Source organism: Rhinolophus ferrumequinum, chromosome 6, assembly GCF_004115265.2.
Source record: "Rhinolophus ferrumequinum isolate MPI-CBG mRhiFer1 chromosome 6, mRhiFer1_v1.p, whole genome shotgun sequence".
In the NCBI taxonomy this organism is placed as follows: Eukaryota; Metazoa; Chordata; class Mammalia; order Chiroptera; family Rhinolophidae; genus Rhinolophus; species Rhinolophus ferrumequinum.
The window spans coordinates 94713708-95002065 of record NC_046289.1 but is presented as its reverse complement, the minus strand read 5'-3'; the positions used below and the strand labels follow the sequence as shown (position 1 = coordinate 95002065).

Sequence of the window (288358 nt, the reverse complement as noted above, 5' to 3'; positions counted from 1 at the left end):
CAGGGGACGCCACTGGAGGGACCCAACCTAAGCTCAGAGCCAAACCCCACACCCCAGCTTTTATGCCACCTAATTGGCTTAGATTTATCAAAGTAATTTTTAAGGGGGAATTTTATATGAAGGTAATTACACTCAGCTGAACTAATTTTATTAAACAATGCTGCCTTAATGACAAACAAATCTGTTATTAATTTGTAACCAAGCAGCTATTTCATTCAATTTGCAGCATCAGTAATGAGCCTTGTGGCCAGAATAGCCCAGAAGCACCCCTTTCTGAGGAAGGCAGCATGGCCAGGAGGCTGGAACCTGAGTTCTCTGGCCCCACTCTCTGCCATGATCAAGTGTGTGACTCCAACTGCCCCTTCTCTCTCTGGGCTGTGTCTCTCTGTAAAACAAGGGCTTGGAGAAGCATCCAGAGGGAATGCCCACTCAGCAGCTTCAGGGACAGAGAGTATAGCTGGATGTTCAGTATTTACTGTGTGCCTCAGTTTCCTCATCTGTGAAGTGGGGGAATAATAGTGCCTATCTCATAAGGTAATTGTGACAATTCATTGAGTGAGTACATGCGAAGCACTTAAGCCAGTGCCCAGGCACATAGGAAGCATTATATAAATACTCCTTAATAATATTCCCAGAACCAGGAATGCGAGCCAGGGATGGTGACAGCTCTTGCTTCCTCTAATCATATGACCCCTTGATTCTTGGTTTCCTGGGATTCATGACCTCCCACCCCTTTCTAGGAGGGTGAGACCTCACTGCAGTCAGTGGAAGAGGCCAGGAAATGAGAGTCTAGTCACCCTGCCCTCGGGTGACTCTCGGGACTACCTTGGCTTCTTTAGCTCCCCAATGTGGGTTGACACACTGTCCTGCCTCGTCGCCAGGCCGCCCTGGACAGATAGGATCCTCGGATGGCTCTCAAACATGTTGAGTGGATCAGGAGAACTAGAGAGCTAACAGGAAAACGCTGATCCCTGGGTCCTGCCCCAGAAGACTTGCTACAGTGGATATCTCCCCAGCCTTGGGCACTGGGGCACCCTCTGGAGAATGCTGGCACCTCAGATGTCCCTTGCACAAAACCTTTCCTGAGGTTTGTTTCCCAGTGCTGCACAGACATGCAGAGCCAGCTCTATACAGCCCCCTTTACCCTTACAGCAAAGGGACGCGAATTCCAGCAAAGAGCACAGGCTGAGTCGGAAAGAGCTACCGAGACTCCCACAAGAAACCCCTGCACTGGGAACTGAGGAATGAATCCGAGGCATTTCACCTCAACTAGGCCCACCGTCACCCTCAGGGAGGAGGATAACAGGGAGCTCCAGCCAGCCCCCCAATGGGTCCACTGGGAAGGATGGTGATCTTACTCCCATCATCCACTGCTGTCCTTGGCCTGTTCCGCTAAAATGCCTCCTCTCCCTCTTCTCTCTCCAGCTAAATTCTACCCGTCCTTTGTGCCTAACTCATGCCCACCTCTGCCCCCTAGGAGCCCATTCCTGTACTCCTGTGCATTTCCCTGCTCCCTTCTAGTTGGGTGGAGGCCATGTGGGCTTTGCTGGCCAATGAAATGTGACTGAAGTATCCAGTATCTCCCCCTAGGCTGCCACAGTAGGGGGCTGGGGGGCTTCCTCCTTTGGTTACAAGTAACCAAATCCCTGGCTAACAGTGAATTATTATCTCATGTAACAGGAAGTCTCAACATAGATAACCCCTCGTCATCTCATGGTTCCAAGATGGCTGCATGACAATGTATTCATCGCCTATGGCTATGTAACAAACGACCCCAAAACACAGTAGCTTAAAACAACAATAAACAATTATGATCTCACACGTTTTCTATAGATTACAAATTCTGAAGCAGCTTGCGCGGGGTGGCAGGGCATGGGGGGACTCTGGCTTGAAGTCTCTCATGAGGTGGCAGCCATGCAAAGACTTGGCTGGGCCTGGAGAATGAGCTTCCAGGATGGCTCACTCACGTGGCTGGCAAGTTGGTGCTGGTTAGCGGGAGGAGGCCTCCGTTTCTCCCCACGGGGGTCCCTCCACAGGCTGTTTGAGAATCCTCATAATATGGCAGCTGGCTTCCCCCAGGATGGGTGATCCATGAGAACAAAGCTGAAGCATCAATGTCTTTCTTTGACCTATCTTCAAAAGGCACACACATATACTTCTGTCACATTCTCCTCATTCGAATCAAGTCACTAACTCTGGCCCACAGTCATGGGGAGGGGAATTAGGCTCCACCTTTGGAAGGGAGAACGGTCAAAGATTTGGCGGACATAGTTTAAAAGCCAACACAAATTGTGTCCATACTGGAAGAGAGGAATGGAAGCAAAAGTCTTCCTCCCCACACCACTTTGTCATCAGAGGAGACTTTTTCCCAGAAGGCCCTGGAAGTCTTTCCGTCATGTATGATTGGCCAGAATTGAGGCACACGCTTCTAGGCCCATCACCAGCAAAGGGAAACAGAATTCCATAACTGGTTTAGGCCAATCATGAATCTTCCTCTGGGCTGGGCACATTTCTGCCTCACAAAATTGGGTTTCTAGTAGCAAGGAAGTAGAAGACAAGGCTGTCGGGTAGGTAGGCAAGAATGTCTGCCGTGTTGTTCTATTAATCGGGTAAACGGGAAAAGGGGTGGTGGATAATCCACAAATAGGATAATCACTTTATTAACGGCCTTTTATCCCATCAACCTAAAAGGCATCCGTTCCAGGATGGGCCCTGAGAGAGGTGTTGGCTTACTTTGGTCTGAGTTTTACCCCTGGGGATGCCATAGTTTTAGACTCAAGAGGAGATGGCGTCTGCTCTCCCACAGCTGCTACACGACCCTCACCTGCAGTGTTGCCTGTACAACCCTGAGCAAGTTCAGTTGCCCTCTCTGAGCCTCGGTTTCCAGCTCTGTGTAAAGGAAATGGGAATACCTACTTCGCAGGGTTCCAAGGACTGACTGAACGTGCTTTGTAACATATCAAGTGGTAGGCCCATGTGCATTCTCCTCATTGCCGTTTGCCCTGAGATTTGAGGGAGAGGCCAAATATCACCACAGGCTTTTCGTCCTCTCTCTCTTCCCGTCTCTAATTTCCAACACATGGTGCTCAGCCAAAAACAGGAGAACTGGGCACAGAGGGCAAATCCCCAGCATAGAAACAATGGTGCCGTTGTGAACGCCTCTGGCAGTGGCACCCCACCCAGCTGAGGAAGCCTTATTCCCAACCCCACTTAACAACGCGCAGCCTGATTTAATATGAACAGCTGATCTCATTGCTTCCATTGCAAGTTTAATTTGCTGGGGAAGCGAGTTGGTGAAGTTCTAATAAAGCAGAGCTGCAAATAATACCAAAGAGAGTTTGCATTATGATAACTTTCCAATTAAAATGGATTAATGGAGGAGAAACAGCAGCAGTAGTGTCTAGACAACATATTACTAAATCCTTGGAGAGGGAGATGGAAAGGAGTTGGGGGACAAGGGGAAGCAAGATAAACAGGGGAACTGCATGAGTTGGAGGCACCCCTGCGCGGTGTGACGGGAATTACCAGGCAGAGGCTCCTTATTACCAGTGCCATCTGCTACAATTCCTAGACTGGCCATCATTTGGGAGAATCAGGTCTTTTAGATCCCAAAGGCCTTTGGTTCCTGGACATCCTTTACAAAAATGCAATTAGCACCTTTAGTTTCCTGGCTGCCTGTTCCTGGAATTAGCCTGTGGCTACCTGACAGCGCTGTGCGGGACAGAGCAAAGGCTCTGGCTGAGAGTCAGAGACCAGCGTAGACCAGAAGTGGGCACCTGGGCGTCGCTGCAGGGCCCGAAGCAATTTTTCCACATCTGTCCTAGTGACCCTGATCCCTGACCACTGCGGAGTGATCCAGGAGGGTCCACTCAGAACCTCTCTTCCAAGAACCTGAATTCTAGATCTGAGAGATCCAGGGCCAGGGTGGAGCTGGAGCTGGGACTCATTCATGCAGGTACGTCCAGAAGAGAAAAGCTACAAACCACCGTGGTGCTCTTGAGCGGCCCGGGGCCCCACCCTGCAGGGCCAAGCCAGTCAAGTCTCTTGTCATTCTATGAGATGCCCCAGGATCCATGCTTCTCCCCTGGGCTTAAGCTAACAAGTCACTTTCTGTTGCCTGCAAACAAAAGAAAGTTAATATATCACTTCTTATCTGTAGGACCTAGCAATATCACTTAACCTCTCTTAGCCTCTGTTTTCTCTTCTGTAAGATGGGGATACACACAGACCTACCTTGCAATGCCACCTGCGTTGGTAAAATGATGTGTTGGGGTTAGATCGCCATTTAGATTTTTCTCACGTCTGAAGTTGGGAGATTTTATAAATGGGTCCTAGAGGGATTGGAGAAGAGCTAGGCTGGACCACAGCGGCTGGGAGACCAGGAAGCCCAAGGACCCCAATTTTACCAACATCACTTACAGATTATAATAATGAACATCTCAACACCAAAACCGAGGCTCCTTCCAGAAATCCCCACTGCTCCCCTATGCCTGGGAAGGCTCTGATTTCTTGCAAAGACCCTGAGCCCCTGAGCCCTCGAGCCAGGCCCTCACCGGGGAAGTACTGGCCACATGCTGCCCCCTTCAGGCCTCTGTTTCTCATCAAACAGGCAGAGAAAAAGCTCATGCGATCAAATACAGTCACATGTGCAGTGCTTAGCACACACATCATCCCCCATTTTATCTCATTTTCCCATGTCCCTCGCTGTCTAGATGAATATGAAACTACCGCTGGAATTAAATAATCCTGGGGATAGGGAAAACAGGAGGCAAGAAACTACTAGAGTAAAAAAGATCATCACTTCATATCCATTCATATTCAGTAAACACTCCATACACACACACACACACACACAGAGTCAGAACTGAGTCCAGGGCAGCCTCGAGGGGAGGAGAGGGGAGGTGTATTCATTGCACACCTGCCGTGACTCATGCACTGTATCCTCCATTATCTCATTATTGTCATGACCCTTCAGGACAGGTAACACCAATCCGCCTTTTACAGATGATGACACTGAGGTTCAGAGTGGTGAACTTGCCCAAGCAACGTCAAGCAGCTCATAAGTATGAGGTCTGCGTGAGTCCAAAGACTTCCCTCTTCACCAAGGGTCTTCAACCTTTTCTTTTTCTAAGTAGAAACTGTGTTCCCAAATGAAATCTCATGCCCAGTGTGTAAGAGAAATCATTAAAAGCAGGGCTCTCTGGTGGAACTGGTTGGTGGTTGTATGGAAGCATGTCCAGTCCTGGAAGCTCGCTCACAGCCCTCCCCTCTCCTGGAGCAGTCCTTTGGGCAGAGATGCTGGGACCCTGTGGAGCTTAGGGTGAGAAATGCTGCTTCCTCCCTGGCAGGTTTTGTTGGAGACCCTACAGCAAACCAACAATGTTTTCCAATTCACTGAAAAAGCAGGAGCTCCAGCTTTAGGGATCTAGGTTGAAATTCTGGTTTTGCCACTTAACGAGCTGTGAAAATTTCTCAGCTAATCCGAGTTTCTCGATACTCTAATCCAGCACCATCCAATAGAAATATAATGCAAGCCACATAAGTAATTTGCAATTTTATAGTATCTACATTAAAGAAAAGGCAAAAAGGTGAAATCAATATTAGTAATATTTTTATTTAACCCAATATAGTCAAAAACATTATTATGTCAACATGTAATCCATATATCAAATTATTAATCAGCTATTTCACACTTTTTTGTACTGCGTCTTCAAAATTCGATGTGTTTTTTAGCGTATCTTTCAGCACATCTCAATTCAGACACTAAGTTTACATTGGAAACACTTGATCTGTATTTAGATTTCATAAAATTTATAGTTGAAGAAGTAAATGCATATGGACAAGTTGTTCCAAACATGCTTAAAAGTTTTCCAATAACTGGACTATCAGTTTTTAAATAAAAATTAAATTTTGATTGCTTTGGGTGGCATGACAGAGAAACCCTCTCAAAATATTTTCCTGTAATGGTCTGAGGCTGGGAAGCCTCCAAAAAGCTGTCATGGGCACACAATGGAAGAGGCATTAAAGTTTAGCCAACCCTCAAGGCTTCTGAGCTCCCGGGCACAGCCGGGCAGGGCTAGACAGGGCCAGCTGAGCCTGTGCTTCTGATGCCAGGGAAGTGGACACCCCCTCGGAGGCCTTTGGTCCCTTCTCGAGGAGAGTCCAGGGCTTGCCTTTCCATGGCTCAGTTTCCCCAGCAAGTACTGCTCTCAGAGTAAACCCTCATGTCTACAATACCTGAAGACTATTGGAGAAAAGGCTCCATTTTTGGAGAACAGTCTCCTCCCATGCTTGTTTATTTCTACATTTTTTTTTTCAGTTTTATTTTAAATTGTGGTAAAATATATATAACATGAAATTGACCATTTTAACCATTTTCAAGCATACTGTTCTGTGGCATTACGTACATTCGCTTCGCTGTGCTACCATCACCACCATTCATATCCAGAACTTTTCCATGTTCCCCAACTGAACCTCTGTACCCGTTAAACACTAGCTCCCCACTCCCTTCCCCGCCAGCCCTCGTAACCACCATTCTACTTCCTGTTTATATGACTTTGACTGTCTCAGGTACCTCATAGAGATGGAATCATGCAATAGCTGTATGACTCCTTTCATGACTGGCTGATTTCCTTTAGTATAACGTCTTCGATGTTCATCCATGTTGTAGCGTGTGTCAGAATTTCCTTCCTTTTAAAGGCTGAATAACATTCCATTGTATGTATACACCACATCTTGTTTATCCATTCATCTTTCAATGGACACTCGGGTTGCTTCCACCTTTCGGCTATTGTGAATAGAGCTCCTATAAACATGGGTGTACAAACACCTGTTCAAGACCTTGCTTTCACTTCTTTTGGGTATATGCACAGAGTGAAATTGCATGTGATAAATCTATGTTTAATTTTTTTGAGGACTTGCCATACTGTTTTCCACAATGGCCACACCATTTTACATTCCCACTCACAATGCACAAGGGTTCCAATTTCCCCACACTCTTGCCAACAGTTGTTATATTCTGAGGTTTATTTTTTCACAATAGCCATCCTAATGAGTGTGTAATGGTATGTCATTTTGGTTTTGATTTGCATTTCCCTAAGGATTAGTAATGTTGAATATCTTTTCATGTGTTTCAGAGTCATTTGTATATCTTCTTTGAAGAAATATCTATTCAAGTCCTTCACCCATTTTTTTAATTGATTTGTTTTGTTGTTGCTGACTTGTAGTTTTTATATATTCTGGATCTCAATCTTTATCAAATATATGATTTGCAAATATTTTCTCCCATTCCATGGATTGCTTTTCACTCTATTGATAGTGTCCTTTGATGCACAAATTTTTTAAATTTTGATTAAATCCATTTGATCTGTTTTCTTGTATTGCCTGTGCTTTTGGTGTCATATCCAAGAAATCTTTGCCAAATCCAATGTCTTGAAGTCTTTCTCTTATATTGTCTTCTAAAAGTTTCGTAGTTTTAGATTTTACAATTAAGTCTTCGATCTGTTTTGAGTTAATTTTTACATATGAGGTAAGACAAAGGTTCAACTTCATTTTTTTTTTTTTGCATGTGGGTATTCAGTTTTCCTGATATCATGTGTTGAAAAGACTGTGCTTTCCCCATTGAATGGTCTTGGCACCCTTATTAAAAATCATTTCCTCATCTATGCAAGAGTTTATTTCTTTGTTCCTTATTTTACTTCATTTGTCTATATGCCTGTCTTTATTCTTGTACCATGCTGTTTTGATTGCCATTATTTGCAGTAAGTTTTGAAATCAGGAAGTGTGAGACCTCTAACTTTGTTCTCTTTTTAAGATTATTTTGGTTATCCAGGCTCTCTTGAGATTTCATATGAATTTTAAGATGGATTTTTCTATTTCTCAAAAAAAAACCAACATCATTGGGATTTTGATAGGGGTTATACTGCATCTAAAGATCATTTGGGGTAGTATTGACATATTGACATCTTAATTTTAAGTGTTCCTGTCCATAAACATAGAATGTTTTTCCATTAACTTATATCTTCTCCAATTTCTTTCAGCAAGGTCTTTTCAGTATACAAATCTTTCACCTTTTGGTTTATTCCTAAGCATCTTATTATTTTTGATGCTATGGTAAATAAAAGATTTTTCTTAATTTCCTTTTCAAATTTTTCTTTGTTAGTGGCTAAAAATGCAAGTGGTTTTTGTGTGTTGATTTTGTATCCTGCAACTTGACCGAATTCATTTTTCCTTGTTTGTTTCTTAAAATAGGTATATAGTTTTGCATGTCTGGAATATTTTATTAAAAAACAAATACACTGAGCCCCAAACATGCTCCTGCTAAAGTAATTCCCTTCCAACTACAATAGGTGGATGGGGTAGCCTTTGGGATTTTATGGGGCCCTGTGGCCCCTATAGATTCCTCATCTCTTTTCTGTGTCCTAGGAGATGCCAGGTTCCTAGAAAAGAAGAAGTTCTGTCTGAGGATGAGCAACACCACCAGTGAGCTGTCTGAAGAGAAAGAAGGTCCTCCTGAACAGACTCAGATGTCTGGGTGGGAGGACAGACTCCATCACTCATGCTTGTGAGGCCTTGGACAAATCCCTTCCTGGGCTTATTTTCCTTGCCTTTAAAATAAGCAGGTACGACTCAGTGATCTCTAGGGAGCTTCCAGGAAGTCAGAGGTTGGTTAGGTGAAGAGAATGTGGATGGAGTCACCAGTGAGGTCCTTAGTCACCGTTCTCTCCCACGTCACGGCTCTGCAGCGTCCTCTCTCACTGAAGGAAAACTCCCCAGGATTTTCTGCAACTTGTCACTTCTGTCTCTGACCCTTGTGACTTTAAAACAACAATAAATTACTTGGACCATAATTATTATAATAATAACCCCTTACTCTGCCGTTTATTCAGTACTTTCACATTCACTGTTCATTTTACAAATGAGGAAAATGAATCCCAGAGAGGTGGTATTACTTGCCCCTAGCGAGGCTAGTAAATAGTATACCTGGTCTGGGGGCCGGCCCGGTGGCTCAGGCGGTTAGAGCTCCATGCTCCTAACTCCGAAGGCTGCCGGTTCGATTTCAACATGGGCCAGTGGGCTCTCAACCACAAGGTTGCCGGTTCAATTCCTCGAGTCCCCCAAGGGATGGTGGGCAGCGCCCTCTGCAACTAAGGTTGAACACGGCACCTTGAGCTGAGCTGCCGCTGAGCTCCCGGATGGCTCAGTTGGTTGGAGCACGTCCTCTCAACCACAAGGTTGCTGGTTTCAACTCCTGCAAGGGATGGTGGGCTGTGCCCCCTGCAACTAGCAACGGCAACTGGACCTGGAGCTGAGCTGCGCCCGACACAACTAAGACTGAAAGGACAACAACTGGACTTGGAAAAAAGGCCTGGAAGTACACACTGTTCCCCAATAAAGTCCTGTTCCCCTTCCCCAATAAAATCTTTTTTTTAAAAAAATAGTATACCTGGTCTGGATTAAAATGAGTCCCAGTTCAGTTTCCCAAAATGCTGTGTGGCCACTCTTGAATAATAAGGGAATTAGAGGAAAGGAGAAATAGAAAAAATGAGAGAGAAAGAAAAAACTTAAGATATTTGAATCATATATTAATTTAATAGAGTTAATTTTCCACAAAGTCTAACAGAAATGGAAAATCAAGAGGTAGACTCAGGATGTTAATAAAACAATGTACAAATATTTACAGTAATCCCGATCTGGTTTTAAAAAGAAAGACCCAACCCTCCATTCTCACTCCAGCCCTGAGTCCCCTCTGTCTCTCTGTGCCAAAGCATTTAGCTGGCAAGTGATTCCATGTTCACTCCTTCCTTGGCATCTCTTCATCTTGATGATTACTTTCCCCAGGCCACATCCAAATTCCATCATTTCCCTCCCATGTGGGATGCTAGAATCACAAGACAACAAATAAGGAATGTGGATAGTAAATTTAAGTCTGCAAGACATGAAAAAGGTGGAGACGGGGAGATCAAGTGAGAGAGACAAGAAAGGTAGGGAAATAGGAAGAGACAAAGACTGACAGAATTTTTGATGTGAGCACCAAGACCATTCAGTGGAAGAAAGAACAGTCTCTTCAACAGGGCGACTGGGTAACAACATGCAAAAGAGTGAGGTTGGACCCTTACCTCACATCATATTCAAAAATTAACCCAAATGGATCAACAACTTAAATATAAGAGCAAAAACTTTATAGAACTATTAGAAGAAAACATAGAGGTAAATCTTCACAAGCTTGGATTTAGCAATGGATTCTTAGATTTGACACTAACAGCATAAGCAACAAAAGAAAAAAAATGATAAATTTGTACTTCCCAAAAATGAAAAATTTTGTGCATCAAAGTACATTATTAAAGTGTGAAGTCTAAGACAACCTTCAGAATGGGATAATATTTGCCAATCATATGTGTGATAAGTACTCAGAATACATAAAGAACTCTTATAATACAACCACAAAAAGACAAACAAACCAATTAATAAAAGAGAAAAGGATTTGAATAGATATTTCTCCAAAAACAAATGGCCAGCAAGCACATGAAAAAATGTTCAACATCGCTGGTCACTGATGAAATACAAATCAAAACCACACAATGAGATATGACTTCATACTCACTAGGATGGCTATAGTCAATAATATGGAGAAACAGGAACCCTGATAACATCCCTGGGAGAGGGTGATGGAAAATGATGCAGCTACTGTGGAAAATAGTATGGCAGTTCCTCGAAAAGTTAAGCATAGAATTAATATATATGACCCGGCAATTTTAACTCCTCGGTATTTATTTATTTACTATGACCACATAGTAATTTGTACTCAAATGTTCATTGCAGCACTATTCATAATAGCCAAAAGGAGGAATAGCCAAAAGGCAGAAGAATTTATAAACAAATTGTGGTCTGTCCATACAATGGAATATCATTCACTCATAAAAAGGAATAAATACATGCTACAACTTAGGTGAATCTCAAAAACCATTACACTAAGTTAAAGAAGGCAGACACAGAAGGTCACATATTACATGATTCCTTTTGTATGAAAAATACAGAATAGGCGAATCCATCGGGACAGGAAGCAGAATGATTGCCAGGGACACAAGGAAGAGGGAATGGAGAGTGATTACTTAATGGATCTGAGATGTTCTGCTTGGGGGGGAATGAAAAAAATCTGAAACTAGACAGGGTGGTGCTCGCACAACATTGGGAATGCACTAAATGCCACTGCACTGTACTCTTTAAAATGATTAATTGTATGTTCTGCGAATTTCATCTCAATTCTTTTTTTAAAAAAAGTGGCAGAGATAGTTAGGCCAAGACAGAGACAGGGACCGGGAGAGGGGTTGAAAGAGACGAGATGGAGCCATCGGAAAAAGCTGCGGGCCATTACAAGAAATTTATTAGTACTATTCGGTCAGCGGTTGGTTGCTAGCTAAATTTAATATGGGTCTATATACAAAGAGGATGCCTCGTTCTACCTAATGAATATTTAATCATGCATGGGTCAGGCAATTTCACAGAAGTAATTAAAAGCAGTCTTTTGTTTATTGCTCAAAAATGATAGCGACCCGCTGACCGAAGCTGCAGACACAGTGACATATTGAAAACGTTACCTACTGACATATGTTATTAAAGAGGAATTAAGGGTCGCTTCTTCCCCTCCGCTTAGAAGCTAATCGTTCCTAAGCACTCCTGCCCGCTCACATGCAGACCACAGCATGTGAGAAGGGGAGGTCACCTCCCAGATGGGACTGGAGAGCTAGACCAGCACCCCTAGATCTACAACCTTCCCCCACCCCAGACCATAAATTGAAACAGATGAGATGGTTATTGAGAAGACCACAGAGAGGAAACATGCGGCCATGTATATTCTCTGAGGAAAGCTCCCCCCACTGCCCTGCCACATCCAGCCAGCTGCAAAATCCTGTCGGCTCTACTCTTGTGACTCTTGTCACAGTGCTGTTTTCTCCGTCGTCACTATTACTGTCCTGGTTCAGCTCCGCAGGGCAGCCACAGCCTTGTTCCTCCCCTGTTCAGTCTACTGATGAGTCTTCCTGGATCTGCAGGCACTCCTTTGCTCAAGCACTTCCCGTGGCTCCCCAGTGTCTGTCTTCTCCTCGCCCTGGCCTTACAGGGTCTCATCATCAGGCCCCAGGTGACCATTCTGCATCAGGGGTCTTAGCTGCCAATCACAGGAAGAGACCATGGCCAGCTTAAGCCACAAAGAACCTATTAGGACATTAGGGAGCTCATAGAATCGATGGAAAGACTGGGGAAGTTGGCCTGCAAAGGGCAGAGATAAAGTCATGTGCGCTGGGGGTGGTCCAACTGGGAGGCCCCTACTGGCACCTCCACCACGGGCCACTCGCCACCATCCAACAGCCCTACACCCTCCATGAATGACCTCTAAATGTTCCCACCACTGCACATCAGCCTTCAGGCTCCCAGTCCCAGGTGGGAGTATCCAGCTGACAGAGCCTGGTCTCCCTCTGTGGCTTTATCACCACCTTCGGGGAGAAGGGAGTCTGGCCCTCTTTGCTTCTGCAGGCAGAGTCAGGGCCCTCGGTTTCCAGACAGGCTACCTGCTCACAGCTAAATCAGCATTCCTTCCACACTCTGTGCCTGTGTGATGTTCTCCCATCAGTCCAACTCTGCTCTTGTCTCCTCTCGCCCAGAATGCCTCACACTGATCTCCTTATAACCAGTTGGCTCATGCTTCAAATGACCCACTCAAACACCGCCTCCTCTAGGAAGCCTTTCTCTGATTGCCTCCACTATCCCCAATCTGGATATGATGCCGTCTGGGCCTCTCTGGTGGCATTGAGGACTCCCCACAGTGCAATAGAGCTTGTCACACTCCTGGGTGGTCCCCTTCTATGGGACCAGGAGTTCCTAGAAGGCAGGACTCATGTCTTATCATCAAAGCCAAGAACAGAGCCAGCCTGGTGTGTGCAAAAAAGCCTAGATGGACAGAAACTGGGGCTGTAGCAGGAAGCTCCACCCTGTGCCATGTGCCTGTGTCAGCCCCCTGGCCACATCAGAGGCCAACCCAAAAGAGCAATGAAACTGGCTGGGGTCTTCCCGACATATCCTTACCCCGATTTCTAATTTCGTTGGCCCATGAACATCTCTAAAGAGCCTCCTTAAATTCAGATCCCTGGGCCCTGCCTCCAGAGATGCTGACGCATAACTCTGGAGTGGGAGCTAAAATCTACATTTTAGCCATGATTTGGATGCAGATGGCCCACAGATCACATTTGAGAAACCCCATGGGGTTGCCTTTAGTCTTTCCACCTTTCAGGACCCTAATACCACCGCTTGCTGCACAGGGCTGGCTGCACAATCACACAGAAGTTGCACTTAAAAGAGCCAGTGCTTGGTTGAATGCTCTGCTGTCATCATCATGAAATTCTTAAAATTTTTCAAACAGGGTCCTGCCTACGTTGCACTGGGGCCCAAAATTATGTAGCCAGTCCTGGGTGGACAGCAACTGATACACTCACTTACACCTCAAATAGGGGTTTCAGTATATTGCTACTCCCATCATGAGGAGAAAACAGGGAAAGGACAATGCTTAACTAAGTTCAGGACCACATACCTGCATCTTTTACAAGACGGAAAAATAAACTTCGTTCTTATCTGAGCCATTGATATTTTGGTTATGTCGCTCCAGTGTGCAAAGGATTTTGGGATGAATCAACTTCTGGTCACTCTGAAATCATAGTACATGGGTGTCTACCCAAGGCTAAGCCTTGGCTTGCCAAAGGGCTCTTTAAGATAGAGTAACATACACTCACTAGAATCAAATTTGTGACACCATCAGCACCTCCCTTGGCTCACTTAACAGTCTGTTGTAAAACAATGAGCTATATCACCCAAGATTTGTGTTAAAACCATGACAACAAGAACACAACAGCCTATGTCGGAGGAACATTATACTTGATAATAAATTCTTTCTATACATATATTTTTACTGAGATATAATTCACATGTAATAAATGCACAAATTTTGTGCATTTTGATGAATTTTGACATATATCTGAATTTTCACATGTATCCACTCATATAACCACCACCCCAATCAAGACATAGAATATTCTAATACTCCAGAATGTTCTTTCCTGCCCTTTCCTACTCAACTCTCACCACCACATTGCCCTTAGCAATCATGGTTCTGATTTCTATCACTATAGGTTAATTGTATCTCTTCTTATATTGCATAAGATGAAAGTATTCCGTATATTCTTTTGTGTCTGCCTTTTTTCATTCAGCAAAATCTCTAATGTGTCAACAATATTCCTTTTTGTTTCTGGACTAGTAATCCATTACATGGATGTATCACAATTTATTAATCCATCCTCTGGTTGATGGCGATATGGGTTGTTCCTAGTTTGGGCCATTACGAATAAAGCTGCTATGAATATTTCTGTATAAGTATTTTTGTAAACAAATATTTTCTTTTCTCTTGCTGAGTCATAAGGTTTGTATATGTTTAACTTTATTTTTCAAATGCCAATTTGTTTTCCAAAATGGTTGCACCATAGTATTCTTGCACCAGCAAAGTATGAGAATTTCAATTCTTCCACATATTCTTATCATGCTTTGAATCGTTTTAATTTGCATTTCTTTGACTAGCACTAATGTTACATGCTTTCTCATGTGCTTATTGGCCATTTGTATATCTCCCTTTGTGAAGCATCTGCTCAGTTCCTTTACCTACTGCTTTTTAATAAGGTTGTTTGTCATTTTATTCTTGGATTAGAAGTGTTCTTCATATTCTCTGGATGTGGGTTCTTTGTCTGACACACGTAAGCAGATATTTTTTCCCTGTCAGTAGCTCACCTTTTCATTTTCTTAATAATGTCTTTTGAAGAGCAGAAGTTTTTAATTTCAATGGAGTTCAAAGTACCCATATTTTTTTGTAAGGTTAGGACTTTTTTGGTCTTACGTATCCCAAAGTTGTTGAGATTTTTTTCCCCCACATTTTCTTTCAGAAGCTTTATAGTTTTAGTGCTTACATTTAGGTCTATGATTCATCTTAAAATAATCTTTGTGATGCGAGGTTTATTTTTTCCCCTACATATCTCCAATGGTTCCAGCATTGTTTGTTGAAAACACGATCACTGACCTATTGAATTACTTGGTGCCTCTAAAGGTGAATTAGCTATATAAGAATGGGTCTATTTTAGGACTCTATATTCTGTTTGATTGATCTATTTGTTAATCCTTACACTAATGTTACCCTGTTTTGATTCCTATAACTTGACTGATTGATGACTTTTGAGTCCAGCTCTCTCTGACCTCTTTTACTCATCTCTTCTCACTGGCACACCATTCTCATGGCACATTCAATTTAAGAGGCATTTATCAAGGAAAGCAAAGATGAGAACAACTACTAGCTGTACCCCAACATCCAATTCCTACTGTATCTGAAGTAATAGAACCCTCGGTTTGCGTGGCCATCTGGATTAGAGGCTCAATTCCACAGCCTCCCTTACAACTGGCTAGCTGTGGTCATACTATATAAGTAATATGTGCAAGTTCTAAAGTGTGCCCTTAACAGGAGAAGATGTAACTCTCTCCTTCCTTCTATTGACTGTGATGCCGAGATGATGGCTGGTGCCTCCAGATGGATTATAAAGTAACCTTGGGGATCAAGGCCATGAATGACACAAGAGAAGGAGCGTGGGTCCTAGACACCATGGAAAACCAGCTCTGGACCACATGCCTGCATCTTTTACATGAGAGAAAAATAAACTTTGTTCTTGTATGAGCCACTGATATTTTGGTTCTGTCACTCACTGGCAAGCCTAATTATAACTGAGACAGGAAAGGATGGGAAAGAAACTAATGCTTATTAAGAACGTATGTACTCAGCTATGTCACATTCATGATTTCATTTAAAGTCATAGTACAACCCCATGAAGCAGATATGATTATCCCCAAATAGATGAGAAAAATAAGGCTCAGAGAGGTCGAGTGACTTATTCACAGTCACACAGCTAACAAGAAATAGTCAGAATTCAAAACTGTAACTGACTAGATTCAAACCCAAGCTCATTCCATGAGCCCCACTTCTATATTCAAGACTCTAGATTAAGTCTTTTTCCATCTGCACCCGCCAGGTTGCTCTTCTCCACCCAGCTTTGCACTTCAACTACATTGTCTATTGTTCTGTTTCCTGTTTCCTGAACGACCCAGAGTATCAGCTCCCTGAAGCCAGGACTCTAACATAGGAGGCTTTAGTCAGAGCTGTAGTCACGAAGCACTTAGTAAAGACTTGCTGAATGGTTGATTTACTTAAAAACGGGTGTTAAAGACCCATAAAGATGAGAAGACTGGGGGCAGGGGCTGGCCTGGAACATAAATGCCTCGGGCACCCTCACAGAACTTTCATCTCACCAGCCCCTACACTTTCTTTTTTTAAATACATATCTTGTTACATTGAGAAACAAAAAGAAACACATGATTACCTTTTATGGCCAACATAAATGAGTACAGATTCCAAACTTCATTTCAGTCAAAGATCTTTATGGTGATATGGCCTACTGATCAATTAAATCTAACCAGATGCCTTGGAGCCGGAGTGGGTCAGGCAAGGGTGAAAAGCCAGGAGTCTGAAGACGCAGTACTGTGGAAGGAGGCAGAGGGAGGCATACCCTGTCTGTGTCTCCCAGTTCCGGGGATAAACAAAAAGGCTGGAATGATGCTCAGACTCAAAAGAGAGGCGGTAAATGAAACAAACTCGTCAGCCAGAGGCCAAGATCACGGTGATAACCGGGGCACCATCTGGCATTCCAGAGAGCTTCTAGGTCACATGGGGCTTGATGGCCAGAGTCGTTCAGGAAAAAGCAAGATCTATGACTAGCATTGACCATCCAAATGTCAGGCTGGGACCAACGGCCACCAGATCTCTCCATTCGGTGTGGTGGCTGGGCTATAACTCCTCTGTGACAGTTTCCTCATGTGTGAAATTGAACATGAAAGATCAGATACAATGTTATCCACAAGAGCGTGTATTTGGTATTAACTATGTGCCCCACCATATAACTAGCCCTGGGAAACTTGCTTCACATTTCCCTGCCTTAGTTTCTTTCCCTGTAAAATGGGGACAATAACACCAGGTCGCAGAAGTATTTCAAGGATCAAAGGAAATTACAGACATCAAAGCAGCTTCCTTCCCTGAGCTTTCCAGTGTTGTGAGTTCCCCCCATAAACTCCCTTTTTCTGAAGGAAGTTTCAGGGGCCAGCGTCTTTATAACCAAAGAAGCTGAATACTATAGAACCATAACACAATGGACAAATCCGGTAGTTTATGTTCCGCCATAGAAAGTGGATCTTCAATTTAGTCCTGTAACAATTACCACCTCTCAAGCTTCAGGGCTGGGAGGTCAGGCCAACCATTTCAGGAGCTACTGTGTTTCCACGAAAACAAGACCGAGCCAGCCAATCAGCTCTAATGCATCTTTTGGGGCAAAAATTAATATAAGACCTGGTATATTATATTATATTATATTATATTATATTATATATTATAAAGACCAGGTCTTATATTAATTTTTGCTCCAAAAAATGCACTAGAGCTGATTGTCCGGCTAGGTCTCATTTTCGGGGAAACACGGTAGTAGAGGGCCGTGAGCACTCTTTAAGGAATTTGCTACGTCACAGTCCTAGGCCCCGGGGAGGCCATCAGGCGTGGGCCCAGCTGCCCTTAACCTGCCATCTGAGCCCCGTGCTTCTTAGTTGAGGGTGATACCCAACTGCACTGGGCATCCCTGAGTGACACCCGGTTTTGCACCCTGGGAAGTGATGTTTTCTATGTTCTTTCTATTGCCTTCCAGATGATATTCAACATATCACTGGCCCATGGGGCCAAAACACCCCAGCAATGTGTACACACCCTATGATCAACATTCATTCGTGACCCACCTCACGTGACCCTCACAAACGCCCTACCTTCAGCCCTGCAGACATGCAGGGATAATTAAACGGATGAGTCACAGTTTGTAATTAGGGCCCAGGGAAGGTCCCCGGCCTGCCCAAAGCCAAACAGCTGAAAGTCGATGAAATTGTCGCTCTTTCACGTACACCCACACGTACACATGTAATTTTGCTTCACTGCCCCATCTTGTATTCTGAGACGTATCTACAGTCAGCCCAAGACCTTCTCCTGGATAGTAACACAAAGCTTGAAGCGTATGATTTAAGAAGCAGTCAGAAGATTTGGTTCCAAAATGGGTTTCTTGTTTGTTTGTTTGTTTGTTTGTTTGTTTGTTTGTTTGTTTTGAGAGGAGAGGGCTGAGACCCTGACATTAGACAAGTCCTCAGTCAAGCTACAAGGACAAGAGATCATAGGCTGCTGTGAGAATTAATTGAAACAACCTGACAATGGCATACAGCAAGTGCCAAATAGATGTCATTCCCCTCCACTACTCGCATTCCATACTGAAATAATCTGCCTCCAGTCTGTTCCAAACCCATTAATCCCTAGGACCCAGTTCAGGGCTTTCTTTCCGTGACAATCCCAGTCTACCTGGGTCCCTTACTCTCCAAAATTTCTATTGCATTACTGGTCTGTAACACCTGGTTTAGTTGTTCTTTATTTTTCCAGGTGTATTTTTAATTAATAAGTAAATTACAAGGGTCCATGAGGATGAGGATGATATCTTTTCCTTAGATATCCCTGCACTCAACAGCACAGAGCTGGGCACATAGTAGGTGCTTAATAAATACATGATTCAATATCCCCCCCTTCTTGCCCTTATTGCGTTTTTTGAGTTTCCTAAAGCATATCACCATTGATATGATAGTGAATCAAATCAAACCTAGAGGAGTTTATTAGCAATCACAACCCTGAAGATTTTTTTTTTTTTTTTTGCACACACCTTCTTCTAGCTTGTGGCAGAGAATGCCAGCTGTTAATCAAAATCTCTTTCCCTTCCTCCAGAGAAATAGCATTGTAGCTCAGAATACAGATACCTAGCTATGGACCACATTTCCCAGACTCCTTTGCACTTAAGTGTGGCCGTGTGTCAAGGTCTCACCAATGAAGACACCAAGCCCAGTGCTCCTTCTGCACCACCCCAAAGGGGCACCCGTTTTTCAATTCCTTTAACCCCTTTACATACACAATCGCAGGGAGAACTCCTATATAAAACCCAGTGAGCCATCCCACAAAATAGGAAGTGATATGACATTAAGCAGGTCACTTTGCCTCTCTGGGCCTCAATTTCTCCTTCTGTAAGGCTCCCTTCCACTTCTAACATTGAATGAGTCCAAAATGGACTTCCATTCTCTCCGTCTCCCTCCTGGACTTTCCCCTTCTCACCTGCCCCCACTAGCTCAGGCAGGCTGGATTAACATCTTGTCTGGGAAACAGCTGTGCCTGGGTTCCCTTCTAATACATCAAGTCCCAATTTTTTCTGACTTTCAAAGGCCTGCATGCCTCCCCTCATAATGTTTGAATTGTTGAGATGAGGTCATACTGAAATAGGGTGGACCCTTAATTCAATATGACTGATCTTCTTAGCAGAAGAAGGGAGGAGACAGACACACAAGAGGAGAAGACAGCCACGTGAGGACAGAAGGAGAGATTGCCACAAGCCAAGGGATGCCAAGGATCGCAAGCAAAACCAGAACCTAAGAGAAAGGCATGGAACAGATTCTTGCCTAGATCTTCAGAGGAAGTAGAGCCCTACTGACACCTTGATTTCGGACTTCCGAGCTCCAGAACTGGGAGAGAATAAATTTCTGTTTTAAGCCATCCCAGTTTGTGGTGCTTTGTTACAGTTAGCCCTAGGAAACTAACACACTCCTATAGGAAACCGTGTCCTAGATGATATTTGCTGAGACCTTGTCCCTCGAGCTCCTGGAGAAATGGTGCCAGCAGAGATGACAAAACAGGCAGAACCAAAGAGAGATGACAGACAGAACTAGGGCAGTGGGTCGAGGAAGTGGCAAGGGGCTGGACACATTGTTTAGGCCCCCAGCTCGGAGGGCCAGGTGCAGAGGGTTAGCTAGCAGGTTTGATTGCAGCAGGAGACCCTGGCCCTAAAAATAGCCCATTGTATTTGGCCAGCCATTGAGTCCTCCCTCGGGACCAGGCTCCAAGGGGGCTCTGGGCCAAGCCCCAAGATCAAGCCATTCCTATGGCAACTAGAGCTGCCTTTGTCCCCAGAGTTTCAGCCATCTAAGTGCTGGGAACACAGTGACACAGACACCTGGAGTCCAGGTAGAAGCCCACACCTACGTTCATTCAGCGCTCTGGAGCCCAGGGAGCGTTCGACTGAAATGACAGGACTATCAAGTCAGCACTAGCCAAAGACGCCATATGGCTGACCTTTCTACTCACAGCTCTTCTGACAGTCGGGCCGCACATAATTGAGGTCTGTGAACAAAGAAAGATGCCAGCTACATGAGACAGAAAGGGACTTTAACGTGTGACACCAAAGTGCGCAGGGCAGGAAAGGGGTTATCACTCCTTCCCAGCAGGGCCTGCCCTCAGGCTGATGGTCCTCGTGATGAAAATGAAAGAGATCAACTCAATTATCTCAAAGGCCTTTTCTCCTCAATTTCCTTTAACTTCAGGTACCACATACCCGGCCAGGGGCTGTGCACTCTCACGGTTCCTTCTAGTTTCCCAGCCCTTTATCCGTGCTCTGCAGACTTCCCAAGCCCTGAACCCCTCATTAAAACCTGCCATGCCCCTGCCCCATCCTGGGTCCTGCTCTGATGCAGAATTCTGTAACAGCCAGAAATCCAGTAAAGTAATCAAGTCATGAAGTGGGTACAGGTAAGAAGGGTAAGGTTTTACAATTAAAAGGGAGGCAGCCTGCTTGAGAACAGGGGCTGTGGCTGCTTTTTTATCATTGAATCCCCAAAAACAACCACAGATCTGACATGTAGCAGGTACTCAAAGAATATTTGTTGAAAGAATGAATGACTGAATGAATGAATGAATGAACGAATGAACAAATGGCAATTTCAATCACTGCAGCCAAATGTGCAAGGCTGGGGTGAACAGCAGCAAAAGAACCCCTTAAACTTTTAGGGACTCAACTCGAACTTTCAAACACTGGCTCTGCTCTGTCCCCCAGAGCTTGAGATGAGTATCAAGCCTGTTGATGCTCCAGCCTTGCTCCCCATATCCCAGGGGCCCATTGCTTCAGAGACCAAGGGATGCTGACCCAGTGCCCGAAATCAGCCCATAGTAAGTGCAGAGACTTGCATGGCTGCACTCATTGCATGTTTTCTCAACTGTCTGGGGCTAAATATAAAACAATGAAAATGAAACGGGGGTGGGAAAGGAGACTCACTGAAAGGAGAAATCAGAGAGGAACCAGTCATCAGCTTCTGTTTAGCAATAAGCAGGATAATCACAAAGGAAATTAAAAGTGAGTTTCCTTGAAGGAGAAGAAGGATGGGGGTGGAAACACTATAATTGGTTCCCTCTGCTCTGAAGTCACAGCACCTGCCCTCCATCTGCACCCAGAGGAGAAGTGGCCAGAGGTCGGGGGATTGATCCACCAAAACTCTTACAGACAGTCTTGAAATGTGCACGCGTGTGCGTGCGCGCACACACACAAACACACTCCATCCACATGTGATTTAAAATGCACAAAGCTTCAATACTTAGAGGCCAACGCTAGGACCCATCCTTCCATCCTTTGTCTTGTACTAAACCCTCAGCTGCCAGGAAGGAGCATTTGGAGGCCAGGCGTGGTGACCATCTGCTACGCAAGGATGCGCTGTGAAGTGAGGAGCAAATACCTGTTACTCACAATAAGACGTCAAAGTTTGTGAATGGTTTCTTAAATTATATAAACTGGAGAGGATTCAAGGTTATCCCTGCAGTGTCATCACCCTTAATCCTATGTACTCCCTTCTCCTTCCTTGTAGACAGGCAGGCGGGGGTGGGGTTGACAGCCAGCGCACCGGGAATGTGCTTCACTCACAGGGGTGTGCTGCCATCCTCCAGGGTTTTAGTCATGTGTTTGCAGCAGAAAAATATGTATAGTCTCTGGTCTGGAATGCAGACCAGGAGGCAGACAGAGCTTGAAGATGCCTCTCAGAGATGGGATGTGGCCCATCAGCAACCGGCAACATTTACTAAGTCTGTACCTGGGGCCTCATGCTGGCAAAATCAGACGGTCCAAATGGAAGAGAGAAAGGCAGAGTCAGAGGAAGACAGAGACAGAGGGACGGAGGGAGAGGGAGTAGGAGAGGGCATCTGGGTTCCCATCGGCTTCAGGCCTTTGTGAAGCCATCCTGCCTCTGTTCTGTGACCCACCCCTCTGCTCTTCCAATCAACTCACCTTTTTTCCTTGAGCCAGTTTGAGTTGGATCCTGTTACTTGCAAACAAAAGTAGGGGCCTTGGCCACGGCCCATTCCTCGGCCTACCAGCTACAGGGGGAAGGGCTTAGTGGATCTCCTAAAGGGCCATGAGGAGGTGCAGAGAACACGGGGAGTCTGCTGGGCTGCACAGTGGCTTTCAGCCGTGTTCCTTGGAGCTGTAAGTGTTCTGGAAAGGACCCCAGGGGCCAACTGATTTTCTGTTCCAGCTAAAGTTTGGTTTGAACAAAAGCTCTTTACTTCTTTTGAAACCCACTGTGCATCGCACAAGGCACTGGCAGGAAGTGGAGACTGGATGATTTCTAGCTGTTCAACCCTCTCACTCATTCTACTTTAACAAACAGAGTAATTCCAGCTGCATATTATTTTCATCTGAGTCAGCCAGGGGGTGGCTGGGGCTAAGGTGCCATAGGGGGGCCACCATGCTGCACATCCCCAGGTGATGCCCTCCAGGGCCGTAGTCTTCAGAGGGTACCCTGGGTGGCACAGGGCTGGGCACAGCCCTGGACCTGACTCTTCCGTGTCTGTCCACTGGGATGCCCTGGGGATCCTGAGTGGGTGAGCTCTAGGACGGGAGTCCTACGCCAGTGAAACTCAGACCCTCTTCCCCTGGGGAATGGAGATGGGGAGAAATGGGTGCTGACCCTGACAGCCCCCCACCATAGGCAGCGGGAGGAAATGAGGAGACTTTGCAAGTGGAAGCCCAGGTGCAGCGGAAGACCTCACCATTGACCTCGGACACAGAGACCAAGGAAGAGCAAATGCTCTTCACGGAGATGAAAACCCTTGCCATGGGGGTAGACCCTGGCTGGATGCTGCAGTGGCTCTGCCATTCCCACAGAGTGGATGCCATGCAGGGTGTCATGCGGGGTCTCTGGTCCCGCTCCCCACATAAGAATGCAGGATATAGCACGAGGCCAAAAAGGAACACCCACGGAGCCATAGGTAGGGGAGTCATACCACTGTATTCTTGCTGGCGGCTGGGTTGGAGACACAGGAAGCAGAAGCACACGATCCGCAACCTGCCGTCCACGTCTCTCTGCCAACCATCCTCACTTGCTAGCTGCAATCCACTCTTGCTAGCTCAGCCACCATCCTCTTGCTAGCCTCCATTTGCTGCTAGCGTAGCCACAGCAGTTATATGAGTGGCCAATGGCTCACTGGTTACAGCTGACGGCCAACTAGCCACAGCTGATGGCCATCCAATCACAGTTGATGGCCATTTACTACCTGAGTGAGCACCTTTCCACGTGAGGCCGAGAGTCTGGAAACTGCACTCCTGGCTCTGTCCCCACAGTGGACATGATGAGCAGTATAGAAACTGAGGGCTTCCTGTCCAAGAAGGAACTTTCAGAGACCTGCCAATCAAGTACCCATTTCACAGGAGACCAGAGGTTCCAGGAGGGAAGGATCTACCTAAGGCCACATAGTGAGTAACTCCTTATCCGACCCCTCCCTTAGGATAATGTCCCCTAAAGAGCCAGCTGGGCCCTTCCCTAGGTCACTGAGCCAAGTGTCTGAGGACTCAAGTCCCTTATTCCAAAGGCTTTCAGGACACTTTCAGCCCCCTTTCTCCCCGCATTCCCCCAGCTTCAGGAATCCATGGTCTGATGGCAGAACCTGGTTTAAGACTTGGCAACCAGTCTGTCCCCGTAGGGCATCATGGGAACAAGAAAGAGAGCTAGAATCGGTGTCCAAAACTGTTTTTGACTTGCTTCCTGTGTGTGGCTTCAAAGACGTCCCTTAACCTCTGGTTGTCAGTCACCTCATCTGTACAGTGGAATAATACAGACTGTCCTGCTGGTTTCTCAGGCCATGAGGATTGAATAGGATGGAGTCTGGGACTATTTCAATGAGGCAGGATAGAGGATTATTCCCACCACCCAAGTAGAATCCTCAGCCTCTCCTGCCCAGGGAGACATTCCTGATACCACACTGACCTCTTATGGAATTCACCTAAAACAACTACCTTTCCACAATGCCTGGTACAGATCTTATGCACCAACATTCCGGACACCCTCATCTTGTTTTTATGGGAAAGGGAGGATCAGGAGCCATCTTAGCTGAGGCTTCCAAACATGGGATCCCACACTGCCATGGGTCCACAAAATGTGGCCTGGAACCTCCAGGCTATTATCAAGATTTCAAAAAGTCTGTATAAAAGATATTTCCCTAGGTAAATTCAAGGCCAAGTTTGTTTGCTTTGGACTAGAATGTTCTTTCAGTGTGCAGTGGTAACACCCATTATCTCGTGTTAGCCAGAAGCTCTGCTTGGTAACACAGATGTTTCTGATTCATATAAATGTGCACCCTAATTAACTGTTATCTGATAAGTGAGGTTTGTTCAATAGAAAGGCCTTTTTTCAAAAGTAAAAATCCACAACAATTCCAGTTTTAGGTATTTCTCCTAAGAAATAATTATAAATACACACAATGATTTATGGATAAGGCTATCTTCTGATACATTGTGTACAAAAGTTGCTTTTAAAGTCCAATAATTGGTTAAAGTTATGGTGCATTCAAATGATGGAATTATGTGTGTTCACTAAAAAGCATTTTGTAAAAGAATATTCAATAACACTGAGAAATATTATTGACATATTGCTGAGCAGAGGAAAACAGCTTACAAAATAGTACATATGTGGGGACAGAGTCCCAGAGAATAGTTTCCAGGCTCTCGGCCTCACGTGGAAAGGTGCTGGCTCGGTTATTAGATGGCCATCAGCTGTAATCAGATGACCCCATAAACTGTGGCTGGGTGGCCATCAGCTGCTACTGGTTAGCCATTAGCCACTAATATAACTGCAGTGGCTACGTTAGCAAGGGGGTTTTTGTTGGTTGACAGAGGAGCGGCCAACGGATCATGGTTAACAAACGTGGATTGCAGATGGTGCGGATCGTGTGGATCCTACTTCCTGTGTCTCACACGGCTGCCAGCGAGATGGGGGTGCAGGAAGACCCCTTGTTGGGGTACTGGCGGATGTTTGCTTTTGTGTCTCGACCAGCCACCATCGAGAATATAGTGGTGTGACTCCCCTATCTATGGCTCCATTTTTGTTCCTTTTTGGCCTCATCATATCCTGCATTCTTGTGCGGGGAGTGGGAGCTGAGTCCCTGCATTACAACACATAATATGATTCCAATTGGTACATTAAAAAGACAGATTATACAAACCAATGTTAAAAACAGTTACTCCAGGGGGTGGCCAGTTAGCTCAGTTGGTTAGAGTATGGTGCTAGTAACACCAGGGTTGCCGGTTTGATCCCTGCATGGGCCATTGTGAGCTGTGCCCTCCTTAAAAACAAAACAAAACAAAAAACAGTTACTCCAGAGAGTGAGATCGAAAGTGACTCTTACTAAATTAGATCCAAGATGGTGGAGTAGATAAACACTATGCCTGTATTCTTCTATGAACACATTAAAATTACAACTAAATTATAGAAAAATCAACCTGGAGAATGATCTGAAATCTAGCTGAACAGAAGTCCTATAACTGAAAATATAAAAAAGAAACCACATTGAGACTGGTAGGAGGGGTAGAGACACAGAATGGAACCCACAGCTGCGTGTGGTGGTTAAGAATCAGGAGGAATATCTTGGCCATGTTGCTTCCCCATTGAGATGTGAGGTACCCCAGCCCCCCACACCAGGCTTCCCAGTCCAGCGTGCTGGTGCCAAGAAGAGGAGCGCCCACAACATCTGGCTGTGAAAAATAGTGGGGATTTCTACAATTTGGGTGGGCCAGAAGGCTACAGGAAACCCAGGCATCCTCTTAAAAGGCTTGCACACAGACTCTCTCACTCCAAGGCACTCACATTGGGCTCCAGCAGAGGGATGGTAACTCAGGGGAGGGGCTGCCTCAGAGACATATGGGGTGCAGACTCAGGTGTGTGGATTCAGAGGGAGTACTGGTTGACGTTGGCATTTTCCCAGTGAGGGGGTCCATCTTCCATACAGCCAGCAGGTGGGCACCATCTTTCCTGTGTTTAGCCCACCATCTCCAGCAAAATCTGAATCTGATTGGCCTGGTAACCTCTGCTGCACTGCCCTGCTGACTCACTGGGACCCCGCCCCACCCAATTCACACACCACTGGAGGCACTTTCTCGGCAAGCAGCCATCCCTGCCTGTATTGCACTCTTTCTTGAAAAACTATCAGAGTCCCACAGGTCCCAGGCAGGTGGTGACTGGCCTCAGTGTGCTCTGAGACTTTTGCTGAGTAGCTCCAGGCTCAGCACTGGCACCAAACCAGAATTTCCACTAACCTGGTGACCACAATTCTTCTCGCTCTAGGGACTCCCTGAGACCCTGTCTCACCCAGCTTGCATACCGCAAAAGGCATTATCAATGGCTGAAACTTAAGGGAGCTGGCAGGTGGCAGCAGGTCTTAGGGTGTCCTGGCTTTTTGCGGCACTACGCCAGGCCCAGTACTGGAGGAAGCCATCCTCAGTTCACAGCGTGGCCTCTCCCATATGATTCCAGGTACAGCACAGGCAGCAAACAACTGCAGATCGCTTTGTAGCTCCTACCAGGTAGTCCCCAGCCAGTCTTAGGCAGTGGCTGATCTGGGCCTGCACTGGATCCCCTCCCAAGAGGCCCCAGAACTAACATATTTGGAGGTTGACTTCAGACCACAGAAGAGCACTGCCCAATTAGCCCCACAAGCGCACATACAAAGGATGGTCTCAACAGGAACCAGAGTCAGCTGGGGTAAATCCCACTCAGTGGGGTAAGCCTCCTGCACAGCCGCCCATAAGCTGTGAGTGTGACCAAACCCCACAGCCAGTAAGCCTAAGGGTCAATCCCATGCACTGATGTGCCAAGAGCAATCAAGGTGCAACTATAACAGGAGAGCACACACAACGCACACAAAGGACACTCCTGAAACACCCGGCTCAGGTGACCAAGGAGAATCTACCACTGGGCCCCATAGGACACCTACTACATAAGGCCACCTGGCCAAAACTGGGAGACATAGCAGATCTACCTAATAAATAGAAACAAACAGAGAGGCAGCCAAATTGAGGAAACAAAGAAATGTGTCCCAAATGAAAGAACAGGAGAAAACTTTAGGAGAAAAAAACAAACAAAATTGAGGCAAGCAACCTACCAGAGACATGATTCAAAGCAATGGTGACAAGAGTTCTCAAGGAACTTAGTGAGAATTTCAACAAAAAGATAGCAAGCATAATAAAGGACATAGAAACCATAAAAAAGAACCAGACAGAAGTGAAGAATACAATAACTGAAATGAGTAGTGTACTAGAAGGAATCACCAGCAGAACAGATGAAGCAGAGGATCAAATCAGCAATTCGGAAGACAAGGTAGTTAGTAGAAAACACCCAATCGGAACAGCAAAAAGAAAAAATAATCCAAAAAAATGAGGATAGTTTAAGAGACCTCTGGGACAACATCAAGCATAACATTCACATCATATGGGTACCAGAAGGAGGAGAGAGAAAGCAATGGAATGAGAACCTATTTAAAGAAATAATGACTGAAAACTTTCCTAACCTGGTGAAGGAAATAGACATACAAGTCTGAGAAGTGCAGAGAGTCCCAAACAGGATGAACCCAAACAGGCCGACACGTAGACACAATTAAAATAGCAAAGGGTAAAGACAAAGTTAGAATCTTAAAAGCAGAAAGAGAAAAGTAGTTACCTACAAGGGAGCTCCCATAACACTATCAGTTGATTTCTCAATAGAAACTTTGCAGGCCAGAAGGGATCATCAGGAAATATTCAACATGATGAAAAGTGAAGACCTACAACCAAGGGTATTCTACCTAGCAAGGTTATCATTTAGAGTCGAAGGACAGATAAAGAGCTTTCCAGACAAGAAAAAGCTAAAGGTGTTCATCACCACCAAACCACTATAACAAGGAATGTTAGAGGGACTTCTTTAATACAGAAAAAGGAAATCAAAATTATGAATAATAAAATGGCAATAACTATATATCTATCAACAATTACTTTCAATGTAAATGAATTAAATGCTCCATTCAAAAGACATATGAGGGATAAATGGGTAAGAAAACAAAATGTTTACATATGCTGCCTACAAGAGACTCATTTCAGATTGAAAGACACACAGGGACAGAAAGTAAAGGGATGGAAAAAGATATTTCATGAAAGTGAAAACTGAAAAAAAAAAAAAATGCTGGGGTAGCAATATTTATACCAGACAAAATAGACTTTAAAACAAAGGCTATAAGAAGAGACAATGAAGGACCCCATAATCCCACTTCTGGGTATTTATCTGAAGAAACCCAAAATGCTACTTCAAGGGGACGTGTGCATCCATATGTTCATTGCAGCACTGTTTACAATGGCCAAGATGTGGAGGCAGCCTGGGTGTCTGTCGCTGCATGAATGGATAAAGAGGAGGTGGTACATATATACAATGGAATATTGCTCAGCCATGGAAGGAAATGGGTTCTTGCCCTCTCTGGCAAGAATGGACCTGGAAGGTATAGTGCTGAGTGAAGTATATCAGACAGAGTAAGATAGATGCAATGTGATTTCACTTATATGTGGAATATAAGAATAAGATTAGCAAACAAAACAGAAACACACTCATAGACACAGAAAACATTTTAATGGTTGCCAGATGGGAGGGGTTGGGAGTGTGGGTGAAAAAATGTGAAGGGATTAAGAAGTACAAATTTGTTGTTACAAAGTAGTCATGGGGATGTACGGTATACCATAAGGAATATAGTCAATAATATTGTAATAACTGTGTATGGTGTCAGATGAGTACTAGATTTGTTGGGGTGATAGATGGGAGGGAGTTGGGGGGACAGGGTGGAAAAGGTGATGGGATTAAAATGTACAAACTGGTAGTCACAAAATAGTCATAGGGATTTAAAGTAAAGCATAGGGAACTTCGTCAATAATATGGTAATAACTATGCATAGTGTCAGGTGGGTACTAGACTAGTCAGGGGAATCACTTAGTAAATTATATAAATATCTAATCACTATGCTATACACCTGAAATTAATATAAAATAATATTGAATGTGAACTCTAATTGATAAATTTAAAAGGGGGGTAAGAGGGAAGGGGAAATAAGAGGTCCAAATTTCCAGGTATAAAACAAGTAAGTCATGGGGATGTAATGTACAGCGTGGGGAATATAGTCAATAATATTGTGATAGCGTGGGATGGTGTCAGATGGTTGCTGGACTTATCATGGAGGTCACTTCTTTAAGAATATAAATGTTGAATAACTATGGTGGACCCCCAAAACTAATATAATGTTGTATGTTAGCTATATTTTTAATAAAAATCTTTTTTAAAGATATGCAAATTTAAAAAAAGAAAGTGACTCATTGTATTCTGTATTTTTGAAGTTTTCTACAAACAATATGTATGATTTTTGTAATTGGGGGAACGCAGTAAATGCCATTTTGGGAGTCTCTGCAAGAATAAAGTCTCTAAAAGAGCAGCATTCAAGGAGACCCCAAGAGCAGGCATGAGCAAGCCCTCCTCCCCCACTTGTAACATGACAGTTGGTTGGCAAATACCTCCATTTGTCAACACTTCAAGCTGACACACTGAGTATATCTGTGGTATCTCTTACATGCTTTGTAAACCCCTTTGACTTTATCTCCTAAAGCTGAACGTTCACATACCCGAAACTCAACAGTGAACACATGCTCCTCAGTAGACTGCAAAAATGGTCATGGGAGCACCATTCACAACAGCAAGATGCTGGAAACACTTGTCATTGTTCACCGACAGGAGGATGAATCAATAGCCTGTGGGGTGTCCCCAGAGTGTGCAGCAGTCAGATCAAGTTAACAGGCATTTCAGTTTGACAAGATGAAAAAAGTCCTGAGCTGGATGCCAATGATGGTGGCACAACAATATGGATGGAGTTGAAGCCACTGAAGTGTACACTTAAAGGTTGTTTAAGTGGTACATTTTACCACCGTGAAAAACAAATTTAACTACAGTGAACTCAAGATGGATGTAACTTAGTCATGATACTAGTAAGAAAATTTTTCCTAAGATGACATACAGCATGGTGTCCTTTTCATAAAGTTAAAACAACCAAAATTAAAAATACGCTTTCTGAGAAAATATAAATGCAATACAAGTATATGATAAGGAAAACAAGGAAATAATGAACATAGAATTCAAAATCATGGTTACTTAGATTGGGGAAGAGTCCTCCTATAGTTCGATGTGTGCTATGATGAAGGTCCTGTCTTTTGTTGGGCAGTGGAGTCACAGGGGCTTATTACATTAAAAGAAAGAAAATGGGAGGGAGGGAAGAGGAAAGACAGGGAGGGATGGGCAAAGGGGAACAGGGAAGAGAGAAGCAGGTGATACATGTGCCAAATATGAGAGTATGTCCTGAAGTAAGAATTTTGATATATCCAATTCCGGTCACCTGGGGTCCTTTAAAAAATGCTGAACTGAACAATATATCATTTATCAGTACACAGGCAAGACAAGCAAAAACCTTTATAAAAAATAAATGGATGATTACCACATTTAGGACTAGTAGCTGCTCTGGAGTGAAAAGGGGCATGTGTTTGGGGCTTCCCTGATCCTGGCACACAGTTCTTTATACTCAGTTGTGGATACATGATTGTTCATTTTATTATTATTCCTGAAGCATACACATACTTTATATGTATGATTTAGTTCACAATTAAATAGTAAAAGAGAAGAATAGGAGCACAAATTAAATAGAATGCAAAGAAACAATAGAGAGAATTTAGTGTCCTCTAATAAATAATCAAAGCTCTGGCAAGATTGATCCAAAAAGAAATAGGGAAGGCACATATAGTCAGAATGAAAAAGATGATATAACTATAGATACAGCAGAGATTTGAAACTCTTAAGAGAATACTATGACCAAGTCTATGCCAATAAATTTTAAAACAGACAGAATAAGTAATGCACTAGAAAAAAAAAACGTGTAAAATGGGACTCTCTCCATTTCAGCTTCAGCTGAAGCTCCACAGACCAAGACGCAATTGCCAAATACTTCCCCATTCCTAACCAATATGCTGAACCACCTCACCTCCACAAGGTAAACTAAGGTTTTGTGAAACCAGTTCTGCCCGCACTAGCATTTACCAGGTCTAGCTGCTACGAAAGTACAAATTGGAGAGAGCTGGAAGAAAGGAGGATTCTTTTGGAGATGGGCATGTGAGCAGGTGCTTCCCCTTTACCAAGATGAGAGGAGCCTGAGTAGAACCACTCAGAGGGTTTGAGGGGTCCCCAGGATTGAGGGTCATAAAAACTTACATGTCCCTGAAAAACCTAAAGACAACTCTCAATGAGCTGCCTCGCGATGGAGTGGAGAGTAAGGAGAAAGGGCTATCTTAGGGGAGCAGCACTCTACTGACAGTGGGCAAGGAAGCAAGTGTTTACCAAAGGCAAGAGGTAAGAAGATAAGGGGAAAGATGTCTGCCCTCTGGGGGACAGAACCAAACAGAGAGGGTCTGTTGGGGAAGAATAGATGGCCAGCTGGAGTTAAGACGTCACCATGCCATTGTCCCAACGGAGTGAAGGGCTCGGAGAAATCCATGAAATGCCAAGTAGAAAAAGACCTTTAGGCTTCTGCAAGCCTAGAAAGCACCAACCCACATAAATGCACCTGTCTTTTAAAACTGGGCCCTTTCCCTTACAACCCCCACCCGAGACAGCCAGACAGTCCTGCCCCAGACAGTTCTGCAAATATGGCGCTCTCTCTCTCTCTCTCTCTCTCTCTCTCTCTCTCTCTCTCTCTATCTCTCTCACTAGCTCTCTCTCTCTCTCTATCTCTCTCACTTGCTCTTTCTCTCTCTCTCACTATCTCTATCTCTTTCTCTATCTCTATCTCTCTATCTGTCTTGGCAGTGTGATGTTTGTCTTAGAAATGCAAGGAAGGTTTAACTTCAGAAAAAAATGACTAATGTAATTCACCATACTAACAGGTAAAATGAAGAAAAAGTACATGAAAAAAATGTTGATAAAACTCAAACCTGTTTATATTTTAATTCAAAGCTTCATGTTAAAAACAAACAAAAACTCTTAGAACATTCGGGATAGTAGGAACTTCCTCAACTTAATAGAGGGTATCTTTGAAAAATATGCAGCAAATGTACTCAGTGGTGAAACATCAGATATGTTTTCTTTAAAATGATAAATCACGTTATCTAGAATTAAATCTAACAAAAATACTATAAGGAGAAAAATATAAAACTATATTGGAGGACATAAAATCTTTAAATAATAGAGTATTACAGCACATCCATAGATGGGAGTTCTCTGTCTTAAAAATGGCATTTTCCCAAAATTATGTCTATAAATTCAATACCATTCTCGCCAAAGGATTTTGGCGAGAAAAAATCCCAAAGGATTTTTTTCATAGAAGTTGATAAGATGATCTTAAAATTAATATGGAATGAAGGAGGTTCAAGAATAGCCAAGGCAATTTTGAAAAAAAGAAAAAAGAACCAAAATTGGGGGACTTATCTTGCCAGATATAAAGGATTATTATAAAACTATTACAATTAAAACAGTGTGGTGTTGCTACAGGAATAAATAAGCAAACCATAGAATAGAAACTAGGGCCCAGAAATAGACCCATGAGCATAGCTAATATGTAACAGAGGTGGAATTGTAAATCAGTGTAATGAATTATTCTATAAATAATGACTATAATGAATTAAGAAATGAGTTATTTTATAAATGGCACTGGAAAAAGTGGCTAACCATTTAAAAAAGTAGCCTTGTCTTTGCGTTGTACACATGCATACACATACACAATCCAAGGACATTAAAGATCTAAATGTGAAAAAAATAGAAATATAGAAAAACATTTTCATAACATTAGTGTAGGAAAAATTTTAATCAAGACACATTAACTACAAACTATAAAGGACATTTTTGAAATGTTGGAATACATTGAAATTTAAAATCTCTGTCTCTGACAAAAACTTTTATGAATAAAATGGAAAAGACAAGTCACAGATTGAGAAAAGGTATTTTAACCAACAAAAGATTAATATCCAGGATATATAAAGAACTCCAACAAAAACCCCTCCTTGATGTCTGCAGGGTCTAGTCACTCCTTTCCATGTGCCCTGAGGATTCCCTGCCATCATTTTTGCCTGAATGACGCCATAGACACCCTGCTCTACACTGGCCCCTGGAAGCCATCTAGCAGCCAAAGGCATCTTTCTAAGACATATACCTCACATTGTCACTTGTCTGCTTAAAACCCTTCAATGGCCTACAAGATAAAGCCCAAGTGCTTTAGCAGAACCCACAAAAGTCCCGCCAACCCTTCCAATGCAGCCTCACAGGGTTGTTCATGGTTCATCAGCCATGCCAGCTGTTCAGCTGCCATGCCTTCCTCAGGTGACTCACTCCTTTGCCCAGAGTGAACTTTCCTTTATTCAGCCCCCTCCCACCTGCACTGATCCACCTGGCAAAGTGGATCAATCTGCAAGTGTCTATACTCACAGCTCAGCTCATGAATTTCTGCGAAGACTTTGCCACGTGCCCACCCACACCCACAGCCCCCTCTGCCCACTCCATTGCTTTCTCCTGCTATCCCTCTGGCCACACCTCCAGGCACAAGACCAGAGTCTCTTCTCTGTGGGAACCAAGACAAATCATTTCCCACTCAGAGCCAAGGACCACCCCTAGGTAACAGCACTGATCCTTTGTTCTTGCTTTTCATGGAGGCTAGAATGTGCAGGAAAGCTCTGGATGGCGGTGAGAGGCCGGTTCTCTCTCCTTTCCAGCCTTGTCAAACTGCATCCGTTCCTGTGGCTGTTTTCCTCCTTCCTTCCTCCACATCCCCGCATTGAGTTCACACTCTGGCACCAGCACGGAAGACTCACCAACGGAGTCGGAAGATGCAGGCTCCATATCGGGAGGGATGGTGTTCCTCCTGGGAGAGCTTTAGTAGGAGAGAGCCCCACCCAGCCCTTCCCCAGGAGGAGCCCAGGGAGCAGATGCTCAAAGCCAAACTCTCGTGTCTTCCACTTTCCCACATGCATAGCCCAGAGAACCAGCCAAGGAGAAGGAGAAGGAGACTGGACGGCAGAGGAACGAGGACAACCAGGAAAGCAAGGCTGGACGCAGCCAGGGAGGAAGGAGCGCCTCAGCCGCTACTGAATGTTCTCAGAGGACGGGTCTGTCTGAAAGATTCATTATCCAACCTTGTGGATAATGGATCAAAAGTAGTGCTGTCATCCCTGATCCTGCCAAAGTGGTGCCAGGGATGTAACTTCGTAAAAGGTTTTTTAACTCCTTATGACGACACCTCCTTTCTGTAGAAGGCTGAGCCTATTAAGTGGAAATCTTTTTGCCTGCTGAGCACGCTGGCGGGTTTGGGTGTGTGCACTTGCAGGTTGGAGCAGCTCAGTGCTGAACTGCTCTGCTAAATAGAAGGAAAAGAACATGGACATCCATGGGAGGGAGGAGGCGAGCATCAGAAAAGGAAAAAAAAAAGGGAGAAACTAGTAAGTGGGCATTTAGGGGTGAGGAGGCGAGTCAGAACATTAAAATAAAAAACACCGCTGCACAATCCTAAATCACGTGCCAGCTCATGCTCAGTGCGGCCTCTCCCAGGTGGGTGGAAGAGTCGGCCATGTTCAAGGATATCTGTGTACCTGGGTCTCTTAGGTGTGGAGATGGAGTGATGGGTCACGTGGGGTGAAAGAGGGAGAGGGTTCCTGGATCTGCACCTTGAGACTGTGGGGTCCCTTGGGGAAGCACAGAATCTGAGAGGCGGAGGGGGGTTCAGAACGGGGATTCAAGATATTCTGATCTGGATCACTCCTGTTACCAGCACAGTATCTAACAAACTTTTTAAAAAGGACTGTTTGCCTTTCCAAAGTGCATCCGAGCCCTCTAGCTTATCATTTACTCAAAAATACATGGATAAGTATGTACACCTACCACGTCTCGCGTGATGTTCTGCAACCCCTTCTTGCACTGGCCACACATCACGATCACTCAGAGCTGTAGAGGCCGTGGAGATAACCGAGGTGAAAGTGCATTTACAGATGGACCACACAGTTAATGGATGCAGAGCTAAGGCTTATTTTCTTCTTCCCCCAGGTTTGGGCTTTTTCCCCAAAGTACCACAGCTGCTTATGAGTTTGGCTGGAGCCAATTTGGGTTTGAAGGCAATTCATTAAAACGTGTCCTGGGAGTCAGAACAGGAGACAAGGAGGCCTTGTTTTCTAAGTGACTGTCCCAGGGCTATGAGCTCCAAGCAAACACATTCCTGAATCGTTGCCACCACATTTAAAACAAGAGTAGAAAAGTTATAAATGGGCTTTTTCTCTATAGAGAAGAGAACCACAGATGTTAAGTTTGCAGGAGATGGGCTAGTGAGGTGTTTCCCTGCCCAGACGCCCTGCAGCCTAAGTGTCTGAATGCTCTACCATGTACTTTTATTGTTCCCTAGACGAAGAAGCAATGTGTCTTTTTTTTCCTGCAACATCTGAGTGTATCTCATTCCTAACCCTTTTTTTTTTTAACCCGTTCCTCCACCTCCCTCACCTTTGACAACCATCAGCTTGTTCTCTGTATCTGTGTTTCTGTCATGTTTTACTTATTCATCTGTTTTGTTCTTTAGATTCCACATATAAGTGAAATCATATGGTATCTGTCTTTCTGTGTCTGACTTATTTCACTTAGCATAATACTCTCTAGGTCCATCCATGTTGTCACAAATGGCAACATTCCATTGTTTTTCATTGCTGAGTAATATTCCATTGTGTGTGTATATATATATACCACTTCTTCTTTATCCATTCATCTATTGATGGATATTCAGATTGCCTCCCTATATTAACTATTGTAAATAGTGCTGCAATGAACATAGAGGTGCATATGTCTTTTTGAGTTAGTGTTTTTGTTTTCTTCAGATAAATACCCGGAAATGGAATTGCTGCATAGTTGGCAGTTCTGTTTTTAATTTTTGAGGAAACTCCATACTGTTTTTTCTAGTGGATGCACTAATTTACAATTCCACCAACAGTGCACGAGGGTTCACTTTCATGCACATCCTCACCAGCACTTGCTATTTGTTGCTTTTTTTTTTAAGGGAAACAGGACTTTATTGGGGAACAGCGTGTACTTCCAGGACTTTTTTCCAAATCAAGTTGTTGTCCTTCCAATCTTAGTTGTGGAGGGTGCCGTTCGGCTTCAACTTGTCCTTTCAGTCTTAGTTGTGGAGGGCGCAGCTCAGCTCCAGGTCCAGTTGCCGTTTTCTAGTTGCAGGGGGCACAGCTCACCATCCCTTGCAGGAGTCGAACCGGCAACCTTGTGGTTAAGAGGACGCGCTTCAACCAACTGAGCCATCTGGGAACTCAGGGGCAGCTCAGCTCAAGGTGCCGTGTTCAATCTTAGCTGCAGGGGGCAGAGCCCACCATCCCTTGCAGGACTCAAGGAATTGAACTGGCAACCTTGTGACTGAGAGCCCACTGGCCCATGTGGGAATCGAACTGGCAGCCTTCGGAGTTAGGAGCATGGAGCTCTAACCACCTGAGCCACCGGGCCAGCCCTATTTATTGCTTTTTTGATGATAGCCATTCTGACAGGTGTGAAGTGATATCTCATTGTTGTTTTAATTTGCATTTCCCTGATGATTAGTGACGTTAAGCATCTTTTCATGTGTCTCTTGGTCATCTGTATGTCCTCTTCAGAGAAATGTCTATTCAAGTCCTCTGCCAATTTTTTAATTGGATTGTTTGTTTCATTGGTGTTAAGTTGATTTCCTTACATATTTTGGATAGTAACCCCTTATCAGATGTATCATTTGTAAATATCTTCTCCCATTCAGCAGGTTGCCTTTCTATTTTGTCGATGCTTTCCTTTGCTGTGCAAAAACTTTTTAGTTTGATGTAGTCCCATTTGTTTATCTCTCTCTTTTGTTGCACTTGCCCAGGAAGCCATATCCAAAATTATACCAATGTCAAGGAATTTACTGCCTATATTTTCTTCTAGGAGTTTAATGGTTTCAACTCTTACATTTAAGTCTTTAATCTATTTTGAGTTTATTTTTGTATATGGCGTAAGAAAGTGGTCTAATAACAATTTTTTTTGCATGTTATCTGTCCAGTGTTTTTCAACACGATTTACTGAAAAGACTGCCTTTACCCCATCATATATTCTTGCTTCCTTTGTCATAGATTAACTGACCACATTAGTTAGGATTTCTTTCTGGGCTCTTTATTCTGTTCCATTGATCTATATCAATGCCAGTACCATACTGTTTTGATTATTGTAGCTTTGTAGTATAGTTTGAAATAAGAGAGTATGATACCTCCCACTTTGTTCTTTGTCAAGGTTTCTTTGGCTATTTGGGATCTTTTGTGGTTCCATATAAATTTTAGGCTTAGTCGTTCTAGTTCTGAGAAGAATGCCATTGATATTTTAATAGGAATTGCATTGAATCTGTATATTGGTTTAGGTACTAAGGATATTTTAACAATATTAATCCTTCCAATCCATGAGCATGATATAGCCTTCCATTTATTTGCATCCTCTTCAATTTCTTTCTTTAATGTCTTATAGTTTTCAGACTACAGGTCTTTCATCTCTTTGGTTAAATTTATTCCTAGATATTTTGTCCTTTTGGATGAAGTTGTAAATGGGATCGTTTTCTTAATGTCTCCTTATGATCATGCATTACTGTATATAGAAACACAACAGATATGTGTATATTGATTTTGTATCCTACAACTTTACTGAATTAATTTATTAGTGCTAATAGTTTTTTTGGTGGAGTCTTTAGGATTTTCTGTGTATAGTATCATGTCATCAACATTTCACCATTGAGTATATTAGCTATGAGTTTGTCATATACAGACTGTATTATGTTGAAGTATGTTCCTTATGTACTCACTTTGTTGAGTTTTTATCATAAACGATGTTGAATTTTATCCAATGTTTTTTCTGAATCTATTGAGATGATCCTATGATTATCCTTCATTTTGTTATGTGATGTATCACATTAATTGATTGATTGGTTGATTGATTGACTGAACCATTCTTGTGTCCCTAGGATAAATCCCACTTGGTCATGGCATATAATCCTTTTAATGTGCTGTTGAATCCAGTTTGCCAATATTTTGTTAAAAGTGAAGTGTGTCTTTATTAGCTTCTTCAACAAACACTGTAAATATTTTTAAATTGTTTTTACTTCTTTTATCAGAGAAAAACAATAATAGGCATTAAATATTTTGCAAAATTCTGATTTATTTAACTTATCAAGAATGCATTTCTTCAAGGAATGGCCAAATGATGATAAGCATTGAAGTTGGGTTCTGGATACATGGGGATTTATTATACTATTTTCTCTATTTTTACATATGTTTTTAAATCTTCATAATAAAAAGATAAAACTGTATGTATAATTTTTAAGTTTGGTTCTTAAATAAGTGTCAGAAGTAAGGACTTCCATCATAATCATTTTGCTGCTGGTTAAAAAAGCAATGTCAAATTACCATCAATAAACTCCAATCTGTATACCCGTGCTTCTATCAAAGTTCTTGTTTGAAAGATGAAATTAAAAGTGTCTCATTTCAAGTGGAAATTGAGATTCAATGTAGTTAGGTGCACTGCATAATGCCATCATAGACTGAGGCAGCAACTACATTAATTATTCTGCATGACAATCACTTCACACTTGTGTATACACACACACACACACACACACAAGCACACACACAAAACACCAGCAGTGTGTTGATGGATCCTGTGTTGCTCACCCACACTTCTAAGCTCTCTGCCTCCCCAGCAGAAACGAGTACCCCCATAGCACTTGCATCCACCCCACTAGTCTTCACTGGTCACATTCTTCTATTATCGAATTCCTTCCTACTCATTTGTCTCCCCAGCTGCCCTCTGCGCCCCTTGAAGGCAAGGATGGTGTTGGCCCCTCTTTGTTCTGGGCTGAGACCCTGCCCCACACAGAGTGGGCACTCAATAAATAAATGTTAGATGATTTAAAAGTCAAACTGTGTACCATTCTGAGCTTGGAGTATAGACAGTGGGGAGAAAACAGGAGAGAAGAGAAGTGACTTGGGAGATGGAGCAAGATCTGTGCTCCTTATCCCAGCTGCACTACTTATTGTCTATGGGGCCTCAGTCTCTCCATCAACAAAATGGGAATAATAAACTTTACTTTGCGGAGTTCTGGTGAAGAAGAGAAATGATGGATGTGCAGTACCTGGCATAGTAGGTGCTAAATAGAAGGCTGCTGTGACTAAAACGATGACACTGGGATAAAGACGACATCTGATGCTGACTTGGCACAAAGGTGTGTTCCAAGCAGGGACAACGAAGGGTTACCAGACTGACACTAGCTGAAAAGTTCATAATCTTTTAATAACAGTCAGGGAGGAGAGAGAATTCACAGGTATTTAATCCTTTTATATGCCATGACTTTAATTAATCCTCATGTCAACCTGTGAAGTGGATGGTTTTGTGCCCAAGTAAGTCTACAGGAGGGAAGGAGGAAACAGCGACACAGACAGGTGCAGTAGCTCACCCTTGTTCTCAGGGGCGGTAACTGGTGGAATTTCTGGCATCTGAGGCAGGAAGTGTCTGGGCTCCAGATACTCTCCCTATTCTCTTTAAATCTAATCAAGTCCTGGAAGGAGCTCAAAGCTCACTCTCTTTGGGGCCCAGTCCCTGTGCCTTTGTTTAACAACAAACATGGTTTCATTCCAGACTGGCCTAGTTCAAGTTGACCTGGGCAGGGCTGTTGCTTGGGAGGTAGTCAGAGCCTCTCTATTCCCTCCCTTCCCTTGTTCAGCCAGAGGACATGACCCTCTCTTCTCCAGGCCTGTAACCCTGCTTGCCTTGGGGTCAGCTCTGAGTACTTGACCCTCAGAAACCCCTTCCTCACCTTGGAACAGGGACTGAAGAACTTTGAGGGGCTCAGAAGACAGAGAGGGGTTTGTTGAGAAGCACCATGAGGCAAAAAAAAAAAAAAAACACACAAAGACAAACCTGGGTGGACATCCCTGCTGCCTATTCACTGGCAGTGGGAAACTTGGTTGAGTGACTTCACCTCACTGTGCATCAATGTCCTGAAAAATGGGGATAATGGTACCTGCCTCAAAGTTTGCAGTGAGAGTCTTTAGCATGATGATGTGTAGAAAGTACCCTGCCCACAGCAGGTGCTCAATAAATGTCAATTTCCTGTCCCGTCATCCCATAGCATCCCACGCTTCCATCCCGGTGGACTTGGCTATTTCTGTGTACCCCTGATATGAGCCTCGTATTTTTTTCATACATTGATTCACTTTTAAAACTCAGTCTCACTTCTGCAAATAGAAAACTAGCAGCATTTGGCAAACATTTATTCCTTTGTTTGGTCAATATTTATGGAGTGGTCATCACGTACCAGGTACTGTCAGGGTTCTAGGGATACAGCAGTGAAGCGATGACCCCTCGTCCTCATAGAGCATCATTCCTGACAGGGAGACAGACAGTGAACAAATAGCAGAATATGACATCAAGTTGCATTACACACAGTCAAGAAAAAGAAACTAAGGCACAGGGCTAGACTAGAGAGATGGGAGGGCCCCTGTTTCATCATGTGGAGCCAGCAAAAATGGACATACCCCAACGCTAATGAAGCTTAAACTTCAGGGCTCTTTGCGTGACCACGTCCCTTCTTGTTCCCATTCTAAATATTTCCCTATCAAATTTTGTGTCCACAATCACAAGTTCTTTTCCCTAAAGAGTGCTCTCAAAAACCAGATAAGCTTCAGGCCCCACGGAGTCTGGTTCTGCTACTGCTGCTCAGGAAAGGCCTCTCCAAGAAGATGACATCTGAGCATAGACCTGAATAAGTAGAAAACAACCATTATAATGAACAAAACAAAATGCTTGGCCCCACGGAAGCCAGTGATTCTGAAAAATGCCCTGAACTATCTGCTTCGCTGAGTGAAAGGCTGCATTTGAAATTCCATCTCAGGCCAGGTCTCCAAAACAAGTGGAGCCTGAAAGTTTCTATCTCTCCCAAGCCCTCCTCCTCCCACCGTTTTGGCCTACGCCAGGCCTGAGAAGTGGGGCAGAGAGGGTGGGAGAACCGGGGAGGACAGGAGGCATTGGCAGCCCTTGGGTCTCAGGGAATGGAGGGAGTGGAGACCTGTAGGAGCAGGAACCCAGACAGACAATACCAGATGAGAATATAGAGCAACTGGAACCCTCGTCTACTTCTGGTGGGAACGCAGAGCGCTCCAGCCACTTTGGAAAACAGTTTGGCAGTTTGTTTCAAAGTTAAACACACACTTAACACATGACTCAGCAATCCACTCCTGGGTATTTACCCTAGAGAAGTGAAAACTTATGTTCACACAAAATCCTGTACACTGTGTTCATAAGAGCTTTATTCATAATAGCTGAAAACTGGGGAAAAGCCAAAAGCAGCCCAAATGTCCAACCACAGGTGAATAGATAAACAAATTGTGGTCTATCCGTGCAATGAAATACTCCTCAGTATTACCAAAGCACTAACAACCGATACACCCCACAGCATGTGTAAATGTCACAGACATTGTACTAACTTCTAGAAGAAAGCAGACACAAAAAAATTTATCTGTGGGTTTCTATTATATGACATTCTAGCTATAGATACAGAAAGCAGATGATTGTAAAGGGACACAAGAGAACTTCCTGGGGAGACTGAAATGAATCTTGATGACGGTATATCTCATTGAATGTAGACAGAGGTTGGGTGCATTTTATTATATATAAGTTAATTAGTTATAGCTTAATAAAGTTGATATGAAAATCAGCACAACACATTGTCCACTGCAAAGGCCCTCCTTGAGCTCTGTTATCCACTCCCTTCACTTTATATATACATCAGGAAACTGAGGCCCAGAGAGGGGAGTGACTTTCCCAAGGTCACACAGTGAGTCAGGAGTATTAACAATGAGCAACTGGATGGCTAATTGCAGTTCACTGAGCACTTTCCCAACCTCCCCTCACTTAGTGCTCACTGTAGCTTTGTGAGGCAGCAGCACTCTCATTATGCCCGGGTTACAGATTAGCACACTGAGGCCCGGAGGATGGAAGACTCGCTTGAGGTCACGCCGCCAGCTTCACCCAGCCTGGGCAGCGGCTGGTGAAGTGGGAATGCAAACCCAAATCCTCTGCTCTCAAAGCCCAGTTCTTCCCTCCTCCCCACAGTACTCCTCCTTGCAGAGGAGGATGAGCTGAGAATCTTCACTGAAGCTGGATGGCCCAGAGCCCAGGACTGGAGCAAGGGAGCACCCAAAGGAAGGAGAGCGCACAGCACTCGCGAGCTCTCTCCACTGGGGGGCTGCGGGCTGGGCGCAGCGGCCGGCAGGAGGCGCTTTTCCTCCCAGGCAGGGCGCACCCATTTGAGCGAGGGAGCGGGTGGGCAGACAGTCCTGGCTTTGCTCAGAAAGATCCGGTTTCCCCTGAATGATTTTTCCAGCACAGCCTGCCAGAGACATTAAGATCGCAGAGAGCAACACGATCCTGACGGAGAAGGAGCCCCGCCCGTGACCACGGCCTTGGCTCTGTCTAAAGCGGGGGCTGCCCCAAACTCACCCCATCTCCAGCAAAGGAGCACGGATGGGTTTGCAGACCACCGGCCCCAAGCCCCGAGCCTCTCAACTCAGATGCCACATCCCTTGACTTTACGGTGTTTGAAGCTCTAGTCTGGTCCCCGTGCTGAGTTCTGTAAATAGCCAGTTGGCCTGCCGCCAAGAATGTGTTGGCCCTTCCTTTCCAATGGCAGGGATAACGTGATCCATTATTTACTTGTTTGGAGGTGGCTTGCTCAAAGGCAAAGAGACTGATCCACCAAACTCGTCGGGTGGCCTGTATTTCCATGGTGGCTCCAATGCCAGTCTGAGGTCCTGGTGTAGCATCCAGAGCTACCGCCTGGGTGCCAGGAGCCTAAGCTCCCAGTCCAATTTTGCCCTGGGTACTTTGTGACCCTAGACGAGTCCTGGGCCTCCGTCTGTTGCCTTTGACCTGAGGAAGGATAGCCGTTCTCCAGGGTCCTTCAGCTCCCACCGGAGAATCATGCTCCCCCTAGTGCCCAGAGAAGATCAAGTTCAGGTCTGCCCTGCAGACAACCTCCTGAGTTAACATTTCACTCCTTTGGAGAACACAGTATCTTCAGTAGAATGCTTTTTGGCTGGTAATCACATGGAGGGAAATGTATGTGTATGTCTCTAAAATCCAACACAACATTTTTTTTTTAATAATGCTTGTGGGAATGTAAAGTAGTACAGCCACTATGAAAAGCAGTGTGGAGTTTCCTCAAAAAATGAAAAATAGAATTACCATATGACCCAGCTATCCCTCTTCTGGGTATCTATCCCCCCAAAATTGGAAACATTTATCCATCAAGCTATATGTAACCCTATATTCACTGTAACATTATTCCCAGTGGCTAAGACATGGAAACAACCGAAGTATCCTTCAACGGATGATTGGTAACGAAGATGTAGTACATACCTACAATGGAATATTACTCAGCGGTAAGAAAAAATGATACGCTGCCATTTGCAACAACATGGATGGATCCTGCGAATATCATGCTGCCTGAAATAAGTCAGAGGGAGGAAGTCGAAACCATATGATTTCACTGATATGTGGGATATAAAACTAAAAGCAACAAATGAACAAGACAACCAAACAAGCAAAAATTCATAGACACAAACAACAGTTTAGTGGTTACCAGAGGTTAAGGGGGCAGGAAGATGGTTGAAGAGGGGAAAGGGGTCAAATACCATATAGGATAGAAGATGTGACTTTGGGAGGTGAACACAATGCAATATACAGCTAATGCATTACAGAATTATACACTTGAAAGCTATATAATTTTATTAACCAATATCATCCTAATCAATTTTAATTTAAAAATACAACATTTTCAATGAAACAGGGTGTGGGAACAGAATGAAAATACGTTCCAAATACAATTAGCAGGAGGTCTAAATCAAGGTGTTTTGAAAAAACATGAAAGTAGATAGTGGATGGTGCCTCTTGGCTGTCACTGGCACCAAGAGAGGCCGGATCCCAGTGTACAGAGCAGGTAGTTAATGTCCATATTAATTATGGGGTGACCAGGAAGCAACGATTTGAGCATCTTATAACCTAACATGACCATTTGTTACCTATATAAGCATTTTGCTGTATTTTAGTTAGATCTAGGAAACTGGTGAAGGGATTGGGGTTGACACAATGATATAATTTTTCTCCTTTAAAAATAACGGAATGAAAATAAATAAAAGGAAAGGAGAGAAGTTCCCAGGAGCATTTTCACAGAACAGCTCATTTTCAGGGATACCTTACAGACACGAAGCGGGAGATACACTGAGCATTCTTCCAAATTTAATGGTAGTAGTTTTCCTGGGAAATTCAGTGTATATTAAAACTTTGCAAATATTTGTGGTGTTTATTATGTAAGGCAAAGCTCAGATAATCATCTATATCAATGTCCTGAGAGACATTGTGAAGTCATGTGGAATGCAAGACAATTCATTGGGAAATGTTTAGCATCCAATGGCTGCTCACATACCTCCCTAAGCCAGCAGCACCCCCTCAACACTGTGACCCCCTAAAATGCCCCCACATGTTTTAATTACCCCCTAGGGCTTTCCCGCCTTCTTGGAGAAACACAGTCACCACATACACTGAGGGCGGGGGTAGGACAGGGCATGAGGGTAGGGCCCTTAATAGCTATCAAAGGTTTCAAGGACCCCACCATTCTTTCCATGGACTTTTTAAAAATTGAGATATAATTCACATCCCATAAACTTCACCCTTTTAAAGCACAATCAGTGGTTTTTAGTATATTCACCAAGTTGTGCAGCCATCGCCTCTATCTAATTCCAGAACATTTTCATCACTTCCAAAGGAAATCTTGTACCCATCCGTAATCACTCCCTGTCCTCCTCTCCCTCAAGCCTTGACAACCACTAATCTACTTTCCATCTCTACGGATATGCCTATTCTGGACATTTCACATAAATGGAATCACACAACATGTGGCCATTTGTGTCTGGCTTGCTCACTTAAAATAATGTTTTCAAGGTTCACCTATAAGTATGTTGTAGTGTGTATCAGTGCTTCATTATATTTAATAGCTAAATATTTCATTATACATGCGTATGCCACAATTTATTGATTGATTCATCAGTTTATGGGCAGTTGAATAATGGCGATCTTGGGCTATATGAATAATGCTGCTATGAACAATTGTGTGTAAGTTTTTGTGTGGATGCATGTTTTCAATTTTCTTGTGTATAGACTTAGTTGTTGCTGAGTCATATGGTAACTCAATGCTTGACTTTTTTAGGAACTACAAAACTGCTTTTCCAAAGTGACTACACTATTTCAAAATCCCACCAGCAATGTATGAGGGTCCCAATTTCTCCACATCCTAACACTTGTTACTGTCTGCCTTTTTGAGAGTAGCCATCCTAGCGGATGTGAAGTGGTATCTCATTGTGGTTTTGATTTTCATTTCCCTAATGACTATCGATGTAAAACATCTTTTCATGTGCTTATTGACATTTGTATATCTTCTTTAGAGAAATGTTTATTCAAGTCAATTGCCTATTTTTAATTGGTCATTTGTCTTTTTGTTGTTAAGTTGTAAGAGTTCTTTATATATTCTGGATACAAGTCCCTTATCAGATATATGATTTTCAATTTTTCCTCCCATTCTGTCAGTTGTCTTTGCATTTTCTTTTTTCTTTATAAATTTTATTGGGGAATATTGAGGGAGAGTGTGTTTCTCCAGGGCCCATCAGCTCCAAGTCGTTGTCCTTCAATCTAGTTGTGGAGGGCACAGCTCAGCTCCAAGTCCAGTCACTGTTTTCAATCTTAGTTGCAGGGAGCACAGTCTACCATCCTATGCGGAAATTGAACCAGCAACTCTTTGCATTTTAGAATTGAACGCTCTAACTCCTTGCATTTTCTTGATGGCATCTTTTGAAGCACAAAAAATTTTAATTTTGATGAAATCCAATTTATTTTTCTTTGGTTACTGTGTACCATGGATTTTTGAACTAGTCGTCCCAGCAGCTCCACCTCACAGAGCAAGGACAGGGAATGGAGACTGCTGTGATTTTGAATGAAGGCAACATCTTTCCGGCTTCAAAGCCTTTTGCTGAGATTCCATAAAGAGTTGAATTTCTCTGGATAAAAACTCTATGCCTGCCCAAGTTCAAATGCCCTCAGAATGGATAGCACCAGTCCTACCAGTCACTCATACCTTAGGGAAAAACGAATCTATTGGACGCTTCCCTAAAAGCAGACCATGCCAAGGATGTAGAGAGAGTGTAGGAACCCTGACGCCTGGGCGGGTACCATGTGGTAGAGGGACATGGGGGATGGGGCAAGCTGGAGAGTGAGGACGAGCCAGGTCACCTCTTTGCTGTGGGAAGTCACTAGAAGCGCTCTCCTTCACGGACCATAGCTGGGAGCCTGTCCATTCCCTATCTCAGGCTACCCGTTTGGGGTTTGCAGCAAAATGCCCTGCTAAAACATGAATAGGTTTGTAGGATGGGGACACTTTCCTAGATGGCTAATGCTAGACTGAGAGGGACCTCGACGCTTATCTCCTGCAGCCCTTCCAGCTGTACTTGGAGAAGTCAAGGCCCAGAGAAGACAAGGGACTTAACAGCGAGTCCACAGCAGGGCAGGGACGACACTGCGCTCCTAGTTGCCAGTGCCCTCCGGCGAGCATGTTGCCTTAAATGGGATTCTACCAGCAGGGCCCTTGGGTCATGGGCAGTTTGCGTAGGCAGAAAGGTCAGTGTCCCAGAGGGGGAGCTCATTGAAGGGCCCTAGCAGGGGGCAAAGCAGCTCGAGAGCCCCACACCTTGGGAGGTCAGGGCCTCACCTTTTTGGGACTACCCCGCAAATCACTTTTGTCTTAGTAACAATAACAGCAGCCGTTCATCGAGCACTCACTTGGTGCCAGGCCCCATGCTAACAAATGTACGTGTATCATCGGCTTCTTCCTCCTGACAGCCCCATGAGGTGGATGTCAATTTCTTTCGATGAGGTCACTGAGGCTCCAAGAGCTCAAGTGACTTACCCTGGATCACACAATGGGAAAGAGCCAAGCAGGCTTTCAAATCCAAGTCCACCAACTTCAAGGCCAGTCCGCATGCCCACACTGACTGATTTCCGAAGAGGCCGCTAGTTCTCAGCTCTCAGGTGGAAGAACCCTGGGGGGACGGTGGGCTCCTGGCCTGTGGCCCATCTCACGGGGCTGAGCTTTGCTCTGGAGCAGTCAGAGCCCCGGGTCTGTTTCCCAGGCAAGCACGGCTCTCCTCCGGTGTCATAGCGACCCCTGCTGATCAGTCCCACTCTCTTCTGCACGATCATCTAACGCCAAAGGGCTGCTTGTTAACGGAGACTCCGAGGGTTTCCCAAACGAGAACCCCACTTTCTAATACCCTATCTTCCTGAAAGTCTCCTGGGGTTTGGGACAAAGCAGAGAGAAAAGTGAGAATGTTTATTTCTGGGTTATGAAGTCTGTGCCTAGGAGCCTCCAAACCCCACATCTACTTACCCTCCTGTCACAGAGCAGGCAAAGAGGAACTCTGGGCTTTGTGTCAGACACTGGAGGTCAGCCCCCCAACTCCAATTCTTCATAGTCCTACAGACGTGTAAACTGAGCCTCAGTTCCCTCACCTGCCAAATGGAGACAGAAGTGCCTGCCTCTCTGCTGGGGTATGTCTGGAGTCCAGTATAAGACAAGTACCCAGTGAGCTCCTTTCCTTTCTGTGCCTCAGTTTCCTCATCTGCTGATGTTTACTGGGTACCTGGCCTTTACCTGTATTACCTTACTCAATTATCACAGTAATTCATGAGATAAAATAAGGCAATCGAGGCTCAGAAGAGTGAAGCAAGTTGCCCAAATTCACACAGTTGACAAGATGTGGAGCCAGGATTCCAACCCGAGCAACCTGGCTCCAGGTGCCAGGCTCATAACCACCTTGTCATAGTGCCTTCCAGAAGCAAGATGCCTTATGTACTATGAAATGTGCAGAGTCTGTGCAGGGCTGAGGAGATATGGAAGAGGGGAAAATTAGGAAAACTAGTAATTAGAAAACTGAGGCCATAATGGGAAGTCTCCTAGAGCTGCATCCTTGTCAGCAGACTTCCCGGAGGAGGTGGGGGCTAAGCCACATCGCACCATGTCACAGGGTCCAGCAGTCCGAGTGACTGGTGGCGAGGGGCCTGGCCGCCCTCCATTGCCCTGTCTGGGGTTTGGGGGTGTTTCCTGCCTCACAGGAACTGAGAGAAAACACATGATGGAACTGGAACTGTCACGGTGTTGAACACCATTTCTTGGGTGTCTATATAGACCACACACAGTACTAAGTGCTTTGTGTGAATTATACCCTGAAAGAAGGATTTGGACTCAGAAGATTGGAGTTCAGAGTGCTGCCCCTCCCTTGTATAGCTGTGAACCCGTAAGTCTCAACCTTGTAGCTTCATTTTCTTTATCTTTAAAATCTGGTGAAGAATGGTTATCATCACATTGATGGAGTGTTTGCTATAGCAAACACTGCACTAAATGCTTTAAAATTTTTATTTTAATCCACACATATGAAGTAGCTTTGAGTGTTAGTATTTCACAGTTGAGGAAACTGGGGGTCAGATAGGTTAAGTAATTTTTTGAAGAGCTGAGATTAAATAATAAATCTACAGCTCATTCCCTTAACCCTCAAATTATGCTATCTCCCTGACTACCTAACATAGTTGTTTTAAAGCGCAATTACGGTATTTCTTAAAATGCTTTATAACTATAAAGTGCCATAGTAATTATTGTTATATTTGAGGAGGGAATCTTTTAATATATGGCAGGTAGAGGTGAGTATTGTATTTTGTTTCATTGCAACATAATAGTTTTCTCAGGGCAGGTTCCAGTTTTTCCAAGTCTGCTAGGCTGGGCTTTATGTTTCAATGGAAGCCATTGAAAATTGAAAACAGAAGCAACTTGCAGCACTAGCATGTACCTGGCATCGATGCTGTGCGAGGGCTAGTAACTTATTTTTGAAAGCCGTCTTCCATGTTTACTCCACCGGAATGCAAGACTCATGGAGGCAGTGACTTTGTCTTGTCAACACAACGTCCCCAGGGACTAGAAGATGGCATGGAGTACCAGGAGCTCAGTCATCATTTGAGTGAATGAATGAATGAATGCCACAAATAAAATAAAAAAGGAAAGGCACATATTATATTTATCTGGGGGGTTTAACGAATAGGTTAATTGACAAGCTTTTCATACAGTGGCCTGTCTTAGAGTATTGGATATCTAGCGTGGCTTGTTATGCAATAAATTATACATAAAATTATTTTAAGTAGTAATAAAACATAATGGCCCAAAAATAAGCACAGACAGTGAAAATTTTTTACTTTGTTTATATAATCATGGTAGTTAAAAAAAAAAAAGTAAGTGTGAAACTAATAATAGTAAAAAAGAGTAAGTGAAGCAACATGGCAGTGTGAGAAGACCTCCGGGTCTTTCCCCTTGAAGTTACAAGTTTGACAGCTATAATTCAACAAAAAAATTACCTGCTCAATGCACAAACACATCTGAGAGATCTCCACCTTGAGACATCTGAAGGTGGGCGTACGTGAGTGAGTAGGGAAGACGGGATGGGAGGGAAGGATAGAGACGGAAACAGCAGACGCTTCCACAGCCCCAGTCCATGCGATAGCAGTGAAGGGTCAGGATGCCACCCCCACTTGGCAGAGCAGCGGGACAGAAGCAGCAATCCCACCTAAGTGGCCAGTACACATGGAGGCTGAGCCCCGGGGTAGGGGCCTAGAAGCACTGCAAAGGGTGGTAGCTGTGGACAAGCCCCATCACCACTCTGGGAATCTCCGCCCCTCCCCCGCCCCATCCTGTGGCCTGCCTGGCATTTCAATCTTCACTCAGCAGATCATGAAAAGGGAGAAGCAACTTTCCAGCCTAAGTGGTCTAAACTCACTCATTGTGGTTGAACCCACTGGAAAGAACAGAGCCACAGACACTTGAACCTCCTCCCCTGCCAACCGGTCACTGTAGGGCCTGGTGAAACGACTGAGACAGAGCAGCATAGCTGGCCCCTCCTGGCTCCAAGAAAGTGATACTAGTATCACACAGGCCAGGAGACCTATAGCCTGCCACATCCCACCGCGGAGGTGGTGCCCTGAGACAGAGGTGACCAGGCCATAAAGAGGACACCCAACTCCTCAGGGAATATGGAGCATTTTCCATGCCTGGCTGAGGTGACATCGTCCCTCAGAGATCCCTGAAGTCCCAACAATGCAAAGAGAAAACAAAAACTTGAGCTATAGCACCACCTATTGGAAAACAAAATAAAGACCTCTAATTATCATGCAGCTAAACAGTTAAAAAAAAGACAGTACTTAGAAAAACAAAAAACAAAAAATCTTCACTCCCTCAATGCCCAGGCAGAGAAATAATCCATCAAGCACTATGAATAACCAAGGTAACAAGGTAATTCAGAAAGACAACGAAAAATCTCCAGAAAATAAACTTACATACACGGAAGACTGTGGTTTAAATGACAGAATTCAAGGCTGCAGTTCTGAAAAACTCAACGAGATACAAGAAAACTCAGAAAAGCAGTTCAATGAGCTTAGAAATAAAATCAATGAAGAAACGGAGTATTTTATCAAAGATTGAAACTACAAAAAGAACCAAACAGAAATTCTGGAGCTGAAGAACTAATAAATGAGATGAAGAATGAATTAGAGAGCTTAGGAAATAGAGCAGACCAGATGGAAGTAAGAATTAGTGACATTGAAGATCAAAATCTAGGAATAACTCAGGTGGAAGAAGAGCGAATTGAGAGAGCGGGAAAGAGAAGAGGTAGGGGGAGAAAGAAATCTATGAGAACTACCTGACAGCATTAGAAAGAACAATTTAAGAATAATGGGTACACCGGAAAGAGAAGCGAGGGAGAGGGAACAGAGAGCCTATTTAAGCAAATAATCAATGAGAACTTCCCAAACCTATGAAAAGAGCTAGACTATCGAATCCAAGAAGCTAGCAGGACACCTAATTATCTCAATGCAAAATGAGATTGGCACACTATATTTAAGCTCTCAAAAGTAAATGACAAAGAAAGAATTCTCAAGGCAGCCACAGAAAAGAAGATGGTAACCTATAAAGAAAATCCCATTAGATTATCATCAGATTTTTCATCAGAAACCATACAAACTAGGAGGGGAATCAAATATTCAAAATATTGAAAGAGAACAATCACCAGCCAAAAATAATATATCCAGCAAAGTTATCCTTTAGATATGATGGAAAAATAAAGGTTTTCCCAAACAAACAAAAGCTGAGGGAATTTATGACCACAAGACCTGCATTACAAGGAATGCTGAAAGGAGCTCTTCTACCTGAAAAAAAAAGGCAAAAAGATACAAAACTGTGAGTAAGATGACAGACAGACAGAAGCCAGAAATTACACCTCTCATTCAGAAGAGAGTGACAACAAAAAGGGGACAGGGAAAAGGACTGAATGAAGATAAGATGCAGTCAGAAGAAAAAGAACAGTTGTGCATATGCAACTTTTTTTCCCGTAGACATAATGGTTACCACAAGACGAAAATCTAGAACTGAGACATAGAATTAAAAAAAAAAAAAGAGGAGGAAATGGAGGGAAAAAATCACAGAATACCACCAAACTAAAATAGCAGACAGAAACACAAAGGTAAAGAAACAATGGAGACACAGAGCAACCAGAAAAACAAATAAAACGGCTATAGGGAATCCTTATATATAAATGGACTGAATTCACTAATTAAAAGGCACAGAGTTAGAGGGATGGATCAAAAAAGCAAAACCCAACCATATGCTGCCTTCAGGAGACGCATCTCTGTTGAAGGACAAACAGAGACTCAAAGTGAAGCGGTAGAAGATGATATTCCAAGCAAATGGCATCCAGAGAAAAACAGGTGTATCTGTACTTACATCAGAGAAAACAGATTTGAAGATGAAAAAGATAATGAGACAAAGATGGTCATTTTATAATGACAAAGGGAGAAATACATCAAGAAGACACACACACACTCACACATATATGTATATATATATGCTTATATATAAGCATATATGTACACTTATCTATCTGTATATATGCAACCAACCTGGGGGCATCAACACTTCTTGACTTAGATTTAACTTGGGTAAGTTATTCATCCTCATTGATTATGAATTTCTATATTTCTGCTGTAGGGAAATCTCTCTTAATTGTTTAGGGCAGAATATATTATTGCCCTTTACAGTTGAAGGAGCTGAGGCACTGAAATTGTAAGGAATTTTCTTAAAGTTAATAAATGGTATAAGAGTGATTCAAATTAAGATTTTTTTTTGATCCAAATCTGGTGTTTTATTTTCTCTATTGTACCAAATTATTGTGTGAACTCAGGAAGCTGGACTAGAACAATGACTGCACATTAAAATCACCTGGACCTTTTTTTCTTTTTAAGATTTTATTGGGGAAGGGGAACAGTGTGTATTTCTAAGACTTTATTATTGGAGAACAGTGTGTTTTTCCCAGGACCCATCCCATCAGCTCCAAGTCAAGTTGTTGTCCTTCAGTCTTAGTTGTGGAGGGCGCAGCTCAGCTCCAAGTCCAGTGGCTGTTTTCAATCTAGTTGCAGGGGGCGCAGCCCACCATCCCTTGTGGGAGTCGAACCGGCAACCTTGTTGTTAAGAACACTTGTTCTAACCAACTGAGCCATCCAGCCACCCTGGACTTTTTTAAATCACATAAATGTTTTGGCCCCCCTTCAGATTAATTAAGCCAAAATATCTGGGGTAGAAGGTTGACTCACCAGTATTGCTTGTAAAGCTCCCTGACAGATCATAACATGTAGCTAAGATTGAGAACCACTAAGTAATTGTTTACCTTCCCTTCCTGTTAAAAATGCTATGAATTCTAACTCCTCTATTTTGTTATTCCTCATCCCCAAGATATATACTCCCCACACAAGTTTTGCATAATATAGTGCAATAATACTTTAATCACTGCTATAACATACTAAGACATTAAATCTGTCAGACAAAGGCATAAATATTTTTGAGATTCTTGCAAAAGATGTTGTGAAAATATACTATAATTATAGCTAAATTTATTGAATTATTAATAGAACCACTTTCAACTAGTCTGTGCCATTAAATGAAAAGAAAGTAAGGCAGAATACCTGGCAACCATGGGATGATCAAACTTATAAGTTCTAGAGTAAAACTTGTCCATGAATCCTTGCCATTTGTCTGCCCAGTGTGAAAACACCCCTCCTATTTCATTTGATCCCAAATAAAGTAGAAGAAAAAAATGAAGTGGGCAAACAGAAATTCCTTTTTCTATATCCCTGGTAGCTTGGATTTGGGTAAGTGAACTGGGCTCAATGCGTTAACTAATCAATGTCCTAGTCCAGGCTTTGAACTTCGAGAGTCAAAATTTTAGAGTTGCTTGGATAATTGTCCAGTGACTGAGCCCAGCAGCCTGATGGCAGCCATCCAGTGGCAGAAGTGCCAGTGGCATCAATAGCATAGTGAAAGCACCAGCAGTATGTTCTAAAGTCAACTGTTCCGTGGCATAGCCCTAGCAGTGCCTTTTCTCCCATCTCTAAAGCCTTCCTGACAATTCTGTGGGCCTCATGACTTACCAAAAAAAATAAAATAAAATAAAAATGATTTTCTGCTCAAGTCCACCAGGGTCAGTTTCTATTGGTTGTATAAGTAAGAACCCTGAATGGTACACATTTTAACTTAAAGAATGCAAAAAAAATCTTCTACCAACATCGTACAAATTGGACATGTGATTGTTAATAATTTTCCCATTTGATAGTCATTTGAACATGGAGCCAGACAAGAATTCTAGAATCATCATCATTACCAATCTATTAAAATTATGTTCCTTCTCATGGAAGTTTATGAATGTATTGTTTTTACATCAACCACATGAATCACTAAAATTGTTGGAGTGAGAAATAGTTCATATCCTGGAGATATGCATGACATCCTCTGTTAAGAAGAGGCATACAATCTCAGAAATTTGGTTTTCAATATCAAAAGAGTATTTTTAAGCTGAAGCAAGATTATTACTTTGGCAAATTAACAAAGAATTTACAATATTGGTGCTCTGAAAAAGCTTTTGTGTGCGTGTGGTTTTTTTGTTTGTTTGTTTGTTTGTTTGTCTTTAAGAACACAGAGGCTAAGTCATTCAGACTACTTAATTGGCTGAATATTCCAAAACTTGTAATTATGCAATAAAACAACATTGTGTGTTTCCAGTAACAATTGTTGGGCCCTGTGCTAATGAGTTACTCAGATGTGCTGTTATCATGCAATAACATAGTTTATAGGTATGTAACGTGCTGTATACTGTGTGTTGCTGCAGACGGTGTGCTCTTTATGAAGACATTCAAAGGACAAGGCTAAATCCTTGTCCTGTCTTTGTAGTAGCTCCAGCTTTAAATCTCCTAATTTTTAGATTTTGTCTTGTCTTGGTTCTATTTTTGTTTCCCCCTGTTGTTAGAGCTATAGGAAGGGAATGGCATATAAGCAAAACATTGGCCTCTAATTGGTGAACGAGTCACAATGGTACTAAACAAATAGATATCTCTGCTAGCTCTCTCTGTTACTTTTTGCCTCCATCATAGTATTCTGCCTTTCATCTACCTTACTTCCTGACTTGCTCTTTAGAGATACAGCTTCTCAAGGGGATCCTTCTAATGGCTAGGTTAATGGTAAAAGCAAGGTGGAAGAACTTTCCATGTTACAGAATTCAGAGGAAAAAAATTAATCTTCCAAATCTCAACAAGCAAAAGTTGGTAAGCCAGTAAATTTACAACTGCTTATAGATTAAAAAACAAATAAATAAAATAACTTTTAATGCCACACAGATCTGCTTCAAAGAGAGAAAATAAATGAATATTAAAATGAGGTGGGGTGGGCAGCGGGTTAGCTCAGTTGGTTAGAGTGGTGCTCTTAACAACAAGGTTGCCGGTTCGATCCCCACATGGGCCACTGTGAGCTGCGCCCTCCACAACTAGATTGAAACAACTACTTGACTTGGAGCTGATGGGTCCTGGAAAAACACACTTAAAAAATAAATAAAAAAAAAATTAAAAAAAATCAGTGGGAAAGAAGGAAGATAGAAGAAAAAGAAGGAAAGAAGGGAGGGAAGGTGGGTGAGATGGAGGGAAGGGGGAGGTAAGGAGGAAGGGAAAATGGAAGGAAGAAAAGGAAAAAATGAAAGGATTGTATCTATATGTAGAGTTTGACAATGTTGTAAATAGATACCCTAATCTAATCCAAAACCCAGTTTTGGGTTGGAAAGGAAAAATTCCTTAGAAAAGCATAACCAGTGTGGGGACAGAGCCCCAAAAAGCAGTTTCCAGGCTCTCAGCCTCACATAGAAAGGTGCTGGCTCAGGTAGTAAATGGCCGTCGACTGTGATCAAATGGCCATCAGCTGTGGCTAGTTGGCCGTCAGCTGTAACCAGTGAGCCATTGGGCACTAATATAACTGCCGTGGCTAGGCTAGCAGAAAATGGGGGCTAGCAAGAAGATGGTGGCTGAGTCTGCAAGCGGCACAGTGAGGGTTGAGAATTGTGTTGCTCCTGGTTCCTGTGTCTCCAATCCAGCCGCCAGTGAGAGTATAGTGGTGTGACTCCCCTACCTATGGCTCCGTGGGTGTTCCTTTTTGGCCTCACCATGTCCTGCGTTCTTATGTGGGGAGCGGGACCAGAGACCCCGCCTGACACCCCGCACGACAACCAGGTAGATTCGTATGCGATTTCCTCCTCCATAACCTTTTAAAATTTTGCTTTATGTACACATGCTATGTGTATCAAGAACAAACAGTGGAACAGTTTTTGCTGTTCAGTACTTTTGGACCATCAATATATAATTGTCTGTAGTAGCTCCTACAGTTTTGAGCACAGTCACCAATACTTATGGGTGTGAAAATGGTTGTAAAACCCTAGGTAAATGTTACACTACAATGAATTGAACAACAGCTTAGTTGGGCAAAATTTATGTGTGTTTCCATTTCAAGTAAGAAAGATTCATTTTCCAATAGGCTTAGGAAGACACCTACTGGATTATACTTCTACAAATAAGAGTCAGATAACATAATCCTGCTGATCTAAAGACTGGTTTCAAGAGTAACAGTCCAGTTTCATAAACTGGGGTCAATGGTTGCGATCCTCTCTTGGGAAGTAGGGCAACAGTTCCTGTGCTCTCTTTACTGTAGGAAGGGTAGTTACCCTGTAGGCCAGCTTCCCAAATTAACTGGATTAATGCTGGAAAGGGAAAGTTGTAGAGCCTTTCAGCAGCTTCTAATATTGGACTTCATTTCCAAATGTAAAAATGGATCTTTCTGCTGCTTATTATATCTTTTTAAATTACAAGAAACATAAGTCATGAATTCAACATGCTTACAACAGTAATAACTTTAGTTATACAAGAAATTTAACCTGGAGCTTTACAATAATTTTGATATGGATACATTTTTCACAGTCAAAGATTCTAAAGAGTAGAGCAAGTTACCCAATGTATATGACACTTTTAAGGTGTCTTTAGGATGTCTTTGGAAATGCCCTCCCCCGCCCCATCCACAGGAATATAGGAGTAGATTCCTGGTAATCCTGGTTTTTCCATGTGACCCCTGAACACATACATCTCTGTACATACCAGGTCGATTCATTATCCCAACTGGCTAATTGGATTCCTATTCCTGAGAATTTAAAATCAGATTTGAAGAAAGATTATATGGGTCCGTCTCTTCCTGGTGGATCCATGTCCTACAAACTAGGGACTATGTCACAATCATATTCTGCTTTGAGAACTGGGTGGCAGACAGAAGTTAGTCTTCAGGGAGAGAGGGGAAAAAAAATCAGATGTACCAAAAGGAGCAGAGATGAACCAGATTATTCCCCAGATTCCATTTTATGTTTCTAGGCCTTTCCTGAGGTCTGCATACCAAGCTTTAAATTTCATGAGACATCCTGTATGCTTATACAAAATTACCTTTCTTTTTGCCAAAGTATGCTTCAGGAGGCTGCTGTTCAAGTAACCATCGTAAAAAGGCTTCAATGAGCAATGAGCATGCTTGAAACAGTTGAAAGTCTCAGCAAAGATATAGAAAATATATAGAAGAACCAAATGAAAATTTTAGAACTGAAAAAATATAATGACTGAAAGGAAAAGCACAATGGATGGGCTCAACAACAGAATGAAAGGGACAGCAGAAAGAATTAGTGGACTGGAAGGTATGATAATAGAAATCACTCAATCTGAGCAACAGAGAGCAAGTAGAGTAAAAAAAAAATAATAATAATTGAGAAGAACCTCAGAGACCTGTGGGACTACAGGTTCAGGAAGCCTAACAAACCTCCAAATAGAATAAATCAAGACACATCACAGTCAAACTTCCAAAAACTAAAGACAAAAATCTTGACTGTCACCAGAGAACAACAGCACCTTACCTACAAGAGGGAAAAAAAACATTTAAATGACAGTTGATTTCTTATCAGAAACCATAGAGGCCAGAAGGAAGTTGCATAGCATTTTTAAGTGCTGAAAGAAAGAACTGTCAACCCAGAATCCTATATCCAGAGAAAATATCCTTTGAAAATGAAGGGAAAATCAAGGAAATCTCAGATGAAGAAAAACTAAGAGAATTTCACCAGCAGACCTATCCTTAAAAAATGGCCAAAAAAGTTGGAAGTTCTTTAAACAGAAAGGAAAGAATTTTTTAAAAAAGAAAACTTAAAACATCAGGAAGGAAGGAAGAACATGGTAAGCAAAAATATAAGTAAATACAATAGATTTTCCTTTTCTTCTTGAGTTTTCTAAATTATGTTTGCTAATTGCAGCAAAAATTTATAACACTATCTGATGTGCTTCTAAATGTATGTAGAGAAAATGTTAAAGGCAGTTATAATATAAACAGAAAGTAACAAAAGAACATAAATATGTGAAGGAAAAACTGATAGAACTGAAAGAAGAATTAGATAAATCGAAATCCACAATTAGTTATGGAGACTTCAATATCTCTCTTTCAATAACTGATGGAACAAACTAGACAGAAAATCATCAAGGATATAGAAAAACTCAATAACGGCACAATGAACAGGATCTAATCAACACCTACAGAATATTTCACCTAACAACACAGAACGCACATTCTTATCAAGTGCCCATGGAACATACACTAAAATAGACCACATCCTGGGCCATAAAACAAATCTCAACAAACTTTAAAGAACAAACCTCCAAATAGAGTAGTGTACAGAGTATGTTCCCCAACCACAATGGAATCAAATGAGAAATAACAGGAAAATCCACAAAAAGTTGGAAACTAAATAACAAACTTCTGAATAATCCATGGGTCAAAGAGTAATACTCAAGGAAAGGAAAACATGTTAAAATAAATGAAAAATGAAAATACAACATATGAAAGTGTTCAGGAACAGCTAAAGCAGTGCTGAGAGCAAAATTCATAACACTGAATGAATACATTAGTATAGACGGAAAACTGCAAATCAATAATCTAAATCCCAATCTCAAGAAGCTGGAAAGTAAATCCAAAGTAACAGAAGGAGGAAATATTAAAGATAAGAGCAAAAATCAATGAAATTGAGAACAGAAAATCAATAGAGAAATTTAAAAAAAAAAAAGCTTGTTCATTGGAAAGATCAATGAACAAGCTGTAGCAAGACTGATGCGAGAGAGAGAGAGAGAGAGAGAGAGAGAGAGAGCGAGAGAGAGAGAGAGAGAACAAATTACCAATATTAGAAATGAAACATGAGCTATCACTGCAGACCTTGCAGTTATCAAAGTGATAATAATGGAATGTTACAAACAACTCTATATACATACATTTGACAACTTATATGAAAGACCAATTTCTCAAAAAGCCCAATCTACCCCAACTCCCTATACGAAATAGATTATTTGAATAGCCCTGTAATTATTAAAGAAATAATATAGTACAAATAAGTACAAAAAAAAACTACAGACTGCTATATCCCTCATTTATATAAATGCAAAAATTTTAAACAAAATATTAGGAAATAAAATTAAGCAATACATAAAAAAAAAATCATACACTATGACCAATGGGAGTTTATTTCAGATGCAAGGCTGTTTCAATATGTGAAAAATCAATGTAATCCACTATATTAATGGGCTAAAGAAGAAAATTCACACAATCACATGTGTCAATGCAGAAAACTACTTGATAAAATTCAGCACCTATTCATGGTATAAAACTCTGAAAAAAAATAGGAATATACTTCCCCAAGTTCATTTTTTAAAAATATCCATAAAACCTCACAGCTTGCATTATACTTAATGGTGAAAGAATGAATGCTCTCCCCATAAGATCAGGTACAAAACAAAAATGTTCACCCTCACTGCTTTTATTCAGCATAGTGCTGGAAGTTCTAGCCAGTGTATTAAGACAAGAAAAGGAAATAAAAGGCATACAGGTTGGAAAGGAAGAAATAAAACTGTTCCTATTTGTAAGAAACGATTGCCTGCATAGAACATCCCAAGAAATCTACCAAAAACAGAAAAAAATGAGTGAGTTTAGCAAGGTTGCAGGATTACAAGATGAACACACAAAATCCATCATATTTCTATATACCAGCAATGAACACTTAGACACAAATTAAAAATACAATAAAACTTATAGTAACTCAAAAAAATTGAAATATTTAGGTGTAAATGTAACAAAACATGTATAGGACATGTATGCTAACCACTATAAAATACTGATTTAAGAAATCAAAGAAGATCTAAATGCATGGAAATATACCGTATTCATGGATTGGGAGATTCAACATGGGAAAGATGTCAATTTTCTCCAATTTAATGCAATTCCTATAAAAATCTCAGTAAGATTTCTCTATAGATATAGATAAGACGACTCTATAAAATGTATATGGAAAGGCAAAGAAACTAGAATAGCTGGATAATTTTCAAAAAGAAAAGTGGGAGGAATCAGTCTACCAAATTTCAAGGCTGGTGTAGCTACAGTAATAAGACTGTGTGATCTTGATGGAGTGATAGAAACATTGCTCAGTGAAACACAATGGACAGTCCAGAAACAGATCCACACAAATATGCCCAACTGGTTTGTGTGCGTGTATATATATATATATATATGTATATATATATATATATATATATATATATATATATATATACACACACACACACATATATATATACGCACACACACATATATATATAAAATATGTATAAAATAAATTTAAAAATATATAATACATCTTGTACATTTAAATAAATATACAGAAAAATTGTGGTAAAATATACAAAATTTGCCATTTTAATCATTTTTAAGTGTACAGTTCAGGAGCATTGATTAAGTCCACAATGCTGTGCAACAATCCCTATTATATTTCCAAAACTTGCTCATCACCCCAAACAGCAACTCTATATCCATTAAATAATAATTCCCTATTCCCTGCTCCCCTCAGCCTCTGTCTACTTTCTGTCTCTATGTGTTTGCCTTTTCTAGATATTTCATATAAGAGGAACCATACAATAATTGTCCTTTTATGGCTGACTTCTTTCACTCAGGGTAATGTTTTCAAGGTCCATCTGTGTTGTAGCATGTATCAAAACTTCATTCCTTTTTATAGCTGAATAATATTTCATAATACCACATTTGTCCTCTCATTCTCTGTTGAAGGTCACTTGGGGGTTCTATCTTTTGGCTACTGTGAATAATGCTGCAATAAACGTTGGTATACAAGTAACTGAGTCCTGGTTTTCCATTCTTTTGAATATATACCTAGAAGTGGAATTGCTGGACCATATGGTAATTGTAGGTTTAACTTTTCAAGGAACTACCAAACTGTTTTTCACAGCAGCTGCACGATTTTACACTCCCACCAGCAATGTACTAGTGTTCCATTTTTTCCACATTCTCACCAAAACTTGTTGTCATTTTTGTTTAGTTTTTAAAATTACAGCAATCCTAGTAGATGTGAAGTGGTATCTCATTGTAGTTTTGATTGCATTTCCTTAATGACTAATGATGTAGAATTAATGGATGGAGTTAATGAATGAGTGAATGCACAAAGGGACTTACTATTTTAAGAAAATTTTATAAGACAATAAATCTCTCTTCTAGTTTATATTATTATTATATTAATGTACAAAGGCATTAATATGTTTTGATAATGATGAATCATAATCAGCATTTGTATATATTTGTCTTAATTATACATGTAATCTTTTTTTCTTTTTTTGTAAGTAGCATATTTGTATAGTTAAGGAAACTTGAAAATGGTATAGATATTAGATGTTCTCAAGGAAATATTTTTTATTTTATTATTTAATTTTTTTTTTTATTAAGGATCATATGGAAGGGTAATTATGTCAAACAAATTCCCTTTGTTGAGATGCATGTGAAGTACTTAGTAGTAAAAAACCTGGGATTCTCTTTAAAACAGCCTCTCTCCCCAAATAAAAGTGTTGGGTTTGGGAGCAGATGAATCAAGAACAGCAAAATGATGATGGCATTAGTCAGTGTTGCTCAAGCAAGAGATGGCAACACGCCTGGGCTTGAAGAGGAGACAGGAGGGGCAGTTTGCAGGCCCTAAATGTGGAGAGCTCTGTGAGAGGGCAGGGTGACAGGAGCTGCAAGTCAGGGTATAGGGGAAAGACCCTGACCTCAACCTCCTTCTGCCTTTGGTCCTCCGCTGCTGGGCAGATACATCAGAAGCTGGAGGGTAGGAAGCCCTGGTCCATGAAATCCCCTCACAGAGTGAAGAGGGAGAAACAAACATCCAGAGCAGAGTGGACCTAGCCGGCCTGGTACATTGTGATTCTGTATATATGGGAGACTTTTATAATTAATAGTTTGATGAAGAAAGAGAAATGTGATTTTCTGATTTAGGGTGAGAAAGATTAATACATAGTTTCTAGATCAAGTATATTAACTACATTATTCAAGTCTCCTGTATTTTTACTTATTTCTGCATATTTGATATGTTGAATTCCAAGGAAATGTGTAGAATTATCAAATTCTTTTTATTCCTCACTGTTTTTGTTTTATATTATTTGAACCTATAAGTTTCCATGAATAATACATCTTCTTGATCCATTGTTCTCCTTACTGATATGAAATATTACTTGCTCTTTTAAGTCTTTTTGTGTGAATTCTATTTGTCTGGCATTAGCTATATCAGCTTTTTTGTTAGTATTTATTTTGCAGTTTTTCTGTTTATTTGTAATATTCCTCTTTGTTTTGTTTCAAGTGTGTGTCTTAAACAGGAAATAGCAAGATTTTTTTCTTTCTTTTTTAAAATCCAATCTGAGCATCTCTTGTCTTTTAATAGGTGAATCTCATCCTTTCACAGTAGTTGTGATGACTGATTTACCAAACACCCTTTTTGTAATATGCAATTGTTTATCCATATGTCATGGTGGCTATAGATTGTCTCCTTTAACAGAGTATTGTTAATTAATGTGCAGTGGTTTTGTCTGTCTTTGTTACTTTCCGCATGCCAGGCCATGCCCTCTTGGGAAATTAGCTGTGCCACAAAATGAATTAGAAATCTGTCATTGTACAGTGAGGGGTTCATTTGAATAGGCAGAGGCGTAGGCAGCCTGGGCCTTCAGCGTTCTCTGTACAAATAGGGCTCCTGTCAGGGCTCATTAGCCCTAAAGGCAACCCCTGAGGAAACTATGAATCACTTTCATTTTAAATTGTCATACACAGAAATCATAGTACAAGACAACATATTTTCAATTCTTAACAATGTGAATTGTGATAACAATGTGCTAAATAAAGCACCCCTTAGCAAGCACCATTGGGACTATATATTCAAACATCACATCATAAAATCTCAACAAGCAATATGAAAATTTGTCTAAACCGTACACACAAATGTTGAAAATGTCCCCCTCCAGAGTAAAAGTGAAAGTAGGTTGCCCTTTGAACCTCAGAAGGCCTCAGTATTCTTCCACGGATTCATAGTAAGGAGAAGAGGTCTAGGGGAAGATATTATCCTCCTCACTCCCTCCACATAGGGAAAGCCTTAGGATTTTTTTATTAGTTATACTCGAGGCCAGCAGCCATACAAGGTTAGATACATTTCCAGTCATTCCTCTCTTATAAAGCCTGACCTTTCCTCAGAGTTCAAGGGGAACAGCCATAAACCTCCATATTAGACTATTTGTATCGTATCAAGTAAATTGTTTTTCCGTTTACACTTTTATTCTCAAAACTAAACTTTATCCCCAGTATTAATTAAGTTAACACTTTAGGGCACTTAGCACATAGCAGGTGCTCAGTAACTATTTGTTGGATGAGTGAATGAATGATTTAAGCAAAGAATGTTATCTTGATTCTCTCTCACTTCAGTCAGTGAAAGGTGGATACAATTTATTTGTTTTCCTACCCAAAGTCAAGCTGCTCAAATAATTAGCCTTGAGAATTGAATTTCACAATAAAAAATAAATCAATTTGCTGATTATTTTGGCTGGGTGTGACATTAGCCTGTCTAGGAGTCCCCAAACAAAGGAAGTACTCTTTCAAATGTTATCTGATGAAAGCGAAACATTCTAATGCATTCTAATACTTTCAAAACAAATAAATTAAATACAGCAGAAAGCTTTTGCCACACTGGTGGGATGAGAGAGAATAATACAGAGATAAAGTCTGTTAAATATCAGATTTTAATGTAAGAAGTTTTGGTTTGGTGATGTGATTTATTCCTCGTCAGATCAGAGTCAATGTAATAAAACAGTATGCTCTAATGGAATTCTACCACTAAGTTCTAAAGTGCTAAAACATTTCAGCTGAACTCGCAGATGAACGTCAAAACATATTCAAACTGAAGCAAATTGCCCCATACGTTTAACTTATATTTATAGGTTTAACAGTATGACACTGGATAAGTAAATGTGTCCACTGTTAGGATTTATTCTGGTATTTTAAAAACTGCCACAAGAAATGAGCTTCTGGATCAGTGAGGTATTGTGTATTAACCGTATTGCAGGCTCTTCCTCCACACAGGATGCGGCCAAGAAGGAGCCATTTATTATGTCAAACTGTTAATTCTCATTAATCCATTGTTCGTTTATTAAATGTAATAGAGTCAGGTCAGCCCCCAGGGGGAAGGGGGTGGCTCCGAAATGCAAACAATCTAGCTTAATGAAAATCCTGAAAGAAAAAAAAAAAAATCCTGGATGCAGCAGCAAGTGATCCCACTGCAGGGAAGAATCCGCAGTATGTCAAAGGGCGGGAACAGAGGATCTTTGTGGGAGGACGCAGCCCAAGACTGGACCACGAGATCCTGGGGACCCACATCTTCGTAAGTGTTTTGACCTCCTCGTCCCATGGCGTCCTCCACTCTTACCTTGCTGGCCCTGCCTCTCCATCCTCTAAAAGCTCCGCCTCTCCCTCTCCTGGTGACTCCGCCTCTCTCTTTCCACCACCCTCTCCACCCCCACCCTAGTCCCAGCCACCTTCCCTGAGGCCCTGGAGGCCTCTCTCCTCCCCTACCAGTCCTGTCGCCCTCCTGGAGGCCCTGGCTCTCCTTGCCAGTGGTTGCGGTAATACCCCATCCTAGTGTCTCTCCTATTCCCCAGCAGCGGTGTTGGCTGGCTGTTCTACCTGGCAATAGTGCCCAGGGTGCATCCTTTTCATTGGTTAGTCTGTGGCCTCTGCGTCTTCTTTTCTTCAGCCACGTTGGGCCTCCTCCTCGGGTGTTCTCTGGGGGCCCAGCAATTGGAGCCTGTGCTGTCCAGGTGAGTCTAGCCTCAGCCTGTGGGATGTGCTCCCCTGTTGACTGCTGAGGCCAAAAACCCGGGACAAACTTGCCCACGAGCCTTCTTCCAGCACAGGGCAGAAAGCCGCACCTTCTGACCATATGCTCTTCCTCCTTTCACATCCTAATTTATAAATGTCTTGAGCCCCCACTGAGTGGAGTTTTTTAGACAGACTGAGACATCCCATTTGGTGCAGTATCTCTTCTAATGCTTAGTTTCTCAAAGTTAACCTCCATTAAGTTTATGTTTTGAACAAGCAAAACCTCATACAGCCCGACATGACCTTGCTTTTTGCACTGTTAAAAAGTAACCTAGATAAATGCTGGTGAGGATGTGGAGAAAACAGAATCCTTGTACACTGTTGATGGTTCAGCCACTATGGAAAACAGGTCTGGAAGTTCTTCAAGAAATTCAAAATAGAAATACCATAGGCTCCAGCAATCCCACTTCTGAATATATAGCCAAAGAAGGAGGTATATTTACTCCCATGTTCGCTGCAGCATTATTCACAATAACCAAGGTATGGAAACAGCGTTAAGTGTCCACCAATGAATGAATGCATCAAGGAACTGTTATACATGTATATATTATGTCATATATATATATATATATATATATATACACACACACACATACGTATATATAATTCTGCCTTTGAAAAGAAGGAAATCCTGTCATTTGTGACATGATGAACCTGGAGGGCATTATATTAAGTGATATAAGACCAGACAGAGAAAAACAAATAGGCATGGTATCACTTATATGTGGAACCTAAAAATATAACCAAAAAAAAAATCCTCAAACTCACAGAAACAGAGAGTAGAAAAGTCGTTGCCAGGGGCTGGGGGTGAGGAAATATGGAGAGGTTGGTAAAAGGGTACAAACTTTCAGTTATAAGATGAATAAGGTCTGAGGATCTAATGGATAATATGGTGATGATAGTTGATAATACTGTATGGTATAATTCAAGTTAGGTAAGAGAATAAAAAATGTTCTCACAAAGAAAAAGTACATAGAGATGGTAGAGTAGGTAAACAACTGTACTTGCATCCTCTCACAACCACATCAAAATTACAACTAAACAACAGAACAGCCATCATTGAGAATCACCTGAAGTCTAGCTGAACCAAAGCCCTACAACTAAGGATATACAGAAGAAGCCACATGGGGACTGACTGATAGGAGGAGCGAAAACACGAAATGGCATGGTCCCCCTACGCACATGATGGCTAGAGCTCTTTTGGTTCCTGCCCTGAGTTCCAGTTAACCAGGATTTTCCTCTGTGAGCTTCGCTGTATCAGTTAGAATATAGAGTTTGCTGCAATAAGAAACAGTCCCCCAAATATAATGATTTCAAAGAGATGGGAGCATATTTCTCATGAAACAGTCCAGAAGTAGGAGTAGCCCAGGCGGGCAGGGTGGCTTAGCTCCATTAGGTCGTGCATCGACCCTGGTTTCTTTCCTCTTGATAGTCCGCCATATCCTAGGATGTTTTCCTCATGTGCATGGTGAAAGCTGGGGCACTGCTCTGGGTTTACCCTGGCAGCACCCAGCTCTGGGGAAGGACAAAAGAGCAGAAGTGGAAGACAACTGATTTATTTTGAAGCAAATGATGAAGTTGCACATCTCACTTTTACTCATATTCTGTTGGTGAGAACTTGGTTGTAAGAGAGCACACTTTGTTGTAAGAGAAACTGGGAAATGTGGTCTCTAACTGGGGTTTCAAGTGCCCAACTAAAAATTTATTAATGTGGTAAAAGAGAACAGACTTTGAGGAACAACTATCATTCTGCGACATCCCCCCATTTCCTTCCTATTAATTCCTTCTTAAGGGAAATTTGTTTACTTCAGTTTACACACAGTCCTTATCGCTTGCAATCAAAATACCCTAAAAGATGCCTCATTCTTGAGACCCCACTTTAAATGACACCTCCTCAAGGACTCCTTACCTGACTATTTTCTCTATAAAGTTGACCGCCTTCCCCCAACCTTCTTGCCACCATTGTTTTTATCTTGTCACTTTGCTTCCTTTATGGTCTTTATCCCAGCTTGTAATTATAATTTTTCCTATGTTTTTGTTGGTCTCCCACACATGTCTCTTCTTCGTCACCACATCTCCATGGTGCCTGGCATTGGATAGGCAAGAAATAAATATTTGGTACTAAATGAATGAAACAGTGGTCAAGGATGCGTCAGAGAGTATGGAAGTAACCAACTATACTGGTAAAGAGCAGATATAGGAAGCTGGGCAAGCCTGGTGGAGGTGATCAGCTGATCAGTTTTGCGTGCACATGTTGAATTTGAAGTTTTGAGTAATTTCAAGGTGACATTCTGTAGGCAGCTAAAAATTTGGATCTGGAACTCTGGAAAAAACATCAGATTAGAGCTGTAGATTTGAGAGCCTACAGCACTGATGTGATAACTTATGAAGAACATGGCAAGAGGACAGAGAAGGTTTAGGAGGGAATTCCAAGGAGGTAGACATAGGATGGGTGTGGAAATGATTGATGAAGAAATTTTGACCAACTGGGTTTGAGATAAGGACAACAGAGACTTGTCCTTCCTTGAAGATGTAAAGATAAATTTAGAGAAGGGAGGAGTAACACAAAGTTGAAAGAGGTTCTTCTGGTGGCCTGCAATTTATGTGTGAAGAGATCAAAATTATCTCAAGGGAGGAGGTGGAGGAGAAAGTTTCAATCAGTTTCTAGGACAAAAATGTGGACGGGAAAGATCGCTGATAGAGGACAAATGAAAAAGGTCTGCTGGTTGCAGAGCTGCTATGGTTGGTAATTCTTTTTTCCTTCTTCCCCTCTATCCCTTCCTAACCTAAGCTTGTTCCAAAAACGACTTTAGGTTGCCAAATATTAATTCTTGCACCAGGCTACCCAGATACCAGATTTTTGTCCAACAATAACGGACAGAGAACATGCGAAGGCAGCGAAAGCAGCCAGTTCCCCTAGGCTCCCTTCGTTCCAATAGTGAAGACCGAGCTGGCCTCCAAGCCCTTTTGTAGACCTCCAACCTCCGCTCCCACGGGTTATACTCCTTTGCACAGTGAAGACACCGCCTAAATGCTTGCTGTGAACAATAGGGGACTTAGGGACAGATGGTTCCCTCGTAAAAAACATCCCCCCCACCCCGACAAAAAAAAAATGCAGCACGTATTTAAAGACTAAGGAAGGCAGGCAATGCTGCCTTAGGAACCAGGTTATTGCGTTTCCTTTTGCGCTCGGCACGTGTCCGGACTCCACGCCCACAAGCATTAAGCGCCTACTGACCAATTTCTGTTACAGAACACAGAATTCGAGCAAAACACCAGGTGATGAGGTGGAAACAATGAATGTAGCGTCCCACCCTTGCTAGTAAGGCCCGACCGCTATCCCGCCCGGAGGCTGTTACGCTGACTTGGCTTCCAGCCCGCCTCTTGCTGGGTGTGTTTATTCTCACGAGAGCCCCGCCTTCATCCCGCCCCCGTCCCGCCCCCGGATGACGTCACCGCGGCTCAGCCTCTAGTACCCTGTAGCGCCGATTCTTACCGCCGGGCGCGGTGGCGCGCGCCTGTAGTCCCAGCTACTCGGGAGGCTGAGGCTGGAGGATCGCTTGAGCCCAGGAGTTCTGGGCTGTAGTGCGCTATGCCGATCGGGTGTCCGCACTAAGTTCGGCATCAATATGGTGACCTCCCGGGAGCGGGGGACCACCAGGTTGCCTAAGGAGGGGTGAACCGGCCCAGGTCGGAGACGGAGCAGGTCAAAGCTCCCGTGCTGATCAGTAGTGGGATCGCGCCTGTGAATAGCCACTGCACTCCAGCCTGGGCAACATAGCGAGACCCCGTCTCTTTTGAAGGAATCGTGTAATTCAAGTTTGCCAATCTTCATTACTGGCTTTTTTCTCACTTAGATTTGTCTCACATTTTACTTCTTTACGAGTTAAAGCTCGCAGAGTAACAGGATGACTCGGTCTCACAGCCAGCTCATCACTGACCCCTTCTGGAGCATAGTCAAAACGTCTCTGCGAAAAGCTGTTATCACTCTCGGAACCAACAGGGGATGCTCGTGTACTCACAACCTGTTGGGGGGGGGGGAAGGAAAGCCGCCGACGCCAGTACAAAAAACACACCTACGACTCCAAAATTACCAAGTTCTTGCCGCAGCAGTCCAACGTGCTGCTGCGTTACCGCCGTTTCTTTTACCTGACCCGACCTTCCCTCCCGACCTCCTGCCAACCTGCCACCTTCTTTCACCACTGTCGTCAAGGTTTTTGTTTTTAAATGTTGCAGACGTTAAGATCAGGCTAATTAAGTCTTTCTCCCGAATATTTAAATTCTGCGGATTTACGGAGGGTGCTGACCTTCCGACTGGGCCCCGGCTACTCCCTCCTCGTAGGGGGAAAAACAACCTAAAAGGAACCTAGACGCCCGGTGACAGCAGAAGTGAGGGGCCAGTGCGGCAGAATGCTGTCACCCTTGTCTCTCTGCTTGCCAACCACTAACGTAGGAGACAGAATTGAAGTGCAAGGAGGTTGGAGGACCCGGTAAGGATGGATCTTGAACCCAGTGTTCAGCAAAGCCTCAATGCCCTCCGCTGAGCCATATTGAGAAAGTCTTGAATCCTTACCTCCTTTTTAAAACAAATAGGTGAATAATGTATGGAAGAACAGAATCTGTCAAATTGTCAGTTCTTGGTGGTCTATGGTAGTAATTCCATCTTTATGAAAGAACTATCTTAGTTCTCAGAGGGTTCCCTTTTAAATTCAGGCATTTTAGGAGCAGCGGAAATTGATCACACATCAGTCTTGACAGTCATCTGATAATCTATTGGGGATTTAAAGGATCCAAGCAGATTTTCACTATTTGTAAAATAAAGGGGGACAATGTAGTAAGTTTTTTATAAAGCTAATTGTATTCAATTTTGTTGAGGTGACTCATTCCATTTGAACAAACATCTGTTTGGTTTTTTTTTTTAAAAAATCCCTCCTTCAATTAAATGGATAACTTCCATAAAATGTGGTTGCTTCTGGGGCTGCCTTCTACAACTACATGGAATAAATCCTACTCCAATTCCTCAGGACAACTTTTTCAAGAATTCAAGTCACCTCCAAATCAATGTATTTTCACTAAATAAAATTACGTGGACATGCTTTTCACTTTTTAAATTTTTACCCTATTCCACCCCAAAAAATAAGAGGCAAAACACTTTGGGCATGTCACGTTTTTTACTGAACAGATCCCTGAATTTGGCCCAGAATGACTTAGCTATAGTGGTAAGGAGTGCATTTGAGTAGCTGCCTCTGTTAGCCCTGAGATTCCGACCCACCTTCAGGCTTTTCCACCACCTTTAGAACTCAGCTTTGCGGAGCTGTGGTGTGGTAGGCTCTCCCCCAATGATAGGTACATCCTAATGTCGGGAACCTATAATACCTACTTTACATGGTCAAAGGGGTTTACAGAAGTGAGGAAATTAGGGATCTTGAGATGGGGAGATTATCCTAGCTTATCCCAGTGGGCACAATGTAATTACAATGATACTTATAAAAGGGAGGTAAGAGGGTCAGAGTCAGATAGGATGTGTCCTGGAAACAAATACTGGAGTCATGCAGGGTGACCAACCAAGGAATGTGTACAGCTTTGGGAAACTGGAAAAGGCAAGGAAACAAACATATTCTCCCCTAGGGCCTCCAAAAAGAATGCCATTCTGCTGACCCATTTGGAATTTCCTGGACTTCATAACTGTTGCACAATAAATTTGTGTAGCTTAAGCCACTGAATTTATGGTAATTTGTTACAGTACAGTAGCAAATGAATATATGAGAGGTGTCAAGGTTAGTCTGTAGCTGAAAAAACCCTGTGAGGTCAGAAAGAAATCATTCCAATAACTTCTTTACCATGCTCGTACTTTTTAAAAACTTCATATTGAACAAGTTTTCAGGGTCAATACTTATCCCTTCCTGTGTGTGTGTGTGTGTGTGTGTGTGTGTGTGTGTGTGTGTGTTCAAACCATAATATTTTAACAATTCATCTATGCATTCATCCATTCATCTATCTATCCATTCATTTAAAAAAATGTTTACATGCCAAATAGTTACCAGACCCCATGTTGATACTAGACAAGCAGAAATAATATAGAGAAGCCATTGCCTTTGCAGAGCTTCTGATCTATGGAGGGAGGGGGAACAACAGTCATTTTAAAATGAGCCATGTAAGGTATGATTAAGGGTTGTCATGATGCCCTGCCAAGTATAGTTAATTCTTTAGCTTGCCTGAATGCCCAAACTCTCCAATAACAAAAACTCTCTCCTGAGTTAAAGCATGGTTTTCAGAAGGCCATTGTTACAAGTGTACTTTGTTTGGCATTTACTCAGTATCATTAGAGAAAGCCTGTTTCAACCACCCACCAAGTGCACTTTACAATTTCCTACAACATCCATGAAAGAAGTTCAGTATATCATGAAGTTAACCATATTTTTTAAGCCTTTAATCATGTTAATGGCAGAATATTTTTGACATGAAGAGACTTTAAAGTTTTATGCATTCATAAAATTTTATGTATTCAGATCTCAGTCTTATCTTTTATGGTTTTTACTTTTGGTGTTTTCCTTTGAAGGGTCTCAGCCATGCTAAAATTGTATAAATATTCACATGAATACTTACAACTCTTTGATCTTTAGAGTACATACATCACTGATTTAAAAAGAAAACACTGTCTCTACAAAACAATGCTTTTGGTTCTTAACTCTCTTGTTTACTATTAATATTAGAACGCTTGCATTCTTTCTCGATTTTTTTGTTTAAATTTGCCTGTTTGTGTTATCTATTATATACCATAGAATCAGTGTTTGTGTTCCCCAACCTAATCCCCACTGTGATGGTATTTGGAGGTGGAACCTTTCGAAGGTGGTGGAGTCATGAAGGTGGTAACGTCCTCATGAATGGGATTAGACACCCCAGAGAGCTCCTTTGCCCCTTCTACCACGTGAGGATAGATCAACAAGACAGCTGTTTATGAAGCAGAAAGCAGGCGTTCACCAGACACCAACTCTGCGGGCCCCTTGATCTTGGATTCTTAGTCTCCAGACTGTGTGAAATAAATGTTTATTGTTTAAGCCATCCCATCTGTGGCGTGTTTTGTTATAGCAGCCTGAAGGAACAAAGACAGTGTATAACAAACTACTCCAAAACTTACTGCTTTGAAATAACCATTATATTATGTTGAGGATCAGGAATTTGGGCAAAACTCTGCTGGACAATTCTGCTGCAGGTAATATTGACTGCGGTCACTTGGTGGTCTGCAGCTGATGGCTAGTCTAAGCTGGAGGGTCCAAGATAACTGAATTCACATGCTTGGTGCCTTGACAGCCTTGCTGGAAAACTGCACTCAGTAAGGCCCATCTCAGTCTCCACGTTGTCTCCAGTCCTCTCTGTGGCTGGTTGTGAGACTTCTTACACAGTGACTCGGGCTTCAAGAGACCACGTTGGAAGCTACCAGTCCTCTTAAAGGCTAGAGCAAGAAATATTAGGTTGGTGCAAAAGTCATTGGGTTGAAAAAGTTAAAAACCATTGCAAAAACCCCAAGTACCTTTGCACTAACATAACAGTATAGCATCCCTTCTGTCTGCTGTACTTTATTAGTAAAAGCAGTCACGAGGTAGTCTCGACTCAAAGGCGGGAGGGGAACAGAACCTATCCTGTGGGCGTTAAAGAATTTGTGGCCATTTCTAACCCCCACCACACATATCTATCCTTCAACTTTTTGTTTTGTTTTTCACTTTTGTGAGATGTGTGATACATATGAAAGACATACATGGAATGTAAAGTTTTAGTAATTTATAAAGTGAACTACTATATAACTGGTATCTAGAAACAGAACTTGCTAGTGTCCTGGAAGCCCATACACAAATAACCTTCCCTTCTAAACATAACCACTATTTTGACTTTGTGACATTATCTTTGTATTCTTTATGACTTTACCTCCTATGTTTGCATCCCAAAAGAGCTATTCCTTCTTTGAACAGTCTTGACTGATAGACAGTTTTTTCTTTGTATTAAGACTTGATTCATTTCCCTGAAAATCCTCTCCTAAGTACTAGCTTTAACCTTTGGGGTTACAAATAACACATCATTTCTGCCCATCAACCCTTCAACCATTTCTCACATTACATGGTTTCAGTCTCACTTCACCTTTGTTTTGTCCAGTTTAAACTCATATATCTTTCTTGGAAAATATGATCTCCAGTACAGAACATAGTATTCTACCTCTGGTTTCTCATCTAAACACAGGACTGGAATATCTCATCTTTCACTCTAAATTCCAAACTTCCGTTGATAAAGTCAGAGTGTTATTTGCCTGATGCTGAGCTTATAAGAAACTAAAATACCCAATATAAAACAATGCCTAGCACTCAATTTATGGCTATTGAATAAATAAATGCATGAATAAACAAACACACCTTGTGAAAGTTTGGCAGATTGGACTACGGTGGAATAGAGAACTCCTAGGCTCTGTCCTTCTCAGAAGCAACAAATAAGTTGTCAAAAGCTGGGGAGAAAACCTGTCAGAATCAGCTTTTTTCAGAATTTTAGAGTCTAATCAAAACCTTACAACCACGAGGGAAATGTTTAATGAAGAAAAAACTGCATCATTCCAGTACTAGAGCTCGGTGGCATTTTCATTTTCCTGGTCACCATTCCCTACTCCCCAGGTCCCAGTGGCCTTGAAGACAGCAGCTCACATTCCATGTGCAAGATGCTGGTAGCAGAAGGGGCAGTACAGGCATAATTCTCAAAGAACTGGAGTTGTGTATTTTGACCTGTGTGGTAGCTTCTTAAGAAATGAGCTCAAGACCGACGGCCTTTGTTTTCTTTACATAGGGGCTTTTCCGGGAATAGGGAGGCTTCATGAGCATCATTTGTTGAAAGCACTTAAAGGTAAATGTATTAGCTGCTGCCACCTGAGGCAAGAGATAACAGTCGAGGCAAGAAATAGACAAAAAAGCTTCTTTCTGGGAAGAAAGAAGCTGGAGAAGGAACTATTTGGGGGAATTAAGGCTATGAAAAGCTCTGTTATAGTCCAGAGAATCTAGAAGCTCAAACACATGCATAGGGCAGAGAGAATGCTCAGAGAAGACCTTAAGTTCTCACATCTGGCTGATCTTCGGGGTCTGAGCAAGAAGAAAGTGAGAGCTAATGCAGAGTTACAAACTTCGAGGCTAATGTGGAAGAAGAGCCCCAACTAAGCCCAGTCTGCAAAGTGAGGGAGGGTTCTTTTGTTTGGTTGGTTGGTTGGTTGCTTCTACCATTTAAGGAAATCTCTGTCAAACCATTAGTGGGCCACATTGATGTAATGGAACAGAGACTTCAGTGACCACAAACAAAAAAGGCTTAAAATTAGTTCAGAAGGAGAGGGTCTTGGGAAGATGGCAGAGTAGAAAGCACAAGGAATCTGCCTCTCCACTTAGACAACAATTACACCAGAGGAATTAGTTTGATGTAACTATTTGGCAATTCTGGAGTCTTTTGAAGGCTTGCAGCTTCCAGGCAAAGGACTAGATGGTAAAGTTAATTTCTCTCCATTTCAGCTCTCAACGCAGTAGCAGCCACCCATCCCCAGTTTGTAGCTCTGTGGCAGGTAGATGTATACCTGTTCCTGGAGCAGCTTGTATACCGCTTTTGGGGGGCAGACTAGGCACAAAGGACTCTTTCCCTAATTGCTGCTTCTGGTCACAGAGGTGCAGACAAAGAGGCAGATGGTCATTACTGCTGCATGTCCCACCGTAGTTGGAAGCCCCTGCCCCTTCCAGCTGAAGTAACTTCCAGGGGATTAAATGGGCTAGCACCCTTTTCCCCCCCGTCTTATTTTTATTTTCTTTTGCCCATTTTGGGAGCTAGAAATTAAAGACTAGGCCATCCAAAGCAACTGCATATATGGGGAAAATTAGAAATTTCTGCTTCAAAAGTCTTGACTAGATATTTCTCCAAAGAAGATATTCAAATGTCCAATAAGCACATAAAAAGCTGCTCACCTTCAATGATCATTAGGGAAATGGAAATGAAATCTAAAACAAGATATTACCTCACACCTAGTAGGATGGCTACTATAGATATTTTAAAAAAAAACAGAAAATAGGAAGTGTTGGTGCAGATGTAGAAAAATTGGAACACTTGTGCATTTTTGGTGGAAACATAAAGTGGTGCAGCCATGTAGAAAACAGTATGGTGGTTCCTCAAAAAGTTAAAAAAAACAGAATTACCCTATGATCCAAAAATTCTATTTCTAGGTATATGCCTACAAGAATTTAAAACAGGGTCTTCAAGAGATACCTGTACACCCATGTTCACAGCAGCATTTTTCACAATTGCTAAAATGTGGAAGCAACTCCAGTGTCCCTTGATGGATGAATGGATAAACAAAATGTGCTGTACACATACCATGAAATAATTTCAGCCTTTAAAAGGAAGGAAATTCTAACATATGCTACAGCATGGATGAGCCTTGAGGACATCATGCTAAGTGAAATAAACCCATCACGAAAAGAGAAACATGGTCTGATTCCACAAACACTGTATATGAGATACTCAAAATAGTCAAAATCATAGAGGTAGACAGTGAATTGGAGGTTGCCAGAATCTGGGGAGGGGGAATTGAAGTTATTGTTTAGTGGCTATAGAGTTTCAAGTTTACGAGATGAAAAGAGCTATGGAGATGGATGGTGATAATGGTTGTACAATATTATTAATGTATTTAATACCACTGAAGAGTACACTTAAAATAATTAAGTTGGTAAATTTTCTATCATGTGTATTTACAATAAAAAATTGGAAAATATTAGTTCAGAAAAAAACTAAAGTGTTTAATTCACTATACAAATATGTTTTAGTACAAAATTGTTTAGTACAAACAATAAAAATAATGTTTGACCAAATATCTAGACACTGTGACCCAACCAAGTTGACACATAAAATTAACCATCACGAGTCCACCACATAACACTAGACTCCCACAGGCCTCTTCTTAAACCATACTTAATTTCCAAATAATGACAACAACAAGGTCATACTTCTGCCTAACATGACGTAACTATCCTGTGTACAACTAAAGAGGCACTAACGCTGTCCCCAGAAGAGGATGCAGAGTCCTTGGACGATGTTTGCTCTTCTCGATATCCCGTACTTAAGTACTATGATGTAGAACGAGCAATATTTAAATACTATGATAGAAAGTCATTACATCTTACGTTATATGATAAGAGGATAAAAGAAAACAAAGATATTTACTTGGTATGTATATATCAAACTATACACCCAAATACAGACAAATCTATTTGTAACAAAATAAAGACTACTCAGTTACAGTCCTCGCATCTATAATTGGTCACATAGTTGTACCTATTACTTAATAACCACCTTCTTCCACTACCCATTCCCTATTCCCTTTGCCTTCAGCAATCACCTCAACCGGTCAAGGTTCTTTAACTGGTGGAGTGAACCAAACCTTCCTTCCCGAAGGGTCTGAGCCATGAGTATTCCTGTCTGGATTCGGTGGTTGTAGTTTAGCACTGACTTTAATCTCAGGGCATGGTAATGCTATGAGATGCCCTAAGAGACCTACAGACATGCTCCTCCTTATCTCCCCTGTGGAGCGGCAGTCCGCTTTCTCCTTGGGAGTCAGGACCAGTCACCCCAGCCAGCTCAGTAACTCCCTTCTTTGCCTGTTGCTTCATGGTCATGAGGAGCCCGAGTGACGAGGCAGCAGTCTAAACTTCCAGTTCAACTGAGTCGTTACTGTGTCTCCTGGTGGAAGCATTCCTCCCTTTAGAACTAAGACCTCTAGGCCAGCAGATTATAAGACTGCGAGGGACAGGAAGCAAAAGTTCTGCTAGTGAGTCACTGGTGGTGATAAAAAGTAAATGGTGCCACTCCCATTTCTACCCCGTGATTCCCGGACTCATTAATGTTGCCTATGGGAGAAATAGCACCATATATTGGACGCTTATTCAGAGCACAGATAGCCTCCTGGAGAACTTTGCTTCAGCCCTCGCTGGTGTTGTAACTGAGTCTTCCAAAGGCCGTTTCACCATTCTGTAAAGCCAGCTGCTTTAGGATGGTGGAGGAAATGGTAAAGCCAGTGGAGTCCATGAGCCTGGGCCCTCTGATGCACTTCATTTGCTGTGAAGTGAGTTTCTTGATCAGAAGCAACACTATGTGGAATACCATGATGGTGGAAAAGGCATTTTTTAAGTCTATGGATAGTAGTTTGGGCAGGGAAAGCAAATCCGTATCCCGAGTAAATGTCTATTCCAGTAAGAACAAAACCCTGCCCCTTCCAGGGTGAAGTAGTCCAGGGTAACCAACCTGCTACCAGTAGCTGGCTGATCCCCCTGGGGGATTGATGCCATATCCAGGACTCAGCACTGGCTGCAGCCAGGTCTGCCTTGGTGAGCAGAAGTTCATGTTGCTGAGCCCATGTACAACCTGCCTCCCTGCTACTATGGCCATTTTGTCCATGAGCCCATTGGATAATAGAGGTGACTGAGGGGGAAAGCGGACTGGTAACCACAGAACAGGTTGGTCATCCTCAACATTTGATTATTAAAATCCTCCTCTGCTGAGGTCACCCTGTGGTGAGCATTCACATAGGACACAAATATCTTCACATTTTTCATCCATTCAGAGAGCTCTATCTACATACCTCTTCCCCCAGATTCCATTATCATCAATTTTCAAATCATGTTCCTTCCAAGTCCCTCGCCACCCAGACAAGCCATTGGCCACAGCCCATGAACTGGTACATAATCGCACGGCTGGCCATTTCTCCTTCCTAGCAAAATGAACAACCAGGTGCAGTCCTCAAAGTTCTGCCCACTGGGAGGATTTCCCTTCACCACTGTCTTTCAGGGATGTCCCAGAAAGGGGCTGTAGTGCTGCAGCTGTCCATTGCCAGGCAATGCTCACATTTCACACAGAATCACGTATACGTCAGGCCCAAGTCTTCTCTTCCTGTCAGCTGATCATAGGGAACTGCCATGAGGCCACAGTGGCAGGCCGGGAAAGAGAAGGTACTATAGTAGGGATGGGGAGCATGGCTTTGGTCCACTTCCCCATGAAACTTATTTGTCCTTCAGGGCCTGCTTGAGTCCAATCTCATATATACCACTTCTTCCATTTGATGGTGGAGTGCTGCTGTGCATCCCCAACTTGGTGGCTCAGGGTCTCATGGTAACTTGGTGACCTGTGGCTAAGCATTCAGTCTCTACTAAGGCCCAGTAGCAGGCCCAAAGCTGTTTCTTAAAACAGAGAGTAGTTACCTACAGAGGTTGGCAGGGCTTTGCTCAAAAATTCCAAGGGCCTGACCTGTGATTCACCTATAGTGACCTGCTGAAGTCTCCAAACAGCATCCCTATGTGCCACTAGCACTTCAAGCACCACTGGTTCTGCTGGGCATGTGGCCCAAGCGGCAAAGCAGCTTGCATGGCAGCCTGGATCAGTTGCAGAGCCTTCTCTTGATGTGGACCTACTCAAATTAGCAGCTTTTTGGGTCCCTTGGTAAATGGGCTGGAGTAGCACACCCAAGTGAGGAATATGTTGTCTCCAAAATTCAAAGGGGTCTACTAGGCATTGTGCCTCTTTTTTGGTTGTAAGAAGTCCAGATACAATAATGTATCTTTCACATTAAAAGGGATATGTTGACATACCCCACACCACAAAACCCCTAGATATTTCACTGAGGTAGGTCTCTGAATGTTTGGCAGATAATTTCCTCCCCGGGACACACCATGTCTTACCAATAAGTCTCGAGTAGTTGCTACTTCTTGTTCCCTAGGTCCAATCAGCATGATGTTATCAATGTACGGACCAGTGTGATACCTTGTAGAAGGGAAAGGTGATCAAGACCCCTGTGAAACTCATTATGATATAGGGCTGGAGAGTTGATACTCCTGAAGTAGAACAGTGAAAGTGTATTGCTGGCTTTGCCAGCTAAAAGCAAACGGCTTCTGGTGGTCTTTATTAACAGAGATGGAGAAAAAGACATTGCTACAAGGTCTGACAATTAAAATCGCAAACTTGCCACCGTGTGCTTACATTGGCAGCACTGTACAAACAGCTCGGTAAGGTGTCATAACCTTGGCGTATCAGTGTCTCTCAGCTATGTTTGTGTCGATGTGTGGCGGTGTCTTGCTGAATGGCGTTCATTATTGTTGTTGCGTGTTTTTGTGTGCTGTCGTGAGAATGTCTGAGCTTGAATTAGCACAACGTACAAATATTAAATTTCTTGTTAAATTTGGCAAGAGTGGAAGTGAAATCAGGGACATGTTAGTCAAAGTTTATGGAGATAATACCATGAAGAAAACGGCAGTGTACAAATGGATTAAATGTTTTTCTGAGGGGAGAGAACGCGTCACTGATGAGGAGAGGTCAGGGCGGCCAGTAATGAGCAGAACTGACAAAAACATTGCAAGAATTCATCGAATTGTGCGTCAAAATTGTTGGCTGACTGTGAGAAGCATAACAGATCAAGTAAACATTGATAGAGAAACAGGAAAATCTTAACTGAAAATCTTGGCATGAGAAAGGTGTGTGTAAAAATGGTCCCGAAGGATCTCACCAATGAACCAAAGCAAAGGAGAGTCAAAGTTTGTCAAGACCTTTTGGAGAGGCAAGACGACGTTTTGGGCCATGTTATCACTGGTGATGAACCTTGGGTGTACCGATATGACCCTGAAACAAAGTGCACAATGGAAGTCAGTCAATTCTCCACAACCAAAAAAGTTCCATTAGTACAAACAAGAGTCAAAATGATGTTGCTAACCTTTTTTGATATCAGAGGGATTATTCATTATGAATTTGTACCAACTGGACAAACAGTTAACCAAGTTTACTATTTGGAAGTGCTGAAAAGGCTGTGTGAAAAAGTTAGACAAAAACGACCTGAACTTTTCGCTAACAATTCATGTCTCTTGTATCATGACAACGCAGCAGCTCACACAGCACTGTCTGTGAGGGAGTTTTTGGCCAGTAAACAAATAACTGTATTGGAACACCCTCCCTACTCATTTGATATGGCCCTCAATGACTTCTTTTTTTACCTGAAGATAAAGGAAATATAGAAAGGAAGACATTTTGATGACATTCAGGACATCAAGGGTAATATGATGACAGCTCTGATGACTATTACAGAAAAAGAGTTCCAAAATTGCTTTGAAGGGAGAACTAGGTGATGGCATCAGTGCATAGCTTCCCAAGGGGAGTACTTTGAAGGTGACCATAGTGATATTCAGTGATGAGTTATGTTGCACTTTTTCTAGGATGAGTTCATAAACTTAATTGTCAGACCTCGTGCAGATGGCTAATAGGCATATGAAAAGATGCTCAACATCACTAATCATCAGAGAAATGCAAATTAAAACCACAATGAGATATGATCTCACACCTGCCAGAATGGTTATTATCAACAAATCAACAAACAACAAGTGTTGGTGAGGATGTGGAGAAAATGGAGCCCTTGTGCACTGTTGGGGGGATTGCAAATTGGTGCAGCCACTATGGAAAACAGTATGGAGGCTCCTCAAAAAATTAAAAATAGGACTACCCACGACCCAGCAATTCCACTCCTGAGTATATATCCAAAGAAATCCAAAACACTCATTTGAAAAGATATATGCACTGCTATGTTCATTTCAGCATCATTTACAATAGCCGAGATATGGAAGCAAACTAAGTGCCAATCAATAGACGATTGGATAAAGAAGTGGTGCATATATACAATGGAGTATTACGCAGCCATAAAGAAGAATGAAACCTTACCATTTGCGACAACATGGATGGACCTACAGGGTATTATGCTAAGTGAAATAAATCTGACAGAGGAAGACAAATACCATATGATTTTACTTGCATATATATATATATGGAATCTAAAAAACAAAATAAATGAACAAAGTAAACAGAAACAAACTCATAGATACAGAGAACAGACTGATGGCTGCCAGATGGTTTGGGCGGCTGGGTGAAAAAAATGAAGGGACTAAGAAGTACAAATTGGTAGTTACAAAACAGTCACAGGGATGTACAGTATATAGCATAGAGAATTTAGTGGATAATATTGTAATAATTATGTTTAGTGTGGGGCGGGTACTAGACTAATCATGGGAATCACTTCATAAATTATATAAATGTCTAACCACTACGCTATACCCGACACTAATATAAAATAATACTGAATGTTAACTTTAATTAAAAAATAAAAAAGATAAAATGTGTGTAGATAGTCCATATTTTAATTAATCATCCCACTATTATTTAAGTTGATCAAGTTCAATTCTTAGCTTCATAAGGAATCCCTGCTGAAATAAAAAACTAGAAATGATAGGCTTCAGTAGTAAATGATGAAGATCCCTTGTTATTTTTACACTTGCCTTGCTCTACCTCTCCCCCTTAAGTACTTGCTTGCATTTTTCTTCTGATGCCCATTTTCCTTGACACAGCAGAAGCACTGCATGAGTTAGTCAATGGGTTGACTTCGTCTGTCCCACGTATAATTTAAATTAGCATCTTGATCCTAGCTTAGCGGTCTAGGGCCCTAAAGTGGGAGTTTTGCTATAAAGAACTTCAGTTTTTGTTTTGAAAGTAGCACCTGAGTGTTGTCCCTTTCAGTGTGGCGTTTTTTTACATGGGTTGCTTTTATTATGCAAAATATGTACTCGTATGCAAGCTTTTGGGAATACCTTCAGAGCCAATATAAGAACTTGAATGTTGTTTATGTTAGATCTGTCACGTTTACAATTTGGACTGCAGTCAACTTGGCTAACCCGTCTTTCCTAAACTCTCCAAACGGTTTCTTTCATATTCTGAGCTATTCCATAGGATCTCGTGTGCCACATGTGTTATATTATAGCAGCTCCCTTAGCGTCTACAATTCTAGGTTTCTTCTGAAGTGACAACCGCGCCCTTTCTACTTAGAGCGGCCTCTGCTGGTAGGAATTTTCGTTGCGACGTCTTGCAGCCAGTAGGCTGGACAATCCTCCCAAGTCTGGCTTTGTTGCCCCGCGCGGTGGCGCGCGCCTGTAGTCCCAGCTACTCGGGAGGCTGAGGCTGGAGGATCGCTTGAGCTCAGGAGTTCTGGGCTGTAGTGCGCTATGCCGATCGGGTGTCCGCACTAAGTTCGGCATCAATATGGTGACCTCCCGGGAGCGGGGGACCACCAGGTTGCCTAAGGAGGGGTGAACCGGCCCAGGTCGGAGACGGAGCAGGTCAAAGCTCCCGTGCTGATCAGTAGTGGGATCGCGCCTGTGAATAGCCACTGCACTCCAGCCTGGGCAACATAGCGAGACCCCGTCTCTTGAGCTTTGACAAAAGGTGCCGTATTTACATTCTCGCTCGTTCTTTCCCCCACTACACTATGAATCCTTCTGGTGGGGCAATCTTGTCTTAGTCTTGGTTTTATCTTACTTCATTATGTAGAACTTGAATATGCAGGTTGCCAAGGGTGCTTATAGAGCCCCTGTCGCATACCAGGTACTGCGGCGAGCCAAGGGGTACCAAGCTCGAGGATCCCGCAGTACTCTACGGAACACTCCAGCGTAGAGCAAGACCCCTCAAAATAGGAACTCTTTTGGGGGGACTGCTTCTCCTTGATGGCTGAGGATAATTATAGGGTGAATGAAGCAGTGCCGCTTCTTGCATTTCAAAATTCTACACGTGGACGTAATCGAATGGAAAGGGATCTTTGCCCTTAAACACAGAACCCGACGGTCCATCTGAGTAAATCTTCGCTTCGTCCCTCGAAAATTGTCACGACCAGCAGCAGGGTCACTATGGAGGCCGGCGTGAGTCCCGAAATGCAAGAGAGCAAGGTAACCGCACAGGTCTGTAAGCTTTCCAGGAAGGAATGCAGTTTCAAGAGAATAGTTTGGATCTATTTCGAATAGTTTTGGTACAGCAAAAAGCGAGCTGACGGCGACTTGACAACCGAATTCTTCCGGCAAGTGACGGGAACACGTTCGCTTCAAGGAATATTGGGTCTTCTGCGCCACCGTCGCTTTCCTCCACGTGCGCCTGCGCAGAAGCCTCTCGGCATAGAGTCTGGCGGTCCGCGGGGGGAACTGCGGTAGCGACACTCGTACCCCACCATGAAGACCCGCTTTAGCACCGTTGACATCCGCGCGGTACTCGCGGAGCTGAATGCCAGGTACCGTCCCACGGGTGACCAAGCTCATGCGGGGGGTGCAGGAGACAGAGGCCGGGGCCCCACGATCTAAAATAAGAGCAGCCCGCTGTTTCCCGGTACTCTCACCTGTGCTGTTCTTCTGTGGACCTGGCTAGGCCTGGGTGGGCGAGCGCGTGACTTCTTTCCGTGGCCTGCAGGATACCCCGTGCTCTTGCGGGGCTGCTAGCCTCGCCAGGTCTACGGTCCGGTTGTGGCGGGCTTCTCGCTGTGTCGGCCTGAGTCGCCTGGTTTGGCAGCAGACGTTTAGTAAAACGCTAGATGCCAGGTGGACGCCAGGACGCCAAAATAGTCGTTTGCTCTAGAGGTTTCCCAGACAGGAGGCCTGGTTACTTGGACATTCTTCCTCGCCCCAAAGAAAGGGTGCATCGCGGTTTTAGCTGGACGTAACAGATTTGGCCTGAGATCGGTATTCTGCTCTGGTTTTTTATTACTTTAGTTGTGTCCACTTCGTCTTATTTCCCAGTGCCTTATTCACTTTTTTTTTCTTTTCTAATAAATTAAATGGATTAGATTGCATTTCCTAAAAAACATGGGGTCATTTCAAAGTCGCTGGCTGTTGTATGGTATTCCCAGGGCTGATAGACCACTTTTGTTCTCCAATAGTTCCACTTCAGTTTTGGGCTCAATGTCTCAGGGTCTTCAGACTCTGCTCCCTGGCTGACACATATCTTTAGTGTCCGGAAAGACCCCTTTCACAGACTCTGCTTCCACCTACAGATTTAAATTGTGTGAAGTTTTATGTTTCAATTGGTAACAATGGTAACATAATTTGTTAATGTTTCCTTTCTCTTTGCAGCTTGCTAGGAATGAGAGTAAACAATGTTTATGATGTGGATAATAAGACATATCTTATTCGTCTTCAAAAGTAAGAGCATTTTACAGTTTATCTTTGGTAATTAAATATGAGATGATCAATTTATTTTACCTGCACTTTTTAGTCTGTTTCACTGGGTTAGCTTGGCAAATGCCCTAAAGAAAAAATTGACTTTTTTCTTCTACAGACCAGACTTTAAAGCTACACTTTTACTTGAATCTGGCATACGAATTCACACGACAGAATTTGAGTGGCCTAAGAATATGATGCCGTCTAGTTTTGCCATGAAGGTAAATTTTAAGTTGTACTTGAAGCTAAATTTTAAGGCCCTGAGATTGGTCACTCACAACTGAAGGTTTAAACTGTTTGGTTTTCCTTTACTGTTATAAATAGCGATAAAATAAAGATAGAGTAGTTGATAGACATGGGGATGAATAAAGTAGATGTTTATTGACTTCTCTCTATTACCTGTCACACCCCGTTGTGCTCTAAATCTTTCTGTTCCCAGAGTCAACAGTTCAAACTTTTATAACATTCAACTTTATGGCCCCTTAACTATAGTCAACTTCTCCCTCTTAAAACAATTCTGTATTAGATCAACTTTAATTTTTCTAAAGCATCATTTTCATTAGTTCATGTTTCATGATCCCCTAATTTCTGAACATCCTATGTCCTAGCATTCTTGGCTTTCTGTGATCTTTCCTCCCCTCCGCCCCAACACCCCAACCCTTTTTCCTACTCTTATCTTCCACGGCTCACTTTTGAGCTACCAGTCTGTATTTTGTTGGAATACTCAGTGACATCAGCATGTTACCAATCACTGTATCTTTTTACTGCTCTTTGCTTTTGTTTTCACTATTAAAACTGAGAATTTGCTTATTAACATAACAGATATACTGGAAGTTCATGTGGCACAGAGGAGAGATGTTAGAATCAGATATACCAAACTTTGAATTAATGGTTTTGCCACAAAATCGTTTTATAACCGGGAAGTTATTTAACCTCTTGAAATTTAGTTAATTTCTCCCTCATAGAGTTATTGGTGAGGATTAATTGAAGGAGCCTGTAAAGCACCTAACACAATGCCTGACACATGTCAGGAATCCATACGTGTTACTTTCCTTCTTCCTCTCCTCCTCACTTTCCTTCAGAAATATGTTTGTTTTGGCATTGTGTTATTTCATTAGAGGCTTTACAGAGAAGAGCCTTATCCCCAGCAACTTAGAATCTGTTTTGGATTACAAGTTAGGTAAGTGCTTCCCAGATCACAAGGGCTGTCACAAAATTATCAGATTCTTAAAAGTTTAATTTACTTAATAATAACCCAGAATGGTTCTTTTGGGGATTGTCCTTAATAGTAATTAATAACACTTTATATTTTCATAGCACTTTTCAAAGTAGATGGGTAGTGCATATTTTAAGTTGTTTAAAAGCTCAGTGGATACAAAGAACAAATATTGTCATTTTAGTTTTACAGACCATGTAACAGGCAATAAGATGACACTGGGATTGTGTAAACATCCCCTAATTAGGCTACACCAATAGGAGGTCAAACACTTAAAAAAACTTAAAGAGTTTTATGACTTAGGTATACATGTCAATCCAAACAGGTAGAAATATTCCATTTGGTGGAGCAGACAGTGTTAAGCACTTTATAAATAAAAGAGCTGGTAGGGTCTGTCGTAAGGCACCGGCCGGGTCGTGTCCAGTATGAGGTAAATCACAGCGTTTGTTTCTAGTTCTCACAGCTGAGGATGCTAACTAAGTATGGCTTTGTGGCACTGACAGAAGGTGGTTTTCACCAAGCTGCTAATAGGGAAATAAATAAAAACACAAGCTTTACTTACGCACTGTATGTCCATCTATTACTGATGGTAAATTATCTTCCCTTTTTCACCATAACTTTTCTTTTCCTGACTAAAAAGATTACTGGGGTATTCTGGAAGGCTTGATTGTGATTTTCCCCTGGGGATTTAAAGATAGCCTTATATGTAGGTCACTTTAAATAAAATCCATGTAGGTTACCTTAAATCAGAACTATTGAATTTAGGAGGTGGAGATTTTTTATTCTGTATAGTTTGAAAAGTCTTTTTATATCTGCCTGAACATATAAGTACATAAAATGAGAATTTTAGTCAATTTGAACTATCAGGTCATGTGAGTTATGAAAGAGTTGGCATTAATTCTAAGAATGATTGTATATTTCTTTTTTTAAAAGGTGGTTTTAGATTTACTTTTGTGTTAAATTTGAGTTGAAGAAAACATTCTTTCTTACTGGTCCTCACTAAGGGGGTCTTTCAAATTCAAAAATTAGAAACAATTGTAAGATTTCTTTTAGGGGCTATAGAGTAGTCTTGGTTCCGTTCCGCGTCATACTTAAATATTTGTCCTAAAGGGTGGTACAACTAATCTAAAACAAAAAGTATTTACCAAGTAGTTTGTATTCGGGTTTAACATGCTATCCTATCTTAATTGCTAATGAGAACAAGAAACGTATGATTAGGGATATGAGGAATGCAGTTTGGTAAAGAATAGGAGTTATTACATTTGGATTTGAGCTATGATGATCAAAAGCTTGGAACAAAAGCAGAAAAATTCTTTGTGTTATATTTTAAAAGTTTGTGGAATAGAGGGTAATTGGATATGAATAAGTTGGAGGACTAATTTATAGAATACCAATAAGCTCATGGTTCAGAATTTGTATTTGAAATGGAAGGTTAGTGGAAACCATTAATTAATCTGGAACACAAGCACACAAAAGGAAATTTGGGATACTTAAAAGATTGGAGTAGAATGAGACTTAAAAAGAAAGATTACCACTTTGAGTGAGGTCATCTCATCAGGTCAAGAACAAGTGACTTAGCAGCCGTATAAAGTAACACAGTAAATTTCACAATAGATCTATCCTTGTCTACTTAAAAATTGAAGATAAATACTACTTCAGAGTTTGTTAACAGAGTTGTCTGAAACAAAATGTTTTCCTCTGATTACCTGCAAGCTTTTATTTTATGATTATACCATTTTATTTACTGCTTCTAAAATATTATTCCTGATGGTAATAAAAAGAAACTTATATATAAACTAGTACCAAATGATTAGGAATTCACTTTTACCATATAAATGCCTTTTTCTTCTGTTTCTTGCTAGTGCCGAAAGCATTTGAAGAGTCGGAGATTAGTCAGTGCAAAACAGCTCGGTGTGGACAGAATTGTAGATTTTCAATTTGGAAGTGATGAAGCTGCTTATCACTTAATCATTGAGCTCTATGATAGGGTAAGTGAAATTTGGGGGATGGGATAAAGGAGAACTCATCATTATATTGTTAATCATTCATGTAGTAGTGGAACATTTTTTCTGTCGAAGACTATTAATACACTAGGATAATAATCAAGTGCCAAACAAGTAAAATATAATTTTCCAGTAATAACCTTCATTTTATGTGGATATCAGGATTTAGGCAGACCTCAGTCATTTACAGTAGCATTGTGAATGTAGGAGATGAGGATCTGAGAAAGAAATTATCCGGTACGTTACGTTTCAGGACTAGTGTGGTGCAGCTGGAAAAGTCAAACAGTCTTGTCATAAGTAAGACAGCAGTTGAGACTCAGAAACGGTCCATGTTTTGATAGTCTCCTTAGTTGTAAGAGGAAGGCTGCTGATGTCCTCACAAAGCTTGCTTCTCGCCTTTTATTCCTCCTGTTGGTCACTCAGTTCTATCTTGGAAATGTTTCATGAGCTACTAAGCACAAAATAAATTCCATATGCATCAAAAATTTAAATACATATGAGCAGGATTTCAAGTGCAGAAAGAGAAAAAAACAAGTGGCCCGATGGTCAGTTATCAAAAGAAATCAAGGTCTCTAAAACAAAGGATCATCAGTAGGGGGAGGTGGCCTGGCTTTTTATCTGTGTCATCAAAGCTTAAGTCAGGCACTTGGACTGCAAAAAAGAGAAAACCCAACTCTCAGAGCTTACGCTACACCTAACCACTCTGATGTTCCTTTGTATGGTGATGTTAGTATTTTCAACCTTTTAGATTGTCAGGAGAAACACACATACTTGAAATAGTATCAGAACATTGTGTTCTTTATATTTTGTAAAAATAATAGCTTCAGGAAAATGAGTCTCATTTAAGGAAGATCTACTTTGTCATCCTCTTATGGGGCGGTGAGCAAAAAATGCAAACAGGGGCTCTGAATAGAAAGATTAAACCAGGTTTAGTAAAATTAGACAACATTGAAGACAAAAAAAACAAACGGAAAGGAAAACTAATTGCTCATGAAAGAAAGATAGTCAACAGCTGCTTTTGTTAGCACACAAATAAAGACTAAAAATACTATTTCTGTAAGACAGAAATTACTGAGAAGTGGGTTAGAAGCAATGTGATACAAGGAAAATGGCATACATGTTGAGAAATGTAGGTACGATTTTATGGTGTTTTGTTTTTTATTCTTGTGATTCAGAAAACTGGAAATGGCGGCTGATCAGGTGAATTATGTTGTAGGGCTTCCCGCCTGGCCAGAGAATTGTGTCATAACCACTCCCTTTCCCAGAAACGTTTTGTGGAGCTAGCAAACCAGCCATCTTATAAGAATAATTATATAGAAAGCCTTTCTTAGAAATATATATGTTCCATGGCAAGGTAAGGTTGCATTATTAATAGAGGCTGCTATTAAAGCAGAGTCCCAGACCCCAGCAAGCTTTCTTTGTACGTCAGTGCCCAGGGCAGGAGTGCCGCGGGCCAACTGTGGCCCGGGATCCATTGTGAATTGGCCCGCAGCAAATTCCAAAAATATATTTAGTTTAAGTAAATAAACCAGGTGAGGCAATACGTACTTCACCTCGAGTGAGTGGCCCGGCTGTTTGTGTATTTTACTCCATATGGCACTTGGTGAAAACCGTTGAAAAAAGTTTGGACACCCCTGGCCTAGAGGAACAACTTGCATAATTCCACAGCTTTGCCCAACTTTGAATGAATTTGTGTTCTTAAGTGCCGTACATATGTTAGCAAGGAACCACGGAAGTCACGTTCTAGTGCTGTTTAGCAGATCTGCTGTGTAGAAGGTATCAAAAGTATTCAGGAAGGTGCTGCTAACACGTAAAGGGGTGCAGACCATTCAGCCAAACCACGATGATTAAAAAAAATTAAAAAGTGAAGCCATAGAAGTACTAGGTGAAAATATGGGTTAAGATTGATGAATTTGGGATGAAAAGGACTTCTCAGCCTAACAGTGAAAACAAATACTGAGAGATAGGACTACTTAATTTTAAAACTGCGTAAGATAGAAAACACCGTGAACTGTATTGAAAGATGAAAAATGGGGAACAGTATTTTAACTTGTATGGTAAATAAGATGTGCATAACTCTCAGATGCAATTTTCACAGAGCACTGAAGTGGAAAAATGGGCAAAGTGCTTGAATAGACAATTAAAAAAAGAATAATACACACCGCATATAAAAAGCATGCATACATGTCTGAATTCAGGAATTACTGAAAAATAAAAACAGTAAGGTATTTTTCTTCCTTCTCTTTCTTCCTTTTTTTCCTTCTCAGTCAGTCTAAAAGCAATTAGAAAGTTTGATAATAACCAGTATTAGCAAGAATGTAGAGGAACAAGGGAAGATTAGAACATTATTTTTGGAAGATTATTTGACAGTACATAATATGCTTTTAAAAATTTATGTGCATAAACTTTGACCTAGGAATCCTACTTCCAGTAATTTATCATAAGCAAATGAGACAGATGCCCCAAAGGACCATACCCAGGATATTCATCACAGTGCTTCTAATAATTAAAACTTGAAAAGAACCTAAATGTCTTTGAATAAGAGCTTGCTTAAATAATGAAGGGAAACCCAAATAATAGACTACTATGCAATTTTTAGAAATAATAATGTTGAGGTAAGTTTCTTTTTCTTTTTCATGAATGTTTTTGGAATGTGGTTGTCATAATTTTAAGCTTTTATTGGAGGTATGACACACACATCACACATGTACAGTTTAGTGAACCAGCACGAAGTGAGCGTACAGTATTAGTTATTGGCCTGGATGTGGGACGCGCAGTGAGAGCAGTGGCCCATCTTGCGTTTGTTTTAACGTTTATGCACTTCCCTGCGCCAATGACTCTTTTCACCACTCTTCTCCCCCTCCCTTGTAGCTGCTGCCCACCTGGAATTGGTTTTTTTTGTATGTGATCTCAGGTGGTGGTCAGTTTTTAAAATTTGTATGATACTCTACTCTCTTTTAAACATTATTTTAAAACTTTTAAATTTTGAAATGGTTATAGATTCATAGCAAGTTGCAAAGATAGAACGGAGAAGTCTGGGATAGTCGTCACCCAACTTTCCTCAGTTATTACATCTTACGTAATTATAGTACGATGTCAAAATCAGGAAATTGATACTGGTACCATGTATGCTTCTAGTTCTGTGCATTTTACCACATTTGTATATTCATGTAACCAGCACTGCAGTCAAGATACAGAATGCTTCCAGTGAGTGGTGAACTTGGAATAGATATTAAGGATTTATGTATGAGAGAATGTGCTTGGGGATTTTCACTAGTCACTGTGATGCCCAGAGAGGTAGGTTGATTGATGCTTCGAGTATATCTTGAAGATTGCTCTTTCCTCTCTCACCACTAGGGTTGGATCGTCTGGCTTTCATGTCTGGAATTTTGATGTATGGTTTATCTAGAGTTGTTCAGGCCTTGGTAAAGAGGTTATTGCTACTCAAACCCAAGAAAGTCAGTTTTTTAATTTGTAATAGGTTTCCAGTAGAAAAGACTCTGAAGAAAGTAAACGAAGATCAGAAAATGCTTTATTGTGTACATCACAGTTAAGTGAAGTATTTCCCAAAGTATGTTTCTTGGACACCACTTCATAAGATAATAGGTGTGTCTAGAAAAATGGGTCCCATAGTCATAAAAGTTTAGGAACTTGGAGAATAAGGTAAAAAAAATCTTAACTCTAGGACTTATCAGTACCTTTCATGTGATAATGTGATGTGTACATTTTCTAGAGAAGGATATCTTGTATAGAATTTCCAAAACTTACTTGATCACAGAATTCTTTTTTTCCTTTTTTTTAAAAAATAGAGTAGGGGGAGCCACCTTACAGAGTACTTTTAGGAAATCTTGGTTTAAGGAAAGCCCTTTCAGGAAGTAACTGCCTTACCGGAATCTTCCAGATGTTCTTGATAACTGCACAATTTGATTCAAGAAACATTTATTGAGTATCTTCTATGTGCCGGGCTCAATGGCCAGGTCTATTATTCAAGTCACATCCTCCTGAACCAGACACTATGGACTTCTGTCCCGGCCCTCTATTTTCCTTCTCTGGTTTACTTTTCTGTTCTTTAGATTAAACACATGTTTAAAAATTTAAATGCATGGCCTCTGCTTTGAAGTCACAACATTTAGTAGTAGTTATGTAGTATTCTTTCAACACCTAGTAAATTCTGGTCATCTATATCTCTGATCAAGGTGAATGGTGGCCCTACCTACTGAAGTCACTTATCTTGCAACCTGTCATTTCTCATAAGATTGGGGCTACTCTCTCCATCTTCTATGACCAACTTCTAAGTAGTTGCTAAGGCATTTGTGACTATTTTCTTGGATGCTTTTTATATTTTAGTTAGACAACAACCCCTGTATTCACTGTAATAAATTTGGAAGGTTGTATTCTAGAGCAGTTTTATTTTCATTAGGTTCTTCTGCTTTTTTATTGAAAATATTATGTGGCAATATTAAAATTTCAAAAGATTTTTATTAAAATACAGCTAACATACAATATTATATTAGTTTCAGGGGTACACCATAGTTATTCAGCATTTATCTACCTAAAGAAGTGATCACCATGATAAGTCCAGCAATCATTTGACATTGTAACATACTGTCACAATATTATTGACTATATTCCCCATGATGTACATTACATCCCCATGACTTATTTGTTTTATACCTGGAAATTTGAACCTTTTATTGCCCTTCACCGTTTTCCCTCCTTTTTTAAATTTTTCAGTTACGGTTGATATTCAGTATTACTTTGTATTAATTTTAGATGGATAGCATAGTGGTTAGACATTTATATAATTCAAGAAGTGATCCCCCTGACTAGTACTCACCTGGCTCCATATAGTTACTACCATATTATTGATTATATTCCCTATACTTTACACCCCTATGACTACTTTGTAATTACCAATTGGTACTTCTTAGTGCCTTTACCTTTTTCACCCTGCTCACCAACCCCCTCCCATCTATCACACCAATAAATCTAGTACCTATCTGACACATAGTTATTACAATATTATTGACTATATTCCTTATGCTATACCCTACATCCCCATGACTACTTTGTAACAACCAATTTGTACTTCTTAATCACTTCTCCTTTTTCACCCACCTCCAATCCCTCGCCCATCTGGCAACCATCAAAATGTTCTCTGTATCTATGAGTTTGTTTCTGTTTTGTTTGTCTGTTTTATTCTTTAGATTCTACATATAAGTGAAATCACATTGCATCTGTTTTTCTCTATCTTAAACTCCACTCAGCACAGTACTCTCAGGTCCAGCCATGCTGCTGCAGATGGCAAGAGTCCATTCTCTCCCATGATAGAGCAATATTCCATTGTGTATATGTACCACCTATTCTTCATCCATTCATCCATCGACATATACCCAGGCTGCTTCCACATCTCTGCCGTTGTAAACAATGCTGCAATGAACATATGGATGCACACGTCCCCTTGAAGTAGTGTTTTGAGTTTCTTCAGATAAATACCCAGAAGTGGGATTACTGGGTCCTTCTTTGTCTCTTGTTATAGCCTTGTTTTAAAGTCTGTTTTGTCTGGTATAAGTATTGCTACTCCAGCTTTTAAAAAATTTTTTTTCCCATTTTCATTAAATATCTTTTTTCCACCCCTTTACTTTCAGTCTGTGTGTCTCTCTTGTAGGCAGCACATGCGGGAGTCTTGTTTTCGTATCCATTTAGCCACCCGACCTTTTGATGGGATCTTTAATCCATTTATATTGAAAGTGTTGATAGATACGTAGTTATTGATACTTTATTTTTCATACTTTTCATCTTAAAGAAGTCCCTCTAAGATTCCTTGTAATACTGGTTTGGTGATGATGAACTCCTTTAGCTTTTTTTTGTCTGGGAGGTTCTTTGTCCTTCAATTCTCACGATAGCTGTGCTGAGTAAAGTAACCTTGGTTGTAGGTCCTTGCTTTTATCACTTTGAATATTTCCTGCCAATCCATTCTGTCCTGCACAGTTTCTGTTGAGAAATCAGCTGATTTCTTATGGGAGCTCCCTTGTAGGTAACTAATTGCCTTTCTCTTGCTGCTTTTAAGATTCTTTATCTTTAACCTTTGGTGTTTATTTATGATTTGTCTTGGTGTGGGCCTCTTTAGGTTCATCATGTTTGGGACTTTGCACTTCCTGGACTTGCACACATATATCTATTTCCTTCGGCAGGTTAGGGAAGTTTGCCATTATTATTTCTTCAAATGGGTTTTCAATTCCTTGCTCTATTCTCCTTCTGGTACTTCTATTATGTGAATTTTGGTACGTTTGGTGTTGTCCCAGAAGCCCCTTAAAAGTGTCCAGATTTATTTAGATTCTTGTTTCTTTTTGATGTTCTGTTTGGGTGTTTACTACCTTATCTCCTAAACCACTGATTTGATCCTCTGCTTCATCTAATCTGCTGTTGATTCCGTCTGAAGTATTATTTCAGTTATTCTTTATTTCTGACTGATTCTTTTTTGTTTTCTATCTCCATTTTTATGTTTCCTATCTCTTTATTGAAGTTCTTTCTCACTGAGATTATTGAGCATCGTATAACCCGGGTTTTGAACTCTACATCTGGTAGATTGCTTGTTTCCATTTTGTTTAGTTCTTTTTCTTGAGGTTTGTTCTGTTCTTTGTTCGTTTCTTTGCCTCCCCATATTGGCTGCCTCCCTGTGTTTGTTTCTATGTATTATGTAGGGCTGCTATTCCTCCCGGTTTTACAAAGTGGCCTTATGTAGTAGGTGTCCTGTGAGGCCCAGTGGCACAGTCTCCCTGGTGCTCCAGGTGTGTCCCTTGTATGGGCTGTGTGTGCCCTTCTATTGTAGTTGAGCCTTGGTTGCTGTTTGTGTGTCATTAGGAGGGATTGACCCTTGGGCTGATTGGTTGTGAGTACTGGCCTGACTACAGTGGAAGAGCAATGATGCAGAGGCTGACCTGTGGAGCAGGAGTCACTTTAGCAGGGCTCTGGTCCCTGCCCAGAAAGTCCCAGCATGAGCCAAGACAGGCTATTTGCATGTAAAAGCCACTAGAAGTGGCTTGGGTGTGCCCAGCAGTTGGGTGGGGTCTCAAGGAATACCAGGGCGGGCAAATAGTGTTAGCCAGGTTGATAGTGACTCACCTGCTGCTTCACACTGAGAGTGGAGGGGGCTCAGCAGAGAAATAATGGATTAATGGAGTCTTATCAGCATTTCTTTCTGGGAGAATGCTGCCCCTTCAGCCCTCGCCTTGAAGCCAGACAATTTAGTTCCTCTGTGTATGTTCCCGGTGCCTTTTGAGCTACTGCTCCAGCACTGGAGCTCAGAGCAAGTCCATTAGCGAGTAAGTCTGTGTGTGGACCCTTTAAGGGGGGCACCTGGGACTGCAGCCGCTTTTGTCTCAGTCTGTCACAATCTCTACTGGTATTCACAGGAAGAAGTTATGGGGACTTATGTCGCTGGCACTGGAACCCTGGGCTGGGAATCCTGGTGAGGGGCTGGACCCCTCGTTCCTCAGGGGGGATCGCTGCAGCTGAGATATCCCTCCTGATTTTTAATGGTCACACACGGGGGTGGGACCAGCCCATTCTGCATCTTTGCCCCTCCTTCCAGTCTCATCGTGGCTTCTGTATGTTTTTAGTTGTAGGGCTTCAGTTCAGCTAGACTTCAGGCAATTCTCAATGGTTATTGTTCTGTAGTTTAGTTGTAATTTTGATGTTTTCCTGAGAGGAGGTAAGCACAGCAGTTACCCACTCCACCATCTTAACCCGAATCCCAACAATGTTACATTTTAAAAAGTTTTTTTTAATCCCAACTCTAGGAAATATTTTCACTTTTCCCTCTATTTGCCTTCTACTTCCTAGGATACAGAATTGTTTTGTCTTGCTATTTTTTACTTAATATTACAAACAGTTTTCTACTTTTCTTACAGTCTTCATAAGTTAACAGCTTTTAAATATTTTATATTGATATATAATAATTTATTTAACAATTTTCCCAATTTTTACATTTGGCTGTTTTCCATTTTTTTCTGTTGCAAATAAACTGCAGTGAATATCTTTAAGCATTTAGCTTTTGGTTTTATTGAGTTATTAGGCTACATTACCAAGTGTGGAATTACTTGGGCAAAAGGTATCGCTATCTTTAATTGCTATTAAAAGACACAATACAGGTGAAAATATACAGGCATACCTCATTTTATTGTGCCTAGCTTTATTGTGCTTCACAGATAATGCATTTTTTTTAACAACTTAAAGGCAAGACTTTACACCAGCAAAAAAGATTACCACTCGCTTTATTGCAGTGGTCTGGAACTGAACCTGCCATATCTGAGGTATGCCTGTAAATAGCTGTTTGATTGGCTTCTGAAATATATATCTGTTCTGACTGTTTTTTGTAATAAGCCACAGTGTTTGTAGACTTGCCTCATGGAAGTGTAATAGTAAGTTCAGATGGTGGTCATCAAGGTGGAATGCTTTCTGTAACTTCATTTCTGTAGCCTTGGTAAGGTTTTTAAGAGATTACGTTTTCTTTCTCAATTTTTAAAAAGTTTCAAGAATGATTTGGGAAAGGCATTAAATTATATTTTGTTCTATTACAGGGGAACATTGTTCTTACAGATTACGAGTACCTAATTTTAAATATCCTGCGATTTCGAACTGATGAGTCAGATGATGTTAAATTTGCTGTTCGTGAACGCTATCCAATTGATCACGCTAGACCTGTTGAACCTTTGCTTACCTTGGAAAGGTAACATGGTTTGTTTATATACTCATTTCATATTGTATTAAAAGGTAAAATTAAGTCATAAGTCAGAATGGAAGAACTGTCATAAGAAAATACTTTGTTTACTTGCATAAAATAATTAAATTTGGGCTACTTGAACTACATAAATGTGCATGTAAGCAATTAAGTCTCATTTGAGAGTAGCAAATATATGTCTTTTTAATGTAAATTTGGTTTTACTTCAGATATTTATGATTTCTTGGTAAAGAGAGGAGACTTTTCAGCTATTCTGTGAGACGACAAGTGGGTATCTTGGGCAGAGTGCAAAAAGAGAAATTGTGGTTTAGCTAAGAAAAGAGTAGGATGGGATACGGTGCTAACTGTAGCTGTACTCTTCTGGCTGGAAGGCTTTGCTGACTAACAGGCTACAGCAGTGCTTCTCAAAGTTTAGCATGAGTCAGAATCACCTGGAGGGCTTGATAAAACAGATTTTTGAATCAGTAGGAATTTTTTTGAATCAGGAAGTTTTGAATTTCTGGGGTAGGGCCCAGGAATTTACGTTTCTAACAAGTTCTCAGATGCTGTTGGTGCTGCTGGTCTGGGAACCACTGCATCCTCAGAGCATCACAGGATGCCAGGTACTTTTGATAACTGAATGCTTAAGTAGGTAAAGCCATTTCAGGCATTACGATATATCACCAGGCTCCACATATAACGATTAAACTGTTCCATAAAAATGTCATGTCACATATGGGATAAACAGTATGACGATAAGCAATATTGACAGTAAGCAGTATGACTTAGTTGAAAAAGTATTGATTTTTTTCCTTAGAAAACCTCGTCTCACGTCCCAGTCTGCTGTTTTAAGAACCAACTAACCTTGGATAAATTAATTTTGTGACCCATTTTCTTACCTACAAAATGAACTAATATCTCTTATATTTTAGACTATTGTGAAGATCAGGCTAATTGACGTGTGTGAAAGTATTGTGAATATAAATATTGCTGTAAGGTTTATTAAATATAAGATAGTAAGAAGTGTGTTGATTTTGTTTCACAGATTGACTGAAATAATAGCCAGTGCTCCTAAGGGGGAACTACTGAAGAGAGTTCTTAACCCAGTACTTCGTGAGTAATCCTACATAGAGCAATGAGATGTTTGCAGGATAGTGTAGTTTTCAGGAATACATTTAAATCTTTTATAGTTCTAGTAGAAAATTAGAACAACTTGATAACTGTAGAAGGAGTTTAACCTGGGCCTCGCAGTTTCGTTTTTCTGTGCTTCGGCACCCGAGCCCAGTGCCGCAACCATGCTGTGCCAAATCATTGGTCAGGCTAAGAAGCATCCAAGCTTGATCCCTCTCTTTGTATTTATTGGAGCTGGAGGTACTGGAGCAGTGCTGTCTGTCATGCGCCTGGCATTGTTCAATCCAGATGTCTGTTGTGATAAAAAGAATAACCCAGAACCTTGGAACAAACTGGGTCCCAGTCAGCAATACAAGTTCTACTCAGTGAATGTAGATTACAGCAAACTGAAGAAGGAAGGTCCAGACTTCTAAATGAAATGTGTCACTAAAAAGCTGCTTAGAATGAAGGTCTTCCAGAAGCCATCCACACAATTTTCCACTTAACCAGGCAATATTTCCCCTCCAAATGCACAAAATCATGTTGGTGTATAATGTTGGGGTTTACACTGATTAATAAATACCTGAAACTTGGAAAAAAAAACAAAAAAGAAACAAAGGAGTTTAAAATGATCTTTTGAGTAAATAAGAATTTACTTTTAAGGAGAGAGAAATTTGTTACACCACATAAGTTTGATCTTTGTTAGATTTTATTTAAAAGCAATACAGTTATGTAAACTAAAAGTATAATTTAGCACTTTAGTGCTAGTTGTAGTATTCTCAGAAATCATTTTTGTTTTTCAATTTTTCAGTTTAATAACAACTTAGCTTGCTTTTTTCTTTCTTTTAAATTAGTGTGTCTCAGAGCATCACAGGATGCCAGGTACTTTTGATAACCAGGGTAAAGATGATCCAATAAACTTGTAAGCTTGAGAAAATCATCACTCATCCCTATACTAAGGACTCTGAAAAGGACGTATTGGTCGGCAGATACCCTTAATTACTGAGCATTAGGAAGTTACTCTTCCTCTCCTATGAAATTAGAATGCATTAAAAAGTTATTTTGGGAACTTTCCAACTGTTAGTATAGCACGCACAAAATTTATAAGTTTGGATTTTTCTTTTCTTTACTAACATAGTATATTACACCAACCTTGCATTCCTGGTTTATAATCTTTTTTATATGTAGCTAAATTTCATTAAATTCCTGTAACTTTTGCACTGACTTCTACAATTTTATTGAATTATCATTTCTAATAACATTTCAAAGTAAGTAAACTAATTGTTATTTTCACTGGCTACTGTTATTGAGTAGATTATTAATATTGGGTATAAATTTATATTATATTTTGAGCATTAATTTTATAGGAAAATACTAAAAATAATACTCTCTATTTTTATAGCCTATGGATCAGCTCTCATTGAACACTGCCTTATAGAAAATGGATTCTCTGGCAATGTCAAAGTGGATGAAAAATTTGAAAGTAAAGGTATGTCTGTATGGTACAAGTTTTGTTCATTTTCATTTATTTCCTTTTCTAAAACTATGAAAATTATTTTTGTGAAAGTAGTAAGTGAGAAGGTAGTTTGAAATTTTGAAAACATTGGACCTATGCGTGTTCTGTCCATGTGGTATTCCTCGCTTCCTACTCTAACTTGGCATATTATCCCGAGTAACGTAGTTCAATCCCTTGACCTACCTTATTACCTTTCAACTTTAGAATATTCTCCTTCCTCTAAATTTTTGAAGTGGTTACTGACCTTGAGACAGTGTCTGGTACAGGCTTGAAAAAGCTGAATTATTTACCCTCTGACTTAGAACCTGAAGTGCTTCTAGGAATAGCAGCATTCATGCGTTTTAATTCTGTAAGTACTATAGTGTGACTGTACAAATTAGACTTGTAACTACATAAGGGCAGTAATTTATCTGCCAGATTAGGATGATAAAAACATCAGACGAAGTTTAAGGAAAATGAAAGATTTGGTCTTTGACAAGTTTTTATGTGTAGATTCTCATGTACAATTAAAATAATCATTCTTGATATTTATATTTTGGGTTATGTATCATTTCTTAAAGTTTTGGGACAATTTTTGTGCTAAATTTTTTGTTTAAAAATACAAATTGAATATTTTTATCTATCTTTATTTATTTATTTATTTATTTATTTATTTATTTAACTTTTAAGTTTTTTTATTGGGGAACTGTGTTTCTCCAGGGCCCATCAGCCCCAAGTCGTTGTCCTTCAATCTAGTTGTGGGGGGAGCAGCTCAGCTCCAAGTCCACTCACCATTTTTAGTCTTTAGTTGCAGGAGGTGCAGCCCACCATCCCATGAGGAAATTGAACCAGCAACCTTGTTGTTAAGAGATCGTGCTGTAGCCAACTGAGGCATCCGGCTGCCCCAAATTGAATATTTTTAATGAAGGATTTCTGAAATATACTAATTCAGTGTAGTTGTGATCAAAATGCCAACAGGTGGTACTATTGTGTTTGCTGTTGCAGTGGTTTTTTTGAAAAAAATAAAATGAATTTGATATTCATATGGAATAAAAGCATGTGAAAATGTTCAGGGAAACTGGAAAATAATAGTAATGATGGAGAATAACCTTTTCACAAATTAAAATATATTACAAAGCCATAGTAGTTAAAACACTAAGGTTTTAGAGAAGGAATAGACAGAATAAAGAATTTAGAAGTAGGCCCAAATATATATGGAAATTTAGTATCTGAACAAAGTGGCTTTCAGATTATGAGCGGCAAAGGGGATTCAATGAAAGCTATTGGGACAACAGGCTGGTTAAAACATACCCTTCTCTACACATGCTGATAACAAACATGATGTAACTGTCTCATTTTCTTGAATACCGTTATTATTTCACAAGCACTTTCTTGTTTTCTACATAATTGTTTAATTATTATTGTTTAATAATAATAGTTAATTGACAGTTAGCACCTTTTCCCCTTTTTATTCTATTAGATGTTGAAAAAGTACTTGCTTGTCTGCAGAAAGCAGAAGACTATATGAAAACAACGTCCAACTTCAGTGGCAAGGTAGCACCACATACACTTACCATATTGTGGTGGTTTTATTTATTTAAATTTTCAGAATTTAAATATTCATTAAAGGATCAATACATGTAAATTTTTTCTTGTAGTTTGGAAATTTGACATCTGTGATATACTTATACTAGGGTTTTGTTTCGTTTTTTAATTGCTGTTGGTTTATTTATAATTTTTGTTTTGCTTTTTGCCTTTTATGAAAAGTACTAGGTCAAGTCAACATGAGCACTCCAAAAAAGTTGAGGAATTTGAAAATTTTTTTTCTTAGGTTGTTTTTAGATAAAGAAGCACATTTCAATTCACCAGAAATTTGGTGATTTATATCCTTCTAACAGTTAAACATCCTTTGAATTACCTTACATTTTATGAGTGTTTTCCTTCCCTATTCAAAGTATAACTTTACTTACAAAAAAATGTTCAGAAAAGGTTCTTATTAATTATAAAATTATAGCTAAATTCAGTCCAAATATACCTGCCCAGTTTTTAAAATGAATTAAAATCTCCTACTAACAAGCTGAACTTAAGAGTTTTTCTGCTGGAAGTACTTTTGGCTTTTTTAAGTTGCACAACATCTAAAAATGGAAAGAAAAAAGCAAATTGCACATGTATAATCCCACCATTTTATCAAATCACTAGTTTTCATTTTCTTTGTTCCCTATTTTTTCTTGTCCATGTGAATAAACTGGCATTTTCTAATAATACTTTGAGTCTAAAAAACACCATTCTGAGAAGTGATACAATCAATGGACAGATGCAGTCAATAATGTATAACTGGAATAATTTTGTAAGTTGAATTAATGTCAGTCATGGAAAGTAAATCTTTGTTAATTATGATAGAAATGAGTTTTAATGTTGGATTTTTATAGGGATATATCATTCAGAAAAGAGAAGTGAAACCAAGTCTGGAAGTAGATAAACCAACCGAAGACATACTCACGTAAGCATGTAGGCATGGGTCAGTTTGCTTTGGATGTTTATTAATGTTCTTGAATGTGATATAATAAATATGTTTTACAGGTATGAGGAATTTCATCCTTTCTTGTTTTCTCAACATTCACAATGTCCATATATAGAATTTGAATCATTTGACAAGGTGCGTTTTCAGATTCTATTTTTTGACCAGTTAGCATGATATGAGTCATTAAATTAATAACTTGCTTTGATTGAGAAATTGAAAATTTTGCTTTACAATCACTATAAATCTGGACATTACAGAATAGTGCAGGCATAGATACAAACTGTTAGAAACATTTTTTGCTACTTTATTTCAAGGTGAACGATCAAAGATTTAAACAATTCGATTCTTGATTGTTCAGCTATGTAATACATTTACTGGAAATCTGTTCAAGTTCTTTGAGTGGTGTTATAAACAAAATGGACTCTAAAATTCTGTGCAAGTTGAAATAGAGACCATAGTTTTTTTCAACTAGTTACTGTTTTGTTTTTTTGTTTGTTTGTTTTTAATAAGGCCGTGGATGAATTTTATTCCAAGATAGAAGGTCAGAAAATAGATTTAAAAGCTTTACAACAGGTATGGTATTATGGGAAACGTTTATATTAAGCAATCTAGCCTTGTATGGTTTGCTGGGTAAATGATGCTTTGATATAGGAATGGGCAGACTCAGAAGTGTATGGGAACAGCCCCATCTCTTGGTTTATTGATGAATGTCCAGGAGAGGTCTCACCGTTAAAAAGTATGCCCTCATTTGTACCGGTATTCTTTAAAGTGGAAAATACAGTAGGAAGGTGAGGCCTGTTTATATTACACCCTAATACAGTTTGCTTTATTACAGCAACCCAAAGCTTCTTAAACTTTGCTATTAAGGGAATACTGTTCTCAGGAGATGTTAAATAGGCCAAAGGAGAGGAAATAGTTCTTTCTGTGTACAAATAAAGTGGGCTTTTAAAGTAGGCCTTTAATATGCTTTGTGTATCATGACTCCACAAGGAGGTTTCAATATGCTGTGTTTTCCCAGAACAGTTAACTATGTTTTTGGAACGTTTGCTGCAGAACAATTTTATTTATTTATTTATTTTTTTTATTTGTTAGTTTCAGGTGTATAAAACAATGTAATAGATATTTATATCCCTCACACAGTGATAACCCCATCCCCCATCCACTGTCTCTATTCCTAATGCTGTACTCCACTTCTTGTAACTGTGTGTGTGTGTGTGTGTGTGTGTGTGTGTACATGTATATATATCAAATTGTAGTTGACATTCATTATTGTTCAGCTTCAGGTGTACAGTGCAGAACAGTTTTAGAAATTGGTCACAATAACTCTAGATTTGAAGAGGATGTGGTTACTCAAAGATATTAATAGAGTCTTAAAATGTGGTACAAAATTTGAAATTGTGTGAATCTCTGTATCCTCCCCTCAGCTCAGTTTGTAAAAAATTAATTAACAAAAGTACAATTTCAAAGCAGGTGGGTCAAACGAATTCAATAGTGAGATTGCCATGTGGTGACAGCACTTTAGCTAGTAAGCGTATTTAGCAGTGACAGTGAACCCATGTTTTTTATGTACATTAGAATGCCAGGAATTATTTTAGTAATAATTTTTCATTTTTTTAATAGTCGCCATTCTTATAATTTAAATCTTTTAATACTACGTTCCTTAATTGGTAATGCTGTTACTAGTGTTAGAAAATTTGGCCCAAAATCAGCAACTTTGAAATGTAAATTATATATGATAAAATGATATATAGAAGGTCAGATAACTACCATGAGGCTTTGTGTTGTTAATTTAAGAGAAAGAGTAATCTGTAAAAATGCTAGAAATAATGCTAAGAAAATTAAAGGCAGCAGTAAAATAAAAAGAAGCCATTTTGGTAATTTATTCTAAGAATACATTCCCCAAAACTTTACTTTTATACCATAGGAAAAAAATGTCTTGAATTCTACCTTCTTGAATAATGCAAGAGCTTTAAGTACACATCTTACATACAGTGTAACCTGTAATCAAAATACCTTCCTATATAGGGAATGGGAGGTGGTTGGACAGGAGAGGTAATTTTGGAGCACGGCACACTTTGGGGTAGGAAGGACCTGGGGAGGTGGACTCTGGGCAACTTTAGCTAGCTAGGTAGCAACATTGAGGGAGCAGAAGAGGGGGATGGGATGGAAGAGGGAGTTTCAGCAGGTAAGAGAAATGGTGCCGGAAGTAGATGAAATCTAATTTTTTAAAAATGTGTTTTGTTAAAAGGAAAAACAAGCATTGAAGAAATTAGATAATGTTCGAAAGGATCACGAAAATAGATTAGAAGCTCTTCAACAGGCTCAGGTATTGTGTTTAGATTTTTCAGATGCTTTTTCAAAAATGGTAACTTTAACTGACATTGTAGTAAATGTTTTTGGTTTATTTCTTAAGGAAATAGATAAACTTAAAGGAGAGCTCATAGAAATGAACCTGCAAATAGTTGACCGAGCCATTCAGGTTGTTCGAAGTGCTTTAGCCAACCAGATAGACTGGACAGAAATTGGGTTAATTGTGAAAGAAGCCCAAGCTCAAGGAGATCCCGTTGCAAATGCTATCAAAGAATTAAAATTACAAACAAATCATGTTACAATGCTGCTAAGGTAAGTTTGATTCTTATTTAAGCAGTTAAACGCTTATTTTTATTTTGTTATGTAATTATTTGCTGTATTCATTAAAAAATTTTTTTATCTTTTATTTGGAAATTTATACTCAACAATACAGAAAAAATTAATGTACAGTAAAATAATACTATTTAAATACTGTAAGCCATTTATGATTTCATTGAGAAAAAAATGAAAATAAAAAAGTGATGTTGGGAGCATTTGAGATGTTGCTCCCCGGACTATGTTATCAGTTTGGCTCAAATAGACTTTTATAAAATTAAAAAAAAAAAAAAAAGTGATGTCATTGACATTAGTGAAATACTATTGAATATTTTTAATAGAAATCCATACTTGTTATCAGAGGATGAAGATGACGATGTTGATGGTGACATCAATGTTGAGAAAATTGAAACTGAACCACCAAAAGGAAAAAAGAAAAAGCAAAAGAATAAACAGCTGCAGAAGCCTCAGAAAAATAGGCCATTACTTGTTGATGTTGATCTCAGCTTATCAGCATATGCCAATGCCAAAAAGTAAGTCTTAAACTTAAGTATACATTTTAGGTAAAATGTAGTCTGCTATAACTCAGGGTATTAAGGATAAGAAAAAAAAATCATTATTTTGCCTTTATATACTTTGGGATGAAAATACTTTTGGGGGTGTGTGTTTTAAAATTATATTTATTGTAAGAAAGGATACAGAAATTACTGTTTCTCAAAATAGTAATTCTGGGAATTACAAATAGCAAATTCTTTTTTAAAATCTCATTTTGTGCATCCTACAACTTTGTTTTCATATAGAACATAGGAAAAAAAAAAGGTTGCATAACTTACAAAACTCGTTCTGTATGACTCGAGAGTCTATAAAATTAGAAATACCAAATAGAAAACTAAAGAGTAGACATTTTACTCAAAATTTAAGAGAATTATGTTTTTCTAGGTATTATGATCACAAAAGATACGCTGCTAAGAAAACACAAAAAACTGTTGAAGCTGCCGAGAAGGTACTTAGTATTTTTTAGAGTGAATGTTGTTTTTCTCTAATTTAATGGCCTTAATTATTTCCTCTGTTTAAATGAGGTTTTCTAATTCAGAAATATTTAAACTTAATTTTGCTTTAAATGTATTTCCAGTGTTTATTTTCTGCCCCAAACCTGCGCCTCGCTGGTCTTCCCCATCTCAGTAAATAGCACCTTCATTTTTTCCCTTCGTTCGGATTAAAAATGGTGGAGTCATCCTGGACTCTTCTCTCATAAATCGTATCCAACCCTTCAGCAGATCCTTGTGGCTCTTCCTTTAGAGTGGAACCATAATCTGGCCACTTCACATTAGCCCAGGTCTCCACCATCTGTGTTCTCAAGGACTGTAACAGTAGCCTCTTACTGGGTCCCTCTCCTACTCTTTCCCCACTACAGTCTGTTCTTCACACAGCAGCCGAGGTGATCCTTTTAAATAAAAAAATGAAGTCATTTCTCTGTGTTCAAAATCATCCATGAGCTTCCCATGTTACTCAAGACAATCCAAAGCCCATACCCTGGTCTCCAAGGTTCTCCATAATCTGCTTCCTTCTGATCGCATCCCCTGCACTCCTCATGTTACATACACTCTTTCCAGCTACACTGGCATAGTAGCTGTTCCTGCAACAGCCATCCATGCTGCCTTCTCAGGGCCTTTGCACTTGGTGCTCTTTCTACCAAGACCGCTCTTCCCTCACAGTTTCCGTGGTTTGATCCCTCCCTTCATTCGCATGTCCACTTACATGAGACTTCATCAGAGAGGCCTTTCTTGACCGCTCTTAGTACTAAAAAGAGTAGGGCACTCCATCACTCCCTCTTTACTCTGCTTCGTTTATCTGCTTAGAAAACACTCCTCCCTACATGCGTTTTCCTGTCTTCCCTCTAGAATGTAGACTGCATGAAAGTAGGATCTTTGTTTGGTTCATTGCTGTGGCCCAGCCCCGAGGAAATTGCCTAGAACATGGTCACATTTAATGTCTGTTAAATGAGTGGCCCTCATGACTTAGCCCTCTGTCTACCTCTCCACCCTTGTTTCTTGACGTATTACCCTGTGATCACTACTTGCTGGTCATGCTGGTCTTTTCTTTCTGCGTACAGTGCTCTTCTTTCTATTTTTTTGCCTCCATAATTCCTTCAGCCCTTCAGGCTTCAGCCTGTATGCCATTTCCTCAGCCATACCTTCTTTGGCCATAATCAGTTACAGATTAGGTTCCCTTGCTATACTCCATAGCACTTTTAGAAACACTCACCAAATGTTATTTGAATAATTTATATTTTATATTTGTTTCTTCTAGTCCCCAGTGGGGTTGGAACTTTTTCTCTTGCTTCCTGTTGTGTCCCCTGCACCATTATTGTGCCCAGAACCTATTTTTTGTAGGCATTTAGTATCTGGTAAATGAATGATAGTTTTTTTAATTCGTAGGTCTTGAGCAAATATTTGTATACAGTAAATCTTTGATTTAAATTATTTTCATATTTAAGGCAAAAATCTTTTCATTCCTTCATTACTTTCATGAGTGTATGGTGTGTGTGTAGATAATGCCATTTTGTGATATTTAAAAAATTATTTCTTGCCCTATCATTTAGTTGGTGTTATTTAGATACATTCTTGACAAATTATTTAAAATCCCTTTTCTTATAAATAGGCATTCAAGTCAGCAGAAAAGAAAACAAAGCAAACCTTAAAAGAAGTTCAAACGGTTACCTCTATTCAAAAAGCAAGGAAAGTATATTGGTAAGTTTTCCACCTTTTTTAAATACAGTTTTTGTTTTTATCAAAATTATACAGACATTGTTTAGAAAAATCAAGCAGTTCTACAAAGCTTGTTACAAAAACTAATAGCCTTGCAATTTTTTACCCCTACTCCTGTTACCTTCTTGCCCAAAGAAACTCCGTTTATACATTTAGCTGCTGCTTTTAGCATATACCTCCCTTTCTCTAAGTAATGTGGTTGTATTGCTGCTTCTTAATTTTTCTATTTTACACTCTATTAATGATTTCCCACTATGAAAGATGAAAATTTTACTCTTTCCACTTGTGCTCCATTATATATACAAACACACCCCAGCGTTCCAGTATAGTTACAGCATGATTCATGGATGTTTAAACTGTAGTCACAGCTGAGCGACACAGTTATTATTCTGGGTTTTTTCTCTGCCCAGCTTTTTGTCTTTCCTGAAGTTGACTTGTTTCATTGGCTTTCTTTTTATTGTTGTTCTTATTATTAATTACACCTCCACTCTTCCAAGTGTGGTCAAACAAAATGAAATTCTACTAGAATCGTCTTGCAGAAGTCTTTCCTGGAGCTTTTTGACCTTTATTCTAGATTGGTTACTCTAAGCAGCTTTAGATGCCCTTTTATTGTTATCCTCGATGTTCTCTTTATCCCTGACTGTGTTAGATCAATACACCGTGTTAGAGGGATGTTCTCTTTATCCCTGTCCTGGATCTTGTACTTCCTTTTTCTTCGTTGATGGAGTTATGTGCTGTAGAAGCTTAATGAGAAGGGACATATGGGAGATAAAGTTTTTGAGGTATTCAGTGTATTAAAAAATGACTTTAATCTTAATAGTAGTTTGGTTGGGTATAGAATTTGAGAATTGCTTGAAATTATGTTTTTCTCAGACTTTTAAAAGTATTGTCCATTGTATTAATTTCCAGATTTGATCTTGAGAAGTATGATGTCATTTTAATAGCTGATATTTTATGGGAAACTTGTTTTTGCCTTTCTGTGAGCTTGTGGATATATTTGTTTTTTCTCCTCTCAGTTTTTCAGAATTTCACAATGATGTAGGTCAGTGAGGATGTTTTTATCCATTATGCTGGATACTTTGTGGGTCTTTTTAATTTGGAAACTTTCAGTTCTGAGAAATTTTCTTGAAATATTTCTTAGAAAACTGCTTGCCCTTGGATTTTTTTTTTTCTTTTTCGTTTTCCTTCTTTCTAGAAGTCTTATTTTTTAAATATAGGAGCCTCTGGACAGTCCTCCAATTTTCTTGCATTTTCTGTTTTTCAACTCCTTATCTTTTTTTATATTCTGAAGGATTTCCTCAACTGTATCTTTTAATCTTTCCACTGAATTTTTTTTATTTTTTACTTCTTGTATCATGTTTTTAATTTTAAGTTGTTTATAGTTCTTTGAATGTTACTTTTTAAAAATTTCCTGCTCTACTTTCTTTATACTGAGAATAGTTTGGATATATTAAATTTTATTTAGACTCCTTCTCCTGGTCTCTCTCTTCTCCAAGGTTTTTTTTTTCCTGTTGGTTTTGTCTCTAGCTTTCATGTTAGAGACTTTGTTAATGTTTAGTGATCCTTGATTGTCTGCTCACATTTTATAGTAGAGCATTAAAAAGTTGATTGGAAGTTCTCTATGGGTGGTTGTGCTTATAAAATTATCTGTGTGAGCCATTTTGTGTGGAACTCTTGATATCTTTAGCTTTTTTAGCTGAAGAGCTGGTCTCATTTCCTAGAAAAGGTTATTTTCCTCTCCTCCTTGTAAAGTGAGGATCTGGTCGTCCAGCATTTTGGAATTAATGGGCTCGGGAGTCTCAGTGTCCAGTATTTCATACGTTTACTTGATTGCCCTGTTTTACATGTGTTACCCCTACTTATAGCTGTGCCACATTTCCCCAACCCCATTGATTCCCTTTGTATCTTTTCTGGAGAATTAACTTCTGGCCTTCTGTCAGGCTGTGGAACGTGCAGTTACTGCCATGTTCAGAGTTGGAAAGAAGATCTAGAGAAGTAACTTCTTCTCATTAGACTTTCAGCCAGTTCTAGTTTTAACCCCATCTTAAACCCTATCTCTAGCAGTACTTTGTGCTGTTATTTTGTAGCCTTCTGTGGATTACATAGTGTGAATTGATTTATTTCTTGGCTTTTTCCACTGTCAGCTCAGGAGCCAGCTTCTTGACTGTGAACACTCATTTATTTTCCAGCTTTCACAATGTGGTTGTGATAGTCTCCTCCCCAACCCCTCTGACATCTCTATTGATGAATAGGGTTGACCTGTAATTTTCATTTCTCATAATGTTCACGTTCAGTGTTGGTATCAGGGTTATATTACCTCCTAAGAGAAATTGGGAAGTGTTCCTTTATCAATTGTTCTTAAATATCTGGTGGAATTGGCCTGTGAAGCTGAGTAGTCCTGGAGTTTTCTTTATGGGCAAGTTTTTTATTACCGATTCAAATTCTTTAGTAGATATAAGGACTACTCAGATTTTCTAGTTTTGGTTAGCAGTTTTTTTGTAAGACTTTATCTATTTTGTCTAAAGTTTGAAACATATTGCAAAAAAGTTTATAATATTCCACTTAACTTTTAATATCCCCTAGGATATTTATTGGCATCTCCATTTCTTTCATGGTAATTGCTATTTGTACCTTCTCTTTTTCTTGAGTGGTCTGACCAGAGGATTTTTCAGTTGCATTAATATCTTTAAAGAACCAGTTTTTGACTATTGATCTCCTCTATTGTATACGTGCTCTGTGTTTTATTGTTTTTTTTCATCCTTTTACTTTTCTTTGAGATTCACTTGTAGTTCCCTTTCTGATTTCTTCAGTTGGAAGCTTAGTACCTTGATATTTTCTTCCAGCCTTTTTTCTAATGTATATTTAAGGAAATAAATTTCCCTCTAAGCCTGGTTTTGACTTCATCTAAAAAGTTATGTTATATACTATTTTAATTATTTTTCACATCAAAATATATTCTAATTTTCATTTTGATTTCTTCACTTATGGATTATTTAGAAGTATATTTATTAATTTCCAAATATATGGGGCTTTTTCGGTTATTTTTTTGTTACTGATTTCTAGCTTAATTTGCGTAATGGTCATTGATGGTGTTCTGAATTATCTCAATCCTTTGACATTTGTTGGTTAACTTGCTTTATGGCCCAGCATATTTATGATCAGCTTCATTTATAAATATTTCAGGTAGAATTGAAAAGAGTGTCTATTCTACAGTTGAGAGCATTTCTCTAAATATCAACCATGGTTGTACTTATTAACCATGTTGTTGAAATCTTTGATATCTTTACTAATTTCTCTTTTAATAATTGTTTTCTCAATTATTGAGAGAGGTATGTTAAATATCACACAATTGTGGATTTGTCTATTTCTCCTTTTATTTCTGCCAGTTTTTGCTTTCTATATATGAGGCTATGTAATTAGATGATACAAGTTAGAACTGTTATATCTTCCTAGTGAAGTGAACCTTTTATTAACTTTAATGAAATGCCTTTTAACTTATTTTTTTCCTTTGTGTGAGATATTAAAACTATATCAGCTTTCTTTTGGTTACTGTTCGTGTGGTATATCTTTTTCCCCTCATTATATTTCAACCTTTTTATATCTTTATGTTTTAAAGGTATACATACATTCTTGTTTTCCAGTCTGACAGTCTTTGCATTTTACCTGGAGAATTGACTACATTTATACTTAATGTAATATCTGATATATTTGGGTCTAAATCTACCCATCTTACTGTTTGCTTTCTGTGTGTCCCACTTGTTCTGTATTCTTTCTTACTGCCTTTTTTTTGGGGGGGGAGTGGATATTGGGGAACACTGTGCTTCTCCAGGGCCCATCAGCTCCAAGCTATTGTCCTTCAATCTGGTTGCGGCTCAGCTCCAATTCCAGGTGCCGTTTTCAATCTTAGTTGCAGGGGACGCAGCCCACCATCCCATGCCAGTATTGAACTGGCAACCATAATGTTGAGAGCTTGTACTCTAACCAGCTGAGCCATCCGGCCGCCCCTCAGGCAGCTCAGCGGCAGCTCATAGCCTTCAATCTAGTTGTGGAGGGTGCAGCTCACTGGCCCATGTGGAAATCGAACCAGCAACCCTGTTGTTCAGAGCTCATGCTCTAACCAACTGAGCCATCTGGCCACCCTTATTGCCTTTTTTAAAATTTTTATCTTTGGCGTGTTATACATTCCTTTACTAAGATGATTACAAAATACATCCTTGATTTATCTGTCTCATTTTCTTTGTCCTTGTGGGTTTTACATACCTCTTTACCATTAATAGGGAAGCAGTTAAATAAGTATAGTACATTGATTCAGCAATTAGGAAAATACATTTTTAAGTGATAAAAGAAAGCAATATGCAGAACAATGTGTGTTGTGTTAAAAAAAGATAAATGCTTAAGATAAGCATTTTATTTTAACTTTGGCATATATAAGTAAACTCTGGAGAGGGATAAACAGGACACTAATCACAATGGCTCCCTTTTAGACGTGGTGGTGGAAACTAAAGAGATGCAGGATCTTCACTATACCTTTTTATATAATTAAAAAATTTTTTGAGGGCCGGCCTGGTGGCTCAGGTGGTTGGAGCTCCTCCTAACTCCGAAGGCTGCCGGTTCGATTCCCACATAGGCTCTCAACCACAAGGTTTCTGGTTCAACTCCTCGAGTCCTGCAAGGGATGGTGGGCTTTGCCCCCTGCAACTAAGATTGAACACGGCTGAGCTGCTGCTGAGCTCCCGGATGGCTCAGTTGGTTGGAGCACATCCTCTCAACCACAAGGTTGCTGGTACGACTTCCACAAGGGATGGTGGGCTGTGCCCCGTGTAACTGGCAAGGGCACCTAGACCTGGAGCTGAGCTGCACCCTCCACAACTAAGACTGAAAGGACAACTTGAAGCTGGGTGGCACCCTCCACAACTAAGATTGAAAGGACAACAACTTGACTTGGAAAAACGTCCTGGAAGTACACACTGTTCCCCAATAAAGTTCTGTTCCCCTTCCCCAATAAAATCTTTAAAAAAAAATTTTTTTTTGTTTTTTAACCATGTATACGAGTATGTATTACTCAGTCAAAAATCAGATTCAAAAATAGGAGTAAAATCCTTTTGCTGTTATATTTTGGGATTTTGGTTTAATCCCTGTGCTCAATCTAACATCTTTAGCCAGAAGTTTTTAAATTGTAGATTAAATCATGAAAACGATTATCTCAGAAGTCATATGTAATACAGGACATATTTATGTTCATCACTATTGCACATCATTTTCTAAATGTCACACAAATATACACTCGTTACTTTTTATTTTGATGGTTCATGTTAATCACGAAAACCCAAATTTGTCTCTTGAGAAAAATTAAAATTTTACATTTCTGAAGGCAATTTTTGGTCGTCAGCCAAAAAAAATTTAAAAGATGTCATATGTATAAACATTCAGTGGACTAATGGAGGACAGGGAAAATGTTTCCTTCTTACCAGTGGTTGTCCCAAAACATATCCAGTGTCCCACTGAAAGACAGCTATACCTAGGGACCATGTGACATTTTATGCTTTTACTTTGTATAATTCGTTGTTGTAAATATGTAAAACATATTTTTTTTAGGTTATCCTTGAGTTTAAGAGGTTATCTACCTGAGAGGGAGATAAGGAGAGAACATAGTTTTTTAAACATAGAATTTAGTTGCTTTCTTCTCAGACTGTTTTAAAAATGTCCCAGGGCAATTTGAATTTTAAGTTTTCAGTAAAATTCAACTTGATGCGCTAAGAAAAATCAAACTATCAAGCTGTCTTAACCTACACAGGATAGTTTCCTGTTTTGCTTTGTTTTCTTTTTAAAAAGCGTGTGAATTTAGACAACTATAAAGGAAAAGATATGTTAACTTTTTTCTTTCAATTTGGTAGGTTTGAGAAATTTCTGTGGTTCATTAGCTCAGAGAACTATCTGATTATAGGTGGACGAGATCAGCAACAAAATGAAATAATTGTGAAAAGATACTTGACACAAGGTAAGTAAGATGAAAACTCTAAGGAATTTTCTCTTAAGTAATTGGATCAGTTATCTCAATATTAAGTATAGATTTTCGTCTTAAACTTCTTTTTGACACATTTAATTGGTAGAAAGTGTTTGATGCTTGATGGTTTATGATTTGACACTTAATTCTCATTTTAAGTGAGTATTCCTAAATAGTAACACTGAATTAATCTGCAGTATTAGACTTTTAATTCTGTACTCTATTAACAAAATAGCTTAAATCTTCCAGAGTCATCATAGATCAAATTTTTTAAAGCTTAATTTTTAGGTGCTAAAGTTTGCAACTTTTTTTTCACATTTAGAAACAGTATTTAAGCCCTGTAGTGTAAGGCCTCTATTTATTTTTGTAACCACCTCACAGTGGCTAAAACCTCAGTGTGGGTATCAGAAATCAGTATTCAATACCAGAGCTAATCTGATATGTCCGCTAATATCAACCAGGAAAGAAAGCAACAGGGATCAGGTTACGTGGTATCCAGGGCTTGGCATCTGTCTTCTCTAGCACTGTTCATTGTGAACTGAGCCAGTCATGGAACAGTATGGGTTTTGTTCTTTGAGTTTCAGATCCCAGATGACCTGTCTACAGCAACAATGGCTGCTCATTTTTCCAATTAGGAACTATGAACTTTGCTTTGCTCTGGCTGAGCATTTACACCTGCATTCATCTGTTTGCTCTTTTGTTCATTCATTGCTATCACATACTTAGAATGAAACAGGAAGTCCTCATCATGGCTTACAAGACTCCTGGCTTCTTTTCCAGCTGCCTTTATTACCACTCTGCCTCGTCTGGCCTCCTGACTGCTCTTCATACATGTCAAACACCCATAGTCCTCAGGACCTTTGCACTTGCTGGGATGACTCACCTGCTCCATGTGTCTCTCACCTTCCAGCAGTCTAGCCTAGGCTTGCTCACATGGTACCTCAGCAAGTTTCTAGGAGAGGAAACCACAGGTCTCTCAGGGCCTAGGCTGGGAACTGGCAACTGGTCACATCTGCCACATTCTAGTGGCCAAGGCAGGTCACGGGACAGGTCCAGATGCAAGGGATGGGAAAGTGGACTCTACTTATTGGTGGGAGAGACTTCACCGTCATAGAGCAAAGAGGTGTGAATAGAGGGAGGGAGAGGAATTGTGACCATTTTTGTAATCTACCATATTAACATTGCCCTCCTATAAGGAGGCCTATGAGAAATCTCCCAGGAGTGGGAGATGGACTTTTTTTTATATGCCTTCTAATCCCTTTAAGATTTTGAACTGATTAAACAATAAATAAATAAATAAATAAATAAATAAATAAATAAATAAATAAATAAATAATTTTAACTTAAAAACAGGATTTAAAGTATCATTTCTTACTTGTTTTTAAGGGGACATTTATGTACATGCTGATCTTCATGGAGCTACTAGCTGTGTAATTAAAAATCCAACAGGTAATGTACTTTTCTAGTATTCAGAACTTTAATTCCTTTCTTTAAAATATTTTAGTGTAAGACAAAGATTGTCAATAGGGATAAAGAAGAACACTTTGTAATGATAAAAGGGTGAATCCATCAATAAGATAAAACAGTTATAAACACATGCACCCAACAACAGAGCCCTAGAATACGTGAAGCAAAATCTGACAGAATTGAAGGGAGGAATAGGTAATTCAACAATAATAGTTAAGACTTCAATACCTAACTTTCAGTCATGGATAGAATAACTAGATATAAGATCAATAAGGAAACAGAAGATTTGAAGGACACTGTAAGTTAACTAGATCTAACACATATCTCTAGTACGTTCCATCTAACAACAGTAGATTCTCATTCATTCTTCTCAAATGTACATGGAATATTCTCCAGGATAGACCATATGATAGTCTATAAATCATGTCTCAGTAAACTTAAAACTGTTGAAATCACACAAAGTAAGTTTCTGACCATAATGGAAGTTAGAAACCAGTAATAGGAGAACATTTGGAAACTTCACAAATATATGGAAATTAAACAACACTCATAAATAATGGGTCAAAGGGGAAATCACAGGGGGTGTTAGAAAATACTTTGAGATGAACAAAATGAAAACAGTGTGTCAACTTATGAGAAGCAGCATAAGCAGTGCTTAAAGAGAAATTTATGGCAGTTATGCCTATAATAAAAAAGAGGTAAGATCTCAAGTCAATAACACAGTTGTGCACATGAAGATCTAGAAAAAGAAAAGCGAATAACCCTTAGTAAGGAAAGGAAGGAAATAATAGAGTGGAAATAAATGAAACAATAGAAAAACAATAGAGAAAAATGAGCAGAAACGAAGTTCGTTCTTTGAAAAGATCCACAAAATTGATAAACCTGTAGCTAGACTGACCAAAAAAATAAGAGAGAAGATTCAAATTCCTAAAATCAGGAACAAAAGAGGGGACATTTCTATCAACTTCACAGAAATCAAAAGGATTATGAGGGAACTATGTACAGTTGTATAGCAAAAAATTAGAGAACCTAGAGGAAATGGGCAAATTCCTAGAAAAACACAAACTAACAAAATGACCCAAGGTGAAATAGAAAATCAAAACAAACCAATAACAAGTAGAGATTGAATTAGTAATAAGAAAAGCCTACATACAAGAGAAATCTCAGGCCCACATGGCTTCCCTGGTTAAATCTACCAAACTTTTAAAGAAGATTGAGTACCAATTGTTCATAAACTCTTCTAGAAGAATGGGAATGCTTTCTAACTCGTCTGTAAGGCTGTTTTACCCTGTCAAACTAGACAAAGACATCACAAGAAAAGGAAGCTATAGACTAATATCACTTATGTTGTATTTCTAAATACCAGCAATCAGCAATACTAAAAGGAAATTAAAACCACCCACTTGTAATAGCATTAAAAAGAATAAAATACTTAGTAAATTTACTAAAGAAATACAAGACATACACCTCAAACTACAAAAAATCATTGAAAGAAATTAAAGAAGACCTACATAATTGGAAAGAAGTGTTTATGGATTGGAAGTGTCAATATTGTTCTACTGGCAATTCTTCCCATATTAATCTACAAATTCAGTGTGATCCCTCTCAGAATTCCAGCTGCCTTTTTTTTGCAGATGGACAAGCTGATCCTAAAATTCATGTGGAAATGCAAAGGACTCAGATTAGCCAAATCATTCTTGAAAATGAAGAATAAGATTGGAGGACTCACACTTCCTGATTCAAAACCTACAAAGCAGCAGTAATCAAAGGAGTGTGGTATTGGCATGAGGAGGGACAGATAAATCAATGAAGAGACTTAAGATTCCTTGTTTATGGTCAGTTGATTTTCAACAATGGAGACACAGAATGGTCTTGGGACCACTAATATCTATGGGCAAAGGAAGGAATTTAGATCCCCTTCTGCATACCATTTATAAAAATTAAATGCATCAAAGACCTAAACTTAAGAGCTAAAACTATAAAACGGTTAGTAGAAAATAAGGCGTAACTCTTCATAATCTTGCATTAGGAAGTTACTGCTTAGGTGACACGAAAAGCATAAGCAACCAAAGAAAAAACACATGAAATGGACTTAATCGAAATCAAAAAACCTTAATTCAAAGGACACTATCAAGAAAGTAAAAGAGACAACTCACCGAATGGGAGAAAATATTTGTAAATCATTTATCTGGTAAAGGACCAGCATCCAAAGAACCCTTTAAGATTCAACAATAGACAGAAAAACCAATTTAAAAATGAGCGATAGATTCAAGTAGACATTTCTCCAAAGATATATAAATGGCTAACAAGCACATAAGGTACTCGGCATCATTCATCATTAGGGAAATGCAAATCAAAACCATAATGAGATACCACTTCACACCCACTAGAATGGTTACAATGGGAAAATGAAAAGCATGATTACAATACAAAAACAGACAATAACAAGTGTTGGTGAGGATGTGGAGAGATTGAAACTCTTACACACTGCTGGTGGGAATGGAAAATGATGCAGATGCTACAGAAAATAGTTCAGCAGTTCCCCAAAAAGTTAAATATAGAATTGACCAATTGCACTTCAAGGTATATAACCAAGATAATTGAAAACATGTCCACACAAAATTGTTTGCAAATATTCATAGCGGCATTATTTATAATAGCCAAGAGATGGAAACAACCCATATGTCCATCAATGGTTGAGTAGATAAAATGTGGTATATCCATAGTGGAATATTATTCAGATTTAAAAAGAAACAAAGTGCTGAAACATGCTCTAACATGGATGAACCTTGAAAACATGCTAAGTGAAAGAAGCCAGACAGATGAATCCATTTAGAGTTGGGGTAAGGGGTGCCGGACCACCCCATCCCTGTGCAGTTGAAAATCAGTGTATAACTTTTGATTCCCCAAAAACTTAAGTACGAATGGCCTACTGTTGACCTGTAACAAAACCATAGATTAACACCTATTTTATATGCTATATGTATTTGTATATATACTGTATCCTTACAATAAAGCATGCCAGAGAAAAAATGTTATTAAAATCATAAAGGAGAGAAAATACACATACAGTATTTATAGAAAAAAATTTGTGTATAAGTGGACCCATGTTCAAAAGTCAGCTGTATATGAAATTCCAAAATCAGCAGATCCATAGAGACAAAGTAGATTAGTGATTGCCAGGGGCAGGAAAAATGGAAAGTGACTTATATTAATGGATATAGGATTTCTTTTGGGGATGATGAAAATGTTCTGGAATTGATGGTAATGCTTGTATAGCTTTATGAACATACTAAAACCCACTGAATTAAAGGGTGAATTTTATGGGATATGAATTATATTCCAAGTTAAAAATATCTGAAATTAACTAGAGCATGTATTAATATGCTCTTCATTTTGATGATTTAAGCAATCTATAGTAATTCTGGAAGTCTTTAAACTTTAAATAGATTTTTAAAAATTTTCCTTTTTCAAATGAAGTTACAGTTATTGATATAAGAGGGGGATATTTCTTTTCTAACTTGTTTTATTTACTTAGGCCATTTAAAAGCCTCTGTGTAAATACATGTTTAATAAATGTAGTACCTTTTTGTAAGACTGAAATAAAAATGTAGTATGTATGTAAGATACAGGAAGATGGAACCTGCCAGGCTGTGGTTTTCCTATCTTGCTCTATAGAAAGGCTGTGCATGGGTACTGAAGCATTGTAGTGTTGTTGTTCCAGGAGAACCCATTCCCCCTCGGACCTTGACTGAAGCTGGCACAATGGCACTTTGCTACAGTGCTGCCTGGGATGCCCGAATTATCACTAGTGCCTGGTGGGTGTACCATCATCAGGTAATAAGGGCGGTGGTCCTTCTTCTTAATTAATCAAGAGCTACTGTGTACCAAATTGTGAGGGTATAGAATAGAAGTGAACAAGGCTAAGTTCCTACCTTGATGAAGCTGACATTTTGGAGGTGAAGGAAAAATACATACATAATGTCAGGTAGCAATTGCTATAAAGATTTTTTTAAAGTAGAGTAAGAGAATGATAGGGGCCACCATTTTGAATAAAGTGTCGGGGGAGGCCTTTCTGTGAAGGTAAGATTTGAGCAGACGAGACCTAAATGAAGAGAGAATGATCTCTTCATTTGTGCGATTATACGGGATAACGAGTGCCCCAATTATGACTGGCATACTGACCTAAAAGGTCTTTCTCCTATTCGTCTCTGGAATTTCCTGAATTCTCATTGGCCCTTCTAGAAAAGTAGGTATATCCAGTGGTTTTGTGTTCAGTTGGTGTTAGTAATTGCCCTCCTTTGTGGTTGATGTTATTTTATTTGATGATGTTTTATTCCATATTTGACTTCACACTGCTATTGATACCACATTTTCAAGAATTATAATGAAATTTGACTCTGGGTGGTGAACACACAATGCAGTATATAGATGATGTATTAGAGAATTGTACACTTGAAGCCTACAAAATTTCATTAACCAATGTCACCCCAATAAACTTAATAAAGAAAAAAAAGAAATAGAGATGGTAGGGTGTGCACACAGTAGAAATGAGGAGTTATGTTGCAGATAAGTTTAACTCTGTAAGAAAATATTTGTGAGCAATTTAACTTAAACTGTTAAAAGGAAAAACCTGCCCAAAGTTGCAAAGGGCATAAACGTAGCTGTATGAGATTGTTATATTTTTCTATGAAGTACGTATACCCATCTATGTGTACAAGAGAGGAATATAAATTAAAACATTTAAACTAAAAATGAATTATAATAAATGATATACTTTTACAAGGCCTTAAAGCTATACAGCAAGGTAAAAAGAATTCAGTACCATTATCCTTCTTTAGATTTAGTTTCATTTTATGTTTATATGTATTATTTTCTCCTATGCTGTAATACTGTGTTTTTAGGAAATTAATATTACTTCTAAGATTAGATTTTTTACCTCAGTCTTGTTATAAAAGTGGCTTTAATTCTTTTACAAATATGTTTTGGGGGTTTCACAGATGTATAAAATTTTTTTAAAGTGTAGAAGTACCTTGCTAACTTCCTATTTTGACAAATTAGAATATATTTTTAAAAATCTGCTATCCTCTTTATTTCCTAAAATGAAAGATTATTTTATTATTTTAAAAAAAGCTATCTCAGAAAAGTTTTATTTAATAAATATACTTTTAGTAAGTATAGTTTTATAAGCTTATTAAACTATTTTATTTTTCTCATATCTCACACTAGAGGAAACATGTGTATCAGTCCTGGCCCTAGTCCAAGGCATTTGAAAATTATCGATGTAGTGTATCTATCCTCCATTACTTCTTTTCTTTATAACTGCCAAAAGTGTATCTGTCAGTGAAGAAAGATATCTACCCCTTCAACGTTGAGAATTTTTGCTAAATTAATAAGCTTTTCAGGGCATAGTGCTATTTACTTGAATATGACTTTACTTTCTCTAGTGAAAATAAATATACATATGTGTGTGTATATATATATGTATGTATATATATATGTATATATATATATTTCTTAAGCCAAGAGTATAATATATTATTGTGTCCCTCAGGTGTCTAAAACAGCACCAACTGGAGAATATTTGACAACAGGAAGCTTCATGATAAGAGGTAATGAATGACTTGTCAGTGGATTATGGAGACGGGTTTGAGGACCATCTATTAATATTCTCAGAACAGACACTAATTATGTTGATTCATATATAAAGTCTGTTAGGAAATAAGGAAAATTTTGCCTTATTTGTCATGACAAATTTAGCATTTGTCATGTCATCTCCACATGTATTTTTATTGATGAGAATGTACTTTTACATAGTTTAAAGGTATAAGGGTAAGAAAGTATAGCACAACCTTTTTTGTAAAAATGGATTATTAAGGGTCTGACTAACCCAAAGGATGAGAGCAAGCAATCATATTTTTTCTTTCTTCATTCCTGTTTCTTACATAATGCCGAATTCTGTAAATAGGAAATGTTCCTTCATGACAAAAACAACAAAACAAATGTGACCATTGATGTCAGATATCTTGTAAGAATAAGACGAAGAAAACAGATTTTTAAAACATCTATGTACATTATCTTTTTAGGAAAAAAGAATTTCCTCCCTCCCTCATATCTAATGATGGGGTTTAGCTTCCTGTTTAAGGTACTCTTCATCTTCTTCGTTTGTTTTTGTGTGTGTGTGTGTGTGTGTGTGTGTGTGTGTGTGTGTGTGTGTGTTTCTGACTTTCATTAGTCTGACCTGAAGTTCCCTCAATGAAAAAGAACTATTTCCACAGGTAGATGAGTCTTGTGTTTGGAGACATCGGGGTGAACGAAAAGTCAGAGTGCAGGATGAAGACATGGAGACGCTGGCAAGTTGCACAAGTGAACTCATATCAGAAGAAATGGAACAACTAGGTAGTGTATGGGTTTTAATAAAGTAACTTATAATGTTTTCTGTTGTCTAATTCTGCTTCTGAATTCTTACCTAGAAGATCACGTCTCTTTTGGGATAATTGAAATTTCCGAAAAAAACCTTGATATAAGTTTTACTGAAGTTTGTTTTGGGAAATGTTAAATATACTTATAACTCTAGTGAATTATAAAAATAACTGGACCCACATCTAATATAGTTGAGTATATGGTTATGTAGTAAAACTTCAGTATTTAATGGGTAATAATACAATTGTGTTTAACAGCTAGACTCAGGTATATATGAATGAGCATTTACTTTGGGTTGAGGAATTAGAAGCGATACAAAGATGAATTTCTAACAAGTACAATTTCCTTTATGAGAATTTAGCTCGATTTAATAATATGTTTGCTTCCAATAGAGAGCAACTATGGTTACTGAAATAAATTTACCTACCCACCTGAAGGAACTAGGGAAAATATGCCGTGTCAATTATTCTTGCTGCTAGAGTCATTCTTTTTTAGCAGTATTAGTGCATTGTTTCATTTACAACTACTATTGTACTATAGGATTTCTACTTTTTTGAATTTTCACCATGTTCCCGATAGTGTTTAAAGTGCTTTATTTACATGATTTTTTATTGAATTCTCACAACCATCCTTATCAGATGACTGGTGGCAAAATCATTTTATAGGTGAGGCAACTAGACCATATTATAACTACTAGGCAGTGTTCCTTTTGCAAAAGTGTGAACGCCTCCTGCTGTGTGACAATTATATAACATGTATTGTCTCATTTCAATTCTCATGTGCAAATTAGAATAAAAGCAGCAGAATTTATAGAACTACTTCAATTGTCCTCCTTTTTTGGAAATACCTAACAATAACAAGTTCTAGTTTTTATTGTAGAAATGGTTGTGATATCCAAGAAATGCACTGTAGATTATAGTAAAGGATTTTGGAGGTCATTTATTCCAACCAATTCATGGCACAGAATATCCTTTGTCTAAGTCAGAGTACCCTTGGGGCGTGATCAGGCATTCTTCTGGTGGTTTTTGGAGACGCGGAGTCAATGAGATATTTTCACGGAGATCACCTAGCTTTCTTGTGGTGGTAGCACCCTGACTTTCCTCACTGTAATGCTACAGACGGGGGTGACACTAGCAGTGAAGAGGAGAAAGAGGAATTACCCGAAACTCCTGTGGAAGTGGAACTCGTGACTCAGGTTGACCAGGAGGGTGTTACTCTTCAGAGTGGTGGAGATGAGCTGAGTGAAGCAGTCATTCAGGAGGAAAGCTCTGAAGATGAGGGAGAATCTGAAGAAGTAGTGAAAGATCGGGAACCTGTTGGCGAAATAAAGGATGACGGGGAAGAGACATTAAATTACCCTGATACTACCATTGATTTGTCCCACCTTCAGTCCCAAAGGTAATTTAAAAACCATAATTTTAAGCTTTATTTTGTAAGCTGGGAATGATGAAGAGTTAATCCTTACAAAGGTAATACCAAGATTGACCTTAGTACTTTTACCCTTCATTGTCCTGAGTCTTCCTATCTTTTCACCATTTGATTTTGGGGTAGATCTCTCTAAAGAAATGCCCAGGACCCAGAGTAGAAAGATACAGTAAATAGAAAAGTGGTCAACCTAGGTCAAAACAGAAACGAGTAAATGGTTATAAATGCTAATAATATAAAAAGGCAATTCCACCCCAAAAATAAGGTGTTTCAGTCTTTGATGTCTTATTGATCACCAAGTAAACAATACCGTAGTTATAAAAATAATATCATTGGAGTAGTTAAGAATGGCTTAGGAGTCAGACAGACCAAAATTGAGTCTTAGGGTGTCTCCTTGGGCAAGTTACTTTATGTCTGAGCTTCAGTTTCCTTCTTGGTGAAAGTGAAGATTACAAGCATGTAAAGCATCAAGCAGTGCCTGGCACATAGGAAGCATTTAAAATATGTCAGCTATTAAAGAATATATTTAAAAGTGTGAGGAAAGGAGCGATTTAATTATATTTTTCCTGATTTTACCAAATTTGAAAATGTGTCGGCTTGCCAGTAACGAAGAGTATGCTGTGGGACTGTTTGGGGACTTTGTACATGGATGCTTTCTACAGGCTGATGCGCTCCTCTGTTTCCATAGGCCCCTCCAGAAACTGGCTGCAAAAGAGGAATCTTCTAATATGGTAAGCTGTTTTCAAAGTTTTATGAAGAACGTCATGTTCTTCTCAATGAATAGAGTAATTTTCTAATATTTTAATTTTACTTTTGAAAAATTAATGTTAGTAATATTATTGTATTGGCTTGTTTTTGTTTTTGTTTTTTTGGTTTGTTTTAATTTGAATAGAGTGACAGTAAATTACAGAGCCGGAGACATTTGTCAGCCAAGGAAAGAAGGTAAACATATTTGTGTTATCTAACTGAAAAGCATGGAATTTTTTTTTTTTTTTGACAATTCAGTTATGATAGATCACTGGGCTTTTCTAAAGTCCTCCCTTATTAAAATTACCAAGATTTAGCAGAAATCTTGTTTAGTTTTTAATATTCAGCTCTGATAGGTTTTTGTGTTTTAGGGCCCTAATCTGTCACTATAATCAATGAGATAGGTCAAGTAACACGAGACAGATCTTTTATTACATAAATAGATACAGTAGTGTTTGCAGTGTATTAAATAGACTGGTTTGGGGACAACATTGACAGGAATAAATAAGAATACTTGAAATTAACTAGGAACGTTTTATGTGCAAGAGAGAAGACTTGTTTTTTTGGTTTTTGTTTTTAAATACAGCAGGACTTGGGAGGCACATAGAAAGGTAGAGTCAGAAGGAAAGGAACATCTGAGATACCTACTGTGGGTGAAAAAGACTTAAACTAGTAAAGCACTCAAGGAAGAGGCCCTAGATTGGATGGAAAATACACTTTTTTGTTTGAGAAAGATGATTATTAAACAATTAGAGAACTCTGAGTACCTGGCCCTGTGCTAGATACCACGTATACAGTGAGGTTCAATAGAAAGTTCGTGCCATCAAGAAGCTTTTGGGTCCTGGATTCAGGAACTAGCGATAAACCTATAAATACATATGACCCTTAAACTACGCAGGGTTTAGGGGTGCTAACCCCTATGCAGTTGAAAATAACGCATGTAACTATAATCTGGTCTCTGCATCCGTGGATTCCTCACTGAGGATCAGAAATACAACTGGCCCTGAACAACACCGGTTAAACTGTGCAGGTCCGCTTCTACGGGGCCTCCGAGTGCAAGCCTGTCATGTTCAGGGTCAACTTCAGTGTTACTTGGAGGTGATACAGTAGTTGAGGAGCAGGAAATTGCTGTGAGTTCAGGTGTCTTAGGAAATGCCATCAGAAGTATACTTTGAAAACGTAGTAGGACTTAGGTAAATGAAGATAATAAAGTCGAACACAGAGACTCCCAAGGAGAATTAGCGTGAACAAAGCAGGCCAGAATTGGGAAGCAGTATGCATTGTGCTTTGAGAAAATGATAAATAAACAGACTGAGGTGAAAGGAGCCGGAAGTTCATGTTTGTGAACTAATAGATAAGTTTGGCAAAGTCGAGAACTTAGAATGACAAGCTATAAGTATTTTGGATTTTATCCTGAAGGTGATGAGCCCTTTTGAAAGATTTTAAATAGGAATGTGACATAGGTAAATAATTAAGGAAGATTAATTTGGAAGTTCACGTAGGACAGATTATGGAGGAAACCACAGAGGAAGTGAGTGGGAAGTGATGGGGACCTGGCCTAGGGCAGCGGCATTTGAAATAGAAGAGATTGCACGTGAAACATGCCACAGTAATAGAATTTCCGTTTCCTCCTTAATCTGCCTATTTTTTTTATCCATTCATTTATTCAGCTAACCAGTCAACAAATGTTTTATTGAATACCTAAGCTCTGCCAAGGCCAGGGTGATACAAAGACTACAAATCCCAGTGCCTGGTCATCAGGGTTTTGAGGGACTGAATGTGGCTACTGCGTAAGGATAAGTCCAGGGTGACCATGTGTTGAGCCTGCGTGAGAGAAAGAATGATGAATCCATGAGAGAAAAATGTTCAGCTTTTTCCTGTGTCACGATTTGCACTTCTTTGTATACTGTAGCCTAGTGATTATCAAGTTAAGCAAAAGCCACTGCCTTTTATATATTGTACACGTCCACTTCCCCATGTAATTTTGTAGGGCACTAAGAATTTCAAATTGTAAGAATTAGATGTTTCCATTTCATTTATATTTAGGGAAATGAAGAAGAAAAAGCTTCCAAGTGACTCAGGGGATTTAGAAGTGATAGAGGGAAAGGACAAAGAAAAAGAAAATGTTCTACACATTGAAACTCATCAGAACATAAGCAAGAATGCCCAGGCTGTGCAGCCCATAAAGCGAGGACAAAAGGTAAGAAAACTTACGGGTGAAAAAAATAACATACATAGTCACAGGATGTAAAGTCCCGCATATGGTCAGTGGTGTTGCAGTAGCTATGTACAATGTCAGAGGGGCAGTAGATTTGGGGAGGGGAGGCGATCTGGCGAAGGGTGTAAATGTCAAATCATTATCTTGTTTTGTACACCTGAAACTAATACTAAAAATAAAAAACTTTGGGGTGAATTGTTCAAGTTAGTACTCTATGCTTCACAAATGAAGCTGTGAGGTTCCTCTTAATATTTTAAAATTTAAGTGAAACAGATGATGTAGGCAAAAAAAAAATAATCCTATGTGACACCCCTTGACTGAAAATTAGTTGAAAAGATAGTGTTGACGGAACATAGAGATCACTGTTCTGTGTTCCTTAAGATCGTCTTGACAAAAGGTCTCATTTTATGTAGAAGAGGAATGGGAGGTTGTGATTTGCCAGAGACACTCGACTAGTAAAGTGGCCGTGCTGGTCTTTATTGGTAATTTAGCGTCGTAGTTTCTTTTTCAGTTAAATGCGAGTTTTGGTTAGAGTTCTTGTATATTTTATTAAAGGTGGGTGATTGAAGGAAGAAGTAGTGGATATAGAACATACTTTTTAAAATGCTGTAGCAGTATGAAAAAGAAGGGATTGTGAGCTAATCTGTCAGTGTACCGTTTTAAAAAATTCCTTTGAAATCTTAATCAAGATCATCTTTCATGATCTTTCCTCCATCCATAGTGATCAGAATTTCCTGTGTTTTTTCCCAGTGGATCTTAAATAAATGAAGGATTGTACTATACATATGAACGGGAAAAATATATCAGTTCTCCCAGTATAATTATGTAAATTCAACATGACTTTAATCAGAATTGAGATTTTAATTAACTTGATAAAGTAATTCTAAAGTTCATTTGAAAGAGTAAATACTAGAGAATAGCTAAGGAAATCTTGAAAAAGAAGATTGAGACGGGATTTCTCTACTAGGTAGTAAAACCTTTAATGTTAGAATTATTAAAACAGTGTGGCACTGGCGGGGGCCCAGGTGGCTCAGTTGGTTAGAGAGCGAGCTCTCAACAATAAGGTTGCTGGTTCAACTCCCACAACTGAAGATTGAAAACGGCGACTGGACTTGGAGCTGAGCTGTGCCCTCCACAACTAGATTGAAGGACAATGACTTGGAGCTGATGTGCCCTGGAGAAACACACTGTTCCCCAATATTCCCCACTAAAAAAAAAAAATTAAAAAAACGTGTGGTATTAGCATAAGGACAGGCAGATAGAAAAGTGAAACAATAAAATCTAGATACAGGACCACTAATTGTGTATTTAAAAACTTGGTATATGACAAAATAATATTACAGATTGTTAGGAAAGGTATGAAATATTAAAAATCAGTGGCTAGTCATGTTACAAAGATATAATAATATGCAAGTAAATCCGGTGAAGAAGAGAACCATCAATAAAATTGAAAGATAAATGGCAAATCTGAAAAAAAGTTGATAAAAGAAATGCTTACATAAACAAGGGGAATTTTTTCACTTGTCAAATTAACAGATAATGTGTGTTCAGTGTCATTCAGTAAATGTTTGAGTACACACCATGGGAATTCCCAGCAAGAGTCCTAACAGTGCATTTACTCTGACTCAGCAATTCCACTTTTAGGAATTTATCCTAAAATAAATCAGTGTATGCACTAAGGATATTCATCAGGTTGATATTTATAATAGCAAGAAAACTGAAAATAATCTTTAACATCCAATGATATAAAAGAACAATAAATAATATGGTGCATTTATATAATGAAATACTCTACTTTTCATTAAAACTTTTATTAAAGTACATTAAATTTTTATTTTGTGGAGAACTGTCATCTATACCTCATTGAGTCTTCCTATTCCTGAATGTGAACTATAATTATGTAAGAATACTTTATATTCTTCGGTATAAATGTATCTTCCCCTAGAGTCTTGCCCTAGAGTCTTACCCATCTTAGCTTTGCTACATATAATTTTTCTTACTTTTTGTAAATGGTATATTTGGAAAACTTGCACTTCATAGTGATTAGTTGCTGGTATGTGGGAAGACAATTTTCATATTCTAGTGATTAGGCAATCTTACTGAATTTTTATTTTCATCTGTAGGCAGTCATATTGTCTGCAAATAATGGCTTTTCTTTTCTAATCCTAATATCCGTTATTACATTTTTTGCACTGGCTAAAACCTCAGTAGTGCTGTGTAGAAGTAATAGTGTTCATCGTTAATGACATTAAGGGGACTGTATCTGAGATTTTTATCATTGTGGGATGTTCCCTGAGGGTTGTTAGTAGATATCCTTTATGAACTTATTTTTAATAGTGATGAGTTAAGTTTTTTTGAATGCTCTTTTTGCATCTGTTATTTTTCTCCCCTAATTAGTTAATGTGGTAAATTGCGAAAAATCTGTTAAATTGGCCTCTGTTAAGTGAGAAGCTGTCTGATTTTGGTATCTAGGTTATACCAGTTTCATAAAGTAAGTTTGGGACTTTTTCTGCTCTCCAGACCTTTGTACGAAATGGAAGTTATTTGTTTCTTGAGATTCGATAGCATTCGCTTATAAAACTGGGCCTGATGTTTAGGGTTTTGATGGTAGGTTTTTAAGTGCTAATTAAATTTCTTTAGTGATTATAGGTCCATTCAGGTTTCCTGTTTTTTCAACTTGGTTTTCCTCAGTTATATTTTCCAAGAAACTCTGTTCTTATCAGGTTTTCCATTTGGTTCAATTTATTGGTTATATTGTTCATTGTATTCTCAAGATTTTTTTTGAGGCATAATGTATACTCGTATATAGTGAAACCACAAATCTTAAGTGTTTAGCTCAATGAATTTTTATACATGCACGTATCTGTGGAAGCACCATCCAGATCAAGACACTAGAATGTTTCCAGTCCTCCAGAAGACTCTCTTGCTTACCCCTTTCTAAATTGTATCACTCACCAAAAAAATTATTCTTACTTTAATCACTGTAGATTATTTTGCCTGCTTTTCAGCTTTATATAAAAGCAATCATATGATGCATACCTTTTTGTCTGGCATGTTTCACTCAACATTCTGTGTTGTATGTAACAGTTAATTTGCATAGCATTCCATTGTATGAGTCTGCCCCAGTTTATGTCTACAGTATTGTTGATAGACATTCTTATGTGTCTTTTAGATCCACAAGCATGCATTTCGGTGTGTATAGCTAGGAGTGGAATTGCTGGGTTGTAGTGTGCAGGTTGTGGTTGGCTTTTGTAGATGTTACTGGTTTTCCATAGTACTTGTACGTTTCCCAACAAGCAGTGTATCCGAGTTCCTGTTGTTCCGTATCCTCACTAGCATTTGATATTGTTAGGTTTTTGGTTGGTGGTTTGTGGTTTCTTTATTTTTGGTCATTTAAGTGTGTATATACTGAAATCTTACTTTGACTTTAATTTGCATGTCCATGTTGACGACATTTGAGCACTTTTTCGTGTTTAAGACCTTTAAATGTACTCTTTGAAGTGCCCATTTTAAAAACTAGGCCGTCCAGCTTTCTCATTGGTGTATATGTGTTCTTTGAAATCCTGGATACAAGTCTTTTCTTGGATACATGTATTACAAAAACTTTTCACATTTTGAGGCTTGATTTTTTTTTTCACTTTTATAATAGTGTTTTTTGATGAACAGCATTTAATTTTGATGAAGTCTGACTTGTCCATCTTTTATACTTTTCTGTGTGTGGTGTATGCCCTGTTCAAAGAAATCTTTAAATTTTTAGAAATTTATTTGGGCCCCAGCTATGATAATCAAGACAAAAGTCTTCGGAGGTGAGGCCTGGGTATCTGTAGTTCTAAAAACTGCTGGGGTAATTTGGATGTGTAGTCTGAGTAAAAATCCCTATTTTGATTAAGTTCAGTCTTAAGAGTTTCTATTGTCAGTACCCAACCTTGCTCTGCTGCCTTATTTCCTGTTCTTCCTCTATTACATGTATATCCTGACATCAACCAAATGCAATGACCTACGATTACTGCTTTGTCCCATCTTTACCTTATAATCTTGCTTTTCCTACTTTACCAAATACTGTAAGTTTCTTTCCTTTAAGACTTCAAATTTTTCCTTCAAATTTTGCTTTATTTTTTCCCGACAGTTCTTGCTCAAGCTGAAAGAAATGTCTCCTTTCTCAAAATTATCTTAAAAATAATTTGTTTGTACCTCTCCTGTAGTATTTAGAGTATGTTGTATTAATTTATCCTTACTCTTCTATATATGTATCGTCTTTTTCCATCAGATGGGCAATTCCTTGAGGGTGAGGCCTATGGTTTATCTCTGTGATGGAATCTTGATCAATAAGCATTTTTGACAGAACTAGAGAAGCACGTTTTCTTTGCAAACATTTGTTGTCCTTTCTTTACGGCCAAATTTTTCCAACTAAAGTCTTTTGATTTTGTAGAGTAAAATGAAAAAAATGAAGGAAAAATACAAGGACCAAGATGAAGAAGACCGTGAACTCATCATGAAATTGCTGGGGGTAAGTAACAACTCAACCCATTTTCTTCCTTTGCTTAACTTTCTAAGGGGCGTCCAGACCACTGCCTATCGTAAATGCTAGGCATTCAATATATTTTTGTTAAAATATTGACAACATTGACATTACTGGTGTTTTCCTCTGTGAATTAAAGTCTGCAGGTTCAAACAGAGAAGAAAAAGGGAAAAAGGGAAAGAAAGGAAAAATAAAGGATGAACCAGTGAAGAAACAGCCTCAGAAGCCTAGAGGTGGACGAAGTGTCTCGGACAGCATAAAAAAAGAAACCCCCTTCCTAGAGGTTATAACTCATGAGTTACAAGACTTTGCAGTAGATGATTTACATGATGACAAGGTAAAACTACCACACACCTGTGGGCTTTTGCTTAATTAGGGTGACCCATTACCCCAGGCTTCGCAGGACATGGGACTTAACAGTGTTCAAACCAGGATGAGTGGCAACCCTAGTCTTAGTAAGTGTATCTTAAAAAGTTTATCACAAGTCTTTATAAAATAATCACTTTCTGGCGAGGCTTTCTTTGAATCTGGCAGGAACTGACTTAGTTAAAATAAGACAAATAATTGGGATTGTCTTGAAGATGAGTGGAAAATAAATTTGCACTTCTGTAAGATTTATATAGGAACATATGCTGTATTGCCTTAATGTTGAAAGTGGTTACTCAGTTCAAGTGCCAAGTGCCCTGGTTGCAAAACCAATGAGAAGCTAACCATTTCCTAGTTAAGATGGTTGCTGAATTGTTCTGTCAGCTGAATACAGCAAGCCCAGCCTTAAGCATGTGTTTTTGCATGAACATATACATCTTGAAATTCTGAGCAAAGGATCAGTTCAGCCTATATTTTTATTTATGGCAGTTAAGTTTTGGTTTTTGTGTGCTCTGTTCAGTGCAGGTAATGTTTATGGTGACCTAAATTATTATTGTTTTCTTTTTTCTCTGCTGAACTGTGTTGTTGTTTAGTAATACTAAAACTAATTTTGGTCCTCAGATTTTTACACTGTTCTCATATTTGTAATTTATTCTGTAAACCCCAGACTCAATAAGTATTCGTTAAAAGTGATAAATTATGAGTGTTCTTTCACAGATAGGTTATCTCCTGGTAGGTGTAATGTAAGCAAACAAAATTAAGCTTATCTTAATATGTGAAAATTTATCCTAAAACTGTTGAACAGAGACTAAAACATAAAAGCTCTGTTCACCAAAATTCTCCCATTTTCTTTTTCCCTGTCAATTGCATCAAGCGTAGTGGTCATTTGTAATTGTCCTTATAACATTGACTGCTTTAGCATATACTCTATGTGGAAGTGTTTTTTTTTTTGAACTTCAGAGAACAATCTTTTTTCTGTTTGAATGGCATTGCTTTCTGAAATGTTAGACACACAATTAATTCACTCACTCTTTAGGACACTGAAGAATACAATCTTGGGGTCCGTATCCTGTGGGTTAGATGTGACGGTCTGGTTACATCACTGTTTCTTTCTCAGTTTTTAATGGTGTGGAATTTCAATGTAAGTTATAGCTGACTTTGTAAATTTTATGTTTGGAGCAGGAAGAGCAAGATCTGGATCAACAGAGAAATGAGGTATGATTTGGGGATGGGGTTCCCACTACCGTACTCTGGACTGCAGTTCAGTTCCCAGAACGTTTTACACACAACTCCTGACTCATTAAAACAAAGGGCTAAGACAAGTCTACAGGCTCTGGGAGTCATACATTCTGGGTTTGGATCCTAGCTTTGTTACGTATAACTGCAACCTTGGAAACATTATTCTTTGTGCCTCAGTTTCCTCATCTGAAGAATGGGGATAATAGTTGCCCCCAGTAAGAGACAGTTGTTTTGAGAACTAAGATAATATACATAAAGCATTTAGAAAAGTTCATGGCACATAGTAAACACACTACCTCAGCCCCAAGCATTTGGTCTCTAAAATTTACTCATGTTGTAAAATATATATGGTCAATTTCGTAGGCAGCCCACCAGGTGGGAACTCGAAGAAGCCCTAGGACTTCTCCTTAAGAATGGGCAAGAGAGGGCTGTCCTAGCCCAGGAGTTTCTCAGCTTCAGCACTGTGAATATGTGGGGCAGGATAAGTCTTGGTTGTGGGGCCCATTCTTGGCCTCTACCCACTAGATGCAGTTAGCACTCTATCCTGCCACCCATTCCTTTAACCCAGTTGTGACAACCAAAAATGTCTCCAGACATTGCCCAGTGGCTTTTGGGAGGCAGAGCTCCATGGTTGAGAACCACCAGTCTAGCCAAAGTATCAGCCCAATTTCCATGTGATGGATTTAAATCTATTTATGGTCATCCTTGTGCTTCATCTTTATCCATAGTAATTTTCTGCAACTTGAGTAATATCCAAGTTTTTTTCTCCCTTTCTCTTACATGTATTACAAGTGCCATTTTGAAAATCATTGTCCTCATTTTTCATTATGCTAGGCAAAAATTACAAGCACAACTATATATTTAAACACCATTGCTCTTAAACTCTTTGGAGCTATAAAGCAGAGCTTAATACTATATGTCTATCAGAAAAGGATAAAAATATGTTGACATATCCATTTGACAGTTTTTAGAGTTTTCTTTTTAGAACTGATGTGAATTACTTTAATAACTGTTTCTGTTTTCCCTCTTTAGGAAAACCTGTTCGACTCTTTGACAGGACAGCCACATCCTGAAGATGTACTACTGTTTGCCATTCCAATATGTGCCCCTTACACCACCATGGCAAACTATAAGTAAGTCATCACTAAGTTTACTCAAAACACCTGTCACAATAGTAAATTGTTTTGTAATCTCTATTTAGTAACACATGTAATTCTTTTTTAAAGATACAAAGTGAAACTTACTCCTGGAGCTCAGAAAAAGGGGAAAGGTATTTAAATTTTTTTTTAATTATGATTTTAAACATTTCTTGACTGAACAAAAGTAGATTGTTCTATTTTCTATTTATAGCTGCAAAAACAGCCTTGAATAGTTTCATGCATTCCAAAGAAGCAACTGCAAGAGAAAAAGACTTATTCCGCAGTGTTAAGGTAAATTATTCCTCCAGGACTTTCTGGAGATTGTTATTGCAACTAAAAATGTCAGCAGTATAATTTGCTATTTTTTGTTCTTGCTTTATTTAGTAGTTGCAAGCTGCAGCTGTTGTTTTGGTAGAAAAAGCTGTCTTCCTAGAAGCAGTATAAAATAAGTAAAATCACTTCAGGTGAAAATTTTGGAAATACCTTTGTTCTGACAGCAGAGAATACATAATCATAAAAAGAAATACGATTTAACCTTTTAAAATGTGAAACTATTTAGCAATTCTCTTTTTTTAGGACACGGATTTATCAAGAAACATTCCTGGCAAAGTGAAAGTGTCTGCACCCAATCTTCTGAATGTAAAAAGGAAATAGCTGAAATGAAATCCTAAAATATTCGATTTACACCCTTTTCGAAGTTCAGAAATGAAAATATCATGTAATAAGACTTCTGTGTTTGAAAATTAACTAAACATTGCCTTGCTATGTTCGCTAAAAGGACTTATTCTTGTTTTTCCAGTTTTATAGAGAGGAGACACAGTCTATGATAGGATTTCCTAAAATATTTGTGGATAGTTAAACACCAATTGTATACATCTGTAGTTATTCTACATTTTCTTGAAATTTGGGGAGTTAATATTAAGTATTCATTTCATGTTGTAAAGAAATTGAATAGAGTAACAGCTCCATTGCTTAGACTATTGACTTGGTAGTCTATTGTATATAAGGTCTAATATATCTATTACTCAGAGGCCAATCACAAGTTTTCTTTTTGTTTTTTTTTTCTGGTGGTGATTGAGATTGGGGGTAGTTAAACATTTAGGGTTAAGTCTTAAAAACCCTAAGTATTGAAGGAGTAAATTTCTTTCTGCCTTTACTCATACTTGTCAAAGGTATATTAGACCAAATTTAAAATACAAATAATTCCCATGACTCAGCTTAAGAAATGATACCTAGAAGAAGTGGTGTCAATCATTTCCATGCATTTATACACCGTCACTTTTCGTCTTAATTTCTTTTTTGTAATCTCATTCAGTTCTGTACCATTTTATTTTCCACCTCTAGTAATTATCAGTAGCATGTTATGGAGTATCTTAACCTGTAACCTCAAAAGTGCACTTTTAGGCTTACCAATAAAGACTCCTGACCCAGCTTTCTTCTGTCTCCTAACAGAATGGAGAATAAAGTCAGACTTTACTTCCATTCTTTTATGAGCTACAAAATGATCGGACAGCAGTGGTCCAGAGTCAGCACGACCATCTGCCCCAGCCCCTATACCAAAGTCCCAGACAGTTGTTGGGCCTTGCAGAATTCCTTTTACCAAAATATTAGTCTTACTGAGAATATTTTTCCACTTGAAATTAATATTTAAAAAACTATAATTATGTAATCTGATGTAAGTACAACAGACTACTCTTCCCATTTAAAGAAATCTAAAGTATTAATTTTTTTAAGACGTAACTTCACCATTTTAATAGTAGTAAGAATAATATAATGTTTCTACAGATAATGTATTTGAAGTTACCAAAAAGGAACTATAATAACCATACCTTGGGGTACAAAGCCCAAGTATTAATTTTCTTTGTTTTATTAGGAGACAGTTATTGGTGTTAAATACATTTATTGTAAACTTTAGACACAAAAATAGGTTCTCTAGGCCATTCACATGCACATTTAAACCAAAAAGCTGTAAAACTACAACAATGCATATAATTATATCAACACTGCCACTCAGATGTTTACAGAATCGCTGTCCATGCAAGGTGGTCAGAGGCGTTATCTGTGAAGCCTTAAGATCCAGAAGTGTTGTTACTACCAAACCTCTGATTAACACTGTGAAGTAAGTGTTTGGGGAGGCAGTTCCACGAGTTGGCTAACATTTCTTTAAAGCAAATCACTGCTTCTAAGCTTAGCCTGAAAATGAACAAGGAAAAGAGAAAGATAATTTCACTTACTGTTTAGAAGAACATTCACTTGAAGAATTATTTAAAAAACACATTTTCTTTAAAGATTGTCATAAGAACTGGTTTGTTGTATCAATGAAGGCTTGTTGTTGCCCTTAAATTATCCATAAACCAGGTTTTTCAAGATCACTACTTTAAAGTGTTAAAAAATACAATCTGAAATACTAAGTACCAAGTAAAAAGTTTTTTTTACCTTACAAGGGACTTTGGTTGAACTGAAAATATAAGTACTTCATTACTGTGTGCCTGAAGAATAGATAAGAACACATTAAAACGCAAGCACTTGACAAACACACTTCAGTGCTATGATGAAAAGCCCTTCAGAGAGGGTAGTATACTCACAGCTCTGTGATGGACAAGAAGGTTATTGGCACATCCACCGAAAACAATTACTTCTCCTTCATCACTGGCACAAGCTGTGTGCCATAATCTACATTTAAAACAAAAGTTTGAATTTGAAGTCACCCAAAACACCCAATTTGTCATTTACACTACAGAATAGGACTGATGAAATAAACACTAGCGATCTTTAGTTCAGACCAAAACGTCAAGGTGAGAAGCAATTAAGTAACCAAAGCTAGAAAAATCAATGTCTATTTTATCTGAATGTTATCATTTTGTCTCTCTGGTCCAGTCCTAATTCATGCAATGAGGGGTTTAAACTGCATGAACTGTTCTCTGGGTCTTTGTTAGCAATAAAATCTTATAGGAGGTGAGTGGTACATGGCCTCTCCTCCTTCCTCTTTTCATAGGCAGGGCCAACTGGCCTTACACAAAACGTCTGAGGAATGCTGAATCTGCTTGAGTAAACAAAATATCTGAAGGCCTGTGAATTCTATGGAAAGAATATCTGTGCCAAATGAAGTCTTAATGGCATGACTATTTAGGTTAGAGATTTAGAAAAAAATGCAGGGTGACATATCTGAATGTGCTTTGAACACCAATTTTGATTGTATCGTTTCCTTTTCAGTCTTTAAGTCTTCGTCAAAACTTTACTTTGAGAATAACAAAAATAACTATCAGTGTTTTAACAGCCTCTTTTTTTATGATGGTTTACCTTCTTAATCTTTGTTATACAGTGCTAACTGCAAATCTAATCGAAAGTTCTTGATCTTTTTTCCCCCCATATACATTAATGTTCTGAAATTCTCTCCTTTCTAGTTCCCCTTTGTTTTTTAATGACAGGCCTAGATGCAGTTCAACTCACTTAGGTAAAGAGCTTGATTATAAATTTTAACTATATCAGTAATTTTCCAATAAAGGAAGAAAATAAAAATGCAGCCCTATTTTTCATAGAGATGACGGGAAAGAAAACATTTGATACTAGGAAAACATTAGTTTTCTTTCAAAAGTTATGTTATACCTTAGTAAATACTAGGATATTTATTATAAGAATGATGGATTTAATGCAGCCAAAATTTCCTCATTCAGTCTTGTACACCTCCATGGACCTCAGTCATTCAGGATAAGAATTACCTTTTGAAACAGCTCATACCTTGGTTTGTCAGCATAGGGATGATTAAAGTGTATCCATTCATTTTTACTGATGCAGTATGTCCAGGCATCACCTGATGACAACAGAAAAGCTATGAAGTTCTGTCAACAAAGCTATGTTGTTCTGTCAATGTGACATTGACATTTAAACGGTACGGTTTTAGCAAGAAAGGAAATAAATCAGATTGTGAGTAGATAGAGAAAGTATAATTCCTTTTTTTGTCTCTGCAATTAACCAAATAAGCCTTTTGCATGTTATTGCCCTTCAGCAGGATTTAAAGAGCTCTAGGTCGTTTCTTTACAGAATGGATGTATGTCATAGTATAAACACAATTACAGGTGTATGTTACAGGATTGAAATTAATATAATAGCAAAACTTCCAACCAACCTTATAGCCCTGATACATCTAAACTAGACTAATTTTTTTCCAACTATTTATATATATGAATGATACATAATGATTTCTTACCATATTATAAAGGACTTACTTAGTGGCTGTTTGTCAGTGGTAAATCCTCCAAAGAGAAAGAGGTGATCTGAAGAAACGGGTGTGAGCGAGTGCCAGGATCGGCCGACGGGGCACGTGCCCTGCGGGATTCTGAAAATGACAGTGAAGTTGCAGTAGCAACATTTAAAAGCAGCTACTGTAGTTAATGCAGAGAAATACTGAAATTTTCTTTTAATGTTTATATGGAATTAAGAAAAACAGAGTTTAAATTTAAAAAGGCTTCTTGGTATTAACAACTGCATGCTTTAGAATGTACTCTTTTCTTTGAAGGAAGAGTGAACTTTAGACTTTTTTTCCCCAACAAGCACTGGACACATGCTATGTGCCAGGTACACAGTTATGACAACTGGAAATAAAAAAATAAAATTCCTCCTTTAAGATCTAGTGATCATGTTTATTTAAATTCACAGTTACAGAAAATTTAAGCAAGTACATTATATACCAATAATACAGAATAAGGAAAAAAGCCATTGAGACGTTTTGAAAACCTAAATAATTATATGAAGTGATACCTACAGTTCATTCCATTCCCATGTATCCAGATTAAGAGAGTGAAGATCATTCATTCTAGCATCCTAAAAAGGGAGAATTAAATAGTGATCATTTTGAATAGTTCAAAAGCAGGTCATTGAAACTGTTTATATACTCACCCGGTATCTGCCTCCAAACACAAAGCCCTTGTTTCCAACAGTTGCACAGGCGTGGGCAGCGCGAGGCGAAGGTGGTTTACCCTATCGAGGTATAGGAGCAATGTGATACATAAGTGCACTTTTGATAACTACTAGAAAGAGTTCTCCCTGGATGTGGGATAAGAATATGCGAGATACTTGAGCTTTTTAAGCTGAACGTGCAGACTTCTAGTCAATAGCAGTACTAAAGGCTGATTCCAGACTGGAAATTTTAATTTTAATTACAAACAATACTACACTTAACGTCTATTAGATAATAGATGCTGCGTTGGTCTACACATTCATTAAACTTTTCTGAGTTCCAATTTAGACTCCTTGGAGAATAATGAAAGCTATGGCTCTACTCTCTCCAGAAAAGAAGAAGGAACTGTCTGTTACACACCGCCTCCCAACTTCCCCTCTCCTCTAAGGAGCGTTGCTTTAATAATCCATTATTCAGTAACTTACAGTAGTTACAGGCTGGCTCCAGATGAATGTTTCAGTGTCTAAAATATGTACATGATCATTCCATCCTCTTGGGTGACTTGAATTCTATAGAAAATAATAATCTGAGTTATTTTGCAATTATTTTACATATAATGTTTGCAAAACTATTTAGCCTTAGATTAACAAGGCAAAATGAACAAAACTAGCAAACAAAATGTATTCTTTTCAACATCCTACGTAGGCCAAATATGAAACTTCACTTACCCAGAAAGATGTTTCATCAAATTCAAACGTTCCTAATACTTTTTCTTCAGGTAAATATCCATACCCTCCAAAAAATATTAATCTATTTAAAAAAAAAAAAAACCGACACTAAATATTCAAACATCCACAAGTTAGGATACAAGAGATTTTTCTTCTTACTTTGTCATATGCTATAAGTCAGAAAGGCACACTTGGTTATATGAAAATACTTATTCAAATAATAATGGTTAATATGGTTAACAGTTATATCTCAGGTGCTATGTTAAGTGCTTTGCTGTATAAATTCACTTAATCCTCACATGGGCCCTAAAAGATATGTTCTACGGTTATAACAGTTATTGGCTAAGGATACTCGAGTGGCAAACCACTTTCCACATAAAAAGCCAAACTTGTAACGCTGCTAACTCACTTGTTTTTATATACCCAGACACCAAGTTTGTCCTTTGATGATGGAGGAATTCCTTGGCAATCAATTCTTTCCCACTGTAATACTCTGTCTGGAGACCTTGAATCCAGCATATAGAACTGTCAGAAGCAATGATTTCAGTTAGATTTGGTTATGTGAAAGAAATTCAACCTTGGCATTTCATTTTACTGTGATTTATGATAAGGATGTCATCTAATTCAATGCTACTAGAAGTGTGACTGCAGACTGGCTACCAGTCTGCAAACTGGTATATATACTCATGGTCTGAGTCTAGATCAGGAACTTGTGCCAGAATGTAAATTACCTAAGTCACTAAACATCCTGTTTAGTTCAGCTAATTTTTTTCCACAGCCACACTTTTTTGTTGAAGGAACAGAAAGCAGTGTATTGATTTACATTCTATGCCTTAAGATAGGTGCTTTGAGCTGTACTGATCTAATTTAAGGGTATCAGGATAGCATTACCAAAAAACCACACTTGGCAATTTCACCTTCAAATTCAATTTAACAAATATGTCTTAAGTGCCTGCTTAACTCAAGGAGCTAAGGATTAATGTTTAAAAGATTGAGTATTGGTCTATCTTTCAAAGGATTCACATTCCGGTACTTGAATAAATCTGACCAATATATATTTTTTACTCAAGACTCCAAAGCTTCCTTGTGACCAAACTTAGAATACTCAACCCTAGCCACTTGATATATTAATTGCTACCATTTCTCTGACCACCCCCTAAAGCCACACAGCTTCTCTCTTTCCTAAGCCTCCTCATGTTGTGTCCAAGTTATTTTTCTCCCCCTTGACCCTGAAAAATAAATGGCTCAACTAGAGCCTACAGCCATGCCTCACAAAATCTTTTAGGCACAGAACCCTTTTCTTCAAGCAAAATCTTAAATATATATAAATAAAATCTTAAATGAAATATATAAAATATACCTAATGCATAGAAACAAAAATGGAGCTATACAAGGGAGGCCTGGAGCCTACCTGTCCCCGTTACGCTCCTCCCACAGGTGTCCCAGTGCATCAGAAATCCCTCGAGTTGGTGCGATGTAGTCGGACACCATCTCAGCCACTGCTGCATCTCCACTGACCCACGTGGCATTCCCATGAACAAGGCGTATGTGCTTACACCTCTGCATCTTGATACCAGCATCTTGGCTACGCCTTCGAATTATATTATTCAATTCACACATCACCTCCTGGGTGAAGACTTTACTTTTTCTGTTCCGCCATCCCACCAAACACAATGTCAAGGATTCTTTTTCAGATTCAGCAGTGCCTACCGAGCTATTACTATGAACCAGGCTCTGTGTAGCTCCTTATCATAAGCTACCGAAATCACTTATTTTATGTATCCCTTCTAGAATGTGAGCTCCAGGAGGCGTGGACTGTATCATTCATCTGTGTCCAATGTCTAAGTGCGCGAGGCATAGCAGGTCTTACTAAGTTGCCAAATAAATGAATTCATGAGTCTACCTAGAGCATATGCACCTTTCTGACTGACTTCATCTGTCTCTTAGGGCCTGAGAGGACGGCTGCTATCTTTTTCCTATTTGGAAAAAACATGGACAAAGTCTGAACAACAGTATCTTATGGCGCCATATAGGAATGTTAGTATATAAAATTTTGTCAGTGTTATTTATCCTTATGGCTTTGAGTGATGGCCTGTTACTTTTTACCCTGTCCCCATGATGTTACATCTTGTTTTCATCTAATTTACTACTATTCATCTAACACTTCAGGTTTCTAAGAGAACAAGTAGCTGCAAAAAATACAAAGAGAACAACCTAGGAAGTTACTGCACATAGGGGACCAACCAAAATTGATTTTACAGAAGGCCTAGGTAAATACAGACTGGCAGACAAAATACTAAAATGCACCTTCACACTAGTCGAGTCCAGGTATTTGTTAACTGGACAGGAATACATATGGGCTAACCTTAGAAGTCTAAAGTTGTCTGAAAAAGAATAAAGTTGCCTTGAGCCGTAGTCCTCAGCAACACTGACCTTATTCGTGTTGCCTCTTGAGTGGTGCCCTCCAAACAAGTACAGCACCCTGTCCACACACACAGCGCAGCTGCCTGACATGGAAGGAGGAACATCGCCTTCTGTGTTTATTTTTCTCCTGCGGGGGGGAGGGGGGGGGAATGAATGTAAATAAGCTTCCCAAAAGGAAAAGAAGTGCAAACCTCTCTTCATTTTTCTTCTGTTCGCACAGTGGGGGTGTGGGGAGTAAACAGCCTGATTCATAACCCCTAGGTCTAAAAGGATGAGCTCGCCCCTCTTCCCCATTCCACAGGCTGTGCCAGCTGGTCCTATACACAGGCAGAATGGGAGGTCCTACCGGCCTCAGTGTCCTATCTTATTATTCTAGGAGCTACCAGTTTATGTTTTCAAACTCAACTGTTTGCTTTTATTTACATAAAATGGCCATAAGTGGGGGTTTTGTTTCTGAGTGGGCAGGAAGCCAAAAGGAGAACTTCCACACCCCGGTACTGTCAGGTGAATACCTTTCAGCCATTCAAATGAATCCAGTTCAGCCCTTACGTAACACGAGGGACTGCTTGCTATAGCCAGGCACTCCTCAGTGCTTTGCTTGGTTTAAATCATTCTGAATCTAAAAATGAATCTGAATCAAAATGAATTAAGAAATCTAAGATTCAGAGTATTAACAGGACACTCAAGGTCTGCTCACAATTATCACTATGCTAAGGCTGTAAGTCTTGGTAGGCTTATTTTTTTTTAATTCTTTATGGGACTGAATTTTTTACAATATAAAGAATTCCCTATTAAAGGAATACCATTATAAATTTCCAATTCTCTAGAAAAAGATGAGCAAATAGCTCAGATTAACACTGATTTTCTCTGTACAGAAACAATCCTAATTTAGTTTAAGTTTAACTCTTACATCAAGTGGGAGTACTACTCGATTCTGAGATCTGTGATATGTAATATACGTTAAAGCACAAAGTTCTACACAGCCAACCGCGGGAGAAGACGACTTTGTAAAGCCTCAAACATGGCCACCCAGCCTTTAGAGAAACACATTAATTCTGCCAAGGGCAGGCTCCTAGCACCACTGTTGTGAGACTAGCAAGGATCCTTCTGAAATATCCCCAGTTTGTAGGAGGGGATGCAAATTTAAGTTAGTTTGGGTTTTGAAACAACAATTTCAAAGAGATCTGCATAGAAATTTTAATGTTAGAGCTCATAAAATAAAGTACCACCTTTATTTCTAGCAGACACATTCTAGAAATGTTTTTCTCATTCAAGATACAGTATAACAGAAGATACAATATCTTAAAACAAAATGCAAAATGAAAGTTTTATATTTCCATTCCGGATCTGAAGCCTCGCTTGTTTATTTTAATATAATTGATACTTTATAGAGCTCTGAATAAAAATTTCTTCAAAGGTCATAAAAACACCTAATAGTTACTGAACTACTTATAAAGAGATGCTAAAGTATCTAAGCTTAGCTGCTAAGCTAAACTAGCAGAACATTGTTTTCAGAACATACAGATAGATTAACATCTTTAAAATATTTTTATTCATTAGAATGGGTTTTATAGTTTCTTTTTGTTTGCAACCTTATTTGAATGGAGTTCCCCTTATAATATCCACAGTTACCATCTTCCAGTCTCCATGTTGTAGATCCATAGTTCTTCTCTAGGCAGATAAAAGTCATATAATCCTCTGACTTGGTTACTCTAAGAACCAAAACAAAACAAAACCAAAATTGCAAATATAAAAAATAATCGGTACTCTAAAAAGGCACGATTATATCTTTTGCATATCTTATTTGAGATACTGAGTTATGAAAAATAGATGTTATAATTCTATCAAATGCACAATCCTCCTCACCCCATGCCATAGACTCAAGATAATGCTTAATATAGACAGCTCTTAATTCAAAATTTTGATTACAGCAGTTGCAATGGTGCAGGTGCAGTGATACAGGAAGTGAATAGATCACTGGAATCTCTAAGTCCACTTTATCCTGAACAAACCATGTACCAAATGTCAGCTGCATGACTTCAGGAGAGATTACTTGTGCCGCCGTAAGCCGACTAAAGAAATGTCTACCTTGAAAGTGCCTGTCCCACACTAACACATGATGTATAGTTTTGTAGCCATTCTTTCCTTTCACCTGTTCTCCACCAAGATGCAGACAGGATAGAACTGCAATATGCAAATATTAACTACTCATGTAAAATTTTAAGTTCCTTGTTCTGCTCCATTTCCCTTCAGGGAATAATTCTTAACAGACTGAGTTTTACCATATGCCAGAACTAGCTGAGTGCTATCCATGGATTGCTTTATTTAATCCTCACAACAACCCTAAAAAGTAGTTGATATAATAAGAAAACAGGCTTTTTAAGAGAGGTAAGTAATTTGCCCAAGGTTACTTAGCAAATTCAATCTCCTTTCCCTGAGTTTTTGCAGCTTCAACCGCTGCCTGACCTCTCCAGCCTTTGAGCCTCCCTGGCCCCGTTCTGAACAGTGTCAACATACAGTAAATAATTGCAGTTCGCTAAGAATGGGTGCCCGAGTCTCATAAGCCTGAGTACCATACAGAAAGAGAGTGGCTGGCAAGGTAAACGTTTTGCTTTCCACTCCACCACTTCCAAAGGCAAATGCTGGAAGGCAGCAGGCTGACCTGGAGCACATCAGCCTGGCCTAGGGAGGAAAACTGTAGGAAGCCAAGGTTTATTGCCTTCAAAACACCTCCAAGGGCTTCCTGTGCCTACATGTGGGGGACAGCCTGAACTGGACCCACCCACTTAGTTCACTGATCCTGCCTCAGCCCTTCCAAAACACCATCGGCGATCTTACACCCTGACCACCCTCGCTCTCCCCGTCCCCAAAGAAACGTCCCACGCCCTCAATGCTGCTGCTTTTTGCGAACAGAACTTCGAATAGTTCAGACTGAGGTGTGATGACCAGCAGGTTTGGTTTTCTCCGAGGGAATTATTTACATTTTAATAAGGGTCACCACCTACTTACCCCCTTCCTCTTACCAAGTACCCTCTAAACACCTATTCACCGGAGGCTGGGGAACACACTGCAGATTAATTAGGACTGGCAACAACGAAACAAACTCGTGGTTCAAGTAACTAGGATCGCTTCCGCAGTTTACCCCCTCGGTGTTGCGAGTCGTCTCAACAGCGGTTAACTGGACCACACACTGCAATCGAGTGCCGGTCACAAAGCAAGTCATGCACTGGATGGATTTCAAGCAAATGGGGGAGGGAGAGCATTTTTAAGACCCCCAGGGGCTAAAAAGAATAGTTTGGGTAGGAATCGATTCGAGCCACCCCAGCAAATAAAAGGAGACAATTCCCGAATGTGGCGTGTCATTGGGAAGTTCTCAAAAGCAAAAGGGCAGAACTAGTGAGCAGGGTGTAAATAGGAGACAGTTGGTAGGAGTCCCCAGGCTGAGGCCGAGAAGAAATGCAACTGGCTCCGCCGTGTGACTGATTATACTGTTTAGGACTCGGGGTCAGGGAGCTGCGCCCTGCAGCTACAATTGTTAATGTTGGGGGGTTTTTGGCTGCTGCTGGTTTTTTGTTTTTTGTTGTTTTTTTTTTTTGGTTATTGGTGGCGCTTTTCCATTCATTTTCCGAAAAATGTCAGCTCTTCCTCAGCTGAAACCAAAAGGAAAAGAGCCCTGAAGTGTTCCAACGACAGTGTGACGGCCACCTGCACAGGGGTCGCGGGGACGCCCGGGACAGGGGGGAAGGCTGCGTGAGGCGGTTCCTCGGACCCCCCGGAATTCCACGGGGTCCTCCGACACCTCCGTCACCGCTCGGCGGACAACGGGGTCGGTGGGGCAACTGACCCCGGCTCCGGACGGTAAAGTGGCCCGGGTCGGCCCGGAAAGGGCAAGAAGGACAGCACACAGGGTCACCTCGCACACACACCCCAACGCTTTTGAATAAAAACACGTCTCGCAGTCAGGCACCGCCCAACGTGCCCTCCCCCAAAATAACGCTCCGCGGCCGAGCAGACCGCCCGGGGCCGCACCGGCCACGGGGATGGGGTGGCGTGCGGGACAGCGCGTTCTGTGAGGAGCAAGTTGGCGTGACAACAGTCCAGGAGCCCTGGGGACGGTTGGGGGACTCGTGAGAAGATTCCCACACGCAAGCAAAAGACAGAGAGAAAATGAACCGACGGGCAGAGTCGCGGCGGGGAGGCGGCGGGGGGCGCAGGAGGCGGCCGCTCCGGCCCGCCCGCCTGGCCCGCCGACCGGGACCCGGGTAACAGCCGAGAGGCGCCCGCAGCGGCCCGGCCACCCACTGACCTTGTAGCCGCCCCAGACGAACATGTGGCGCCCGTCGCTGACGGCGACGTGGCCGCTGCGCTCGGCGGGGCAGGCGAGCTCCATGGACTCGTAGCCCTCGAAGGCTGGCCCTGGCAAGTCGTCCGCCCGCAGATCCTCGTTGCCATCTGCCATCTTGAGGCTCCACTTTTGTCCACCAACTGTCCGGATCCTCGCCCGCGACGGGGGGAAAGACAAAGGAAAGGAAGAAAGAAATGCACGGCGGAGAAACGGACGGCGTCGACGCCGCTCCCTGGCCGCTCGCGCCCGCCCTGCCCCACGGGCGAGGACGGCCTCACGGCGGGCTGGGCAGCTGGGGCGCCGGCGGGGGGCGGGGACGGGCGCCGGGCGGGGAGGGGGTCCGCCGGAGGCCGGCCGGGATTCCAGCGCCGCGGCACCGCCCCCGGCTCGCTTCTAGCCGCTGACGGCCCTTGTTTACGCCGCGGCCGGGACCGCCCCTTCCGCTGACACCGCCCACCGGGCCCCGGAAGTGCAGCCCGAGCTCAGCGCCCCCAGCGTCCGTCGGCGTCCCGCCGCCGCCGCCGCCGCCGCGAGCCGCGCCCGCACGACAGGGTCCCTCAGGCGTGCGCCCTGAAGCCCTGTGACAGGGAGTTCCAGACACGCTCCGAGTCTTCTTTCATTCAGGATTTTAGCCATATTTTCTCAAAAAAAAAAAAACCCCTGCACTTCCCGAGAAGTTGCCCTTGTTTGACGGAGGGATATTCTCAAAGGGTTCACAGCCTGCAAAGAGGTAGTAAAATTGCTCACCTGGTATGTTTCTGGTCTCAGCTTCTCCGAGGGAGCTGATGCTCTGTTCCATGGCCTGGAGCGGTATCCCCGCCCTCCCACCTCCCGGCCGACGACTCGTCGGCTGCCCCGCGGGGGTGCCCGGGCTGCGTGGGTGGCTCCCGCGACTTCGTGGCCCCCTCCTACTTGGAGAATTGCTCAAAAAGTGTTCAAAACCTATCACCGGCAAGCCTTTTAGGGAGGATGGCGAATCCTGCTCTCACACACTTTTCTCTTACATGTTACATGATACATTTCAGTTTGTTCAAGAGAAAATTAAGAACTATTATAACCTAAACTTGATTCTTCACTGCAAAAAGGGGCTGGAGTAGAATATGTCTTGAATCCCTGATGGAATGGTGGTGCTTCTATACTTGAATGTGGTGGTGAGGGGAGTGTGCTTTATTTTCTTCAGTCCCACCTTCATGCTGGTGTTACTATTTACTGTGTTTCCCCGAAAAATAAGACCTAACCGGAAAATAAGCCCTAGCATGATTTTTCAGGATGATATCCCCTGAACATAAGCCCTTGTGCATCTTTTTGGAGCAAACCTTAATATAAGACCCAGTCTTATTTTCGGGGAAACACAGTAGAAGGAATACTTTGGAAAAAAACAACAAAAGGCTTTCCTCAATAAAGTTTTCAAAGCCTGAAACTCCTTCCGTAGCCTCCGCCTGTATGTTTACAACTTACTCAAATTTGGGGGTATGGTGATAGCGGTATGCATATATTAGAAAAGAAGATCTAAAATCAATTATCTGAAGTTCCCATCTTAGGATACTAGATAAAGAACATTAAATCCAAAGTAAGCAGAAAAATAAAAATTAGACTGCTATCAATGAAATTGAAAATAGGAAACCAATAGAGGAAATCAACAAAACCAAAAGCTGGTTCTTTGAAAAGATCAATAAAATCAGTACGCCTCTACCCATGCTAAGAAAAAAATGAGAGATGTAAATTACTAATATCAAAAATGAAACGGTGGGCAGCCAGATGGCTCAGTTGGTTAGAGCGCGAACTCTTAACAACAGGGTTGCCGGTTCGATTCCCACATGGGCCAGTGAGCTGCGCCCTCCACAACTAGATTGAGGGACAATGACTTGACTTGGAGCTGATGGGTCCTGGAAAGACACACTGTTCCCCAATATTCCCCAATAAAAAATGTAAAAAAAAAAATGAAATAGGGGCCATTACTACAGATGCCATGGACACTAAGAGGACAAGAAAGAAATATTATGAACAACTCTTTGCTAACATATTTGATGATGCAGATAAAATGGACCAATTCCTTGCATGACACAATATGCCAAAACTCATAAGAAGAAACACAATTTGAATAGGCCTATATCTATTAAAGAAACTACTGAATCAATAATAACCTTCCAAAACAGAAAGCAATAGGCCCTGATGGGTTCACTAGTAAGTTCTAACAAACATTTAAGGAAGAAAATATACCAATTTTCTTCAATCTCTTTTAGAAGACAGAAGCAGAGAGAATACTTCCTAACTCATTCTGAGGCTAGCCTTGTCCTAATACTAAAACCATACAAAGACATCACAAGAAAACAACAGGCCAACATCTCTCATGAACATAAATACAAAAAACAAACAAAAAAAACACTTTAACAAAATATTAGCAAATAGAATCCAAAAATTTAAAAAAGAATTATATACCACAGCCAGGTATGCAAGGCTGGCTCAACACTCAAAAATCAACTAATGGAATCCATCCTATCAACAGGCTAAAGAAGATAAATCACATGATCAACAGATGTAGGCAAAGCACTTAACAATATCCAACACCTATTCATCATAAAAATTCTCAGCAAACTAAGAATAGAAAGGAACTTACTCAACTCAATAAAGAACATCTACAAAAAACTAGTTAATATCATACTTAACGGTGATAAACTCAAAGCTTTCCCACTAAAATCAGGAATAAGATGAGGACGTCACCACTCTTTTCAACACCTGCTGGATTCCTAGCTTAAGAATGCAGTAAGACCAGAAAAAGAAATAAAAGGCTGGGACAGAAGACATAAAACTGTCTTTTTTCATAGATGACATGATCGTTTATGTAGAACATCATTAAAAAATTATTGTAGTATATCCAGACAATGGAATATTATTATTCAGTGCTGAAAAGAAATGAGCTCTCTTTTCAAGCCATGAAAAAACTTAAATGCATATTACTAATGAAATAAGCCAATCTGAAAAGTCTACATACTATATATTATGGAAAAGACAAAACTATGGAGATTGTGAAAAGATCAGTGGTTGCTAGGGGTAAGGAGGGAGGGAGAAACGGACAGAGCACAGGATTTGGGGGCAGTGAAACTGCTTATGTAATTTATCTAGTAAACTTTAAATATAATGGTGGATACATGTTATTACACATTTGTCTAAACCCATAGAATGTACCACCAAGAGTGAACCCTAATGTAAACTGCAGACTTCAGGTGTGTCTTAGCTTGGGATTCTATAACAAAATACCATAGTCTGGATGGCTTAAACAACATTGATTTCACACAGTTCTGGAGGCTGGGAAGTCCAAGAACAAGGTGCTGGCAGATTCAGTTCTTGGGGAGGGCCCTCTTCCTGACTTGCAGATGGCTGCCTCCCATTGCATACTCACATGGCACAGAGAGATCGTGGTCTGGTCTCTTTCTCTTCTTATATAAGGAAACTAATCCCATCATGGAGACCCCACCCTTATAACCTCCTCTAATCCTAGACACCTCCCAAATACCCCACCTCCAAATCCCATCGCATTAGGGTTTCAACATATAAAATTTTGAGGGAACAGAAATATTCCATCCATAACAGGATGATTTAAAAAAATGTTCTTGGGTTAGCCTAGTGGAGCGCTGTGCTCCTAACGCCGAGGTCGCTGGTTTGATTCCCACGTGGGCCAGTGAGCTGCGCCCTCTACAGCTAAGATTGTGAACAACGGCTCTCCCTGGAGCTGGGCTGCTGTGAGCAGCTGGAGGTTGGCGTGAGCTACAGTGAACTGACGTGGGCTGCAGTGATCGGCCCACCAATGACTGGTGACTGACTGCCTCAGCCGGGGGGAGCGCAAGGCTCATAATACCAGCATGGGCCAGGGAGGTGTGTCCTACACAACTAGATTGACAAACAACAGCTTGAACAGGAGTGGGGGGGGAGGCAGAAGAAGGGGGAAAAATGTTCTCGCTGTACCTACTTGCTGTATGGTAACTTCATCAAACTGGAAATTCCAACAGAATCACATCAATACAATGGAAAAACAGGCTCACACACACAAAAATGTGCACAGGTGGCGCTGTTTGTTTCTTAAAACGGCTCTTTTCAAAACTTCCAAGTGTTCTGAAATCCAAATTTTAATTTGTCAGACAGTATGTATTACCTTGAAAATTATTCTATCTTAGTGAGTTTATTTTATACTATTTCTTTCTCACACATACATACATATAATGTATCGGTGAAAACATCACTTTGTGTCTGGGCTGACAGTATGAAGTTCTAAAAAATAGTTTAAGCTTCTGTCAAAGGCTAATGATTTTTTAAAGGTGTTCGTACAAAGATACTACTTGGAAAAAAATGTACACTAATTTTGATGTGCTATTTATGACATCATACTAAAAATGGTAATACCAAAAGAGAATCCTTCTTGACAACCGGAAGACTATCCTGAGAGAGATAATAAAGATGGCCAGAAATTCTTTGTTCTTGAGAACCAGACTGGAAACCTATTTTGTGAACCACCTGAAACAAAACAAACAAAACAAAACACCAGCCCTTTTAGAGTCATCTTTCAAACACAGACCCCATAAGTAGAGTTCAGAGCTAGTTATGCGGCTGTTACTGTTTTGGGCTCCTATACACTGGGGAGATCAACAGCACAAAAGTTGATAGTAAGCCATCAGCTATTGAGAAGTAAGGAATGAATGCTGTTTGGCTGTGAAATTTCAAAAGTGGCTTTGCCAGTTCCCAGAATTTCTACATCTCCTAATAGCAGGGGAGCCTTGGTTTAAGCCAAGTTTTGGAAATTGAAGGTCAAGATCAGAATTCTCTGCCACTCCCAATATGGGGCTACCTCAGGACATAATTTTTGGAGTAGCACAGTATATTAGGTCCAATAAGAATAGCACCAATTATGTGCCCTAGGTAATATGTAGACTTTCATTCTGTTGAAGCCTAAATGTTAGTGTGTAGTTTGAGGGGCTAATCCAACTTTTAATGTTCTAAGTAAACCATTTAAAAATAGAAGTGCCCGCGGCTGGATGGCTCAGTTGGTTAGAGTGCCAACTCTCAACAACAAGGTTGCCGGTTCAATTCCCACATGGGGTGGTGGGCTGCGCCCCCTGCAACTAAGGTTGACAACGGCGGCGACTGGACTTGAAGCTGAGCTGCGCCCTCCACAACTAGTTGAAGGACAACGACTTGGAGCTGATGGGCCCTGGAGAAACACACTGTTCCCCAATAAAAATTAAAATAAATAAATAAATAAATAAAAACAGAAGTGCTTTTCTAAGAGGTTAGAGAAGGCATTTCCAGAATCCAGAAGCCATTTTATAAAGGGTTCATTCCACTTATTATCGTCTATCACTATCCAATAGTTTTTGGTATTTTTCTTCCCTTAAATGTAGAATGCTGACAGTGAAGTTCATAATAATAAAATAATTACTTCTACGACGTATATTACTTGTGAAATTCATTTTCTCAATCTGTTATCCAGCCTAAAAATAGTAAGAAAAAATGAAAACTTACACTGAAATATTATTTATACAATCAACTCTAATGACTGGTTCACACTAACAAAATTAGGAAAACAGTCAATCTACATAGTTTGTATAATAAATAAAATGTAAACACAAAATATTTCAATACATAAATAGAAGATTTACACATCCAAAATACAATACATATACAAAATATATCTCTAAAATTTAATGATATTACAAACTACTATAATTTTCATTATAAATTACACATATATTTCAATATAGAAATATATTTGCTCTAGCATTTTAAATCTCAGAGATAACTTACATGGTGGTACTGTGGAGAATAATTTTATATACCAAGCTTTTTAATGAAAGGGTATGACTGTGATAATATGTACAATTTCTGAATTATGGCAAAAGTACTATTTTAAGGAATATAAAGATAAATACAGTGTTCCATTTCTGTATAGGCAGTTAATACTGAAAATAAATGGGAAGGTAACATATTTTCATATTTCAGGGTTGAACATCAACCCTGTAGAATAGTGTAGGCCAAATTGAGGGGCTTCTATAAAGACAAATTACATCCCATTTCATTATTTATGAAAATTACTTTAGAAGCACTCTTCCAAGGCAAAAATGTATTTTAATGTGTCTCAAAAGTTAATAAATATACTGCTTCTCAATATTTCAAGGCCTGTATGATAAATCTCCATTTTAGACACTTTAAAACATGGTCTTTATATATATATATATATGTAATTACATATATATATGTATAATTGGACAAACTAATAACTTAAGGATAATGGAAACCAATTGAAGACATTTATTCAAAGCTCAAATAAAGCTTTGATGAAAAAGTTATGAAAGAAAAGGAAAAGTTATGATGACGCTTAAGAATGCTTTCCTAGGTGAGTGCTAACTGGGTAGGTGTTCAACATTTAATACCATATCAGTGTTTGCCTATTTTATAATTTTGGCCTGCTATGTTAATTATTGAAGGAGATGTTATTTCAGTAACTGAGTTATTTAATAAGAAGCTTTAGATAATTTTAAAGTGACTTGAGAAAATCTATTCTTTCTGAAAGTTGATACGTAGTGTTTTCACTTATCTATCGTTAGTTTGAGGGATTTCTGAAGTACTTGGATAATTTTTATTCTCCTCAAATTTGTATAATCTTTCCGATAATCAGTACACAGTGAATTAAAATCTCTTACAATTGTACTTACTTTCAGAAAGTATATTTTTTTCTGCAGCTGATAAGGAAATAATTTTACAAATATAAATTAATCTTCCATTAACATCTCATTCCCATATATCCCATGCCATGAGTCACTTTAACATAGCATTTTGGTTTCAAATTTTATCTTCTAAATAAAATCTCCGATTTGGCGAGGTGGAGGTCGGGAGTAAATATACAGTCTGATTAAAATGTTTCAACATATTAAATACATAGAGTACATAACCACTTAATTGCTACTGATCCACTGATACTTATTTTCTGTTTCTTCTTTTTTGGCTCTTCGTTCTTCTCGGTGGTTAGCTGCAGTCCAAAATGTTATTTTTTTGAGTACTTGTTGCAGAAGTTTAGGAGGTAATAGAGATATTTGATTTTCTAAAATTACAGCATTTTTACCAATGCAATCAAGGCAAGACCTGTAAGCAAAACATAACAGAATTATTAGTAGTTAAGTTATAATATAAAATATACATAGGTAAGTATTCTTACAAACTAAAATCATTTCATAATTTTTACATGATAATGTATTTTCCTTTGTATTGTCAGGAACATGATAGGATATATGTTCTTTCCAGAGCACCACAATAATTGTATATTTTTATAGGATAGAGACTGTATCTGACCCAAATCCAATGGAAACAGAAATTACAACTTACCATGCATAATGCTCTTTAAGTTAAAAAGATTCAGACTTAATTTCAAAGCAGGTTAGGCTGTAGCAGACCCTTTTCCACATATCCTTACTGCCCAATAACCACTCTTGTCTGAGAACTGTCTTTTTCTTCCATGACTCCATGAAGCATCTGACATCCATTCTTACATCACATGACCGGTCCTCCTCACACCCCCTCTATCAGTGACTGCACTGGGCTGCACACTTACGTTGACCCAGGGAGCGCAGGTCTGAAGAGCAGAATGGAGCAATGATACAGAAAGAGCCAACCAGAGACCACCCGAGGTTCCCCCCTTCTGGGGACCTAGTGTTCCTTCATTTTCTCCCTTGGATTCCGCTCAAGAACCTGTGCTTCCAAATACAATCCTTTTTTTATATTAAGCTATGTCGAAGAGGGTTTTGTACTTTAAAACCCCCCAAAAACTTGATTGAGATAAGAACTGTCGAAAAAAGCATCTATTTCAACTGATAAACTTTAATTTAAAAAGCTAAGTAAGTCTTTTTTAAAACTTTAAAAAACAGATTCATTGGATTCTGCTGTGGTTAACCTCAGTTGTCATTTTTACAAGGCTTTACACTCAAGAACATTTATATCTTCTTCCATACTTTCATGAAGCCTTTTCTCTCTGCTCTGTGAAAACTCTAAATAAGCAGTAAGAGTGAAAATGTTCCACATAGATACTTCTGGGGTACAAGAAAGTGTAATGACTCTTACTTATACCTGTGTAGATTTAACTCTGCTGCTATGGAGACCCTGTAGCTCCTGTGTCCCTTGCACAATGGGGAGAGGGGAGAGTCAGACAAGGAGATGGACTCTGCCATTACCTCTCAGTCACTGATTCACCAATATTTATTAGTGTGCACTATGTACTAGTGTACGAGTAGAAAACCCAGCATGGATAAAAACTATTTCAACCTTCAAAAAGATTACAATTTAGTGGAGAAGATAAACAATTAAAAATAACGCTTTATAAATGTTGTGACTAGGAAAAATGAAATTCCCATGACAGGTGTACAGATCTACGGGAATCGCAGAAGAAGAATAACCAAGATAAGCTTAGCAAGCCAGGGAAAGTTTCCAGATGGGAGGTCCAAGCTGAGACCAGGAGAGTCTCAACAAGTGAAATAAACTAAGGTATTCTTGATAGAGGAACCACGCTTACAAAACCCAAAGAGATGAGATGAGCTTTATTACAGAAACTGCAATTCAGTGGTTCAAATGTAGCTGGAAGGCAGTGTGAGAGTGGGGGCAGGGCAAGAAATGAGGCAGAGGTGTAAGTGGAGGCCCTGAACTCGCTGGGAAGGAATCTGCTGTTTGTCAATGGCGTGGGAACCACTGAAGGGTCATCATAATACAGAATGCGCATATGCTTTGATCCCTCAATATCCCTTCTATGAATTTCTCCTGCGGAGATATGTAAGTTTTCCAAAGGAATATACAGGAGTATTACATACATAGTAATAGCCATTACATACATAGTAATAGCCATTACATACATAATAATAGCCCAAAATTGTAGATATCTTAAATATATATAGACTACTAAATAAATTGTACTTACAAGAACTACAACACTATATAACCATCACAAACATAAATAGAGATCTGTTACACTGAATGATTGTATATTTACATGAAAGATATCCATAATATGAGTTTTAAAAGCAGATTATAAAACAGCATGCATAATTTGACGCTTTACACACATGTAAACTGCTCTACAACTGTAAGGGTGATACTGTATCTTCTATTTTGAGATTTAAGCCTCTATTGTGTTTCGATTTAAAATGTAATTTAGTTTAGGAGACTTAAAACCTTTTTTCTTTGCTTTGCTTCCCTCCTTAATGACTGTTTGTTTGAGGCTGTATGCATACCAGCTTTACACATGGACTGGAAGAGTCTTCTCAACATCTGCATAAGATCCCCTCAACCAGACTCTGGGAAGCGCCTTCTTTTCTATCTCAAATTGCCCTGGAATTGCTGGATCACCTCCCCTCTTCCTTCATTCAGCCTCTTAAGTGTCTATGGCCATGTGGGAAACGTGGAGATGGCCTTTGAAGAGAAGTCCGCTACCCTCCCAGATGCTGGGATTCTGAATAAACCCGCTTCTCTTTCCACCAACCTTGTCTCTGGATTATTGACTTTACCAGCAACAAGCAGCCAGACCTTAACCAGGGAACAAGACCAATACTCTCTTGGCATGCTTAAATCCACAATGCTTTTCATTTGAAAGTCTGGAAGGATACACACCAACCTCTTAACAATGTTCATTATGGGTGGCAGTTCATAGGTGATATTTATTTTACCATATACTTTGTATATTGTACACATTTTCTTTCACAAGTACATGAGATCATATAAATTCTTTGAGAAGAACCGTGTCCTATTTCATCTTTGTTTCTTCCCAGTGAGTGTTAAATGCATTTTGACTTCAAATTTGAAATAAAATTACTCTGGCTGCACTGTGGACAACTAGTTGTAGTAAACAATAAATACTACTGAATTCCTGCTATATTCCAGTTTTGATGTATCAAATCATGGTCAGCATCAAAAGGGCCTGCACCCATTCACAGAAGCTCTGTTCTAGGTGCAAAGGGTGATACCTAGAAGCCTGATGGCCGCCCTTAGTCCAGCCTCAAATATAGGCCCACCCGGTCTGTCCTTTCGCCTTCTCTCACTGCTGTATCGGGTTCATCTTCCCCATCATTGTTCATCTTTGTGCAGGACAGGCTATTCCAAGACATGACCACTGCCTGACCAGTGACCTGGGCCCAGGGCCAAAACGGGGAGATTGCTTCCTGCAAACCCCCCTATAGACTGCCCGATCCTAATCGATGTTCCTTATGACATAAATCAGCACCCCTCCCCTGAAACAGGCCGTTGTCTTGAGCTGGACAAGCACGCAAAGTCATTTCCGTACCTGGTAGCATTCACCTACGGGTACCCATGACTACCCCCTCCCTTTAACCTGTATAATAATTTGGTGCCTGCCAAGTGGCGCAGGGATCCATTTCACCTTGCAGCCGCCCAAGACGTCCCTCCTATTACGTAAGCTTTCCTTAATAAACTATGTTAATTACCAGACTGGAGTGGCCTGCCTTTCTTTGGTCTTTCCCTGCCCTCTGTTTACCGAGGTACATTTTCAGTCCTGGGACCTCTCCCTGGGTCTCTGTGTACTAACTATATTCCCTCCCAAATCTATCCTTCGTGCTTTTTGGAACACCAGTGTACCTACAAACACCCCTGCTTCCTGTGACTTTCTGCCCTAGCTTTAATTGAAATCTAAGAAAAATGGTTTGTGTGCAGCCTCCTTGAGAAAAGAATACACATTTTCCCTCATCTCCTCTGTCACAGTTGGAGAGCGGATATTAGGAATCCCCTCCTCCTTGGTGCTGCCTGCAGCTATCAGGCCCCTTCAGGTGTTGCTATCTATTAACTTCCGGCTCATCCCCTCCCTGTCACCCCCGCCCCACAACGAGGACTTGAGCCCCTGCTCACCAGTCTTGTCTGTGAACTGATTTTAGCATCTGTGTGGAAAACCCTTTTTATTCTTTACGACCTCACTCAGGACAGGTTCACCTCTGCAATCTTAAACTTCCAAACTCTCTTCTTGGACCATAACCCTTGCATCCTTTTCATTCTTACACTCACTAACTTACTACTCCTTTGACTCTTCCCGATTAGCCAAATAATAAGACCCCTCCTGTTTTACCTTTCTTTCCTATCCAGCCTGGTCCATATGCACTTCATCTGCTTGCCAGCAATTTCAGTCCCCCTCTCCACTGTCCTGTTACACCATCCAGGCTCAATTCCAAGCCCGCGTAAATTCAGTCAACCATCTCCTTTCTGCTCCTGCCACCTGGCTGCTCAGTGCTGCTGGAGAAAACCATGTTTCTGCCCCCGTGGCCACCATATCGATTCTGTTCTATCTCAGCTGAGCCCTCCTGACTGCTCAGCACCACTGTGTTATAGATCCCAAGTCAGCATCTTCTCACAGTCACCTCGCAGCTGTTTCAAGACTCACCACCCTTCTTCAATTCATATCCTCTCCTCTTTCTTATCAGATGACCTCACCATCAGCCCTGAATACAACCAAGAAATTCATCTCTCTTCATATCCATATTTCCTTCTTTTCCCACTATGTTAAAAGTATTCTTCTTCCAGGCAAAGGGCAATTCAACTACCTGTTTGCTAAAATCTGCCAATTATGTCTAGCCCACACCTCTCTCCAAATATTCAACTATTTAATATATAGCGCCACAAGAAGTCTCGTAAGTACTTCAAGCTCAGTATGTCCAAAACAAAATTTATCATTTCTACCCCATCCCACCTTCAAACCCACTGTCTTCTCCATATTCTGTCACCAGTTCTTCCCTCCTCTTTTCCCTGGCATCCATTCAACTACCAAGCCCGTTCTGCCTTCTAAGTATCTGTTTGCCTCCCTTCTCCAGCTCCACCACCACTTTCTAGATCAGTCCCTGGCTTTGTTCCTGACAGCTGCAACAGTCTCTCCCAACTTTCCTAAACTAGTCTCCTATCCCTCCAGTCTCTCATCCACACTGCTGCCAGAGGAATTTTCTGACTTGTAATATGATTATCTCATTCCTCTGCTCCAAACTTTTTAGAGGAACTCCTCTCCACGGGAGACAAAGCACTAGATAACACTCGGTTTCTGATTCCTTGTTCAATCTCATTTCTTACGACTCCCCACCTCATATTATATCCCAGGAATACTCAAGAACTCATTTTCCAGCACACACCTTGCACCAACATCTTTGCACTGTTTCTTCACAGCAAATTCTTATCTCAAAGTCTTCTTTTTCTGCAAAGACTTCCCTAGCCTTCACAATCTTAGCCGTGTGGATAGAGGGCCTTCTCCAGTATTCTCATATAGAACTTTCTATATTTTCCTCTTAAAGCAATTTTTGTTTTTCTATTATAGCTGTTTGAACGTCTGCCTTCTATATTAATAACAATTTAAGGGAAAAGTCATGATTTTTCATTTCATAGCACAGTGCCTTCCCATGATAGGCACTTAAACATTCTATTTCTTGATCCCTGCATATAAGAAACTTGCATTCTACTTAGGGGAAATAGTTACATTCACAGCAAAAGTTAAGTAACAATACAATGCGGTAGAAATCATTACACTAGCAATTTCCAAACTTTGCCTGCACATTAGAATTACCTTGGGATCTTTCAAAAATTCCAAAGTCCACCCCAGACCAGTTAAATCACAGTCTGTGGGGATGGAACACAGGCATCAATATTTTTTGAAGTTCCCCGTGAGATTCTAACGTGCAGACAAGTGTAGGAAACACTGCACTAACAGAAAGAGCAGTTAAGAAGACTTTAGGAAGGTCCAGTTGGAGCTAGTCCAATGGTTGTCAAGTGTTTCTAGCTGTAAAATGTCCAGAACACACACAGCATGGCATTTTTTCTCTTTCTCTCACATGCCTTCCCCCATGTTATTCCTGCTGCATAAATACCCACACTTTTTCACTGGGCAACCTCTACTTCCCTCAAATTCTTCCTCCCAACTCTCGCAGGGAGAAATAGGCACTTCTCCCCACAATCCTCCCACTAAACTTTACATGTAATACTTTTAAAGTAAGAGTATATGAACTGAGACACTGTAAGTTACACCACCGATTTAATAACAGCTTTGGGGTTATGAAAAAAGACATTCTACAAAATTAAATGTGTGTGTGTGTGTGTTTATTATACTAGACACACTCTGATTTCATAAAAGTTAAAATATGAAGAAAGTAAGGCTTAGATTCAAGGAAACACAGTATGCTTAATAATAGAACTAAATGCTATTTCATTAAAACAAAAGTACTGTATGTTTGACTATACTGTATATTTTAATTTTTAAAAATAACATTGGTGTATGGTTCACCATTACAAATTTGATTATACTCTTAGGAAGATGTAAACATTTTCTTAAATTCAAGTCATAAACTACCTGAAAAATATTACAAAGTTTCCCCAAAAGGAAGAAGAAATAAATTATCATATATTAATAGCATATATATGTAAAATAATGAATTTACTTACCTGAGTAGTGAATAAGGCTGTGTTTGAAAGATCAATAAATCATTACAGTGACCCTAGTCAACGTAAAAAGGAGTTATCAAGGTTTTTGATAAAAATAACAATGCCTTAATAATTGAATATTTATATTTTGTAAATGTAAAAGAAATTATGTAAAGCAGCAAATAAATCTCTCTCTAGCTATTGACACAAACATACATACGCAAACATACACATCCATAGACATATCTAGTATCCACCAAAACTTTAGATATGTGCTTATCATTTTATCAGTGACCAAATTTTTACCTAACCACAGCCTGTATAATCGCAAATTTGAAAATCAGAAACATGTTTTTCTCTTAGAATATTGAATTCAAAATGAGAATAGTAGTGCTTTTCAAGCTTTTCTCTTTTTTTGAAAGTTTATTGCGCTGACAATGATTAGTAAAGTTACACAGGTTTCAGGTACACAGCTCTGTAATACATCGTCTATATATCACATTGTGTGTTCACCACCCAGGGTCAGTTCTCCTTCCATCACCATATATGTGATCCTATTTTCCCTTATCTACCATCCCCTGCCCTGGCTTTTTTGTTTTTTCAGAAGAATTTTTTTCTTCCAAATGACTCTTATTTTAACTTCTCTTTACCCCGTCTCCCTTTTCAAGGGGGTCTCAGGATTCCCCGAGAATTCTTATTTTGAAAATTACATATCCTGAAGATTTTCTGAACATGATTCTCTTCTCTAAAAGTTAATGTGGAAGAGTCAGCAGAAAATTTTTCTAACCCTTTCAAATAGGTCTTTAGAATTCAAAATTTATGATCATGATTTTAATCAGAATTCCTATTGTAATGATAAACTTTGTATCCTAAACGAAAATTTCTAGTGCCAAGAAAAAGAAGACAAAATTTGCTTTTTAATTAAATGGTTTTAATCTTTTATTGAAGCACTGAATTCTCAGTCAAAGAAGTTCTGAAACTTTCAATCTACACAACATTGACAGCCTCTGGACTATGAAATAAACCAAATTTCCTGGAGAGAAGCCACCTTATTTCCTGGAGTTCTCTCCTTATTCACCTTATTTGAGTGTTCTCCATTCCGCAGGAACAACTCTGCAGATAACTTTATGCCTGAAGAGATGAAAGGGAGCTGGTGCCCTCTTGGTTGGACTCTGGCTTGTTCTAGCCCTTCCCTGATGACTCAGTCCTGCTATACCCAAGTGTTCTATGTAAACCAGAGCAACCAGTCCTGAACTTCTGTCTATCAGTGCAAAGGTGTCAGTGCAAGGAGGTGGCCACCCTCCTCTGAACTTTCCAAGGTACCAGGAGTGAAAGAACAACACTCTCCAATGTCACTCATTTATTCTTTTGACCTTAGCTTTAACAGACTGGTAAACTGGAATGCTTTAAACGCAAATGTAAAACAGGGTGAAGCAGTGGCAAAAAGATGCATAAAATAAAAAGAAAACACACTGTAAGCATTTCAAAGTAGTTTCCTCTTGGGGAAGAAGGTGGCATTGATGATGTTCCAGTTATTGTTAGGTAGCAAATTTCATGAGTACTTATTATTATACTTAGTAGTTTACATATACAGTATATATACTTGTTTTATGTATCACGTATTACTTACAAATACTTTAATTCAATAAAATTATAAACACCATACTATGGGGAGGCTCAAAGAGAAAAGTCATCCTTCCAAAGCTCTTCTTAGTAATTTGAATAATGAAGTTAATAGACCTATTTTGACTTGTAAACCCAAGATATCCTGAAATGCTTCACAAAAGCTACTTATTCTGAAGATTAATCATACCACAAAGTAACATTTCATGCCCTTCCGTATTTTGCAATGTGAGAATATCAACAATCTTGTTGACTAGCCATGTAGGTTGAATCACACAATTACTCAGAAGAAATATTTAGATAAGAAATTGTCTTACTGTATCCAAGGAAAGTAAATCATCTTTGCTCCCACCAAATACCATTATTTCATTTTCTTTTCCCAAACAGGTTGTGTGCCATAACCTGTGAAAATTATAAACAGAGTGAAATACTATCAAGGAAGAAACTGTATATTACATACAAATCAATTTTAAATTGCACGCTCTAAAATTGAATCTATTTCAAAAGAGGTATGATTGAACGTGAACCTTTGGCATATCCTCAGAGAGTAGATTTTAAAGATTCCTCTAGAATCATTAGAGGATTAGATTCTAGAGTTCATTAAATTATATTGTTTCAATTAAGAAGATGACTTCCGATAATTCTTTCCTATTATATCTCCCAATCTTTTTCTAATCTCTTTATCTGAAATAATTTAGTCACAAAATAAAATAATTTAAAAAGGAAGTGATCAGCCAACCTATTGTAAACAATAGACATCTTTCCCATTTTTCTTATTGCTATCTGCCTCATCATTTTTAACTTTTTCTTTCCTGTTCTCTGTTCCCCATCCCATGATAAATCCAATTTGGCATTTTCTTTACATCTACATTGTCACACCATTTGTCACTGTGGGTACAGAATACATGTTCCCTCCCCTTTTTTTTTCTGAATCTAATCTCTCCCAGGTACATATAGCTGATAAATAATACTTTTCAAATATTGTTTTTAACCATAGACATTTCCTGATCAGGAAGCATCTGTGCCATTTTTCTTATCCTAATATTTATGACCAACAGCTACTCTTTTTCCCATAAAACTTAATTCTTGCCTCTCCCCAAATGAAACCTCTACTTCAGCCAACTTCGTTTGTTTGCATCTCCTAAGAGAGAACCTCACATCCAACTCTAGGCTTTTGTTCACTCTGCTTCCTGGGCTTACAATGAGAAGCCAGTCTCTCCGGGCCTTAACGGAACAGGCTCAGACTCCCCAGGAAGTGGTCCAAATGCTTCCCAAACTGGCTCTGTCACCCTCTCTGTTCAGCACCTTTCAACATGTGTGTGCTCATTCTATCATCTTCTAACTTCCATTTGAAGGTAAAGTGTTGTATATACTTCTTTAATTGTTTGATGTATGTGTCTTTGGCTCCCTACAAAAACTGTAAGGTTCTTAAAGTCAAAAATTGCCACAATGGTGTGGAACCAGTTTATGGGCTAGTTAAAGCCGACTGTATATATCTCTATCAACTCCATGTTCAGTGACAACATCACGTTGGTAGCTTGAAATTGGCCATGGTGGAAATCAGCAAATGCTACAAATTAGGGCTTTTTGTTTTGTTTTTCCTGGAGAGCAGTGTTAACTGTTTACCAGCACACCACTGAAGTTGGGTAATCTAATTTCATGCTTCTCTTTAAAAATGCCTAATATGGTGTTCTGCATCCAGTAAATAATAAAAAACCTTTTGATTAACAAGAACAAACACAAGATGCCAGCATAATTTATTCAGTGATTAAATGAACAAATTATTTCATAAAGGAGTAGAGCATCTAATGTTCTTTTGGAAATGGTCTGATAGCTCATATCCATCTCCAGTTTCACATTATTTACCAAGAATACTTTAAAGGTTTTAAAAAGTTCAATATTTCCGGGTACTCTAACTCTCAGAAAAAGGTACATATAAATTTCTCAATTTTAAAAGCCAAGGTGAGGGTTTTACAAAGTCATTGCCTTGACTCTGAGAGTGCTTTGATTACTTTTCTTAATAGACCAAATTGCTGAAGCAAGGGATTCCCCAAACAATTACATATTATTACTTATTTCATTACCACATAACTTATTTTTAGTACATTAATCTTTTTTACTTAACTTCCACAAGTGCAAACAGGGGGATCATGCACAATTTGTTAAATCAAATGCTTTCCTCAAACAATCATAACGTATTCAATAGCAAATGCACTTGGGACCCAGGATAGAACTGAGTCAACTAGACATTTTATTTGGGAACTAACTCTGCCCAATTCTCCAACTTGTACGTTAAACCATAAATTGACATAAATCTTTGGCAACATCCAGATTATGTTGTGGAGTTGGAGATGGGCATTGGAAGAGGGATTGGGTAAAGGAGATAGAATAGGATGAATATCTTCACATACAGGAAGGAACAGCTTTAACTTCCTGCAAAGGAAGTCACGTGTAACCCTGGCAATACTCGTGGGATACAGCAGTACCTAAAGCTCTACAGACCAACACCTTATGGGACATCTTTTACAGACATGTCAGAAAGGGTCCTGCTGACAGCCACCTATACAGACAATCAGATATGGCTGTATAGATGGCTTTTCAACCAAGCATCTAAGGTGAGACCTGGAGAAGAAAGTCCTACACTGTAGAACAGTGGTTCTCAACTAGGGGTGATTTGGCCTCCAATGGGACATTTAACAGTATCTGGAGATGTTTTTGATTGTCACAACTCCAAGTGTGTGTGGGGTGGGGGGTAGGAAGTGGCATCTAGAGGGGAAAGGCCAGAGATGCTGCTAAACATCCTACAATACACAGGTTGCCCCTCACAATAAGTAATTTGCTCCAAAATGTCAATAGGGCCAAGGTTGAAAAACCTGCTCTAGAATTATGAGAATTGGGCAGCTTACATTTCAAATCATAACTTGGAAAAGTTTGCACCGAATACATTTAGATGTTAAGTAAATTCTCACTTTCATAAAAATTAGTACATATACACATATATATGTTCTCCTTACACTAAACTGTATCCCACCTGTTCTCCTCCTCACCTCATACCTGAAGATAGATCTGCCTCTGTCTTATCTGCCTTAGGGAAACTCTGGCCTGGACTTCCTCTTCGAAGAACACTGGAAAGCCTTTCCTGCCTTGATTTTGGTGACATCTAGCTTGCAACCTGATGTTTCTTTCTACAGACTGATAGTTTATGTCCTCTCACAGCTGCTCTAAACTTATCACCTAAACATTCTAATAAAGCATATTATTTACATGACACATCAGCTGAATTAAAAAAAATCTCTTTATATAGCTCAGTTTTAACTAATATATTATTGATAATAGTTCTATTGTCTAATTACTCATTAAGGATCGAAATATAAAATTTAAAAATTAAACATATTCTTACTACTCCTTTGGCCTATAATTAACGCATTCATACAGTCAAACAACTGGAAGAGAACTAAGAGCTTATCTAGTCCAATTCCTTCATTTCACAGATAAAAAAACTTTATTTTCATAAGCGACTTTCCCAAAGCCAAAATGCTAAGTAGTAGCTGAGCAAAGACTAGAAATCTGGGCTCCTATATCTTAATATAAAACTCTTTAAATTAAAAAACATATTTAAGAAGATCCAGAATTACTAAAATATTTCCAATGAATTTTTATACTTGAAAATATAAGAATCATATATATGCTTACGATAAACTCTAAATGTATTGTGCATATTAATATAGATACACACAATGAGATATACATATATATTTTCAGAACTTTTTCACAAGTAAGTTACTTGTCATTTATTAAATTACTGAAATGCATATCATCAAGTTGACTTCACATTAGTATAAATAAGCTATAGTTTAAAAATTCTGAAATACATGGCATAAAAATCTATTACTAACTACAATAATTATAATATGTGGAATTTGAATTTCCTATGAATATATCTTTATTATACTACTCAAATTAGAAAAGGAATAAGAATTACAGTACTGTTTTCTTTGTAGTCTAATAATAGTATATTGTTTCTACAATTTTTGTAGAAAATTGTACTCTATACCACAAACAACTTTTCTTTTTCAAAAAATTCACATTAATAAGTACAATATACAATAAAGAAAAATAATAATCTGCCATCTACTTGATCAACATGAAAGCAATTTCCTTATTAAATTGCTCTAAATCTCTTCCAAAAAGAAACTACTAAACCAACCCCACTCTTGGCTACTTATTAAAAATATTAGGTTGGTGCAAAAGTAACTGTGCTTTAAAAGATTAAGAATAATTGTAAAACATGCAATTACTTTTGCACCAACCTAATATTAACATTATATGATACTCTCAATTTCTTAGCCTTTTCATATTTATTAGGCAAGATTATACATTTACCTAAAAAAATAATATTTTCAAATATTCAAATATGGGTAGAAACTGAATAGATCATTTCTAACAATCAGATATAATTAAATTATTTAAGTAACATCAAGCTTATTTGAAAGATATCCTTCCTGAGGATTTATGGTTTTAATGGTAAAACCATAATTTAACTATAAATTCAGTGCTATATTGTAATACTTCAAATATTCTTAACTATATTACTATTTTTCAATTTCTAGACTTACCTGGGTCTTGTTTTAGGTAAATGTGTAAGTTGTTTCCAACAATTTGTTATGACATTGTGAATCCAACCATCACCTACAATTTATAACAGTTGAGAAATTAAGATTAGGTCTTCGGGATACATTTTTTTTTTCAAATTTATGCTACATTTATGCAACTATATTTTATATGTGCATACTTTCTCATAAAAATTTTAAGAAATATACAAAGGTAGAATGAACATGATAATGAACCCTCACATATCCCAGATTCAACAACTATCAAGATTTTTGTCACATGTGCTCCATTTATCTTTTTGTTACTGTTCTTGCTAAATTATTCTAAAGCAAATCCTAAATCTCCTATCATTTTCCCCATACATATTTCAGTAAACACTGCTTTTTTTTTAAAAAAGGGCATTTTTTACATAACCACAATACCATTGTCACATAACTACAATGCCATTATTATAGTCAACAAAACTAAAAATTATTTCTTAATATCATCTAAAACACGTATGACCTTAAGCTGAATCTATAAGGGAGGAAACTGACTGGACTAAGAGGATATTTACAAATGGGTACTAGATTTATCAAGGTGATCACTTCGTAAGGCATATAAATGTTTAATTACTTTGTTGTATACTTGAAACTAACACAATATTGTATATCAACTGTAATTGAAAAATAAATTTAGAATAAAATATTTTTAAAAATTTTAAAAGAGTTAGGACATTTAACTCCCCATAGATCAATGACCAAAACCAGCAAATAAGAATTAAAAACAGTAGGGGCGGCCAGATGGCTCAGTTGGTTAGAGTGCGAGCTGTCAACAAGGTTGCCGGTTCAATTCCCACATGGGATGGTGGGCTGCGCCCCCTGCAACTAAAGATTGAAAACGGCGACTGGACTTGGAGCTGAGCTGCGTCCTCCACAACTAGATTGAAGGACAATGACTTGGAGCTGATGGGCCCTGGAAAAATACATTGTTCCCCAATATTCCCCAATTAAAAAAAAAAAAAGAATTAAAAACAGTAGCATTCATGAAGATATGATATTAAACCCCTAATGAAATGGATAAATGTTAGTTTTTTTTAAATTAGAGTCCAAATCTCTTTTTTAAAAAATCCCCAGGAATTGGAAAAGCATAATATTCTGCAATAACTAACATCTCCTACTAGCAACTGCTGTTTCTTCAACCAGCCTCGAGTTTGTTTGTTGGCCAGCAGACTGCCAGACACACAAATGATACTCAATAAAGTTTTGTTGAAAAGCAAATAATTGTTTCCATGTCCTATATAAAATTATAGAAATGGTTTTAATGGCACATAATGTCTCTCAATGAAAACATCTTTAGCCATAGAAATCTTTTTGAGTTAAGAAAATACAAAACATTTAATATGTCAAACTAAGAAGTGGATATTCTCAGTCATCTGTCTATCCTGATGGCACAATTTTACTGCTGAAAGAAAAATTGCATTACAAAACCCACAGCCACTGGGATCAGCAGTGACAGAAGTTAAAAAATTCTAGCTAAGCACCTTCTTTTATAATTCTGGAACAAAAAGAGAAGCAACTGGCCTTCCCACCTTATATTTCCAGAGCATTATGTGAAAGGCTGCTCTTATTAATATAATCCCCATTCCAACCTACAATGTAAGCATCTGGATCAAAAATCAAGAGGACACAGAATGACAGAATATTATAGTTGAAAGGGGCTTTAATTCATTTATATTCAACCACCCTGCCTTTTCTCTATACCTAGAAAACAGGAGAACATAGAGAACCAAAGGTACAGAAGCAAAGGGGTCTTCTATTTCTAATTCTCAATGTAAGCATATAGTTGGGGATAAAGATAAATCAGAGAAAAAAGAAAGATACCTTTGGTATCAAATACAATTAAGAAAAAAGAATGAGATAATAATTGTAGGCTAAACTTGAATTGACTTACTTAATGGAATATTGTCCGCACTTAGTCCACCAAACAGGAAAAGCTTATCATCAGCTATTGGTGTTAAAGTATGCCAGGACCGATGTTTGGGGTTTTCTCCATTAATAGGAACCCTGTGGCAAGGGGAAAAATATAAAAATCTGGGTATTGTGTTAGTTAAAATGAAAGGATTCTGATCACCTCAGATCTTAAAAGGAAAAATTGCCCTCACTACTAAAAAAAAATTGATTTTGATAATGCCACCTACATGAAATTTAAAACACATTCTTAAATTCTTAGATGAATTTAAACAATCATTCCACTTTATGTCTATTCCACATGGTCACAGAACACAGGTTGAAAATTCCCAGTTAATTCACAATGCTAATTCAGCCTCATTCTTGATGGTTAATCAATAAAACTTCTTCATATTTTTCCATATAATTACTTCCATCTATAAATTTTAACTGTTGTTTCATGTTTAATTTTATGTTTTCAGCAGATTTCCTCAATAATATTATGGGATTTTGTTGTTGTTTTACTTTGGTTTATTTGTTGTAAAATTTCCTGAAATGTTATCTTCACCTGAAAATGCTAGCTACTCTATCTTTGAAACAAAAGCATGCAAACCATTCAAGATCCAGGATAAACCAGTAAAGATTTCAAACAAATACTGTTCTATTCCTTTAAAAAATAAAAACAGAAAGAGAAAAGTTCAACTAATTTAGCAAGCAACATTTAACTAGAAGACACTGTTCTTCAGCATTCTAGAATGTTCCAGAATAATATGGCCATTTGTAGAAGATGGAATTTGTTTTTTCCAAATTGGAAATATTTTTATTGTTTTTGTTGACTATTAAAAAAAAAAAAACCATTTTGGTTAGAAAACATTCAACAACCATAAAAATACTTTTTTGAGAGTCCTATAATCATGTCTTCCAGGAAAAAGAAATAATAATTTGGTATATATCTTTCCAGACTTTAATGCATATATAAAAATTTATTAAAATATATAAATGAGACCATATATTCCGTTCTGTTACTTTTTTTATTCAACTAGTATTTTGTAGAATATTTCTATGAAGTACAGTTTCCTTTGATAACAGAAGCATGGCAGCCTCTTTTAAGCAAATGTACAAATGATTTAAACAATCCCCACTTGTGGACATGAAGGTTGATCTCAAGTTTTTGTTTTTATAAATAATACTGTAATAAACATCTTTGTGTATGCACACACACACAAATATACTTGTCCAATTATTGTCTTCAGAGAAATTCTGGATCAAAGCAGAAATTCCATTTTATATTTTAAACATGTTGCCAGAATACCTTTCAGAAAAATTGTACCAATCTATACTCCAACTAATTGTGTTGTTACAACCTACCGTGTTTCCCCGAAAATAAGACCTAGCCGGACCATCAGCTCTAATGTGTCTTTTGGAGCAAAAATTAATATAAGACCTGGTATTATATTATATTGTATTGTATTGTGTTATATTATATTATATTATACTATACTACACTATATTATATAACATATTATATTATATAAGACTCGGTCTTATATTACATTAAAATAAGACCGGGTCTTATATTAATTTTTGCTCCAAAAGATGCATTAGAGCTGATGGTCCGGCTAGGTCTTATTTTCAGGGAAAAATTAATATAAGACCTGGTATTATATTATATTGTATTGTGTTATATTATATCATACTATACTACACTATATTATATAACATATTATATTATATAAGACTCGGTCTTATATTACATTAAAATAAGACCGGGTCTTATATTAATTTTTGCTCCAAAAGATGCATTAGAGCTGATGGCCCGACGGCTAGGTCTTATTTTCAGGGAAACACGGTAGTACACACTCGTCATTTGTAATTATTTTTATCTGATAACTGTAAACTATTTTTATTTCCATTTCTTTAACAATCTATGAAGTTGAACACCTTTTTAAAATAATTTTGCCTATTTGTATTTCTTCTATGAATTGCTCATTCATGTTCTTTGCCTACTTTGCTATTGGATTATTTGTCTTTTTCTTACTGATTTTCTTAATTCTTTGGATCTTAGCCCTCTCTGTTAGAAATACTATAAATATTACTTCTAGTTTTTTTTTGTTTGCATTTTCCAATTTGCCTTTTAAATTTTTGTGGTATATTTTTCTATATACAAATATTTAATTCTTAAGTAGTTTTATCAATCTATCTTTTCATTTATGCATTTTGGGTTTATATCATCTTTAGAAAAGCTTTCTCCATGCAAAGATTTTAAAGATAATCTGCTATATTTTCTTCTTGCACTTTTATGGTTTTATTTTTAACAGCATTTATACTTTGAAATAACACATAGCTCTGAGTCCATCTCATTACATACACAGCTGACTTGATAGCTAAATATATTTATTCTATTGATAAATATATATTATAAACAATAAATAAAATCTGACTTTTATCCACACCATTATCTCTTCACCTGTGATGACCCCATTAAAGCGTTCCTCCATTTCTTCTACTGACCAGTCCTTGAGAATACATAGTATAAAACCAGTATTTTACAAAATCAATGTTCAACTGCTAGTATTCTCATGTTTTATATAGTTTGGCTACAAAAGAATAAACTCTATATTTAAATCTACATATTCCTTGCTTAGATGTATAATCTGTGTGCATGTGCATGCGCGTGCACGTGCGCGCGCACACACACACACACACACACAAATACCTATAGATAAAAACAAACTGAAATTTCAAAACTTACCTTCCAGACCAAGTCCAGGTGTCTAAATTTAGATAGTGCAAATCATTCATCCTAGTTTGCTAAAATAAAAGCGTGTTAAATTGATCAGTGTTTTACATCTTTCATGAGCTAAAATTTTGGTTTTAAAATAAGTTCATATTAAAAATAGATTATCTCTATTGTACTTAATTAACATCAAAAGTTTATATATTGGGAAACAATGCTAAGCATTAATAAAATTAACATGAAACTACCAAATTAATGTGTCAAGTTTCAGGAAAGGAAGAAATAAATTTAAATTAATAGGATTTAGATGATAAGAAATTAAACTTTTTTGATAATACACTAAAGTGAAGGATTCTCATTAAAATATGATTTATAATCATCTGTGATTACTTATGTACGGTCTGTTTTGAAATAGAAGATAAAAGTTGTTGAATGGCATTTTAATCTCTAGATTGTTTGAATGTTCAGTTCTTCTATAAAATCAGAGCATAAATTTTTGTAAGAAACACATAAAAAGGTTATTTCCATTAAAAATACTAACCAAAACACGTCCGCCAAAGATATAGCCCTTATTTCCCAGAACTGCACACGTATGCGCGGCTCGTGGCTGTGGAGGAACTCCACCCTGCAAGCAGAGATCAGAAAACAGGTCACAGACTTGAAACATGTAACGAAGTCACATTCTTATGCTTAGTATGAGAATACTTGACCTAAGTTACCATTATCTATATAATTCAATTAAAAAGCCTAATGCAAAAGTTCAATCTATAAATAGTAATAATCATAGACAAATACCATAGATATACTTCTTTTTATTGTGTTTCACTGTATTGTGCTTTGCAGATACTGCTTTTTTTTTTTTTAACAAAATGAAGGTTTGTGGCAACCCCACATCAAGCAAGTCTATCAGCTTCATTTTTCCAACAGCATCTGCTCACTTCCTGTCTCTGTGTCACATTTTGGTAATTCTCGCAATATTTCAAACTTTTTCATTATTATTATATGTGTTATGGTGGTCTGTCATCAGTGATCTTTAACATTACTATTGTAATTGTTTTGGGGCACCACGAACCACACCCATGTAAGATGGCGAACTTAATCGATAAATGTGTGTGTTCTGACTGCTCTACCGACCAACCGGCTGTTCCCCCATCACTCTCCCTCTCCTCGGGCCGCCCTATTCCCCAAGACACAACAATACTGAAATTAGGCCAATTAATAACACTACAATACAATGGCCTCTAAGTGTTCAAGTGAAAGGAAGAGTCTCTCACTTTAAATCAAAAGCTAAACATGATTAAACTTAGTGAGGAAGGCATGTTGAAAGTCAAGATAAGCCAAAAGCTAGGCCTCTTGCACCAGTTAGCCAAGTTGTGAATGCAAAGGAAAAATTCTTGAAGTAAATTTAAAGTGCTACTCCAGTGAACACACCAATGATAAAAAGTAAAATATTCCTATTGCTCACATGGAGGAAGTTTTAGTGGTCTAGACTGAAGATGAAACCAGATCAAACATCCCTTAAGTCTAAGCCTAATTACCAGAGCAAAGCCCCAATTGTCTTCAATTCTGTGAAGGCTGAGAGAGGTGAGGAAGCTGCAGAAGAAAAGTTTAAAGCTAACAGAGATTCATGAGACTTAAAGAAAGAAGCCGTCTCCATAAATTAAAAGTGCAAGGTGAAACACAAAGGACTGATATAGAAGCTGTATTACATTATCTAGAAAATCTAGCCAAGATAATGAAGGTGGCTGCAGTACACAACAGATTTTCAATGTAGATGAAACAGCCTTATATCGAAAGAAGATGCTATCTGGGACTTTAGAGATAAAAGTCGATGCTGGGTTTCAAAGCTTCAAAGGACAGGCTGACTCTCTTGTTAGGAACTAATGCAGCTGGTGACTTTAAGTCAAAGTGAATGCTCACTTACCATTCTGAAAATCCTAGGACCCATAAGAGTTATGCTAAATCTACTCTGCCTGGGCTCTAAAAGAGAACAACAAAGCCTGGATGACAGTATATCTGTTTACAACATGCCTCACTGAATATTTTAAGTCCAATTGTAAAGTTGAGACCTACTGTTCAGAAAAAAAAGGTTCCTTTCAAAATCTGACTGCTCAGTGACAATGCGCCTGGTCCCCCAAGAGCTCTGATGGAGAAGGACAATGAGATTAATGTTTCCACGCCTCCTAACGCAGCATCCATTCTGCGGCCCATGGATCAAGGAGTAATTTTGACTTTTCCAGTCTTATTATTGAAGAAATACATTTTGTAAGGCTATAGATAGCTGCCATAGATAGTGATTCCTCTGATGGATCTGAGCAAAGTAAACTGAAAATCTTCTGGAAAGGATTCACCATTCTAGATGCCACTAAGAGCATTCATGGTTCATAGGAAAAGGTCAAAATATCAACGCTAACAGTAGTTTGGAAGAAGTTGGTTCCAACCCTCATTGATGACTTTGAGGGTTCAAGACTTCAGTGGAGGAAGTAATTACAGATGTGGTGGAAATAGCGAGAGAACTATAATTAGAAAAGGAGCCTGAAGACGTGACTGAATTGCTGCAATCTCATAATAAAACTTTAACAGATGAGGCGTTGCTTCTAAAGGGTGAGCAAACAAAGTGATTTATTATTTTTTTAATAGGTTTCTTTTTTTTTTTAAATTGGGGAATATTGGGGAACAGTGTGTTTTTCCAGGACCCATCAGCTCCAAGTCAAGTCGTTGTTTTTCAGTCTAGTTGTGGAGGGTGCAGCTCAGCTCCAAGTTAAGTCATTGTTTTTCAGTCTAGTTATGGAGTCGTTTTCAGTCTAGTTGTGGACGGCGCAGCTCACTAGCCCAAGTGGCTATCAAACCGGCGACCTGGGTGTTATGAGCACTGCCCTCTAACCGGTTAGCTGAGCCAACTGGCTACGCAAACAAAGTGATTTCTTGAGATGAAACCTACTCCTGGTGAAGATGCTGTGAGGACTATTGAGATGACAACAAAGGATTTAGAATATCACATAAACTTAGTTGATAAAGGCTCAGAAGGGTTTGAGAGGACTGGCTCCAATTTTGAAAGTTCTATTGTGGATAAAATGCTATCAAAGAGCATCCCATGCTATGGAGAAATTGTTTGTGAAAGGCAGAGTCAATTGATGTGGTACATTTCATTTTTGTCTTATTTAAAGAAATTGCCACAGCCCCCCAACCCCTCAGCAACAACCACCCTGATCAGTGAGAAGCCATCAACATCCACGCAGGACCCTCCACCAGCAAAAAGATTACAACTGACTGAAAGCTCAGATGATGATTAGCATTTTTTTAGCAATAAAGTATTTTTTAATTAAGGTATTTTTTTAGACATAATGCTATTGCATACTTAATAACTACACCAAAGTGTAAACATAACTTTTATATGCACTAGGAAACCAAATTCGTGTGACTCAATTTATTGCAATATTCACTTTACTGCAGTGGTCTGGAACCAAACCTGCAATATCTCTAAGGTATGCCTATATTCTTCAAGCATGAAATTTATTCACCCTGATCTTTACTTTTTAAAGCGCTTTTCTTAAATGCCTGACACTATTTAGCAAAATGAGATTTCACATAAATTTTAGCTTAAAATATAAGGATTTAAAAATTAAATGTTAAAAGATTCTCTTTCTCTCCCTTCCCTCCACACACACACATAGTTAATATTATAAGTGAGCAGTACACACCGTGATGATCTTGGAGACTAAAAAATTCCATCTGTCCCCCAAAACTCTTGGTGCTTCCAATTCTACAATAAGAATTTCATTTTTGGCTTAAGCCAAACACAGTGCTTTATCTCTTACTAAAACTCTTCACATTAACTGATAACACTTCTCTATACTTTGAGTAAATATAGCAGATCTTTTCCTCACAGAAGTTTTGGATTGGTGGGAAAAGAGAGAGTATGATGAGTAGATGAATAAGTAACATTTGAAGGAAGAATCTTCTGCATAATTCCCATGCGTTCATCGTGGGTGCCTCTGTGTGTGTGTGTGTGTGTGTGTGTGTGTGTGTGTGTGTGTATTTCATTCCAAGTTCTGAAAGAACTCAACATTTTCAGCTCATTGGCTACTGATTGTGGCCACAGGAAATTTAAGCTTTACATCCAATATCATAACTCCCTAGAATTCTCAGGCTTACTTGAATAACTGTTGAAGTCAATACAGTAATAAATAATTCAGATATTACCGATATAACACTTAAATAAATGAGAGAGAACCATCTAAGTTGTGGTTCCCAGCCTATCCAGCAAAACAAAATTTTTATCATTACGCCATCCCTGATCTGAAAATTTGGAAAAATTCTTCTACTAAAAACACATTTATTATGAAACAAATATTGAATTTCTCCTTTTTAACTTGTCAAACACTTTTAGTAGCCAACCAAAGCTTCTGAGTAAACGGAGTTCATACAATTTCAAACAAAAACAAAGAAATGGCATTTGTATTGGTCTGTGTGCCTAACTGCATAAATAATGCACAAGGCTTACTTATTAGGTTGTTTGAAATACTGAAAATAACTCAAAGGTCCCTATTACTACTACATTGTTCTTATAGAGGTAAAAATCCCATGTAGGAAAACACTTTCAATCTTCCATTTTAGAGAAGTCAGACTAAACGGCTTATCTAAAGCACACAGGTCTTTCATGACATAATTAGAATGCAAATCCAGTTTTTTCAACTTCAACACCAATAACTGTTACACTCTACCATGTTGATGTGCTTTTGATACAGATATTTGGGAATAATGAAGTAATTTAAGAGTGTCTTTAAAAAATAAAGAGAATGGATTCCAGCTACAACCATGTCAGAAAAACTTTCATATATAATATAAACAATATAAGAATTTGAAGATATCATGAGGGAAATTATAGTGAAAATATTAAGTACTAACTAAAACCGAGTCATCTGCAGAGGTCACATGCAAAAGTCATGTGCTTCTGTTGGAGCAGAAGGAGGGGAAGGATATGGGTTAAGATAAGGAAAGAGAGAAGGAGTCAGAGAGAGACTTGAAGTCCAAACAACTGATTGTAAGCTACCTCAGCTCCCTTATCCACAGGAGCACATTCTAAAAATATGCTGTCAGTAGTTCCAGACCTTTGTTTATTCCTTAAGGAAGAAGAGGGTTGAGAGTCCTGAAAGAAATCTAGGATGAGTTTCAGTAGATGCAGTCTCAATAATTTTCTCTCCACCTGTTTGCTGACATGAAATTATTTTAACAGCAAGAAAATGATGTTATTTCATTAATAAAAGACACAAATCCTAAAATTCAGCGCTGACTGAAGGAAAATTCAATTAACAAGTATAAATGACTGGTAGTTGATCAGTTCTAATATTAGAATGGGGTAAAGAGAACACAAGAACACTGGAAACCTGAAATTCATTGCTTGGAAAAAGAGGATCCTGAGAAGGATCGAACCTTGTAACACTATTTTGAGCAGAACCTCTATCACTTCCATCAGCAGAAGCTGGACTGCAGAGAATTTTGATCATGTGTGCATATTAGTGGACAATTTTGGTTTTGCCTATTCGGCATTCCATTCTGCACAGTTCTGGTGAGTTTATCAATCACAGTACCCTGCTCCCCTTAGGGTTAGGCCTGACCATCATCCCCTGGGCAATTGGGACTTATGTAAAGGGTGGGAGCATGCCCAAGAAGAATCAAACTTTTCTAGGACAAATATATAGACACTGAGCGAATACAGCACCAACAGAAAGAACTGCTTGTGTAGCCAAGGCCATATTCCCTCCTAAATGAGCCAGGCGGTGTGCAGCAGACAGAATGAAGCTAGCACACAAAGAGAAACAGGGAGAAGCTGACCAGGAAAGATGGAAAGTGTCGTGATGGTGTTGAGTAACTTGCTCCAGTTCCTGAGGTCCTGGTCCCTGCAGCGCTTCCTGCCACTGTGTGAGTTCCTCCAAAATATACGTTCCAGCTATGTGAGAATTCGTTATTGCTTAAGCTAATTTGAATTTCCATTTGCTCACTAGCACATGAAAGAGTATTAAGGATGTATTTTTATCATGCTACCATTGCATGTAGCTCTGATTTCAAGGGTTTATGAAATGCACGCTTTTTAAAATCATGGACTTTGTTATACCGCTGTTAAGTCAGGGCATCGCACTTGTGGTAAAGAATGATGATGGCACCTCTTTACAAGATTTCTCTAGAAAACCTTAGCTAACCTGGTGAAAAATAAGTGATTTTTGAAAAACACAGTATTAGTGACAGTACTCAAGAGAACCCCTTTGTATGTGATTACAAACTCAATTATTAAAATCCAAATAACTCAGTGAAAAATATATTTTGAAGTATCAATGAATATATAAATATAAAGGTTAAGATTTTTACCATACTTACTTTAATTTCTGGTTGGAACCAACTCTGCGTCACTGTGTCAAATACGTGCACATCATTATGCCATCCCCAGAATATCTGCTCTTCCTAAAACAGAAATTTTTAAAATATTTAAAAGACTTTATGATTTTTAGGTTATTGTTCGTTTCTTTGCATATTTACTGGTAAAATAGTAGACACCTTTATAAAAACAGAGTTACGCGTTACGTTAGTCATAAAGCTCATGCACACAACAGCGGCTGAGCAAGTGGGGTCCCAAGACCAAGAGCAGCAATACCTGGCAACTTGTCATCTCATAGTATTGCTTTCAGTGTGTCATAATTATACTTGTTAACAATCTTCCAATTCCCTTGAAGGATTGTCTCTTTTAAAATTGCAGAGGACAGAACGACATTTGTATGTTGAAATCGGTTTTTCTGAAGTGTGTGCTCAGAATTCCTAATCTTTGCTATTAGGAACTTCAGGGGACTATGGTTCCTTTTTCCAAAAGGTTCCAGTTACTTCTACTAACCAAGCAATTGGTTCTTACTTATAGGTCAAACTTATGCTCACTCTCTTCTTTGTCTTCTAAGAGACAAAACTTTTTGCAAGGCAGAGCTTTAGCAGTTACGTGGTATTCAGTGTCTTCCAGATTGCTGAAATGCTCTATCACTACTCTAGCTTACCCCTGTGCAGTTTTAGGTCAGAAATACATCATTTCTTTTTGTCAGGACTTGTTGCCTTACAGCTGCCAAACCGTTTGTTCTCCGGCACTCTTCCCAGGATTTCACAAGGGAGTGTTTCAGCAAACTGAGGCCCGATGGAGAGATATCGGAAAAGCTGCTTTGAGGGGAAGTCTCAGCAAACTGAGACCCAATGGAATTATATCGGTCCCTCCCCTTCAATGGATTCCTTGGAGATGTGCGTGTGTGTGAAGGCAAAGTACAACCTGGAACACAATGGGAACTTTCAGGAAAGACAGCCAGCCGGCCATGTAACACACAGATCTTGACATTAACAATCTTTTACCTCCTTAAAAGTTAACCAATAAAAACTATGTGTTGGCCCGATTCGGGGCTCAGTCCTTGAGGCTTGAGTCCCTTGGCCCCCGCTTGCACCCTATTCTTGACTACTGTCTTTTCTTAGCCCTGCGCCACCCTTCTCGCTTCCCACAGCTCATGTAGTGGTGGACATGACAAGGACTTGGCAAATACTCTAAACAATATAGTTAGTTTAAAATCTAAACAAAAAAAATCCACTTATATACCACAAATTTCAGGATATGATCATTAGCCTAATTTAGCCTAGGGGAGGAAGAATTGAGAGATTTTACTGATAATTAAAAATAGATATAAATCACAGGAAGTTACATTTCTGAAAATTATCAGTAATATTATAAGTAGCAAAGCTTTAAAGACACAGTAGTACCTCGGTTTTTGAATGTTTCTGTTGACGAACATTTTGGTTTATGAACGCCGTAAACCCGAAAGTAAATGCTTCGGTTTTCAAACACGCCTTGGTAGTCGAACATGTCACACGGCTTCCGCTGAGTGCAAGATCCTGAGGCCTAGCTGTCGGCTGTTTTCGAATGTCGTGGATTACGTTCAAAAACCGAGGTATCACTGTATTTCATTTTAAAAACTTAAAACCATGTAAACACATAGAGAATTTTTACCCATATACAAAGAGATATACACAAAATGTACATATATATTAATAATGTACAATAATAATATATGCTAGTAGAACGTTAAAACTGAAGAGTTACTGTGTATCTTCGTGGTAGGATCAATTGTTCTTAAAGCTATCTTTTAAAAGATTTCATTTTTATAAGTCACGACTTCTTTCATTAATGATAGCTATTCTCTAACCAGTAAGAATAAGTAGGAAAGGTAATATCACTACCAGCTTATTCTTGTGTGTAAGAATGAGCTATGACTAGTTCTAGTGGACATGTCTAAAAGCAGGTATATGTCAGCAATAACCATTCTGGTTACCTATAAACAAAGTCTTTCCAGGTTGTGCTAAAGCCTCTACTTGTCTAACAGAAGCAAGTGCAAGTGATTAATGATGTAAGAAAAGAAATTATTCTGCCAAACCTCCTCTAATTGAATCCAAATCCAAAAGATAGGAAACAATTATTTTTCAGTGTCAATTATGGCAAATTAAAATGATAAGTACTGGGCTCATTATGTTTAAAGACTTTAAGGAAAATGTAAACAGTGATTCCTCTCTTACCCAAGATGCATCATGTACATCAAAACAGTCTTGGAGTTCACTGTGCCTCCTACACCCATAGCCACCAAAGTATATTAATCTGAAAAACAAATACAAAAGCACACACTTTAGAAGTTCTACTTCTAGTTTGTTCATAAAAAGTTGAAACAGATCATTTTTCTCACTCTAGCAACCTGAACAAGCCAGATACAGTCACGCATTGCATAAAGATGTTTCAATCAATGACAGACTGTATATATGGCAGTGGCCCCATAAGATTATAATGGAGCTGAAAAATCCCTATCACCTCGTGATGCGGTAGCTACCGTAATGTTGTAGCACAACACAGTACTCCTGTGTTTGTGGTGATGCTGGTGTAAACAAACCTACTGTACTGCCAGTCCTATAAAAGTACAGCACATACAATTGTGTACAGTACATAATACTTCATAATGATAATAAACGACTATGTTATTGGTTTATATATGTACTATATTATACTTTTTATCATTATTTTAGTGTACTCTTCCTACTTATAAAAAGTTTAGTGTAAAACAGTATGCTGTGTTACATCAGCAGCAGCCTCATACATCTCAAATTTACCTCGTCTCTTGATTGCACCCTTGTCTCTAGTGCTTGATTTAATCTCACATTGCTTTGTACAGTAACATGCTGTACAGACTTGTAACCTACGAGCAATGAGCTACACCGTCTAGCTTAGCTGTGTAGTAGGGTATTTCATCTAGGTTTCTGTAAAGACACTCTACAATGTTTGCACAATGACAAAATAGCCTAGCGACACATTTCTCAGAATATATTCCCATCATTAAGCGGTGCACAACTGTACACTACAAAAACATAGTTTTTTTAAAAAAAATCCAAGTCCTAAGGAACAAAAAGACCTAAATGAAATAATTCCAGAATGTGATGAGCTCTCAATAGGAAAGAAGAGACCTATGGGTGTTTTCATTTCTGGTGTTAACAGCAGGAGGAGGAAGAATCCAGCACAAATAGGGTTCGTAATGAAACCACCCCAAATTTTAATAGCCACGTGCAGGCTGGCATGGCAAATTAGAATCTTAAGAAACTCAGGCACATTCAACAGGGAAACTCAGGAACCAACACAATGACCCTTTTGCATAGTCTTCAGAGAGGGTTCAGGGTTAGTCACCAACAATCAGAAGCAGAGGAGAGCTGAGTAAACCTCCCTAAGGCAATCCCTGAGCCATTAGCTACTAAAGTCTGGGATCAGGGCAAGAGATCGGAAGGAAATACCTTAGAAGCATGCCAAGCCATTATGGCATACAGGGCAGCTACCCTCAAAAGGCCAGGAGAAAGGGTGCAAGGCTGAAAGAGATCTCCTAAGATACAGAAAGCATAAATGGACCTGGGTAGCAAAGACAACCCCTAGTGACCAAACACCTACCAATTAAGGTATAAAACAGGGAGAGATCTCCCACAGTTCTGAGAGGTGGGAACTCAGCTGTGAAGCTCAGCTGAAAACTTCTAGATGATCTCTAGTGTTTCCTTTGCTAGGGTCCTAGCAAAGGAAGGTCTTGATCCTGCCTCAAAACATTTGAAGCTAGTGGTGAAATTCAATCAAACTAAAGCTGCACCAAAGCCCCAAAACAGGTTGACCACAGATTACACTGACTCAAATCCAAATCTAACAGCCTGAAAAAAGAAGAAAGTGCATATCCTTTCCTGGAGATAGATATCATTTATTCAAATATTTTATATTCTTTCATAGAGAATGTCTGACATGTGATGAAAAAATTAAGATTCATGAAAAGATAAAAAGGTGACCCATGATCAAGAGAGGAAAGAGTCAATATAAGTTGACCCCAAGGTGGCCCAGATATTTTAATTAGACATGGCTTTTAAAACAACTATGATAAAAATGCTAACAGATCTAGCTTGTAAAAGGTAAACAACATACAGGAAAAGCTGTGATTTAGCAGAGACATGGAACCATGAAAAAGAACTAAACGGAAATGCTAAAAACAGAAAATAAGATGTCAGAAATAAAGAATTCATTAGATAGGCTTAACAGGAAACTTGACATAGCAATGAAAAAGATCAGTGAACCTGAAGATAGGTCAATAGGTCAATAAAAGGTATGCAAATTAAAGCAAAGAGAAGAAAGGAGTGTGTGTGTGGGGGGGAGGGAACGGGAGCCCAAGCTCTGTGGAACAGTATCAAATGGTCTAATGTGCACATAATAGGAATCCCAGAAGAAGAGACAAATAAATGTGTAGAAGAGATATTTGATAATAACTAAGAACATCCTAAAACTGATGAAAGATATAGACCCACCAAGTCCAGAAGCTCAGCACACTCCAAGCAGGATAAATACAAAGAAGAGTACATATAGGCACATTTTAATCAAATCAATGAAGAGCAAAAATAAAGAACAGTAAAAAGACAAATACAGGTGGAAAAAAACACATATTTGAGTGAATTTCTCACTAGAAAAATGGAGGCCCAAAGACAATGTTATACAATCTTTAACGTGCTAGAAGAAAAAAAGAAAAAAACAACAACTGTCAACCCAATGTGTGAAAAAGAAAAATCACATGGAAAATTAGAAACAACCTTGAAATGAATAAAAATGAATACACAGTAAAACAAAACTTATGGGATACAGTGAAGGCAGTGCTCAGAAGGAATTTTATAGGTGTAAATGCGTATGAATTTTTTTTTTTAAATCTCAAATTAGTAACACAACTGTTCACATTAAGGAACTAGGGAAAAAAGAGCAAAGTAAACCCATAGATAACAGAAGGAAGGAAACAATAAAAATTAAAGTGGGAATAAGCAAAATAGTGAATAGAAAAACAGTGGAGAAAAACAACAAAAGCAAAAAGATCAACAAAATGGGCAAATCTTTAGTTACACTGGTGAAGAAAAAAGTAGAGATGGCTCAAATTACTAAAATCAGAAATGATAAAGGAGACATTACTATCAACATTACTGAAATAAAAAGGATTATAAGAGAATACTATGGAGGATTGTATGCCAACAGATTGGACAAACTAGATGAAAGATTCCTAGAAAAATTACTACCAAAAATGGTTCATGAAGAAATAGAAAATCTGAAAAACAACTATTAACAAGGGGATTGAATCAATAGTTAAAAACCTCCAAACAAAGAAAAGCTCAGGACCACAAGGCTTCATTTGCGAATTCTACTAAATATTTAAAGAAAAATTAGTATCAGTCCTTCTCAAACTCTTCCAAAAACTTGAAGAGGAGGAAACACTTTCAAAATCATTTGATGAGGCTAGCCAGGCAAAGATATTTCAACAAAAGAAAACTACATATATCTCTTAAGAGATTAATATCCTGAATGAGTAAAGACTCCTAAAAATCAACAACAAAAAGACAAACCAATTTTTAAAAATGGGCAAAGGACTTGAGTTGACATTTCTGCAAAGATATACCAATGGCCAATAAGCACATGAAAAAATGGTCAACATCATTAGTCACTGAGGAAATGCAAATGAAAACCCCAATGAACACCACTTCACACCCCCAAGGAAGAAACAAAAAGCAAAAACAAAACCAAAAAATTGCAAGTGTTGGCAAGGATATGGAGGAATTGGACCTCTTGTACGTTGCCAGTGGGAAGAATATAAAATGGCATAGTGACTGTGCAAGACAGTTTAATGCTTCTTCAAAAGTTAAACATAGAGTTACCATATGATCCAACAATTCAACTCTTAGGTATATACCCAGAAGAGTTGAAAACAGGGACTCAAACAGTGCTTGCAAGCCAATGTTTACGGCAGCATTATTCATAATTGTCAAAAGGTGGAAACAACCCAGTGTTCATCAACAGATGAAGAGATAAACAAAATACAGTATACACATACAATGGAATATTATTCAGCCTTAAAAAGGAATGAAGTTCTGATACATACTACAGCATAGTGAACTTTCAAAGCATTTTGTTAATATGCCAGATACCAAAGAGCAAATATTGTATGATTCTACTCATATGAAATATCTGTAATAGGCAAATTCATGGAGACAGAAAACAGATTAGAGATTACCAGGGATTGGGGAGAAGGGGAAATGGGGAGGTACCACGTAAAGGGTACAGTTAGCCCTCTATATGTGTGGGTTCTATATCCGCGGGTTCTGCATCTATAAATTCAACCAACTGTTAATCGAAAATATTTGAAAAGAAAAAGTTACATTGCTGCTGACATGTACTATGTAGTTAGGCATACAATGGCTGCATCTGTACTGAACATGTACAGACTTTTTTGGTCATTATTCCTAAGCAATACAGCATGAAAATTATTTACACAGCATTTACATTGTATTAGGTATTATAAGTAATCTATACATGATTTGAAGTACACAGGAGGATGTGCATAGGTTATATGCTATTTTATAAAAGGGACATGAGAATCCATGGATTTTGCTATCCACAGGGGTCCCAAAACCAATCCCCTGCAGGTACCCAGGGATAGTGACTACATAGTTTCTGGTTTTGAAAGAGAAAAAATTTTGGAACCAGGTAATGGTGATGGTTGCATAACATTGTGAATGTAATTAACACCATTGCACTTTACATTTAAATAAGATTAAAATTGCATTGTACACTAAAATATGATCAAATTTTATGTTATATATATTTCACCACTTTTTTAAAAAGATATGGTGAAAAGTAAGTCTCCCTCCTACTCTCAGTCACTCAATCCTTCTGCCTCAGGCAACCAGTGCTAACCAGTCTCTTATATACAAACTAGAAAAACTGTAAAGGAACAAAAATACTTCATAGGGTTGGCGTCAATTAAGTCCTGGAGAAACAAAAGTAGAAAACTCTAGTGGCTGACAGAAACATACTTCATTGCTCCTAATTGTTCACAGAGATAGCTATCCCTTTATGTAAACTTTCCCAAAGATCAGAAATGTAGTTCAGTTCTGTTTTCAATTCCAGTCCCTATAATGCTTCTTCCAAACTGCCATGACAAAAAAAATTAAGGCCTAACCAAGAAACAAATTGACAAAGTTATCTATTACTCCTTCCAAAAAATTCTGTGTATGTCTGCAAATAGAATTCAATAGGATGTTGAAATACTTGTTGTAACCAAGTAAGATTTATATCTTAAATACAAATATACACAAATTAAAATAATTTCACCAGTATTTAAATTAGGAAAAACACTCCCATCACCTCAGAAGAGAAGAAAAAGTATTTAATAAAAACCAACATTCTTGGGCCGGCCCAGTGGCTCAGGCAGTTAGAGCTCCATGCTCCTAACTCCGAAGGCTGCCAGTTTGATTCCCACATGGGCCAGTGGGCTCTCAACCACAAGGTTGCCAGTTCAACTCCTCGAGTCCCGCAAGGGATGGTGGGCTGCGCCTCCTGCAAGTAGCAACGGCAACTGGACCTGGAGCTGAGCTGCGCCCTCCACAACTAAGACTGAAAGGACAACAACTTGAAGCTGAATGGCACCCTCCACAACTAAGATTGAAAGGACAACAACTTGACTTGGAAAAAAGGCCTGGAAGTACACACTGTTCCCCAACAAAGTCCTGTTCCCCTTCCCCAATAAAAAAACAAAAAAACAAAAAAATAAACCACCCAACATTCTTTGCTCATAAACATCCATGTTTAAAAAGGTAGGACTAGAATAACATGCCCTCCATATATATATATATATATATATATATATATATATATATATATATATACACATAGAAATTAAATGCATGTTAATGTGGTATTTCAAGTCACTTCGAAAACTGAATTATTTAATATATAATGATAGAATAAATAATTGAGCTGGAGAAAATATTTAGCTAAAGCTACCTCACTATATATATATATATATATATATACACACACACACACACACATATATATATACATATATATACACATATATAAATGTTTCAAATGAAGTAAAAAAACAAATGTAAAAATCTAAATTTTTAAATTTTTTTGAAACAATGTAAAATATTATGATTACAAATAAAATTAAAAAAGAAATCAAATCCTAAAAAATAGAAAGGAAAATAAACAAATGAATCTATGCATCAAGTGGGCAGCATAATTACACAGAGGAGAACTTTTAAAATGATTACAAAACCCAAGATTTGAATGTACATCTCTAATGGTATAGAACATAAAAAAATTAAAGAATTGGAACAAAATTAAAACTGCTTTTAGTAATCATATATTTAGTATTATTGGTATTGTTGTGTGAATTATGGGATAAAGCAAATTAATAATTATGTTGGTGATAGTGAGAACCAGAATTTTCAACATAGAATAAAGGAAATACTAATGTATAAAATCAGTGAAGTTGGGTTAAAAATTTCCTAGTTCTGAAATGTGAAATTGAAGTATCTGTATGAATGCATTTTGTGTTTTATCATTTCTACACTGAAAAAGTACAGAAATAAAAACTCAGCAATGCACTGAAACTGAAGTCTCTAAATACCACTTACCATTAAACAGAAACAGAATTCCTTGGAGAAATGGCTAACTATTGGTTTAGGATAGGAAATATCCAAGATGAGCTTGGAAAACCTTGACACAATGAAAAGCATACAAATTATGAAACTGGTAGAGATCTATCAAAAGGATTCAGGAGCTACCTCAAAGAGGTTCCCACCCAACAAAGATGGAATCATTTGAGCTTCAATAAGAGAAATAACTCCAGGGATTAAAACACAAAATATTTTGAATTCATGGATTCATAACGACAATTTAAAAACTGAACCGATCACTTCGGAGGATGCCAGAAAAATGACTATTTGTTCAACACTGATAAACAAAGGGAAAGAATCAAGCCTTTGCATCTTCTCCTGCATAAATGAATCTAGGCAACAACCATCAATGCTTGCTAACAAAGAGAGATGGCGAGACATAATGTGCCACCTAATGAAAATATTTAACTATAAATAGTTTTGCCCCCCTTCAAAACTAACAACCAACAAAAGAACATGAATCTGATCCGAGATCCTAGACCTAAGCACCAATTTATAGAAAATGTAAGGTATAAGCGAACATGTTAAGGATACCAGAGGGACCCAATCAACACAATGCCGACTGATGGAAATTCTATAGTCAAATGACCTGCTTTCTTCATCAAATAAATTTCAAAACCAAAACAACAACAACAAAAATCAAAAGAGAATCTCCATAATAAAAGCACCTTAAGAGACATCTCAATCAATTATAATGTATAGACCATACCTGGATCTTCTATTGAACAAAGTGTTTTTAAAAATGTATGAGACAAACAGGGAAATTTGAATACTGAATATTAAATATTACATATTTTAAAGCAAAAAAAAATCAATAAATTACACCTTCAAAGCAAAAATATAAGAACTCAGACAACAGAGTTGATGGCCAGAAAATATGAAGAGGTGAAACATAATTGGTAGAAGTTAGGGAAAAAAATGGAAGGGGAAAAAAACCCATGTGGGAAATGAAGATCAAGTTACAAAGAGCAAAAGAGAGAACAAACATCACAGAAAATATGGTAAAGGACCTAGAGAATAGAAACAAGAAAAGCCACCAAAAGAAAAAAAAGAAAAAAGAAAAAAGAAAAACTTTATGAAAAAATGATAAACAGGTAGAGAACAGCTAAAATATTCCTAACCGAAGTTGGAACAGAAGAGTGAAAAACATAATTAACAAAAAGCTGGTGTTGAATGAAAGGAGGGGTAAAGGGAAGAAGAGGATTCAATCTAATTTTGATACTGAGAGAAACAAGAGACATTGTTAAAGAAAAGGAAAGTTAAAGGTCATACATTAAAGTATAAGTATAAGCACTAGAACTATTGAAGGTCCAACACAATGCAGTAAAGCCAAAAAGAGTACAAGTACTGGAAAGGAAGAAGAAATGACATTATTCACAGATACTCTGATTATGTACAAAATTCAAAAAAGTCTATTGCTAAATTATTAGAATTAATAAAAGGATATATATAGTAAGGTTGCTGAACATAAGGCCGATATATACAAAAAATCAATTGTTTCTATATACAAGCAACAAACCAAAAATGAACACATTTAAAGGATAGCATTTAAAACAGCATCAAGAAGAATCAAATATCTAGGAAAATAATCTAATGAAAAGTGTGTATGACTTCTACACAGACACGGTAAAGCATTACTCAGAGAAGAGGTAAAGGCCTAAATAAATAGAGGGATATAGAGGGATATAGTTCCAGTACTGTAAATATGTCAGTTCTCCTTACCTTGAACTCTAGATTCAATGCAATTTCAGTTAAAATTCTAGTAGGTTTTGTGGAAATTAACTAATTCAAAATTTATATGGAGATGCAAAAGCCTAGAAGAGCCAAGATATATTTACAGTAGAAGAACAAATACAGAGGATGCCAAAAAAATGTATACACATTTTAAGAAAGGAAAACTGTATTAAAATTGTAATACTCAACATATACTAATAACAAAAGATGACTACAAGTCATGTGTGTATATTTTTTTGGCACCCCCAGTAGAATAGGTTTACTGACTTGCTAGGTTTATTATAAAAGTATAGAAATTAAGACAATGTAATACTGGTACAAAGGACAAATTGTTCAACAGAATAGAGAAGAGACTTTAGAAACAGACCCTTCCATACACAGACACTTAATTTGTGGCAAAAGTGGCACTGCAAAGCAATGGAGAAAGTATGATCTTTGCAATCAATGCTGCTGGATCAAATGGTTATCCAGCTGGTTATTCAAATGGAAAAATGAAATGTGACCCTTATCTCATATCACACACAAAAAATAATTCCAGGTGGACTGTGGATTTGAAAATGAAGGATAAAATAATACAGCTTTAAAAGATAACTTAGAATAATTATCTTCATGAACTTGGGGAACCAAAAGTTTCTAGGACACAAAAGCACTAATCATAAGGGAAAGATTGACAAATTAGACTACATTAAAATCAGATTACCATTAAGAGAGTAAAGAGCTATATACCCAACAGAAAGGTTTACCCTTATGTACCAACATACATAGAAGAATGTTTATGTTATTTCAAAGAGTCAAAAGGTGGCAATGACCCAAATGTCTGTCAACAGTAGAATGAGTAAATATACAGTAGTATTTCATTTAATAGAATAATATATAGGAAAGAAAACAAACTATAGGTAGACACAACGTCATGGATGAATCTCAAAAATATAATTTGAGTAAAAGAATAACTTATATATAATACAAAACCCCCAATATAATTTAGGGTGCTAGAAATCAAGATAATGGTTTCCTTTAGAAAGGAGTCTGAGTATAGTGGTTAGGAGTGGATATAATGAGGGTTTCTAGAGTGTTGATATTGATAATGTTCTGTTTCTTTATTTGGGTGATTGATACCTAAGTGTGTTCACTTTGTGGTAATTATTTAAGGCGTACACTTACAATTCATACTAGTCTTATAAGAATATTCTGTAAAGCTTCAATATCTAAACTAGTGAAGTATTTATGCATTAACAGATAGACAATCAATGAAATACAATAAAATCCAGAAATAGATTCAAATACCAATGAAAATTTAGTAAACACGTGAAAAGGTGGCATCTGAAATAACTATGTTAGAGACAGGTAGTCATCCAAAACAAGGTAAACCTGGATCCATATATCATAGCATAGGATAAGCCCCAAATGAATCAATCAATGATTTAAATGTAAAAATTAAATGACAAAAGTACTAGAAGAAAATATGTGAGAATTAGGTTCCAGTCTTGGAGTGGAAAAAGCCTTTGCAATCAATACTCAAAAGCAAGAAGACACAAAATAAATTATTGATAAATTTGCCCAAATAACAGCTTTAAAAAGCTGTTTAATACATACAGAACACACTATAAGCAAAGTCAAAAGGCAAGTGACAAACTGGAAAAAAATTTCATATCATAGCACAAACAGTAAAATCTCCTTAAAAATAAATATAGTATAACTCCTAGAAATTGAGATTATAAATGCTAACAACAGAAAATAATTAGCAAAGAACATGACCAAACATTCCAGAGAAAAAGAAATAAAAATTGCCCTTACACATACGAAAATACATTCAAACTCACATACACAAAAGATTTTTAATGAAAATCAAAATAAGACTGAAACATTACCTCTTAACTATCAGGCTGACAAAAAAACAAAAAAAACAAAAGGGGCCCGGTGGCTCAGGTGGCTGGAGCTCCGTGCTCCTAATGCCCAAGGCTGCTGGTTGGATTCCCACATGGGCCAGTGGGCTCTCAACCACAAGGTTGCTGGTTTGACTCCCGCAAGGGATGGTGGGCTCTTCCCCCTGCAACTAACAACGGCAACTGGACCTGGAGCTGAACTGCCCCCTCCAGAACTATGATTAAAAGGACAACTTGACTTAGAAAAAATCCTGGAAATACACACTGTTCCCCAATAAAGTCCTGCCAATAAAGTCCTGTTCCCCTTCCCCAATAAAATCTTTAAAAACAAAAACAAACAAACAAACAAAAACAACCCCACTAAGTTTGCCAGTAAACTCTTGGCAAGACTGTGGGGAAATAAGCATTCCGTTGTTGAGAATGCAAAACAGCACAACTTCTACGGAGGAAAAATTGGCAAAATCTATTGTTATGAGTTGAACTGTACCCTAAAATTCGTATGTTGAAGTCCTAATCCTCAGTATCTCAGAAGGTGACCTTATTTGAAAATAGGGTCTTTACAGAGGCAATCAAGCTAAAATGAGGTCATTAGGGTAGGCCCTGGGGATAGACAAGCACACACAGGGAAAATCCTATATGAAGTTGAAGGCAAAAATCACAGTAGTGCTTCTACAGACCAAGGAACGCCAAAGATTGCCAGCAAATCACCAGAAGTTAGGGGAGAGGCATGAAATAGATTCTTCCTCAAAACTTAAAGAAAGAATCAACCCTGCTGACCTGATCTCAGACTTCTAGCCTCCAGAATTGTGAGACAATACATTTCTGTTGTTTAAGCCACTCAATTTAGGGTATTTTGTTACAGCAGCCCTAGCAAACTAATCCTTTACAAAATTATAAATACATTACCTTTTGACCCAGCAATCTAATTCTACAATTTTATTCAACAGATAGATCTATAATCACATACAGAGGGTGCCAAAAAAAAATGCATACACATTTTAAGAAAGGAAAAAACTATATTAAAATTGTAATACTCAAAAGATGAACACAACAAGTCCCATTTGACTTCTGCAATGACAAGTGGTGCTCAAAGTGGTTACCGTCAGCGTCCAGACATTTCTGATTATGGTGAACTACTGCTTGAACTACTGCTTTGGTCAACTGCAATGTTGACCAAAGTGTCCACTTGTATACATTTTTTTGGCACCCTGTACACATATATGACCTATAATCATACACACACACACACACACACACACACACACACACACACACACAGATAGTCATTAAAGCATAGTTTGTGATAGCAAAGGAACTGAAACAATCTACAGGGTAAAGGTTAAATAAACAATGGTATGTCCATAGAGGAGACTACTATGCAGCCATAAAAAAAAAAAAACCCCAAGAACAAGCTTTGTAACTAGAGATACAGAAAGATGGAAGATGTCCACGGTATGCTGTCAACTAAAAGCAGCAGCAGGGTAGAATACAAGAAGCAGAACAGTGTAGAGAGTACAGATATTTGTGTAAGGAGGAGAAAAGCGGAACACATACGTGTGTATCTGCTTCTATTTCCATAAAGGAACACTGATGGCTTTCAAACTTGGAAACACAGTGGTTTCCAAACTGGTCTGCATCCTGGAATCATCCAAGGAACTTCAAAAAATCATACCCCCAGAGACTGCAATGTAATTAGTCTGGGGTATCACCTGGGCTTTGGAATTTTTTTAAAGATCCCCAGGTGATTCCACAGGCAGACAAGTTTGGGAACCACTACTGTAAGAATACAAAAGGTATTAATAAAAGTATCAATAGAAGTATTTTGTGCATGAGGGAGCAGGGACAGGAATGACAGCAAAAGCTTTCATTATAATATTTTTAAATACGGTTTTGATTGTGAACCATGTGAAAGTACTAACTATTCAGAAAATTCAGTTAAATAATAAACGAACTTTTTAAAAAAAGAAACAAATAGTTGCTTCCACATGTTTATTTTTATGCAGCTCTTATTCAGGGTTTAGAAATGCCATTACCATCAGTGTCAAAACAAGTTTGTAATTATATCTTGAAAAAATTCAGACTCTCAAGTTTTCTCTATTTTGGCCACAAGCTATAATGCTTACTTAAGTGTAGTTAATGATACCGTTTTGCTGCATTACCTGTCTTTATATACCCAGCAAGAAAGTTTATCACGTGGTGTGGGTGGTTTTCCTTCAAAGTTCGTGATTTTTTCCCAAACATAGGTTCCATCTCTTGTTCTCAAATTAACAAAATAAAGCTTTTAAAAGAGGAGAACACCATTAAGAGACAGGACGTTCAAAAATTAAATCTATATCTGAGAGATATGTGATCCAGAAATTAATCTTACTTTTTCTTTTTAAAAGGAAAAAATTTAATTGTACAGTTAATGAAAATGAGACAGTTTTAGAAGCAAAAATGATATGTAAAACACACTGAAATAGATCTTTTCCCATCATGCTCTTGTCCTATGTATATCAACTAAGTATGTAGTTAATTCTGTAGAAGAAAGACATGGGAGAAGAGAAAAGCAAAACTATTGCATTTTTACTCTACCACCTTGTAATCATAAACACAAGATTTTCTACATATATCTTCTTTTTTAAATATTTGTAAATTTGTGAGATGAAGTGACACATTAAATATTACATTTTGCAACACTCCTGAATTGAAAGAAAATATTACTCGATTGCTGTATCCTTTGTCATCATAGCCTCCAAAAACGTACAGCTTTCCATTAAGGCAAGCACCACAACTGCCTGACATGGAGGTAGGGAGTTCTCCTTCCATGAGGTGCATCGTCCTGCAGGAAGAATGATACGGAACTTCATAACTTTCCAGAAAGGCAAATTTAAATTCCCTTTGAACTCCATGAGCCCTTTTAAAACGAAAATTGTCACTGACAATTACAATTAAAATGTAATGGTAGCCAATACTGTAAAAACTCTAAGAGCATCCAAAGTAAACATTTTTCAATCTACTGAAAAAAAATTACAAAATCTTCATGTGTCACCAAAATTGTGAATTAATTAGTAGAACAAAGTCTTTAAGACAGCCTTAGTCTTGAGAGGAATGGTAAAGGACAAAAAGTAGAGAAAGGAAGGGAGCAGGGGAAAGAAAGAGCCAGAGAGAATAAAGCATTGAAAGAAAAAGAAAGGGAGAAAAACCAATGTTGCAGTATGTTCTAAGTATGTCTTAAATTTCCTGTAGTCTATAAAAACATTTATAACACATATTAAAATTGGACATTCTGCAATTCAAAATTACTTACCACAACCCACTATCAATATCATAGGTCCAAATTTCATCATTAGGCAAATATACTTCATTGTCTTCAATAGACTAAAAACATAGAATACATAAAATTATGTTTATCAATTACATAGTAACAATTAAATAGTTCCTTAGGATGGGAGAACTGCAATTAAAACACTGCAAAACACAAAATCATAAACAGGCTCAAAGATTTTTTTTTAATATAAATTAAGATTGACCAAAAGAAAAAAGGAAAAAAGACATATTCTAAGAGAAAGGGGGAAAACAATAAAGGTTTAGAATACAAAAATAGCAGGTCCATGAATCTCAAGAAAAGACTCAAGAGAATTAAACCTGTAAAAGGGATTTTCAGTAAGAGAAAATAGCAAAACAGTAACATTCAGAGTAGAATATTGAAGACAATAAAGCAAGGAAGAAAATGAGTATCAAAAAATATGTTTTATGTGAAGGGAAGGATTTAAGGAAGAAAATTTTTATTAGGTGTAATTAAGAGGACTGTACCAGATACCTTGATTCACTGAACATATTTTTGAGTGCCTACTATGTGCGAGGCATAGTGTTAGGTGTTAATTAAATATAGAATCTAAAGATCAGGATAAATTCAACAAGTCAAAATGGTAACTCAGAAGCTGAATAATCTCTTAAAAAGCTGATGACATAAATAGAATAATACATTCTGACATGATGAAAAGAGAAATGTGAATAGAATAACAATCTTATTTATATTAAGTTTAAAAAAATCTTAGGAATTAAAACAAATCCTTACATAAATCTATCAAAATTTCTTAGAATAATTCAAAAAGAGCCAATTTTTGTTATATCAGATGCCAAATACAGAAAAATGAGACAGATGGCGAAACTCTGATCACACGAGTTCACAGGATAGAAATGATCCAGAGTGTTTTCTTTGCAATGGAGGCCATGAAATCGACTGCCTTCCACTGTCCTGCCTTGCCCTTCGGGAAAATTCAGCCTCAACTGACATCCCATGGTTACGGTATTGCCCCATCCCCAGTGGTCGTCCGTTTCAACAAGACGACATCGATACTGAGACTGCCTAAACACGAGTCTTCCTAGCACTGTGAGACCACACTAACCAGCCAAAAGGTTGGTCAATGCATGCTTCGGACTGATTTATGACCAAAAGGGGGAACTGTGGATGAAAAAAAGGTTCCATGGAAAGTAACCTCACAGGATGAAGTGATCATAAATTCCTAAATGGGCAGGTCGTGGTGGGTAGTCACACCCCACGCCTACTATGACTTCGTTAGTTAACGTCTTATCTTTGTCTTAAGCAAGCCCTGTCCATCGTTCTTGTGCATCTAGGTCAACATACCTTTGAAACACGTCTTTTCAGACTCCTCCTCAAGAATGATCATCCTCAAGGTAGCACATAATCTTAACTAATCTCTAATCCAGTCCCCCACTTGCTTTCTCTGACCTCCATGTAATCGTCCTTACTTTTGCTCCTTAATTCCAAATGCATAAAAGACACTGCAAACTGTTATTCTCCAGAGCATTTGGGATCTTGCTCCTTGGCATATGTCCTCAGTGTGGCCCAAATAAACTCTTGTAAAAATTCAAAAAAAGAAAATAGCCAATTTTAAAAGATATCAGTTTAAGAATTTCTAAGACCGCATGATGCATAAATTGTTAATATGGTTAAGTAGATTTAGCTTATTTTCTTATTACTATGTTTAAGCTTATATTGTTAAGCTTACCATGTTTAGCTTGTATTACTTATTACTACCTTTATAACAGAAATATTATGAAAATGGATTCTGTCATTACTCTGCTTAAGTCCCTTCAATGCTTCCCTACTGCTCTCAGGACAGTCTAGAATTCTTATGACTATACGTACTATTTGGCACTTGCTAGCCATTCAAAGTTCATCTTGCGTTTCACTCATTATGCTGTAGTCCTCTTTCCACTCCTAAACCTCTGCAAGTTCCTTGGTGCAATAGGGCCTTCAGCTATGCTCTTCTCTCCCCTTGGAATGCTGCCCCAGACTTTGCCTGGCTAACTCACTGATTCTTTGGGAATCAGCTTAAACTTCGCTTCTCTCATATCCCAGCATAAGGTTAAGGGATTAAGTTCCCTATTAAATGCTCTCACACAGTCCTGTACTTCCCCTTCGAAGTCCTTTGTGTCACACCCACCCGCCACCACCACTAACCCTTAAGCTTCATGAGTGCACGGATCATTGTTATAATTTGGTTCCCAGAGCCTAGCACAGTGCCTGACGCATAAAAGGCACATGGAACATTTGTTGATTGAGTGAGTGAATGGGTAAGTAATACCTGTTAAACTGACTGCATGGTCACGTCAGCCTGATTAAAAAGAAAAGTCCCTTTCACTAATCTTTAAAAGGAGTGGTACAAAAACACAAATGAAGAACAGAATTGAAAAATTTTAGATCTAGTTCCTTTTCACTTTCTCAGAGATTTCACTCCAAAATTATCCCTTCTTCTCTACATCATCAAGTTTTCCTTCTCTACTAGATCATTCCTAGATATACAAACATGCCTTAATATTACTCTTTAAAAAAAGTATATATATGCTCCAGTATATACATTTAAAAAAATGTATATATATGCTCCAGTATGTAATGGAGCAGAGAAATAGGAATTAGGGGAGATATAGGGGAGTTAACAATAATGGGTAACCTCTCATTCTCTCATCAATTCAGATTAATATGGCTTTTGGGCCCATCATTCCACTAAAATTGTTCTTGTCAAGGTTTCCCTAAAAAAGAGAATTCGTTAACTGATTTATCCAGAAATACAGCCCAAAGAGATGGAACATATATTTTTTAAAAAGTTAAGAGACATGGAGAAAGAGAAGAACTAAGTCTAATCAGAATTACATTAGGGTGTAATAGAATTAGGAAGAGGCAATATTTGAAGAGACAAGGCTGACAGTTTTGCCAAACTGTTGAAAATCATCAATCCTGGAAATCTATGAAGTTCTTACAAGTTCCAAGCAGGATAAATAAATAGAAATCGGGGCGGCCGGTTAGCTCACTTGGTTACAGCGTGGTGCTGATAACACCAAAGTTGCTGGTTCAGTCCCCGCATGGTACAATGCGAGCTGCTGTGTCCTCCTCAAAAAATAACCAAAAAAACAAAAAACAAAAAACTTGTCTTCTTTAAAATGACAAGAAAATAAAATGGTTTTAAAATAAATAGAACTAGACACATCATAGTAGAACTACAGAACATCAAAGAAAAAATATTCTTTACTGCCAGAGAAAAGATAAATCACCTTCAAATGAATCCCAGCTAATGACTGACTGAATTCTCATTAGCAACAACATAAGTAATATTAGCAATTGTGTTTAACGAAAGTAACTGTCAACCTAGAACTCTACTCCCAGTGAAAATATTTTTTAAAAACAAAAGTGAAACAAAGAAATTTTCAGACAAACACAAACTGAGACAGTTAGCCAATAATAGACCCTTATTTAAAGAAAGTCTAATAGCTGTGCTACTTCAGGCGAAAGAAAAATGATCCGAAATTAAAAATCTGAAATGCAACAAGGAATAGTATGACAAGATATAGGTAAATGTGTGGGTAAATTTAAACATTAGAAAAAAGCCTGAACTGACAACACAGATGGATCTTGAGATTACTATGCTAAGCAAAATAAGTCAGACAGGAAAAAGTCAAGAACTGTATGACTTCACTCATATGTAGGATATAAAACTGAAAGCAACAATGGAACAAGACAAACAAACAAACAAAAACTCATAGACACAGACAACAGTTTAGTGGTTACCGGAAGGTAGGTGGGGAGGAGGTAGTAGAAGAGGGTAAAGGGGGTCAAATACATGGTGATGGAAGGAGAACTGACTCTCGGTGGTGAGCACACAACGCAATATATAGATGATGTATTATAGAAATGCACACTTGAAACCTATGTAATTTTACTAACCAATGTCACCCCAATAAACTTAATAAATAAGAAAAAGGGCTAAACTTTTTTTGATACCTAATTGGGTGGAGTGGGGGTGAGACAGGATAGAACTAAGGAAAGGGGTGACCAAACCTAAAACTTTTTAAAGTACTTGAACTCTACAGGAAGAAAGAAAATTATTAATTTTGAACTTTGTGAAGTTCATGTTGAAATAAATAGAGTAACTACTGGATGGCTATAAATAAATCATATGATTTCTACACCAAGAGAAAAAAATGGGAAGAGAACAAAAAGCTCTTCAAACAACCCTCAAAATCAGGAGGAGGAGAAACAGAGAGGGGCAAATATAAAGCACATCTGATGAAAAAATGTATATCAGAATTACATTAAGTGGAAAGAGTAAAACTCACCAGATAAAATATACATAATGTCAGACTGGATAAAAATAAGATACAATGATTCTCAGATAAGAAACACATTTAAAACATAAAGATATACAAAGTTTCCATCAGAAGGTAGAAAAAGACATGCCATGCAAATATTAATCAAAAGAAAGATGATATAGCTGTATGAATATTGGCAAAATAGATTTTAAGGCAAATAACAACTACAGATAAAAAGATCATTACATAATAATAAAATGTTCAATTAACCAGAAAGATATAACCATTCTAAATTCATATACACCCAAAAAAGTAACCTAAAAATACAAACAAAGTAAAAGCTGACAGGACCACAGGGAGACACTAACAAATCTACATCAGAGTAAGAGTTTTTAACACCTATTATAGTAATTGATAGAACAGGGAGGAAAATAATCGGAAAGGATATAGGAGATTTAAACAACACAATGAGCAAGGTTGATAAAGTGGACACATATGAAACACTTCCCCCAACATAAGAACAAAGGGTATATTTGTCTACACACTAGTCCTTAAAGCAAACCTCAACATGTACCAAAGAATGTATAGATCACATTCTCCAAGTACTACACAATTAAGTTAGAAATTAATTAATTAAGTTAGAAAGCTAACTATGAAAGCAGCATTTGTTTAGAAATTTAAAATATTTTGCTAAACAACTTATGGGTCAAATAAAGATAACTGAAAATACACAACATAAGAACTGTAAAATGACAAAATACTGCTTATCAAAACTTGAGGAATACAACTAAAGATTGAAATTACACTAAAATTAAGAACTGTTGGACAGAAGACAATCATCAAGAAAGTACAAAACAAGCTACAAACTGAGAAGACATATTCAATTCAAATAACTATAAAGAAGTCTTAAAAATCAATAAGAAAAAGACAATCTAATAGACAACTGAGCAAAAGACAGAAACCAGCATTTTTACAGAAGAAGAAACACAAATCGTCCATAAAGTTATGAAAAGAGACTCAACTTTATTAGTAATCAGGGAAAGCAAACAAAAATCTCAATCAAGTATCATGTCACACTCACTGGACTGGCAAAAAATTTAAGGCCAGATGGTACCAAATGTTGTCAAAGAAGTGGGGCAAAGAGGAGGCTGATGGGAGTGTAAATTTATATAAATATCTTGGCAACAGTGACAAATCTGGAGATGTGTGTACCAAGTGACAAGTATTCGATTCCTTGGTACATGCCCTAGAGAGTGCATGTGCCCTTGTGCATGTATTAATATAAGAGCCACGTTATAAGAATGCTCACATTGTAGCTTTCTTTATAACACTAAAAAAAGTAGAAGCATTCAAACATTCATCAACAGCGCAATGGGCAAATAAATTGCTGTAAATTTACACAATAGATTATACAGGACACACATTAAAGGAATGAATCCAGGGATGATTTTCAAAATACTTAATAACTGGGGCACAGAAACTGACCAACCAGAATGGACACTAAGTAAAAACAGGTACAGTCATGCTAGTGTATACCAGCTGAATACAAGCAATGTGTGAACCTAAAAAACATAATGTAGACTAAAAGAATTAAGTCATGAAAGAAAATACATGCTATGATTTCAAAACCAAGTAATATATTGTTTAGAAATAGATGCATATGTGGTAAAAGTGTAACAAGAAATCAAGACACCACCTGTGGGGGTGGGAGAGCATGTAATGAGTAAAGGATACACAGGAAGCTTCTAAGATACTGGTTTTAGTTGATTTCTTAATCCGGAAGTAAACATGTTTACCTTTAAATGATACTAATTTTACATATTCTTTTGTATATATATTTCAATTTTAAAAATTAAGAAAATGAAATCTTAAGAAATGAATATTAAGTAATTAAGTAGCTCACAGAATCAGGAAGGCTGAAGACTCATCCTCTAATCTATGTAAGGAGAATCAAGGCCTAAAACCAGGCCTGGTGAGCTAACTGTTGCCGTCCGTCACTGGGGAGCATCACACTACAGCTTGCAGCACCACCGCCTTTATACCAGGGACTTTGATCATCTTACAAATACTACTGCTGGGTAATAATCCTCCTCAGGTCCTTTTAAATCATTACTCCTGAATCTAAATCTAGCCAAGATTCATTTAATAGAGTCCATGCCACTTGCCTACAAGTTAGCTGAAAGGGAGCCTGGAAAAGTGAGTACCTGGCATTCAGTTTCTTTTAATTGGGCACCTACTATGAGCTATACCCAATTCTAGATGTCAGGGATACAATAGTGAACAAAATCTCTATCTTTATAGAATTTACATCCTATAGGGGTAGGTAGGAGGTAATCAGACAACTGAAATGAATACACCAACAAGACTCACTGGGTGGAAGATACCACAAATAGAGACTAAGGTTCAAATACTGGGCAGCTAAAAATAATAAATGTCTTCCACATGACATGCATGGCTTATGCGACCATCTATGAATATACAAAATGGAACTATTAGGTTAAAGAGAATACAAACTTAAGGCTTTTGATATACATTGCTAAATTTCTCAAAAAGTTTACACAAGTTTGTACTGCCATTTCCAGAGTGTGAGTAATTCATTTGCCCATGCTCTTCTCAAAAATTCTCTTTAATATTTGAAAATTGGAGAAGAAAAAGCTCATTGTTATATTCAGCTGGGTTTCTTTGCTTCTCATTATATTTGTATTTCTTCTTTTGTAAATTGCTTGTGCATATCCATTGTTCATTCTTCAATGGAAATTAATTAATCTTTATTTTTACAGGAACTTTGCCTATCATATATGTTGCAAATACCTTCCCCAGTTTATCATTTGCCTTCTCACTTTATTGTGAGAGTAAATGCATTAAAAAGTTACTGTTTAAAAGTCACAGTATTACATTTTTTAAAAGTTTTATCTATCAATCTTTTTTTTATATAGGTTTTCCCAATTGTCTTTTCCCAACTTGAGGTTTTTACAAGAGTCATATATTTTCTTCCGGTTGAATATAGCTTAATTTTTCTACATTTAACTCTTCAATCCTAACATTCCATTATCATTTTCCTCCAGCTATTCCTGGAACATTTATTGAATAAGTGATAGTTTTTCTAGAATTGAAATGCTACCTTTGAAATACGAAATAGTCTGTATGCTTGGTTATTTATTTTCAATTCCATCATACTACCTAAACTTGCATCAGGACCACTGATTTAGTCATTATAGTATTGTGATGTTTTAATATGTGGCAATGTAAGCCTCCCACTTGCATTCTTTTCAAACATTTTCTAAATTGATCCTTTCCCCCTTAAGTCCATATCCAAAGCAAATACGCAGATATTTTCTGTAAGGAAAAGTTTAGGGCAAAATACATTAACATCTATTGTATTATGGAAATAAAACTGTTATTATGATTAAGCCCTAAAAGGAAAGCATATCATCTGCAAACATGATAAAACACTGTGGACAACGACTTAGGACAACTACTCACAATTTTTAAATGTTCTTGGTAGCAGCACCAAAGTCTGTATGAATTTCAGTAATGTGGAAAGGATAGGGAAGAACTAGGAGAAAAGAATATTCTGGCATCAATTAAAATTTACCACTTAATTTTTTTGGCATTGCTACTCTTACCTCTAGAGGTATGGCTGTTTTCAGATACTATAACGTCTTTTAGAATATGTTCGACAATATAGTAATAAGTAATTTAGACAGATATCTGTGGGCCATTTGCAAGTTTTAGGATATATGAGTATATTTGTCAATTTTAAAAAACATGGAAAGCTGTGATTGTCACATACAATCTGGAATCATTTGATCATTATTCTTAAGTACTGACTACTGGATTACCTCCAGATGCCAGGCCTTTCAGCTATCTTCTGTTCAGAAGGATTTGAATACAACATTGTTGGAAGAATTCTACTTTTTCTCATGATATGTCATGTCTTCTTTTATGCCTCCCACGCTCCCTTTCCTTCCAGTTATCCTTAGACATAATTTAACTGTTCATAATCCCTAGAATTTTAAAAGTAGTATATGAAATCTAAATCCGTGTGGTACTTTCCAGGGTGGTTCTTACAGGACACTACTCACTGGATCAATAAGTAATACGAAAAGAAGTAATTTTATTCACTGACTGCCATCTGAAGACCTGGATGGAATCTTATCAATCACACAATTTTCAAGATTAAAATGAGATATAAAAAATTCAGACATTTCATTTATGGGCTCAAATGAAATCTATACCATCCATTACCAGATATGAGATTTCACAGATTACAAGTAAATTTTTTTTTTTTGCTTAACTTTACAATATTAAGAAACAAACAGCAGATAAAGTTTGACACCTGTACATCTCCAAGTGGCAGAGCTCAAAAACAATCAAAATATTTCTTCTGTATAAAACCATCATTATATCTAGACTACTTTTTCATCAAGAAAAATTGGTGGAAATATTAGACATTAAGAAAGCATAATTTCACTTATCATAGAAAAATAGCCTTTGTAAATCCTATATACCTACGTTGGAATCTGCTGTTTTTGAGGTCAAATGGCCCTTCAAGTTACTCATTCTCATTGACTCATCATCCTTATTTTTAAAACGGAGTACGTATTTCTTACCTTACAAGGTATGGCAAGGATTATATAAGATTAGGAATATGAGAGTTCCTAGCACATGCCAGGTATAGTAGGCACTCAAAGCTTAGTTTTAATTTTTCCATCCTGATACTGCAAATTAAAAATAAACACACAAACAACAACAAAAACCAACTTGGATCTGAGAATCATTCAACATAGAGAGTACGTACTTTATTTCAGTGAGTGCTTCAGTTATGTGACATTATGTCACATAACAGTACCGAGACAGTCAGAAAATGCAGGTCCTATTTCTAGTAAAACTTCCAAATGACTCACTTTTTTTTTTCATCTGTGAACTAAAGGTGTTGGCACATATCCCTGAACTGTGTTCTGGCTTTAGAATCCTTGAGTCTATAACCCTATCATTATAGAAACAAAACATACATTCAAACCTCCATTGTAATAAGACATTTTCAGCATACCTTCAATACATTGTTGCTAATGGGTCTATTTTGAGATTTGAAAAAGATTTCATAATTACCCATTTGGCAACAGTGACATTTCCAAATTAACTTGGAGATGTGTGTACCAAGCGATGGAGCACTCCATTCCTTGATATATAAGGCCGAGAGCCAGGGGTGTTCAAACTGTGGCCCGCCGGCCTGCGATCCATTGTTAATTGGCCCACAGCAAATTCCAAAAATATATTTAGTTTACTTAAATAAACCAGGTGAGGCAATACTTCCTTCACCTCCAGTGAGTGGCCCGGCTGTTTGCGTATTTTACTGCATATGGCCCTTGGTGAAAACCGTTGAAAAAAGTTTGGACACCCCTGCCCTAGAGTGTACATACCCTTGGTAAAGGAATGCCACTACAGATTACATAGAAATATTTAAATGCTTCAGTGATTTCGTTATTCTACTTCCAATCGCGTCGTGGCGATAAGGAAATATTTACAAAGTAATACAGCACAGGGTCCTCGGTGTGCTCCTAGGTCTCTGCAAGCACTGAAAGATGTTAATAAATCGCGCAGTAACGGGTTTAGTGTTGGGCAAGCCGGGGTTACTGGACAGCTGCGGGGGTGGGGGAGACCCGAGCGTGAGAAGAGCCCCTGCACAGGGTTTGAAGGCTCTCCTAGTGGAAGCAGCTGCGGGGGGCGCCCAGCCCTTGCGCGGCTGGGCGAGCAGCCCACGGCGGAGCGGCGGGCGGGCGGGCGGACGCTGGGGCCCCGGCCGGGTGTGGGCGGGCGCTCGCCGGCCGCTCGGGCCGCGAGTCCGGGCGGGCTCCCAGCGCGAGTCCGCCCCGTCCCGCCTCTTCCCCTTACCACGTAGCCCCCCCACACGTAGAGGAAGTTTCCGTCCACCACGGCGCAGTGGCCGCTTCGCTCCTCGGCCACGCAAAACAGCTGCGAGTCCTCCATCGCGCTGTCGCTGGACGCAGCCCCTCGGCGCGCCGCAGCCTCGGCCCACAGACCGGCCTGTCCTCCTTCCCGGCTCCTCCACGCACGAACGGAACGCGTCAAGGGTCCAGATTGGTGGGAAGGCGGAACCAGTGCGTCTGCGCGGTCCCACAGCCGGTCCTGAAGCTGAGCCAAGGGTGGCGTTGCCAGTTAGGGATGCTTTGGGTCTGAGGGGAGAGAGAGGTGCCTTGGCTTCTCGGATCCCTGCCTCTGCTCATGTCGTGTCACTTGGGGTTGTATTGTTTTGGTGATACAATCTAACTCTGGGGAAAAGAAAGGGGCGGGACACACTAGAGTGGGAGTAATCAATTTATTTAGCAATATCTAATCAATTTATTTAGCAATATGCAATAGCAAAAGACAAAGGCAATTGATGGAATATGTTAATGTCAGAAGTAAAGGTAGTTAAGACTAAACTATATACATTGATAACAATGTCATGTCAAAGGAGTACACATACATGTAAGTTTAAGAGATCCCAACATATGTTTACTGTTGATCAAAAATCACTTGGCTAAATACACAAATAACATCAGTAAGGAGTATCCAAAAGCAGTAATAAGCTCTATAGGATAGTAATTATTACAGTAGATGCCAAAAGCTCTCCAAACTGGGGGAGAACAACACTGGAAAAGTCATAAATCAAAACCTTGCCACATCTGTAGCTGAGAGAAACTCGGGCATCTCCCACACCGCTGCGTGATAGTTCCTAAGACTGCTGCTGCTGTTGCCATTGTTGTTGTTGTTAGAAGTCAAGGCGTCTTCTGATGCTATAAGCTGCAACCTGCATACAAGTTTTCAAGATGCTAACAGGTTCTCAAGAAGGCTAAACGTGAGGAACAACACTGGAGAGGTTGGGAACCAGCCAGACCTCTCCAGGTTCGCAGCTGGAAGTCAGGACATCCCCTGGTGGTGTAAGCTGCATGTTGCTGCAAAATGGTAGAATGATGAAGAATCACCAGTGACAAATGACCAAATGACAAAACAATAATTATTGCCAACTAAGGTCTGTCTTATATATTTTCTCAGATGTACCTTAGAGCCAAGTTTCTTGTTCCTGCCTCCCCCTCTGGAAATGGCCAGTTCCGAGAGGGTCCAGCAGTTACTGATATAAATACTGCCCATCCAGCCGAAGGGCCAATTCATCTGGATAAGCAACAAGACCAGGCACTGTGCCTGTGACATCATCCTGATATAACTTAGCTACTTCTTCACTACATCTGCTGATGTGAGCGAAACAGACAGAAAACAACATCATCTCATATCTCCCCTACCTGGGAGGATGAGACCAAAGGGGGAATTCTCTCAACCCCTCATCATAGAATTTTTTTTAACCCTAAGCTAACTATCACCTCACAGCAACAGACAGAAAAGTAGCTTTATCTCACATTTCCCCTACTTGGGAGAATGAGACCAAACAGAAAAGCAACTTCATCTTATGTCTTCCCTGCTCAGGAGAATGAGATCAAAGGGGGACCAAAAAACAACCTCATCCCATATCTCTCCTGCTTGGGAAAATGAGACACAGAAAACAACATCTTCTACCTTATATCTTCCCTGCTTGGGAGAAAACAACATCATCTCATATCTACCCTGCTTGGGAGAATGAGACCAAAGGGGGAATTTACTCAACCCCTGATCACAACACAGAAATCACCTCACATGCAGGAACAGATAAAAGCTAATAGACAAAAGCTCACATCAACCAATGAAGGCAAATTTTCCTCAACATCTACCCTACAAGCCTAGAGGCCAACTTCTGTCTGCCGCCTGTTTTAGAAGGGCCAACAAGCAAAGAATGTTTTACATCTTTGAATGGTTGAGAAAAATCAAAAGAATGATATTTCATAACTGCTGAAAGTGACATGAATTCAAATTTCAGCATCTGTACATAAAGTTTTATTGGCACACCCACCCTAATTCAGTTAAGTATTGTCTATGGCCACTTTTACACCACAACCACAGAGTTAAGTAGGAAAAGCTGAGTAGTTGCAACAAAGACCATATAGGCCACAATGTTAAAATTATTTACTATCTGGTCCACTACAAAAAAAGTTGGCTAACCCTTGTTATAAAAATGACATTGCTGAAGTAAAACTAAGGGAGGGCGGGGACAGAGATAATTCTACCTTTGTCTGTAAATGTATTGTCCAGAGCCACCCTTAGAAGAGATTGTGGCTGCCCACTTAGAACAAGTTAATTCATTCACTTATTCGGTATATGAGGTGTGATAAAAAAAAAACCACAGTGAATGCTGCTGCCACATGCCATCCAATGGAAAGGCAGGGATCTTCAATACAGGAAGTGGTGCATGGAAACTTAGTAACAGTGTGTGACAAGTTTCAACTTGTTCAGTGCAGTCAGTCAGGTGTGAGCTACGGTTGAGAGAAGGTGTGTTTTAAAGTGTGTCATAAATCATCCTCCATCATAACAACACTCCATGTCACACTCTCTTCTGGTATATGGCAATTTCTGTCAAATAAAAACAATACGGTGTATCCTCATCCACCTTATTCACCGGATCTGGCTTGATAAGACTTCTGGCTCTTCCCTAAAGTCAAAATGACAATGAAAGGTAAACATTTTGAATAGATTCAGGACATCCAGGCAGCCACGACAGCGCAACTAAAGACACTCACAAAAGGGGACTTCCAGAACTGCTTCGAAAATGGCAAGAATGATGGGATGAGTGTGTTCGAAGTGATAGATTTTGTGGTGGATTTTGAGGGGGATTAATGGCAATGTGTCTTTTACTGTAATACATTTTTTTTAATTTAAACGTTCACCGTATCTTTTGATCACACCTTGTATACAATGCAAGTTTGATACTTGGTTAAGGTGGAGACCTCTGTAGATCCTTTTAAACGTAAGTTTTGCCTTTGTATTATTAGCCAGTAATCTGTAGGGTGATATTTTGGGACTGTGCAAATATCCTGTTCTCTGTAACACTTTTACCTAATGGTTTTAGCATTTTATATCCTTATTTTCTCCACTCTCCTGCCCATAATAACCATTTGTTTCTTTTTTATCTTTCTGGTGGTTAAGCAGATACAGTCAATCTTCATTATTTGTGCATTCTATATTTGTGAATTCACCTACTAAAATTTATTTGCAACTCCCAAATCAATATTGAGAGCTTTCACAGTCATTTGCGAACATTCGCAGAGCACTGAAAAATTTGTTACCACCACACATGTTCCCAGGTGAGTTTGAGTAAGATGACATTCGGCTGTCTTGTTTCGTCTCTCGTACTATAAACAAATGTCTTTTTTGAGGTTCATTTAGTGCCACATTTTCCGCATTTTGTGATTTCTGTTGGTGATCTTGTTTGAAATGGCCTCCAAGCTGAAGTGCTGTCTAGTGTTCCAAAGCACAAGAAGCTGTGATGTACCATAGGGAGAAAATACATGTGTTCGATAAGCTTCCTTCAGACATGAATTATAGTGCTGATGGCCCTGAGTTCAAAGTTAATGAGTCAGTGATATATATTAAAGATGTCTTTAAACAGAAACACACATAAAACAAGGTTACGTATTGATCAGTCGACGAAATGTTATGACGAGAAGCCCACAGAAACCTAACTGTGTTTCCTCTAGGAGCAATGATTGAGTATTCGCTAAATCAGAGTTGGTGAGGACTATATAGAATATAACTACTTCCAATAATGAAAATTGACTGTATGCTCATCTATTTTTATTTCCTTTCTTTTCTTAAAGTTCAAAATTTTTTTGCAGTTATTTTTGTCTTTAGTATACATTTCACTGAAAATATTCAAAAAACCACTTTTCTCTGTGATGTTATGATACCAATTTAATATACAGTTAGATATGCTGGTTCTAGTATGCTTTCAGCTTTGTTTATTTTTTTCTGTCTTTGAATATGTCAAACGTCATGAGTGAACAGTTCAAGTTCTCACTTCCATCCTTATCCCTTCCTGCCCTTTATGCTTAACCATTTTTTTTAGTGTCTTGTGTAACCTTCTAGCAAAAACAAGCATATATATTTCCCCTCCTTTACCAACACTTTGATTTGCTTTTCTTAAGTTAACCATATACCTGGGAGGTACTTCAAAATTGCCCTCACGTTTTATAAGGTTGTCTGTTCACCTTTAAGCATTCCATGGCTTTGTTCAACTCACTGGAGTAAGCTTTTTGAATTGTGGAAGATTAGGAGTCCACTTGCTGGAATCAGATTGAGTTCAAATCTTGGTTCCACCACTGGAAGGTCAAGGGCAGCGATGAGAGTGGTTCAATGATGCACTTGGGATAACGGACGCACATTCCCAACCAGACACCAGGGAAGGTCGCTCTCGTCCTTCAGTCCCCGGGCAACAAAGGGGTGTAGGGTGGTCTCTTCCTTTTGCCCATATTGTCCGGGGCTGCAGCCCGCAAGGCACCAGGAGCGGCGGTGCTCACCGCGACACAGGAACAAAGTCGGAGACAGACCACGTTGGTCTCCCACCAGGCCGTGGCAGGGGCGGGTCCATGAAGAGGCGGGACCCGAGAGGGGGCGGGGCCGGAAAGGGGCGGGGTCGGAAAGAGGCTGGGCCTGTAGGGCGGAGCCGCGGCCGTGGCGCCAAAACGCGAACATGGCGCCCGAGCGCTTGCGGAGCCGGGCGGTCTCCGCTTTCAAGCTGCGGGGCTTGCTGCTCCGGGGGTGAGTCGGCCTGGGTAGCTTGCTGGGCGGGAGGGGAGAGCCAAAATCAGGCTGCCACGCGGGGCAGCGGGGCGCGCCGCGCACCGGGAGGGGCCTTTAATGACAGACCCTTAAAAAGCTCTAAGAAGAGAAGTGCATCTGGCACAGTAGTCAGGCTGCGGTGCCTTCTTAGGTTCCCCGAAGTTCGCGCAGGGTCGAAGTTTCTTCCAGGCGGATGGAGGCTCTCCTGTAGCTGCAAACCGAGCCTCAGTAGCGGTTTATTAGCACTGTGACTTAAACACCTCTCAGAGGCCCCCCCGAAGTTTTTGCCTCCGCAAAATGGGAATCATAGCAGCGCGATTTGACGTAGTTACTGAGACCTCAAATGAGAGATCTGGGGAAACCCATACGCGTATCGGTGGCTGTCAACTTTTGTTGTTGCAGAAATTGTAGGTCCTGCCAGTCTTTCCAATTTGGGGTCAGGTATTATCCCAGAGAGAGTTCCTGCAAAGTTAAAAAGTGGGTAGGTTTGAAACATGTTTCTAGGTCTCCTCCTTTTTGTTTTTTAAATGATTTTTTTTTAACAACTTCTGTGACAGATTTCCTGGCCATATCTGTGTTTTCTAGGACCTACAGAATGAACCTTTCCAAGATTTTTCTCATTAAATCTTTTTTTTTTTTTTTTAAGAATACGGTCTTTACATATTTGAATACCTGCCAGATGGGATATACTTTTCTGTGCCAGGTTTTGATTACTCTTGTGTGTGGAGAGTGGGTTTTTTTTGTTTTTGTAATGATGAGTTTTATGGGACTTTTAACTTTCTTTTGGGTTAGTGGTGAACAAGGGCAAGAGAGGATATGCTCTGGGAGAAAAATAATGAATTTTGTTCAGTTGATCTCATACATTTTGAAAATGTAAGCAATTGATCAATTACTCTTTCTTTCTCTTCATGTAGAATTTGACCTAACATTAAGCTGTCATTAATTAATTAATTCAGTCAAATACACTGAAATCTATTAGCTGCAAAGCACTGTTCTGGGGTAAGGGAGTAGGAGAGAGTAAGACATTGTGGAGCTTGGTGGGGGGCAGATAGTGTATTAGTTATTTATTGCTGCATAACAAATTAATCCAAACTTAGAGGTTTAAAACAGCACACTGATTTTCTCACATTTTCCGTCAGTCAGTAATTCAGGTAGGCTTAGTTGGGTCCTCAACTTCAGGTCTCGCCCAGGCTGTAGTCAAGATGAGGTCATCTCAAATGTCAACTGGATAAGATTTACTTCCAAGCGTATTCAGTAGTTGGCAGTATTTCTGTTCCTCCAGGATTGCTGGACTGAGGGCCTCGGTCCTTGCTGGCTATTGACTCCAGGTCACTCTCAGTTCCTTCCCCTTTGGGCCTCTCTAACATGGCAGCTTGCTTCATCAAACCCAGCAAGAGTCTGCTAGCAAGAAGCAAGTCACAGTCTTTTGTAATCTAATCATGGAAGTGATAGCTTGCCATTTGTAACATTTTGCTTTTAAAATTACACTACAGTGGGCTGCCCTGGTGGCTCAGGTGATTGGAGCGGGAGCTTTAATTCCCGCATGGGATGGTGGGCTGCACTAAGATTGCAACTAAAATTGAAAACAGCAACTGGACTTGGAGCTGAGCTGCGCCCTCCACAACTAGATTGAAGGACAACGACTTGGAGCTGATGGGCCCTGGAGAAACACACTGTTCCCCAATATTCCCTAATAAAATTTATTTAAAAAAAAAGAAACAATCTGTTAAAAAAATTTTTTTTCAGCGTTTTTGAGTTTATTTTGATTGGGGAGATCCATGTGATTTTAATGTGTCTTGCTTCTATGATTATATTCAAAGGTCAAAGTTTTCCTAGCCTAGTTTTTTTCTAATTTTACATTTGAAGACAGTGATGAAATTACTGGAATTGACTTTAAGCAACTGCACTATCAAATTAATAAATATGTATTTAAGTGTCTGTGATGTTCAGGACACTGAAGCAGATGGAGTCCTGCCTCAAATGTAAAGTAATAAATAGTCCCTTACATTTAGGCTAATGTAATGTATCAGAGTAAGGTATATAAGAGATTTTTAACAATTTCAGAAGGAAGGGGAGATTGCAGCAGGTAGGGCTGCTCTAGGAAGACTTAAAAGAGGCATGTGATTTGGGGCTTTCAGAATAGTTATATTGGCAGGGGATAGAAGGAAGAATTTGTTCAGAAAGCACAGGAAAGGTGAGTACCGTGTATCCCCGAAAATAAGACCGGGTCTTATATTAATTTTTACTCCAAAAGACGCATTAGGGTGTATGTTCAGGGGATGTCATCCTGAAAAGTCGTGCTAGGGCTTATTTTCCAGTTAGGTCTTATTTTTGGGGAAACACAGTACTATTTACAGGGAGGAGTGAGTGCCAGATTGATGAGTGTTTGCCAGTTTTTGGTATACAGCTTTACCCTTAATTACCAGTGGCCTGCCTCATCTTTTCTTTCCCTCTCTTATCAGTGAAGCTATTAAGTACCTCACGGAAGCTCTTCAGTCTGTCAGTGAGGTAGAGCTTGAAGATACACTGGAAAAGATCATCGATGCAGTCGAAAAGCAACCCTGTAAGTGACATTTTCTGATAGCTCTTAAATTGTTAATATACCTCATCTAGATTTATAGATTTAAGTAGAAGTTGAGGATGCAGTATTAAGCTGTCCCAGCATTATGAGACATACTCCTCGTAGCAGTCCTTCCCAAGGGGTAAGCTCTAGTTCCCTTGGAACTTCAGTCCATTCCCCAGAGACTCTGTTACAGTTCTCTCCCATTGTGGAGCTGTCACTGCCATCTTTTCTGCACTTGACTTCTGATTTTGATCTGGTCCTCTATCGTCACTTGTGTCTCTCTGCGTCCTACAACCCTGTTTCCCTGAAAAGAAGACCTAGCTAGACAATCAGCTCTAATGTGTCTTTGGAGCAAAAATTAATATATGTTAATGTCTTATGTTATATAAGACCTGGTCTTATGTTATAGTAAAATGAGACCAGATCTTATATTAATTTATGCTCCAAAGACACATTAGAGCTGATTGTCTAGCTAGATCTTATTTTCAGGGAAACATGGTGCCTTGTCCTACTCAAGTTAGGTACGCCTAAATGTTTGGGGGGGAAAAAGAGTAAGTGAGCAGGGCTAACACCCTTATTGCTTTAGCCTTTCTTCAGGGATCTTTTTGTTAAGTACTTAACCGTTTGCCACAAGTATGGGCATACAAGGGAGAAATGCACTTCTCCTGCAAAAACATGTCCAGTGTTTCTAGAGCACTGAAGGAGAGACTTGGGTGCACCTTGCTCTCATGTTGGATGGATGCCAGTTTCTTTAATTATATAGGACGAAACATGTTCTATGATATAGGAGAAATTACTATTGTATCTCATATTCACTTCTAAAGGCAGAATTTTAAATACATCTTTGCTTTAAAAAATTCCTTTATGGTTGAAAATTTCGAAAATGACTAAATTCAGAAAATTACTATTCGTGAAATTAAGATGGCACATGGTATTTTGCCTGAGAACATCCCAGTGTGGCTAAGGTCGCCCACTGTGGAGTCAGGCTTAGGTTTGGGTTGCTCCTCACTCGTTCTGGCTGTGTTCTTGGTCAGGTTGTTCAACCTCTCAAAGTTGCACTTTCCCCATCTGTAAGATACGGGCATATAGGGTGGCCGGTTGCTGGTGGTTAGAGCACGTTGCTCATGGCACCAAGGCCACCGGTTCGAGTCCCACATGGGCCAGTGAGTTGCACCCTCCACAACTGGAGTGAAAACAACGGCTGGACTTGGAGCTGAGCGGTGCCCTCCACAACTAGATTGAAAAAATGACTTGACATCTGGAAAAACACACTCTTTTCCAATATTCCCCAATAATAATAATAATAACAATAAATTTTGAAAAAGAGAAAAAAAAGATGTGGGCATGTGAACATCAATGTCACAGAATGACTCTCATGGAAGTATGCTTGTAAAGGACTGAGCGTAGTGCCGTACACTTGACTAAGGGCTTACTAAGTGGTAGCTGTGGCTGTTATTTCTGTTACTATCATGGCTACTGAAACATAGCACTTGTGATCAAAAGTTATATTAATGTAACCAGGAGCTTACCAAGGTGTTTTTGTAACTGAATTTATATTACTAAACAATATTTAGAAGAGTAAGGCCTTTGACTGTGCATTAAGGCACTACAAGTGTATTTGAGTGTGGAAAATTAAGGTATTTGGGGTAGGACTTTTGCTCATGTTCTGACCGACCACTTTTTTCCTCCTAAAAAACTGTGTAGTGAGAATCTCTGGGTTAGTATCTGCAGATGATTAATAGGATGAAAGCTGTGTATAGAGAGAACTAATTTTTGTGCCTGTTTTTGAAATTTGACTTTCAAATTCTCTTTTAGTGTCATCCAGCATGATTGAACGATCTGTGGTGGAAGCAGCTGTCCAAGAATGCAGCCAGTCGGTAGATGAAACTATGTACGTGGAAAAAGCACGAACTTTTCCCCCATGTTGGAGGTGTTATTGATCACTTATTTTAAATTATTTTCCTGGGAGAAATTAATTAATCGTCAGCATTTCTATCTATAGTGGTTATTTCCTAGTGTTTCCTTTGAAGTGATAATCTGCCTTATAAACCTTGTTACAAAGTGACTCATCTTTCCTGTTTTTTCCTAGGATTTGAGACTATTGTGTTGTTTGTACAATGACTGCTTTTGCCTCTTACCCAACTTTATATTCTGTAGGTTATGAATGAATTGAATTGAATATTCAGAAGTATGATTGGCTTTTGCTCATAGGAAAGTGCTGAGCCCAGAGAAGTTCTGAGACTTGACTGGAGTCATGTGGTGAATGGCAAATGAGGGTTGAACCTCAATTTTATGACTCTTTCTCCTAGCTCATTAGAGCTTAGGAATTTATATGGCAATACTTTTTCTGGGTTTTTTTTCCCTGCGTGTCCCTCTTTTTTCCTCCTTTTGAATATGATTCTTCTTTCCAAGTTCACAAGGTTTAATTGGGAGGAAAGCATCGGGGAAAATGGATAAAGACAGTTGGATAAACTCTAATTTTGTCAGTAGTTTTAGTTCCCTGTCAGAACTTATTAGAACTGCAAAAACAATAGAGAAATTGAGGAATTTTAACTTTATCCTTGGAAACTCATTATATGCTCCAGTCAGCCGGTGTAGAGGTCCAGTGGGGCTGAATGGTAAACAATCTTTGCAACTTCAATTGTCAGAAAGTCATTGTATTATACCACAAAAGAGAGGCTCTCATTTTTATAAATGAAGAAATGGCATAATGAGTTTAATAACTTGCCAAGATTGATCCTCTAGAGTCTGGTGGAGCTGTGCGTAGATTCTAGGTTTTCTTTCTTTTTTTTTTTTCTTAAAGTTTATTGGGGTCACAGTGGTTAGTAAAGTTACATAGATTTCAGGTGTACAATTCTGTATTACATCATCTATAAATCCCATTGTGTGTTCACCACCCAGAGTCAGTTCTCCTTCCATCACCATATAGTTGATCCCCCTTACCCTCATCTCCCACCCCCCACCCCCTTACCCTCTGGTAACCACTAAACTCTTGTCTGTGTCTGTGAGTTTTTGTTTCCTCATTTGTTTGTCTTGTTCTTTTGTTTTCAGTTTTATATACCACATATCAATGAAATCATATGGTTCTTGACTTTTGCTGTGTGACTTATTTCACAATTCTAGGTTTTTTTCAACTCCAAAATTCTCTGCTATTCTATACTTAGTGCTACCACCAGGGTGGCATAAACGTTTTTTGATCATTTTCAATTTCAGAGATAAACAGAGTTTTAGGGAAGCTTTTCTTTTGGTTGGAATATTTATGCAATAGTGGTATGAATTCTTTTTAAACCTCTTTCAAATGTGGCTACATTATTAACAGTATCTGAAAGTAAAATTATTTTGTTGATTTTCCTTCTCTAACACTGTAAGTGTTGGATATAGCCAGAATGTGGGGGGGTGGGTTCTTTTTCTATTTTATATCTTTTCCTGGGATATTTTTGCGTAATATTTTGGCATAAGAAAATTGTGGGAAATGAATCATATCCTTTAGTAGGATTGTAGCTAATAAAATTAGTACATATGGGGAGATTTCTTTCAAATGTGACTATTTTATATGTAAATGTTCTTTTTCAACACATGACATTCTTAATGAGAAGTTAACTTCACTACATTTTTTGTTTGCTTGAGAATGAGTATTGGCAATGCTTTCCTGTGTCTAGAGAGGAAAATGCACAAGCTAAAAATTTGACCACTGTATTGTTTTTGACACTATAAGAAATTGTGTATATGACCTCTAAAAAGTATGTATGTACAACATAAGATGATAATGCAAGTTTTCATGTTCATCTAGAATACTGATGTTTTAGTAAATCAGGTCTATGTTTTTGTGGGATGTTTTTCAGAGAACATACTTTCAATATCATAGGAGCATTTGATATTCCACGCTTTGTGTACAATTCAGAAAGAAAAAAATTTCTTCCGTAAGTATTTCATCTATTGATTTTAAGCTAATTTTTTTAGCTAATTTTTTTCATTGCAAGTGTACATTTTTTTTCAGAAGCTATATAGTCTTATTTCATTTTTGTCCTACCTTTGTGTGTTATGATAGTCATAAATAGACATTTTTTTTTTTCTAGTCTATTATTGACCAACCACCCTGCACCAAATTTATTTGGAACAGCAAAAGATAAAGCAGAGCTGTTTCGTGAACGATATACCATTTTGCACCAGGTAAGTTGGCGGTTGGTGGAGGCCAGGGCGGAGGCAGGGAGAAAAGACTTTCAGCTTAGGTAAGTAAGAATCAAGGATAATTAAAGGATGAAATTTTGTAGTCTAAAGTTTGTCATTCAATAGATTGTTATTGGGGTCTCTATTTTTGAGACCATGTAGGGGATACAGAAATAAAAAAGATACTTTCCCCTTAGCAATCATAATGATGATAAAAATAATAGCTAACATTTATTACATGCTTTTGATATGACAGGCACCGTTTATCACTTTACAGACATTATTTACCATCAATGTATGTATACATGCTATTATTCCCATTTTACAGTTGAGGAAACTGAGACATAGAGAATTTAGTAACTTGCCCAAAGAGCACATCTAGTGAGTAGAGACTGGGTTTTAATCCAGGCTGTCTGACTCTGGATCCCAGCCTTTGCTTTCTACACTATACTACCTTCAAGCAGCTTACAGTTTGTGAAATTAAAGACATTTGCATCAGTAAAATACAAAGTAGAGTTTTATATGTGCTATAAAAGAGATACTAATAGAATGAATTCGATGGAAAAATCAGGGAAGCCTTCAAGGAAATGGTGGCATTTGACATGGACTTTTATTGGTTTGACCTTGTGGCAATGGGGAAAAGGTTGTGGTAACAGTGTGAACAGAGACATAGCAAAAGGGAAAAATGGACTGTGTCCAGGAAGTAATGAACAATCAGTCCACTTCACATGGAGGGGAAGGCTCATGCAGAGGAATAGCAGGGGATAAGTTTGGAAAGGCAAATGGGAGCCAAATTGTGGGAGAGCCCGGATGCCACTCTTGGGAGTTGGGACTCTTCTTGGTGCAGGGAGCCCTGGAATACCAGAGACTCGGTCACAGCTGGGTTTTTTTGAGCACTTCCTCTGCCAGCAGATTTTGGGAGGAATTAGAGTGTGAGAGAGGACTTGCAGGAGTCTGGTATTAGTCCTGGCATAAATGATAGCCAGCGTGAAGGAAGTGGCAAGCGGAGCAGACAGAGAGGACGGCACTGGAGCAGGGGAGCCATAGTTCATGGTGGCTGGCTGCGTGTGAAGAAGGGAGAGTGAAGACGCAACGATGACTAAGGCTTTGAGTCTGAGAGTAGAACGGCAGAATAATGGTGATATATTAACAAGCAGGAACAAGCAAATGTTTGAGGAAGATGGTGGCAGGTTCTGTTGTAGATATTTGAGTTAAGGTCACTAGGAGGATATCGGGTAAAATGAACATCTGGGGTTCAATCAAGTGATCTGGGCAGAGAGAGACTTAGGGGCATCTGCCTACAGTAATAGATGGAACTGAAGGGATGAGATCCTAAGAAGGAGGGGCAATAGAAAAGGGGAGACGATGGACCCTGGGGTCCAGGCCAGGCTGGTGATAGGCAGAAGGTTTCAAGGGATAGAGGACATTCCGTGGAGTAAGCAGTGAAAATGGTTAGAGGATGAACACTGAGGGGGTCAGCTCTCCCTGCGCACATCGCCTACACACTCATCTTACAGACTGGTGTAGCTCCGATGTCAGAAGCCTTTCGAGGAAGTCTACTGCCTGCTGAATTAAGTACAAATTATACTTAATATGTGAGATCTGCCACACATTTTTAGCCTAATCTCTGCTTTTCCTCTCATCATGCTCTGCTGGAGCCAAAATTGCAGTATGGAATCATTGTTTCTGTTTCTCCCACTGTTTGTGACTTTTACTATTCACTCTCTCGACTGCTCTTCCCTCTTATCTCTACCGTTGAAACCCTCCTCATTCTGGAAGGCTTTTCTCCAAGGCCTCTTCTGAGGCCCTTCTTGATCTCCAGTTTGTTGCAATCTCTTCCTGCTTTAATTTAAACCACTGACTACTCGGTAGGTCCCCTAGGTCACTTATTAGAGTTGGCCCTGGCTTGCATTTGGGGTGCTTTATCCCTGTTACCAAATTGCCAACTCCTTGTTTATTTCCTCTGCCACATTTGAAGATGCTCAGTAAATACCACATTTCTCTTTCTTTCTAAAAAATTATGTTTTAAAGCCTGTTGTATTATTTTAGGTGTGTCACTTAACCCTTCTGAGCCTCATTTTTCCTCATGTGTGAAATAAAAGGGTTGAATTTTATTTCAGTCCATTTATATTTTCATTGCAATTGTCTGCCTGAAAGCAGATCTGATTTTATCATTATCCTACTTCAAAATCTTTGTTTTCCATTCTCTATAAGATAAACTCCTTGGCTTGGCATACAAAGTCTATATTGTCAGGGCTCTTCTATTGGAGGTTACAGGAACTCAAATTGACTAAAACAGAGAAGGGAATTTATTGGCTTGTTAATGGAGAAGTCTAGAGGTCTACCTGTTTCAAGCATGGGTGGACCCAGGTGATCACACAGTGTCATGAGGCATCTGCCTCTTTATATCTCGTAGTAATTTTTAAACATTGATTTTACTTTCAAGCTAATTCTCCCCGTGAGGTGACACCGATGGCCAATAGTTGCTTTAGCAATTCTTGGAAAGAGAGTTCTTTTCCAATAGTTCTAGCAGCCATCTCTTATTGGCCCAGCTTGAGGCACTTGCTCAATCCTGAACCAGTCACTGGCCAAGGGGATTAGATGGAGTACCTGATTCACTAGCCTTGGTGGCCTGTCTATAAAAGGGGAAGGGACAGCAGCTCTACGTAAATAAACTACATGGCCCGACAGCGGGGGAGGGACGGCTTTCCAAACAGAGGCTCCAGCTCATCTCTTGCCTTGTTTGACATTCTGCCTCACACCTCAGGAGCTAACTGTACTAAACTTCCCAACAATTCCTAAATACTTGTTTATTCTTACAACTCTCTTGTGACACCTTCCTTCCTCTATCTGAAGTGTCTTGTCTCAGCTCCTTTTTGTTTCTTACTAGTAGCATTTAGGGTCCATTGTTGTGTTGTGACCTGTGGGCACTTTCCTCTCACTAGTCCCGTGCTCTGAGGATGACAACTTGGTGTTGTCTTCATATCCTCAGGCCAGAGTTTGCTGCTGCCAGGTACACAGTAGACCATTAAAATAATTTTTTTAAATAATTTTTGTTTTTAAAATTATATTTCTAGATATTTGTACATTAAGCTATGTGGGTTTTCAAATTTGTTGAGAATAGATAATAGAAACGTTGGTGTAAGGACTGTTTTGTCAAATAGGTTCTGAGGAGACCCAGCCTCTTGTAAGACCCAGCCTCTTCACCAAATTCTCTGCCATGTTAGATGAGAATTCATGATGCTAAGTAGTCTGATACTAATACGGTAATATCAGATAATGCTCAAATACTATTTTAATGACTCTTAGTTTTAAATGTCTGCTTCAGTAATTCATGTGAATCTTTCTTTTTTGTAGAGGACCCACAGACATGAATTATTTACTCCTCCAGTGATAGGTTCTCAACCCGATGAAAGCGGAAGCAAATTCCAGGTGAGAGCATTATCCTAGTTATTTAGGGGGTGTAAGTTTAATACTTATTGCTTTTTCTAATTTATTGAATGTAAATTAAATGAATGTAAATGAAAATGAAATGAATGTAAATGAAAATGTAAATGAAAATGAATCACTAGTAACTTGAGCTGATTGACTGTGCATGTCCACTGTGGATAAAGTCCATGCCCTGTGTCCTGGGCCCTAGAAATCTCTACTAGAAGCAAGTGCTTCCCTCTTTGGGGCAGGACCTGAGACGGTGGTAGCCCCCACCTACTCTTTGGCCACCACGACAGATCCCCAGTGCTCCTGGCCCATTTGCTATGTGCTACCCTGGCTTTCTGACCAACTCGCAACATTACCCTTCCCGCCCTCCCCCATACTCCAAAATACTGGTCCTTGCCCAGCCCAGCCTCCAGTGACCACCACTCACTTGTTCAGCTAAAACGTGCTGTAACCATCGGAGTGAAAACTTTACTTAAAGCACCAAGGAAACAACATCTATAGAATGAATGAGAGAGCACCGACAGGCCACAGAGCTGTTGGGACCCAAGGAGCACAGTGAGAGGGAGAATGTTTTCTTTCACGTGCACTCCTTTCACTGTTACACTCTTATACCTTGGGAAGTGATTACCAGATAGCACTGTCACTTCTGTTCCAGCAACACGCCGAGTCACTGGCAGTCCATCTGTGGCTTTCTTGCCCTCTCCAGTGCACAGAACCCTGCTGGGGGATGGTCCTTAGCTACTTCTGTCCAGGCCCCACCACTTCTGCAGGGTTCCACATAGGTTCTGAAGAGCCCAGCGTCTGGTAAGGCTCATCAGATTCCCTGCCAGAATTAGATCAGAATTCATGATAAGTAGTCTGACAGATGCTCAAACAAATAATACCAAATAATGTTCAAATTAATGTTTGATGACAGCAACATAAAGAGAAGATGTTTATGGTGTTTGACAGTGTCTGCTTTTAGCTTTTATTAAGAGAAAAAATTATACTAAGTTTTAGAAATTGACATTACTTATATTTCCCTGCAAAAGACCATCTGTGTATTTTCTTATATATATATTAGGTTTCCTGTGGCAACTCAGATGCCCACAGCCCAGAAGCATTATTTCTCCTCTCTTCTTTGCCAACGTAACTTTAAAGCTTAGCTAAATAATTTATTGTTCTTTTCAGTCTTTTCAGTACCTGATGGCATACTCCTTGTTTGAACTACCACTTACTGTACCTGTATGGTGATTTCCCTTTACAGACTGCAAAAATGCTGTCTGTGGGAACCCTTTCTTCTATAGCTTTGTACTGTGTTGCTTGCTTGCTTGCTTGCTTGATTTTATGTAATTGCAATGTTTTTCCCAGTCTGTAAATTGTCTTTTTATTTTATTCTCTTAACTGTTGTTTTGAAGAACCCAAGTTCTTAATTTTGTTGAAGTACAACAAACAATTTTTTTAATGGATCATATTTTTGGTATTGTTTCTAAGAAATCTTTACCTAATCCAGTTTTTAGGATACAGGTTTTGCGTATCTTTTTCTTCAGATTTATTCTTAGTATTTCATTTTTTGAAAACTATTTTGAATGTACGTTATTCTCCTGTATTGCTATAGGTTCATGTTTTTTAAGAGGAACTCCCATATCAAATGTTAATAGTAATTATTATGGGATGATGAGATTACGTATGCCTTTATTTCTTCCTTCTCTATAGTAAAAAATTTTTTCTATAGTACATATGTATTCTTTGTAATAAAAGCCATATGTGGTAAAGGTAAAAGAAGCTCTACCTGTAATTCCTATAAAAATGAAAAATGATATACCCTTTCATCCAAGCAATTTTATTTAGCTTTTTGTAGGGTAAAATTATATTTTCTAAGTTTTATTTGAATTTCTACTGTGAAGTAGATATAAATACTGAAATGTACACTCAAATTTACTTATTTACAAAAAGATTAGTGTCTTAAAAGAATGTATTTTTAGTCTTTAAGAATTTATTTTGTTTTATTTTAGCTTAAAACAGTAGAAACCCTACTGGGCAGTACAACCAAAATTGGAGATGTGATTGTTCTTGGAATGATAACACAGTTGAAAGAGGTAAGTTAAGCTTAATAAGCATTAAACTTATTTGCAGCCTGCAGATTGGTGAAATGTCAGTTACATAAAACATTTCCACAGAGGGTACAGGAACATAGTCTTCACGAAGGCTCTTAGCTCAGTCACCAACTAACCTTTTCATCTGTGTTTGGTTTCCTGAGCTGACATCAGGAAGGAGTGTCTTATACAGGCAGTTTGTACAGTCTGAAAGCAGTCCCCCAGTGACCTCTGGTGGAACTGAGAATACGGAGTTTCTGAACAAGCAAAGCTGCAGACCACATCCTGGTCCCTTGGAGACGCTGTTGACTCTCAGATGTCTCTTGTGAGGCCCGTGTGGCAGCTACTAAGTGTCCCTCTTGCCATCTCTTGATCGCCAGAGGTCATTCTTTAGGGAATTAGGCATCTTAGTCTCAATTAAGTGATTGGTCTAAGGTCACTAGACTAGTAAATGGAAAAGCCTAGACTAGGAAATGTTGATTTTTAAAAAATGTATTGCTCACTATATTCTGTTGTCAAAATTGTTAGTGTTTTATTTTGTCATAATATTCATTTTTACATAATTGTGGGCATATTTCTTTTAATTTGTTTTTAGGGAAAATTTTTTCTGGAAGATCCTACAGGAACGGTACAACTGGATCTTAGTAAAGCTATATCCTTCACTTTTATTTTTTTTACTCTGTGAGTTAGGGATATTGATTATATGTCATTCTCAAATTTAGCTATTTGGGTTCCCAGTGTAATTTCCATATGGTGGTGTAGGAATTTAGAGACATAATCCTAAATAGAGACCGAAAAAAAAAAAAAACCCTTTAACTCCCCTTATTTGGAGAATCCAAATTCCTGAGGAAGTTTATCACTAAGAATTATCTATGCTGTCAATATTACAAAACCACATCTTAGAATCTGACATGAGGATGTTTCAACCTAAAAATTTTTAAGCTGTAATCTATTCACAGTTTCAAATGTGAAGTCTTTGAATTTATGATTTAGAAGTCCTTTTGGGCTCAAATGTATGTTGACTTTTATCACTACCTCAAGCATAGGAATGAAGTCATTTTCCTTAACTGTTATGTACCAGTTCCATAGTGGCTTATACACAGAATCGTGCTTTGTCTTAGCAGAAGGTAAGGCCCTATATTTCTTTTCCTGTCCTCTTCATCATTCTACAGTCAAACCATTTCTACACCGGCTAAAATATGTTAGCATGGTATAATTTGGGACAGCGTTAATTATGTGAGCATACCTTTGGCATTCAGTAACTCAGACTGCTAATAGGCGTGGGTTTATTTTGGGGTGATGAAAATATTCTGAAATTAATGGTGATGGTCACGCAACTTGTGAATATACTAAAAACCACTGAATTATATACTTTTAAAGGGTAGATTGTATAATATGTGAATTATAGCTCAATAAAGTTAAAACATTTTACATAGGGTCATAAAATGAAACATTTCCTAATCTACGTACCTTATCCCTGTACTGAAACATGTATTGTGAAATAAAAAAGTGAGAAGTCGTACTTCTAAATCTATTTCTATTTCATGAGGCTTTTTTAAAACATAGAACGGGGACTGTGTCTGGATGTGAAGTTGTTATGTAGCTCAGTGGGACTGGTACCTTCTGTAGTTAGTTGATGGGATGAGTTGATAGCCCAGCCTTGCTACTTTGTGTTCCATAGTTTTGTCCTTTCAAACAAGCAGGAGAATTGGACACATGAAAGTGATTTGTTACTTATGTTTTTTCAGGTTGGTTTGAAGATCAAGTGTTTCATGTCAATGCCTTTGGATTTCCACCCACTGAACCTTCCAGTACTACTAGGTATAAAAATGTTTGACTTAAACGCTGTAGGAATTTTGTAATACTGCCAATAATGACTGTAAGATAGTAGATCATATCTCAATGATTACAAGGCCTCGGGCTTTGTGTCAGAATGCAGAGAGCAAATGAGAGTTAGGAGTCTGGGCATTATATGTACCTGAAAACTACTCAATGGGCTCCAGATTCGTTGCAATAGCCTCTCTGTACTTTGACTTCAACCAGGAAAGATCTCCAGTTTACCTTTCTTACTTGTCTGTAGTGTTGATAAGTTCAACTGAGAGAAGGGATAGGAAAACACTTAGAAGAATATAATTCCTATGTTAATATAAAGTGCTTATTTTGTATTCTAATGAAAGTTACAAGAGGCAGCTTCTATAGCTCTAAGTGAAAGTATCATAATAGTAAAGCTATTCTGAGAGGAGTGAGTTCCCTGTCACTTGAAGTATTTGAGCAGAGGGTGACTGATGGTATAAAAGTTGGTGGTGGTGGGCTGTGGGTTGAATGTAGTCTACAGACCTTTCTTTCTTTCCGCTTTGAGATTTTAAAACACATTTTGAGTTAGTTTCCAACATTAAAAATAGGCGATTTGTCATAAAAATCTAGATTTCTGAGTTCTCTTGAACCATCAGATCTGGCAGCATGGTGCCTGAATTCCCACCTGGCTACAGATCTCCTGCAGTGACTGCCACTTTGGGTAGGACATGTGTGTGCACCCTAGCTAGTGCCTAGTCAGCCTCAGCTGCTGATGCTTTGATATCCAGTGTTTATTTCTTGAAGCCTGGAAGCATTTGAGTTTGCTACCTCTGGGGGAAGCAAAGTTGCCTTCTGATCCTGAGGTTCTATGATGATGGTGACGATTTCAAGAAACGTAAGGATTAAGATTTATTCCTATTATAGATACCTGTATAAATTCAAGTACAGAGGCCATGTTTCCCGGCCTGGGGTCCCTGGCAGGGCAGCCTCGGCAGGGCAGCTCCCCTCCCTGTTGAAGTGCTGGTCATGCTAAGGGGAACACAGGCCCTCCTATGCCAGCTCACGCTTAGGTGAATGCTTTTAATGCTAGTTTGTGGCTTTTTACAGCATAATAGGTTTTCTTTGAAATATATGCAAAGCAAAATTGCTGTGGTCTTGTTTTAGTTTCATACAAGCTTCAGAATTACTGCTTGGAAAGGAGAGATAATTGAGAAAGCTGGCCAGGAGTATTACCATTTGTTTCAGTTTAGCTAAGAGATCATCATTGTAATGTCTCAAATAATTTTCCATTTAAATTACCCCATTTTCTTTAAATTGAACTGTTTTGTGTATGTTTAGTACACCAAGGCTGGTATGAGGTGTCATGAAATACATTAAAATAAAATAATCATTTTATTCCTGTTATGATTATAAATCACGTTTCTTTTAAAATACCTTCCAAATAGAATTCAGAGGGCTGTTTTCTGGTGATCAGTGGATTCAACAGCATATTTTATTGAGTATCTTTTATGTGTAAAAGACTGTGTTAGGGATACAAATAAGTATATACCATGGTCCAGTCCCAAAAGGATTTACACTGACCTAAAGCCTTCCCACCATTGCAGTTTATCATATAATTTTTTAAGGATACTGATTTGCTGGGACTTTACTGCCATTTGTTCAGTCTTTCACTGGTACAGGGCATGTGACTTACGTTTTCTGAGTCCAAGGTGGTGTTAGAGTTCCTAGAATTCCTAGAATATAGCTTTATTTCCAAATTTGACAGCTTAGGAAAATAGGTACTGTCAAGCCTTCCTCTTCTCCTGTATTTGCCTCTGATATTCCTTGAACCATGGACAGAGGTGTTAGTAAGGCTTTTCTGAACTTTGATTTCTTGAGAATCAGCTTAATAGGTATTTCTTTCTGCGATGCTTGGGGTTTTTTCTTGGTATATACTTAATTGAAGTCACCATACAATTATATCAACTTATTGCTTTCCTCTGATAACTGCAAGGTTATAGCTGTAAAATCATGCCTTCAACAATGCCAGGTTCAGCTGGTGGCAGCATATCTGAATGCCCACAGTGTGCTAAGCCCTGTACCCTAAGGGCTGGTCCTAGCATACCTCCAGATTTTCACAGTTCTGCAATGTAGGCTAGCCTTTGGAGACATCCTTAATTCCTTAGAACAAATTTCTAGAAGTGGAATTGTTTGGTAAAATGGTTAGCACTTTTTTGTGCACTTTTAATAGATATTGTTCAAGTTGAGTACATATTTCTCTTACTTTCAACTACATAGGAAATTATGATTTATTTTAATATTTGCTTTAGTCAGTTTTAAAAGGCACAGATATAGCCTATTAAGAATTTTATTGGCCAGATTCACTCCGAGGCCGCGGCAGAGGCTGAGGAGTAGGGTTAGGCGGACAGACCAGGGATTTGGGCGGCGGCCGCCTGAGGGAAATAGATCCCAAAGGAAGACTGCCACTTGGTAATTTAATCAGTGCAAATGAAACTAAGGAACAATGGAGGTGGAAGGTGATCGGATACTGATGACTTAAATGACTCTCTCTTTTCTGGTGATGAAGAAAATGCTGGAACTGAGGATATAAAGAATGAGATAAATGGAAAATGAATTTCGGCATCCTCCATTAGCGAAGCTAGAATTAATGCCAAGGCAAAAAGGCGACTTTGGGAAAACTCATCCCCAGCCTCTGGCAGAGGCGATTCAGTCGGTGGTAATGGAAGTGAAGCCCTTAGAAGTGGAGTAACTACCAAACAGTCCAAAGGGAAGGTTTCTAGAAAGGCAGTCCAGGGCTGGGAAAGGATGGGCACTACCAGAGAAAGGTGGTGCGGGAGCGCAAGGTGTCTGGGGTGCACCTGGACAGGTGTATGATGCGGAGGCGAATGCGTAAGATCCTAACTATGACGATGACCACGAGAACTGTGTTTACGAAACTAGTTCTGCCTTGGATGAAACGGCATTGGAGAAGACTGTAACACCATTCATACAGGAGTATTTTGAGCAGGAAGATGCTAATGAAGTTGTGGAAATGCTAAGAGATTTAAACCTTGGTGACATGAAAAGTGAAGTACCAGTGTTGGCGGTGACCTTGGCATTGGGAGGGAAAGGCTAGTCATAGAGAAATGACATCTAAGCTTCTTTCTGACCATTGTGGGACAGTAATGAGCACAAATGATGTAGAAAAACCATGTGATAAATTGTTGAAAGTTCTACCTGAATTAGCATTAGATACTCCTAGAGCACCACAGTTGGTGGGCCAGTTTATTGCTAGAGCTGTTGGAAATGGAATTTTATGTAAGACCTATATTGATAGTTATTAATACAAAGGAACTGTAGATTGTGTACAGGCTAGAGCGGCTCTGGACGAGCCTACTGTGCTCCTGAGTTTGTCTAAAGGTGAAAAGCGCAAAGACAGCTGTGGGGCTCTGGAGGTGGGCAGCAGTCTGCTATCACCTCCTTGAAGAGACTGACATGCTGCTGAAAGAGTATTTACTCCCTGGAGACATATCTGAAGCTGAACATTGCCTTGAGGAACTGGAAGTACCTCATTTTCACCGATTAGCTAGTAGTGTGCGAAGACATTGTAATGGTTTTGGAGTCACTTGGATAAAGTACGTTTAAGATGATTTTGGATTTGTTAATATCCCCTTGGAAATCTTTTACCATTACTCTAGACCACACGAGAAGAGGTTATGAGAATTTATAATGAAGTTCCGGACATTAATCTGGATGGCCCACATTCATACTCTGTGCTTGAACAATTTGTAAAATGTTTTCAGGCTGGAATAGTTTCCAAACAACTCAGAGATCTTCGTCCTTCAAGGGGCAGAAAACGTTTCTTAAGTGGAGATGGAGGTTGTCTTAAACCAGAAAGCTACTGAATATAAGAACTTTTGCAGTCTTAGATGTTATAAAAAATAGATATCTGAATTGTAAGAGTTGTGGGCACAGAGTTGTTGTTTTTTTGGTTTTTTTTCCAAAGCACTTGTTTTGGGTACAAGGCATTTCTGAAATTTTATAGACTTACATTTAACGGGAATTTTTAAAGGAAGTCTTTCTTTCCTTCCTTTCTTCCTTCCTTCCCTCCCTCCCTCCCTCCCTCCCTCCCTCCCTCCCTCCCTCCCTCCCTCCCTCCCTTCCTTCGAGAGTATAAAGGACAGAAAAGTAACCACTTCTTAAGTGGAATATTCTTATAAGCTACCTTTTGTAAGTGTCATGTTTTTGACTTAATCATTCCAAGTTTTGCAATGATGTCTGACTGCCACTACTTTCTTTCAAGGACAGTGGTTTTGTAGTAAAATCACTGCTTTATACAAAGCTTTATTTAGGGGGTAAAGTTAAGCTGCTAAAACCCCATGTAGGCTGCTGCTGTTGAAATACTGTGGTGTGGGAGTAAAAAAAAAAAAAAAAAAGTTATTTCGTTGTCTTAAAGAATTTTAAGAAAATGAGTCAGTCATGAGACTTATTCATCTTTCCAGGGAACATACTGATAATCTATTTTTCTGTAACACTGGAAAAATGAAACTGGTTCTAGAAAAATGTATGATAAAACGTGAAGCAGTGTTGAAAAATAAGATTATTTACATCTTCTTTATTGCTTCCTTTCTCATTTTAGAACATTTAAATAAACTTGTTTGCTACAAATAGTACATTTTCATGGTACTATTTATATTGATCGGGAAATAACCTCATTAGATAGAAAGCAGCTAAATTTATAAAATTATTAGAAAAATGTCTCCAACAGAATATAGAAGATAATAATTATGTTATAATTACCTAGGGCATACTATGGAAATATTAATTTTTTTGGAGGGCCTTCTAATACATCTGTGAAGACTTCTGCAAAACTAAAACAACTAGAAGATGACAATAAAGATGCCATGTTCGTATTTATATCTGATGTTTGGTTAGACCAAGTAGAAGTGTTGGAAAAACTTCATACCATGTTTTCCGGTAGGTTTCATTTTTTTCTCCTCTTTTTTGAACTCTTATGAGGGATCGTGTTTTAAAACTAAATTCCTTTTAAAAGTTTATCTTTTTGAGTAGTCCATTTTTTAAAAAACATTGATTCAGCAGTAAGATCTTTTAAATGAGTTCATCTTAAAGAATTACATTTTTACATTTGAAAAATAACTTTGTGTGTGGGTGTGTGTTTTCATGGTAAATAAGAATTAGTCCTCAGTATAAGAGTGGATAAGAGCTTGGGGTTTGGAGGCTGACAGAACTGGGTTTAAGTTGCAGCCTACTTAAATCTTAAGGGCAGGTTACTTAATCTCTCTCAGCTTCTAGGGATATTGTGAGGATTAAATAAGCCATTGCAGGGCCCGGCACATAAGAAGTGTTTAATAAATGAATGTATTATTACTATTACTTTAAATAATACATTATTAAAATGTTAAGTTTGTATTATTAACTTATGGATAAAGGGTTGGGTTTTAAACCTGATTTCTAGAGTAGAAATCATTTAAATTCATTTACTTTCTTATTTTCAGGTTATTCACCAGCACCTCCAACCTGCTTTATCCTATGTGGCAATTTTTCATCTGCACCGTATGGAAAAAATCAAGTTCAAGCTTTGAAAGGTATTGAGGGCTATTGAATAAGTGTTTCTACACATATAAACTAATAAGAAATTATCTAAATTTTAATTTCATTCAAAGGATGTAGGGTTGTATGTAATCAAATATAATTTGATTTTTATGTTCATTATTTGCAAATTGATTTAATATCCCTTTAAAATTTTAGATTCCCTAAAAACTTTGGCAGACATAATATGTGGATATCCAAATATTCACCAAAGGTAATGATTTCTACTCCTGTATTTTTTATTTAAACAATTTTGTTTAAAAAATAAAAAATGAACCTTAAGTTTGATATCTGGTTATCAAGAAATGAATGGAAGAAAAATTTGAGGAAATTAATACATCTAAGAGATAAAATTATCCTCACATGATAATAATGTGTATTACACTGTACTGGAGATTTATAGTGAGAAGTATTAACAGGATGAGTGGTAATTTCAACCATATTTTGAATTTCTTGAGGCTATTCTAAGTAGCTAGAGCTACACGCTCTTCAATATGATAGTCACTGGCCACATGTGTCTCTTTCAAGTTAAATAAAATTCAAAATTTATTTGCACTAAACACAGTTCAAGCCCTCGGTAATTGGATAGTACAGATATAGAACATTTTCATCATTCCAAAAGGTCCATTGGATGGTATTGATCTGGAGACTTTTAGTAGTTCATTTATAAGAGTGCATGAAATTTTAAAAATCTTTTTAAATTTATTATTTAATTAAAGGCAGTAACTTGCTTTTAGAAAATTGGATAGTGTTGCAATATTTTTTTCAAAATGAATTGTGTTGAATTTTGCTACAGCAGTCGTTTTGTGTTTGTACCTGGTCCAGAGGATCCTGGATTTGGTTCCATCTTACCAAGGTAAGTTTTATTCAGATTTTTGTAACAGTAAAGAAAATTTTGTAAAATTTAGAAATATATACTGTATCACAAAAATTGTTTTTATAGGCCACCACTTGCTGAAAGCATCACTAATGAATTCAGACAAAGAATACCATTTTCAGTTTTTACTACTAATCCTTGCAGGTAAATATTAGAATTTTGTGTTATGCTTTGTTTCCTTTCATTTAAAAATTAATTTAATTCTTAAAATTTGCCTCTGAATTTTGACTGTTGTCAGATACATATATAAAATTTCTTTATTTTAGGTTTCTCAAAACTTTGGAAATATTTTAACTGTATTTAAATAAGTCACCAATAATGCATTTAGAGGCTTGAATAATGGATGGAGGTTTTAAAATAGATATTCTCTTTACACATCCTTTAAGACAAGTGATAATGGGGGAATGAAAAGATTACACATTTACTGTATGTGCCTCTCACGGTGATCACAGGCTCTTCTAAGGGAATACCCCAGGCTTTGGTTCTCTCCTCTCTGCCTGCATTCATTCCTGCGGCGACCTTATCCAGTCCCATGGCTTTACGTACCATCTATGTTGTGACAACTCCCACATTTATATATTTCCAGCGCAAAGCTTCTCCCAAACTCCAGACTCATGTATCCTGTTGCCTACTCATCGTTTTCCCCTGGGTGTCTAATAGGCAACTTCAAATCCACAGCCTGTTCTGTATCCTTCCTCATCATTGTTCATGGAACCTTTATCCTTCTAGTGCTCAGGCCAAAAACTTTGGGGTTTCTCTCACATGCACTTTTTCAGGAAGTCCTTCAAAAATTTGAAGGAAGATTTCAAAATATATCCAGAATCTGGCCTCCTCTCTACACCTCCACTTCTGTGACCCTCTATCATCTAGCCTGGATTACTGTAATAGCCTCCTTGTTGTTCTCCAGCTTCAACACCTGTCCTTCTAGAGTCTGTTCTTAACACTGTCAGTGATCTTTTAAAATGTAAGGCCCCTTACTGATCCTGAAAGATGGGACCCTTCGTGTCATCAGCAATAGCCACTGTCATTGCAGTAGTAGGCAGAGCCCTGCATGATCTGCCTCTGACTCCCTCTCTGATTTCCTCTGCTACTTCTCCTCCTCCTCATTTGTTGCAGTCACCAAAGCTTCCTTTCTGTTCCTCAGATGTGCCAGGCACGCTCCATCTTAGGGCCCCTGCTATACCTGTTCCTTCTGCCTGTAATGTTCTTCCTCTGCCTAACTCGCTCACCTCCTTCAAGTCTGTGCTCAAATTTCATTACGAGCCCCACCTCTTCTGATCATCCTCCTGGCTGCTCCAGCCTTCTCTCCCCCCGCGATTCGTTAGCCCGCCTTCTTCTGTTCCCCACACATCGTCGTCTTCCAACAGACTATGAAATTGTCCTGTTTATTGTTTATTTTCTCTGATCACCCTCCTCTCCTGAGAATATAAACTGCATGAGGGCTGGGATCTTTTTGTTTTGTTCACTCTTTCCTAGAATAGTGCCATGTATATATTAAGAGCTCAATAAATTACTGTCAGATCAATGGATGAATAGATAAATTCTTGTTGAATTTTTGCTGTGGTAAACAATGGGAAGTGGGAATAGCTTTTTATTGTAAAGTATTTTGCCTTTTAAATTACCTCATTTTTTTCTGATGAAGTCAAATTCAACTACTATCTTCATTTCAGAATTCAGTATTGTACACAAGAAATTATTGTCTTTCGTGAAGACTTAGTGAATAAAATGTGCAGAAACTGTATTCGTTTTCCTAGTAGCAATTTGGATATTCCTAGTCATGTAAGTTAAGTCTTCTTTATTAAACTGTCTTACATGTCGTATTATTTAAAATTCTGTTAAGCCACTTAATAATTTGCCCTTTTGTTTATTTATGGTTCAAAGTAATTTGAACATACTTTTGTCAGTTCGTTAATTTTTGTGACTAAGTCTGTGTTTCTCAACTTTCTCACTGAAGTAACCCCTCATGGGTGATAGAAAGCCCAGAACCAGCAGGAAATTTCTTTGAAGCTTCCTGTTTTGCTTTTAAAACTCATAAATCTTACATTGTACTTCAAAATATATGTGTATGTTTTAATAAAATGTTCACGTTTATTAACTATTTCCTACATATCCACATCAGGAGAATGTGTAGTGTTTATCTTGTAGCTTCAGGGCTCCCTCACATAAAATTATCAATACCTGGTTACATGCACCCCCTTTTGAGAAGTATGGGAGCAGATCATACAGAGCATTTTTTGTAATTATTTTATAATATTTAAAGCTTATGTAGGCTAAATATCTATTCTTGGCATTACTCAAGCTATGGAATTATTTTTAGATGAACACAATTAGTAAATGAGTTTATTATATAGGTGTAAGTACAATTGCTCCATTATGACTTTTGGAGGAATAACTTTTATGGTATATGGTATTAAATGAAAACTCACCAATTTTTACTAAAATACAGGATAGTTCATTTCTTTTCATATCTGTGTTTCCCAAAGCTCTGTGATTCAAAGTTCTCCTAATTGTTTCTTAAATTTTCTAAGTCCTTTTAGTAATTAATACTTAATTTGAAATTATTTGTTAGCTGTTTTAACTTTTACACATAAACTAAAGTTTGTTTTGTGTCATTCTTTTTAGTTTGTAAAGACTCTCTTGTCCCAAGGACACCTGACTCCTCTACCCCTGTACGTCTGCCCAGTGTACTGGGCATATGACTATACTTTGAGAGTGTACCCTGTGCCTGATCTACTTGTCATCGCAGACAAATATGACCCTTTCACTCTGACCAATACTGAATGCCTCTGCATAAACCCTGTAAGAATGTAGTTAACATTATTATATAGTCAGTTTGTCAAGATTAATATGGTATTGCTTTAATTTAAAATATGTATTTAATAAAGTTACTGTTGCAGTAAAAACATACTATTAATGAAATTTTGAATTTGGTATACACAGAAAGTTCTTAAACTTCAAGTATGTGACTGTAATGTGACTTTTTCTAAAAAAAAAAAAATAATAATAATACACCAAAGCTTATAAATCCATGTGAGTATTTTTCCCTTCAAAGTAACTTACTGTTTCCCTGAAAATAAGACCTAGCCGGACAGTCAGCTCTAATGCATCTTGACCTTAAAAATAGGAATTTTGAAAATAGGAGTTCTTTTATAAAAGTCGAATAGTCTCTTACAGACATTTTTCTCCCCAAAGGGCTCTTTTCCAAGAAGTGGATTTTCATTCAAAGTTTTTTATCCTTCCACTAAGACAGTAGAAGATAGGTAAGTGTGCCTACAGAAACAGCTAGGAGGAGCTGTCTGGTGTTCTATTGCTAAAAATGAGATATTTTGTATGTTGCAGACCCATTGGAAATATTCTAGGCTAACGTTATTGTGGTCATGCTGTGTGACACAGAATTTTATGTATTTATGGCACATTTGTGATGAACTAGATCAAAAACTGTGTTCTGAGGTAAATCTCAGACCAGCTGTGGAGGTGGGCCAGTTCTCTTACAGGCTGACGCCTTATGATGTTCTTATCTGAGAGGTCAGCCCTGCCCTCTACCTGGCTGATTCTCAAAACCTCCACAATCTGCCTTAAATTGGCAGCAAAGAAGTTGGGGGGGTGGTACAAGTGTGGTGAGCACGAGGGATTAGGGCTGGCGGGGGGGGGGGGGGCCTTAGGGGAGAAAAGAATAACAACATGGTAGGTAGTGGTTTTCAAAGGGCAACCTATAGACCAACCACCTGCTTCCGAATCCTCTGGGGTCTCTGTTAAGAATGTTAAGTTCCAGAATCAAATGGCTCTGTAGTTGTAGGGCCCATGAATATGCATTTTGATGCTGTTTCCCTTGGATTTAGGCATCCTAACATGCGCTTTGTCAGTTAATCAAACGCATTTTGAAAACCAAATAAGTGCCTTCCAGTTTAGAACATAATCTCCAACATAGCCCAATGGTCTTGTTTTTTTTTTTTTGTAATTAACATATTTATTCAAATAAAAATCAGCACAGTTACACGACAAAATTTCAAACAATGCTTAACATATAAAATTGAAAAGGAAAAATAGCTCTGCTCCCTAACCCTGAACCCGTGACTTAAGTTTTCTATACGTATTTCTTGAAAACAAAGTTACGCGTTATTCTAACTGCTCAGTACTCATGGAGGATTGAAGTCCATTCACTTTATGAGACATTCTAAGTTTTATCCTTGGATTCAGTCATTTGACATATATACAATTCTTACTGTATTCCAGGCACTGCTTAGTTTTGGGAATGTAACGACGCTTTCATAAAGGTCACAGATATTCTAGTCTGTTTCATAAACTTGACATGGGTTTGACTTTACCGAGCTCACACTGAGTCCTAAAATTAGTAACTGATACGGAATGCCTTCAGGTAAGGACAAGGGCTCACCACTCCGTTCTCTACACCCGTATGCCCGAGGACATCTGATTTTGTGACCCCAGGACTGAGTCACCTCTGAGGGCTATCTACCTGGAGCATGTTTTTGTCCACCTTCCGACTGACTTTTACTGAAGTGAGATTTGGAATAAAACTTATCCTGCTATGAAAACCAGTACTGGGAACTTTAAACAGGTCTCAGGACAAGAGAAATCTGTCCCCAGCCACTGTTTATTTTAGAGGGACTGTGAATCTTCTAACACACTCCCTTCCCTTTGGCTGCTAGGAAGCAGTCAAACGTGCAGCCCATCTCTGCAGCTGCCCAGGAATTACAAGCATAGTGCTCACTTCAGTGGCATATACTTTCAAAAAAGAAAAATTGGAACAAATAAGAAGCATAAAAATTGGGTGCAGCCCTGGCTTCATCTTTTCTGACCTTTATTTTCGCCTTACCTGAGTTTCCTCATTTTAGTTACTTTTATTTTTGTTACATCTATCTCTACAAACCATTTTTTATTCTTTTTTAATGAGTTGGGATTTAAGTAAATAAACCACAATGGAAAATTAACTGATTTATTATGATAGCACAAGACACTTCAGTTACACTTCTTGTAATGTTCCTCGATTGTCATGCAGAATTGTTTGTATTCTAAGCACTTAATAGATTTTCATGACAGCTCTTAACACACTGTATTAGAAATCACTTACATGCCTGTCCCTCTTAAAAGTTTCTAGTTTGACTTGCAGTTGATGCTGTTTGTTGAGTTCAGATAGTTGGTTCTTTTATCTTCTGTGGACTCAGATGCTGAAAACCTTTGGCATAATTTCCAAACTATAATTTAGTATTAATAATTTGAGGAATCTTTTCAGTGCTGGATCAAACAGGTTGATGCATGTTTTATTTTTGACAGAACAAAAATTTTCAAGATACAGTGGAATGATTTGGTCTTCTTGCTACTTATTTTCTCCTGAGAAATCTTTTGTTATAGTATTTGTGGAATCATATTGTAGAGTTAATCAAAGAAATATAGTCAAAATATATAAAGTTAACTGTTTCAATGTGTACTCTCAATGACAGTTTTATTTAAAAGCACAGTATTGGTGATGTAATGGAGAAATACCCATTCTCACGCATATTTGGTCAATTAAAAAAAGGTAAAAACCTTTATAGAGGGCAATTTGACAAGATTTTTTAAGACCTAAACTGCATATACCAGCAATTCCATTTCTAGGAATTTATCCTGCAGGTATACTGGGGCTTGTGCACAAAAGTAGGTACTGCTGTTTTTATTGTAGTTTCTGTAATAACAAACAGGTTAAATGTATATTCATTTAAATGTATATACTCATAAATTAGAACTTCTAATTTAAGTTTGAAAGCCTTAAAGGGATTAGTTTAAAAAAATTATAACTACTGGGCCGGCCCGGTGGCTCAGGCGGTTGGAGCTCTGTGCTCCTAACTCCGAAGGCTGCCGGTTCGATTCCCACATGGGCCAGTGGGCTCTCAACCACACGGTTGCCAGTTCAATTCCTCGAGTCCCGCAAGGGATGGTGGGCAGTGCCCCCTGCAACTAAGATTGAACATGGCACCTTGAGCTGAGCTGCCTCCTGGATGGCTCAGTTGGTTGGAGCGCATCCTCTCAACTACGAGGTTGCCAGTTCAATTCCTCAACTCCTGCAAGGGATGGTGGGCAGCGCCCCTGCAACTAGCAACGGCCACTGGACCTGGAGCTGAGCTGTGCCCTCCACAACTGAGACTGAAAGGACAACTTGGGGGGAAAAAAAAACTATAACTACCGTGTTTTCCTGAATATGTGACCTAGCAGGACAATCAGCTCTAACGCGTCTTTTAGATCAAAAATTAATATAAGACCCAGTTTTATATCATTATATTATATTGTATTATATCCGGTCTTATGTTAATTTTTGCTCCAAAAGATGCATTAGAGCTGATTGTCTGGCTAGGTCTTATTTTCGGGGAAACACGGTATAATGTATTTGTTACTAATTGAAAAAAAGGTATAGAATAGTGTTTATAGTAGACACTGTGTATGTTTTTATAGCATATACCCACATACACAAATGTATATATGATTTGACTAACTTTATAAGGATATATATATATACAGTTGCTTCTGGGGAGCAGAAATAGAGTATGAGACTGACGTATTTTTCCCTGTGTCACCTTTTCAGTTTGGAACAAGATGCATGTATTGACCTATTTTTTTAATTAACTAAAACTAAATATTAAGAAATGTCCAATAACTTAGATTTCCATAAGGTTTAATTTTATATTTTCTATTTTCAGCAAACTTCAAGGTTTTTGAGATTCTTAAAAGACCACCTGAAGAAACAAAATTCATCAATTTTCTGCTTTTAATATTTTATGTGATTGTGATACTAAGTTACAATAAAGTTATGGTAAACTCTATAATATTTAAATTTGTATTTTATGAAACTTTTATGTTAATTCATAATAAACATGATGGTACACATTAAAGTTGTATAGGAAAATATTTTCTGCAGTCTTTTAAGAAAAATATGAAAAATATGTATAAAGATACAATCTAATTATACATGTGCCTTAAAAACTGGTTTCATTATTTCTGTATTAGTCTTACACTAATGTTCACTTGAAGAAAAAAATATTTAAAAGTTTTGAACCATTGTTTTAGTATATCACCGTAAAAGTCCTAACAGTATATTCAGCAATTTTAAAATCGTTTAAATTTCAAGTCACCAAATTTATTCTGATAGTGAGTACCTCTGTTTCAGGATATTACTATTCATTACTAATTATCTTTTGGCGCTGGAAACTTAAAAACACAGTCCCCATAGTTTTTACATTTAGAAGCTATGTTTACTTTGAAGCATCATGTTTTGCTATTTTGGGTGTAATCACTCAACATCGTTCCCTTACTTTTAATTTATGGCTTAGCAATAGCCCAGAAATGAATCTGAATGACAGAAGTTGTCAGAGGTGCAAAGAGTGTTTCAAATGTAGGAGTAACAATATTACAAAGAGCCTGGAATGGAAGACATTACTTTTAATGAAAATAGTTTTTTCAGGAAAAGATGCTGATAAAAAAAACATAACATAATGAAGGGAAAATTCCTCAAGAAAATTTAATGTGAATGTAGTGATAAATGAATTAGTAGTTAAGGATGCAGTGGCAATTGGAGATGTGGTTTGAGGATGGAAAATTTGGGAAGAATGTTAGAAGATGCCTAATGTTAGAAGAGCAAAATTTAATTTCAAGAATAACCTAAAAATTTGAAGTTAAAGATGCCATCAAGGCATAAGTCCAAAAGCTACTGGATTGCTTGAATAAATTTATAGTTTGGACCTTGAAATTGGTAGTGAAAGAGACACCACTAGGTTGTTGGTCGTTATGAGAACCGTAGAGCTAAATAAGATGGGCAGAAAGTTATAAATGGAAATAGAATACAAGGTGTCCCCTCATTAACTCATTCATTTAGCAAATAATTGTTTCCATAAATAAAGATGAGCTTTTTGAGATCTCTTTAGAAACACAGTTAATGGGCAGAAAGATAGGGTGCATTTAGGGGTTAGCAAGGTGAAGTGAAGTGAGATGAAGCAAGGCAGTCAATTAAGAGCAGATAAGACGCCAGAGCCAGCAATAAGTATTGGGATCAGACAAGATCTAGAACCAGGAGGGAATCAGCATCTGGAAATGAAAAGGAGGTCTGAAAGACAGGGCAATGGAGGAGCAGCCCTGAGAGGGTATCCTGGGCTTCTGCTTTGGGTAAAAACGGGTGCTCCCTGACATGGTGTTTAATCAGCTGAAGTGTGGCTGACCTCACAGCAGAAATCCGGGTAGGAGGTAGATCACACGAGATGGCCGCGGGTAAGATTTCTCTGCCATGAGAAAAGCAACACTTGATCTGTTGGGAAACCATAGGAAGTGCCAGGGACTGCACAGGCTGGAGCACCCACTGGCTGAAGTCAGTAGGCCTCAGACCATCTGCTCTGGACCTCTATTTCCCAAGAGTTGTGTGCTTGCTGGCAGGCAGTGTCTGTGGAAGGACAAGAGAAGACAGTTTGCACTAAGGGGTTAAAAACTGATAATGGTCTTAATACTCAGTCCTCCTTCAAAAGACATTTATATTTTAATAAGGATAGCCTTTCCTCAAGGAATGAATTTTAGGCAAGAGCTCATATTTGGGACATGGGAGCTTTTCTACAACTCCATTGTCTTTCCCAAAGAGCTTCTTATGTCACATAGTAAGAAGTTTGACCAGGTAGCGGGCATGGACCCTTCTTAGAGAATCCAGTGAAAACTAAGGGCCCCCTACTCAGAAAAACCCACACGAGCCTATCCCCACTCATAATTTCACGTAATTTCAGAGGGTTCAAGAACTCTGAAGGCCATTCTCATTTCCAACAGGTGTGGTCTGTTTTCATGTGTGTGGTATGAGGTGTTCATGTTTGGAAATGCCTTTAAGATGAAACTTGTTCAGATTTTGAAGGTACAAAGGTATCTTGAAGTATGTGAAAACCAATCATTGGGTATGTTCACTGACATGAGGGTTATAATAGAAAAGGGTGCAATTTTATACATCCCTCACATGCTTTAAAGATCTTCCACAATTCATCTTTATGCCTCATAGCCATTCCAGAGGTAAATCTAAGCCCTAAATGATAGGGTATTTTTAAACTTTTTATTAAACAAGTTCATAACCGAAGAATTAAGAAATAGAAGTAATCATAAAGAAAAAAGTTTTAATGACCTGCAATTCTACTACCAGAAGTAATGTTAATATTTTGATATATATCCTTCCAGATTTTTCTCTGGATACATTTTGTCCTATAAAAATCTTTGGGGATCATACAATACACACTAAACTTGCTTTTTTCTTTACTATATCCCCTCATTAAATATCTGAGTACCTAATATGTCCTAGGGACTGGGGAATCCAGTAGTAAACCAGAAAGGCAAGGTCCACGCTTTCATGATGCTTACCTTCAAATGGGGCAAGCCATTACCCTATAAAAAGAAAATACCAAATATAAACCATGGTGAAAATAAAAATGATGTGGGCAATTTTCAGTGGGGTGCTGGAGGTGGGAGAAGCATATCACAGGGTGTCACTAAGGTGACATTTAAGTTCTTGACACTCAAGGACCCGCGTACAAGCTGCACAGTAGCAATGAGTGTTCTGCCAGAGGCTGAAGTATCCAGCTTTGAATGCTGCCAAGAGATCATGAGGACAGAAGTTGGGAGAGAGGAGTCAGGAGTTCTGGTTTTTGGTCATTTCAAGCCTCATGTGCTTAGCATTAAATCATTAAAATGGAGACATTAAATGGGCAACTGGATACAGGGTTCTGGAGCTTAGAACCTGATATGTCTGGTATTTGTGAGTGTAAATTTATTTGTGAAGGAGAGTTAAAGAAGACATGAGGTCGCAGCCTTAAGGCATTTCCACTTAGAAGTTGAACAGAGGCAAACACTCACAAAGCAGACTATGTAGTGTCAAGTGTCTGATGAGGAGAGAAGCCTGGAAAGTGTCTTGACACTGAGGTAATGCCAACACCAATTCTGTTAAATGTTGGCTAGTTTCAACGAAATGAAAACAGAAAAATCATCACTGGATTTAACAACTACTACTAACTACCCTAGTCAATAAATATTATTCTATACCATCACTTTGAATGGCTGCATAGAATCGCATTGTATGGCTGTACCAAAATCTGCTCAACCAGTTCCACTGTTCAATTCTTCCCAAACCTTTAGAATCATAAAGTTGCTTTGAGCATACTCTTATGAGTTGGAATTGCTGGATCAAGTATATACATCCTAAAGGCTTTTTATACAGTTACCAACTATTCTGTAGAAAGATTTTGCTGAATTCAACGACCACTTCAAGGAAAAGAAAAGTCTTTGCCATTTTGATAGGTGATATGTGGTATCTTATATTTGCATTTTACTTAATGAAGTCTTACATGTTTGTTGATCATTAGTTATTTATCAATAGCCTGCCCATATCTCTTGCCCCAAAGGAGAGTTGTTACAGGGCAAACTGTATGGTAAAATATCCAGAGGACTGAAATTTTGGTTTAATGAAGTGAAAAGGCAGATAAACGCAGGCATAAGTCACAGTTTGTGAATACAGTATGTGACTCTGGTCAGGTAACTTCTCAGGTCCCATCTTCTTGTCCGTGAAATGGGGATCAGTTCTACCTTGAAATGTTCTCAACGATGAATAACATACATAATGCTGGAAATTACGACAATTATTATGATAGTTATCCCAGTGCAGAAGTAACTGCACCATGGCACAGGAATCTAAAAATCACGAACCGTAGGGTACGCAGTTGGTTTTAATAAACTAAGGTGCATTTCTGGCATTTCCGCCATCCCACTGCAATTCTTGCCCCTCCTCCCGGGTGTCGGTGGTGTCACCATGGCAACGAGAACGCGCTGCCCTGGGCACAATTCTCAGGCCGTTACCGACCTCCACATCCTCACTCTGCTCTCCGCGGACCAGCGACACCACTGCGCGTCCGACCCACCTGGTCTCGGATTTCTCTTCCTTGGACTGAAGGATAGGGGCCGAGGGGCAGCATGACCAAGGCGGCAGCCTCTTCGCCGTTGGAGGACTTGGACCTGAGCGGAGAGGAGGTTCGGCGGCTCACCTCCGCCTTTCAGGACCCGCAGTTCCGGCGACTGTTCTCCGAGTACGCCGAGGAGATAACCGACCCCGAGAACCGGCGGCGCTACGAGGCGGAGATCACCGCGCTGGAGCGCGAGCGCGGAGTGGACGTGCGGTTCGTGCACCCGGAGCCGGGCCACGTGCTGCGCACCAGCCTGGATGGGGCGCGGCGCTGCTTCGTGAACGTGTGCAGCAACGCCCTGGTGGGCGCCCCCTCCAGCCGGCCCGGCTCCGGGAGCGCCGCGGCCGGCAGCCAGTGGTCCCTGCCCTACAGCCTGGCGCCCGGCCGCGAGTACGCGGGGGGGCGCGGCCTCCGCTACACGGTCTACGACGTGGTCTTCCACCCGGACGCGCTCGCCCTGGCCCGGCGCCACGACCGCTTCCGCCAGATGCTGGACACGACGGCTCTGGAGGCCGTCGAGAAGCAGTTCGGCGTGAAGCTGGACCACAGAAATGCCAAGACCCTGAAGATCAAGTATAAAGGGACCCCGGAGGCGGCCGTGCTGCGCACGCCTCTGCCCGGAGGCGCCCCTGCGCGGCCCGAGGGGGAGCTGCAGAGCCCTCTCCCCGATTTCCCCTACCCCTACCGATGCCCGGCAGTGTCCGGGACCCCTGCCGTCCAGGAGCCCCGGGCGCCCTCCGCGCCAGAGGCAGCCCCGCAGCCCGCCCCCACCGCGCCCCGCTACCGCGTGGTGCAGCGCCACCACGTGGACCTCCAGGATTACCGCTGCTCCCGGGACTCGGCCCCCAGCCCCGTGCCCCAGGAGCTCGTGGTCACCATCGAGCTGCCGTTGCTGCGCTCGGCCGAGCAGGCGGCGCTGGAGGTGACGGGAAAGCTGCTGTGCCTCGACTCGAGGAAACCCGACTACCGGCTGCGGCTCTCGCTCCCGTACCCGGTGGACGACAGCCGCGGCAAGGCGCAGTTCAACAAGGCCCGGCGACAGCTGGTGGTAACGCTGCCGGTGGCGCTGGCCGCCGCGCGCCGGGAGCCCGCCGCGGCGCCGGAAGAGTCCGCCGACTTGTCCGGAACTGACGGCGCGGCCGGCGCTTCCGCTCGCGAGGGGGAGGCGGACCCCACGGTGGGTCGCGCAGGGGGCGCAGGCTCGGATCCCAGCGGGACTGGGGCTGCGGTCGCCGGGATCCACACGCCGGCCGCCGCCGGGGAGGAGCTCGTCTCCGAACTGGAGGAGCGGGACTTCGAAGGGCCAGGTGTGTCGACTGCGGGCATCGGGGAGAAACCGCTTCCCGGAACCGGGAGCTCACCTGGGGACGGTGGCGGAGGCTCCCCTTGTACTTCATCCGGGGACCTTGACAGGGGGTCTTCAGCTGGAAGAGGGAGTGAGCGTGGCGACACCGTGCAGGCGCCCGTGGCCTGGGAAAGCCCGGGCAGGGGGCCTTCTGATCCTGCCATGGGTGGCCCTGGGACCGACTGCAGGGCACCTTTGTGTCCTCCTTTGCAGTGTAACCAGGATGAAAAATGCTTGACGCTGCTAATTCAAGTGCCTCGGATCCAGCAGCAAAGTCTTCAAGGGGATGTGAGCCCCCTCCGGTACAAATTGTGCTTCTCCACCCAAGACTTCGTTTATTATTCCTTCTTTTTGCAATTTGCACCAGAGAATAAATTGAGTACCAAAGAACCAGTGGTTAGTATTTCTTCAAACAATGCAGTAATAGAACTGGCCAAATCTGCAGAGTGCTATGGACATTGGAGAGAGTGGTATTACGGTTTAAACGACGATTCTTTGGAGGTAATAGTCTCTCTAAAGTCTTAAAATTTGAAATAGTCCATCCTACTTTTTAAAGCTATTAAGGCATCTTCTCAGCTTGTCCTAAACAAAGCATTTTCCATTACAGTGTATCTGGAAATGACTTGAAATTAATACACGTGATGAAAGATGTCAGTGAACGTTAAACGCATATTGGTGGTGGTGGCGGGAGGCGGGGGTAAGGGAGGACATACTCATCCCTTCTGATGGATGGGTTTCAAATCTTCAAATTTGTCTTTAATGCAGTTGTTTCCCTGAAGTCCCTTGACTCTGAAGGAGGCATGAATGGATTCCCAGGGATCCGTAGACCTCTAAAATTGTATGCAAAAGTTGAAGGTGTTTTCTTTTGGGGAGAAGGGCTATAACTCTAGTCATATTCTCAAAGGGGTTTCTTACCCAAATAAGTTTAAGAGGCACTGTGTTATGGCCATATTTTAAGTTGGTAAATACTTTGTCGACCACTGAAAATAAATAATTTACTTCCAGAGAGCAAAAAGTAACTTAGCCGGTGCCACACAGTTCTTATGTAGGAAAACTAACTCAGAACCAACCGTGAATCTAAATCCCTTGCTCTTTCTGCCATAGGATTATACAGTCGCTGATGATGGTGACGTTGTCCTCTGGTGGGCGTTATATTACATTGAAAGTACCTTTTTTTTTGCGTCCGTTTTAATGATCTTTAGGTGCCTACTAGTATTTGACACAATGGCTAGCATTTAACAGAGTGTACTATAAACATTTGTCAAACTTATTGGTACCAACATCAGCTACGCGTCTTCTGGGCAAATACTCTAGAACTGGGCTAAGCATTACCTAGTTTACTTAGGCTATAATTTTGATGAATAATTCAGTATGTCCCCTTGTAGTTGTTACTATACTTTTTAGACTTTTGAGGTCCTTGAATTTCAGATTCAATACTCCAGTACTATTGGCAAATTCTGAAAAAAACTTATATACTCATAAATGGATCGTTTGTAGTTCATAAGCCTGATGAGTGGGTATTCATGCTCTTGTGTGAGATGTGCTTCCCTCAGACCTTATTATGACTGGCATGAAAAAAAAGTCATAAATGAACAATGAGTGGTTTTGATTGAGGTTTATATGTGTTACATGTAATTATTAAAGCTTTTTTTTACCATGGTCAAAGGTTTAATTCCCAGAAACAACACTAGTTGCACAGATGATATATTAAAAATTAAGTTTTTCGTCTTGGGCTTTAACCTGACAAATTTTCACTTCTTCCCAAACTTCTAGAAGTTTGCTAATAAGTTACATTTATATTTTATGAGGGGTATCTTCTGTGAGAAGGGACTAATTTGAAACCCACCAAAAGTGGTAAAATAAGTAGCCAGGACTAGGTAAAATACTTTGTGAGAATATAAAATAGTAAATTTACTACCTGTTTTTGTCATTAGAAGGGGGAAATTTAGGAAAGCAGTCAATTTCCTGTAATTGTTCTAATGTGAAAATAACTCGCAATATGGGAAGAAAGCTTTGTGGACAAGCAGTTGAAAGAATACTAAAGAATATATTTTAATCTGATTTTCTAGTATGCTAACATTATTTTATCAAAGACACTAGACCAAAATGGGATTTTGGCAACTGTGTTTTATATCTTTGAAATCTGAAATAGATTTATAATTTCATTAATCATCACATTTGCTATGGCTGATAGGGAAACCATAATGTTCAATTTTTTCTTTACATTTCACTGTCACTGGAACAGGCTCTAAGTATTAAAGTATTTTAAAAATCACCAGAGTAGTAGGTGAGTAGACAAATAACATATCATGATTATATCATATGCATTATATGAAAATAATTACAATGTAAGAAACTGATTTGTGGCTGTTAAGGTCAGAATTGTTACTTTTCACATCAACAAGTACAAAATATATTTATGTAAGCCTTAAATATTCACTAGGAATTTTCCTAAAGCTGAATACTGAATTCAGTATTTTTAGAGTGAAATCAGTCATTAGAATGTGAAGACAATTTTATGCAAATCATTTATATTTTAATCATAACCATTTTCATTATAAATACGTGTTATTTTTTCCTTGGGTTAACTAGAGATTAAACTAATGTATTTTTTGCAATCAATGTGTCTTTTCCAGAGACATGAAACTTAGAAATGTGGTATTTTCTATAATACAGTGTTATTCTGGATCTTCAAATAATAGCAAGGCAAATTACGCCAAAGTAAAATTTTTCTGTTCCCAAAGTTCATTTTTATTTGGTAGGTGTTCCCAAGTTCAAACACTGTTTGATAGAAGAAAACTTGAAACTTGTCTCTTCCTGGTTTCCTCCCCCTATTTGGACCAAATAATGAACTGTTGGACCAAACAATGAACTGCTTTTATTTATAATTATGAAATTTGTTTATATGAAAGTACAGAGGAAAATCCTTTTATTCTTTTCAACAATGAACTGATTTTATGAATTTTAAATATTGTTATTTCTTCAACTCTATATACTTATATTCACTTGACATGAATATGAACAAATTGCTGTGTCTGGGATTTTTGTCAAAATGATTGTTGCTTTTCCTAATAGTTTAGAAAGATACCTCATTCTTATAGCTATATGCTAGTGTCTCACTGGATTATCTAATTGCTTAAAAATAGAATATCCTTCTCTTAAATAAAATATTATACTTGACTCTTACCTGGCCAAAAACTAAAATGCAAACTGGTCACAGAAAATTTGAATAGATCCTGTTGTGTATATTTCGTAGCTGACTCATTAGGAAGTGTTCTAAAATTGAATTACATTTTACAGCTGGGACTGCATTTATAACCTTAGAGGTAATGTTTATCGTATAAAATATTAAGAGAAAAAAAGGAAAAGAAAATGTCATTTGTAAGATTATCTAGGAGAGAAAACATACCTCAGGTTTAACAGAGACCTAGAAAAGGAACTACCGTAAGACCTTTTTCTTTTAAGGTCTTTTCCTGTATGTGTATGTACTCTTGCTATTCTTATTTCTTACTGTTTTTCTCTGGCCAAGACAGGAGGAATAATGTTAAAATAAACATTTTAAAAGTGTAATTCTGAACTTTTATGAGCTGTTTTTAGGTACAACTGTGTCAAGTATGACCTATAAAGCAGAATATTTTTTAATTTTTTTATTTTAGGAAAGGTGGTTTGTCAATGAAGAAAATGTTAATGAGTTTCTTGAAGAGGTCCTAAGCGCGCCGGTGGAACTAACAAAGCCCCTAACCCCACCATTAATTGAAGTTCTTCAGGTTACTGATAGCAAGATTCAAATTCAGGCAAAGGTAAGGATTTTGGTGGACTTTATAAAATAGTTACTTAGGACAAAGTTAAAGCCTAATAAATATCTTAATTCTTGATGTCATAACTTTAAACTAAATGTACATAATGGCTGGGAAGAGCGATGTTAAGAGGAATAAAAACTTTTTTGCATGTATTTTACTATGTGCTAAACACTTTGCAATTCATTTTCACATGTTATCTCATTTAATCCCAAAGTAACTGTCCAATGAGGAATAGAGAGAAACTTTAACATTTGGGAAGTTAGTCCAGGGACAAAAAGCCTTGACTTTCAAACCATAGGAACTGTGTTATTACAATTTGTTCATTCTTTCTCGTTGAATCTTAAGTTTGGTTATTTTTATAGTCTTCAGTATTGGACATAGAAATGATTTAGTAACTAGCAAAATTGGTTTATATGCATTGGGGGAAAGTGGCTCTGAAAAATCACGAAAATTCAGGAATGCTCTTATGACTGCATAAGGATTTGTAGGCCAGGATTATTTTATCCTGAGGGAGATGAGTCATCGAAAGGATTTAATCAGAGAATTAATGCCAGATTTGCACTGTCAGTAATGCAATCACTGGCAGCATTTGGAGAATGACTGAGAAGGAAGAAGCCTGTCTGCAGGTTTGCAAGTTATTCCCTCACAGTTTTTTAAAAAAAATATTTCCGGAGGGTACAAGTTAGTTTTGTTTGTTTCAAAGAATTACTAATTTGTTGTTTCTCTTGACCTAGTTGCAAGAATGTAGTAACTCGGAGCAGCTGCATGAAAAGGAAGAAAGAGGCAATGAAGGAAGTCATCTAACTGAAAAAGAAAACAGAGAATATCCTCAGACCTCAACAACTGATTCTGACTCATCTATAGCAGTTAAAGCACTAGAAAAAGACAATTGTGGTTCAGTTGCATGCTTTCAACAAGAGTCTCTGGATGTTTCTCAAATGCTCTTTGGAAAGTCTCAGCAACCTGAGTCAAAATTGGAACCTGAATTTATAAAAGAAAAAGGTGTTTACTCAAATGAGGAAAAAGATAATTTGAAAGAACCAGTAATGACTGAAGAGAAAGAATTAGATGGCGATCACCTATCTTCATTTGCAATTCACAATATACCTGGTTTTGACAACATAAAAGAAACCAATATGCAGGATGGTAGTGTGCAGATTATTAAAGATCATGTGACTCATTGTGCATTCAGTTTTCAGAATTCTTTGCTGTATGACTTGGATTAAGTCAATAATTTTAGAAAGTAAAGGTTAAGAGTAAAAAATTGGGGGACTTAAGATATTTCTGGTAACTACTATCTTAAAACTAAAGATATTCAACAAAGTGTATTTTGGGCTTAAAATAGATTTTCTTTATGTTAACTTCTGTCTTAAAACTGAAAGTGTTCAAGAAATTAAAATTTGCAATTTTGATTTTAATGGGGCAACTGAAGGGGCTTTTTGTGTTGTTTTTTTTGCATATAACGAGTTCATAGTTTCCTTAATTATGGCGGTAAGTTTTTTTATTACTCTGATAGATGGATATTTTTTCTAATGAGTTAAACATTTTTAATACAACCTGTATATATTTACTTCTATGTTGTGTTTGGCTTCTTTTGTTTACCATTACCTTAATAAAGTTTCAAAATATTCATTACATTGTGTCTGTCACAAAAATTCTCAAGAATGCAATTAACTAGAAATATGTGTGTGGAGGGTGTAGAATCTCAAAATGTTTAGAAGTCTCATAGGATGTATTTATGCTTGAAACAAATCCTTAGAACTTTACTAACCAATATTAATTCAAATAGTTACAATACAAATACTCTGAAATGTAATATTCTTGCTTCAACTCTACTCTTTTCATTTCTGTCACAGAAGAAAATATACAATAAAATACAGGTTATTTAGTACTTTGAAAATTTCTTTAAAGAGGTTTTTGGAAGTTACTATTACAGTATTAAAACACCTCTTGCTTTTAGAGTACATTTACAAATTTTAGAACGGGACAATTAAAAATACTGGGAATTGGGGTGACTGGTTAGCTCAGCTGGTCAGAGCAGGGTGCTCTGTAACAACAAGGTTGCTGGTTTGATCCCCACGTGGGCCACTATGAGCTGCACCCTCCACAACTAGATTGAAACAACTACTTGACTTGGAGCTGATGCGTCCTGGGAAAACACACTTAAATGGTAAGTTTAAAAAAAAACATACTGGGAATTTGCTCCCACAGGAAAATTGTTTTCATTATTACGTGAAAACAAAATGTCAGTGTTGTCTAATAAATTTTTCTTTATAATACCTAAAAGTGAGCAGTAGATAATGTATCTGTGGCTAAGTTATTAATTTTGTGAAACTATTTCAGGCCAGAAGAAAAATCCTAACAGGTTTTTTTCTCACAAAAATATTTAGGACAACATGAAAGAAAATGTAGAAACTGCTAACCCAGTCCTGGACCCCAAAAGGCCAATTCAAACCTCTGGCCTTACTTAGTCCTGGAAATTATAATATCTAGTATGTTTAATCCTTTGAACTGTGGAGGACAGAGCAGAGTACCAAAAGTTGGTACAAAGTCTGGAAATTCATCTTGATTTACATTTGTAATCCTGATGAAATCTGGAATCAGGCTGGGCTGAGGGGCAGTAGCTCACAAAACAAGGAAATTACACAGTATGTCAATTATATCTCAATAAAGCTGTTAAATAAAAAAAAAAACTATTAGCCTCAACTTAGATGACCATATGTATTTTTCAACTATAATATCTTAATTTGTGGAATAATTTTGAAACTGTGCACTTACACAATTTTCTTAGATTGAAATGACTAATTGTAGTATCTACACAGATATTAGGCTATCAGTAATTTTTGGTTGAATGTTTATTGCATACTGTTAAGGGAAACTTCCATGTTAAATGTGGAGTAAATTTTAAGCCTTTTTCCTGTTACTGTGTTTATCCTTTTAAAAAGTAGGATTTCAGTTAAAGTTGGCACTGGAACATGTTTCACTTTGGCATGACTGAACTTTATACCATTTCTGGCTGTATTTCACTTACACAGCAGCTTTTTATTGTTCATTATCTATGCCTGGCTAATTTTGAAAGCCAATTTCTTCCAAAGAGAATGCATTTTCAAGAGCTGGGTTTTATTTCAAACTCAGTTATATAATGTTACAGATAATAAATATGAAGATGTAATGCTAACTTTAAAAATTCTAGAATGTCTTTACTGAATTTTGGTGTAAAGAGTAAACAATTTATTCTGCAAAATGATTAGCAATCTTTTTATGCAAAAATGAGTATTTTATTTTGGCAGCACTAAAAGAAGAAAAACAAAACCACCGTATGTCTACATTGAGATGAAAACAGTGTTTAAACTTTCTTATCAATCAAATACATTCCAAAAGAAAGTGTTTTATGAAGGTTCCAAAGCACAGGCAAATCCTAACACAATAATACAGGAGACTGTAATACTGAAAATGAGTTTTTGACAGGGTGTTAAACAAATATAACTTCTGAATTATAAAACCAGGGAAACAATCCCTTCCTAGTAACCTTGTCCAGAGTGAAACTGGGCTTGTTCCATTAATACTCTTAACGATTTCATTGTAATACTTCTTACTGCTATGACAATTTTAAATAAATTTTGCTGTACTTAAAATTAAGTTTTGAAAGTGGAAAAGTGTACAAAGTTGCAGATAAAAAGATTAATAGATGCAATTTAAGTAAAATTTCCCCTCTTCTCTCACAATTATTTAGCAGATACAGACTGAGCTTTAAAACCCAACTCCCAAAATGAAAACTTGTGTTTATCAGACATAAAAGGAAAAGATCACTATATTTGGAACCTTTTACAAGAACTTTTTTTTGTATTAAAGCAGAAACCAGTCCTTAAACTCTTTTATTCATTGTCTATTCTGTTTGGACAATTATCAAAAATAGAAGACTGTCGCTTTTGCTTTTCTAATTGTGATTTTTTTCACTGCAGTCTTCTATAACTTTTACAGAGTTCATGGTCCCTAATATCTCCCCACCCTCCATTTTTCTTAGGTGGGGAAATGGCTGGCATAAACTTCTCACTGATCGTTAGAGTTTCTGGAAACAGGTACTGTTTGTTATTATTTAAGAGTGACTCAATTTGGGCACTCTGGGTGGATGGTCTACAGGTTTTCTTGTGGTGCATACCACAGTCTCCAGCATGAAAAATCCTAGGTACTTGAGGAACCAGCACTTTCCAGAATTTTGGAAGACAAGATACAGTCAAATATTGAAGAGTCCAGTCCCAGTTATAATCATCGTAAGTACAGAAAGTGTCTGTGCATTCAATCAGCTTCTGATACGCTTCCCGGGTCAGGGCCAGACCCATATTGTGCTCTGTAGATTTCCACGTTTTCACATCTACCTTGTCAGCAATGCCATAGAAACTGCGACTGGCAGTATAGCTCCCCAGGGAGAGAACGTCACATTCAGGACACTCTTGTTGCTTTAATTTCCACATCTTTTTGAAGACATGGGAAAAGTCTGGGGCTAAGTAATGATCCTCCTCTAGGAAAAGTATGAGGCCACCATAGTCTCGAAGAACTTTGACCCTTTCCCATACAAAATGCAGCTTCCACCACCAATGGTGTTTGGTTTGGGAGAACTTGGCCTCTCTATAATGGCCAAAGGAGTCAGGATACTCAGCATTGATGCATCCCATCTTCAGAGCTGCATTCTTCTCCAAATCTCGGGGGCAATCTCTGGGGTCACTGCCCGGAAACTCATTGGGGTACAACTGAATGCTGAAAGGAAAGAATACCTGCAGAACAGGACAGAAATCCACCCCAGCGATCAGCTGATTGATCTCTGTCGACCAGAAGTCGTGGCTAAAGATGACGAGGACGCTGTCAATGCCCTGGGCTTTCCGAAGTGAGTCCAGCAGCAGTTTGAGGTACTCCGGCCGGTTATGCACCTGGACCACCAGCACCAGCTCTCGGGGCACCCAGGAGCCAGCCTGATCGACATTTCTCAGCGTCTGGTCAAAGTTCAGCTGGTACACCAGGGACCGGTACCTCAGCGTCAGGTTGTCCGCCTCGGGCTGCGAGGCCGCGGCGACCAGGGGAGCCGCCGACTCGTTGGAGACCCGGCGGAGGCCCACGGACACGGCGGGATGGTCCCCGCCCCGGCCACCCGCACCCCGCGCGGGCTCGGCGTCCAGCAGCGGCGGGGCGAGGGCCTCGTTCTTCCTTTGTCGCCCATTGCTGCTCCAGAGGACGAAGCCGCAGGCGGCCACCACGAGCGTCAGGATCAGCACCTTCCGCTTGTAGATGCGGAACCTCATGATCTCCAGGGCCAGGAGCGCGGGTGCGGAAAGGAACTAGCGGCTTCTGCGGCGAAGGGGCGGGCGGGCGGCGGTCGTCGCCTCGGCCTGTAGCAGTCGGAACTGGCCCCCGCGGCTGCCCTCGCTAACTCATCCCTGGCCCCTAGGGTCCTGGGGCCCGAAGGCTCTCAGCTTCCATGCGCCGCCGGGGCTCTACACATCCTTGCCTGGCAGCTGCAGCTCAGGCAGCGGCCCCGCCGCTAGGAGCCGCGGCTCAGTGTCGCCTCGGTCCTCTCCATTCAGCACGGGTCCCGGAAGAAGCCCCGCCGCGGCCGCACCGCACCCCAGCTTCGTTACCTGCGCCTCCAGCGGCCCTGTGTCCTCTGCGCTTTCATCCTTACGCGGGCCCCACACGGCCAAGACCGAGCGACGCAGCCTCACCCCACTCCAGCCGCGACCGTTCTGACAACCCGCGAGTGGCCCGCCGAGCCCCGCGGCCCTAGGGCCCACACCCCTCCGGACCGCCCCTTGGGCGGTTGGCTGACGCGTCTGCGATGCGTGCGGAGGTGCCCGGCCGTCGCTGCCTGCTGCCTATTGGTCCGTGGCCCTGTCGCTCAAGGCTCAGTTCCTACTTCCGCTCTTTTCCTCCTTTTCCTGTTCGGGGCGATCGGAGCCAGGCGAGAAACGTGCGCGCTGAGTTTCCCGGTAAGCTAAGATGCCGACTGTAGCGGTCCCCACGGGCGCCTCCAGTGCTCAGAATCTGGGGTTGGACTAGGCCGTTGTAGGGGAGAGAGGGGGAGACCCGCTGTCTTGAACTCTTGGTAGAGTTCCAGAACTGGCTTCTCGCTTCAGGAAAAGTGGTTCGCGCATGGCGGCTACTGGGCCGGGAGGCACTTGTTAAGGACACGTCAGCCTCCAGGACGGCTGAGGGGTGACGATGCTGCGGAGGGAAAAGTGAAACCAGACTCCTGCGGTGCTCGGAGAAGGAACGGGGCGGGCCGTAGCCGTAGCCCCCCCGTCCCGCACGGAACTAGGCATACCCAGGAGCTAGAACATGGACGGAAAGGGTGCGAGGAAGAGTCGAAAATGAAGTCTAGCTTTGGCCCTCTCTTTCTGCGGAAGGAAAGGAAACACCACTACGCTTTTATTTTTGGAACAGGCACAGTAAATTAAGCCCCAAATGAACCCACGTTGTATAGGTAACCCTGTGCTGCTGCTCTTGCTGTTTGTTTTTTTGTCTCATTCTAGAAATACTCCAGTAACTTAAGCGTTTCAGAAAGGTACACGTGTATGTGCATTTATTCATGGAATATGAGGACTTATATAATTTTCCTATAAATATAAAGCACTTTTACTTTTCAAAATGTTTAACGCCGGCCGTATTTTTAATCTTCACCAGTTTCCATCCTGTGGACATCTCTCCCGTAAAGATGGTCAATGTGCCCAAAACCCGAAGGACCTTCTGTAAGAAGTGTGGAAAGCATCAGCCTCACAAAGTGACCCAGTATAAGAAGGGCAAGGATTCCCTGTATGCCCAGGGAAAGAGGCGCTATGATCGGAAGCAGAGTGGCTATGGTGGGCAGACAAAGCCGATTTTCCGGAAGAAGGCCAAAACCACAAAGAAGATTGTGCTGCGGCTTGAATGTGTTGAGCCTAACTGCAGATCGAAGAGGATGCTGGCCATTAAGAGATGCAAGCATTTTGAACTGGGAGGAGATAAGAAGAGAAAGGGCCAAGTGATCCAGTTCTAAGCTTTGAGATGCTTATTTTTGAGAAAAATGTTGAAGGTTTAGAAAAATACCTGTACGAAAATAAATGCAGTGATATTCTTACTCATATCTTTTGTGTTGTTTGAAATAATAGAATTGCATAATGTGGTTCTCAAGGAAATAATAGTAAATTATCTGTAAGTCAATTAAGGTTTATCCTCTTCCCAAATACCTATTTAAATTTAGTTCCACAAGAATTGGAACTTTGTATTTATATATAAAGAAGACAGGAGTCCCACCTCAAATTTTACTAGATTACAGAGCTAAATCATACAGCAGGGAAAATGCTGATATTTTTCTTTCTGGTCATGTTCAAATATATATGTTGGGTCAAATCATAATTATGATTGAGCTGTTGGGAAAGGTCTCAATCAGATTTCAAAAAAGACAACCTAAACCTGTGTATATCAGACTGGCTGGGGCAGAGAATCCAAGTTGGATAAAAAGCTTTTTGCAAATGTGTCAGGTAAGGACTGCTAGCCACATATAATTAGGTTTAAAATGCAGTTCCTCAGTTACACTAGCTGTATTTAGTGGTCAACAGCTACATATGGCTAGTGGCGACACTATTGGACAACACATGTCCATCGGTTTTTTTGGACAGCACTGTTTTAGAAAGTGGTCTTGAATGTAAGGCAGGAGTTAAAAGTTGGCTTCTAACTAAACTTCTGAAGCTAGTAAAAACGCCAAGTACATGATAGCATGAAACTTTTTTTTTTTTTTTTTTTTTGACTAATAAAAGGTGAATGTGGTCTCAATCTGATAACCAAGATGGCTACTACTAAGTGACTGATGTGGAGGTAGTGTATACAGCACGGACAAGCTATACAAAGGGATGATTCACATCTCAAGCAGGATGAAGAGTTCATGATGCTACTCAGAACGGCCCACAGTTTAAAACTTCTAAATTATTTCTGAAATTTTCCAATTAATATTTTCAGATCTCAGCTTACCATGGTAACTAAAAATGGCAGATAAGGGGGGACTATGTACTCTGGGAAGTACTCAAATGCAACTTAATGATTTGTGAGGGTTGCAGAGGTAAGCAAGCACGACTGAAAATTGAATGGAAGGTTGAAACTCCAATTGAAAGAGGAGAGCCTAGTCATTACCTATGGAAGGCACAGAAAAACGAGTATTAAAAAGGAAAACCTGGGAAAGGGTATGGATTATGAGAGAAAAGGGCAAGAAATGCTTTGGTACGTGAATTTTAAGTCAGCTAAGATAATTACATGGGGATGGTTTGTAGATGAATAAAGTGAACGCAAAGGCAAAAATGGGTGTAGGAGTAACATTCCCAAGGTAGACAGTTATATCTGCATTTGTAAATGAAAAAAATGTTTCTACAAGAAAACTTAGAAATCAGATGCACAAGTTAACTTTTAAATATGCCACAAAACACGTTCTAAAAAACCATGTTTTAATGTTCTTTTATAATCACGAGCACTCTCTCACCAATTTATGAGGTTAGAAAATCCTAAGATACTTTACTTAATTACAGAATTCTTGGTTTTACAGACCAAAATGAACTAACTTTAGAACACAGTATAAAGCCTGGGCTTAAAATCTCTGATCTGGGGTACACAGTGCCTCTCTGCTAGGTGATTTGTGAGGATTAAATAAAATACTGTATATAAAAATCTGGAACAATGTAGGTACTGGATAAATCACAGCTCTTTTTATTTAAGGCATATTTGCATTATATGTACTTTTTTTTTAAAATGACAAACTAGAATAGAGAACTTTTGTAGGAAGAATTTAACTGATCACTAGCAATACAAATTTAAGGTCGCCCAAAGAATTACTCCTCTGGACCAATGCCTTGTCTCAAAGAATCAGCTCTGAGAAGAAACTGTTTTAGAGTTCATATACATAAAGTCTTAATAAAAATTTAAAACAGTATTTGCTAAGGAATATTTGTATTTTCAAAATAGAAAAAAATGCCCCAAATACCTTAGAAACACAGAAGTTACCTAAGCCATAAGGAATAGTCTTATACAGACTACACCTCTAACTCCAAGCCCAAAATAGCAATTATATGCAAACACTCGAATAACTTGTTACCCTCATTTTTTCCCAAAAACCAGTTATGAGACTACTGCAATGATCTAGGAGAAAGGCTGATTTGAAGGGCAGTGGGAATGAACAGAATGGAATAGTTCTACTGATCCCATTTTCTACAACTGTTTCAAATTAGTTCCTTTTCTCTCCCCCAGTTCAAATCCTCATTCAGTATATCGCCACACTTTTTTTTTTTTAATTCATTTTTTAAATTTTACTGGGGAACATTGGGGAACAGTATGTTTTTCCAGGGCCCATCAGCTCCAAGTCATTGTCCTTCAATCTAGTTGTGGAAGGCGCAGCTCAACTCCAAGTCCAGTCGCCGTTTTCAATCTTAGTTGCAGGGGGCGTAGCCCACCATCTCATGCGGGAATTGAACCCGCAACCTTGTTGAGAGCTTGTGCTCTAACCAACTGAGCCATCCGGCTGCCCCTCCGGAGGCTCAGTGGCAAGTCATTGTCTTCAATCTAATTGTGGAGGGCACAGCTCAGCTGGCCTATGTGGGAATCAAACCAGCAACCCTATTGTTCAGAGCCCACGCTCTAACCAACTGAGCCATCTGGCCGCCCCACTTTTTTTTTTTTTCAATTAAAACTGACAATATTACTTTATTAGTCTTAGGTGTACAGCATAGTGGTTAGACATTTATGCCACTTTTTAAATTAAAAAACATTAAGTGACAAAAACCGAAAACCATCAAATAATACAGAATAGTGTCAGTAAAAAGTAGCAATTTTCTGCTCCTCCCACCCAACCTCAAAAGATTACGTGATTAACATAAAAGTTATAAAAGCTGAAGTCTATTCGAAAGCCACTCCTACTTTATGCTTGTTGAACGTAAACTTCCATATATAGAATAATATACCTGAAAAACACAAAAAGTGGTATGCTTAAAAACATATACCGTTTCCCCGAAAATAAGACCTAGCCAGACAATCAGTTCTAATGCGTCTTTTGGAGCAAAAATTAATTAAGACCCAGTATTATATATATTATATTATATTACATTACATTACATAAGACCCGGTCTTATAGTAAAATAAGACCGGGTCTTATATTAATTTTTGCTCCAAAAAATGCATTAGAGCTGATTGTCTGGCTAGGTCTTATTTTCAGGGAAACGTGGTATGCAATTTCATACCAAACAAGTTCACTATAATTTAGACCACAGTAGTCTTCCAAGGTATATGTTCTGCATATAGAAACTCAAATTCTTTCACTGAAATATAAGAAGAAAGTTGACAAGAAAATTCTATGACCAGAGTGATTGGTATCAGTCAGTAACTGTTTAACATTAAAAGACAATCCACAACCCATTCTTGAAACACTAGGCTGAAATCAACACACATGCAATAAACTGATAAAAGTTAACCCCACAACAAAATTAAGTTTTAGTAAAATTCAGGTTTTACAGTCAAATTATTGAAAACGCTAAAAAAACACATTCTTTCCCCCAAGTGTGTGTACAAAAAAGCTTCCCTTCCTCCAATATGACACTGTTAAAGCATAAATGAATCCCAAACCAATTTGTAACTAAATGTAATTTCCTTTTGTGGCATCAGTAATAGGTATCACCTTTACTTTAACATATCACAGGAATTTATGTAACAGCCTAGAGAACAGAAGTAAGAGATAACAGGTGCTTCAGTGCCACCCATATTATCTACTAAGACCACAGTGTGAGCAACGGAGTGTAGATTCATGCTGGTAGTTCCTTGAGTAAAACAGCTTAAACAGAATCTTCCACAAACACAGGTTTTTGCAGTATCCAAATCTTGGCAAAGATGGAAAGGAATGATATGAGAGCCATATGGAATCCTAATGGAAAAAAATGTTTAAAAAATACTTTTTAATGTTACTAGAATCAGAACTTCATACATTAGGACATGAATTATTGGACACTGAATTATAACCATGAAAAAATAAAATTATTAACTAAATGACTCAGTATACTGTTTTATCTTCCAAACTGGGAAATGGGGAAAATATGCTAAAAAACAGCATATGTATTGTAAACCAAAGGGGATCTCTACCACTCCATGAAGTATGTATTAGCATTGGCACTTAATAGCATACCCCATTGAATAGAATGAATCATATAAGTACATTATATGACCAGTGTAACATGTTAATTTAAAGGTATAGCTCTGTCATACAATTCTCATTATGGTAACGGGAGAATTACTGAGTTCTACCTGTGAAGAAACACTTGTTTAAATAAATTTATATACTCTCCTGTGCGTCAATTATTCAAAAGGGAATTTTACACTGTGTGAAACAAATTTAAAACACATTGTTTGGGGAATTCGTTTACTTTACTGTCTGAGCAAGTAAGGCTGACTTCACCTCGCTTAAATCATTCACCCTCCTGCTAAAACTTGAGTGATGCCCAATGAAATTAAAATCAAGTCAAAGTCTTTGCCTTCATCTGCAAGACACTAAGAGACAGTCTCAAGATGGCCTGCCCAGGGCCCAAATCTTCTCCGCTAAACACAACCACGCTCCCTCCAGGCACTTAGTCTCCCGTACACTGTCTTTTCTTTGTTGTTTCTATAGCTCCCAGGGTAGGCTGGCACGTAATAGGCGTTCAGGTCTTTTTCAAGAGATAAATAAAACCTACTCTTATAATTGAAACTAAAGTTTAAAACCTTTTTAGAAAAGTCACATCAAAACTAGTAGTTTACTTTTCATAAGGGATTTGGAATGGCCTTGTTTGCAATGTTTCATTTTTTTCACATATACTAATTTGTTTTTTGTGTATGTAACAATTTTTTAAAAACTGTGCAAGGAAGTGTCTGCTACATGTTTATATTAACCTCTTTCATGCTATTGGTTATAGTCTAAGGAAACAGGTAACAATTAAAAACTGTTATCTAACATAATTGAAATTCCCACATATTTTTCTAATAGACTACAACTTTATGTTTACAACCAATAGTAAGGACAATTTAAAAATAGCTAAATAATATGTATTATTCTCATGACTTTGGATCTATATTCTTTTTAAAACAGGGCTGAAAACATGCAAAATTATACTTTAGTAAAGGTTAGGGTCACTTTAATAAGATCCATATTAATAGAAGTTTTAAAAACAATGTAAACACTGCAATGCTAAATCATTCAGCACTAACAGATTATTCTCTTCTGCCATACCTAGTACATCACATTTTGATCATCCATTTTATCCTTCCAACTCTGCATTTTTTCATATTGGATGTCACTCTGCTTTTCTTCTTGGTTTGTTTGGTGTTTTTTTGATCATTTAGCCAATTGGTTATGGTCTTTTCAAATCATCGGAAACCATTTTAATATTCCTCATTTGGACATAACTTTCTATTTTGAGTAAGTATTATACACACACACATATGTGTACACACACAGACACACATATATATATATACACACACACTTACAACATATATATCTCAGAGAAAGCCTAAAACAAGAGCTCGAGAGCACCTCATTACCAAATGACATCATTTAGATTCATTCCCTCACATTAGTGGTCATAACCCTGAACCATCACTATCACTTCCGGAGATTTAAAAAATATGTCACATACAATGGGGGCCCATCTCTGGTGCTTCTGAACTAGTTGGTCTGAGATAGAATCTAAGTATCTATGTTGTTTAAAAGTTCCTCCACAGCTAATGATAACATTCATTGATTTTTAATTGCCAGATAAGGAAATTACATGTATTTTTACAGTTTTACAATAAACATTCATTGAGACCTATTATGAGCCAGACACTGTTCTAGGCATTTGCATGTATTGTCATTTAGCAGGTAATTTTTAACTCCCAGTGTAGAGTCCAGGCCTTAAACCTGTGGTTTGCAAAGTGTGGTCCGTGACCTGCTGCATCAACATCTCCTTAGAACTTGTTAGGGATGTCATTTCTTCAGCCCCACTCCAAATTTACTGAGGAAGAATCTCTGAGGGTGGGGTCCAGCATTCTGCTTTAATAAGCACTGTTTGATTAAGTATGACTCTGATGCACTCTCCAATCCTAAGGATCTCTGTCTTAAAAAACAGTAATAAGTCCTTAAATTACTTTTACAGCCTTAGTATTGAAAGTGTGGACTAGTAGCCTGACTCACCAGGAAGCTTGTCTGAAATGCAGGCTCTCTACCCCAGACCGCTGAAACAGGATCTGCTAACAAGACTCCCAGGTGATATGAAAGCTCATTAAAGTTTGAGAAGCACTGGTGTTAAGTTATTCTTAATCCTCGCGAGAATCACCTGAGGATTAAAATACTGGGTCCTACTCTCAGACATTCTAATTTAGTAAGTCTAGGGTGGGAACCAAACATGAGAATTTTTAAAGGCTCCTCAGGTGAATCCAAATGTGAGGTCAGCTTGAGAATCACTGTGTTACCATAAGAGCTCTTAAGCTAGGGATGGTGAAGAGAGAAGATTGGATTGGGTTTGAGTGGGGTCCGTGAACATTATAAGGTTGTATGCAAAATTCTGTGTGTGTACTCGTGTGCATTTTTCTAGGCCCATGTCAGCTGTTTTTATTTTTAAAGAGCCTCTCTCCCACTAAAAAAAGTTAAGAACCCCTTTGAAATACGGTCTTCTTACTATTTTATAGGCCCTCAATAATAATTTGGTCCACATCTTAGCTTCCACTCTTACATGAAAGAAGCATGAACAAAAATGAATACCTGGAGTTCGGTGTCTCATGAAACCACCTGCAGTTAGTGTTCAAAGACAAGGGGAAGAGAACCAACAGCTACTGAATCCTACCGCACGCCAAGTGCTTGGCATTACATTAGCTCACTCACCTTCGCAACTCTGTCAAGTGGGTATTACTGTTCCTGTTTCACAGATTAGAAAATTGAATCAAAGAGGTTAAATAACTTGCTAAAGCCATAGTAAAGGGTGAAGCCCGGAATCTAAGCCAAGTCTGACTCCCAAGACCAACTTTACCACTAAGCCAGAAAGCCAGATTGGAGTTCTCAAACTTTACAGTGTCTCAGAACTACCTGGAGGTCTTATTAAAACAGATAGCACGTCGCAACCCTCAGAGTTTCTGATTCAGCAGGTGTGGGGCGGAGTTCAAGAACTTGCATCTCTAACAAGTTCCTAGGTGACGCCAATGCTGCTGGTCAGGGAACCATAGTTTGAGAAATTATGCCATTTATTCATTCAAATATTTATTAGGTGCCTAACATGACAGGAGCAAGCGGTATCACATTTTAGACCCCACGGCACTAGTGGAGAATCAGACAAAAACCCATGCCCTCGTGGATCTTACATTCTACTGGGGAAAATCGACAGAAAACAAATGTTAAAAAATGTGTAATGCCAGGTAACAAATCCTATGACAAAAAACAACCAAGCAATGTAAGCAGGTGGGGGATAAAAGTTTAGATAGGGTGGTCAGGAAAGGCCTTTCCAAGATGCCACTTGGGCAGAGAACTGAATGAAATGAGAAAGTGAGCTATGAGACATTCTGGAGGAAAAGCATTCCAAGCAGAAGCAAGGAGCAGCAAGGGGTCAGACTGTGCCAGCATCGCAACCTATGCTAAAGACTTTGACTATTCCTCTGAGGCTGATGAGAACTCGAGGATGCTATCAGAGGTACCACAGTCTGTGACTATTCATTCAAGTCTTACCTGTTATGTAATATGGTTCGCGCAGAAGATTCCAATAAAGTTAATGGCATTTGCAACATTATAACTGGAAGAACTTTTGGCTGTTCAAAAGTATTTCCGAAAAGATCCAAGTACTCGAGGGATAAATTTTTAAATTCACTAGGCAAAAATGGAAGCTTATTTTGAGCTGCTGACAAAAATCGCAGGTTTGTCAGTTGTCCTATCTTGAAAGGAAATCGAATCAATTCATTACAGTCAAGTTTTAAATCTATCAGTTCTCGGAGCTGACAAAACTGTACAGGGAGAGCCTTAATTTTGTTCTTGCTGAGATCCAAACTCCGAAGTGACTTCTGGAGTGTAGAGTGACACAAGGCTACACTAAATGACTCCAAGTGATTGTCACTCAGATTAAGTTCTTGAAGGTAGATGAGGTCTCCAATTGTAGCTGGAAGTTTTTTTATATGGTTGTGACTCAAGTCTAGTTTCCTAAGGTTTTTTAAGCAAAGCATACGCATATCAACTCGGACAAGCCCACAATAAGAAGTCTGAAGATGTTCCAGATAATATGGGAAGTTCTTGCTTAGAGGATAGTCCTTTTTGGATGTGATAACCATTTTAGTTTTAAATTTTTCAAATTCTGAAGTCTTTACTGGTGCGAGGGCCGAGAGTGGTGCCTCCACATCACAGCCTCTATGAGCCAGTCTCACAGCTGAAAGGAAACTCTTCAAACTGATGGAATTGGCCTGAATAAATAAAAACAAGTTGTTCAATTATAAATACCATTTTAGATAATGTATGCATGCTAATGTATCCTATAACACATTCTGTAAAGAGTTAGAAATGCAAATTATTCATTATTTATTGAAAATGGCTGTAAACATACATTTTTTAGTATTCTATTTTGACTAAATTTCAATAGATACAAAACAACATTAAAAGTTTTTAAAAAAAATTATGGTGAGAGATACCCTCTAAGTAAAACTGTTCAAAGGGGGAACCATAAGAGTATAACATAAGCTAGGAAAGCATGAAAAGATGTCACTTAAGATTTGGGTTTAAGATGTGCTGACCCAAACCTCCAGTGCCTCGGTGCTGAGCTGAGACAGAGCCGTGTGTGCACTGCGGAGTGCCCAGGGGTGCCGTTCACAAAGACAGGAATTGTGAAAAGCAATAGTTCTGTCACAAGCAGAGCCAAATGGCACTGTCAACAGTGCTAGAAAACGTCAAAAGCAAGAGAGATGGCTTCCAGCTGGACAGGAGTATCACTAATAAAGTGGTATGTGAACTGAGTCATCAATAACAATAACTAATATTTGGCAAGATACTTTAGAAGTTTCCTAAAGTTTACATGTGAAGGAATAGTGAACTAACCTTAGATTTGTAGCCTGTAATTCAGCTGGCAAAATATAGACCTGTGTCACTTGCCTTCGAGTTCCAGTCTAAGAACGCCCTAAGGTTCCATTTTGGGCACAGAAGCAAACCGAGCTTTCCTCCCCATCCCGGGCAGCCTTATGAAGCTTGACTCTGCACTTTTAGAGCTATACATGCATGCCTTCAAACACATCGGAAGGAGTCTGTCCCTATTCAGCTATGTGAGACATCAGGATGCTCAAATAGCCTCTCATTTAAAGAAACACAGCCAGCTGACCAACCCACTAATGTTTTTAATATCATACCTTACTCAGACAGATATCCACAGGAGGCGTCTTCAACCGCACAGTGGCTTTCCCCTCATCCACAAATTTAGTGAAGAACTGCTCAATATTCTCCTTTAGCTGCTTAAAACCAATGGGAAAAAAGAACAAAACCAGGTATAATTATTTAATAATATTTATTACAACTAGAATGTGCAAATTTAGTGAAGAACTGCTCAGTATTCTCCTTTAGCTGCTTAAAACCAATGGGAAAAAAGAACAAAACCAGGTATAATTATTTAATAATATTTATTACAACTAGAATGTGCTACTCACTTTGCCAGGCTTTGGTTTAGCTTTTAGTCCTTAAGTCTGGGCGTTCCGTGGTTTTCCGTTCTACAGTTTTATGTTTGGCTGGGTGCATTTTTAGTAACCGGGTAGTTACATTCGTTATCTAGCTTCCGTTAGACATTATTGTTCTGTCCAGTTAACTTTCCTCTCCCAGCGCTTTGGGAGAATGCTCCTCTTCTCCCATTCCAATTATGTGACTGTATTGAATTGCCAATGGTAATTACTCGCCTTAACTCCAGTCCACGAGCCTGCAGTGAGCATGACTCCTACAAGATTACAAACTCCATGAAAACAGCAGGAATCTTGTCTCCTTTGTTTATTATTGTATCCCCAGAGCCAGATCACTGATTGACACATTATAGGTGCCCCCAAATTTTTAATGACCGATGTTGCTTCTGCTCTAGACTTCAATTCAACAACAATTTACCTAGAAGCCATTATATAACCAGATTAACTATGACAGGGGGCTTAGCACAGTTGCCAATATGATGAGACAGTTATTAAACAAGTCATTATAAGCATAACAACTATTAAGACAAGGAAAAGTACAGGCTGCTATAAGACCTTATATAGCAAAGAAAGCTTACCTTGTCTTAGGGTATGAAAGTGACCTTAAAGGTGAGAACTGAAGGATTAGGAGATGTTGGGCAACTGAAGAAACTGGGGGAAGAGAGAAAAGATAGCATACCAATGTATGCAAAGCCTGAAAGCAAGAGAACTTGGCAGCTGTCAGGAGCTGAAAGATGAGTATGGCTGTAGGATCCAGTGAAAAGAGGGAGGTGAGCCTGAAGAGGTACACAGAGATTAGAAGGTAAAAGATTTTGTAAACCACGTTAAGAATTTTGGATTTTATCCTAAGAACAATATCCACTGAATGACTTTAAGCTGGGAACATGGTTAGATCTACATTTCTACAGTTCTCTTTAACCGTAGTGTGAAAAAGAACTTTGGGAGAGGGGAGGTGAGATAGGGGAAGGACAACGGTAGAGACAGAGATATCCTTTAAGAGCCCAGGCCAGGCAAGGGATATGGTTTAGACTACAGCTGCGATGGAAGGAGGTATGAAAACTTGAAAGATACCTAGAAAGGATTCAGTAATATACTGCACGTGGGGAGGCAAAAGGCTTTAAGGTTTCTGGAACGCTGTCAGAAAAGCAAGTTTAGGGGTGGCAAGGACAATTCATTTTTAGATCTTTTGAGTTTGAAATGCTGCAACACATCCATGTGAAGATTTCCAGTAGGTAACGGATTAAGTCAGAAGGGAGAGGACTGGCTGACAATCCAGATTTGGAAATCATGTATCAGATGGTAGCGAAAGTCATGGGACAGAACGTTGGTGTGAGAATGAGCCCCAAGATCCTTCCAATAGCTAGCACTAATACCTACTCTTCAAGGCCCAGGACAACCCCATCTTAATTCATCCAACAAATATTTAATGAGCGCCTACTATTTCCCAAACCCTGTGGCACCAGGTGTTCTACAAAACTTTCTCAAGCCCCTGTAATCAGAATTCATCTCATTTGATACTATACTACTTTGCTTCTACCTTTATCATAGCACTTACTATAGCCTACGTTGTACTGGAAGTGGTTTCCTTCTCCCTTTCTAGTCTCAGGACAGTGACTAAATCAAGTTCATCTCCCACAGGACCTAGCACTACACCCTGTGCACAGTAAGTCTTCAACCAGCAGTTTACAATAACATTTTAATTAGGATTATCACCTGCAATTGATTAGCAGTGCAGTAGTAGTTTTAAGGAAGAGATCATTACGGACTTTTTAAATACGCAGTACCTGAGCTGAGCATGAGAGAGGGGTTTTGGGGGAAGGCAAGAGGGGAAAAAAGGGAGACTCAATTCTGAGTTTGCTTCTGTCATCTAACACTTTTCTAACCTGCTGGTTGATTTCTAAAGTCCTTTCAATTTGAAAAAGTTTATGAGTTGATTCCATCAACAGAGGCAAATTAATATTTAGACTTTCAACTACTTACATCAAACACTAGGTGTCTCTGAATGAGACGATAATACCCCTTTTATTCAACTAAGTATTCGCTGAACAGTACAATATCGTAAGGGAAATAATGCCAGAAATCGTACAAAGTCCGGTCAAGAGTCAGGTGCAAGGATAGGTGATGAACTGCACCCCCTCTACTTTCTAGTAGACACAAGGGTATTCCAATCATTTTGACAAAATAGCATAGTGCCTGGTAACGAAGGGGAAAAGATTTTATATAAAACCCTTTAAAACTTCTATTTCAACTTCCAACTGTTTCCAGAGTTTACTGTTGCTATGCAGATAAAAAGCCCTGGACCTAAGAAATCAGGTCTTAGGAAATTAAACATTTAAGAAAAAAAAAAAAAAAGATACAGTAACCAATGACTTTAATAAAAATATCAAGATGCAACCCAAAGCATTGCTGCTTTACTACTGTACTCATCTGGTCTAGCGACTTTAGATATTATTCATCATCCCTTAAACCCTTAAAATAATAAAAGCGACCGAAAATTCTGTGTGAGAAACAGAATTTATTAAACCAAAGTGCAGTTATGTTACTGGTCCACTGCTTTCCTTAGAGTTTAGTTCCATGCAGGCCGAACTTTCAGAGGCTTTAAAAGGGCGGGGTTGCTAGCCACAACTAAATAGCAACGCTGTCATCAATTCGATGTCGCAGAAATGGGCAAGAGAAATAACAAGAAGGTGCATTCTCAAAAGCTTTCCTCTTCGGGTCCTTAGGACAAGCCCAGGACCCGGGAACAGGGGTGGGGATGGGGCTCAGGGGCCGGTGGCTCACGAACCCCCAAAACGGACTCCAACCTCGGGAACGGCCCGCCTCTCGGCGGAGGGGCCGAGCCCGTGGCTGACTCCCCCGGCAGGGCCTGCTCGCTCCACGCACCTCATAGCGGGTCCCGTGCTTGTCCTTCAGGGTGGAGATGAGCAGGCAGGCGGGGCGCGGGCCGCCCCGCTCGCCCCCAGCCTGAGGCCACGGTTGACTTTTGGGCGTCTGCTGACAGAGGACCAACACCGCTCGGACGCCCTTGCCTCTGTTCCTCAAGCCCAAGGCCGGCAGGTGCCGACTGATCACCTCCACCTCACAGTGCAGCTTCATGTCGCCCAAGCGGCAGCAACCAGGTCCACAAACCAGCTTTGAAACTTCCCCCTTCCCGCCGGGCGGCGCAACCGCCGGGGTCCTCGAGCTCGCGGGCTGTCCGCGGTCTGCCTGTCTGCTCTTTGAGCCACATCGCGGACTTTCTCACTGTAGGGGCCTCTGAGTCCTGCACGGGCGGACCGGGCTCCCTGTCCCTCGCAGGGCTGAGTCTCCGCTGTGGCTGCGGGCCAGCAGACAGCCTGAGGACCCGGAGCGCGCCTCCCGAAACCGGCGATCGGCGAGGGCGCAACGTTCTTTAGCCGGGGCTTGTGCCGCTGGCGGCGAAATGGACCCTTGGCGCGTGCAGCTGGGCGCGGTGGTTGTTATTGTTTGGAGCAGGGTGCTGGTTTCTGCTGTTGACACCTAACGCACTACTTGCACCCTGAGTTTCCCGAGGAAAGGCAGGTACCGCTCTGTTAAGGGCAGGTCTGCTTACATAACTTCAGCACTCGGGACATTACCAGTTAACCCACTGCCACCTCCCGGCGCTGGTGGACCGGTGTTCTGTTTTGGTTTTGGTGGCTCCCCTCACTTCAGAGGCAACACCTGTCACGTCAGAACGCAACTTGATGTGACAATATTTGACTTGGCAATTTCTGTTGAACAAATCCCCACTTTGCAACCGCGAGGGGATTGGATGGCGTGACTGGCTTTTAACTACATGTGAGGCTTGGAAAGACTGTCCAGACCCCAAAAGCCCTTTGTACTCTTGATTCCATATTAAAGAAGGGCCAGGCCCTAGGTGGGGCGAGGGAAGCACCGAGGGCGCACATTTTAAGGAGGCGCTCACTCTCAGGATCATAGTCTTCCCAACTTAAATTGTGCGCCCTAGGTGCCTCCCTCGACACACTGGTCCCCGCCCCATGTCAAATATTACATTTCGTCTGAGCTATATTTTCGCAAACGTAAATGGCGTCCAGAAATACTGATTTTAAATTGAACTATGACAATATAATTTATCCTTAAATGAGCGTCCCAGTTTACAACATGTTAAGCTAAAGTGTTCATCTGTTGATAAAATTCTGAAAAATGTAATTTGCTCATGAAAAATAATAAGATAAAAATTACTTTTTTTTCCTGTTTAGTATTCTTAACATGTTGAGAATGAAAACACTACTCAGCAACAGTTAATCGCATGGCAAGATAGAAAATGAGCAACACCCTAGAATTTTCAAAGATTATTAGACTTTATAGGAATTACTCATTTTCATTCTTTGAGTGAGTAATAATTTAGAAAAAAATAATAAAACACCAGCCTAAAGCGTTATAAGTATGTAAAATACACTCTGAACCTTAGGGACAGTTGGGAGCTGGGAAAATCTTAAATGTTGTATAAACTGTTGTAATTTAGAGTAGAAATGTACAAAAATCAAGAATACCAAAAAAAAAGCCTCAGCCCCTTATTTGATGTTATTTGGGTTGTTGAAGGATGGATTCAGTAATTAAATGTTAATCTAAATATATGAAAGTTACTTAACAGTTCCAAGATGATTTTAGAGTGTACTGCCAAAAACTTATCTTCCTAATTGCCAGAGTCTCAAAAAAGACCTTTGATTCCCCAAATATTTAAAATTAAATAAGATTACTTAATTAAGATTAAATAAGACAGGAGAGAAAGTAAAATAAATACAAGTTTTTGAGATCTCACCTCTCTTCCCCCATCTCCCCCTTAGTCTACCCATTTTTAATGGCTGAAATACTTGGATCTGACATTTATTTTGTTCTTAGTGAACTGTTTATGAAGGAACTGTTTATGAAGGATTCTTTGAACACCTATCCACACTTTTCTGTTTACCACCATACAAATAAAGTCTGTCCATTGATCTCTTCTACCCTCTGTTACCTCAAGCTAGTTGGCATTGCAGACTGACTAGACGTGGAAATACACGATAAATGTGAAATTGGGCTATAGGTTTTTGACAAAAGGAACCAAAGGAATAACATCTAGATTTGTTTTTCTTCTGTCAAATTAAAGGTTTTTGACAAAAGGAACCAAAGAAATAACAATCTAGATTTGTTTTTATTCTGTCAAATTGGTTCCTTTTCTTTCTGGCCTACTACATACTACCCTCATTCCCTTTTCTCTGTTTTGTTCATACTAATTAGTCCTATTAATCTTTCAAAACCCAGTTCAGTTTCCACTAAGCTTTCTTTACCATCTTGATCTTCCTTTTCGGAGTGGGGCAATCAAATTGTATTTAAAATTACCTTTCGTTTCTTTTATTTCCCTAGGTGTCTGGCATATACCAGGCATTCAACAGAATTAATTGACTCTGATTTTTCCCTTCATTTGTGCCCACAGAAACTAGACTCAAGGGTGTGGCTTACTTGGATTCAAGCTAGTAAAATCATAGTCACATCATATTCTTAGAGTGAGGTCACAATCTACGGACACAATCTATGATAGACTTGTCTGCCTTAGGACATTGGGACCAGATCTTAGAGTTCATTTTTTTAATGGTAATCTTCATCTAAACTAAATAAAGCTAAAATAGTTAACAAATATATACTTAAACATTAGACCGTTATAGTGCTGCCCTGTGCCTATTGTCTCTCTTTGATCATGTTTGATAGGTTGTGTTTCCACCATAATTTCCTAATTATTACCGCCCTTTCCATTCTTAGTACTGCCATGTCAGTTCAGAGCTGCATTACTTACTTCCAGAACTATTGCAAAACTTACCAGGCCCTCTTACTTCAATGCATTTCTTCATTCATTTCATATTTATGGCGTTCTTACTGTGTGCCATTACCTATGCTAGATGTTTAGATGGCAAGGATGAGTTGACAGTGTTTACGAGAGAGAAGTAAACCAATAATTATACTACAATGGGATAAATGTTAGGTGCGGGTATTATTAGAGTACTATAAAGTAGCCAGATGATGAAAACAGTTTGTTTGCTAAACCTAGGACTTTGGATTTTAGCCTGAAAGTTCTGGAAAACCATTGAAAATGTTCAAACGCAGTAAAATTCAGACCTGTTTAGGAAAAGTTAGTGTGGTCAGGAAAGAGATTACTTTGGAGGTGAAACGAGCCTAGAGACCGGTATCAGGTAGCTAATGCAGTTAATCCACCATCTATACTGCTGCCCAATTAAATTTCTAAAGGGTCTCCTATTACAGAATCCTAGACTTTTGGAGCTGAAACTTAGTTTACAGATATTCTAATTCAATCCTCTCGTTTTACACAACAGAAATACGTAGAAGCCAAAAAGAATAAAGGGATTGATTTGCCCATGACCTCACAGGTATTTTGTAAGAACAAATAATGCTAGAACTCAAGTCATATGTTGCACTTAAATCTTCCTCAAAACCTTCATGGAAGTTCCACTCTTTGCAGTTTAATTACATATAGTTGCCCAAAGGCTTTTCTCTTCTTCCTTTAGAATCCAGGTCCTATAAGGACAAATATGAGGGCAGCCTCTGTGGTTTTCAGTTCCTTCTTAGCACCTTGGGATTCCCTGGAGCTCAACTCTGCATTTTAAAACATGATATTTCATCTTGCACTTCTGGGTGTTCAGGACAAGAAGCATTGTAGGTAATGTTGTCCAAAATATTGCTGTATGATTACTTATTTAATGCCTGTCTGTACCTCTATATTACAAAGTTCCTGGGGACAGGTTCTGAGTCACTTCTGTTTTATTCAAGGCCTAGTGTAGTGTTCACAGAAAGTAGGTAACTCAGTGCTAGTTGTAAAAAGAAGGAGTGAATGAATACATGCTATTCATTTATTCATTTAACAAATATTTCTGAGAACCTGCATTGTGCTGGAATAGAGCAAGCTTACATACTAGTGTGTATTCAATTAATATTGCTTGTGTTGGAGTAAGTAGTTAGCCACTTGGAAGGGAAGGAAGCTGGATTTCTCCCTCACTCCTAGGGACAGTGAAATAAATTTTAGGTGTATTCAAGATTTAAAATAAAAACTGAAAATGTAAAAGTACTACAAGAAACAAGTTTTAAAGAATTTTGACACAAAACCTAAAAGATGTAACAAGTTGATAAATTTTAACACATAAAACTTAAATGTTTTACATGGAAGAATATACCAGAAACAAAGAAGAATCTGGGGTTGTGGTGAATAAAATAACTTTGCAACCTATATGAAAATCAAAGAGCTCATGTTCATGCATGTATGCATTTACAAATATATGAACTACAGGCCAGCAGCACACTAAGAAAGTGGGCTGTAGACTCAAAGGAGAAATTTCCAGATAAAGATACATGGCTGGATTATAAACATAGGAAAATATGATCTACCACATCAAAATTCAAAATAAAACAATAGCTACCATTTGTAGGCTATCAGAAGGACAAATATAAAAAAGTTTGCAAATTTACACTGTTGGGGATTGTGGGAAAAGATACTTTCTATGGGTATGAGTGAATTGCTACAATTTCTCTAGAGGGAAAATTGGTAGTATCTAAAATATTTTAAAGCATATTCTTAGGCCTGGCAGTCCCATTTCCAGAATTTTATAGACATACTGTATTATATTGATATACTATATAAATATAGATATAATGTAAGTACGTACTGAAAAAAAGTTCACCCAAGGATGTTTCATCTTCATTCCCTTTTTTTGCTATATATTCCTCCGTAGCTTTATGGTCTATTTATTTGTGAAAACATTTGGTATGGTATGCTTCTGTTTGTGTAAATACAAAGAGATGTAAAAATAGATGTAATTATAAATACAAGCATATGTATAGGGATACATTTATACATGTATGTGTCCATATATGTACATATAGGCCCACACATACACATACCATGTTTCCCTGAAAATAAGACCTACCCTGAAAATAAGCCCCAGTTAAGATCTCAGCCAGAGGGACACATTTAATACATTATGACGATGTGCCAGAAGAAGATGACATCACTAATAGAATAAATGTAGATTGTTGTACATGAAAAAAAATAAGACATCCCCTGAAAATAAGCCCTAATGGAGCAAAAATTAGTAGAAGACCTGGTCTTATTTTCGGGGAAACACGGTAGTTTACAGATATGCTAATTTAATTCTCTCAATTTACAGAAGGGGAATAGAGGCCGAAAAGAGTGAAGGGATTTGCCCAAATATGTGTGTGAACGTATAGAAACATAGGTATTTGTTTAAGAATCCCCCCAAAAAACTGATAACATGTTCTGGACAGGAAGACTGAAGAAATAGGGGTCTGCGTTGGATAAAAACTTACTTTTAAAAATATTTTTTTATGTATTTATGTTTTACTTTAGAACATATAATGAATTAAAATACCAATATTTGCTGAAATGTATATATATGTATATATATTAAACATTGGACTTTGAATCACTAATGACTTAATTCTGACCAGCTAGAAAGAACTGAAAAAATGAAGCGGAAGTGTACATATTGAAATAGCCGAACATGCAAAACTTCTTATGGTAAAATAGATTTTTAAGAGTTTGGAGAAAATATATGATTCTATTCCTAAAGTTTCTGAAATTGAAGATATTTCAAGAGAGACGTAGGTCTTTAAACTATGAAGTTCTAGATGAACAATCACAAATGAATGTGTAAATAATTTGAGGATGAAGATAGGAAATATCTTGAATAACAGTGTCTTAACATGCAGATCATGCCAATGTGCTTAAATTAAAAAATAATGTCTATACCCTGTACTGTTAGAATGTTTCAATCTTATGAGTATTTTATTTTTTTCAAAAAGAAAATATCAGTGGGGGTTACCTGGGGGAGTAGATTATGGAACATTGTTTCTTTTTATTTGCATTACATTGTATTGAAAAAATAAAACCCAAACCCATTAGGTATTAGGGGGAAATGTGTCTAAAAAAAATATTTAAAAGCCAAATACAAAAGAGTACTAGGAACCTGTAAGAAGAGTACAGGATTAAGCGAAAAGATCTTTATAAACACTGGGTGAAAATGCACTTTTACAGCTGTAGTCTCAGCTTATTGCAAAAGAAATTGATAATTCTATTGATTGAGATAGATGGTGCCAGATTATCTTATAACTGAGAGGAAGTACAATATCTCAACTGCAGTTTTGTAGTATCTCCATCAAGAATAATTTTCAAGACCAGAATAAATATTAGAAACTATTTGAATATCAAGATAGTTGAACAAATTGTTCAAGTGTAATTAGTTGCTTCTTTATCCTTTTTGTTTTTGCTTTTAAATGAATTCGAACCTTTGAGCCCACAGGATGACATATGAGTGTTGAAACTATTTATGGAATGGATCTCAGAACCATTGTAATCTTATTGAGACCAACTAGGAAAGACCAGCTAGAAAAGGCTGAAAAGGGTATAGACATGGGCAAATGTTAGATAAGCTTTTGAGTGGCACATATATTTTTGTTACCTATACTCTAATGACTAATATAAATCCCAGAAAAACTGTAGAAGCTTGAAACTGGACCCTCCACAGTCAGGTTTAAAATAAAATACCTTTTAAACTTATCTATCACTAGGCTTTTTGTTTATCCTCCACCCTAGTTACACAAAGTTGTTCACCTTCCCCAAGTCTTGTCTAACTCCATTGATTGGTTTGAACTTTTCCTCTCACCAGACATTCCCTTCAGCAAAGTGCTACCTGTAGAAATCCAATTCTTTAAGGTTGCCTCAGAGGCCCCTTAAATGCACCACGCTGGAATTAATTTCTCCCGTCTTTGCTTCTCGTGTATTCCATGAGCACGTCCATTATTGGATACAGAATGTTCTACTTAGTTGTATACACATCATTGAGTCACAAAAGTAGAAACTGGAAGGAAGGGCTTTGACATAATCCTGTTTTCCTCACTACCTTTGCAATTTTTAAGGGCAGAAATTAAGTCATATCTGGTTTTCTAATCTCTGGCTTGCCTCCTTTCTTCATTATGTAATGACGTGCCTAATTTAGTGATTGGGAGGGGCAACCTACCAGAATCTTGAAGAAATACAAACTTGAAGAAGTGCTGTATCTCAGTTCTAATATAAGAGTTCATGTGTAAAAGTTTCCTGGATTATTGTACCCTGTGGTACATTTTATAGATCTAGTTAAAGCTTTGATTTTTGAGGCATGTACAGCTTTAAGCTTATTTAGAGACATTATAAGTGACCATGTGGAATTTAGATATCTTTCAGCAGATTGTCATATGGCATTTGGTTATCACTATTTGTCACTAAATCATACATACATTGCATTTACTTCTCACTTTAAACTCAACCAACTACATTTAAATATCAAACACACTAAGCCTCGCTTCATTTTTCTGGAGTGGTGTAGGTATATTTCTAGGAGTGTGGCAATTAAAAAAAAACAATTTTGAAAATGTGTTCTGTATAACAAAAGAGAAACTCCTATCGTTGGCTGTTAATCATTACAAGCTGGTTTTGTTATTTTATACATTTAGTCCAGTAGGTGTCAGTGCTGAGTTGAGGTACAGTCCTTATTCTTAAGTGTAAAATTTTAATTTAAAAAACGTAAAAGGTTAAAACGATGAAGAGACGGCAGTAACACGAGAAATGACATGTTTCTTGGGGTTTTAAAAGTCATTCCCGAGGGGTTCAAAAGAGACGGGGTCTCGCTATGTTGCCCAGGCTGGAGTGCAGTGGCTATTCACAGGCGCGATCCCACTACTGATCAGCACGGGAGCTTTGACCTGCTCCGTCTCCGACCTGGGCCGGTTCACCCCTCCTTAGGCAACCTGGTGGTCCCCCGCTCCCGGGAGGACACCATATTGATGCCGAACTTAGTGCGGACACCCGATCGGCATAGCGCACTACAGCCCAGAACTCCTGAACTCAAGCGATCCTCCAGCCTCAGCCTCCCGAGTAGCTGGGACTACAGGCGCGCGCCACCGCGCCCGGCGGTCAGAGCCGGCGCGACAGGGTACTAGAGGCTGAGCCGCGGTGACGTCATCAGCCACACCAGCCTGGAAAGTTTCCAAGACTTCGCTCTTTTTCTCCCGCGAAACAGCGTGACCACATTGCGCACGCGTCGTTTGTCAGCACTGTATTCTGGGTAAACTATCTCCAGAATTTCAAGAACGCATGCGTGCGCTAGCTCTTTCCTTTTACCTCGTTGCGCCCGAGGGAGCAAGATGGGTCACCAGCAGCTCTACTGGAGCCATCCCAGAAAATTCGGTCAGGGTTCTCGTTCTTGGTAAGAAACAGAACGTGGCTTCGGGAAAGGGTTTATCTGCGGCGCGACGCTGCTGGAAATCGAATGTAGAGAGGAATTTGCAGGCGGCGTGTTGGGGGAGGCCGAGTCGGAGCTGTGGCTGCCGCCATTACAGACCTTCGGGGTCCGTGAAGGCCGGTGATGCGGGGGGTGCCCCTCGAGTGCGGAACACTTTGATTTCTGCTACCTGTCGTAATGCCGCCTCTCTTACAGCCGCGTCTGCTCAAACCGGCACGGTCTGATCCGGAAATACGGCCTCAATATGTGTCGCCAGTGTTTCCGTCAGTACGCGAAGGACATCGGCTTCATTAAGGTACGTGTCAGCCGCGCGCCATACTCCCTGTTTCTGTGGGCGGCCAACGTGCGGCAGTTCCTTAGTGTGAGCAGTTGCCCGACACCGTTTTCCTCTTAGTTAGCAGGGCGATTCCTTGGTAGCCAGTGACCCTGTTGAGAGTTTTGGCAGTCAAGTTAATAGAATGGGAACGGCGAAGGCCCCAAAAATAGTCTTTCTCACCCCCTTTTACCCAGCTCTGCCAGTTTTAGTTGCCATCTATTAGATTGGATACAATTACTCAGAACTACTAATATTAAATTTTAGATATCTTGAATCGTGCCTAGACGTGCTCTAGCCAGATATATGCGTTGACCACTGCCCTGCAATGTTGGATAGTGTCACGTAGTACTGGAATGAGCTTGAGGTGTGGGGCCAGATCTTGTGAAGATTCAGACAGGTCAAGTCACTTTAAAGCTCGGTTTCTGCCTGTGAAAAATGAAAGGCAGGGTTGTTAGAAAAATTGGTTAATAGAGATGAAGCTTTCTTAACTCCTAATAATCACTTATATTAGAAGTTGCTTCTTCTAAAGGTGAAAATTCTTTACTTGCTCTTACAGATGAAATTACTGGCCTGATTCATATTTTGTTTACCATATCGAGTAGAACCTCCTTGTTATAAACAGATGTATTTGTGTTGGTGTATTATAAGGTATATAAACACTTAATGTGAGAGCTCTGGCAGAGAAAGTATCGGCCAGATTTTTTACTGTTGACCAAATGCTTAACAAGTGTATGCTTGGTTAACAGAGAGGTTCAAGTAACTCTGGGAGGTAGCATATCACGGATGAGAAAAGGAATTCGGGCCCCACCTTCTAACTGTATGTCCTCACTTTCTCAGAGGCTAAGATTAAATGAGTTAATTTGTGAACAGTACCAAAGTATTAGCTGTATAATGACCTATTTAATAATCATCCTGAGCTTTGGGTAAAGATCATTTTACATAGTGTTTCTCTAGTGGGAAATTTATTTGAGGGAAGAAGTGAGAGTACCAATACTTAAATTCAGTCTAACGTGTAATTGTTAAGGTTTGTAGAACAGCTTGTAATGGGTATTTCAGTGATTATTTCCACTATTTAGATTTTGATAGCTGATTTGAGTGGGTCAAATTTCCAGTTTAAACCTCGTTCTATAATGAGCCAGTTTTTGTGAGAGTAAAATGGATATTTAAAGCATTTGATTAATTTCCTTTTACCTTTTTTTTTTTTTTGCAGTTGGACTAAGTGAACTTCCATGAATGAATCATGCAAGCTAACTACCTTACAGCAGAAACAATGTCAGGTCTTTGTACATAAAATAAAAAGGCTTCGATTATGAGTGTTTTGATGTGAATGTCATAGTCATGTGATTACAGAAACCTCTAATGTTACCTTCTCAGTGGATTCCTCTTCAAAATTTGTGGCTATTTCCCCCCAATTATATCAAAGTACTCATGTAGTTTTTATTCTTCAAAACACATTTTCTGTTACGTAAAGTGTCTGCTATATATAGTAGCATATAACCTGAGACAAACTGTCTCATCGGTAATTGACTCACTGTAGCAAGCAGGGGCAGTGACAGTAAAACTGTTGAAGAATAATTGGCAAAACAAGGCCATTTACTGAAATCCGCTCTGGGCATTTGCCCAGAGGAGGCAGTCCTAACTTTTGGGATAATTTACACATGAAAGCTTCTAAATTTCCCAAATACTTGTATGGAAGGGAACAGTGATTTGCTATATAGATGTGTTGCTGTCATTGCTGGCAAAAGCAGTAATTCCTTAACATTTGGTCGGGTGAGGGCTAAAGTTGTACAGAATTATAATCTTGAAAGACATTTGCACGGAAATCAGGTCTACATGTGGGTTAGGAGCTTATTAGGCAGAGGTTAGCAGAGGTCCTGTGGGGAAGAATTCCTGGAATCTTCTAGGAACAGCAAAGTTGTGGCTGCAGCAGAATGAGAATCTAAGTTATGGTGCGATATTGAACCCTGTGGCTCATGGTTAGGTAATTTGAGATACACTTCCATTTGGAGAACAGATTAGAGTGCCATGAACTGGGTTTTTAAAAGGTTCACTGGTTCTTGTGGGCAAAATAGATTTTAGTAGGTCAAGGGTAGAAGCAGGGAAACAATGCTATGGGACAGTCTAGGCAAGTGATGATCTTGGTTTGGACTAGGATAAAAGGGAGTGGTTGAGGTAGTCATGAACAGTGACTTCTGAAAATGGAGGTGACAGGTTTGTTGAAGGATTGGATGTGGGCGATTAAAAACAGGATGGCTCCAAGGGTTTTGGCCTGAGTATCTGGAAGGCTAGAATTGAAAATTCAGTTTGGGGCATATTAAGTTAGAAATGCTAATTAGACATCCCTGTGAACTCGGAAGGAGACATTTATGTAAATTGATCTGGAGTCCGTGGGAGCCTGGCACTGGAGATGCAACTTTGGTTGTCCTCCCTATGAATAGAATCTGCTATTGGGATCTCATCCTTGTAACTAGATGAGATCTAAGCCCTAAAGTAGGGAGTAAATAACACAGAAAAGAGGATTGTTCCTGGGTTACTCCAGGAACAGGTGGCATTCAGCAAAGGAGGACCAGGAAAGTGACATACTTGAAGCCAAGTAGGAAGTGGTCAACTGAAACGTGTGCCTCTTAATTATCACTGCAATGTCCTCTGCAAGGATGGAGAGGGGAGGAGTAGATCAAATGTCTTTTAACTGATTTTGGTTAAATCATCTGCAATTTTTTTTCAAAACTGACTGAATTCTTTGCTAGTGTACCTCTTAGGGCTTTAGAAGGAGCTTATGGAAGTTACGGACACTGAGGCTTAAGTTTCAAGAGCATAGTAGATCCACCTCTGCTAACCCTGAGTTCCATCCAGGAGTAAGTGATGGTAAACTGCAGTTGCTGCTAGGGGAGTGTCTTGAGGGAAGAGCCAGGGTTCAATCAGGGTGAGGAGGTGGAAAGAATATTGGGAGAAGACGTGGAGGATGTAGGAAAGTGGTATTCAAATGGGGCGGGCGGAGTGTGCAGATAGGGTGAGAAGCTCTCAGCCAGACAAGTATTAAAAGCTGGGGTTATAAACATTCTGAGAACTTAACACATCTAGTGATTTCGGTAAATGAGAACATGAGATGTATTTGACTCGGGTATGAGAGTGTTCTGTCCTGGCCTTGTGTGTATGTGGTGGTGGTGCAAAGGCTAGTGTGGACAGGTGGCCTGGTTTCTCTATTAACGGGCTTGAAAAACTTACTAATAAAAATTCCGTTTTAAAATTTATATGCCAGACATGTTTTGTACACCTGAAACTAAAATAGAAAAATTTATATGCCAGATGTGTATTTTCCAAATCTCAATATGATTCCATAGATCTCCTTATTAAGTATCTGAGGAACCTGAGGCTTAGAGATTGTTATTTCCCGTCTTAAGTTAGAAAGGGATCAAAACTGGATTGAAATTTGAGCCTGTCATCTGTGCTACTGCTTTTAGTACCCACAGCACACATTGTAAGGTTAAGACTGTGCGTCTCTTGTCCCCGAAGATCGACTAATTATATACAAGGGCAGGAACTATTATTTCTGTCCATATTTACCACAGCATGATACATTGCATATTAACAGTAGGTCCTCAATTGTTGAGTTGAAGTACTTAGTAAAAGTTCAATAATGTTGGCAAAATATAGCTCCTATGAGAGAAGTCCAACCATTGGAGCATATTCTTAGGTTTGGGACCCTTGAATTATTACTTTTTAGGGCTGCATGGAACCTGTTAAACGATCCCTCCTGTCAAAGATGTAATTCATTAATGAAACCAGTAAGACGTTTCTACCTATTTAAAGGAGAACTAAAAAGATCACAATAGGTGATTCAAGGATGTTGAAATGAATTTATAAGCAAGTGTAAAACTGCCTTTTTCAACAGGGGAGGGAAGTTAAGTACTATCCATCAGACAGAATGCGTGTCTGGGCAAGTATTATTTATTATAACATTCAGAGTTGTAAAACAGCTCAAACCCAAAGTCCCACACCCACCCTAAGATTGTGCTAGACAAACCTTAAGCTTTATTTTCCATGAAAGACACCCGGTAATCTTGGTCTATTTCAAAGTCACCATTTTTCTCTACCGATTTGTAGGCTTTTACCTATGTTGGTAAAATTTTTAAGTGCATGCTGTGTGCTAGGCACTGTTGTTACTGCTTGACTGAATAGCTTCTTTAATACATCAACTCTGTGAGGTATAACCCCTATTGTGCAAAGGAGGGATCTGAGGCACAAAGAATAACTTCCAAGATAGCAGTCAGGAAGTGAGATTCAGACCAGGTAGTGTGTCTTGAGAATTGCTCTAACCACCAAACTGTAAATGTCCAACAATTAGGGATAGCTTTGGCAAATACTGGTAGTCTACAAAATAGCCTAGAGAAATGATTTTCAATAAAAAGTGGAAAATTGTATATGTGGTACAATTTCACTGTTAAAAAAATGCACAGAATGAAAAACATGGTAGTCTGGGGGCCGGCCCGGTGGCTCTGTGCTCCTAACTCCGAAGGCTGCCGGTTCGATTCCCACATGGCCAGTGGGCTCTCAACCACAAGGTTGCCAGTTCAATTCCTCGAGTCCCGCAAGGGATGGTGGGCTCCGCCCCTACAACTAAGATTGAACATGGCACCTTGAGCTGAGCTGCCACTGAGCTCCCGGATGGCTCAGTTGGCTGGAGCGCGTGTCCTCAACCACAAGGTTGCGGGTTTGACTCCCGCAAGGGATGGTGGGCTGTGCCCCCTGCAACTAGCAACGGCAACTGGACCTGGAACTGAGCTGCGCCCTCCACAACTAAGATTGAAAGGACAACAACTTGACTTGGAAAAAAAAGTCCTGGAAGTACACAGTTTCCCAATAAAGTCCTGTTCCCCTAAAAACAACAAAAAAAACCATGCTAGTCTGTTGGCAGTGATTGATTGGGGGTGAGAGGATTAGGGGTTTTGACTGGAAGCAGCCAGTTAAGATTGACCTAGGGGCGCGGTGTCCAGCGGCTATTGTATATAGTGTCCTAGGTACCAATATTGCTAATGAGGCATATGCTCCTCCCTACACAGCTCATTGTCAGATTGCTCTGATAGCAAGTTCTTAGCATTGCTACGGTTTCCTTCCACTGATTTCCACCGATTGATACTCTGTGGTCCTGTACAAGACAAGTCTAATCTCTTCTGCAAGGAAAAAGGTGTAATACATAGGCATGAGGGCTCTCATGTCTGCCCAGAATCTTATTTTAAGCTCCCCATTCCTGATCATTTCACCTTCCCCAGAGGACATGATTTAGAGCCATCTATTAATTACATCTGGATCCTGAAGGTGACAGCACGTTGTCCAGAGCAGGCAGCAGTAAAAATTTGGGGAATGAGTCAAGGAGCAGATTTGGCAATGACTTTAATTTGGCTGGGCCTCAGTGCTGCTTCACTTTTTATGGGCCCTCTTTTCACCGTTAAAAAAAGACCAGAGACCCTGGCCTTGGACAGCTTATCTACATGGCTAATGTCCCCAGCCGTTTTAAAGCTGCCTACTTTGCATAACCTCTGCCTCGGGCATAGTTCTCGTAGAAAAAAACCGATAATAATTGATGCTTTAGATATTTGGGCTTTGGGATAGGCAGAGCAAAGCTCTTCTAGTGGTCTAATAACAAGTATATAACAAAGTTTGTTTCCTTGGTATCCACAAAAGTTGAAAAAAGGAAAAAGGAAGAGCAGGCTGAGCCACTAGAAGGGTTTCTCAAAGGTTAATCTAGAAAATTAAAGGATCAGTTTGTTGATACCACAGTATATTTGTGTGGAATCAAAGCTACAATAGAGACCAAAAACTAGACCAGATTATTATCGGTGCCAGATCCAGATTTCCCTTGTCTTTTAGAGCTTGAAAAGCATTGGGATTAGAAGGGACCAGCTTAATCTAGATGGGCTAATTATCATTTAATGTCTGAACGCTACTTGGTTAATTAGAAAATAATTTACAGAAGCCAGAACTGGCTTTCTTTTTTTTACTGAGGTTTAGTTAAATTCAGCCTGTTACAAACGTCAGTGACCACTCTCTTGAGCTGATTTGAGACTGAACCTATTGACTCATAAATTCGGGGTTCTCTGACATGTATTGAAGGCCTGTAGAACCACAATGCCCTTCCTATCCCTTCATCACCCGGCCCCCCCAACCACCATTGTTCCTATTTGTCACCCCTGGACACGTTTCTCCCCCTCTCTGTCAGCAGACACGTTCTGTCTGCTTACAGAGAGATCTCTGCCTGCCTGTATCATTTGAGAACCACTGACCTTGGGCCAAGGACTAAAACGTCTCTGGCTCTGGAAGTGGCTGGTGTGGACCTTAAAGTGGACCCCATCACATTTCAAGAAGCTGTGCTCTCGGTCAAAATGACCAACATTCATTCCCTTCACCTTTGGACCATCTGGTCACTTGCCTGGACTCCTTTCCTCAGGCCTTCACAGTTCTCTGTGCATGACTCCTCCTGACCAGTGTTTTGAGTTCCTTGGTTAGCTCACTTGGTCAGCCCAGTAGGCTGCCACTCGGTTGTTTTATTGTAAAACCTTTATTCTGATCACCTTGAAATAGTAACAGCATTAACAAGAGGAGAGGAGTGAATTTCCATTGACAGAAACTAACGAGTTGCTGAGGTCTGGAAGGAAGGGAGGAGAGTGAAGAAGTATCTGTAGAAGTGGGGGGAGAGAGAGACTAGTGTTAAGAGAAAAATGCCTTCTTTCTGCTTGTGTGTTATTACGGTTCTGGGACCAGTAATGCAGGATCCCCTTGGTCTCTCTGAACACATGTTTGGATAGGTTCTTACTGTGTATAATCCAGGTTTCAGAATGGGATCACTGAAGGTGCGTTTATGATTTTAGATGTTGCAGCAATGAGAGGAAAGAACAACTTTGTTTAATAAAGAGTGTAAGTACCAGTAGCCCCATGCACATTATACAACCCAATAATAATTATGCTGGACATGTAAACAGCTCCCTGTGTAGACTGGCTGAGCCTCCATTGCCAAGCATCAAGCATTAACAGCAGGCACGAGAAAAATCAATAAGCCTTTACCCAGGGAACCAGAGAGTAGGTTACTACAACTCCTAACAGTTGCCCATAAAGAATAATGTGTTCATGCTAAAGGAGGTTTTGTTTTATTTCCTAAAGAATAAAAAGATTATCAAAGGACTAGTTGACAGTGACAAACATTCATAGCAACAAAGACAAATCAATAAAAGCACAAAATAAGAAATGGAGCCTGTTTCTTGGCAATTTGGTTAGATTAATTACCTAGACTGAGTCTGGTTTACCTTGCGGTCCCTTCGCATACCAACAAATCCCATTTTATTATGACACTTGTGCATCTGTTCTTCCCTTGATGCTAACTAACTCCTCTTACCATTCATGAAGATTAAGTGTGGACACATCTCGCACAGTATTCAGTCAATCACAACAGGAAAGAGTGAAAAGGAATTCGTATTTAGGACTTTGAGGGGAGTTTTTTTTTTGATAGGTAATCTCCTTAAACACAATTTCCTTTGAAGTTTTCTATGTGGTCAGGAGTCTTCATTATCTGATTCCTGAGTATTAGCTTCTTTATTACCAAGCGAGCAAATGACAACTCCTCATTTGGGATTTGCATTATAGATTTTCTAAATAATCTTATCCTTTGTTCATGACTTTAATTTGTTCCTGGAAACCCTGCCACTAAGTTAAAAGCTGTCAAATGAAAAGAAAAAGTCCATTAATTTTACTGGGATAAAATTACGATGTATTTTACTGCGCCACAAGATACTAGAGTAATTTTCACAAATAGAAAAATATACTAATGAAGCAGTGGGGAAAAAAAGTTTATAAATAATAATTTGTAAGTATTCTGACATGAACTGGTGTACTGAAATTCAATTCTGGCAGTTAGCACAGTCCCCATAAATTAAAGTCTCCACAAGGCTGTGCTCACATCAGTTACTACTCACACTTTGGGAGTCAGACCACCTGCAGGATAACGTCTATGTTCTGCCTCTCTCAATGGAATGCGCTGTGGGAAAATGAGCCAGTGTCTGTATAATTTCTTGAGAGAAATTGGCCCTGAAGTGCATAGCCTCTGCCTTTTTATAATTGCACAGGACACTAGGTTTTGAAGCCTTACCTAAGCCAAATTGCACCATGTTGATGCCCAAGCCAAGAGAAGAATTGGTACGTAATATAATTACTCTGATTGGAAAAGACTGAGGCTAACCCCGCCCAGAAGATGAGGGAGAGAGAGGTAGGGATGAAGAGAGGTGGAGATAGAGCAGTTGGGAGGTACAATTCGTGAGACTCGTTTCTTGAGAGTCTGTAAAGTAGGCTAGATCAGCCTCTAATCTAGCTGTGGCAACCTCCAGGCAAGAGTATTCCTCACGCTCCTCTCTTTTTCGCCGCCATGGTGGTGTGTGCAGCTGACGCTTACTGGCCATGTCTTCTCACAAGACTTTCAGGATCAAGTGATTCCAAGAAACAAAAGCAGAAGTGGCCCATTCCCTAATGGATTTGGATAAAAACGAGTAATAAAATCAGGCACAACTCCAAGAGGAGACATTGGAGAAGCACCAAGGTAGGTTTATAGGAACTGCACATGAGATGGCATACATATTTATGCTGTATCCGGCTTGCTTGGATCTTACCAGAGCGCTGAAAAGAGTGCTACTATCTGGACAGCTGGGGGTGTTTCACTGGGAAATTATTGAAAAAATAATTTTCTCGTAATATGTTTCTGCACTAGTAGGTTGGTTCAGTAATAAATATGTGAGGCCTTCTTAAAAAAAAAAAGATATTCCTCATGATCTCTCCTTGATTGGTATTGAAGGTTCAACTTCTCTTTCTTTGATCTATATTTATGTGGAGAATAGCTGGTTTACACTAGTATCTAATCACCCAAAATAACCCTTACTGTCCTAGAGAAAAATTCCCACCCTTACATTTATTTATTTATTTTATTATTATTATTTTTTTTTACTGGGGAATGTTGGGGAAGAGTGTGTTTCTCCAGGGCCCATCAGCTCCAAGTCAAGTCATTGTCTTTCAGTCTAGTTGTGGAGGGCGCAGCTCAGCTCTAAGTCCAGTCGCCGTTTTCAATCTTTAGTTGCAGGGGACACAGTCCACCATCCTATGCGGGAATTGAACCAGCAACCTTGTCGTTAAAAGCTCATGCCACGTTCTAACCTACTGAGTCTTCTGGCCGCCCCCATCCTTACATTTAAACACACTATTTGGATAATTGTTTTCATGGATAAAATGTCAGTGAAATGTCGGTCATTCTAGAAGACAATAACCTCTCTATAAAATAAGCATGATGATTATATCTACCTCACTGAAGTGTTGCAAGTATCAAATGAGTTAATGTGCACAAGTGCACAGATAGTTGACTGTGGATGGTTTTGGATGGTGCTGGGCCTTGAAGGCTGGGGACTGGATGCAAGAGTCATCCTTCAGGCATCTGAAGACCAGAGAGGATGCCAGACACGCTAGGAGCACACACTCACTTTTGTTGGTCTGTCAGATAGTCAGCCAGAGTTGGAAAGACCATGGCTTCAGGGGCCCGAAGGGTGTTTTTGCCTTTTGGGCACTGCTGTTCCAAGGAGCACAATCTTAAAGCACTATGAAATGAGTGCCTTGGGCATCCCAAGGGGTCCTGCTTCTGATAGAGACCAGCGTCCTATTTTCATTGCTGCTGTCCCTGCTTGAGTGGTCCTTGCAACATCCAGCTTCCTGATCCAGGAGTGTTAGGCTTGCACATAGAGAGATGTAGCATCTCATAGATTAAAGCATTGAGATGATTGACCACTCCATATTGGGACAGCACACTGAGGAAAAACAAAAGTGAATAAGATGCAACTGCTAAGCGGTCAGAGGTGTAAACATTATTTATGAAGAGAACTGTTGACAAAAATACTTTTTCTGTGTGTTATCTTTTATTGACATTTATCCATCCAATTTATTGTAATCTTTTTAAAAAAATTTTTAATTGAGATAGAATCGACATATAATATTATGTAAGTTTAAGGTGTACACTGTATGGATTTGATACATTTATATATTATGATCGCCACCATAGACCATTAGCTATCACCTCCAGCACTTCACATAATTATCGTTTCATTTTGTGGTGAGAACAATTACGAGCTAGTTTCCTAGCAACTTTGAAGTATACAATACAGTATTGGTGACTACAATTAGATCCTCAGAACTTATCTTCTAACTGCAAGTGTGTACCCTTTGACCAAAATCTCCCCAATTCCTCCATCCCCCCAGGCCCTGGTAACCACCATTCTACCCTCTGTTTCTACAAGTTCGATTTTTTTTTTTTTTTTTAGTTTTGTGGGGGAAGAAATCTCACTTTTCTTCTAAGTTCATCTGGTTGGTCTAATAATCAAGTTAACGTGAGACAGATTAACAGGAAAAAGTGACCAAATTTATTATGCATGTACATATGGGGTTCCCTAAGAATATGGGGCCCAAGGAACTAAAGAGGAGGGGGGCAGGTTGCAGTTTGGGGCTACAAAAGGGAGGAACGCAATTCACATGGAGATGAGAAAGCGGAGAGGACTTTGATCAAATGGGCCTTGCTGAGTTCCTCCCTGTCTATTGCACATTAGTTCATATTAAACTATAGTTATCTGTGATGATATCTCTCTTTCTGGAGCAGGTCCTCTACCTAAATTCCTTTAGGCAGGTAGAGGGGAAGTCAAAGCCTTTTCCTGAGCGTTTTGTTTCTTGTAAATAACCAGTTTAAAATAATCAATATCCCCCCAAAAGCATTATTTTGGAGGTGGCAAAACTCTGCTTCCCCTCAGTTTCTACATATAAGTGATATCATACCGTGTGTGTCTTTCTCTGACTTACCTCACTTAGCGTAATGCCCTCAAGGTCCATCCACGTTCTCACAAATGGCAGGGTGCCTAGGAGCAAAACCTGAAGAGAGAAAGCTGGTTCATCTTTGTGGCACTGAGGAAGTGAAGCTGTGGGAACCTGGGGGCTGACAGAGCTCTGCACATTCCAAACCTTCTTTTTCTCTTGTTACCATTCTTAGCTTCAAGTCTGTTTTGTCTGATGTAAGTCTAGCTGCCCCTGCTCTCTTTTTGTTTCCACTTGCATGGAATATCTCTTTCTATTTCTTTACTTTGAGCCTATGTGTGCCCTTAAAGCTGAAGTGAGTATCTTCCAGGCAGCATATAGTTGGGTCCTGCTATTTTGAATCCACTTAGCCACTCTCTGCCTTTTATAGGAGAATTTAATCTATTTACATTTAGAGCAATTATTGATAAGTAAGGACTTACTAATACCATCTTGATTGTTTTCTGTCTGTTTTATAATTCCCTTGTTCCTCTCATCCTTTCTTGTTGCTTTCCTTTGTGTTTTGATGATTTTCCATAGCGAAATGCTTTCATTCTCTTCTCTTTATCTTTGTGAATTTACTGTAAGTTTTTGCTGTGTGGTTACCATAAGGCTTACATAAACACATAGTATAGAAATAATAGTCTATTTTAAGCTGATAACATCTCAAATGCAGTCCCATACAAAAATTCTACCTTTTTACTTCCCCTTTTATCTCTTTGATGTCACAATTTACCTCTTTTTATATTGTGTATTCATTAAAAAGTATTATAGCTATGTTATTTTTGATACTCGTGTTCTTTAACCTTTATAATAGAGTTAAGTGGTTAACACACCACCATATTACAGTATGGTGTAATATATATTGTCGTGCAGGGGATCCTGCTGACTACGCCAAGTGTCATGCGGGGTGTCAGGCGGGGTCTCTGGTCCCACTCCCCACATAAGAACGCAGGACATGGTGAGGCCAAAAAGGAACACCCACCGAGCCATAGGTAGGGGAGTCATACCACTATATTCTCACTGGTGACTGGGTTGGAGACACAGGAACCAGGAGCCACACAATTCTCAACCCTCACTGCGCCGCTTGCAGACTCAGCCACCATATCCTTGCTAGCCCCCATTTGCTGCTAGCCTAACCACGGCAGTTATATTAGTGGCCAACGGCTCACTGGTTACAGCTGACGGCCAACTAGCCACAGCTGATGGCCATTTGATCACAGTCGATGGCCATTTACTACCTGACCCAGCACCTTTCTATGTGAGGCCGAGAGCCTGGAAACTGCTTTTTGGGGCTCTGTCCCCACATATATACATATAAAAAATCACTAAGGCTGGTGAGGTTCCACCCATTTTTTCTTAGTGCCTTACCTATGCAGGTCTTTTGTACCACCTGATTCTGAGGATAACTGCGCATCCTGGTCTGAGTCAATCCTGATTCCCCAGAGGCATGCATGGACTGTCCCAAGACAACGAGGAGGGAAAAGCAAGAATAGAACTGAGACGGGGCCAGAATATGCCACCCCAGAATATGCCTCTTTGGCATAAAGACTATTTTGAACTGATTACCTTGAGAAATACCTACATAGAAGAAAGTCTAAAAGGAGAGCATAAGTTTCCTTTTTGTAAGGGACATTTACATTTATAAAGAAAATTCCTATTTGTAAAAGTGTTTCCTTCTCTCATACCAGGAAGGAGGAGGAAAACTCTTAACTCATACAATGGAGAAGACACTGACTTAAATCTCCCTAACAAATGGCAAGAGACAAATTCTGAGATACCCTAAATTAAATTACAGCAGGCCTGAAAGTGATAGAAAGAGACAGGAGTAATTAATCCATTAATAGCTGTGGGCCAACTAACACAAAACTTCTCACATTCCTGAATGTACTTTCAGGTGGCTATCTAAAAAAGAAATAGCCCACCACCAGACACCTGCCTCCTGCTTATGCACAAACTTTCTCTTGCCCACAGCCAATCAACAGTAGTATATATTTCTTCCTTATGGACTGTGAACCTACCTTAGCACTGCCCCTGCTTCACCTTTTCCTGCTCCCCTTATTTATAGCCAGTGTAAAATTCTTTTAAAACAACTTACATCGTTTTTCCCTAAAACATAAGGTCTAAGAGAGCACATTAACTCCAGGATGGCAGACATTTCGCCTTCTCCACTGAGCCATGTTGTTTGTGGTTTAGACGGTATGTCCCAGGACCTGGTCCTTTTTCTGGCTAGCCCATGGCTCAATAAACTCTTCTATTCAGAAAAGCTTTCAGCCATGGAAGATTTTTTGTTTAACACAAACCTTATTAAACTCTTAACACACATTCCCGGATCACTTTCCCATAACTTATCTTCCAGCCTCCCTCCATGCTGAAAAATGCTTTTCCTTTTGTCCAGCCAAGGATGGTATGTAAGTCTCCGAATTTTCGCCACCTCCTTGAGCCACATATTTCTTTGTGAACTCCTGTGTTTACATACATAATTAAATCGTTTTTTCTTTTTCTTTTAAAGATTTTTTTATTAAAATATAGCTAACATACAATATTATTTTAGTTTCAGGGGTACACCATAGTTATTCAACATTTATATACCTAAAGAAGTGATCACCATGATAAGTCCAGCAACCATCTGACACCGTACCATGCTATCACTATATTCCTTATGCTGTACATTACATCCCCATGACTTATTTGTTTTATACCTGGAGATTTGGACCTCTTGTTCCCCTTTCCCTTCCCCTCTTTTTACATTTTTCAATTAGAATTGACATTCAATATTATTTTATATTAATTTCCGGTGTACAGCATAGTGGTTAGACATTTATGTAATTTAAGAAGAGATTCCCCCTGACTGGTCTAGTACCCCCCTGGCACTATACATAGTTATTATCATATTGTTGACTATATTCCCTATGCTTTACTTTACATCCCCATGACTATTGTGTAACTACCAATTTGTACTTCTTTTCCCCTCCTCCCTTCTTCCACCTCCCTCCACACCCCCTCCAGTTCCAGCCGTTGTTTCTCAGTCTAGTTGTGTAGGACACAGCTCCCTGCCCCATTCTGGTATCATGAGCCTTGCGCTCCCCCCGGCTGAGGCAGTTCGCCAGTCATTAGTCCCACTCATGCTGGCTGCCTACCACTCATGGCAACTCAGTTTCTGGGAGATTCACAATCTTAGCTGTAGAGGGCACAGCTCACTGACCCACGTGGGAATCGAACCGGCAACCTCGGCGTTAGGAGCACGGTGCTCCAACCACCTGAGCCACCGGGCTGGCCTCAATTTGTACTTCTTAATTTGTACTTCTTAACTTCACCTTTCTCACCCTGTCCCCCCAACCTACTCCCATCTATCACCCCAACAAATCTAGTACCCATCTGACACCATCATAGTAGTTACAATAATATTGACTATATTTCTTATGCTATCTACTACATCCCCATGACTACTTTGTAACAACAAATTTGTACTTCTTAATCTTTTCTCTTTTTCCATTCACCCTCAAACCCCAACCATCAATATGTTCTCTGTATCTATGAGTTTGTTTCTGTTTTGTTTATTTATTTTGTTCTTTAAATTCCATCTATAAGTGAAATCACATTCCATCTGTCTTTCTCTGTCTGACATACTACATCCAGCACAACTCCCTCCAGGTCTATCCATGCTGCTGCAGATGGCAAGAACCCATTTCCTTCCATGGCTGAGCAATATTCCATTATGTATATGTACCACTTCCTCTTTATCCAATCATCCATCGACAGATACCCAGGCTGCCTCCACATCTTGTCCATTGTAAACAATGCTGCAATGAACATATAGATGCACACGTCCCTTGAAGTAGCATTTAGGTTCCTTCAGATAAATACCCAGAGTGGGATTTCAGGATTCTTCTTTGTCTCTTGTTATAGTCTTTGTTTTAAAGTTTATTCTGTTTGGTAAAAGTATTGCTACCCCAGTTTTTTTTTTTTTTCATTTCCATTTTCATGAAATATCTTTTTCCATTCCTTTACTCTCCATCTGTGTATGTCTTAATCTGAAGTGATTCTTCTGTAGGCAGCATGTGTAAAGGTTTTGTTTTCTTATCCATTCAGCCCTCCTATGTCTTTTAATTGCAGCATTTAATCCATTTACATTGAAAGTAATTGTTGATAGATATGTAGCTATTGATTGCCATTTTATTATTCATAATTTTTTTTCATCTTAAAGAAGTCCCTCTAACATTCCTTGTAATGCTAGTTTGGTGGTGATGAACTCCTTTAGCTTTTTTCTCATCTGGGAAGCTCTTTATTTGTCTTTTGATTCTAAATGATAGCTTTGCTGGGTAGAGTAGTCTTGGTTGTAGGTCCTTGCTTTTCATCAAAGTGAATATTTTGTGCCAATCCCTTCTGGCCTGCAAAGATTTTGTTGAGAAATCAGCTGACAATTCTATGGGAGCTCCCTTACAATTTATTAGTTGCCTTTCTCTTGCTGCTTTTAGGATTCTCTCCTTGTCTTTACCCTTTGCCATTTTAATTATAATGTGTCTCAGTTTGGGCCTGTTTGGGTTCATCTTATTTGGGACTGTCTGTGCTACCTGGACTTGTGTGTCTATTTTCTTCATCAGATTAGGAAAGTTTTCAGTCATTATTTCTTCAAATAGGTTTTCAATTTCTTGTTCTCTCTCTTCTCCTTATGGTACCCCTATGTTATGCTTGATGTTGTCCCAGAGGTCTCTTAAACTATTCTCATTTTTTTGGATTATTTTTTCTTTTTGTTGTTTCGATTGGTTGTTTTCTGTTATCTTGTCTTCCAAATTGCTGATTCATCCTCTACTTCATCTAGTCTGCTGGTGATTGCTTCTAGTGCATTTTTCATTTCAGTTATTTTATTCTTCACTTCAGACTATTTCTTTTTTATGGTTTCTTTTTTTTTTTTTCCTTGCCATCTCTTTGTTAGAGTTCTCACTAAGTTCCTTGAGCATCCTTATAACCATTGTTTTGAACTCTGTATCTGGTAGGTTGCTTGACTCCATTTTGTTTAGTTCTGTTTCTGGAGTTTTCTCCTGTTCTTTCATTTGGGATATATTTCTTTGTTTCCTAATTTTGGCTGCCTCTCTCTTTGTTTCTATGTATTAGGTAGATCTGCTATGTCTCTCAGTCTTGGCCAGGTGGCCTTATGTAGTAACTGCCCTGTGGGGTCCTGGCACAGTCTCTCTGGTCACCTGCTCAGGGTGCTCTAGCAGTGTCCCTTGTGTTGGATGTGTGTCCACTCCTGTTATAGCTGAGCCTTGATTGCTGTTGGCAGGTCAATAGGTAGGATTGACCCTCAGACTGATTGGCTGTGGAGTTTGGTCATGTCCACAGCTTACAGGTAGGGGGCTTACCTGAGTGGGATTTGCCCCAGTGGGCTCTGGTGTCTGTTGAGACTGCCCTTTGGGTATGCTATTTGTGGTGCTAATGGGTGGTGCTCTGCTGTGGTCTGAAGCCAACCTCCAGGTTTGGTGGTTCTGGAAACTCTTGGGAAGGGCTTCAGTGCAGGCCCATGTCAGCCATTGCCTGTGACTGGTTGGGGGCTACCTGGTAGGAGCTACAAAGCAATCCAAGGTTGTTCTCTGTCTGTGCTAACCCTGGAGGTGCATGAGGGGACACGCTGTGAACTGAGGATAGCTACAAATAGTACTGGGCCTGGGGTAGCTCTGCAAAAAGCCAGGACACACAGGTCTGCTGTCACCTGCCAGTTCCCTTAAGGTTCAGCCCCTGATAAAGCCTTGTGTGGTACAGGAGTTGGGTGAGGCAGGGTCTCAGGGAGTCACCAGAGTGGGAAGAGTTGTGGTCACCAGGTTAATGTATACTCTGGTTTGGTGCCAGTGCTGAGCCTGAAGTAAAAGTCTCAGAGCACACTGAGGCCAGCTGAAGCCCGCCAGCGTTTTGTGGACTTTGATAGGTTTTCAAGAAAGAGTGAAAGGTGGGCAGGGCTGGCTGCTCTTTTGAGAAAGTGCCTCCAGTGTTGGGGGAGTTGGGTGGGATGCGGTCCAAGTTAGTCGGCATGGTGGGGGGAGCAGAGATCATCAGGCCAATCTCATTCAGATTTGGCCTGTTGGGGGAGGGCTCAACATGGGCAAGATGGCACATGCCTGCCCACTGCATGGTAGAAGGATCCCACACAGGGAAAATGACGACTGCCCTCTATCCCTCACGTTGAAGCCACACACCTCAGTCTGTGCCCCCATAAGCCTCCAATGCCCTTGGAGTCACATTCCCTCTGCTGGAGCCCAAGGTGAGTGCCTACAAGTGTGTGGGTTGTTTAAGAGGATGCCTAGGTTTTCCGCCACTTTCTGTCCTACTGGATGTTCGAAATCCCCACTGTTTTTCACAGCCAGGTGTTGTGGGGGCTCCTCTTTTTGGCACCAGTACTCTGGGCTGGGGTGGCCCATGTGGGGCTGGGGTCTCTCACTCCTCTAGAGGGAACCTCCGTGGCTGAGAAAGCTCTCCCGGCTTTCAACAGCGACATGGAGGTTTGGGGGCAGCCCGTTTCATATCTGTGCCCCTCCTACTAGTCTTGACATGGCTTCTTCTTTATATCCTTAGTTATAAAACTTC

General features: G+C 39.2%; 10 protein-coding genes, 1 long non-coding RNA gene, 1 other non-coding gene and 4 pseudogenes across 18 annotated transcripts; 10 read left to right on the top strand and 6 right to left on the bottom strand.

Moving 5' to 3' along the window:
- The first annotated feature begins 25539 nt into the window (after window positions 1-25539).
- Window positions 25540-25613, top strand: TRNAT-AGU (transfer RNA threonine (anticodon AGU)). The gene has a single exon. It is a non-coding gene; the product is annotated as a tRNA-Thr (tRNA).
- A 50949-nt stretch (window positions 25614-76562) lies between these two features.
- LOC117023229 (uncharacterized) lies at window positions 76563-79191 on the bottom strand (annotated as a pseudogene).
- Window positions 79192-83161: 3970 nt separating this feature from the next.
- On the top strand, window positions 83162-133230 carry NEMF (nuclear export mediator factor). The gene is made up of 33 exons (XM_033107276.1): window positions 83162-83354; window positions 84190-84258; window positions 84395-84497; window positions 87355-87480; window positions 96078-96226; window positions 97263-97330; window positions 98730-98816; window positions 100303-100376; window positions 101252-101322; window positions 101403-101478; window positions 101854-101916; window positions 103592-103669; window positions 103757-103965; window positions 104310-104501; window positions 104908-104971; window positions 106630-106718; window positions 112631-112734; window positions 114127-114189; window positions 117932-118044; window positions 119762-119819; window positions 120294-120352; window positions 120486-120606; window positions 121749-122028; window positions 122744-122786; window positions 122948-122997; window positions 124849-125002; window positions 129450-129527; window positions 129679-129876; window positions 131088-131120; window positions 132177-132277; window positions 132371-132414; window positions 132495-132574; window positions 132860-133230. The coding sequence occupies exons 1-33, from the start codon at window positions 83296-83298 to the stop codon at window positions 132935-132937; spliced, it is 3234 nt and encodes a 1077-aa protein (XP_032963167.1). The 5' UTR covers window positions 83162-83295; the 3' UTR covers window positions 132938-133230.
- Window positions 97513-97761, top strand: LOC117022975 (cytochrome c oxidase subunit NDUFA4-like). The gene has a single exon (XM_033107278.1). The coding sequence runs from the start codon at window positions 97513-97515 to the stop codon at window positions 97759-97761; it is 249 nt and encodes an 82-aa protein (XP_032963169.1).
- An 897-nt stretch (window positions 133231-134127) lies between the features above and the next one.
- On the bottom strand, window positions 134128-145019 carry KLHDC2 (kelch domain containing 2). Its single transcript, XM_033107277.1, has 13 exons — window positions 144639-145019; window positions 141965-142044; window positions 140342-140459; window positions 138318-138433; window positions 137909-137990; window positions 137666-137749; window positions 137180-137260; window positions 137046-137104; window positions 136510-136619; window positions 136022-136094; window positions 134869-134956; window positions 134720-134772; window positions 134128-134476 (listed from the first exon to the last, which is right to left on the bottom strand). The coding sequence occupies exons 1-13, from the start codon at window positions 144789-144791 to the stop codon at window positions 134353-134355; spliced, it is 1221 nt and encodes a 406-aa protein (XP_032963168.1). The 5' UTR covers window positions 144792-145019; the 3' UTR covers window positions 134128-134352.
- Window positions 145020-150903: 5884 nt separating this feature from the next.
- Window positions 150904-201367, bottom strand: KLHDC1 (kelch domain containing 1). 4 transcript variants are annotated; one of them, XM_033109091.1, is made up of 14 exons: window positions 201188-201327; window positions 198776-198848; window positions 190989-191059; window positions 190403-190520; window positions 189859-189977; window positions 177594-177672; window positions 175380-175463; window positions 169546-169629; window positions 169020-169078; window positions 166272-166384; window positions 164345-164417; window positions 160046-160130; window positions 158127-158179; window positions 150904-151808 (listed from the first exon to the last, which is right to left on the bottom strand). In XM_033109091.1, exons 4-14 carry the CDS (start codon window positions 190514-190516, stop codon window positions 151622-151624), a joined length of 1050 nt encoding a protein of 349 aa, XP_032964982.1. In that variant the 5' UTR covers window positions 190517-190520; window positions 190989-191059; window positions 198776-198848; window positions 201188-201327; the 3' UTR covers window positions 150904-151621. The 4 variants fall into 4 exon arrangements, with proteins under 4 accessions (XP_032964982.1, XP_032964981.1, XP_032964984.1 ...); XM_033109090.1 differs by lacking the exon at window positions 198776-198848 and having other exon boundaries at window positions 201188-201367; XM_033109093.1 differs by lacking the exon at window positions 189859-189977 and having other exon boundaries at window positions 201188-201330.
- Window positions 201368-205834: 4467 nt separating this feature from the next.
- On the top strand, window positions 205835-233314 carry POLE2 (DNA polymerase epsilon 2, accessory subunit). Of its 2 annotated transcripts, none has more exons than XM_033106872.1 (19): window positions 205835-205978; window positions 208462-208562; window positions 210378-210453; window positions 212405-212482; window positions 212639-212732; window positions 216087-216161; window positions 218162-218245; window positions 218838-218894; window positions 219321-219369; window positions 219991-220063; window positions 224820-224992; window positions 225532-225621; window positions 225785-225839; window positions 226422-226481; window positions 226569-226646; window positions 228173-228281; window positions 229125-229301; window positions 229695-229762; window positions 233192-233314. In XM_033106872.1, exons 1-19 carry the CDS (start codon window positions 205911-205913, stop codon window positions 233208-233210), a joined length of 1584 nt encoding a protein of 527 aa, XP_032962763.1. In that variant the 5' UTR covers window positions 205835-205910; the 3' UTR covers window positions 233211-233314. The 2 variants fall into 2 exon arrangements, with proteins under 2 accessions (XP_032962763.1, XP_032962764.1); XM_033106873.1 differs by having other exon boundaries at window positions 205877-205978; window positions 226425-226481.
- Window positions 222557-224036, top strand: LOC117024072 (programmed cell death protein 4-like; annotated as a pseudogene). Its single transcript, XR_004423305.1, has one exon. The product of XR_004423305.1 is annotated as a programmed cell death protein 4-like (transcript).
- Window positions 233315-234900: 1586 nt separating the features above from the next.
- Window positions 234901-238383, bottom strand: LOC117023930 (uncharacterized). The gene is made up of 4 exons (XR_004423284.1): window positions 238337-238383; window positions 237419-237512; window positions 235869-235892; window positions 234901-234921 (listed from the first exon to the last, which is right to left on the bottom strand). It is a non-coding gene; the product is annotated as an uncharacterized LOC117023930 (long non-coding RNA).
- On the top strand, window positions 237445-244179 carry DNAAF2 (dynein axonemal assembly factor 2). The gene is made up of 3 exons (XM_033109172.1): window positions 237445-239306; window positions 242462-242605; window positions 243340-244179. Exons 1-3 carry the CDS (start codon window positions 237471-237473, stop codon window positions 243829-243831), a joined length of 2472 nt encoding a protein of 823 aa, XP_032965063.1. The 5' UTR covers window positions 237445-237470; the 3' UTR covers window positions 243832-244179.
- On the top strand, window positions 240292-240381 carry LOC117024339 (uncharacterized; annotated as a pseudogene).
- A 2284-nt stretch (window positions 244180-246463) lies between the features above and the next one.
- On the bottom strand, window positions 246464-248356 carry MGAT2 (alpha-1,6-mannosyl-glycoprotein 2-beta-N-acetylglucosaminyltransferase). The gene has a single exon (XM_033108992.1). The coding sequence runs from the start codon at window positions 247897-247899 to the stop codon at window positions 246559-246561; it is 1341 nt and encodes a 446-aa protein (XP_032964883.1). The 5' UTR covers window positions 247900-248356; the 3' UTR covers window positions 246464-246558.
- A 92-nt stretch (window positions 248357-248448) lies between these two features.
- Window positions 248449-249716, top strand: RPL36AL (ribosomal protein L36a like). Its single transcript, XM_033108993.1, has 2 exons — window positions 248449-248583; window positions 249278-249716. Exon 2 carries the CDS (start codon window positions 249309-249311, stop codon window positions 249627-249629), a length of 321 nt encoding a protein of 106 aa, XP_032964884.1. The 5' UTR covers window positions 248449-248583; window positions 249278-249308; the 3' UTR covers window positions 249630-249716.
- Window positions 249717-252807: 3091 nt separating this feature from the next.
- On the bottom strand, window positions 252808-262471 carry LRR1 (leucine rich repeat protein 1). 2 transcript variants are annotated; one of them, XM_033107066.1, is made up of 4 exons: window positions 262184-262471; window positions 258983-259081; window positions 257328-258049; window positions 252808-253526 (listed from the first exon to the last, which is right to left on the bottom strand). In XM_033107066.1, the coding sequence occupies exons 1-4, from the start codon at window positions 262394-262396 to the stop codon at window positions 253286-253288; spliced, it is 1275 nt and encodes a 424-aa protein (XP_032962957.1). In that variant the 5' UTR covers window positions 262397-262471; the 3' UTR covers window positions 252808-253285. The 2 variants fall into 2 exon arrangements, with proteins under 2 accessions (XP_032962957.1, XP_032962958.1); XM_033107067.1 differs by lacking the exon at window positions 257328-258049 and having other exon boundaries at window positions 253368-253526.
- A 7936-nt stretch (window positions 262472-270407) lies between these two features.
- Window positions 270408-272241, top strand: RPS29 (ribosomal protein S29). The gene is made up of 3 exons (XM_033109659.1): window positions 270408-270567; window positions 270799-270898; window positions 272130-272241. Exons 1-3 carry the CDS (start codon window positions 270506-270508, stop codon window positions 272136-272138), a joined length of 171 nt encoding a protein of 56 aa, XP_032965550.1. The 5' UTR covers window positions 270408-270505; the 3' UTR covers window positions 272139-272241.
- Window positions 272242-279361: 7120 nt separating this feature from the next.
- On the top strand, window positions 279362-279512 carry LOC117024078 (60S ribosomal protein L39-like; annotated as a pseudogene).
- Window positions 279513-288358: the final 8846 nt, after the last annotated feature.

What these genes read in the sequence shown, in the direction of transcription:
- DNAAF2 (XM_033109172.1), top strand. Translation starts at nt 237,471, where the DNA reads ATGACCAAGGCGGCAGCCTCTTCGCCGTTGGAGGACTTGGACCTGAGC. An exon ending in TAAACGACGATTCTTTGGAG is followed by an intron (nt 239,307 to 242,461) that starts GTAATAGTCTCT and finishes TTTTTATTTTAG; the next exon opens with GAAAGGTGGTTTGTCAATGA. An exon ending in AGATTCAAATTCAGGCAAAG is followed by an intron (nt 242,606 to 243,339) that starts GTAAGGATTTTG and finishes CTCTTGACCTAG; the next exon opens with TTGCAAGAATGTAGTAACTC.
- KLHDC1 (XM_033109090.1), bottom strand. Translation starts at nt 201,283, where the DNA reads ATGGAGGACTCGCAGCTGTTTTGCGTGGCCGAGGAGCGAAGCGGCCAC. An exon ending in ACCTGGACTTGGTCTGGAAG is followed by an intron (nt 166,385 to 169,019) that starts GTAAGTTTTGAA and finishes CCCTTGCCACAG; the next exon opens with GGTTCCTATTAATGGAGAAA. An exon ending in CAGCCTTATTCACTACTCAG is followed by an intron (nt 151,809 to 158,126) that starts GTAAGTAAATTC and finishes TTTTGCTTACAG; the next exon opens with GTCTTGCCTTGATTGCATTG.
- POLE2 (XM_033106872.1), top strand. Translation starts at nt 205,911, where the DNA reads ATGGCGCCCGAGCGCTTGCGGAGCCGGGCGGTCTCCGCTTTCAAGCTG. An exon ending in CGGGGCTTGCTGCTCCGGGG is followed by an intron (nt 205,979 to 208,461) that starts GTGAGTCGGCCT and finishes CTCTCTTATCAG; the next exon opens with TGAAGCTATTAAGTACCTCA. An exon ending in AATGCCTCTGCATAAACCCT is followed by an intron (nt 229,302 to 229,694) that starts GTAAGAATGTAG and finishes TTCTCCCCAAAG; the next exon opens with GGCTCTTTTCCAAGAAGTGG.
- RPS29 (XM_033109659.1), top strand. Translation starts at nt 270,506, where the DNA reads ATGGGTCACCAGCAGCTCTACTGGAGCCATCCCAGAAAATTCGGTCAG. An exon ending in GGTCAGGGTTCTCGTTCTTG is followed by an intron (nt 270,568 to 270,798) that starts GTAAGAAACAGA and finishes CCTCTCTTACAG; the next exon opens with CCGCGTCTGCTCAAACCGGC.
- KLHDC2 (XM_033107277.1), bottom strand. Translation starts at nt 144,791, where the DNA reads ATGGCAGATGGCAACGAGGATCTGCGGGCGGACGACTTGCCAGGGCCA. An exon ending in TTCTTGTCCATCACAGAGCT is followed by an intron (nt 134,773 to 134,868) that starts GTGAGTATACTA and finishes TCTATTCTTCAG; the next exon opens with GCACACAGTAATGAAGTACT. An exon ending in CAACCAAAGTCCCTTGTAAG is followed by an intron (nt 134,477 to 134,719) that starts GTAAAAAAAACT and finishes GTTCATTTTCAG; the next exon opens with GCTAAGCTTAGAAGCAGTGA.
- LRR1 (XM_033107066.1), bottom strand. Translation starts at nt 262,396, where the DNA reads ATGAAGCTGCACTGTGAGGTGGAGGTGATCAGTCGGCACCTGCCGGCC. An exon ending in TGGATATCTGTCTGAGTAAG is followed by an intron (nt 258,050 to 258,982) that starts GTATGATATTAA and finishes TTATTTATTCAG; the next exon opens with GCCAATTCCATCAGTTTGAA. An exon ending in CGAACCATATTACATAACAG is followed by an intron (nt 253,527 to 257,327) that starts GTAAGACTTGAA and finishes TTTTTCCATTAG; the next exon opens with GATTCCATATGGCTCTCATA.
- MGAT2 (XM_033108992.1), bottom strand. Translation starts at nt 247,899, where the DNA reads ATGAGGTTCCGCATCTACAAGCGGAAGGTGCTGATCCTGACGCTCGTG.
- RPL36AL (XM_033108993.1), top strand. Translation starts at nt 249,309, where the DNA reads ATGGTCAATGTGCCCAAAACCCGAAGGACCTTCTGTAAGAAGTGTGGA.
- NEMF (XM_033107276.1), top strand. Translation starts at nt 83,296, where the DNA reads ATGAAGACCCGCTTTAGCACCGTTGACATCCGCGCGGTACTCGCGGAG. An exon ending in CCTTTGCTTACCTTGGAAAG is followed by an intron (nt 96,227 to 97,262) that starts GTAACATGGTTT and finishes TTTGTTTCACAG; the next exon opens with ATTGACTGAAATAATAGCCA. An exon ending in AAAGCAAGGAAAGTATATTG is followed by an intron (nt 106,719 to 112,630) that starts GTAAGTTTTCCA and finishes TCAATTTGGTAG; the next exon opens with GTTTGAGAAATTTCTGTGGT.
- LOC117022975 (XM_033107278.1), top strand. Translation starts at nt 97,513, where the DNA reads ATGCTGTGCCAAATCATTGGTCAGGCTAAGAAGCATCCAAGCTTGATC.